The 285,668-nt window shown below is 53.3% G+C and overlaps 1 protein-coding gene, 4 long non-coding RNA genes, 1 other non-coding gene and 1 pseudogene across 7 annotated transcripts; 4 read left to right on the forward strand and 3 right to left on the reverse strand.

The window, feature by feature from the left end:
- Positions 1–22,231: 22,231 nt before the first annotated feature.
- On the reverse strand, positions 22,232–163,030 carry CARD11 (caspase recruitment domain family member 11). The gene is given in 28 exon segments (XM_042923015.1): positions 22,232–22,807; positions 24,844–24,959; positions 26,377–26,501; positions 32,544–32,723; positions 33,789–33,924; positions 35,440–35,535; positions 35,919–36,015; positions 36,598–36,838; positions 40,486–40,612; positions 41,011–41,212; positions 41,794–41,926; positions 43,544–43,596; positions 44,533–44,633; positions 45,679–45,761; positions 47,124–47,175; positions 48,071–48,247; positions 49,932–50,129; positions 50,741–50,866; positions 51,347–51,499; positions 52,382–52,561; positions 55,430–55,755; positions 56,783–56,818; positions 56,821–56,919; positions 58,547–58,759; positions 69,359–69,492; positions 152,877–152,981; positions 155,564–155,741; positions 162,871–163,030. Coding segments are annotated over 25 exon segments (3,462 nt in total). The 5' UTR covers positions 69,366–69,492; positions 152,877–152,981; positions 155,564–155,741; positions 162,871–163,030; the 3' UTR covers positions 22,232–22,602.
- On the forward strand, positions 50,329–50,413 carry TRNAR-CCG. Its single transcript is given in 2 exon segments — positions 50,329–50,365; positions 50,377–50,413. It is a non-coding gene; the product is annotated as a tRNA-Arg (tRNA).
- A 6,578-nt stretch (positions 163,031–169,608) lies between the features above and the next one.
- LOC122210141 lies at positions 169,609–171,812 on the forward strand. The gene is made up of 3 exons (XR_006197937.1): positions 169,609–169,921; positions 171,016–171,131; positions 171,430–171,812. It is a non-coding gene; the product is annotated as an uncharacterized LOC122210141 (long non-coding RNA).
- A 25,438-nt stretch (positions 171,813–197,250) lies between these two features.
- LOC122209724 lies at positions 197,251–203,967 on the forward strand. Of its 2 annotated transcripts, none has more exons than XR_006197723.1 (4): positions 197,251–197,587; positions 198,529–198,785; positions 203,245–203,282; positions 203,505–203,967. It is a non-coding gene; the product is annotated as an uncharacterized LOC122209724 (long non-coding RNA). The 2 variants fall into 2 exon arrangements; XR_006197724.1 differs by having other exon boundaries at positions 197,251–197,526.
- Positions 203,968–255,214: 51,247 nt separating this feature from the next.
- Positions 255,215–257,779, reverse strand: LOC122210311. The gene is made up of 3 exons (XR_006197999.1): positions 257,719–257,779; positions 256,496–256,573; positions 255,215–255,349 (listed from the first exon to the last, which is right to left on the reverse strand). It is a non-coding gene; the product is annotated as an uncharacterized LOC122210311 (long non-coding RNA).
- Positions 257,780–268,601: 10,822 nt separating this feature from the next.
- LOC122209718 lies at positions 268,602–271,955 on the reverse strand. The gene is made up of 4 exons (XR_006197721.1): positions 271,881–271,955; positions 270,303–271,208; positions 270,063–270,188; positions 268,602–269,432 (listed from the first exon to the last, which is right to left on the reverse strand). It is a non-coding gene; the product is annotated as an uncharacterized LOC122209718 (long non-coding RNA).
- Positions 271,956–273,000: 1,045 nt separating this feature from the next.
- On the forward strand, positions 273,001–274,070 carry LOC122209860 (annotated as a pseudogene).
- Positions 274,071–285,668: the final 11,598 nt, after the last annotated feature.

Genomic DNA, 285,668 nt, shown 5'->3' on the forward strand with positions numbered 1-285,668 from the left:
TCAGAGCACAGAGGCATAATGGGAGGGGGGCTCAGAGCCTGCTTCCTGGGTTAGGAGAAGGTCAGGGGAGCTGCCTGGGCTCAGAGACACCTAGAAGGTGTGTATGGGGAGCAGTGGGTTCCATTCGCTAGCTGTGACTTTGGGAAGCCCGGAGCCGTCCTAGGACTGACTACATAATTTGCAGGGCCCGGTACAAAATGAAAACGAGGGGGTCCCTTGTTCAAAATGTGCTAGGAATTTCAAGATCTGCCGCGAGCACGGGCACAGGGGCTGTGGGAGTAGGGATGGGAGCCTAGGAGTGGGGGGCATCCAGGGCCAGGACCCTCACGGGGAGCGCTCTGGAGCAGGAACCCCAGGCGGAGAGGACGCGCCGTCCCCTCGTGGCGCAGGCTTGGGCGCCAGCCTGCTCCGGGCCCTGGGGAGACACGTAGCTGTTTATGGTCGCTCTGGCCCATGTCGGGAATGCACAGGAAATGGCTTGGTTTTCCCCACTAGTGATTCACTCCCTCAGCCCTGCTCTTTCCGTTCTCCGCTTCCTGCCCGTTGCTAGGGCTCGGACAGATTCTGTCCTTTCGCCGGCACTTTGGGGCCATAAAAAGGCCGGTTTCGTTGAATCTAAAGCTTCCACCTCAAGTCCAATTTCACGCCCATCTCGTCCCCTCAGCCCGGCCCTGAGAGCCCCAGGGGGGAGGCGGGGAGGGGGAACCAGCTGCCTCTCCCTCCTTCCTCTTCCTCCCTCTCTGCTTAGCTCAAGCCGTGGAGGGAAAGGCGGGGAGGCAGGAGGAGGGAACCAATCCAGCTGTCTTTCTTAGCTTGACCCTGACCCCCCCTCCCCCCCACCGCCCCAAGTCTTGATTTCTTCCGCCCCCGCCCCCCCCCCCACCTCCTCACTGTCTCCTGCTTATCTGGCTGGCGGTGGAGGGATGGGGAGACGGTGGGGGAGCCTTTGGCTGCTTCTTCTGCCCTGAGAAGACATCTTCCCCTTTTGCTGCTGGCTGGGGGCAGCTGGGACGCCTCTGCTTCTAGCTTGGAGCCCCAGACCACAATTCCGGGGCAGCGGGAAAAGGTTCTCTTCGTAGGACACGACAGAGACACTCAGAGCTTTGCCGGGGAAGCCAGACAACATGCAGCTGGTCTGTGGCCTGGGCACGATAATGTCGCAGCAACTGCGGCTCAGACGAACATACCGCGTTCCCTTTGTGCCGGGAGCTTCGCTGAGCGCTTTACTGCCATTAAAGCATTAAATTGTCACAACTAGGAGGTACATGCTATCTTAAGTCCCATTTTTCACTGACGAGGAAACTGAGGCTAAGAAAGGTGAGGAGCCACGCCCATGGCCACGAAACCCTGCCGTGGCAGAGTCAGGGCTGGAGACAATCTCTTCCCGACTCCGTGTCCGGCGTTCATAGTCTCTCTACTCTCTGACCTTGTGGAAGGGGCCGCACGAGGTGCGTAAATACCGGGGGGGGGGGCTGATCCTCCCGGGTGGAAAGGACACCTGAGCCGGAGGGAACGGCGTGTACAAAGGCTCTGAGGCCTGGAGGTACAGCAGTTAAGGGCTTGCAGGAGCTCCGTGAGGTCGGGGCCCGGGGCCTGTGTCAAGGCGAGTGCTGAGACATGAGGCCGAGGTGAGGTCCGCCGAAGGCCCTGAGAAACATTTTGGGCTCTGTTCCTGAACTCTGAGAATTCTCACAGCGGCAGACTCGTTATGAGATTATCTCATCACTTGCATGCTTGTTCTGTGCCTCCCCGTTAGGGTGTAGGCTCCGTGAAGCCAGGCACGTGACCATTTTGTTCCTCTCTACATCCCTAATAGCTGGCATGCAGTGGGCACTCAATACATGTTTGGGGGACTAAATGCCTGAGCTCCACCTGACCGGGAGCTGCGGCCGCCCCGTTTCCAAGGCCCCTGGAATCCTGGGAACACGACTAGAAACTCCCACCTGCAACCACCAGGTGGCGCTCACGCCACACAAGGAAACCCAGAGAAGGTTCCGCTGAACGGAGGGTGCGGAGGGGTGGGTGAAGGGGAGATCTCATCTGGGAGCCGCAAATGAGTTCTCCAGGCAGCCATTTGTTCTCATTAGCGCCTGGATTCCCTTCTCCAGAACCAGACAGGGGTGACGAGCGTCGCGGGCCCAGGGCTCATGCCCCCCCTCCCCAGCTCTGGGCAGCTGTAGGTGAGAAAGGGGGTCGCTGGGCCCAGGCCTGGGATGCCGGTGACCGCCGCTCCCATCCAGCCAGCAGCCCTACCGCTGCCCACTGCCCCTGCCCGCCGGCCTCGGTTTTGTCGGCTCGGGCCAGCAAGGCCGTTCATCAGCCGCACACCGCGCCCCCTCCCAGGCTGCCAGCTCCTATCTGGGCGCTCGGCTGGCCCAGGGCAGCAAAGCCAGCCTCCTGGCACAGATCCAAGTGTTTCGTCCTGTTCCCTTTGCCAGGGTCTCAATTCAAGGTGGGTGCTTTCAGGCCTCGGGGGCAGTCACGCCTGCCTTCAGCCACACACCTGCGTTCTGGAAACTTCCAGGGCCACCCTGGGAAGGAAGTGGTCACACTACTCGGGTGGTGAGGGGCTTGAGGAGGGGGGCGATGCACTTCTGACTCCACGGACTCAGGTGAAACGAAACCAGAACAGTGTTTTTCTGGAACTCAACCCGATTGCTATTTTGAGCCTGTACTCTGACTCAGGGCAGAAAATGTCATCTTGGCCAATTCCAGATTAACTTGGTTATTTAACCTCAGAGCTCAGAGTGTCCCTTTGCCCCTCTTCTGGCCTAGCGTGGCGGTTATGTTCTAGGGGGTTGTACAGACTTCTGGCATCGGAGGGGGGGTACTGGTCATCGGCTGTGCCTGATGTCACAGTCCCCTGGAGGGACACGGTCAGTCTCATGCCCCTGCCCCAGTTATCCCGAGCTGTCCAGGCCTCAGAGAGTGTCCTCCTTGGTAGCCCGCTCACTGTCCCTCCCAACTTCCAGGAGCTTTGTCCTCCCTGCCCCTCTGTCAGCCGCTCCCCTGTTAGCAGACGTGCCCTCCACTTACCACGTTCCCCTGGATTCTGTGTGTCCCCAGGTGTCCCCTGAGGGGCAGGCTGCGGGGCCGCTCCTGGAGCCCAGGGCCACCCAGCCCCCTTGGTTCTCCTCCGTCTCTCCTCTCTCCTTCCCCAGCTGGAAGGGGCTTCACGGAGTTCGGGAGCGGGGAGAATCCGTTCTCCAGATCTCCCTTCTTCCCAAAGCTTTTGGAACCGCATTGGCCCCTAACATAAGGGTCTAAGGTCAGCCTTCTAAGCTCCACCCCCTGAGGGTGAGGCTGCCCACCCACCGGGGAGGGGCGAGGGGTTGGAAGGGAGCACGTGCGCACGCGTGCTCCTGTTTCGGCCGGGGGTGAGGCCCCCAGGACTCCCACGTGGTCTCTGAAACAAACACTCCCGTTCCACGTGGCAGGGGTGTGGCCTCGCTTCTAAGAGCTGCACGTGGTGGGCGTGGTCCGCCCGGCAGAGGCTGCCGGCCGAACCCCGTGGCGGGCGTGTGCCAGGCAGCGAGCGGATGCTGAGCGTCCTGGGCTTCTGTCCCCGTCGTTAGAGCTGAGCCGCTGACCTTACAAAGAGCACGCAGGCCACGAACACAGGCCACGCGGCTAACCTGAACTGTTCTCGTAACCTCATTAAAAACGGAAAAAAGAGCAGCCAGAATAAATTTTAAGAATGTATTTTATTTAATATGTGCAAAATAACAATGTGTGATCAATATACAAGTTATTGATGACGTAGGGTAAGGCTCCAAAGTCTGGTGTGTGTTTTACGGGCATCACACATCTCAAGCCTGATGCTACATTTTAAGGAGAAATACTTGAGCTGTATTTAGATTTCACAAAACCTACCTAGAGTTGGAAGAGTGGATTCGCATACCCCAGTTGTACCAAACGTACCTAAAAGTTGCCCAGTCGGGGTGCCTGGGTGGCTCAGTCGGTTAAGTGTTGGATTCTTGATTTCAGCTCAGGTCATGATCTCATGGTTCATGAGATCGAGCCCCACACAGGGCTCTGTACTGATGGCATGAAGTCTGCTTGGGATTCTCTGTCTCCCTCTCTCTCTGCCCCTTTCCCACTCGAGCTGTCACTGTCTCTCTCAAGATAAATAAATAAACCAAAGAAAAATAAATAAAAGTTGCCCGATAGTTGAATTCAGTGTCAGTTTTCAAATTAAAATAAAATATAAGGGGCGCCTGGGTGGCTCAGTAGGTTAAGCGTGTGACTTCAGCTCAGGTCATGATCTCACGGTTCATGGGTTTGAGCCCCACGTCGGGCTGTGCTGACCGCTCAGGGCCTGGAGCCCGCTTCGGAGTCTGTGTCTCCTTCTCTCTTTGCCCCTCCCCCACTCACATTCTGTCTTTGTCTCAAAAATAAACATTAAAAAATTAAAAAAATAAATAAAAAAATTAAAATAAAAAATTTAATTCCTTGGTCTCAAGAGCCAGATGTCAAATGCTCAATAGCCACGTGTGGCCAGTGGCTACGCTGTTGGACAGCCCAGGTCTAGAATGTCCTCTACTTTTCCTCTCAACACACTTCTCCTCTGGCTCACCCCTCCTGGCTGGTCAGCTCTCGCTTCTCCCAGCTTCCCAGGATGGCCTGGCCCCTGGCCTCAGACCTCTGACCACAGCACTGAGTGGGTGCTGCTACGGATTTGTTTTACAGATAAATGACTGACTTTGAGGTGCACAGAAACCCACCTTTGGAGTTGGGCCTTGGTGTTAAAAATGAGGCTGCGGTAAAACAAGTATCTGACAAAGGACTTGTATGCAGCATATATAAAGAGCTCTCAAGAGCAAAGAAACAGCAAACAACCGAATAAAAAATGCACAAAAGATTTGAATGGGCACTTTGCCAAAAATAGTATTTGGAGGGCAGACCAGCACATGAGAAGACACTCGGCTTAAGACCATGATGCAGGTCTGACGCCTGGAAAGGAGGAGGGAAAAGAAGGAGCGTGGGTAGAGAGAGCTCCGACTGCATGCAGGGCAGCTCCTGACAATCTCGGCCAGGCCAGTGGGGGATCTCAAAGAGTCCTGGGTAGGGCAGGAAAGGAGGCTTCTCTGGGCGTGACAGAGAGCAGAGATGTTAACCAGGGGAAAGGGGTGTCAGAGGGCAGGGGACCAGAACGTGTCCGAGGGACTGGGCCAAGGGCAACGTCATGGGAGCACATGGAGGGTGGGAACCGTATTTGAGGCAAAGCTGGGACTGTGGCAAGGGCCGGTGTTGCAGGGCCTGAGGGCCACATTTAGGATTTCGACCCTACCGATCCCCTTTGATTCCAGTGGTCAGTCCAGCTCAGACCAAACCTCCCCACTGGCCTGGCCCAGGCCCACCATCCGGTTTGGGAAGGCTGCTGAGCTCCCTCTGGCTTTCCGGCCACTCCTGCCTGATCTAGCCGGCCTGATGCCCCCAGGCGAGGTTTAGGAAGTCTCTCTTCGGCACAGAGTTGGGGATGGGCGGTGGGGCCGGAGTCCAGAACTGCTCTGAGCGGGACCCATGGGACCAGAAGTAGCAGCATCGGCTGAGAGCTCATGAAAATGCTGAATCCCAGGCCCTGCCCAGACCCACAGGACGGGACTCCTGGAGGTGGTGTCCAGGAGTCGGCCTTTTGCAAGCTCTGCAAAGCCACTGGTCTAGCGCCATCTGGTTTGGGAACGCCACTGGTCTAGGGCCATCACTGCATTTTACAGGTGTGTGGACTTGTGCCCAGAGGCTTGCTCTGGGTCCTGCACCGTGACCGTGGCTGGACGGGGCCAGAAAGCACGCCAGCCCTTTAGGCTGTGAAGACCTCAGTCAGCACCATCAGGAAAAACATGCATCGGGGACCCAAGAGATGATTTGTTAAAAAATGCCTGAGTGGTTGGCATAAAATAGAATTCATAGGCTCATTGTTCTGGAAAAGAAATCCATCTGTCCGTTTGCAGCAGAGGAGGGCGTTTGTACAACGACAGGTGCAGCCTGGGGGGCCGTCGTACGGCTCTGGTCCGGACGGTCCCGCCTGCATTCGGTTTCGGGAACAGCCAAACCAACAAGCCGCCGTGGAAGTTGCCCACGCTTCAGGCCGTGGTCCTCGCTCGGCCGACACGGTGCCTCTGTTCCCTCCTCTTCGGCCCGTCGGGCTCCCGCTCCCGCTTCGGCACCGAGCCCCGGCGTCCCCTCCCTCCTGCTTGCGCCGGTGTGGAGCGCGCCTTGGAACCGCCCCCCCTCCCCGAGGGTGAGGGGCTGGCGTGGGAATCCAGTGCCCCCCATCCAGGGTGTACGGGAGCCGGACGGGCCGGTGTGGAAGAACCCCGTGCGCGCGCCTTTCCCTAAGTCTGCATTCGGCAGCCGCACGTTGCCAGCTTGACGTCGGCCACGGAGGAGTATGTACACCCCAGAGCCGGGGAACGTTGCTCGTCAGGGCTTTCTTGCCCTTCTGTTGACCGGTGCCCCACACCGCCCTGCCCCTCCCTGGTTGGGCCTGCTGACTCCCGGCACCTCGGTCTGCCCTGCAGGTGGCCCGAGCATGCTACCTGGTCGAGGAGGCCCAGGGAGGCATGCATGGGGACTGCCCAAAGGTGGCCTCTGGGCTCGGGGGAGCACGGAGAGCACCGCCACGGGGGGCCGGGCCGGGGAACGCCTCGGTCCAAGTACTGGCTCGCCGGGTTTGCCAACGGGAGCGAGCAGCTGACTGCCGCTCGGCAGAGTCCAAGCCACGCTGACGGGTGGGGTCAAAGGGCGGAGGCGCTATTAGAGAAGAGGGACTGTGACTTATAGCTGCAGCGGCCCCGGGACGGCCAGGCTCGCGGACAGCGGGGAGACGGAAGAGAGCTGGCAGGATGCTAACAGGACGAGGGATGTGCATGTCATTGAGACGGTGTGCCGGAGCCCGGGCAGCAGAGATTAACTAGCCCGTCCCCCGCATGCAGAAAGGCGGAAATAAATCAGGCTTTACTGCAAGCAGGGTGGCAGGGAGTTAATTAGGAACAGGAAAAAAATACATTTCGACTCACAGAGAAGCCGAGTGAGCGGCAGAGAACAGCGGGGCCCCACCAGGAGTCGCTGCTCTCGGAGAGAGGCTCCGGTCCACCCGTCCCACAGAAGGACGCGCCGGGCCCTGGGAGTGTCACCTGGGGAGTGGCCAGGGGGGAGAGGGCGGGGCTGCTGGCCGCCCCAGGGGCCGAGCCCGGCCTGCACCTGCTGGCCCTGCCCGTGTGATTCGTGGGGTCTTGAACTCGCAGGCTGAGGACCAGGTCCCGCATTCCTCTGGTGGAGGGGCAGGTGCTGGGGGTCACGCTCCGTGAGAGCTCGGTGATGCTCATGGAGGGCGTTTGCTCTGAACCCCCCATGCTACCCTGTCGCTGCCCCGCCAGCCCGCCCTCTCCACTGTCTTCCAGCACCCCCTCCTTTGGGCTGTTTCTGCTTCTGGGCCACGGTCTGTGCAGCGGCCCCCACCTGAATGTGTGCCGGTTAAAGCCCAGCTCATTTCCCATCAGTCGTTAGCTCCTCGGTCTTGTCCTGAACCCCTGCTCTGTGCTGGGCCCCCTCCAGGAGGATCTAGAATCCGTAGAGCCGTGCAGCTGTGGGGTGCAGACCAGTGCCCCGGCGGTGCGGGCGCGGTGTGCGGAGGGTGTCCTGGGGAGAGCTCGTCCCTCGGTGGTGGGAGGGGACGGATGGGTGATCGGGGAATTCCAGAGGGGAGCCTGGCTTGACGTATGTGATAGTGTGAGCTACAGTAATACTGCAGTAACAAATACCCCCAAGCCTTGGGCGAACAGGCAGAGGGAGGCTGAGCGGATGCGGCGAGACCCTTGCTGTGTCCAGTGGGAGGCGGGGGGTGGCCCGCGCTCGGGGTGGGGGTGACGGTGGAGAGAGGGGCTGGGCATCGCACCGGCCCCACCTCCGCGGACGCCTGGCCTGCAGGCTCTTGGACTGGACCGCTTCCCCTGGCGGACTCTTCGCGCACGACGGTTCTGCTTGTTTTCTGAGCCCGTGAGTCCACGGAGGGCAGGGAGTGTGTCCGGAAACTGTAGCCCCTGGGGATGTAAGAGAAGCTTTAATAAATACCGGTTCTCTAAAGAGAAAAATGTGAAATGGGGACAGGGCCACTCTTCACGGCCCCCACGGTGGGGCAAACGTTGCCCCGTGATCCGGGGAGCTTCCTGACACGGTAGGCGTTACCAGGGCAGAAAGGCCGACTCAGACCCCAGCATCTTTGAAAGAGGTCAGGGGACACCGCCTCAGGGCTGCACTGGGGTAAGTCCCCTGCTTTTCTGGGCCTCACCCTCTCTCCTCCCTGCCTTCCGCGTCCAGCTCTGGGCACTCCTCACGTCCTGTGGGGGTGCCCAGCGTCCCAGCAAGGTGGGCGTGGGGCGCACGACGGCTGAACCCTCCTCCCACGCACTGGTGCGAACATCTGATGTCCAGATGGGGGTGCGTGGAAACTTCTAGGTGCGGCCAGATGCTCTGCGGGGGAGCATACGGGTCTTGGAAAAATCTTTGTGGTTTTTATCATCACAGAAGTAAAACGTGCTCACTGCGACGTTCAGATGTACACGAGGCGGGAAGCGGCCACTCCCCTCCTCCCTCCGGTTGTGCGGCCCAGAGGCGAGCCCTGCTGACTCGTGGGGTCTCTGTCTCCGTTTTCCGTGTGCGCGCGTATACACAGGTACGTGCACGTGGGCTTTATGCACGTCCCACGCGTGTACGTTTTACCCTTCTCGCACGGGCCAGAACCCCTTGGACACCTTTGATGTCGGGACACGCCGAGCGGCCTCGCTCCTTTTCACGAGCCCAGAATTCCACGGGCCCATGATTTGTTTGCTCTGTGGACTACGGAATTTGTTTTTCTCGCGGACTTCGGGCGGTTCCACGCGATGCTGCGGTGGGCGCCCGCGGACTCAACCGGTGTGCGCTTGGGGCAGGATTCCAATGGTGCAGAGGTGAAGCGGAGAGCTCTGCCGTCGGCCGGCCTGGGGCTGAGGCCTGGACCTCCCAAGCGGGGCACTTAACTCTGTGCCTCAGTTTGCTGATCTGTGGAATGGGATTCCAGCCCTCCCGCCTTTACAGGATTAAACGCGTGAGTGTTCCGCCGGGCACTGGCGCCACCCTGGGCCGGGCTCTCTGACCGCGGGTCCCTCTGCCTGGGGCCGGGGCCGGGGCCTGGGATCCCGGGCTCCGGTGGGGCCCGGCTGACGGGAGAACAATGCTCGCTCCGGGAGAGCAGACCCTTCCCTGCCTGTCAGGGCGTGAGGATTAGATGCAGAATGATGCAGTCCCCGATCAAACCCGCAGCTGTAACTCAGGCCCCAGACGCTGCCAGCACCATAAATTCGGGCGGGAAGTGCTGCTCCAGCAGCTGGCGAACAAAAGCGGGGGAGGCCGAGTGAATTACAGCCGCGGAGGAAGCGGAGGCCCCCTGCCCGGCATTGTTAGCCCGAGCCAGGGATTGATTGCTGGCCGGCTTAATGAAATTGAATTTTAATTTATATCCCAGCCCACGATGGGGCACGGGGGGGGGGGGCGGGGGGGCCCGGGCAGAGGTGGGCCCGGCCCCGGGGCGGGGGCTGGCCGCGCCGCGGCCCAATCCCACAGGCACCCCTGTGCGCCCCAAAGTTTCAAGGTTCCGCCGGTCAGGGGGGCTTCGAGGACGTCGCGTCACCTGCGGGAGCCTCATCCCCCATCCGGGCGTACCTGCCTGGCTCAGGTGTAAACCTCGGACAGGCTAAGGGGAGGGAGGGTCCCCATCCCGTCCCTGCGTGGGGGCTGGGGCCCCGGCCAGGTGAGCAGGAGACGTCGGGAGGGAGGTTGGTGATATAGGGGGGCTCTTGGGGAGTCCCCCGCTCGCCCCTCCCCGCTGCCGCTTGGCGCCAACTTAAGGGCGATTCTGCAGGCCTGCCACACCCGGGCTCTCTGCGTGGACCTCTGTCTGGTCCTCACCTCCCGCCAGCGCGCCCGCGTCTCCACGTGCGCTAGAGGGGGGCCGCATCACGGAGGCAACGTTTCGGGGGGACACCGGCCTGGCGCTGAAGCGCAGCCCACGGTTCCTGGCCTCGGAAAGCCGCGGCCCCTCTCTGCGCCGGTCTGCTCCTCCCGAGCGGGGGGCGGAGGGGGCCCCGACCTCCCGGCTGTCGTGGGGCTTGGAGAGGTGGTGTTTCTGTGTCTGGTTCCCCCCCCCCCCCCCCAGGGGTGAGGTGTATGCGGGAGCAGCTGATCCCCCGTGGGTTTCCGCAGACGTGGCTCAGATCTCACGGGTGGCGCGACCCACCCCTACGGCCAGGGGAGAAGGAGGGTCTCCTCTGGGCCCAGGGAGGAGGGGGTTTCACGGAGCGCCTGGGACGTGCAGGTGTCCCAGGAGCAGGGGCTGTACCTGCCCGGGGTTGGGGTGGGGGCCCGAAGGACTGGGTGCAGGGCCAAGCTGAGGGGCCGGAGGGGTGAGCCTGACCTGGGCTGCCTGGGGGGCCGGGAACAACAGCAGATGTTTTCTCTGCCTCTCCCGCTCGGGGGTCCCGTCAGGGCACCTGGATGTTCACGCGGGCGCTGCTAGGGGCTTCCGGTTGGGCTGGACAGGCCTCCTCAGATGCAATCCTGCCGTTAGTAAGGCGGGGGTGTGGCCTGGCTCCTGGGGGTCTGGCCCCTGCCCCTCATGGCCTGCCCGCCACCCACCAGGGCACCTGGAGGACCTCCGGGCCAGTCCTGTGTCCAGCCCGCACACACCAGGGAGCTGGCGAGGGGCCTGGAAGGCCGTGCTGCCTGGGTCTGTAAGCTGGGACCTGCCGATCAGGTGGCGGCCGGTGAGCGAAGTAAACACCCAACAGCTGTGGGTGGAATGTTCCCCCGCTGGCTGAATCTGGCAAGAAAAGCCAGTGGTTTAGGTGCAGGGTGTGTGCATGGCAGACGAGTCAGGGGGAGAGGGGACCCTGGACTGACTGTGCTGGGATCATTAGGAGTCAGCTCCCAGCTTTGATTCTACAAAGGGAGAATCAGGCCCAGAGAGGGACAGGCACATGCCTGAGGTCACACAGCAAGTGAGCAGGAGACTTGGGGCCACAGTGGGTCACCCTGGCAGGGGCCTAGGCGAGGTGGCACGAGGGGATTGAGACATGTGGCTTGTTCCTGTGTGCTCAGACAGAAAGGAGGCCAAGGGTGGTACCGCCCCTTTTTGAGACCACAGCATTCCTCCCTTCAGGGGCGCTTGGGCGCCTCAGTTGGTTAAGCCCTAGTTTTTGGCTCAGGTCACGACCTCACAGTTTGTGAGTTCCAGCCCTGCGTCGGGCTCTGGGCTGACAGCACAGAGCCTGCTGGGGATTGTCTCTTCCTCTTCCTCTGCCCCTCCCCTGATCACATGCGCGCGCTCTCTCTCTCTCTCTCTCTCTCTCTCTCTCGTGTGGGACCTCAGCCCCACTTAGGCCCCCTGCCTGGCACAAAGGGCCTTGATTGGCACGGACGTACCCCCTGACCCCGGCTTCATCTTTCTGTAAGTGAAGTCACTTTTCTTAACATAAACAAACGGATTATAGAAGAAAAGTTTATGGGAAGCCAGCATTGCTCACCCAAACCAGACAACACAAAAGCAAATGTCTCCAACGTACTTTATATCCTCATGTTACAATGTATATTATGTGTGCCTACATGTATTATTTGATATGCTATACATACGTTACTTACGCATATCACATACCTCTTATTATGTATTACAGGGTGTTTTAAAAGTCTGTGTGGTTCTGAATGTCACTCGCGTATTGCATGCTGGGAAAAGCTCCCAGGGCGTGAGCCCGTGACGCTGCTCTTTTGGGTGAAGGTCTGTTGCCAAATCACGCACACGGCAAGCGAAAGCAAACCCACCCCCAAGGATGAGCTGGGAGGGACTCCCAGGGTCAGGGAGGGACAGAGGACAGCTGAGGGGGACAGTGTGGCCCCGGGTCGGGCCTGGTGGCTGCCAGGCCGCGGGTGGGGCGGACGGGGCGGGAGCACCAACTCTGGGCCCGGCGCTTTGCACCCACTCTCCTGCAGTCCTCTTCAGCTTCTCATGAAACAGTTCAAACAGAGCAGACTGGAGAATAGCAGAGTAGAACCGCCCTGTCCCTGTCCTCCGGCTGCCCTGAATTCTATTGCTTCCCATGCGGGTGCTCTTTTGGATTTTATGCAAGAAAGAGACCACGACAGGTGTCGCCGAGGCCCCTCTCTCTCCCCCCGTAGCTGCCCCAATCCTTTTCCTTGTCTCCCACCTGGGAAGGGGCCACACGGGCCACCGACTCTCCCTCTTCCCATGACACGAACTTACGACGTGACTGGGCGCGTGGGTCACCGCCAGCCGTAGCGTGGCCCTGTCTCCCAACGCCACACGGACCCACGCCTGGTCTGCAGCTGGAAACCCTGGGGCGAGTTCATGCGGTCGTGAGCGGCACAGGCAGGGTCACACCCTGTTGCCGGGGCTCCAGTAACCACGGAGGGAAGTTTCTCTGCCCGGGCCGCCCAGGGCCAGCGTGAGGGTGCTGGGTTTATTGATGTGACTCTGGGGGGCCTGGGGGGGCTTCCGGGCAGCGCCAGGCCTCGGGCGGCCCGGGCTCCGTGGGAGAAGGCAGAGGGCAAAAAGAGCCTGCCCTTTCGGCCCCATGTTTTCTACAGAAATCGATAGCTCCTCGCGGGCGGGCCGCTGCAGGCAGAGTCTGCGGCCCTGGAGGTGACGGGGGAGGCCGCGTCTCCACAGAACCCGGGCAGACTCGATCCCGGGAGATTTATGTCACCAACGCTTGCGGAACTCTGGGTCGGGGGTGGGGGACGGGTCTCAGTCACACACCCCCGTCTCTCTGGCTGAGACGTGGGTCAGAGGGCCCGAGGGTGGCGATGTACGGGGAGGGGAGAGGGGGGGTGGGCTGGGTTGGCCGAGCCGGCGGCAGCCTATCCGGGAGACTATGAGGAGGGAGGGTGCCCCGGAGGGCGGAGGGCAGCCGCAGCCTGGAGGGGACAAGGCCACCAACGGGGCTGGCGGTGATGGAGAAAGTCTGCGGGACCTCCACGCATGTGCGTGGGCCCGAGGGCCCCACCACGGACCTGACCGTCCACGCTCCAGTGTGAGTAGACACGTGTGTGCACACTCATCCCCAAGCACACACGCACCCTCCCAAATACACACGCACTCCCCACACACGCACACGGCCTAGCGGGGCTTCTCCCGCCCCTGGAGTGCATGCACACACGCACACACTAAAACATATGTGCCCGCACCTCCCCAAGCACAGACTCAAACACACGCACACACACACATGCTGTGTGTCGAAAAGAAAAAGAAAGGAGGAGAGAAAGAGCGAAGAAAATCCCTTGAAAAAACAGCAGTGATGGTAATTCGAGTGGACGATGGCCGTAAATCTTGGGGGCTGCTAACAATAATGAAGCATGAAGGCAGTGCAGCCAGATTAACAGCGATGTTTAATGCTTTCCCTCCCAGATCAATAGGCTGTGCTGAGATTTTCCCGACACGCACGCCCTGCCCAGCTGGCCAGGTTTTGGGCAGCGGGGACCCCTCCGTCCCTGCAACCCCGTCTCCCTCCTCTCTGCACCGCTAAGAGCTGAATGGGGGCGTGGGGGCGAGAAATCCCATTTCCCACGGCCACATCCCCGAGCCTTGGCTGGCCAGCCGTGACCCGGAACGCAGCAGGAACTTGCTCTTGCCGATGTCGCCGAGTGGCCGGCCACCCCCCCCGCCTGCCGGGCCTGGGGCCCTGTTGGATTTGCAGCTCTTTGCCACGGGCCTGGGGTTCCTATCCAGCCCTGGGAGGGGCCGAGCGGCCCGGGGCCCCTGGCCTTGGGGCGCGGAGAACCAGGCCTTGCCCGAGCTGCCCCCCCTTGCTGCAACGTGACTTTCCTCCCTCTCCCCTGGTGCAGAGGGTGGCTGCGAGTGGCTGGGTAGGTGTTTATTTTAAGGCGTCAGGGCCTCCCGGGTGAGTTCTGGGCCAGGCCTCCCGGGTGGAAGCTCCGGTTGAAGGTCTGCATTCCTGACTGCGTAGGGGTCACTGACAGCAGGCCCCCAGCCACGCTCAAGGTCAGATGCACCCTCAGGGCTACTTGTAAGGAGGCTCTGGGTTGGTGACTTGGGAGCCTCAGCCCTCACCAGCACCCGCCCCCCAAGCCCAGAGCAAGCACTCGGCAGACCCTGGTTCTGTGCTCAGTACTCCCAGCACCAGACCTCCTTGTCTGTCCTTCCTGTACCGCAGGGGCGGGGCCCGGCTCCCTGGCCACCCCCACCCCCGCCACCACCACAGGTGACACTTCGGGCATGCTCCAGGCTGTGCTAGGTTTGGGAACAGAAGGCTGAACAACACGCAGTTTGTGTTCCAGACAGATCCCTGCCTGCCCTGGGCTTCTTGGCTTGGGGCTGCGAACAGAATCAGGGGCGTCTGTGAGTGTTGACGGCCAAAAGCGACAGCCTCATTTTCTCAAACTCCTCATCGGGGTTAGGGTTCCTGCCCATTACCAAGGGGGGCTGTGAGCCCGGGGGTGCGGACTTGTTCACCAACGGGAACACGGCGCTGGGCGTCTCACCGCGGCTGCCGCAGGTGACTGGAGAGACCATTCGGGCTCTTCAGACGACGGCAGTAACGTCCCCAGCTCTAGACCTTGCTGTTGAGTCTTACGTCACCGCATTCATGAAGAAGCACATCAGCGACCAGGTTACGAGTTCGCTCTTACATATTTTGATAACTGGGGGCGCCCGGGGGGCTCAGTCGTCCAGCACCCGTTAAGCATCCGACTCCGGCTCAGGTCATGATCTCACTGCTGGTGGGTTCGAGCCCCAAGTCGGGCTCTGTGCTGACAGCTCGGAGCCTGGAGCCTGCTTCGCGTTCTGTGTCTCGCTGTCTCTCTGTCTGCCCCTCTCCCACTCGCTCTGTCTCTCTCTCAAAAATAAATAAAAACGTTAAAAAGACATTTTGATAACTGTATTTCAACAAAGAAATACAATCCCAGGGGTTTTGTTGTATGTGTTACAAAATGCTCCTTTGAGACGACGGCGTCTCTGGGCTCTCGGATGCTTGAGGCGTTCATGGTGCACAAACCGGTGAAAACGCCTGCTGGCCAGTTGGAGCCGGTGGGATGGGGGCCGGACGACCAGTTGGGGGGTGGTCCGGCCAGTGGGTTCCCCGGGCGGGGGGGGGAGGATTTGAGGGGCACAGCGGGTTAGTGCAGGAACGGAGGCCGTGTTAGGCTTCTATCGTGATGACCGATGGGGGTGCACAGATGGAGGGAGATGAGGAATCCATCTGCGGGGGAAACGGCACCCCTGTTTGGTTTTGAACCTGAGAAGCCAAGGGCCCCTGGCCTCACGAGACCGGCCAATTCGGGGGGTCCCTTTCCCTGGCACAAGCTCGCTCGTCCTCACGGCCACCCCACGCGGCACATGGCTTGGGGTATGTGGCCTCGCTTCACAGAGGATGAGCTTCGGGGAGTTGCGGAAAGTTGCCTTAGAACTCAGATGTCCCCATCCGTCCCTGGGATCCTGCGCCTCCCGGCCCACGGGCGCCCAAGGACCCTTCGCTGTGCGGGGACGCTATCACCAAGCCGCCCGGGTTCCGCCCCGTGCTGGGCCTCGGGCCAGGGACCCGGAGGTCAGGACCAGTCTGTTCTGGAGGAACTAACGGTCTTCCGGCCTCGTGTGTGTCTGTTTCTCCCTGACACGCACGCACAGCCCACGGCCTCATACCCACATTCGAGCCCAGTCAGACCAGCGGGAGGGGGCGGGACTCACGGTATCGGTCAAAACAAGGTCAGAGCCTGACACGACATGTGATGGGAAAAAAGGAAATTCCTGTAGCAGACGTTCGTTTGCAGTCAGCCCAACCGGCTCGGAAACTTTCGATACAATTTTTAGACGAGCACCTGGGGTTTCGAAGCAGCCAGTGCTGAGAGCGTGAGCCGGTGGCCCCGACACTCACGAGCGGCTAATTTTAGCATCCAAACAAACCGGCAAGCCGAACGCTTCTCCTCTGGTCCACACCCCCTCCTCACCCACCCCCTTCCTGCCGCTCACTGGCTGGCGGGAGGGCGGGACTGGGGACCCAGGGACCCAAGGACCCGGGCGGGCGCTCCCGCGGGCAGTGCAGGCAGGGAGGGGTGGAGGGGACAGGGAGAGGCGAGGCCCCCGTGGCCTCTCCCACGGGCCGCCTCTGCAGGCGCTGGGGGGGGGGATCCCTCTTCCTCTGCAGACCCAGGGGCTCCAGGCTGAGCTGGACCCCGGGGACGCCCCAGGGAGCTGTGGGGAGCGCTCCGAGGTCCCCGCTTCAAATCCCAGCTCTGTCCCTTCCCCGCAACTGAACCTCAGTCTCCCCATCTGTTAAGTGGGGGTGGCGTTCGCCCCCGGGACAGATCGGGGGGGGTGGCCAGGCTGGACACGACGGGCCGACCGCCCCGCACACGGCAGCGGCACTCCTCAGCCGGGGTGAGGGTCTCCTCTGGGTCACGGGAGCCTCCGGTCCACGTGAGCACGGGCCGCCCCCCGCCCCACGGGGCCCGGCTGCGCTAGAGGTTCGTGGCCGCGGATATTTTCAGCTCCCCTGGCGATGTGACCCGAGGGCAGCCTCTCAAAAGTGGCCGAGGCCAAGAAACACGGTCCAGCCACCAAAAAAGGGATCCCGAGGCTCGAGTTCCTTAAATGTTCTGAAGCCAACACGTTGTTCGTGCTAACCCCGTAGGACCTGTTCTCTCTTCTCCCGTCGACTTCCCGCGCTGCGGCGGCCTGCTCCCCCCGTGGAGTTTCCCCCGAGCCCCTACCCTAGTTCTTGCCCAGGTGCCTCTCTTGTCCTCCTGCTGACGCCAAAGCTCCAACTGGGAGTGACAGAGCTGTCCTCAGGGGGAGAGGGAGGGAAGGAAGCTGAGTAGGCAGTCAGGACTTCAGCGGCGGAGGGGACAGGGTATCCGGCCACACGACAGCCCCTCCTTCCTTTGCAGTAGAGTTAGCTGGGACAGGCTTCTGTGTCTGCCCCAGGACCTTTGCACCCGCTGTGCTCACTGCTTGAATGCTCTTGCCCCATATTTTTTTCATGGCTTTTTGCCATTCCCTTCAGGCCCCTCCTCAAACGTCACCTTCTCAAAGAAGCCATGCCACCTAAACAAGCTCCCCTGTGACAAGTGCTGTTGTCCCTCTCACGAAGATCGGTCCTGTTTTCTGCGTTTGAGCAACAATGTATGTGGCCCCAGGGTGGGTAGAGGATATCCAGTACTAGGGCAAACGAGGCACCAGGGAATGATTACTGGGGGGTTCTGGGAGAGATGTCCCTCCACAATAAAGGAGAGCTGCTTCCTTCTTGTTCTGGGCACCAGATGTGAGGATGTGATGTCTGGACCTGTGGCAGCCATGTTGCAGTGATGAGGCGACCACCCCCCAGAGAGGAAAGCCAGCTGTTCCCTCGAACAGTGAGAAGGTCTGGTGATTTCTTCCTACAGGGCACTAAGCAGTTGGGGCTGAGTCCCAACCACCTCTTTGAGACGGGCCACATGCCTGCCAGCTCGCCAAGGTCCCTATTGTCCGCCTCACTCGTTTCCATCCTCGCTGGACCCTGGGCAACTCCAGGGGCAGTGTGGTGACTTGTGGTTTAAGTGTGTCCGTTCCAGCCACCGGTGCCCAGTTACTGGGGGGAGGGGTAAGTAAGACAGACGTGTTCTCTACCGTTGCAAATCTCACAGGCAGACGCCAGAGATAATGAAGGGAGTCACTCCAACATGGGCTGGCAAGGGCTGTGACAAAGGTGTGCACCTCAGCCCAGGTCAGGGGAGGCCATCCTCCCCTAGAGCTGGTAGTTCAGCTGCCGCCTGATGCACGAGGAGGACTTAAGCAGAGCGAGGGGAACAGCATATCACAGAAAAGGAACAGCCTGTGTGAAGCCCCAGAAGCCAGAGGAAAGGAAAGAGGGATTGACGTGGTCGGGAGTGATACGGGTGTGGGTGGGGGGAGTCCTGGCCATCGGCGAGAGGCAAGGCGCGGTGGACCGGTGTGGCGGCTGTGGGGTGGGTAGGGGTGAATGGATTCAATAGGGAGTCGAGAATTTAACCAACAGGATGAGTAAGTGGGGCAGCGTGCGTGCATGTGCGTGAGAGAGACAGAGACAGAGAGACGTAGAGATATACAGAGACACAGGTGAGAGGGTGCTGGTGCCGCCCAGCTTTCTGGCTGAGTGACTGAGTCAGGGGTGGGTGGGGAGGGACAGGTCTGGGGGGTGAGGGGGTGAGTTAGGCTTCAGGCCTGTGCGAACTGGTATCCCCTCGAGGTCGGGAGGAGGTGGAGAGGGCCCCCCCCCAACACCTCCCACCTTGTGGCTAGAGCAGCTCTGGGCGTGGGGTCTCAGGACTTCAAGCTGAACCGAGGCCAGAGTGGACAGCCACACGCCAACAGGCCTGTCTGACCCAGACAGGGCCCTGGGAAGGGCCCTGGGTCAGACAGGCCCCCGGGAAGAGTCCCGGCCCAGAGGGCCAGGCCTGCTCGGGTCACCAGCCACGAAAGGCCCGGCCGCGAACGGGTGCCACCCGGGAGGGCCTCTGGGCCGTGCAATGGAGCCGGGCGGGCCCCCGTTAAGGGGAGGGCGTCCTGCAGAGAGGCCGGGTAAATGACGAGGGACCACGGCCTAGATGCTTGTGGAGGACACGATGGGGTGGCCAGACGGGAACGCGGGACAGCTGGGAGAAGCGACAGAGAGAGAGGCCCGGCCATAAAGTGCAGGTGAGGGGGACGGGGATGGGGACAGGGCACAGGTGAGGATTTGCACGGACAGCCTTCTATGACGCACTTCCGAAGGCTGTGAACGTTTCACCTCTCGGACGTGGGTGCAGGATTCCAGATTAAAAACCAAGGAGGACCGTCACATCTCACCGCGGAGCCCGGGTCCTTACAGCCGGCCTCCAGGTGGCGGTGGGGCGGGGCCGGGCGGGTGATTTACACCTGCAGCTTCTTTCAACCGAGTGACGCCCACAAGGTCTCAATTGTTCTTGGGGTCTCTTTTCCCCACGTTCCCAGAGCCCCGCAGCCTGGGGACGGCAGAAGGAACATGTGGCCCGAGGGCAGCAAGCTGGCCTGGGTGGGTGGGGGGTGGGCGCCAGGACAGCAAGCGGGGGTGGGGGGTGTGTGTGTGACACTCCCTGTTGCTTGAGTTTGGTTTCCTGGGGCTTGGAAGCAAAACAGAAAACCAAGGTTCAGCCTCATTTGGAACCCCCCACCCCCAGGCCCCCTGCACCTGCCCCTGGAGACTTCTCTGGCCTCGGTCCTCAGAGACTTTCCGGAGGTTGTTGCAAGCCCTGCAGAGCACTCTGGGTCATACAGGGGCTGGAGCAGGTGCTCGGAGCCACGTTTCCCAACCAAGCAGCCTCAACATCCCGGTTGAGCTTGGCAGGACTGAGCATCCCGCGACCCGGCCCCACAGCAGCCGCTGCCCCCAGTGTCTGGCACGCTGCCAGCCACCAGGGCCCCACCTCCGAATTGGGAGGTCCAGCGGACAGCCCGCAGTTGGCAGATCAGCCGGGCCTGGGTTGGCTTCCAGCGTACCCGCTGTGTGACCCTGGTGAAGCTACTTGGCCTCTCTGAGCCCATTTTCTCCCGTATGAAATGGAGAAAAGTTTTGGGATCGCTAAGTAAGAGAACATTTAGAAAGCGCTTGGACAGAGGGGGAGGAGCTCAGAAAATGGTTGTTAAGAGTTGCCTAACCTGAAAGCATCGGCCGTTCATCTTTTGGGGAATCCGTAGGGTCCCTCGGGAGCCTGAGAAAGCCTGGACTTTCTCCCCAGAAAACCACAGATCTGCACATACGGCACGATTTCCAGGGCTCCAAGCTGTGGGACTGGTGTCCTTGGAGGGATACCAAGCATCCATCACCGGTGTTATCAGCCTGGCACAGGCTCCCTTCTGGAGCCTGGGGCCCCGGGCTCGACAGGCACGCGGCAAAGCCCCGCTGTGCACCTCGGGGGCCTCCCTGAACCCGGGCTGGCTCCAAAGGAAAAACACAGCCTGCGGACCCTGGAGTGATAACTCGGGCTGCAGCCGGGCTTTGCAGACAGCTCTGGCAGTGTCCCCACCTGCCGGCCCCACGCGGGCCCCACTCTCCTTCCCAGGCAGCCTCCGGGCTGCAGATGCGGCGCTGTGGGCAGCTGAAAAATCGGGGCCCGGAGCCAGAGCAGATGATGTCAGGGGTCTCCTTTGACATCCTCGCGTGGAGTGATTCCGCGGGGTGCCAAACCCCAGCCTCCTGCTGACCTCACGGTTTCACGCAGGGACTGACCCAGAACGCACAAACTCATTCCTGACCTTCTCTCCTGTGGCCCCATCTTATTAACACGCACACGGCCCCACAGCCCTGCCTTCTGGAGCCTCCCGAAAACTCCTCGGGGGGCCAAAAGAACCCATCAGCATTTCTTTTTCCAGGTATCTCTCCCCACGTGTGGCCTCTCTTCACCCCTCCTTGTCTCCCCCCACCCCTCAAAATTACACACAAGCCACGGGATGGGTTCTTTCTTCACAAGCCTGAGAATCTGAGGTTAAGTAAATAAATATAAATAAATCAGCAGACCTTTTACTCCGGGTCCCCTTTCCAGTCACGTCTGTCCCCTCGGCTCTAAGTACTTTACGAGGAAGCGCGGTGTCGGGGTGGAAACACGATTGCCTCGGCTTGGGGAAAATTTACTGTTGAGTGTAAAACTCTAACAAGATGAAAGCAGACCTTCTGGCTCCTCGCGAGGCGGGCGGCTTCTCTGGCCCTAAACAACCACAGCCGGGTCTCCGGAAAGCAGGGTTTCTCCGGATCCAGCACATCCAGCTTGATTCTGGGGGCTGTTGCGGAAGGAGCAGCGTCAGTAACTGTTTTCAGAGGCGTCGCTCTGCCTGGCAACGTCCGGTCTCGGTGGCATAGGGCCAAATCATCATCACGGAGGGACGAGGAGACCAGGCTCCCCCCTCCCCCGGGAACCTCCCATCCCCGGGAGCACCTCCCCAGGCTTTGTGGTGCTCATTTGACTTCAAAGAGTCAAAATGCTAAAAACAAAACAAACGAACAAAAAAAACGCAGGACGTACAGCACTGTTTTCCAGGGTGAGGTATTTACCAGAAGCTCTTTTATTCATAATTTGTACCTTGAACATGTGGCAAAAACCTAGCGGATCAACTCACACCCATGGTATCTAAGAGCAAGGGTTGCTCCTGTATGTGTTAGGAATTGTTTCAGGCTGCAAGTAACCAAGGACGGAAATGACCGCCATGTAACATAAATTTATTTCTGTCCCATGTAAACAAAACCCAAGCAGTCGTCCCGGGCTCCAAAGTGCCATCAGCCATGCCGACTCCTTTTCTCTTTTTGTTCCACCATCCTCTGCGTAGGGTTTCCGTTCTCCAGGTCGCCTCAAGGTCCAAGGTGACTGCAGGAGCTCCAGCCATCACAGCTGTATTCCAGGCAGGAAACTAGGGGAAGGGGTGCCGGTCTGTTCTGTCCTTCCCCCAAACCTTGTTGCCTTACATTTTCTTGATTACCCTAGCTGCAAGGGAAGCTGGGGAATATGGTCTTTGAGCTGCACGTAGTTTCCCAGAATAAAAACACGATTCTGTTAGTAAGGGAGGGAATGCGGGTCCTGGTTTGCCAAGCGGCGGTTGCTCCCGGTTCCCACGAACACACAGAGCTGGGAGTGAACCCCAGCCTGCCACCTGCCGAATACTCAGCACGGAGCCGGGCCGGACGAGGCCTGGCTTGGCCGCACCCCGTCGGGTCCACCCTGGGGAAGTGTGCGTTCAGGGGGTCAGGGAGAAGAGTGGCTCTAGAACCCACAGGGCCTTTGCTCTCTGCCGCGGAGGGAGGCACGAGCTTCCGGCAGACGCGCACGCGCGCGCACACCCCAGCGCCTGGGCAGCGGAAACAAACCCAACAGGGAGACTTACTCCACGCGCCGAACCGCAGGGCGACGTGGGGCTGCGCGTATGGACGCCACGTGCAGAGGATCAGCGAGCCGAGCGAGGGGCCCTGGCCTCAGGGCTGGGGTCTGGGGGGGCAGGGTGACCTTCCTAGAGTGACTCTACAACTTATCACCCACATCGGGACGTGTCTTCGTCAAAGGGGTCAGTAGTAACCACGCCCGAGGCCCAGGCCCAGATCAGGTCGGTCCCGGGGGCGCCGCCCCAAGCTCTTCCGGAAGTGGTCTGCGCGCTCAGCGAGGGCTCCGCCCCCCTGCAAATTACTACGTAATAACCGGTCTCGAAAAGGTGGAGGACGAGGAAACGGAGACATTTTAATGCGAGAAGAGAGAAAAGTCGCCGCGCGGCGGGCTTCCCCTTCCGCTGCGGCCGTCCTGCCCGGGAACGTGTACGTGCTGTGTCCCGAGGGCCGGCGGGCGCGCCCCCGCGTTCGGGGTCGCCGCCCCGCGGCTGGCACACCTGCTCGTGCGTTACATTCATCGGCTGTTCGGCTCCCGAGGGGCCGCTGGCCTCCGGCCTGGCGTCGCGACGACCGTGCGGCCGGGGCGGCCCGTTCCCAGTCGACGGGCCCGCGTGACCGGGTGGACGGGGCCCCCTCGCGCCCACGGCACCGCCCGCCGGGGGGCCGCAAGCCCCTCCGAGCCGCCTGGGCCCCGGGCCCCGCCTCACAGCTGGTCCTCGTCCACCCAGACGGTCTTGCGCTGCTCTTCGCTGATCTTGTCCTTGAGGACGCGGAGCAGTTCCTCCACGCTGCCCCACATGTCGGCCTCCACCGTGGCGTACAGGCAGGGCAAGGCCTCCACCTCCTTCTCCTTCAGCCGGCACAGCCGCAGGAACTCGTCCTCCGTCTCGGGCCGGGACAGCATCTTCCTGTGGGCGGGGCGGGGGGGACACGAGGCGCTGTGGGGGCCGCCACCTGCCACGCCGGGTCCCCGCGGCGCGCGGCGCCTTCCAGCACACGGCCCGGCCCGAGAGGCGGGGCCTAAAAAAATAGCTGTAGTTTTTCTTTCCTTTGCGTTTACTTAAAAAAAAACAAACAAACACATTTCTTCCAAAGGCGCCTGGGCGGCTCAGTCGGTCGAGCATCCAACTTTGGCTCAGGGCACGATCTCGTGGTTCGCGGGCGCGAGCCTGCTTGGGATTCTCTCTCTGCCTCTCTCTGCCCCTCCCCGGCTCTCTCTTTCTCTCAAAAAGAAATAAACTTGAAAAAGAAGACCTCCATTTTCAGGGCTGGTTGATGGGCCAAGGGGGTTGGTAAACCCTGTCGTTTTTAAGTGCGCAGTTCACTTAGTGTCATGTTTATTCACGCTGTTGTGCCATCAGCCTCCGGAACTTTTTCATCCCGCAAAACCGAACTCACACCCATTAGCACACTGATTCCCTCTCCCCCCCACCCCTCCCCCAGCCCCGCACCACCGACTACGTTCTGTCTCTGTGAACCAGCCTCCTCCAGGGACCTCACCCTAACCCTTTGTGCGTCTGGCTTCTGGCACCGAGCGTCATGTCTCCAAGGTTCATCCGTGCTGGAGCAGGTGCCAGGATTTTTTTTTTTTTTTTTTTTTTTACTGTTTATTTTTGAGAAAGAGAGAGAGAGAGAGAGAGAGAGAGAGAGAGAGAGAACGAGAACCCGGGTGGGGGAGGGGCAGAGAGGAAGACAGAGCATGAGTGGGGGAGGGGCAGAGAGAGAGAGGGAGACACAGAATGTGAAGCAGGCTCCAGGCTCTGAGCTGTCAGTACAAAACCCAATGCGGGGCTCGAACTCACGAACTGCGAGATCATGACCTGAGCCGAAGTCGGACGCTTAACGACTGGTGCCCCTAGACTGTTCTTCCTTTCTAAGGCTGAATCATGTTCCAGCATGTGGATGAACGACATTGTGTTTATCCATCGTCCACCTGTGGACGTGGGGTTGCTTCTACCTCCTGGCTCTTGTGAACAGCGCTGCCGTGAACACGGGTGAGCGCCTATCTTTTTGAGACTGTTTTCGATCCTTTTGGGCGGGTCATTCGAGGAGGAACCTCCGTACCCCCGTCTTCCTCGGCCGCTGTAGCATTTCATGCTCCCGCCAGCAGTACCCCAGGGCGCCGGCCCTCACCCCCCACCGCCTCCCCCAACACGCGTTCACTTCTGGGCTGTGGACGGCAGCGGTCAGAACGCGTGCGCAGTGGTGAGGTGGGGGCCTCTGTCTCGTTTGCTCGCTCGTGGGATCCCCGGTGCCGGGCCCTCAACAGGTGCTCAGTAAAGATTTGGAGCTACAGGAGAGTGGCCCAACCTCTCTTGGCCTCAGCCGGGGCCTCGTGGGGCAGAGGTCAGGGATAATGCCACGTGACCGCCAGGCCCCAAACCCCACAGCCAACCCTCCAGCAAAACGCACAGGCTTGACCCGGAACGTGGATTCAGAATCGGACCTTTCCGTACCACCCGCGAGACAGGATCCGGGTCCCGGCACTTGCCCCGGCTGTCCTGACCCCTGTGTCCACACAGCAGGCGGAGGGAGCCCTTTACGCCCCGTGTTAGATCGTATCACTCGGCATGGCTGGGGCCCCCGCGGCCGCAAGGTCCCCACCGCCACCTGCCCTGTCCCCGCCTGAGGTCTGGGGGCCTCTCCTCTGCACCTGCCAGGCCCACCCTCACCGCACTGGGGCTGGTCCAACATCAGCTTCGCTTCCCCAGCCACCTGGGTCCTGCGAGGTGGGTCCACCACCCACCTCGGCACTTGTCCCCCCGGACCCCCTGGGACGTGCTGCATGTGTGGTATGGTCTCCGCTGCTGGAGGTAGGGGGCCATGTCTGGCACTCGACGAGGACCCGCTGAAGGGGTGAGCGGGGACGCCAAGCAGCCAGCTGTTCTTGGGGGGGACCCCGGAGGTGTGGCGGTGGGAGCAGGGGGGGGTCTCGGGGCCCTACCTGAACCTCTTGATGTTCTTCTCCGACACCCGGATGAAGAGCACGATGGGGTAGATCCTGGACTTGATCAAGTCTCTGGTGCAGCTGATCCCGGCCTCCAGCAGGCAGTGCTTGTCCTGCAGTACAGGGGCCAGCGGTCAGCAGCTCCCCAGCCCCTCCGGGCAGCCGGGTGGCTGGGGCAGGGGCGGGAGCCCTGAGTGTCCCCACGTCCCCAGCTGCCCCAGGGAGCGACCCGAGGTGAAGCCCGACCTCTGCGGGACAAGCCCCCGCCTGCCTGGACACCGGGCTGCGTGTGCTGTGCGCCAGCAGGGCCCGGGCCCGAGGTGCATCGGGGGTGGGGGTGGGGGGTGAACGACTTTCAGTGCAAAAATCAAAGTCAGCTTCAAGAGCACCTGCTACTCCCCTCGGCTCACGGAGGCATTCTCGGTACGAAGCAAGGGCAGAAAACACCGGAAAGGCGAGCTGGGGCTGGACGACCTTGGGAGTACTGCCGAGGGTTCTCAGGCAGGGTTCCCTAGCACCCATGGGCTCCTCGCTTCTGGAGGACAAATCTCTGTTTTGCTGAGAGTGTCACGTCAGAAGCAAACAAACCCCCTGATGCCCGAGCCCTTTGCGTTGAACTAGAACATGGATCCAGAAAACAGCGCACGTGTCCCTAAGCGTGCCGCTCAGCGCGTCTTCATAACCCGCCCCCGCGCTCCTTCCGGTCACTGCCCTCGCTCCCCACCAGCACGGCCACCATCCACACGGCGCGGCTTCACCTTTCCAGCGGCCACCCTGCCCACTTCTGTCCTCTCTACTCCAACGTGACCATCCCCTAAATGCTGTGGCCCAGACTTAAACACCGAACGAGCGATTCCAGGCTGGCTGAGAGCTCTGCCCGGGCGTTCTTCTGCCTGAGTGGCCACGCGGGGACGTGCTGGGGGGGCAGACGCGGGGCTCCGGTGGGCACCTGCTCCTGGCTCCTCGTCCAGGGTCGCCGCCCACTGCAGAGGTGACCCCCAGATGCTGGGGTGGCACTCAACTGATGGCTTTGCTCTCCAAAGGTCCCAGAATGAGAAAGAAATCGATGCCTGGGGCTGATAAGGATCACATCGCCCGGCTCCAGAAGACTCTAAATCGTGTGCAGACACCTCTCCTGCGTTGCCACCAATGACACTTCTGCTGCTCCATTTTCCCTCCTGAGGTGAACACGACTCCTGTCGCCCGCTCGCTCTCCCTGTCTCTTGCCCTGACACACGCTCCCTCTAGCTCCGGCCCTTGTTGTCACGGCCAGGCGCACGCACAGCCCGAGACAACGCAAACCAGAACACCAGTGCCAGGGAGCCGTCGGAGGCACGGAGTGGTTCTAAAATATAAACGTGCACGTCGGAGCCTGGAGAATGAGGGTGTGTGGCCAGGTAACACCGGGCAGGTGAGAAAAGGAGGAGGAGGGGGCTTGCCCGCAGGGAGGGGAGGGGGACTCTGCACCCCTCCCTTGTGCGTGGCCGAGGCGCCCTCACAAAGATAACCAGTGCCTTCACCCCACCTCACCTTGGCGGCCACAGCTTCTATGTTGGCAGGAACGATGCATTCGAAAGTGTTGGGGTTCTTCTCTCGCGAGTAGATGATGGTCTCCGTCTTCTGCTTCCTGAGGAACTCGTCTCTGGTGACAACATCTGTGGACAGAAGGCCGGTCCTGAGGGCAGCACAAACCTCCCCTTTCTGGACTGGACAGAACTGCATGTTGATCCCCTTCTGGCCACTTAAATCAACTGTGGCTCCTCTACCAGACTGTGAGGCTTCTCAAGGGCAGGGTCAAGGTCATAGTTCCTTACACTTCCCACAGCAGCACCCAGAAGAGCTGCTTCATGAATTCTCAGCATCTTCATTGGACAAAGTAACTCATGCACTGAGGTACGATACTAGTGAACTGCCTATCATGAAGGATTTCCGGCTTTACTCATCCACCCACCCATCCATCCAGTCATCTACCCACCCACCCATCCATTCACCCACGCACCCAACCATCTATCCGTCTAGTCTTATAACCTTCCATCCATCCATTCAGCCACCCACCCATTCATCCATTCACCCACACACCCAACCATCCATCCATCCATCATCCACGTGCCACCCATCCAACCAGCCATCCAACAACTCATCCATCCATCTATCCATCCATCCATCCCCCTCCCATGCATCTACCCATCTATTCATTCACCCATCCATCTACTTATCCATCCATCTACCTATCCACCCACCCACCCATCCAACCAACCATCCACCATCCATCATCCATCCACCCACCCATTCATCCATTCACCCACGCACCCAACCATCTATCCATCCATCCATCCATCCATCCATCCATCTATCCATCATCCATGCACCACCTATCCAACCAGCCATCCAACAACTCACCCATACATCCATCTATCCATCCAACCACTCATCCATCCAGCCATCCATCCCCCCTCCCATCCATCTGCCCATCTACCCATTCACCCATCCATTTACTTATCCATCCATCTACCTATCCACCCACCCATCCATCCAACCAACCATCCATCCATCCACCCACCCACCCATCCATCCACACACCCACCCATTCACCCATGCACCCAACCCTCCATCCATCTAGTCTTATAACCATCCACCATCCATCCATCCACCCACCCATCCATCCAGTCATCTAGCCAGCCAGCCAGCCATCTACCCACCCATCCATCCATCCAGTCATATAAGCAACCATCCATCCATCCATCCATCCATCCACCCATCCATTCACCCACGCATCCATCCATCCATCATCCATGTGCCACCCATCCAACCAGCCATCCAACAACTCATCCATCCATCCATCCATCCATCCCCCCTCCCATTAATCTACCCATCTATCCATTCACCCATCCATCTACTTATCCATCCCTCTACCTATCCACCCACCCACCCATCCAACCAACCATCCATCCATCCACCCATCCATCCATCCATTCACCCACGCACCCAACCATCTATCCATCCAGTCATATATCCAACCATCCATCCGTCCCTCCACCCAACCATCCATCATCCATGTGCCAACCATCCATCTACCCATCCAACCAACCACTCATCCCTCCATCCATCCATCCCCCTCCCATTCATCTACCCGTCTACCCATTCACGCATCCATCTACTTATCCATCCATCTACTTATCCACCCACCCACCCACTCATCCAACCATCCATCCATCCATCCATCCACCCACCCACCCACCCACCCATTCACCCAACCATCCATCCATCTAGTCTTATAACCATCCACCATCCATCCATCCACCCACCCATCCATCCAGTCATCTAGCCAGCCAGCTATCTACCCACCCATCTATCCATCCACCCACCCACCCACCCACCCACCCAACCATCCATCCATCCAGTCATATAACCAACCAAACAACCAACCAACCAACCATCCATCCACCCACCCATCCATCCATCCATCCATCCACCCACCCATCCATCCATTCACCCACACACCCAACCATCCATCTATCCAGTCATATAACCATCCATCCATCCATCCATCCATCCATCCATCCATCCCCCCTCCCATTCATCTACCCATCTATCCATTCACCCATCCATCTACTTATCCATCCATCTACCCATCCACCCACCCACCCATCCAAGCAACCATCCATCCATCCATCCATCCACCCACCCATTCATCCATCCACCCACCCATTCATCCATTCACCCACCCATCCATCCCCCCTCCCATCCATTATCCATCCAGTCATATAACCAACCATCCATCCATCCATCCATCCACCCACCCATTCATCCATCCACCCACCCATTCATCCATTCACCCACCCATCCATCCCCCCTCCCATCCATTATCCATCCAGTCATATAACCAACCATCCATCCATCCATCCATTCACCCACCCAACCATCCATCCATCCATCCATCCATCCATCCATCATCCATGTGCCACCCATCCAACCAGCCATCCATCCATCTACCCATCCAACCAACCACTCATCCATCCATCCATCCATCCATCCATCCATCCTCCCACCCATTCACCCATCCATCTACTTATCCATCCACCTACCTATCCATCCATCCATCCATCCATCCATCCATCCATCCATCCATCCATCATCCATGTGCCACCCATCCAACCAGCCATCCAACAACTCACCCATCCATCTACCCGTCCAACCAACCACTCATCCATCCATCTATCCATCCATCCCTCCATCCATCCATCCATCCCCCCTCCCATTCATCTACCCCTTCACCCATCCATCTACTTATCCATCCATCTACCTATCCACCCACCCACCCACTCATCCAACCAACCATCCATCCATCCACCCACCCACCCACCCATTCACCCATGCACCCAACCATCCATCCATCTAGTCTTATAACCATCCACCATCCATCCATCCATCCATCCATCCAGTCATCTAGCCAGCCAGCCAGCCATCTACCCACCCATCCATCCATCCATCCACCCACCCACCCAACCATCCATTCACCCACGCACCCACCCATCCATCCATCCAGTCATATAACCAACCATCCATCCACCCATCCACCCACCCATTCACCCATGCACCTAACCATCCATCCATCCAGTCATATAACCAACCAACCATCCATCCACCCATCCATCCATCCATCCACCCACCCATCCATTCACCCATGCATCCATCCATGCATCCATCCATCCCCCTCCCATTCATCTACCCATCTATCCATTCACCCATCCATCTACTTATCCATCCATCTACCTATCCACCCAACCATCCATCCACCCATTCAACCAACCATCTACTTATCCATCCATGCACCTATCTATCCACCCAACCATCTATTCATCTACCTGTCCATCCCTCCACCTACCCATCTGTTCATTCATCCATTCCTCCACTCCCATCCCTCCATCCGTCCACCCATCCATTAAGTTAATTTTTATTGAAATCTAGTATTTACTGAACATCTACTAAGGGTCAGGCTTTAGAATAAAAATATGACAAAAACACAGCTGTTGTCGTACTTGAGAATGTGTGACCTATGTAGTAAGAAGAATGTGGGATACAGAAATTATGCAACAATTTAGCGGGTGCAGTGATGGGCTACTTATTGTGGCAGCAGTGAGGAGGAATGGAGGGAAGAGGAGAGCAGGCAGGCTCCCTGGAGGAGGAGGTATGTACTAGAGACCTCATTCACTTGCTGGGTGACCCTGAACATATCTTCAATCTCTTGACCGCAGGTTCTCCATTTATGAAAGGAGAGTGGGGTCAGCCCAGGCCTAGAATTCCCCGTGTAAGCCCAGGCTGGCCGGGGAGCCCACACAAGGCCAGGTTTAGCATGTACACTCCAGGATGTACTGCAAGGGAGTTGGAAGGGATCCGGGGAAGAGCCAGCAGGGGAGGTGCTACAGGTCTGTGGGTGATTTTGGGGGATGGAGGCAGCCTAGGATCCCCGCCCTACAGCATCTGCAGTGCCCTGGCTGTGAAAGCACCAAGGGCAACACGGGGCATGCCTGCCAAGTTCAGAGCGGCTAAGTGGGATTTGCAAACGAGGCTCTGCCTAACCTCAGACCGTTCTGAGAAAGGAGGTAGGTACCGCGGTGGCTGCAGGAGCTGGCGCTCGGAGAGGTGAGGGACCCATGTCTGTGTCCTGCCTGCTCCACATGGGGGGCTGAGAACCCGGCGCCCATGCTGGGCTTGGCCCGTGCCCATCTGCGAGCCCCTTGCTTCCACCACAAGTGGCCGCCATTATGCTGGTTTTGCAGGTGAGGGACAGAGAGGTGGGTGACCTGTCCCAGGTCAGTAGCCGTGGTGGGGGAGTGGGGCACAACCTCAGCTGGAGACCACTCGCCTCCAAGAACACCACCTCTCCCACCAGCCACACTGTGCGTGGAGGCCCTCCTGGCCGGGGGCTGTAGAGGGTCTGCACCATGGGAGGCCAGACACCGGGGGTGCCGTCTCCCACTTCCCACAGGGCCAGGCATCCCGGGAGACCTGGGGGGGGGGGCATCGCTGCCAACATCCAGCGAAAGACTGCGTGCAGAGCTGCCCCCCCAAGGAATGAGGGGCATCCTGCTCCTGCTCAGGTGCGTCCCACCCTGACACTGGTGCTTACAAAGTCCGCACCCCCACCCAGGGCTGTTCTGAGCGCTCGGTACCACATGTTCTCAGCCCTGGGGCCCATGTGAGAACCTCCGGGTGGGGGAGGGGCTCTGCACCACGGACTCCCGATGGGTAAGGCTGCTCTGCCCGCAGGACCGCGGCTCGGCAGTGGGAACAACACCACGATGAGTTCTAGAACACGACGTGGGGTGAAGGGAGCCAGATGCAAATGGTTCCACACGGCATGGTTCCATTTACAGAAAAGTCTAGAAAACGAAAACCAACGTGTGATAGGAAGCAGATGAACAGTGCCTGGGGCAGGGGGTGGAGGGGGGCCCGAGGGAGCCTGTCAAGGGGACGCAACGTTCCGTCTCCTGGCTGTGGCTGGGGCCACGGGGTGCAGGCATTTGAAACACTGCACGCTTAAAACGGGGGCGTGTTGTTATGTGTATACTGATCCTCAGAGGACTGACTTCTGGTCTCGACGCCCCTCCCTCACCTCCCCTAGGCTGACAGTAAAGAAAGCAAGCGTTGGTGAGGTGGGGGAGAAGCTGGGACCCTGGCATGTGCTCGTGGCAATGTGAGGTGACAGCTGCTGGCCACACGAGGGTGGCAGCTTCAAGTTCAAACGGAACGCAACAAAAAACGTGGAATCGCCACGGGAGCCAGCCATCCCGCTTCCGGGTCCAGCCCCCCAAGAGCCGGAGGCAGGGGCCTGAAGAGATGCTCACTCGCCCACGTTCACAAACAGGATTCATAGCAGCTGAGAGGCGGGAGCGACCCACGTGTCCACGGACGGGTGACGGAGAAACACGATGTGGCACATCCACACCGTGGGACAGCGTGGGCCGTAACTGGGCTGGCACCTGCTACCACACGCGTGGACCTCGAGGACGTGATGCTGAGCGACGCGAGCCGGGGGCAAAAGGACAGATACTGTACGACTCCCCGGAGGAGACAGACCCACAGAGAGAGAGAGAGACAGAGAGCAGTGGGCCCCGGGGTGGGGGCGGAGCTTCGGCTCGGGAAGAAGAGAAAGTTCTGGAGATAAACGTACCCACTACCCCTGAACCGGACACTGAACACGGCCCACGTGGCACATTCCTTGTTACGTGTATCTCGGCATAACTAAACCCTGCCGGGCACCTGACGGCTGGCTGGTGCGGGGTGGCCCCGGACGTCCACGGTTTAAACACGGACGGCGCCGGGGACGATTCCAGCTCGCAGCCAGGACTGGGGCTCAGCGCCGTGTGCAGGGCGTCTGACTGTGGTACCCAGCCACACCCAGGACACGGAAGCCCTAGCGATGGGTGGCCTGCCTCTTAACCTCAGGGCTCAGAGCGGGGACCCCAAGTCACGTCTCCTGACACGCTCTGTGACCTCCGCCCTGAACCCTCAGCGTGAACGGGGAAGCAAAGGCCTGCTTCCCCTGCTCCGGGGCCACGGGGCGCTCCGAGAGGGCCGGCGTGGCCCCCGGGCCCGAGACCCACCCTGCCGCGCACAGCAGGTCCGCAGGCTCTCCTGACGCGCCTGGTGGGACGCAGGAGGGGGACACGAGGACGGTCCCGGCCCGCACTCACCCGGCTTGCACATGGTGAGCTCCATGGCGCCTCCGGAGTTGAGCAGCTTCTGGACCAGCGCCTTGGCCAGCACGGTGGGCGTGAAGAGGACGGGCCGGCGGCGCTCGCAGTAGAAGGCACGCACCAGGCTGTAGGGGATCAGGCTGAGGTTCTTGCCGAGCTCGCTCTCGGGGTCCAGCTCTGGGAGGGGACAGGAAAGGGCCGGCTGGGACGCCCTGCCCGCCTGCCGTCCCGGGAGGCTTCCCGGCCCCACGGAGCCCGCTGGCCGGCAGGAAGGTCTACGTGACCCACGGGCCGGGCCCTGTTCCGGGAGCTGAGGCGACGGTCCTGCCGCCCGGTGCTTGCATTGGGGGAGGGGGGATGGCAGGCGGCAGGTAAGCCCGTGACGAGCCACACTGTTCATCACTCCGGGCAGCGGCGGGAGCTCTCCGGGAGGGGGCGGCAGCCAGACGAGCACGGATGGCTTCACTGAGGACAGTCGGGGACTGGGGCCGGCGCTTAGACACGAGGAGGCAGGGGAGGACAGCGGCAGAAGGGCGGTCGGGGCAGGGGTGGGCAGGGCCGGCTGAGAGGGGTTTGGGGCTTATGTCAGGATCTCTGGGACGCCAGCAGCATCGGAGGCAGGGGGAGACACGGCCTCCTTTCCACCTTTTCAAGCCTCTCTGGCTGGTGTGTGGGGAGCAGAGCGGAGCCAGCCCCGGGCAGCTCGAGCAACCGCCGCCCCAGAAACCAGCGTCTTGTGTTTCACTTGGTGCCCTGCCCCGGCCTTCCGAAGGGCCGGTCTGGAGGGGAGCCCAGACCCTCTGATCATCGGCACCCGGGCCAGCCCGGCCCCCGAGGACAGCCGGAGGCCTGGCCGGCCATCGGCACACCCTTCCGCAGGGCGCTGTGCGGCCGGTGACCCCTGGCCGGCTTGATAAATGGCAAGAAACAGGCAGCGGGGAAAGAAATCAATAGGCGAACGCTTCCCAGCAAACAGCTCCAATTAACACGGGCATCTGGGCTCAGACCGACTGCAGCGAGCGTGCATCAGGGGCGAGCCTGGCGGGACGCCGCTCTGGGAGGCCGTGCGCTCCTCCCGCCAAGGCCAGGCAGGTCCCCTGGCGGCTCCCCCCATGGGGGAACCCCCTCTTTGGAGGGAGCAGGTGTCCCAGCCCCCCTTGTGGGGACCCAAGGGCCCTGTTGGGACTCCCGCAGCCGCCAGGCCAGCAGGAGGTGGGAGGGGCGAGGTGGTCAGCGCCATACCTTCCTGCTTCTCGGTCGAGGGCCTGCTGGCGTCCAGCGACGACCGGGCCAGGCTCCCCAGCGGGCTCCCCGAGACGATGCGGACCCGCTCGTTGCTGTTCATCCTTTTGTACTTGTTCTCGGACCTGCTGACGAACTGGAGGACAGAGGGGGGGGCCTTTGCTTCTAACCAGACCAAGCTGTCGCAACCCGGGCACGGGCAGACCTCTGCTTGGACCCCAGCTCTGCTCCTGGGGGCCAGGGTCAGTCACCTCTCCCTGTAAAAACGGGAGATGTCCAGCAGGCCAAGAGGGGACGTCATTGTAGGTGAGCAAACAAACAGACGCCCACTCCCTCCTCCCTAACCAGGCACGAAGCCTGCCGAGCGCTGGGGTGCGAGAGGCCCTCTGGCAATCCCCAGTGCATTTTGGGGAGCCGCGGGGGGGAGGTCCCTGGCAAGGAGCCCCGCCGGCAGGATGGCCCACGGACCGCCCGCCTGGGGGGCCTGTGCAGGATGGCTCCACCTCCCACGACACGGCTCTCTACAACCCCTCCCTTGGTATCCCCCAGTCCGCCCCGTACAGCTCAGAGTTGAGCCCTGGAGGGTGGAAAGGGATGCCCCAGTGGTGGACACAGAATCTGAGTTCCCACCACATTCCCTGGGCTACTCTGAGTCTCTCCACACCCTCCTTCTGTAGGGAGGAAAATCCAGGGAGCCGAGGTCTCGGCCTGGCTCTGTGGTCAACTGGTCCTTGGGTGGGCCACCCAGAGACGCTCAAGGTTTCCAACTCTCGCAAAACACGTAGGCAGTAACGTGTGTTCCCGCGTGGCCCTGCCTTCAGGAGGAACTCAGGTTCGCTAGGGTTCCCCTTCCACCTCCGTATCTTTCTGGCACCTGTCTGCGTCTACCTGGTTTCTGGGTGGCGCCGTTGACCGCTCCTCTGGGTTTCCTATGTCCCAACAGCAGGATGGCTCAGTGGAGTGTGGCACACCAACTCCACGGGGGCCCGATTAGCAAAGTACCAACACAGAAACGTCCTCGAGGGACCGCACCTTAACGCGACTCACTTAGCTCTGCAAAGAAGGCTTACTGCATTTATGTGAGATCGCTTCCGAAGACATCACCTACCATGCTAATCAGTGTTCCTTATATAACGGTTCATGCAAAATAAAAAAAACTCATTATAGAATTAAGTACAAGCGATAAATTTTTTCTGGTCCCAAGGAGCTACGACGTGTCCGTGGTCAGATAAGATCTAAAGAATCTGTACACTTTCTCTTTTTTCCTCGGCTGCCAGGATGCTCAGAGATACATTTAACGCTCAGTCTGAGGGACTACACTGACCTGGGCACTTGCGACGTTTGTTTTCTTCTCCTGATACACTGTTTCTGATTTTTTTCTAACAGCTAACTTGTTTAAATTCTTTTAGCCACAGGTCTTCAAGTCTTTTACGAAAGTGGGACTGCTTCCAACAGGTGTAGAGACTGTCTCCCGACCTGTCACCGTGAGGATCCAACGGGATGGGAGGTGGGAGGTACTGTGAAAAGTTGCAGGTGGTGCACAAACGCCAAGCACTGATATTCTGAAAGAGTCTTCTCTTCCCAGCAGCGGCAGGGGGCAGCCCCGGCAAAACGTGACCGCAAAGTCAGTCGGCGCTCTGGACAACTTTACCTGGAGGAGTTGGCCGAAAAGGAAACTTGCCCGAGAGAGGCGGGGACTGACCCGGGGGTCACTGGTGGAAACCGGCTCTTCAGGCTGCAGCGTGTTCTGAAATCAGGTATCAATCGGTCAGAGGCGCTGGGCTCGGCAGGACGCGTGAGCCCAGGAAGGCTGCCGAGAACCAGAGACATGTCCTCAAGCCCCCTCTGTGCCAGACGTGGCATCGAAGCATTCCAGACGGGGAACGAGCTGGGAAGGTAAGAGGAGCCCCGAGACTCGTTCCGGCAGAGACCAGAGACACAGAGGAAACGCTGTCCTGCCACCCAGCTTGGGGGGGGGGGGGGGGTCCCTGAGGGCGGGGCCCCTTCTGGGGGGACCGTCCCATTCCCGAGGAACCAAGTCCCTGATGACGTCAGTGGCTCCCATTCGTGAGCCGTCCGGAACGAGCCTGGGGGCTGGTGCGAGGCTGGCAGGGCCGTGGGGGGACCTACCCGGAGCGCCCTCAGGGTGTGGTGCGTGGGGTCCGCCTCCTCTCGGCTGCCCCTGTGCATCAGGCGCTGCAGCTTGACCAGGAGGAGCTGCTGGGCTCTGGGGAGACGGGAGGGGAGGGGAGGGCAGGCCCTCAGGGCAGGGCCTGGGGAAGCCGGCGCCAGCCTGCCCCTGTGCCTCCCAGCAGGGTCGGGGGCGGAGGAGGGGGTGCTCCCCCGGGGAGGACACGAAACCCGGCCGCCGGTCTCGAATCCTGCAGCCAGGGCTGGCTGTGGCAAAGTCACTCCCCTGAGCCTCGGCTTCCTCATCTGTAGGCCCGGGCTGCTGATGCTGACCTCACGGGGCCGGCCTGAGGGGAACGCGCTTCCCGGGAGCCTGAGCGCCTAGCCAGAGGAAGGCTGACGCCCCACTGCTACATGATTACGGAAGGACGTCAGGGAGGTGGCCCGCGGACAAGCAGTGAGAAGCAAAGGGGCATAAAACCGAGAGCCCGGTTTTCTACAGGTGACTGGGAGAGGTGCCCCGGGCATCAGGGAAGCAACAGGGTTTAAGGGAGCAACATCCCTGGGGAGGCAGGGGAGGCTTCCAGGAGGAGGAGGAAACAGGCGGGCCTCAGTGGCCACAGGCGGAGTCCCCCTGGGGGCCCCTCTGCTGGGCAGTAGCCCCCCGCCCTGGCCTCACCGGCTGTAGCTGGGTATGGTGCCCACGTCGAGGTCATGGTCCGTGAAAGGGTCGACCCTCGCGCACAGCCACTCGTGCCTGTCCTGGTACATGGTGTCCCGGACGTGCACGATGTCGTCGCACTTGAGCGACATGGTGCAGGCGTCCAGCTGGCTGGAGATGTTCAGGTTCAGCCGGACGTAGAACGAGTCCCCGGACGTGACCAGGCCCTCCTCCATGTCCTTCAGCAGCTTCCGGTACCCTGTGGGGGCACACAAGGCGGAGGGGATGCGGCCGGCGGTCGCGGGGGCCTCCCGCTGCCAAGCGCCGCGGGGCGCAAATCCACCCGTCGCCGCCCACAGAGGACACGCCCCTATGGTGCGCCCCCCTCAGAGCTGCGGGGACTCCCCGCGATGAGCGAGGTGTCCTTCGTGGCTTTCTCTCTTTGTCTTGGCTGTCAGGGAGCTCAGAGCTAGGTTTTGTGCTAGGGTGCAAACAACCCGGGGTCTCCGCTACCGCGAACGGATCCGGGGTCTCTGCTACGTTGAACGAATCCGGGGTCTCCTATAGAGTGAACTCATCGGAGGTTTCTGCTACAACGGACGGATCTGCAATCTCCACTACAGCGAACAGATTTAGAGTCTCCGCTACAACGAAGCAATCGGGTGGGGGAGGGGGGTGTCTACTAGAGCGAACGTATCCGGGGTCTCCGTTACAGCAAATGGATCCGGGATCTCCGCTACCGCGAGCGAATCCGGGTTCTCCGCTAACGCGAATGTATCCGGGGTCTCCGTTATAGCAAATGGATCCCCGATCTCTGCTACCGCGAACGGATCCGGGATCTCTGCTACAGAGAACGCATCCGGGTTCTCCGCTACCGCGCACGGATCCAGGGTCTCCCATAGAGTGAACTCATCGGAGGTTTCTGCTACAACGAACGGATCTGCAATCTCCACTACAGCGAACAGATCTAGAGTCTCCGCTACAACGAAGCAATCGGGTGGTGGTGGTTGGGGGGGGGGGGGGTCTTCTAGAGGGAACGAATCCGGGGTCTCCACCAGCGTGAACGAGTCCGGGGTCTCTGCTACAGCTGCTACACCTGCCCCACCACCGTGGTGGTTTTTTGCTTTGACTCTGGCAGGACCACACACAGCAAACCTCATCCTTCTTAAGCGCTGTGCCTGATGAGCTCTCGCGGCCCCCTGGTCAACACCCGTCTCCGGGGACCGCCATCCCGCCTGCCGTCACCGGGGCCGAGCTGTGCCTGGCTCACGGAAACGGAGGCACAGGCCGTGACTTCCGCGTCTGGCTTCCGCAGCTCGGCCTCGTGTCTGTGACCCTCGTCGCGACGCTGCCACGTGGCGCCTCCGCCCAGTGTCCCTTCTCTGGCGGGCGCATCTGTGCCGTCTGAAGGTTTCGGCTCTGAGGGCTCGCTCCGCCGCGAACGCTCTCCCGCGGACCTCTGGTGGCCCGTGCCCTCATCTCCCCTGGCTCCACTCCCAGAGCTGGGACTACTGGGTCCTTGGTCATCCACACATTTAACTTTCGTGGACACTGCCCAGAGGTGTTGGCACACGGCTGGGCCATGGCACCTGTCGTTTTGCCTTACTCGACGTCATGGTCCTTCAGCGTAAGTTTTTACAAATCCCGTTGGAGGACGCAGGGCATACGCTACAAACACAGTAAGTGCAGCAGACCGAACGCCTGTAACATAAATCCCGAACCTAAACCGCCACTCAGCCCCACACGCACAGAGCCGCACGACACAGTGGAAGCTAAAACCGCCCTAACAGTCAGGCCCGGGACGTCCACGCCACACGCACCAGGGAGGCCTGAACCAAGGGGGCTGTCTGATCAACGTTCAGGGAGAAATGGGGGATCCCTGGTCGGGTCCTTCCCATGCCCCTGGGGGGTTAAGGCCCATCGCTGGCTGAGCTCTCTGCCCCCTCGAAGAAAGGCCCTACAAATGGGACCCTGAGAGGCGGGACCTTCCCTGCACTGAATTTGGACCACAGGACTACACCTCTGGGGGGCACTGCTGGCCAGCGTGCTGCCTGGAGACTTTCTGCCGGGCTAGGAAACCAGGCTGGGAAGAGGGGAGGAGCCTGCTCCTGTGAGGAGGACGAGGAGGAGGAGGATGAGGGGGAGGAGGAAGAGGAGGGAGGAGGGGGAGAAGGAAGGGGAGGCAGAGTAGAAGGGGGAAGAGGAGGGGGGAGGAGGAAGGGGAGGGAGAAGGGAGGGAGGGAGGATGGAGGAGAAGAGGAGGAGAGGGGAGAGAAGAGGGAGGAAGGGAGGGGGAGAAGAGAGAGAGGGGGAAGAGGAGGGAGAAGAGTGAGGGAGGGAGGGGGAAAATGGGATAGGAGAGAAGAGGGGGAGGGGGGAGAAAAGGGGGAAGGAGAAGGAGCGGGGAGGAGGGGGAGAAGGAGGGGGGAGGAGGGGGAGAAGGAGGGGGGAGGAGGGGGAGAAGGAGGGGGGAGGAGGGGGAGAAGGAGGGGGGAGGAGGGGGAGAAGGAGGGGGAGAAGGAGGGGGAAGTAGGGGAGAAGGAGGGGGAGGGGGGAGGAGGAAGGAAAGACGGAGAAGGAAGGGGACGGGGAAGAGGAGGAAAAGGAGGAAGAGGTGGAAGGGGAGGGAGGAGGAGGGGAGGGAGGAGCGAGGAGAAGAGGAGGAGGAGGAGGAAAAAGGGGAGGAGGAGGAAGAAGGGGAGGAGGAGGAGGAGGAAGGAAAGGGGGAGAAGGAAGGGGACGGAGAAAGAGGAGGAAGAGGAGGGAGGAGTGGGGAGAAGAGGAGGAGGAGGAAGGGGAGGAGGGGGAGGAGGAGGGGGGAGGAGGGGGGGGAGGAGGGTCAGGAGAGGGGAGGAGGAAGGGGAGGAGAGGGGAGGAGGAGAGGGGAGGAGGAGAGGGGAGGAGGAGGGGGAGGAGGAGGGGGAGGAGGAGGGGGAGGAGGAGGGGGAGGAGGAGGGGGAGGAGAGTAGGGGAGGAGGAAGGGGAGGAGAGGGGAGGAGGAAGGGGAGGAGAGGGGAGGAGGAAGGGGAGGAGGGGGAGGAGGAAGGGGAGGAAGGAGAGGAGGGGGAGGAAGAAGGGAGGAGGGGGAGGAGGAAAAGGAAGAGGGGGAGGAGGAGGAGGGGAGAAGAGGGAGGGAGGGGGAGGCGGGGGAGGCGGGGGAGGCTGGGCCCCGTGTGCGCGGACAGAGCATCATTACCTTCCGCCGCCCAGCGGACTGGGCATGCCGGGAAGGAGAGCGGGCTAGCAGGCGGCAGCGGGGAGCGGCTAGAAAGTGGCTATTTACGCTCTGTTGAAACATTCATGAGCCCCAGTGCTTGGCAATAAGATCCAGCTGCAGAGATCATCACGCGGGGAGAAAACCGGAGGTGGGGCAGGCGACTCAGACTTTGGGAAACGGAAGAGCCTAGCGCTCACTGCCCAGGAGTCGAGGCCGCGAAAGAGGAGCCTCAAAGAAGGCGCCGCTGGGGCCAGAAGCGGGGGAGGCCTTCTGGAGGCGTCCAGGAGCCACGACCACGGGGCCGAAGGCGTGGCCCAAGCTGTGGCTCCGTGGACCTGCTGGTGCCAGAGCGGCCGGCCCGGAGTCCCTGCCCGCGTCGGGGACCGGGACGTGAGCAGGGAGAGGGGTGAGCCAGGCCGGGCAGGGAGGGCCGCCCCCGCCTCTCCCGCCCAGCCCGGCAGTGTGCGTGCGAGTGGCCCGGCTCGCCACCTGCAGCCAGGTGTGGCGGGACAGGTGTGTGCTCACCGGCGCTCACATGCGTCGCCCTTCCCTGCCTGCTGCCCCTGATGGGGCCGGGACGGCGGGCTCCTCCCCCGAAAAGGTGAGCAAGTGGAGGGCGCCCCTCCGGGACCCACCGCGTCTGGCGTCCCGCCGGCGTGGCCGAGCGTGGGGGAGTCCCGCGGCCTTACCTTCCTGGTTGACTTTGTAGTGCAGTGTGACGGGGCCACTGCACCTCTGGATGGTCCAGTGCACCTCCTCCTTCGTGCACGTTTCCAAGGGGACGCTCTGCCTCTCCCCTTTGATGTAGCCTTCCAGCTAGACGTCAAAGACACGCTGTTCTCCTCGGCTCCGTGGGCGGGCAGAGCTGCAGGGGGGAGGCTGCCCCACGGGGAGGCCGAAGCACCCCTCCCCAAACAGCGACCGGCCCGGCGTCGCTCGGAGCAAAGGCAGCACCCCGCTTAAGCTCGTGTGCCTCCCCGCGTGCGGGCGTGTGTGTGCAAGCGTGTGCGCACGGGCTCCAGAAACACGAGTGAGGGCCTTCCGACGGGAGGGGCCCGGGCCGACACCGGACGAGGGGCCCCGGCCCTGCCGCCCTCCGGATCCCCCCCCGCCCAGCTCGGGCGTGGGGGTGCCCTCGGTCAGCACCCGTGCAGCAGAAGCGGGGAAGGTCACGGGCACCCCGGCTGTGCGGCCGCTGCCCCCTGGTCCCTCACCCCCAGCAGCTGGTGGCCCTCGTGGAGGCCCGCCTTCTCGGCCGGGGAGCCCGGCTTGACCGCGTGGATGAAGCTCCCCCGGGCGTTGCCCCCGAGCAGGGTGAGCTGTGAGGCGAGGCTGTCGCCGTTCAGCATGGCGTGCTGCGTGGAGGGCCCGGAGCCCCGCACGTGCCCCACCGACGTGACCGACGGCCGGAAGGGTCTGCGACGGGGAAAGAAACTGGTGAGAGCGCGGCGGTCGGGACACGTGTACTTGGCCCAGCCGGAGGGCAGGCTCCCGTGGCAGGTGGCAGGGAGCTGAGGTGAGGGAGTGCAGCCAGCTCCTGCTGGGAGGGCACGCGGGGAGCGGAGCTGACCCCCGACCGACTGCTGCAGTGGCCACATAGACCTTACTGAGCCACCTGAGGTCGCACATGCACGGGCCACCTGCAGGGAGGGGCCGGGCTGACGAGGGCAGTGGCCCGCTCTTCTCCTTCTGGAACACCAGCCCAGCGGGCTGCCTGTGTCTCAGGTGGGGCGGGGACCTGGGGGGCTCAGAGTGTTGCTCCCTGGCCTCTCCCACGCCGTGTGGCCCCGGGCAAGCCCCTTCGTCGCTGGCCCTGATGGGGGGGGGGGGCTTGGGGGGAGTGGTTTCTGGCTCTAGGACACTAGGGTTCCTGGACTCTGGTTCTAGAACACAGGGGAAGTGGATGGGCCCTTTCTGGGGACTCTAGCGGGTGAGTGGCCTTTACCCGCCGCCCCTACCGCCAACTCCCGCTCCCCTCCCCCTGACCTTCCCGGTACCTTTCTAGAGAGAACTTCCTAAACATGAGGTTGACTTGCTCGAGGTCGTAGGCGTCCAGGCCCTCGGACTGGTGGGAGGAGGAAGAAGAGTGGACGGACGAGGGGCCGTAGGAGCAGTGCTCGTGACTGTCGTCTGCAAAGGAGCCAGCGCACGTCAGGACGCTCCTCCCGGCCTCCCTCCCAGAAATTCTCCAGCTGGGCCAGGACGCCTGCACAAGGCGCTGCACGGAACGTTCTTCCACAGAGCAATCCCCCTGCCTCCGGCTTGTGAACTGGTCTCCGTATTCTCATGTCGGGGCCACCCCGGGTCTCACCATCCCATCTACCCCTTGGAGGCCTGTGGGCCGGGGGTGGGGCCCGAAAGGCAGAGTCTGGACCCAGTGTGGAAACCCCTCTTCCCAACTCAGCGGGGCTGGGGCTGGAGAACTGGGGGGGGGGGGGGGGGGGGGAGACGCCCAGCCCCACTGGGCCGCGGCACTGGGAGGCGGAGGGGGGAAGGCGCAAAGCCGGCTCCGGGCTGATAACAAAGGCCTCTCTGCAAAGAGAATTTGTCCTGACGCTGCAGAATGCCTTGGACGGCTGCCCAGAATTCCAGCTCCCCCCTTCCCAAACTCCTTCACTTCTTCTCATCACCCAGCCTCCGTTAGGTGCTAACCTCCCTTTAACACTTGATGGCTCCTGATGGTCTCCAGTCAGGGAGAGGGGCTAATCCTTCACCGTATCTGCTGGCAGCCTGAGCTGCTGACGGGTGGAGGCAGGGTGGGGGAAACCGGGGCATGAGAGGGGGCTGGCAGGCCATCCCCGGAGGAGTCTGGGCCAGACTCAGGAGGAGCGGGGGGACTGCCGTCTCCGGGAGGCTCCTCTCCCGCTCCCTGCCCGCACGGTCCACTGGCTTGCAGCTGTTCCACCGGGTGTCGGCCAGGGCAGGGACCCAGGGGCAGGAGTCTCTGCGTCCCGTGCACCAGGCGTGGTGAGGCACAGGGGCTCAGCGTGGGCTCAGCTGAACCAGACGCCCTGGTTGTAAGGGGCCGTGCTCCCGGGGGACCCAACCCTCCTTCCCGGCTCTCTGCGTGGTCTAGGCCGAAGGAACAACCTCTCCACCGCACCGCCTCTGCTGGGGGGCCATTTCAGGGTCGCCACGGACCCTCAGTCTCCCCGCGGCTCAGCTGCCCCCCGCCTCTGGTGTCAGGGGAGGACAAATGACTCCAACCGCTGCCCCACCTCACTTCCCGCCCCCTCCCCACTGCCGCCCCTCGTCTCGTCTCGTTGGGGTGGGTCGACAGCTTCACATGGATTTCTGAGGCCGTCTCCCTGCCTCCCGCCCACCCCCCTTCCGCGTTCCTCGAGCTCTCCACGGCTCCGTTCCTTCATCTGCAAGACGAGGGGGACAGTAGCCTTTCTGCAAATGGGCGTTGCCGGTTCGACTCTCTTGAAGCACCCACAACTGACGGACTCTGGGCTCAGCAGCTGTGTGGCCCCGCTGCCTCCAGAGCAAGTTCAGGCGCGGCAGGCCGCCCCACCCCCCAACCCCGGCCCAGAAGCTCCTCAGGGATGGAGGCCTGGCCCCCTGGGCACGGACAGGACGCACCGCCCTCTTGGAAGCCACGCCACGTGCGTTTCTGAGGACCTATGAGGTGCAGGGCCCCAGCCGGAGCTGGAGGGTCGGGGGCGTGGGCAACGTGGCCCTGCTCCGGCCCGACGGCAGGTGGCCGCCACGCCTCTGTGCCTCTAAGGTCCGCCAGGTACCTACCATCAAAGTCCAAGGCGTCGAACCCGCCACTCTCGTTGTCGTCTTCCACGGTGCTGCAAGACACAAGGGAGAGACAGGGGGGCGCGTGTGTGTGGGAGCTCTCCAGTGGTCGAGGGAGGGGGAAGGTTCTGGAATGTTCTGACTTTCCGAGAGGCCTTGGTTTTGAGAGGGCAGCGTGGGCAGGAGGGGAAGGTCAGCAGGTGCGTGGAGGGCTGGACGCTCTGCTGGAGGCCAGGGTGTCCCAGGCAGCCAGCGGAGGCCACAGCAGGTGAACCCGTGGAGGAGGAGGCCCGTGAAGGGCAGGTGAACAGTCTCCAACAGCCCCACCTGCTGCTTCCCGGTCACGCTCTCGTTCCTCACACGGAAGGCTGAACATCTGCTCGCGCGATAGGCCTCGTGCAATGGGCCTCGAGAGCCGACCGTGCCCTTTGACACAATGGGCTAGGACAGGAGCAAGGGCGCTCCGGGAGGTCTGAGCTCCCGCCGTGTGGTCCCCGCCACAGGGTAACGAGGCCCAGACCAGGCTGCCGGCAGGGCCGCGGATGTGGATCCCAGCCCGCAGGCCGCTCTGTGCTGTCAGCCCTTCTGGAACTGCCCCCCCGCCCCCAACCCCGCCCCGCGATCTCTGACTCAGAGCACACGATGTCAAACATCCACTGCCTGGGAGCATCTGAGTGCCCACGCAGGCCTCCAGGGTGGTCTTCTGAGCTGGGGACAGGAGCGGTGGGGAAAGGGGAGGGGAGGTGGGAAAGGGGAGACTGTTTGTGGGGTCTACCGCTCTTGGGCAGAAAGAGCACCCCCCCAGCCCCCCAGCCGTGGGGCCACGGCACAGGTGACCCTGGGAAAGCCACAGGCCTCCTCGGAGCCTCAGCCTTCTCATCTGTAAAGTGGGTGGCATCCTGTCGGCCTTCCGAGGTCGGGTCAAGGGCCGCTGAGTGAGAGACTGGGGGGGGGGCACGTCTCCTCCCCTCCTCCCTCCCGGCACCCACCTCCGGTGAGGCGCGTCTTCCTTATAGCGCCTGACAATAGAGTCGTTTCCGGGGGGCTCAGCGGTGATCGACATGATGCTGGAGCGGCTCCGATGGGGGTGCTGCAGAACACGCGGGTATGTTCTGGGGAGCCGGGCGCTTACACGCCCCTGCCTCCGCGCGACAGTATCACATGCGTGGGGACTGAACCTAGCGGCTGCGTCCCCGCCCCCGAGGTGGGCAGGCGGGCCGGCGAGGCTGGTTCTCAGCGGTGACCTCGGCCACAGAAGGCTCGTGCCCAGCCCCGGGGTGGCCGCAGCCCAAGCTCGGTGCACAGCTGCTCGCACATCTGCTCGCCTCGGGAGGGGGCAGGGAGGGCGCAGGCGGGAGTCCGCCGTGGCTGGGCGGGGGGAGCAGGCTGAGCTCCACGGCCCCCCAGGCTGCACCGGTCTTGGGCACCGACTCTGGAGAGGCAGACCCTCTGGGGGGGGTCTCGCTGGTGGCAGCAACAGATAGCCGCTGGAGGGTGACCCTTTGAAACAGGCCTGCTGGCTCCTGGCGAGGGGCTGCCTCCGATAAGAGCCTCGGATTTGGCCCCCCCAGAGTTGCAGCGAGACAGGAGCCGTTCGTTATCAAACCCCTGCATCCCCAGGGCCCGATTCTGGAAGCTGAGCTGACGAGCTTCCCGGGGCTTCCCCTCCAGGGCTAGAATTTCTAATCCCACGCCTTCTGCTGCTGCCTGCCTGCGGGGAGTGACACCGGAGGCAGGGCGGGGGACCCTGCCAGGCAGGCGGGGGCGGGGGTGGGGTGAGGGGGAGCCTGCGGTCCCGGCTGCTGGGCTGCCCGAGGTGCCAGGGGCCCAGGACCTGCAGGAGAATTTTCTGCCTCCGCCTGTGCAATCCTAAGGCTCCTCACAGGCCCATCCCCTCCTCCCGCCAAGTGTTAAATTGGGAAAGCAGGCGGCAAGAAGGCGTAAGTACATCCTGAGGCTGTGGAAGCATCCTTAAATAGACAAAAGGAGGGCTGGGGCTGCAGCCCCAGAATGACTCCGCTTGCTGGCTTTAGGAGGGTGCAGAGAGGAAGGGGGCGGGGCCAGGCCTGCTGGGGCAGACGAAGGGGGGGGCCCGGGTTCTGAGCCGAAAGGGGGTTGCTGGGGACCCCGCTTACCATCTTGGAGAACGAGGTGGTGATGGGCAGGGATCTGGAGGAGCTGGGGCTCGCGTCAGTGCCTTCTTCCTCTTGGCCTCGCCCTGTCCTCGCAGAAGCAGGAGGCAAAGGGGCAGGGAAGAGGGGCTGAGATCCCCACGGGCACCGAGCACCCGGGGGCTGTCCTGGCTGGGCGGCCTGTCCTCTGAGGGATGGTGTGTGGCCGCCTCCTCCCTCCTGTGGTCCCCCCAGCTGCAGGCTCCTGGAAGGGAATCTGGTCTTGCCGACGGTGTGTCCAGCCCCAGCCGGGCCCAGGGTGGCCTCGCTCCAGGCTGGACCGTGTCCTCTGTCTCTGAGGACTCGGGCTGGGGCCCCAGCTGGCACTCTGTGGACCAGCGGGCCACGTGTCTCTTGTAGAGTGCGAATGTCCCCGCCCCAGGACCTTGTCCTCGAAGCAGATCCCACCATCCCTCCTAGACAGGCCGACTGGAGACTGGGGCCAATGGGGACTGAGTACGTCCCCTCCCCAGGAAGCCCCTGCCGCCCCTCCTGCGCCTTCGGGGGCTCCCTGGGGCTCTGTGCACACTTGTCTCAGCCCTTGCCTTGCTGCACAGCCTGTCAGTCACCCCACGTGCACGCACAGACACGTGTGCGCGCCTCCGTGTGGGAGCACCTTGGGACGAACCCACACCTCACGCTAAGCAGGGGCAAAGGCTTGGGAAGAGTCCAGAAGCTCTGTCACCCTGCCGCCTCCTTTCCCTTTTCTTGGGGCAAACACTTCTCTGTTCCTCCACAAGCCCCAGGCCCTTTACGCCTCCCTTCTGATAAAGGAGGTTCTAGAGATACTCGGGCTGGAGATGACAGGAGTGGATGGGCCTCCCCTGCCCCCCCGCAGATCCCGGAGGGCTTGTTGCTCCTGCCCTGTCACCTTCTGCAGCCTTGTTCCCGGCACCCCCTGCTCTGAGCTCTAGAAGGGCAGCACGCCGGGCTCAACCCTGCCCCCGCTCCCCACTCTGTCCTGGGCGCCCTTCCAGAGGTTGTCTCTCTTCCTGACGATCTCTCTCCAGCCCTCCTCTGTCCCCCCTTCCTTGAGTGTCCGGAGACCCTCTCCCCCTCCTCACTGGTGGCCCTGCCTCAGAGCCCAGGCTCACAGATGGACCCACAATGCCCGGCAGGGAACCTGAAGCTGTGAGCAGAGCTATGAATTCCAGCTGAGGGATCAGGGGCTCCGGGCCGACCTCACTGCGTGTGCGTGTGTGTGTGTGTGTGACAGACGTGACCTTTCTGTGTTTCAGTGCCCGCCCTCTCCCGTGACGATGGATGTGAGATACTACCGGACCCCCGCTCCCCGGGGTCCCCAGGCCTGTCCAGGCTGACTGCACACGACTGATGGCCACAATGGGGAAGACGGACCGGGAGAGGCAGAGGGACGGACAGACAGGAGAGGGGTCTGGGTGTGCACCAACCTTGGAAATCTGAGGCTCGCTTCAGGCTGATGGGGGATTTAGCTCTCTGCAGCTGCGACAAGGAGGGGACAGAGGAGGACAGAGGGCACAAATCAAACAAGGTCCGGGACACGGGTCAGCGGACGGAGGGGCCAGAACGAATGGAGGAACGCATGGGACGCCTGCCCCCCGGGGACGCGGCTGGTTCCAGGGCTGACGGCGGCGGCGGCGGGGGAGGCCCCGCACAACCGGGTACACGACGCAGGGGAATTTCAGGAAAGGACGAGGCTTCTGCCCCCGCCGGACCCGTGGAGCTGGCGCCTTCCAGGGGGCTTGGCCTGTGCTGCTGGGCCCCTCCCGTGTGACACTATCTGGTCCCCACGCATCCCGCAAGGAGCGCTGAGCGGAGCAGACGGCTTTGCCGCCGTGGCAATCGCCACGTAACGCTTACTTTGTTCCCTCTCCCTCTCTGACTTCTGCTACACTCGTGGGAGACGGGAGGGCTCGTGGGAGACGGGAGGGCTCGTAAAAACAGGATTCCCACCCACAGGGCTAGAACACGTGGAGTCCCATCGGGTCTGGGTCTACCAGACCTGCGTCCCCCCGGCCTGTGGGACCCCCACCCCCCACCACACGGCCCCCACCCCATGGCCCCCAGCCCAAGGCCCCCGCCCCTCAGCCCCCACCCCCATGGCCCCACGGCCCCCACCCCACCAGTCTGTGGGACCCCCACCCCATAGCTCCCACCCCCCAACTCAGGGCCCTCACGCCACAGCCCTCAGCCCCCCACCCCACAGCCCCCAGTCCCCCACCCCTTGGCCCCCAGCATTCAATGTCCAAGCCCCACCCCGTGCTCCCACCCTGTAGCCCCCAACCCGATGTCCCCATCCCGCGGGCCCCACCCCATGCCCCCACCGCTCCATGCCCCCCCCCAGCCTGTGCCCCCGTGCCCTTCCATGTGCCGGTACCTGGATGCCCTTCAGATTCATCCTGCGCTTGGGGGGGTGACAGGGCAGGAAGTATCTGCTGTCTTCTGGTGACTCCTCCGAGGTTGACGAGTCGTCGGCTTCCTGACCGTTGGTCCTGGGGCTGGCGTCCCCGAAGTTCTGAGAGATGATGGCCACTGGCAGGTTCCTGGGCAGACTCTGGGGCCAGGGGAAGCCAGTGAGGCCCCCAGCTTCAAACTCAGGATGGCCCGCTCTTCTCCCTGACCCCCATGACCCCTCGGTGCCCAGGCTCGTGGTTCCAGCCCCACCCGCTCCTCCTCACCAGCCTCCTGTCCCCGTCTCCCCGTGGGGACGTTCCCCTAGCGGGTCTCTGCCCCTGGGGCCTGTCGTGTGGCCTCCATACGTCCAGGTGCAGCCCCGGGCCTGAGCTGCAAACACAGAACCCGCTGCCGACCGATGGAATGAGCCCAGAAGCAGCGCAGGCCCCGTCCTCGTGCCTCGGGCCGAACCGCGGGGGCAGCGACTCTCTCCCAGGTGCCCCCCAGATCCGCACCACCTTTGTGCTGCCGCCTCCAGACCCACAGCTCCTTGCCTTCTTCTCCACATAAAATCCGTCCGGGTCCCCGAATAACTGGGCCTGAGCGCACGACTTGGCTAGCTCCTGCTGCCCGTCCCCGCCTCCCCCTCCCATCACGACCCGCCGCTAGCATGCTGTGTGTGGCACCGCGGGCCTCGCTCAGGCCGTCCGGGGCCTGGAACGAGGCCCCGTCCTTCCTCACCCAGCCAGGCGCCCCCACAGCTTTCACCTGTCCACTGAGCAGACGCTCCCGGGCCCTGCCCGATGTCGGGCGCCGGGTTATGGGCTTCACGGAGAAACAGTACAACTGCCCAGAGGGTCGACAGGGTAACAGACGCTCCTGTCTCCATCACGGGGGCCGGCGGAGGCCCGACGAAAAGAGCCACGCCTCGGCCCAGACCACAAGGGGCAGACCTTGGGCAGGGGGAGCCGGGGCAGCGCTGCGAGCTGGGCGGGGGGGGGGGCTCGAGGCCACCCCCAGCTTGTCCGAAGGGGGTCTTGCCCGAAACCCTGACGGAGCAGAGGCCTCCTCCCCCAGGGACCCCACGGCCCAAACCCAACACGTGATTTACAATTTGTGTTCAAGTGTCATGTTCCCAGATCTGCCTCCGGTGCTAGACTGGAGTCCTCAGAGGGTCTCACCCCTGTTTTCCCGGGGCCACCGACCGGTGGTGCCCTCAGCTGCTGGGGTCTGGGTTCCTTCCTCGGTCAATGAGGACAGTGATCACACCTTCCTGGCAGGACAGGTCTGTGGGCTACGGGGGCCCGCAGGCAGATGGCACTTAGCACAGCACCTGTGTGTGACTGCGTGTGACCCCCGCTGCTACGACAAGGACGAGGTCCTCTGCTCTGATGGCAGCGCTCATTCATTCCCGGGACCCTGCGGGGACTAGTGCTCGGAGCTTTGTGCCACCCGGAAAGGACAGCGTCCTCACAGGCACTAGGGACTTCAGGGGGGGCACAGGGCATCTGAAACCCAGTGACCGTCCACATGTCAGTGGCTCTGCCGGGAGCCTAATGGTCACTGTGGTCAAACGAGGAGGAGCTGAGGCTACTGGGTGAAGTGACTTGTCTAAACTCGGGGAGCAAGTAGCCCGGACGGGGTTTTACCCTGCACTTTCCAAGTTCAAAGTTCGTAATTTGTACTCTGTGGTGTGTACGTGCAGGAGGGTTAAGGCCGTGGGGTATCCTGGGTGCGGCAGGGAAGGGCCGCTGCACGGGGGCGGTGACCCTGCTGGGCCACCGGCGGTGTGGGAGGCCCTGGTGGCAGGTGCGGGGGACACGCCCAGCCCGGTGCAGCCCCACCTGGTCGAGGCTGCCGCTGTCCTTGGACAGGCGCCGAAGCTTGCTCTCCAGGTTGACGATGCAGGCCTCCCGCCGGACCATCTCGATTCTCATCTCGTCATTCCTCTCCTCCAGCTCTCGGATTTGCTTCCTGTACTTGTCCTTCTCGATCAAGCACTGCGAGTACTGGGTCTGCGCTTCGTCCCGGGAATGGAAGGCCTGCGGGGGGCGGGTGGGGAGGGGGCAGGGGGGGTGGGGAGGACAAGGCCGCTGTGGTTCTTTACCCCTCCTGCACCACCCAAATCAGAAGCGGGACACCCATTTCCCGGCCCAGGGGTCGGCCACGTCGGCTCCCGCTCTTTTCTCGACCCCAACTCTTGGGCGTTTAAATCGCTACTTTCCTCAACAGGATGGGGGCGCCTGGGTGGCTCAGTCGGTTGAGCGCCGGACTCCGGCTCAGGGCATGATCTGGCGGTTTGCGGGTTCGAGCCCCGCGTCGGGCTTTCTGCAGTCCGTGCAGAGCCTGCTTTGGATCCTCTGCCCCCCCCCCCCGTCTGCCCCTCCCCTACTTCCCGCTCTCTCTCAAAAATAAATAAACGCTTCTTAAAAAAGAAAAAAAAAAGCCAGCGCAGGTGGTGGCTGCTACGCGTCCCGCGGCTTCCAGGAGCCCGGGGCAGCCCTGAGGGTCGGGGTGGTGGTGCCCTCAGCGCCCCCAGGTGGGGGCACGGAGGGGCGGGGCTTCCCCGGAGCCACACATCCGATGGGCCAGGGCCGAACGCGGCCGTCTGACCCAGACCCCGGCTCTTGCCCGGCTCCGGCCCTGCCCGCACCTGGTCCCGCTCGCGCTCCACCTCCTCCAGCTGCAGCATGACGGTGCTCATGCGGTGCTTGTACATCTCGCAGTCCTTGCTCAGCGTCGAGCACTTCAGCTCCAGGTCCTCCTTTTCCTCCAGGTACTGCACACACCACGGGGAGAGGCCGTGCTCGCACCCAGCGCTCGGCCGCTCCGTGGCAGCCGTCTCCGCTGGCGCCTCCCGGCCGGCCTGGCCCGGCCCGCCCCGCATCGCACGTCCTTCTGACGCCCGTCTGGGTGGCGGGGGCCACGGGAGCCGGCCAAGTGACCGTGCGCCAGGGACTGCCGGGCGGGGGCGGGCGGGACAGGGCAGAGACCGTGCGCCCTCCCCGCCCCGACTGCAGGCCACGGAAGGCAGAGGCCAGGGGGACGCTTGCAACAACTGACAGATAACTGCGAGGTGTCAAGGCCGGCGCGCGTGGGGAATCTGTCCTGGGGTCAGACCTGGTCTCCAGAGGACAGCCGGAGGGCCGGGGAGGTCTCACAAGCACGCAGGAGCGCACAGGGGCTCCCTGGTGAGAAGGCCGGCCAGAGGGCACTGGCTGGGGAGGGGGGGGGGCGCCCTCCACCCTGGGGCTCCCACCTTGTCCCGCAGCTCCTCTGCCTGGCGGACCTCCTCCTGCAGGTTGTAGATCTTGTTGACGAGCTCCTGCCGGTCCTCCAGAGCCTCCTTGCGGTCGTGCTCCAGGATGTCCAGGATGGCCTTGTCCGAGTCGGGCAGGCTGCGCTTCCCGGCCTGGGGGGGTGGTTAACCATGCTGGGTGGGGTGCGGCGGGGGGCCCGGGGGACCGGGAAGGCAGGGCACAGCAGAGCCCGCCACGGGCACCGTGAGGGCAGGAGACTCTGTGCCAGGGAAGCAGGGAAAGAGTCGCTGTCTCTTGGGATCCTTAAGCAGCTTATTATTTAAGAATTTTATCACCTGGAAAGAAGCATAAACCCCACTCCTGCTCAGGAACATCCCGATGCCTATTGTTCTGTCCTTGCTCTTATCAGAGCCGAGAGGAGCAGTGCTGTCTGTCCAGACATTTCACAGGTGAAACGTGAAGCAAAGACAGGGCTGATCCCCCATCCCGATGCTTCCCCCGAAATATCAATTAATCTGCTTCGATTAACCCAGATTCATTCTCTGCTCCAAATCCTCACCTCCAACACCAGGCAGCCGATCCCGGGGGAGTAACTGAGGGGGGAGCGGAGAGAGAGCCTTTCTTCCTCTCCTTGCAGATGTGTGCGGGGCTGCTACCCCTCCCCTACCTCCTCTCTCACCCCTGTAAACCGTTCTGTGGTGGGAAACGCACGGAGACCCCTGATGTTTTAACGAATCCCAGGGAGCTGAGAGTTGAATTTCTCGGGATCTTTAAGGGCAGCTGGGTTTGTCACAGAGCCCGGGCGGCGGCCTCCGTGGGAACGGACACGAATGACGGACACCCTGTCCAAGTATCACCTCACCTAACGTCACGCTCCTGAGAAGCGGGCGGTGTGGCCACCCTGCTGTACGGAGGGGGAAACCGAGGCACCCAGGGATGACGCGAATGGCCGAGGGGCCCTGAGGTCGGCAAGAGGGGCTGACGCCCAGACGGGGCTCGGCCCCTTCCGTACGCAGCCCTGCCCCGGCCCTCACCTGGATGATGGACTGCAGCTCTTGGATTTTGGTCTTCAGCATCTCGTTCTCCCGCTCCAGTTCCAGGACCTGCTCCCTCTTGGGCCGATTCTCAATGTCGTTCTTCAGTTTCAGCGACTGGTTCCTCTCCAGCTTACACTCCTCCTCCATCTTATTCAACCGGTGCTTGAGCTGGTCGATCTGAAACGCCCAAGGTGCCCCGGGGAGAAGGAGGGAGAAGCAGCACTCCCCAGACCCCGGTGGGCTTTCCGCACAAGCTGAGTGATGCCCGCCCCACCCCCCCTCTTCCAGGCAGCAACGGGGAAGGGCTCAAAGAAACCTTTCCGGCAAAACACAGCACCGCTTCCTTGCGGATGAGACCTCCTGACCTGCTAATTTAAGAGAGTTCCAAAAAGCACCGTATGTCCCTTAGCAACTTCCCCGGGGTAACTTTTATGGGGTGGACCAGACTGCAGAATGGGGGAAGGTGTCTCCCCCCCAGGTATGGAATCCACTCCAGTGCCTTTCTTGGTGGCCTGAGTCTGATTCTCAGACTCGGGGTCTCCCCTCAAGAACCCACGTTATCTACAGGGAGCGAGGTGGCCAAGAGCTCAGGGTTCTGGGCTCTGCCGCCCTGACTTGACCCCAGAGCAGCCGGTACAGGTTTGTCCCCGCGGGTTTCCCACAAAATTCTATCCGGACAAGCTTCGCACTGATGCGAAAAGAACAGCGTGAGGCTCTCTGGATTCGCAGCGTCTCTGACCTAAAGGACCGACCCGCAGGGCTGAAAGAGTGGCTTCGTAGACGAGGTCGTGACTACGTCTGGAAATGGGGCAAGTGGCGACGTGCTGAGCTTTACCCCTCGAGAGGGGAGTGTCAGGGAGCGGGACCAGGAGAAGACTTCTCAGACCTTTGTCACTAAGCGTGCCTGCCTCCCTAAACCGATCGACCACATAAAACATCCGAATCAAGACTGTTTTCAAGGGGTGCAGGGAAGTGGGGGACCCAAGGGGTGAGCACCCTTTCTCAATATAGCCTTGGCGATAGGGGAGAAGGATCGCAAGATGCCTCGCAGGCAGGGGGTGGTGGCTTTAGCAAGGAACTACTGTGGCGCCCCCGTGGAAGGGAAGCAAGGAAGAGAGAGGCACGCAAGGAAGCGGTCTGGGGCTCGAGAATGACCTAGGGACTCTGCCGGCCAGATGTTCTTTCACGTTCTAGGCACGTGTCTCACTATTACCACATCTCCAAGGAAATACAACGCAGGACAAAGTCATAGAAGAGAAACTCGTAAGTCGCTGCCATAGGTTCATGTCTCTGAACCCTAGCTACAACAGCACAGACACCTCTCCTCCTGGTCACGCGCAAAAAAAGAAAAAAAAATCCTCCTCGGCATCTTGGAAGGTCAGTCCCAGGGCCCGGTGCTGGGTCCAGATCCCCAGTCCCATCCAAGTGGGCACGGAGGGCTAGCACGACAGGGTGCTTCCTGGGCCAGCCGCTCTGCCAAAGACTTATAGTGCTGGGTTTCAGCAATCCTAGGGCACAGGGGTCGTTTTCATTACTGCCGTTGACAAATGAGGAAACCGAGGCCAAAAGCCAACTCAGGGACAAAGCCAGAGGCCAGGAGTCAGATTCAAACTCAAATGTACAGGATGTCAAGGCTCATGGCTTTTGACAGAAATGGTCTACTGCCTGCTACGTCACTGACTTAATTCACCTGAATCCTAGTGCATTGTTTACTGATCTGTCTGCTTCAACTAAATTGTAAGTGACCCGAGCAGAAGTCGGGTTATTTATCCCCGTGTCCCCCCAGTGCTTAGCACTGTGCCTTACACATGGCAGGTGCTTCATAAATATTCCGAGTCTATTTTCCACCCAGCAGCCAGAGTAATCCTTCTAGATATAAATCAGTTGTCACTCTCCAGCTCTCAATCCCTCAGTGGCTTCCCATCACGAATAGAGTACGTTCCAAAGGTCTTACCATGCCCTTTCGAGCCGGACCTTGGCCATCTCTCTGTGCCCCTTGCTCACGTGGCTCCGGCCCCTATCGGCCCTCTCGCTGGTTCTCCAGCGAGCACGCCCCTACTTGGGGCCTTTTGTTTGTTCTCTGCTCTTCCCCAGGGCCTCACGTGGCCGGCTCCCTCTCTGTCCTCAGACCTCTACTCATGCGTTCCCTTCTCAGAGACCCTTCCTGACCATCCTTGTTAAAAGAGCCAGCCCCACTCCCTATCCTCACTCTTTTCTTCTTTCTTCTTAATAGCACTTATTACTACCAGCTCTTTTTATGTATTTGTTTTCTGATTAGCATGTGAGCTCCGTGACAGCCGGGCCTTGGTCTTGAGTTATGCATCCCTGGAAAAGAGCCTGGTGCAGGGCGGCACTCAGTAAATTAAAGGGATGAATGAGTTAAGCAAATGCTCCTTCCCCTTCTCCATTTTGGAGGTAAACTCGTTAATGACATCAATCATTTGGCTGGTGGATTGTTCACCGATAAGCGTATCGACCGCCCCACGGTGCCATGCTGAGCTCTGCGGATACAGCTGAGCAGAGTCTTGGTCTAAAAGACGAGGGCTCCGTCCGTCTCCTCGCTGGTTTTCCCGGGAGCCACTCACTCGCAGTCTAGGCCCCTGGGTTCTCCACCTCTCCACCTCACCCGGCTTTGCACAGGACTGCGAGCGCAGGTCTGCACATGCGCACGGTGGCTCTGGGCCCCAGCAGGTGGCAGGGAGCCCCAGTGGGTCCGTGTGCGCATGTCTGCACCTTTGTATGGAGGGTTCACTGGGGAGGGGCGAGGCGGAGGCAGCCCGAGCAGGGGCGGGAAGCCCCACTGGGTCCGTGTGCGCATGTCTGCACATGCGCGGGGTGGCTCCGGGCCCCGCACCGGCGCCAAGCCGCGCTGGGTAGGCCCGCGCAGGCGCACGGCGGGTGCAGGCACCCCGCCCGCGGAGAACACCGTGCCCTCCCGTCCCCCTCGCCCAGCGGACCGAGCGGCGCCGGCGGCCCGTGTGCGCCTGCCCGCACCCGCCCGCGTGGCGGCCTGGTGCCCGCGGGCCCCCCGCGCCTGCCGCTCACCTCGAGTTGGAGGTCTCGGCTCCTCATGACCGCCATGTTCTTCTCCTCGCTGAGCTGGGCGTAGCGCATGGCCAGGTTGTAGTTGTCGTCCTTCACCTTGACCAGCTCGTCGTTGTAGCTGTCGCGCTCCTCCTTCATCTTGTAGTACCGCTCCTGGAAGGTCAGCAGCTCCACCCGCGTCAGCGTCAGCTGCTTCTTCTCGTCCTCCAGCTGGCGCGACTTGGCCAGCAGCTCGCACCGCTGCAGGTCCTTGGCCTTCATCTGCTGCTGCAGCTTGATGACCTCGTTCATCAGGAAGTGCGTGAGGCCCTCGTGGCCCTCCTCCACTGCGGAGAGGTGGGCAGAGCGGAGGGGGTCCCGTTGGCTCCCGCACGCACCGACGCGTCAGCGAGCTGCCACTGCCCCCCAGGCCCCGGGCTCTCGGGGCGAGCCAGACGGCCTCGGCCGGGCTTCCGGCAGGAAGCAGACGCGCACCGACCCGGCAGACGATCCCGCACGGACAGAACCCCAGACGGAGAGGCTTTCGCAGAGAAGAGGCGCGGGGGCTAGGAACGCGGGCAGCAGGGGGCCAGATCCAGCCTGGTGGGCAGAGGGCTCGGAAGGCTCCCCGACGGTGGAGCTGAAAGGCCGAGGGAGTTAAACACGTTCTAGAAAGGTGGAAAAACCCTGCCAAAGCCCTACGGGGAGGACGGGCGCACTTGGCACGTTTAGGAAACCGAAGGCAGACCGAAGTGGCTGCAGTCCGGAGAGAGGGAGAGGCAGAGCGAGGTTGGGAGTGTCAGCCGGGGCGGGGAGCGCGTGGGCTTGGTGGGCCCCAACGAAGGCCTGGGCCTTTAGTTGGATGCCGTGGAAACCCGCGGAAGGTTTCCGGAGGGGAGGGCAACACGAGGAGTGGAGAAAGCAGGGAGCAGAGCGGGGATGGGGCTGGAGGAGTGTGGACTGGGGTAGTGGGGGAGATGGGCAGAAGGCTGTTCCGAGAACATTTAGGGAGGGAAGCTAAGGCGATTACCAAGGGCTCTGGCCCAGGGATATTGGCAAGACAGTAGGCAAGGCAAGGACCAGATCCAGGGGGTAGCGCGAACTTCTGTTCCACGCCACCAGCATTCCCTGGGGGATGTTCCGTGAACACCCACTTCTCTTGGCTCCTGCTGTGGTTTCCCTGTGGTCTGTCCTTGATCATCAGGCAGAAATGAGTGGTTGACAGCCCACAAGTGCCACAGGGACACTGTCATAATGTCATAGATTCATAGCTTTAGAAGCGTCCTACCAGTGGACACACACACACACACACACACACGTACGCGTACGCACTTCCGCCAGAGTTCAGATACTCCTGATGGCAAAGCCTCTTACCCACAATGGTAGAGAATCTCCGGGTGGGCTCCTTTCAGTCACCAGTTTGTACAGTTCTGGGTAGTAAAATTCCAGGCTCTCCAAGAAGACCACATAGCCCCTCTGGCCCTTTGTATGTAGAATATCCAACAGTCGGCCTAGGGGGACGGAAGTGGGCCCGGTGAGAAGACAAGTACGGTTCTGACTGGGCGCAGGTCTCCGTAGCCAGTCTTATCCTGGGCTCACATCCCTCGGTAAACTCTAAGAAGACAGCCTCGCCGCATCCTGTCACTCTCGAGCTGTATCTGGGAGTCCAGATACCATCAATCAAAGTGCCAGGCCCTCAACAGGGATTCAGTGGCTGTTAGTTTTCCTTTCTCTAAGAAATTGGTAGAACGAGGATAAATGGAATTGCGGTTACGGGAAACCCACGGTTTCAAAGAGCTTCCCAATTGACCGGGGCTAAAATTAACCATACAGGCCCCAGGTCTTCTGTGATTGAAGGAGGTTGGAAGTACAACAGCAATTACAGAAAATGTGTGGTTTTCTGAGATTCAGAGCAGGAAGACGGATCTGTGGGCGGAGAGCTGGGAAGTCCCAGGAAGCAGGCACAGCTCCACGATTTGGGGGATTATCTCCTGGTCCGGAAACATCTCTAACCTTAATGTAATTTGCTCAGCGTTTCCGTTTCTCTCCTCATTCCACTCGTCACTTAACATTTCTTGGCCCTTCCTCAAACGTTTTATTTTCAGATAGTTCTTCCTGGGAGGTCCCCAAACTCTCTACCTTTCCCCCAGGATAGACGTGATAAATAAGTTTCATCTCGTGTTAACCGATTGTTTGGTGAAGCTGCCTGGAGCATGTGTTGAGAGGGATTCTGAAGTGACACGGGAGCCCAGTAGGAAAGCAAGCTGTGATTAGTGAGGTCTGTCATGTATGCAAAAGAGAGTCACAGCGTTTGAGCTACTTATCGCCAGGCGTACTGTGGGGAAGTGATTTTCAAATCTTTTCAACTGTGAGCCACAGAAAGAAATGTATGTTACATCGTGGCCTTGTGCATACAGGTGTTTATACACACGTGTGTGTGTGTGTGTGTGTGTGTGTGTGTGTGTGTGTGTGTGAGAAACCAAAACAACTTTACAAACCTTACCCATACCTTTGAAGAATGTGATAAAGTGTCACGGACCCCTGGACAGTCTGGAAAAGCCATGGGCCCCTCTCAGGATGGTATTTTTAAACAGATAAAAAGGAATTGGATGATAAAGGGAATCAATTCTAATAAGACGCCGTTATCAAATATTAAATTTGCGATTCAGTAATAAAAGTGCTCCTTTGCCAATGCATTAACACCATCTCTTGGCTGGTGTGAGAACCACTATAACTTTGAGGGCGAGATGAGTGGAAATGGCGTTTTGGAAGAGCTGTAACAGCTGCAGTGAGGTATGAAGATATCTGTAATTCTTATTGTTGCCATACAGCATCACAGGCACTGCTAATCACTACCGTGATTTACTGCCTACCTACATTCATAATTGACGGAGACGCTAAATCTCACTTTAGGCTAGTAATATAAAGATGCAACCCCCCCCCATCCAAGTTCACGGACCCTCTCAATTCTGCGTAGAGGGTTGGGTTGGGGGGACGGGGTGGGCAGAAGTCTGTTAGACGCCTGTTTAAAAATCCCTGACCTGGAGACATTTGGCTTTGGTACAGCCCACTAGAGCGCGTTTCCTGAAGCTGTCACGAGAGGTCGCCCCCCTCTCCCCGGGGGGTTCCTAAGGTCACCTGCCCGGTTGATCTTGGACGGCAGCATGGGCGCACTGAGCACTTCGTCCTCATCCTGCTCATCGATGACCTTGCACTGGCGCAGGTAGGGGGTGAGCTTGGCTGGGTTGATGTAGCGACTCAACATGTGCCGGTTGCACTCCACGTTCTCCCACAAGGCGTCCTCCTCATCCTTCAGTGTCTCCATATAGTCGTCCGTCTCTGGCCCTCCTCCTTTTTTGGACGTAAGCCCGACAAGGTTAATAAAGGAGCCTCCCTGGAATAGCTCCATGAACTCTTTTAGTGTGAGCTCTAGAATATGTTGTTGAGTTAAAAAAAAGTAGACCCAAGTACATATGGCATTTTACCTCTTACTTTGGAATGGAAAGGACACGAACGCAGATATATTTTTCTTATACGCTACACATAAACAATGGACAAATAAGCCATAAAATTTTTTAAAAATTATTTATGGAGAGAGGGTGGAAGTTTTGCAGTTGGAGTATATCCTTTCCATCCAAGTTTTTATATCTTACTAAGAATTTATCTTCCCCCAAACAATATATACTATCGTTTTTTGTTTTACAATTTCACGTAAAAGACATCATATTGTATGCTTCCTTGTTTCCTTCTTGAACTTGCTTTTTTCTCTCTACATCTTTTGAGATTTATCTACCTTGATACATACAGATCTAATTCATTTTTTTTTAAAGAAACAGTTTTATTGAGATACAATTCATGTGCCATACGACTCACCTTTTAAAATCCAATGGGTACAATCCAGTAGTTTTTAGTATATTCAGAGTTGTGCAATCATTACAATTAATTTTAGAACATTTTCATCATCAACCCCAAAAGAAACGCCATCACCCCATTAGCTGTCTCCTCCCCTTCTCCCTCCAGCACCTGTCCCCCAGTGGGAGGCACCCACTAATCTACTTTCTGTCTCTACAGATTTATCTATTCTGGATGTTTCATAGGAGTGGAATCACACGACAGATGGTCTTCTGTGACTGGCTCCTTTCACTGAGCAGAACGTTTTTTTAAAAAATTAAAAAAAAATTTCATGTTTATTTTTGAGAGAGAGAGAGCGAGACAGAGCGAGAGAGAGACGTAGTGTCAGCAGGGGAGGGGCAGAGGGAGAGGGAGACACAGAATCTGAAGCAGCTCCAGGCTCTGAGCTGTCAGCACGGAGCCCCACACGGGACTCGAACCCACGAACCGTGAGACCGTGAGACCACGAACTGAGCTGAAGTCGGACGCTTAACCAACTGACCCACCCAGGCGCCTCGAGTAGAACATTTTGACGGCTCATCCATGCTGTAGCATATTTCAACACTTCATTTCTTCCTACTGATGATTAATTTTTCACTGTATGGCCACATCACATCATTTATCCATCCACTGGTGAACGTTTGGGTGGCTTCTATTTATTGGCTATTATAAATTAGGTTGTTATGAAGAGACATGTATGGGTTTTTGTGTAGACCTATGTTTTTATATGCCGTGGGCAGATACGGAGATGGGGAAAAGCTGAGCCACACAGAAAGCCCACGGTTTACATTCTGAGGAACTGGCAGAGTGCCTGCACCAATTTACATTCCTGCTAGCAACGTCCGAGGGCTGTGTTAACCACATCCTTGCCAACACTTGTGGTTGTCTGTCTTTTCACTCTGGCCATCTGCGTGGGTGGGAAGTAGTAGGTCAGGGTGGTTTTCATTCGCATTTCTTTAATGACTAATGACGTTGAGCATCCTTTCATGTGCATATTGACCATCTGTGTTCAAACCCTTTGTCCATTTTTAAATTGGGTTGTTTGTCCTTATTATTAAGTGGTAGGAATTCTTTATGTGATCTGCCTTAAGTCCCTCCTCAGATATGTGATTTGTAAGCATTTCCTCCCATTCTGTTGGTTATATTTTCCCTTTCTTAAAGGGTTTATTTGCAGCACAAAAGCTTTTAGTTTTTTTTTTTTTAATTTTTAAACGTTTTTATTTATTTTTGAGAGACAGAGGGAGACAAAGTGTGAGCAGGGGAGGGGCAGAGAGAGAGAGAAAGACACAGAATCTGAAGAGGCTCCAGGCTCTGAGCTGTCAGCACAGAGCCCGACACGGGGCTCGAACTCACAAGCCATGAGATCATGACCTGAGCTGAAGTCGGACGCTTAACCAACTGAACCACTCAGGCGCCCCCAAAAGATTTTAGTTTTGATGTAGTCCAGTTTATTTGGTGTATATCTAAAAAACCATTGCCTAACTCAAGGCTATGAAGAATTGCTTCTATTTTTTTCTAAGAGTTTTATCCTTTTAGCCCTTACATTTATGCCCATGATGCATTTTGAATTAATATTTGTCTATGGTGTGAGGTAAAGGTTCAAATGTTTCTTTTTTTTTTTTTTTTTAAGTTTATTAATTTATTTTGAGAGAGAGAGAGAAAGCGTGAGTCAGGGAGAGGCAGAGAGAGAGGGACTCAGAGAATCCCAAACAGGCTCTGAGCTGTCAGCATGGAGCCTGACGCGGGGCTCAAACTCACGAACCGTGAGATCATGACCGGAGCTGAACTTGGGACACTTAACCGACTGAGCTGCCTAGGCACCCCTCAACTGTGTTCTTTTCAGGTGGATACTTAGTTGTCCCAACAAAATTTATTGAAAAGATTATTCTTTCCCCATTGAATGGCCTTGGCACCTTTGTCAAAAATCAACTTGTGTTTATTTCTGGGCTCTCATATCTATTGCGTTGGCCTATATGTCTGTTTATGCTAGCATCACACTGTCTTTGTTACCGTAGATGTGTAGTGAGTTTTGAAAAGTATGAGTCCTCTGACCTCGTTCCTTCTTTTTAACATTGTTTTGGTTAGTCACAGCCCTTGCAATTCCATATGAATTTAAGGATCAATCTGCGAGAAAAAGTACTGGGGTTTTTGTTACTGAACCCACTGAATATGTAGATACACTTGGAGAGTATTATTATCTAACTGTATTGTCTTATGATCTATGAAGACGTGGTGTCTTTTCATTCATTTAGATCTTTCATTTCTTCCAGCAATGTTTTGTAGTTTTCAGGGCACAAGTCTTGAACTTCTTTTGCTAAATGTGTTGCGAAGTATTTTATTCTTTTTGATGACACCGTAGACGTGAACTGTTTTCTTCATTTCATTTGTGGGATGTTCACTGCTAGCGTGTAAACACACAATTGATTTTTCTCTATTGATCTCTTATCCTGCAATGTGACCAAAATGATTTCTTAGTGCTAATAGTTTGCTAGTGGAATCCCTACGATTTTTCTCTATACGAGATAATGTCATCTACAGTTGGAGATAGTTTTACTTCCTTCTTTTCAATCTGGATGCCTTTTAATTCTTTTTCTTGTCTAACTGCCCTGGCTAGCACCTCCAGCACAATGCTAAATAGGAGTGGCAAGAATAGATAAGCTTGTCTTGTTCTTAATCTTAGGGGAAAAGCATCAATTCTTTTGTCATTAAGTATAATGCTGTTTGGTTGGGGGGGTGTAAGTGTGGGGGGAGTTTAGATACCCTTTATCAGGTTGGGAGATATCCCTTACATTCCTGGTTTGTTGAGTGCTTCTGTCATGAAAGGGCATTTGATGTTACTCAGTGCTTTTTCTGCATCCATTAGGATTGCCATGTGGCTTTTGGTTTTGATTCTGTTAATATGGTGTATTACATTAATTGATTTTCAGGCACTAGAAAAACCTTGCATTCTTGATATAAAGCCCACTTAGTCATGGTGTGTAATTATTTTTATATGCTGTTGGATTCAATTTGGTAGCATAGTTTTGAGGATTTTTGCATCTTTGTTCGTAAGAGATATTAATCAGTAATTTTTTTTTTTTACTTGTGATGGTTTTGATATTGGGGTAATACTGGCCTCATAGAATAGTTGGGAAATGTTCCCTGTTTTTCTATTCTTTGGAAGAGTGTGTGTGAAGAGTTTTCTCCTTTGTTTGGTAGAATTCACCAGGGAGGACATCTGGGCCCAGGCTCTTCTTTGCAGGCAGGTTTTCGATTACTAATTCTTTGCTTGTTACAGGTCTGCTCAGATTTCCTGTGTTCCTTGAGTCAGTTTCAGCAGTTCGTGTCTTTGTAGGTATTTGTCCATTTCATCTGTTGTCTAATTTATTGGAAACAGTTGCCCATATTACTCCTTTACAGCGCTTTTATTTATGTAAGGTTGGTAGTAATGTTCTCTCTTTTATCTCTGATTCTGCTAATCAGAATCATGTTCTCCTGGAGCTATGTGCCCGTGAAACTCTAATGAGGGATGTTTTGCCTTCATTAGGGGGAACAAAGTATTTTAACTTCTCACTGTCCCTGCCATCATATTTTGAAACCAGGGCTTCTCTCTTCTCAGTTCCTGGCCTGTCATTCTTATGAGAGAGAGAGAGAGAGAGAGAGAGAGAGAGAGAGAGAGAGAGAGAAGGGGGGAGGGAGTGAGAAGCAGAGGGAGGAGGGAGAGGAAGGATACAAGGGGAGGGGGAGGGGGAGAGAAGGGGGAGACCTCTTTCTTTTTCCCTTGGTCGGTCTAGCTAAAGTTTGTCAATTTTGTTATTTCAAAGGACCATCTTTTTACCTGAAACTAGTGTAACATTGTGTGTCAAATATTCTCAAATAAAAAAATAATAAAAAACAAGAAGAACCAACTTTTGGTTTCACTGCCTTCTCTCTATTGCCCTCCTCTAAGTCATTTATTTCTGTACTAATCTTTATTATTTCCTTCCTCCTGCTTACTTTGGGTTTAGTTTGCTCTTCTTTTTCTAGTTTCAAAAGGTGAAAAGCTAGGTTACTGACATCTTTTTAAATAAAAACACTGGGGCTACGAATTTCCCTTCAAGCACCACTTCAGCTGCATCCCTTACGCTTCGGGATGGTGCGTTTTTATTTTCATTCACCTCAAAGTAAGTTGTCTAATGTCTTTTCTGATTCCATCTTTGACCCACTAGTTATTTAGGAATGTGATGTTTACGTCCCCCCGTGTTTGTGAATTCCCCAAATCTCTTTGTTATTTATTTCCAATTTAATGCTGTTGCGGTTGGAAAACGTACTCTGTATCATTTCAATCCTTTTAAGCTCGTTGACACTCGTTGTGTGGACCAGTGTGTGATCTACCTTGGACCGTGTTCCAGGTGCGTGCTTAAGAAGGTGTCCTGCCGCCATTGGGTGGAGTGCACTATGGATGTCAGTTACGTCTAGTCTGTGCACATGGTTGTTCGAGTCCTCTGTTTCCTTGTTGGTCTTCTAGCCAGTGGTTCCATCCGTTATTAAAAGTAGGGCATGAAAGCCTGCGACCATTCAGTTAAGTGTTCAGTTTGACCGTTTTATGTATTATTCCATTGCAAAAATCTGCTATAATTTATTTACCCATTTCTCTTCTGATAAATGTTTAATTTTCCCCAATGTTTTACGTGGACGCTTGGCACTGTTTGTAGGAGGAAACAATGGAAGCATCTGAGACACTTACCGGTAGGTACTCCACAATCCTTTTGTACTATTAACATCTTTAAAAAAAATTTTTTTTAACTTTTGTTTATTTTTGGGAGAGAGAGAGAGCGAGCGAGCACGAGCAGGGGAGGGGCAGAGAGAGAGAGGGAGACACAGAATCCGAAGCAGGCTCCAGGCTCTGAGCTGTCAGCATGGACCCGACACGGGGCTCGAACCCGCGAACAGACATCATGACCTGAGCCCAAATCGGATGCTTACCCGACTGAGCCACCCAGGCGCCCCCCAATGGAATAACATCTTAAAGGGATGTGGGGACATAAAAACATTCTAAGACATACTGGGTTTTAAAAAGGCAAGTTTCAGGGGCACCTGGGCGGCTCAGTCAGTTAAGCGTCCGACTCTTGGTTTTGGCTCAGGTCATGATCTCGTGGTTCGTGGGTTCGAGCCCCACGTCGGGCTTCTTGCTGATGGTGTGGAGCCTGCCTGGGATTCTCTCCCTCTTCCTCTTTCTGTTCCTCCCCCAACCCCTCTCAAAATAAAGAAATAAAACTTAAAAAAAAAAAAGCAAGGCAGGTTTCAGAATACATACATGTGGTATAATAATAATAATAAAAAAAAATTGGTCTTCGTCCTGGCTCCTGTCGCAGGCTCCCAGGACTTGTGGAACCCTCTGAGTGATGAGTGTCCTCTGATGCTAATGAGGTGACTCCTGGCTAAGGGGCCCCGAGATACCTTCCAGTGGCGGCTGGAGGCCAGGAAAACCATGTGCTTAGAGGGCTGTGACTTTCAGCCCCACATCCCTACCTCCAGGGAGGGGAGAGAGGCTGGAAAATGAGTTCAGTCATCAGGAGTGAATGATTTAATCAATCGTGGCTATGTTAATGAAACCCTGTGAAAAATCCTTCAACGGTGGGGTTCAAGGAGCTTCTGAGTCGGCGAATAAATGTGCCATCTGGGGGCGTGGCACACCTCAACCCCGTGGGGCAGAGGCTCCCACACTCGGGCCCCTTCTGGACTCCACCCTCTCTCGCCTTCTCTTGCTGCTCTTTGCGCCCCTTAAGCTGTAATAGGAAGTATAACGTCCTTCTGGGGTGTGTGAGTCATTTCAGCAAAGTGCTGAAGCTGACAAGGGGCCATGGGAACCCCGGATTTGTGTGGAGCCACGTAGGTAAGGCTCCGCCAAGCAAGACTGTGATCCTACGGGTGTGTGCGCGTGCACGCAGAGAGAGGGAAGGGAGGGAGGAAGGGGGGGAAAAGGTTCCAGAGAACCCGATGATACCGACTGCGTCCCGGAAGAGGGATGCAAGTTCCGAGGTTAGGGCTCACGGAGGGCTCGGACATCATACTGTCTTAGTATTTACAACGGAGCACGTATGAGTGCGTTACTTGTACGGTCTGGGTGAAAAAAAAGCGAACAGAGACGACGGCCACATGAGGCGCGGCAGACACATCAATGTCCTCTGTTTGCCCCCCACTCACGTCTCAGAGGACCACGGCGCTGACCGCTTGTTTGCACCAAGTAAGCCCTCCGGCCCGCGGACTGACCTGCCTCACCGAGGACCGGTCCGCCGGCTGGGGGTGTCATGAGGGGCCAAGGAGACAGTGGGGGGGACCAGGGCAGAAGGCGGCGCGGGCGTGAGCAGAGCTGGCTCGCCGTGAGGCCAAGGCGCGGGCAGCTGGAGGCCGCGGAGGCAGAGAAGGTGAGGCGGGCAGAGGGGGCCGGTCCGCGGAGCGAGGCCTTGGGGAGACGCCCCCCGGGCCCAGGAGACGCGGCAGGAGCGGTCTCTCTCCTTCCGGCCCCATCGGCCTTGGCCGCGTGTGCTGCCCGGTCCCTGCCGTAGGCCCCCGAGAGTCTCCCCGTGGATCAGAGCTGCTGGAAGCGGGGGTTCCGTATACACAACCCGAAGAACGCAAGGGACCGTACCTATCTGACGTCACAAGCAACCGCTTTAAGCTAATTAAAAGCGAGCACCCAGGGGCGCCTGGGGGGCTCAGCCGGTTAAGCGTGCGGCTTCGGCTCAGGTCGTGATCTCATGGTTTATGAGTTCGAGCCCTGCGTCGGGCTCTGTACTGACCGTGTGGAGGCTGCTTGGGATTCTCTCTCTCTCTCTCTCTCTCTCTCTCTCTGTCCCTCCGCCACTTGTGCTCTAAGTAAATAAACAAACTTTATTAAAAAAAGCGAGGACCCAGTCCCCACTCTGTCCAGGGAGCTTTCCACAGACAACAACCCTGGCTTGCAGGCCTAAGTCCCGACCGCTATGAGCCCTCTGGCCGATACGGAGCACGGCCAGCCGGGCCACGTGGTGGCCTTGGGGTTCGGTGCCACGTGACGGGGCCCACCGCTGCTCACCCTGACCCAGAGTCATACGACCATCTCTATTCACAAAGCAGAACGTACTTACCTAGCCTATTTTTAAAGACTCAATATCCTAAGCACGCGATTCGACACATTTAGCGAGCATGTGGGAGCCACTGATGTTGTCCACCCATGTCCCCCCCGCCCCCACCCCTCCTGCTTAGAGAATCCTCTGGTTTTTCAGGAATCAGCTGCCTCGTGCTTCAGGGAGGCCAGGCATCTTCTGAGCTGCAGGGGGCAGACCTCGTTTGGTCTGTACCCGTGGTTTAAGAAGCACGTGAAGGGCCTTCCTTGTGCCACACACAAGCTGGGGCAGGGAGGGGTGGGGAACGTGTGCCAGGGACAGTTGCCGTGCCTTTCCTGGATCTTCGACAGGGATGCAAGGAAGGAACACTGTCATCCAGCTTTTGGATGTTAGCAGGTGAAGGTGTGTGTGATGCTGGGGGTTGTGCAGCCATCCTGTGACCTGAGGACTCAACCTGACAACCAAAGCTAACACCCCCAGCATGGCAGAGGAAAAAGACGCAAAGAACTGGGTCCTTGACATCACCTCCTGGGCACTGAATCCATCCCCAGACCTCTCCCACCACTGGGCTCACACACAATACAATCGAATGCTAAGTCATCGAAAACTGGATTAACTATTAACGCACCCCAAAGCCTCCTGACTAGTGAATGGTATCCACTTAATACAGAGACTAGCTAAGCACAGTGCACTGAGAGGCACTGTGCTTAGCTAGTTAAGAGGCTTACACTTGTTAAGAGAATCAAAGGCATGTGCCTGGAAATTAGTTAAACAGCAGCTCCAGACAGGGAGACAAGCAGGTCTGGCCGAGAAGCATTTCCGGCCTCCCTTCATGGGCACAGGAGGCTGTGCGGGCACTTGTAGAGCTTGTGATCAGCGGGCCCAGCGTGACAGAAACCCCTCCTCCCAGGACGGGGGGGGGGGGGGGCACGCGGCCACACCTCAGCAGGCCTGTCCGTGGGCTCTGCTGGGAAAAAGGAAGATAAAAACGAAACAGGAAATGGCTAGCGCAAAGCTTTCGTCACCCAAACGTACACGAAGGGGCCTCTCCCACCTTCTATGTGCGGAAATGACAGCCTTGACCTAGTGTCAATCCACCCCGTCACCGATACCCTGTGCGCCTCGGCGGCTTCACACACACACTCAAGTAAAACTTGCGAGAGCTGCCCGCTTGCTGAGCGCCCTGAGCCACGGGGCCTGCTCGCCCAACACCACGAACCCCTTTCCCCACCAGCGGAGCGGGGTGAGCACCGGCCACGGTGGAGTGTGAGCCCAGGGGCAGGGGATGAAAAGACGTTTCCCGCACGGTCCCTGCCCATATGAGGCACCGAGTGTGGCCGTGAGAGCCAGCCGCCTGCACGGACAGCTGCAGGGGTGCAAGCAGGACTGCGGAGGAGGCGGGGGGACCCTGCCAGAGGGACCGAAGCGCCCCCCAGGCTGGGCTGCTGCTGTGTGCCAGGCCCCGTACCTGTCCCCTCCTTCTATTGTCCTAGCAACCCAGAGGGGGGTGAGATCATCCCGGGTCTGCAGACAAGTCGTCCGGACTGAATGGTATCCACGGCAATTAGGAATCGTGACTCTGCCCACGCGTTCCCACCCGAGGGCCAAAGACCAAGGTGAGCGGTGACTCCCCTCCCGGCATCTCGTAGTGGCTGAAATACACTTCGGGATTGGAAAACAGGCAGACCTGACCTAGTAGGAGGTTGGATGCACGTGCCACACGACCCAGGCTTCCCTCCTTGGATCGACCCCTAGAGAAACCAGCCGGTACGTCAGCAGGCTTGTGCAGGGCTGGTCTGCATCGTGCATCCAGACCCCAGAAAGCACACCGACGTCCCCATGCAGGAGAGGGGCTGTTGCCACACGTGGCAGTGGTGGGAGCGGAAGGACAAGGCCACGCCCATCAACGTGGACAAACCTCGGGTCGGGACACGGAGCAAAGCGGCAGGTTACAGAGCACGCCCGAAGCAACCCTGTCCACGTACGTCTCTAAACCATACACAACTAGACCACGCGGTCAAGGAGATCCAGCGAAAGCACACCGAGGAGCCAGGAACTGGTCAAAACCAGAGTGGCAGCTCTCCTGGTGAGGGCAGCACAGCGGCTGGGACGCCCAGGGACGCCCAGGGGACGCTGGTGATGCTGGGGACTGGGGTGCAGCTTAGCTGGGGACCTGTGTCCATTTCATCATTGTCTCACACACACACACACACACACACACACACACACACACACACACACACACACAGTACTTCTTGGGCAAAACACATGGATAGTGTCGCTAGCCTCTAAGAAAAAACCATTGTGGACACAATTTCAGATGTATTTCCTTCCCACACATCTCGCTATAACTCAGCCTGACTCAGCCTGGTTTTCTGGAATGAACCCAGCAGCTGGTGTCCAGCCTGGGCAGTTTCCTTGAAAACAGCCTGCCCAGAAACGCACCCTCGGACGCGAGGCCCTGACAGCCCATCGTGCCGGATGGTCCCCTGTCCCCGTCAGTCACGGCCAGCACTGGTGCCAGCCCTGCCCCCACTCCTCAGTCAAACCCTAGATCACATCAGTCTTTTTACAAACAGCGGGAAAAGCAAGGTCAAGGTTTCCGGGCCGGGTGTTACAGGAAGGGCCCCTCCGCTCACTTTTTCACAAGACAGAGGGATGCCCTGCCCGTGGACAAAGTCTGTGGCAGCTGCTGGTCTCGCCTCCCCTCCCCTCATTCACCTGAAACGCTTACCAGGAGGCCCCCTGTTGCTGTTAGAGTGAAGTTCAAAGTCTCGATCTTGGCCCCCAGGCCCTGCACGGTTTGCCTCCCGCTGGCTCCCAGCGTCTTCTCTCAATCGCGTCTCAGGCCGGCCAGTCCTTCCCTGGTTCTTCACCAAACCAGCTCACTGCACCTCCCTCTGCCTGGAACCTCCCCCCACCGCATCCCTGTCAAGTCTCAGCTAAGCCTCGCTTTGTATTTTATACACCGGACGCAACACAAACACAGTACCTGGCATGTGGTCGGTGCTCAGTGGACGGGGGCCGCCGTCCCGTTACGGAGGTCCAACTTCCACTCCTCCGGGCTGGCGCCCGTCCTTCCCCGAGCCAGTCTTCCTCTGGGTCTAGAGCTGTGATGGCCGGAATCTATACAAGGAAAGATAATCTGACTTAGCACAGGGGCGGAGGTTGGACAGAGAGAACCACTCAAGCATCAGAGAGATGCCCCACTTTGGAAGAAAAGGTGAGGAAATCCCCGGTGACGTCTCTGCAGGTGACAGTGACGCAGGGGACCGCGGCCAGGAACTGCTGGGGAGAAGCGTTTCTGTTCTGGGCCACGGCCAGCCTGGAAGGCCAGTGGCCACGCGTCCCGAGACATCTGGGGGTGGGGAGAAGGGTGGGCAGTGGCCTCGGGGTTAGTCCTGGCCAGGGAGGAAGGTCCTCCTTTGATAGGAGTGTTTGCAGAGTGGAGATGCTCTAATCAGCCACTAATTCATTAGGTCAAGAGCAGCAAACCACATTCCGAGCCCACGAGAGCTCCCTTCGCCGTGAGTTATGTCTTCAGCCCCCGCACACCATGGGTCTGGGTGGGAGCACGGCACGCTCTGTGATTTCCCCAAGGTGGTGCTCCTTACAGAGACTGACCAGGCCGTCGTACATGCCTGGCTCAGTCACTCCAGGAGCCCCAGGGAGGAAGGCCGGGCAGGGGGCAAGGGGAGGCACGACCCCTGAGAAGGTGAGGTGGGGGGGTGGGGCTGACGCCCGGCCCCGCCACGGCCGGGATCCCTGTGGTCGGGGCTTCAGGCAGCTGCTCCTTCACTGACCGCTCTTAGTCAGCGGTGACAGGGACCCTGGGACATCACTGTTTAATCAGGAACATGCTTGGTTTCGGCTTTGAGAATTAATCACAGGTGACACCAGATCTCCCGGGGCTGATAGAAGCTGTTCTTGTCGGGTGTCAGCTTGGATCGGAGTGAGCTGTCACGGGCCCCGGGCCCCGGGGAGGTGGCAGTGACTTGCTTCTCCGGAGGACCCCACCCCCTTCGTCTGCTCGTGGCCTCCCTACTCCGCGGCCGGGCCGGGAGACGGACGCGCCACCGGGAGAAGGCTGGGGGCGGCAGGTGACCTTCGGGGCCCAGCGCCCCGGCGGAGGGCAGTAGGCGGCCCGCAGGCCCACGAGCAGAGGCGGACGGAAATTCTACTTCTCCGCATCGGCGTTTAGGAGCCAGAGAACACGCATTTCTTTCACAACCAGAAGAAAAGGCTTTTTACAAAATTAGCTGTAAGAAGGCTTCTAATGGCAAGAAAGGGAGAACAGACTGGCACGGGGTTGTAAAAGCACTCAACATGTCAACACAGGTTGGAAAAAGTGAGACACGAGCCAACCAGCACTGAGGCTGAACTTTCTATTTCTGCTGTTAGAATTCTGATTACACCCCCAAGAACTTGGGTCGTAAGGTCAGGAAAACTGATAGGATACGTCTCTTGAGAGACTACCGTATGGGTGTAACATTTCACTGGCAGAAACATCATCCCTGATGCTTACAGACGACTAACCGTGTGCCAGGCACTTGCTAAACGCAACCGATAAACCTCAAAAACTCTCTGAGATGGGTGGCACTTTATTACTGCTCCTATCCTCACCATTTTATAGCCAAGAAAATCAAACGTGGGAGGGGTCCAGAGTCAGGACTTGGACCCGAGTTTCTCTGACTGACTCTTATTGCCAAACGGCGCCTACACCTGCTTCTTACAAAATAAAACTTTACTTGGAGAAGGACTGTAACTCGAAGTATATGTACACAAGCTCCCTGAAATACCACTTTCACGTGGAAACTTCAGACAGAACGGAAACCGAGTTCTAAGATGGCAGCTATGGGCTCAGGGTGAAGAAGAGCTATACTGCGTCGCAAAAAAGGAATCAACTCATTGGTGCGTTATTAGCGTCTTATTCAAACACAGTCAGAGCCCATTTGCCTACAGCGAAGCTGTTTAATCGACAAGCCACACCACTGTGTCGCCTCCTACGTAAGAATAAACAGAGAGCCAAGCCAAGGGTCGCTTGGTGTTGGAGGTAAGTCTTCATGCGAAAGGAAGAGATCGAGAGACGAGTGGATACAAAGAACCTGCAGGAAGCGGACAACGCGCAGAATAAGAGAAAACTTAAAAAAAAAAAAGCCACCCACATCCTGATAATCAAAATCCGTTCAGATGAAAAAAGATACTGAATCCACAAAACGATAGTAGGATGCTATGAAAAAGGAACAAAGAACAAGGAAGAGTTGTTAGCAGTTAAAGTGCCAGACATTTTACCAATAGAAAGTTTGAAAGATAACGTTGAGGAAATCTTCGAAAAAGTCAATACAGAGAAGAAAGACAAGAAAGGGCAGGGAAAAGGAGGTTAATTTAGGCTTAGCAGCCAGTAAGTAGAAAACCTGCAAAGAGAATGCAGAGGTTATGTTTCCTTTCTTATCTCGTCTGTGGGGATATGATGTAAAGGGGTGAAGTTATCAGAGGAGTAATATTGGGGGATTTTCCAGACGTGAGCGCACGAGTCTTCAGATTTCAATGGCCATTTGGATCCTCAGGACAATCAGAGAAGAAAGAACCTGCTCAGAACACTGTTGTGAAATTTCAGGCTATAAGGAAATAAGACCCTCAAAGTTTTCAGAAACATCAGGTCACGTACAAAGGACTAGAAGTAAGTTTGGCATTTTCGATTGCGATACTGGGAGCTGGGAGTCAATGAGGCAATGGCTTCACATTTGTGATGGAAAATACTCTTTGGCCTAGAATTCTACTACCCCCGTCCCCAGACTATTAGGCGTGAAAACAAAACGATATTATTTTCAGAAAGGCAAAGACTCTGAACATTTATCTCCCATGCACCCTTTCCCAAGAAGCTCCTAGTGGGTATGCTCCGGTAAAATGAGGGAATAAAACAATAAACAGGAATGTATGCAACTCAGGAAACAGAAAATATAATTGGACAAAGCAGCAAGGAAAATTCCAGGATGAGAGAGACGGGGTAAGAGGTAGCCGGCCAAGATTATGGCAGGATCACAGAGAGGCCACTAGAGGGAGGTGACCAGGGCAGAAATGGAATGGTCATGATATATTTCATAATTTAGGAAATGATTTTGGTAGGCAAATGACAGGACTGTGAGATGGAAAAATAATGAAGGCTAGGCACATTAAAAAAAAAAAAAAAAAAAAAAAAACCTCAACAAATGAAAAAAAAAAGGCAATATTAACTCCAGGAGAAAAGCAAAAAGGTAAGAAACACTCACAGCATACAACATGCCTCAACATAAACAGTATTACGAAGTGACAATAATGTAACACATAAAACTGTGATCTAAATGCACTGACAGAATGGAGGAAAGGGACATGCACGGAGTACGGTATTCAGAAAAGAGGGCTAAATGCTCATCTACCTAAGAGTATGTCTCATATAATAAATAATGCCTTCGAATGGCTATGTGGGTAAACAGCAATGCAAACCGATCGCTTAGAAATAGGGAGGCACATAGCGGAAGAAAACACAACAATGGAGAAGACGCAGGAGTAGCTGCTTCTGGGGATTAGGATCTGGAGACGGTGATGACTAGGCTGGGGAGTGATGTTTTTATTACAAGCCTACCTTACATTTCAACTCTGCGTGATGTGTAGGATCTTGGCAAAAAAAAAAAAAAAATAACATATCAATAATTGGAAATATGGGCAATACATTCAAGTATCAAGAATCAAACGGTTACGGGGCACCTGGGTGGCTCAGTCGGTTGGGCATCTGACTTCAGCTCAGGTCATGATCTCACAGTTTGTGGGTTCGAGCCCCCCGTCAGGCTCTGTATTGACAGCTCGGAGCCTGGAGCCTGCTTCGGGTTCTGTGTCTCCCTCTCTCTCTGCCCCTCCCCTGCTCGTGCTGTCTCTGTCTGTCTCAAAATAAACATTAAAAAAAAAAAAAAAAAAAGAATCCAACAGTTACCTCTATTGTCTGGACACTTAAGACACTCGATCTCTTTCCCAGACAGCTCACCTCTTCGTAAACCGGAAGTGCCGACAGTTGCTGGGAGCTTGACAGATGTCATGTCGCTTCCCAGGAGCTCCGTAGGCAGGTTTTCACCTCCCCACTTTACGAGGAGGGGGCAGGATCAGAGCGTTACATAAAGGGGTGAGATTCCCACAGGCACGGAGCGGCAGAGCCGGGTTTCCAACTCAGCCCCCCGGACCCCAAGTCACCCGATCCTAGTTAAACGTGCAGTCATCGCAGCCAACATTCACTAAGCCTCGAAGCTGACCAGTTAGGTTCCTTGCTTCCTGGGCTCCGTATCTTTCTTTACTGCCTTACGCCCTCATTTTGCTGGAGTGTCCCCTATAGCCGGCTACCATCTCGTTTAACATCATGACCACCCTGGAAGGCACATACCACTAGTCTATTTTACAGAAGAGGTTCAGGGAGGTTCTGCTCCCTGCCACGGGTCTGCCTCGTCTCCCACGGGACTCAGCATGGGCTCTCACTCTTAAGAGCAGCTACGGCTGCTCCAGAATGTATCTGTTGGGTGAATGAATACAAATCAGATCCCGAATAAAAATAAGCAACGAGCTTGTTATTATACCAAACCCAGGGAGTGCCCAGCCCTTCGGAAAAGAGCTGTCTTTGTGGCACAGGCTCCTCCTCTCTCTCCGAGAGCTGCCCTGGGGCAAAAGCTCTGGAACCAGAAGGGGGTCAGCAGGCAGGCAGATAAATGCATCTCTGGTTAATGGATTCGCCTGGATGGCCAGAGTGAGAGGCTTGAGACGGAAGGTTTAATTATTCCAAAGAAACCTCCATTTAACCGAAAGGACTTCCGGCCAAAAAAAGGGAAAAATTATTTAAAAGGCTGATCTACGGCCTGTGCGGAAGGACTGAAGAGACCCTGGTCCAGCCACCTATGTGTCTGTGGCCCTGGACACAAGGCTTTATGGAAAGGGACCAGAGCCGTGCCCTCCCGTGGGGCTCATCCGCACCCCCCTCCTCCAAAGTCCCCATTCCTACAAACTGTTTTAAATTTGCAGTGGCGGTCGACCTAACATGCATTCTCTCCTACCTATTGACAGAGCCCCCGTTTTGTGGGGAGCACTCCTGTGCCCGTTGAAAAACGGTGCTTGCAGCCTCTCTGGTAAGTAGAGATGCCTATGTGACACGATTCTGGCCAAGGAGATGTAAGTGGAAGTTTCTGGAGGCATTTAGAAGGGCTCTTTGAGGGGTGAGTGGTGGAATCAGGGGAGAAGAGCCTTTTATTTGTCCCTGTCTTTCTACCTGGGATGTGGATGCAATGCTCTGACTCAGCAGCCATCTTGTGAGCATGAGGACAACAGGCCACACTCTATGTATGGATTCCTAGGACGCCACAAGCATTTTTGGGCCCAAGCTAACCTTTGAGTTCTTGGTTCATGAGAAGAATAAAATCACTAGTATCCCTTTTACACAAAACTCTGATCGTGTTTTAAACAAGTAAGATCCAAGCTTTCTAAGAAAGTCTTATTGATCCCAGCCACAGCCTTCTGAGCCCCACTCTCTGAGCAACTGTCTTTTCTGTCTGCTCTGGTTTCTTTTTTTCTAGATACAAAACCAGAGTAAGCGGGAGGTCAGTAAGGGCTGACACGTAAAGCCTGTGCACAGAGAGCCACGGGGAGGGGGAGCACAAGGCCCTCTGCAGGGTCAGCGGCGCACGAGGAGGTAAGGAGCAGCCCAGGAAGTGCTAACAGATGATGTTCCTGGCTCGCGGCAGACAGGCTGGGCGATTCGTCTCCTCTGCCTGGCGCGGTCCTGCCTCGGATCCTGGGCCGGGCCCCTCACTTTTCGGTCTCCAGTCACATACTCCAGCCTCTGCCACATCCACCAGAATCTCTCTCTTCTCTCATTCAGCCCTCGTTATTCCCCAGGAGCCCGCCCTTGCGACAGCCAAGCTCCTCACTGCCACCCCGGGTGTCACCAGTCTCCCCCGACCACCTCCTCGGGGACCAGGACCCCTGTATTCACACCCAGAGCTCCTCAAGGTGCTGAGCCCATCCATCGAATTTCAGGTGATGCGGGCAAAGGGCCAATGGTTTTTTCTGTGCAATAAAAATGTCTCGACCCGGTATCTTCTAGGAAGGGGGTGTAAACATCAGAAGTCAGGGCTGGGGGGCGGTGGGGAGCACGGCACACTTACTGAAAGCAGAGACCGAAACCGTGGCAAGCATCACCCCCTCCCCCATCCCCCGGCCCGTCTCCCGTCCCAACTTCTACAGCCGGTCCCGACGTGCACGGAGGCCAAGATCTTTGCAAGGATGCCCACCTCCCGCATTACCGAAGGACACTGCTTCCCTCCAGCTCTCATTTCCCTCCCACGACCGCAGAGAAGCATTTGAAAGATGCACAATTAGGAATGACAGATTAAAATTGTTCTGAAACGTGTATCAATTTATCCCATTGGCTCTCTATGAGCTTTTGTTCCATTCGGATTCCAGAGCCGTGCACGCAGCCGACCGTCAGCTGTGATGGTCTCCAGGACCCACGGCGGGACCAAACCTAAGTGTGGCTTTGCTGTGGGGCTGGCCGGGGTGGGGGGCGGGGGGAGACCTTGGTGACAATGAAATACCGTTGTCTCCCGCTCTTGCCTCGGAAGCCTGGTCAGCAAATCGCCTTTGCCACGGGGACCGTTATGTCACCAAACCTCCAGCTGATTCTGGTTCAGCAGTCTTCTGTGCTTTCAAGGACAGACCCTTGGCTTCACCCGGGGGCCCGGTGGACTTCTTTCCATCGGCAGAATCTTCATCGGATCATCTGGGTTGGGGAAGCTTGGAGAGTCCACGGTCCCTCTGAACGCCTCACGTCAAGGCTGGGTTTGCTGTCGTGCCAGCACGTAGCGGCTGTTCAATAAACGATTGCTAAAGCAAACACTCTAATGACCTAAGGTATTATGATAAGAACGTTTCGTTGCCACAGACCTGTACTGAGTAGTCTGCTACCCAAGAAGCACCTGGTGACAGCAGGCGCCACACTCAGCCCAGGCGGCCACCCTGCCAGACCCCTCCCAGCGGGACACAGCTCCCTGTTGCAGAACGGACCAACGTTCCCATACTTTTAACCCGGTTTTGCTGCCACTCCTTTGCACGCCCGCTGTGAGTTCCGGGAGAGGGCTTGCGTTGTGCCCACCCGTGAGTCTCCAGCACACCGCGGCACAGGGTGAGCGCTGCCCAGAGAGCGAACGAACGAAGTGTCCTTCCAGAGTCCGGCCCGGACGCGTGGGGTTTCTACCACGCACGGGTGGCCCAAAGCAGGACGCGGAGCATGCATTTTGGTGCATGCGTCGTGGGGAGATGTAATTCTAGCACAGGAGAGGTGGGAGGAAAGCACGAACTACTCTTTGATCTGGGGAGTTGGGGAGGCGGTCTGGGAGGGAAGAAACTGGACAGAGGACACTGCCCTACACAGAATCCTGCTCCTGGGGCTGGCGTGTGAGTGGGTGGGGCGAGGACCTGCCGAGGGAAAGGGTTGGGCCCTTGCATTTCATAGGAAACGTCACCAGCGTCATGAAGTAAGAGCCCCACCCGGAGAGCAGCCGGGAACGAGACGGGAAGGTTCTGTGGGAGCCACATCCGGACCGTGAATCTTCCCCTTCTCCTCCTCCTCGTCCTGCTGGCTGGCCCCAGAACCCCCAGGAGCACGAGCCCAAGTTAGAATGGAGGGTGTGGGGGGCCCACCGGCCTCTGCACATCTCTCTGGGGGGGAACACCTGTGAGGTTTGGGAACGAGGACACTTCAGGGCGGACTCGAGCAGGACAGAGGGAACCCTACCCACTCGGGTCTCTCGTGTGAGTCAACAGGCATTAGCTGTGAAAGACAGGAGTAGGAAAAAGCAGGAGCTCACAGCAAGGAGGTTCAGCGGGGAGAAGACTGTCCTCGTGAGAAGACACAGGTGACAAATTCAGGGATGTCCAGAGCAAAGTGGGGACGATGGTCCATGGGACGAAGCGGTGGAGGCCGGGCCGGGGAGGAAGAGGGGGAGGAAGGCTGGTCGGCAGCCTCACAAGCTTGCTTTGAGGCCCCAGCAGCCAGGTGCACTGGTCTCTCTCTTCTGCATTTCTAAGGCGCACCGAAAATACACTCAGCATCGATGTGGTAAACAGCTTAAGATGCATTTGTCGCCGTGGGGCCGTCTAGTTTGTGCCATGTCAAGGGAACCGGTAAAGGCAGCGACACCTCTAAACACGTTTCCACGTTTGAAAAGAACTCTGCCGACGATCTCGATCCCCGAGCGGGTTAGTGTCTAGAAGGAGGCAGATTTCAGGGTTCCTCCTACGGGAACGGAGACGGGGTGTCGCGGGCGGCGTGTTTCTGGATCCGGCTTTCCGCTGCTTCCACCCGCGTCCGCGCAAGAGCACCGGCGAGTGAGATCAGGGAGTGAAATCCGCTCGGGAGGGCGGCCACTCGGGGGCCTGAGGCTCTGGCTTTCCCCGGGGGCTGCACGGGGCTTGTGGAGACTTCTTCTCAAAAGGCCTTCAGGTCTGGTCGAGACCCTGGGGCAGGAAGCGGCAGCCTCAGGTGTGATCCGGGCCTCAGACCTTCCTATTTTTACCCTGAGGTATTTGAGGCTTGAGGTCAGAGCAGTACTTTCTCCGACATCGGTTCCCTGGGCAGATTTGCAGGCAGTAGGACAGACAGACAGGCGGTCTCTACTCCTTCGGTGTAGACCAGCAGCGCTGTGTGGCCGGGGTTCCCGCTGGAGGGACCCGCACGCAAGGAAGGTCCTTGCGAGGTTAAAGTACACCGCGCTCCTTGGTGAGAAGTGGCATCCCCACCCAAAGAAGATGGGGGCTGTGGCCACAGGATCACGGAAATTCGACTCTAAAAAGAGAGCCGTGCCAAACAACCTTTGAATAAGGAGATAACAGTGTGCGTCCCAGTGGAAAGCACACGGTGCCGAAGGGAGGGTCCTGGATGTGAGCTCCTGCTCTGCCACTTGCCGCTGTGTGGCTGGAGGCACGTGGCTTAACCTCTCTGAGCCCCATTTCTTGGTCTGCAGAGTGGCACAAGCACCTCTAACACCTTAGGGCTGCGACCGTGCACATAGTAGGCACTTAATCACTCAGTCCAGCCCTTCAGAAGCCAGCAGGAAACTCGAGATGGAAACGAGGGGTCTGCCTGGACGTCCCGTAAAACCACCTGCACGGGCAGAACTTCGAGCAAAACGTCAAAGATCTGCCTTCGAGCCTTGTGTCTGGGCTTCTGGTTTGCAACTCGCCCACCGGGCGTCGTTAGCATCTATCTCGCCGAGCCTGCCGTGCTGCTCACGGCCTCCGGGAGGGGCCCCTCTCTTACTTCCTCGGACGCCCTGCACCCCAGCTAGTCTCTCGCACAAACGGGCATTTAACATTCACGAAGTGACCGATTTCCGGGGCATAAGCGCCGGCTGTCTTTTCCTTGTTTCAGCTTCCTCCCTTCAGCGGGGAAGACCTTTCTGTCCGCCGCGTGCTGAGGGTTTTCGCCACGACAGCCTGCTGACGGGATCGCACGCCCTTCGTTTGCACCCGGCTCGTTCTGCTGCGCCTGCAGTTTGGAACCGAGCGCCCATCTGTCTTGGCCTCTCCATCAGTCACAGATTAGAAGTCTACAGTCTACGTCCCTCCAATCTGTGACCTGCGGGGACAGAGCTATCTGGTCACAAACCACCCCAGCCGGGTGAGCTGCAGAAAAGCCAGCTGGTCCTACACTCTGTCGGGAAGAAGGACTCTTTCATTCGCTGGCGTTCCCGAATGTGGCATCAGTGTGACGGCGGCCATCTCTTCTCGCAATGTGCCCCCCATCCCCCGCCCCCGCTCCAGCCCGAAGGACTTTCTGCATCACCAAGGACAGCCCGTTCTAGCCGGTGGTGCACGGGAATTCGGTTCAGTCTGGAATCCTAATTCTTTGAAAACTGATAACCCACACCAGCCAGCATCTTCCGGACTTACGCGGAGGGCTTCACTCCCTCGTTGTGAAAGGTCACCAGCTGACCTTCAGGGGACGCGCTCCTGGACGAAGCGGGGCACGACGCCTCCGTGCCTCTTGTGCCGTGGGCACTCATTCGACAGCAGAGGAGGGGATGGAGTGACTCAGTAACACAACCCACCACAGACGGCAGGGGCGGAGGCGGGCAGAGTCTGACGCTCGCGGTCGCACAGCAAGGCTGGAAAGAGACCCTCGGCAAACTCGTGTCACGCTGGGGGCTCCAGTCACCTCACCTAGGATTACGCTAGACCGAGCTCACGGTCCCGGGAGAAAAGGGACAGTCGGGACGCTGAGGGGAAGCCGCAGGACGCGTCAGCGGGCGTTAGTTTCAAGCGCGACGGGAGCACAACAGGGGCCGCGTCTGACCACACTTGGCACGCCGCTCGCTCAGGAAGGGCCCCGGGGCAAAGCACCGCGTCCCGATCCTTCTGGGACCGATGACCCAGTTTGTGGGGGTTCCAGATGCCTGAGTTAGTCCATTCCCCTCCTTCTGTGCGTCTCGTAATGTCACCACTTACCGCAGACCTTTGGGGAAGGATAAAGCACGGTGCCCGCATCCGGCACCCCCGACGGCACACTTATTACAACAGCCCGCGGTCCACGCCAGGCTGGGCGGGCACAGGAGTGAAATTCACACGGGTCAGATGTCCTGTCCTGGAGCATTCTGCCAAGAGATGGCCGGCGGGGGCGGGGGCGGGGGTGGGAGGTGGGGGGGGATGGTTAGTTAAAATGCGTTCACTGGGCATCCGCTAGGTCAGGAGCAGAGTAAGTCTGTACGTCCAATTAAACGCCAGGCTTCTGGGAGGGACACAGAAGAGAGGGAGGAAAGGACTCAGGAAGGGTCTCTTTACTCCTAATTAAGTGCAAAATAAACAGCTTCCCCACGGAATGGGGCCCCTCCTCCCCACCGCCCCTGCAGCCCCACATTTCAATGAGCTCTGTGTTACTCGGGTCCCCTATTACTTGAGAGAATCGAGAGCTGGCTGTAATTAATTGTGATAATGTGCTCAGGAGCAGAGCCAGCAGCAGCCTGGGGAGGCTGGCCAGAGATGCTGGCTTCCCCAACATGCCCTCCGCGGGGCTGCACGGACGGCGGGGCGGGCCAGGGCGGTGGGCCGAGACCCCCGTCGCAGGTTGCTTCTGCTGGGTGCTGCATCGAGAAGCCCAGCAAGGTCCCCCCTCCCACCTCCCTGCGCCCCGCTCCCCTTCCCAGTCCCGGCAGCCGTGAGCCCTCGAAGCCAGTGACTCTTAAAATGAAGACATTTGTACGTGCGACGGAATACTATTCAGCCACGAGACGGAACGGGGCGCTGATCCGTGCTACAACATGGACAGACCTTGCAAACGTCACACAGGGTGGAAGAAACCAGACTCGAAAGGCCACGAGCGGCAGGATACCTTCAAATGCCCAGAGGAGGGAAGCCCACAGAGAGACAGCAGGTGGGTGGCGGCCAGGGGCTGGGGGCCGGCAGACACGGAGGGGCGGCCGCTGATGTATACGGGGCTTTATTGTCGGGGCAAGGGACGTGCTTCGGAACTGGGTGGGGGTGGCGGCTGCACAGCCCCGTGAGCATGCTAAACACCAGTGAATTGTTCACTTTAAGGTGGGGGGTGAACATTACGTGAATTTCACTTCCCTCAACCAAATCTGATCAAACAGATAAAAAGCTCCAATTTCTGGAACACGTGAGCTGCTGGTCCCGAACCAACACTAACCCCAGCCCTGACACAGCCTGGCCGGGAAGGTACCATCAACCCAGATGGAGACATGAGAGGGGCCCCACGGGCGAGGCAGGTGCACGCGCCCCTCACCGCTGCCCCAGGGTGGGGGGGGGGGTCAGTCAACCCTGGGCTCGGGGAAGCGCGGAAATCAGGAGTGACGTCTGCGGGCTGCGCGTCCAGGAAAAGGCACAAGGGAGGCGGACGCAGCAAAAGGAGGCGGGGTATGAGGTCTGAAGCGAGGACACGGGCTGAGAAAAAGGCACAGGAACTCAGAGTTTTATTTAGTGCCCGCAGGTGCACGGCGAGGGAAGGGAAGAGAAATGAAGCAAGACACAGCCGAGCAGGGAGGGGGTGGGCGGGGGCGGGAAAGGGAAAGCGGGGTCTGGTCTGGGAGGGCTGCTTCCGTGTTAGTGTCCCTGGGTCAGTCCCCGGGGGGGGGGGGCGCGGGGGCTCCTGAGGCCGTGGCAAGGAGCACGTGAACTTGAGTGATTTCCCGTAGGTCAGCTCACCTGTTTTCAAGCCGCCAGGCAGCTTGAAACGTGGAAACACCGAGACTCACATTTTCCACGTTATCTGAGCACCAGAAGGGGGGCGGGGATGAGACTGTTACCAAACATCTCCGGACACTCCGATTTTGCTGCTGAGGAGAGAGTCCCGTCCTGTGTCTCTCCTTCTTACTGATCTGTTACGTAAGAGTGTCTTTAAATGAGCCTGTTGGGGTTGGGGGCGGGGGTGGGGGTGTGCAGGCCCTGGTGCACACGAGCCCCTGGTCTTCTGATGGCCTGTGCTCCCTACGCGGTGCAATGGAAACGCTTTCCGAGAGCAGCAGGCCCGGGAATGTGGGGATGTCTACGCCCAGAGACCATCTCTCGCCTCTCGCCATGAAAGCAAAAGCTCATAAAATCAGATGCCAGGCAGGAGACTTTTTTTTTTTTTTTTTTTTCCTTTGGCTCGTGTCAAAGGGCTGGAATCACCGATCATTACGTTAGGCGCCCCGTCCTAACTGCACCCAGACACCATAGATCGGTGCGGACTTGAGGCTTGGGAGCAAGTGTCGGCAGCAGTGGGTGGGGGATGGGCTCTGTGCCTGCGGGTGGGGAGGTCTGCAAAGCCAGGCTCGAAGGCCGCCCGCCGGGCGCTACCCAGCCGTGTCGTAGGCCAGGCCGGCCTTCGTGGGACCCGCTCCACCGAGGGATGCTCTCCGCTGTGTGACCGGAGACACCCGCGACCTTACATGGTCTCTCATTTTAAAGGATGCCCCTGAGACCTGGCGGACTTCTTCGAACCCGTGAGGTCAGCGTGACCTCCTGGAAGCAGAGGACAGCTTCTCATAAGCCCAAGCCACCCGAGGCCTGCAGTTTCGACCCTGCAGGGCTTATCGGGTTCCTGAAGTGCTTCAGGAGGAAATGAGGAAGTGTCTGTGAGACCTCCAGGAGATGCGGGGGGGCGGGGGGGGGGGCTTTCCCTCGGGCCCTGTTCCTTCTGCTCCTTGAAAAGCCATTCACAGTGCACTCTGCCTTTTCTCCCTGGGGTTCTGGTCAAAGTCTCCCGCTGGGCTCGGGGCTCCAGGGTCTCCGTCTGTCCACATGCCTGTGGGCAGGGGCCGGGCCTTGGGTCAGCTGTGGGACCGTGAGCACCAGGCTCCTTTCTTTGCACACGGAATCTTAAACCTCGGAAGGACCGTCTGCAGGGTACCCCGGGGAGGGCTGCGGGGCTGTGAGCCTCACATAAAGGCAAGAGCCCGACCTTCCGGGGCAGACGCCGCAGACAATTCCAGCGGGGGGCCTCGGGCACCTCACTGCCCCCAACAAGAGCACGTTCTCTGCTCTCACGCCCGCTCCTCCACGCTGGGCACTGTCCTCCATCAGAAGAAAGTTTGAGCAGCCAGCACATAAAAATGCGAGCGTTCTGGTCCAAGTCAATCACCAGGCACTGACGGAGGGGCCTTCTCTGGGCTCAGTTCCACGCTCTGTGCGATCAAAGTGACAGCATAAACTTGTCGCCCCGGCACCGGCTGTTTGAGAGTCGACCGTGTTGTTTAAGAAATTAAGAAATGAAAGGGAGCATGCGTGGAGCCATTAGACACACGGTGTGGACGAAGCAAGGGGGTAGGGTGGGGGGCGCGGGGCTTACGGCACCCCCCCCCCCCCCCCAGCCGGCCCCACACGGCTCCCGCTGGGGCTTTGCTGGCTCAGCACACACGTGTCTCGGAGCTAAAGGACCTGCCGGTTGGAGAATATACTCACGTGTTTGCAACCAGCTCTGTCCTGGGTCTGCCTGGGGTCCCTCCGTGGTCCCCTCAGACTCCCTCTCCTCCAGCGCGCTGCCTGCCAGGCCCCCAGAACATGCTGATGCTGCACGGAACCGTGGCCTCTCCCGGAAGCCCACACAACACCCCACTGGGAGGCCGCCTCTATTTTTAGGGGCAGAGGTGGGGGGTGGGGGCGCTGCCATACTTCCCTTTTTATTTTTGTTCTGAGCAGAGTCTGTGGGTGAGTTTCTACGGGGGGGGGGGGGGGAGGCTGAGACACTCGCCAAGGGACCGTGCTCTCTCTGGCAGACAGGGTCGTGTCTGCCTCTGGGGCGCAGGGGGGAGGGGGTGCAGGAGGGGAGGGAGGATCGGGCAGGAGCCTGGCGTCAGTCCTGCTCTCTCCTCCTGCTGTGCCCGACCTCGCCCAGGAGACCACGGTCCCCTGACTACGAACTGCACCGAGGGGGAAGGCCGCAGGCGGGAAGCGTGGGGCCTAGAATGTTCCAGGGAAGACGTTCCACAAGCCTCACACCCAGCTGCCCCGAACCTAACACACTGCTACTCTTTTCTGCTCGACACAGGCCAGCATCCACGGTGGGGCACTGACCCAGCTCCTCCCTGAGCACCCGTGTCTCCTCTGCCCTCTCACCCCGCGGTGAGCTCCGATCACCCCATTCCCCTGGGGGAGCAGAGGGCCGTGTCCTCTCGGGAAATAGGGGAACGGAAGCTGTGGGCGGATGGATCCAGGTGATGTATGCACACGCCTGGGAGGTCAGCCCCGCCCCTTCCTAGAAGCTGCAACGTCCCCCACCCCCACCCCGGTCCCTCCACAGCTGGACACCAGTGTCTCCGCCTGGGCGCCACGGTCCGACTCCACTGCGGCCTGATTCCTGTGTCCCCGCCTGTGCCGGTGGCCGGAGAACTTACGGTCCCCTCTCCTTTCCTAAACTACTGCGGTAGCATCAGTGAGCCGCGTGCATCCAAGGACACCGTTCAAGGAGTTGGGGAAAGAAGACACCCTATGACCCACGGAGAAGCGGAGCGTGGCCAGCACCCCAGAGGTTCCTTCACGGCCCTTTCCGTGCCGTGCACCCACGCCAGTGGCCACCAGGACTGTGATTTCTGTGACAGAAAACTGAAGGAGCAGAGCACGCGCTGTTCGGGGCCTGGCTTGCTGCCTCAGTACCTCGGGGCGCTGGCTGTGCATGTCACTGGCTGGTCCCGTGTGGTGCACGCCACTGGCTGGTCCCGGTGACAGAGCGTCGTCGCTGATGCGCGTCCCACAGTTTATCCCTTCACCTGTTGGTGGGCATTGCGGGTGGATTCCCAGGTTCCCCTGTTGGGACATTCTTGGACAAATCTTCGCGTGGACAGGTGCCGTCACCTCTTTGGGAGAAGCGCCAAGGCTCAGGGCTGCTGGGTCACGTGGTCGGTGTTCACCCAGCTCCCTATGCGACCGCTGCCCTGTTTTCCGAGTCCCACTCCTCTGCACCCGCATCGGCCTTCTGCTCATGGAGGGGTGACACGGTCCCTTCGCGGGGCCCCGGCTCCTGCCTCTCCCTCTCTCTGAAGCTGTCATCTGCTGATGCCCCCCACGGTGTGCTGGGCTGGACAGGGCCCCCACTCTTCAGAATGCGACCATATCTGGAAACGGGGGGTCTGCAGACGTACGGAAGCGGAGGTCTCCCTGGATTAGGGCGGGGCTTGAGTCAGTGACACACACAGAGACACAAGGGAAGACGGCCACGTGACTATGGAAGCAGAGGTGGGGGAGGTGGCCACGGGCCGTGGAACTTGGGGGCCACGAGACCTGCAAGAGTCGGGGGGATCCTTTCCTGGAGTCTCTGGAGGAAGGGGGCCCTGCCTTGTTCCCACCGTGATTTCAGACCGCTGGCCCCTAGGACTGTGAGAATATGTCTCTTTTCTTTCGAGCGAACCTGTTCATGGTAGTTTGCGAGGCCTCTGATATTTTGTTACGGCAGCTTACGTGAAGCGAACGGCCCGCAACACGTCTCCTAGCCAAACTCCTATCGGGCCTCCAAGCCCTCCGTCACCAGCGCCTCCTCCCACGGGAAGCTCTCCCTGACTGCCCACCCCTCACGGGCTCTCCTCCTGGGCGCCTCCGGACAGGACCCAGCAGGGCGGTGGGCAGGACTCCGCAGCCAGGCTACCACAGGGCCACGTGGCGACTGGGCGGGACGGGACCCTGATTCGGCGAGAGGCTGGCAGGGAGACGGAGGTCGAAAAGCTGGGTCTGGGGAGAGCTGGATGAGCAGACTTCACGGGAGCAAGAGGGGGCCGCGAAGTCCCTGTGGGCTGCACCCTGGGGACTTCTTGCCCAAACTGAAGGGCTGGAGGGGGAGGGGGAGGGGGAGGGGCAGGGGGCTGCCGGCAGGGCTCAGCCTTCAGGAGCCAGGGGTGACCGCCCCTCAGAACTGACCACCGGCCCCCGTCTTCTCTTTGTGCTCCCATCCTCCACAGCCAAGCAGAAGCCTAAGGTCAGGGGGCCACAGACCGGCTCGGGTCAGCCTCTGGTGCGGCTGGCGGGACTGCAGGGCATCCCCCGAGGCCTCAGTCTCTCCAGTCACATGGGGACGACGGGAGTGCCGCCTCACGGGGTGTGAGGATGAAGTGATGCTTGGAAGACAGGAGCCCAGCGTGTGCACGTGGCCGGCCATCGGGGTTGGCCCCGCCGTGCTCCGCCCGGAGCGACAGCCTCCTTCCTGAGGACATTAAGGGTTCTGGCATCTCGCGGTCACGCTCCTACGTTCCAGGTGCTGACGGCCTAACTGGTGGCTTGAGCTGAAAAGAGGAGGAAGGAGGGGACGCGTGTCTCCTCTCTGGGCGGGGGGCGGTCTGCAGGAGAGCCCCTCAGGGACAGCCAGATCCTTGTCCTCCCTCGTCCTTTGGTTCTGGAAGCGGTGCCCTATGTGAGCACCACGGCAGGGAAGCCTTCCTTGATGGCACACCTTCAACTCCCCAGCGGTCCCGTGTGGGCGCCGCCGTGACCGCCAGGAAGCCGAGGCTCAGAGAAGTCGGGGGACTTGCCTGAGGTCACACCGTGTCTCAGTCCTCAAAACACCTCCGGCCGGACGGCTTAGACAACTGGTGTGCATTTCTTTCTGTCCTGCAGCCTGGGAAGTCCGAGCTCAAGGTGCCAGCAGATCCCGTGTCCGGTGAGAGATCTCCTCCGGGTCCGTGGATGGCTGCCCTTCCGTGGTGTCCTCACGTGGGCTGTCCTTGGTGTGTGCTCACAATGAGAGAGCCCTGCCTCGTCCTCTTCCTACGAGACCCCTAATCCCATCACGAGGCCCTGCCCTCACGACTTCATCCAACCCTAATTTCCTCCCAAAGGCTCTGCCTCCAATACCCGCCCCCCACCCCAGCGGCTTAGGGCTTTCACACCTGAATTGGGGGGGGGGGTCGCAGAGTGCAGCCCACAGCACACGGGCAGTGGCAGGAAGGGTTAATGGCCCAGCTCCGCGTGGGATAGAAGGCGGGCTCGTGTGTGTCCCTCGCAGGGCCAGGCCCGCCCTCCACCTGCCCCGCCACGGGCATCACATCAACTGAGTGATGGCTTCCGACTCCGGAGCAAATCAGTGGAAAGCAAGCCCCCTCGCGGGTGGTCGCAGCACAAGGTAATGGGTTTCCAAGGGGTCTCTGGTGCCGCTTGGGCCACCCACACTGTTGTTTCACAGTCTGTGAATGGACGTGCTGAGGCAGAATGAAGTGCTCATGGGAGGAAAGCTAGTCACGGACGGAAGGCCCAGCGCCTGCCACGTGGGGACTCGGCTGGGCCCTTGGTGTGCACTCTCTCAGGCTGCTCTCAGGCGCCCCGGGGGATAGGTCGCCTTACCCCCCACGCTGCAGAAGAGGGTGTGGACGGCAGGGCCCGGACCCCACGGGGCGGTGGGGGGAGGGAGGCTCGGGGACCCATCCCGGTCTCCTTGACTTCCGCACACTGGACTTTCCAACACTCCACGTGTCCCTTCCTCCCCGGAGAAACGGATCCTTCCGAGCGGAGATAAACCCACCAGAACCGAGCTGAGGGAAACCGCCCCTTTATGAGAAAGGGCGTCCGAGCAGGCTGCAGGGTAGAGCCCGATGCCCCTGACGTCCTTCCACCCCCAGGATGCTCAGAGCCTCCCCGCCGGACACACCAGAACGCAGTGGGCATGAGTTTTTCCCAACCTGGATGAGGACATGCCCACTGGGCTCACTAGGGGCATGGCACAAGGGGTGCGGGCATCACAGGGTGGAAGGAGCTGAGGTCTCACGGCCAGTCGCTAAGTGACACGTGAAAGGAAGTAGGATCCGAGAGCTTCCTGCACACACACCCCGTGAGGCTGGAGTCTGAGCTGCAGACAAAGAGCGATTTTTCTAGTATGGCAAGAACACACACACACACACACACACACACACACACACACACACCCCATCCCGCTCTGCAACAAAAACAGCCTTGCGGGGGCTCGGTGACCCCGGACCCAAAACACACCCACACTGGACGGGGGGCCCGGCATCCCAGCCACACCCAGAGGCCCGGGTCTGCCCCGCCAAGGCCCCGAAACGTGTTCGGGCCCGCCCAAGGACGCAGGATTCAACCTCTTCCCCCGTGTTATTTGTTCTATTTATCTCCGCCTTGAAGCCGTACATCTAAACAGCGCGGGCCCTTGACTGCTGAGTCAGCGCCAGAGCTAAAACTCATAAAATCCTATTTCAAAAAGGTCCAATGATTTTATTTTCCGACCGTAAATATGAAATTTAATTAGCAGCTTGCTGCTAATGAAGTCGCCATGGAAGCCGGCCTGAGGACACAGAGCAGAAGAGAACGCCCACAGTACACAGAGCCTGCGGCCCTGTTAACTCTTGCCTCGCCCCCTGCCCTTGGCCAGGTCCCCTGAGGCCTGGAGAGCCATCGACAGCCTCTGACCTGGAAGGACAGGAGGCCGCTGGCTCAGAGAACGGGAAGTGGGTCAGATGTCCCCTCTGGGCTGGTGGGAAGTCCTGGGCTCTCTGGCCTGGCTCATCTCCACAGCAGGAGGGAGGGCCTGGAAAGAAGCTGGAAACATCAGTGCTTAGAAAGAGCCCCGTTACTCTGCATCACGGGACATCAGCGGCAGAACAGCGTGGGGGTATTTGCACTTGACCGAACACTAGAAGCCCCACTCCTCGCTCCTCCAACCACCCCGGGGCCTCAGTTTATCTTTTGTAAAATGGGAATCTATAAATAATCTGGAAACAGTTTATCTAGGCATAATGCCCACGGCGGGTGGAATTTTAGCGATGATTAAATGTATTTCTAAAGAAAATGCCAGGGATATAGCCGGCGCTTGGGGAATGGGAGCCTGCGTTATCACCATCCTTGTACGAGTTCGTTAGTTAAATCCAAAGTCCAGAACTCACTACGCTCTGAGCTGCTGTTGAGAAGAAATGGAGTATTTCAAGCGCCACCCAAGAAGCTGAAGTTAAAACACAAAAAACTCGGTCCACAGGTCGGTGCTGAAGTCACGTGAACATCAACCAAAATGTGTCGTGCGTCACCTTGTCTAAAATCCAGGTGTGCACGCGCCACGCGAGGATATGTCCTTCCCACGTGCAGAGGTCATGGCCACGCACGTGCCCACGCACGGACTTCCCAAACACGAATACCTGTTAGACGTGAGCCGCGCTCCCTCCGGACGGAATCTACAGCATGCAACTTCAGACTTAGTTTGCAGTCAAGGCACACAATATCATACTCCAGAAAAAAGTTTATGGCAGAAGGTAATAGAGTTTTCAGGGTTGTTTTCTTTCTTGCCTTTTTTTTTTTTTTAAACTGAAGCGTATTGCCATTCTGCTGGCATTTGAGTTCTTGAATAAGTAGGAATAGTGCATGTTTCAGTGCCCTGTGGCTCTGCGGGGAGTTCCCCTAGGGTCACGGCGGAGATTTCTGGGATGCTGGAGCCCGAACCCCCTCAGGCGTAACCGTCAGCCCCAACAGGTGCAGCCAGCTTTAGGGATTAAATGTCGCAGGCGCGCTATGCTGTGTCTACCCAATCCCCTCGTCCCCATTTACCGCGTTTAGCACCGTGGTCTCCTCTCCACCACAAGCATCGGGGGATCTCCCCCGTGAGGAACCGTCCGGGCTCCTGGGCTGAAATCTCTCAGAGATCAATGCCGCCCGGGCGCCCACGGCATCGGCACCACCTGGAGCTGGTCGGACCTGCAGCTCTCCAGACCTCTTCTTCAACGTTCTGACTCAGAGCCTGCGTTTTAATGAGCTCCCTGCGTGACACACAAACACACACCGGCCGGTGCCCTTCTAACCCGGCGCTCACCGTCTGCAGAGATGCCGTGTGCCTATTCACTCCCCTTCGGAGTCTTCTGGAATGTTTGTTTGACACTGTGCTGGTCTCTCCTGGCTCACGCCCTGCCTGGCCTCTGATGGAGCTTCTGACTTTGCATTCTGGCTCAAAGCATTCAAGTTTCTTATGGGCGGCTGGGTGCCAAGGAGGACCACGTCTTCACACTTTATCCCTCCGTAGCCCTCGCTTTGCCGTGGCCTTGCTGTCGACCCTAGACGCTCGTGCATGTGACATGACACGTTGGTGGCACACACTGACTTCATTCCTGACCAACAGCATCACTGGACTCAACGTCTAAAGCTTGGGGATCTGGGCTCGGCTACCCGCTGCCTACCTCTTCTTCCCCCAGCCACCTTCCAATGAGTCTTGCAAGAACGGTGTTTCCTTGTAGCTAGTCCCGCAAAGCCAAGGAAGGATTCTTTTGCAAAGTACGGATTCGGCCCCACAGCTATTGCTTATAAAATTCTAACATTTCATACAACAAGACTTGGGGGGCGTACTTGAAGTCTTATTTGTGGACAGGGTGCCCCATGACTGCTCCTTACAATAAATCCTAAATCGCTGCCCATCTTTCATTAATCCCTTCTCATCTGGCTTCGGCGCATTCGGATCAGTCATCAGGTACGTGGAAAGTGACACGTTACACATGGCAGCGAAAATGTTAAACAGTTACAGGGTGTGAGGAGATGTTTGCAACTGTTTGTAGACATTGGAACAGGTGGCTCAGGATGACCCTAATGGAAGATCAACTCGGGAGCTAAACCTCATGACTGCTCTGGCTTTTTGCCTGGACGCACCTTACGCAGCGTGGACGGCAGGTTGGAGCTCAGAGCACGGCAGCTGCACCAGAGCGGGGGGGAGGCAGACATGAGAGTTCAGGACTGTTGAGGTCTGCAATCTGAGAGGACAGAGGCCGAGGGGAACTACACAGGGCGTGGCTAGATACTAAACTGCGCTCACGCAGGCAGGACCCCGCGAGCTGGGCAGAGAGCAGCTGCCGCGGGACTGTGACCTGAGAAGGTACAGATGGCACACAGGGCTGAGATGCTGGAGTTTAAACTAGCCACACTGGAGAGACTTCACTGAGTTAGGGACCCAGAAAGTGTGTATCTTAGGAACAGGCCTACTCTAACTTCAGAATAAAGGCGACGCCAGAGGCACCTTACCAAACTTAACAATAAATTTCAAAAGGATCAGGCCTATTCATACATAAATTGTTTGCCAGGCCATAGCTTATCACAAATTACAGACAATCAGACCCAGAAACTTGGTATCCACGAGGACCAGAATTCAAGAAAAAATTTTACCAGACATGTGCGTAAGCTGACCGATTTGCCTCATACCCACAAGTGGAAAAAAACCAGTCAATGGAAACAGATCCAGAAATTACGGTCTGCACATCAAGACCTTAAAGCAGGTATTATTCACAGGTCAAAGATTTAAAGAAAACATGGACATAATGATAAAACAGATTATGAAACAAGAAATAAATGAAAATTCTAGATGTTAAAAATTAGAATATAGAAGTTATAAATTCAGATAGGCAGGTTTAACAACCACTTGGACCCTGCAGAATATACAGTAAACTTGAAAACAGGGCAACAGAAACTCTACACCTGAGGCACAGAGGGGAAGAAAAGGCTGAAAATGCTGAAGAGAGAATGAAAAAACTTGCTATGGGATCATAGCAAGTGATCTAACATTATGTAATCGGAATCCCAGAAGGAGAAGAGAAAGAGAAATTGTAGAATAGAAACTATGTTTTTAAATGTTTCCATATTCAGGGCACCTGGGTGGCTCAGCAGACTCAGCGTCTGACTCTTGGTTTCCACCCACGCAGGTCATGATCTCTTAGTTTGTGGGTTCAGGCCCTGCATCAGGCTCCGTGCTGACAGTGCAGGGCCTGTCGGGATTCTGTCTCTCTCCCTTTCTCTCTGCCCCTCCCCTGCTTGCACTGCCTTCTCTCTCTCTGTCTCTCTCTCAAAATAAATAAATAAACTGTAAAAATAAAAGAAAATGTTTCCATATCTGATGAAAAATATCAACCTACGGGTTCAAGAAACCCAGTGAACTCGAAACAAAATGAACACAAAACTGTACATAGTCCTATCTCAAACAAATTGCTAAAAATTGAATATAAAGAGAACAACGTTAAAAAACAAGGAAGATACATTCTACACCATGCAATACTGGTAAGAATTACTGTTCATTCCTCATGGGAAACAATGTGGAGAAGAAACCAGAACCGTATCTTTAAAGACTTAAAACAAAAATAACAATCCATTGTGCCCCTTATAACACATGTAGAAAATACAGACCAATAACATCACAGGGATGAGAGGGGGTTAAATGCAAGCATGTCTTTACACTAGATGCAAAGCGACAGAAATACGAGGCAGGTTGTGGTGAGCTACAGATGCGTTTTATAAACCATAGAGCAACTGCACATTCCCAGGAATAAAACAAAAGAAGTAGGCTAACAAGTCAACAGAGGAGATAAAATAGAATACCAAACAAGACTAACTTGATGAATCTTCTTTGATTAATCCAGTGAAAGGCAGAAAAGGAGGAAAAATGAAACACAGAACGGACGCATCCTAACGACAACACTCAGATGATAAATGTAAATGAACTAAACACTTCAGCTAAAAGGCAGAGATCATCCGGACGAATTAAAAAATAAAAGCCAACTATAAGCTGTGTGTAAGAGACACACGTTAAATATAAAGACACAAATAAGATAAAGGTAAAAACTTGGAAACGTTATTCATAAAAACTGGAATGGCTCTACTGGTATTGCAAAAATAGCCTTCAGGGGAAGGAATATCACCAGAGACAAAGAGGGACGTTTTGTAATGATGATGGAGTCCCTTCATCCAGAAGCTATGACGGTCCTAAACGTGTACGCATCTTACGGCAGAGGTTCAAAACACACGAGGCAAAAAATGGACAGAACTGGAGGGAGGATTAGAGAAATCTGCAACTGTAGTTGGAGATTTCAACACTCCTCTCGGTTATTTTTAGGACAAGCAGACACAAATCAAGGACACAGAAGACTGGAACAACACTATCAACCCACTTGACCTAAAGGACATTTACAAGACATGACAGCTGACAAGTTGTAGGACACCTGCAGAATATATATGCTTTTCAAGCGTGCATAAAACATGCACCGAGACCTTCGGCTGGTCCATAAGACAAGTCTCAATAACTTTAATAGATTTAAAATTATGTAAAATATCTTTTCTGGCAAAAAGGAATTAAATCAGAAGTTCATAACTAAAAATCCCCAGATATCTGGAAATTAAATGACACGGTCCTAAATAACCCACTGCTCAAAGAAGTGAAAGGGGAATTTTGAAAATATTTGAACTAAATAGAAATAAAAACACAGTATCAAAAATTGGTGGCCTATGGCTACAGCAAGGCTTAGAGGAAATTTATAAATTTAAAGGCTTATATTAGAAAAGAAGAATGATTTAAAATTAATGACCTAAATTTCGACATTAAGAAGCCAGAAAAGTCGAAGTAAGTAGAGGGAAGGAGACAATAAAAATGAATAGAAAACAATTAAAAGGGAAAATATAACAGCAATATGGAAAAATCAGTAAAATAAATTCTTTGAAAAGATTAACAAAATTGATAAGACTCTAGCTAGACTGAGTAAGAAAAAAAGAAAACAAAATAATCAGTATCAGGAATCAGAGACGGTATGTAATTAAGAGATCCACCAGGCACTGAGAGGATATTATGGGAATATTATGGAAAACTTTACGCCCACACATTCTACGCATAGATGATAAGGACAAAAATTATGCAAAACACACAAATTCCCAAAAGTGACGTAAGAAGAGACAGTTTGAGTTAGCCTATATATTAAAGATTTTGAAGTCATTATTGGAAAGTCTCCCACAAAGACAGCTCTAGATTCCTATGGCTTCACTGAATTCTACCAAACACTTTAGACAGAAATAACACCAATTTTATATAAACTCTTTCATAAAACAGAGAGAGAAGTAATATTATTCCCCATTTCATTTTATGTGCCCCAAATTATGCTGACCATAATGAAGACAGTGCAAAACCAAATGAACACATTACAGGAAAAGACAATGAAACAAAACAAAACAGTATCCTTCATGAATATAGATGCAAAAATTCTGACTGTAATTTTTGCACAAAATTTCAGAAATATATACAAAGGATAACACATCATGATCAAGTGGGGTTGATGCTGGGAATGTAAGGTCGGTTCAACATTCAAGAAAATCAACCAATGTAATTCATCCTATTAAGAGACTAAAGAGGAGAAAAGCCGTATGATTATCTCAACACATGCAGAAATCATCTGGCAAAATTCAACACTCATTCATATTAAAAACCCTCCACAAACTAGCATAGAAGGAACTGCCCTCAACCTGGTAATAGCTAGCATCATACTTCATGACAAAAGGTGAAATGCTTTCCCTCTAACGTTGGGAACAAAACAAGGATATTCCCATGAACCGCTTCTATTCAGTAGTATACTGGGGGTTTCTAGATGGTGCAATAAGGCAAGAAAAATAAAGGAAATGAAGATTAAAAAGGAAGAGGCAACCTGCCATTATTTGCACACATCATGACTGTGTACAGACAAAATACAAAGGAATCTATAAAAAACCTACTAGAGTCAATATCAATAATAAGTACTTATAATTACAAATTTAGCAAGGACACAGGATGCAAGGTCAGTATACAATAATAAAAAAAAAAAACCCTAATATCACTGCAGATTTAAATATAATAAATGATACAATGTCCGCACTGAAAAACTACAAAGCATTGCTGTAAAATAAAATAAACCCTAAACCAAATGGAGAGGTATGTATCATGGTCACAGATAGGAAGATTCTTCAATGTGGTTGAGATGTTAAGGTGTCTGTTAGGTGGAAATTTACCTATGACTTCAATACATTTCAATCAAATACCAAAAAGCTTTTTGGTATGGCATGAACTAACTAATTCCAATGTTTATATAGGAAGGCCAGGAACAATTTTGGGAAAAAAAAAAAAGAATGAAATTGGAGGAACATGATATAAATTAATATATATTAATTATATATATTTATCTATTATGCATATGTTCTCTATTACATTATTGTATGATATGTAGTCATATTATAACTTATATATTTATATATAGATAAAATTTCAAGACTTACTGTCAAACTATAATCAACAAGACAGTGTGTTTTGTTGTATAAAGACAGGCAAAAAAATCAACGAAAGAGAACAGTGGGTCCAAAAAAGATCTACAGCTACATTGCCAGTTAATTTTTGACAAAGACAGCAAAGTAATTCAAAGGTGGTGGGAAAGTCTTTTCAGCGATTGTTGCTGGGGCAGCTGGATATCCACATGCAAAATGATAATCCTCCTAGCCGGACACTAACGTTAACTCAAGACAGACCACCGATCCAAACCTAAAATCCCAAACTGGGATGTTTGTAGAAGAAAATATAAGAACGCCTTGAAGCGGGCCCAGATTTCCTGGACAAAATCCAGAAAGCACTGACCACAAAACTGAAGAAAGAAAAAAAAAAACAATCAATAACCTTCATCGAAAGAAAAACAAAAACAAAACCTTGAAAACCCGCCCATTAAAAACACTAGTAGGAAAATGAACGGGGAATCCGTGGACTTGGAGGAAATTGTTGCCATATATAGGCCCCCAGATGAAGGACTGGTACCCGGAACATGTGAAGAAAAGAACCCCTCAAACCAAAACTAAACAGTAACGGGTCAAAGAGTAGACGGAAGGCCTGGGCACCCATTTCAAAAAGGAACACATACAGCTAAACACATGAGAAAGGGCTCAAGATGGCTAGTCAGCAGGCGACTGCAAATTCAAAGAGCACGAGGGAACACCGCACGTCCAGTAGAACGGCCAAAATACAGATGCGAGGACGCCGTATGTGGGGAAGGTGCGGGAAACGAGAACTCATACCCAGCTGGCGGGCTGCCAAAGAGCTTCCGCTTTGGAAGGCGGTCTAGCAGCTCTTGCAAAATTAAACATGCCCTCGTCCTCTGACCCAGCACAGACCTAGGGTCCTAGGACTCTCGGTATTTACTCAAGCGGCGGAAAACACGTCTGCACAAAGACGGGCGCGTGAAATGTTTAGTACGCCTTTGCTCGTGACAGCAGAAAACTGGAAGCAGCCCAAATGCCTGTCAACAGGACGATGGATAAACCATCTGCAGTTAAGAAAAAGGAATACAAAGGATCAAACGCACGGCATGGGCAAATCTCAAAAATGTGCGGAGCGAAGGGAGCCAGACGCGAAGAATTACGTGCCGTAGGATTCTCGCGAGGTGAAGTTCTCACGCAGGCAAGGCCATCCGACACAGCAGAAGTGGGAGCAGTGGCTACTTCTGCTGGGAAAGGTAGGCACTGATGGGGAAGCACACGAGGGCACTTGCTGGCTGGGGTTTGGAAAGGGTTTATATTTTGATGGGGTATGGGTTACCTTTTGTTTTCTTTTTTTAGTGTTTATTTATTTTTGAGGGAGAGAGAATGGGCACGAGCGGGGGAGGGGCAGAGACAGAGAGAGAGAGAGAGAGACACAGAGAGAGGGAGAATCCCACGCGGGCTCCACGCTGTCAGCACAGAGCCCGACGCAGGGCTCCAACTCACAAACTGTGAGACCGTGACCTGAGCCGAAGTCGGACGCTCAACCGACTGAGCCACCCGGGCGCCCCTGGAGGACAGTACTGAACCCACTATGGTGTGCCCTCTGGTCCCCAGAATTCATAGCCATCCCGCTTGCAAAACACATTCGCCCACACCAGCACCCCGCTAAGTGTTGAACCGTCTCCAGAAGCCCCCCGTTAACATGCACACGTCACCTGGGACGAGAGGCTGTACCCGGCAATTCTCTTCTGGGTTGGTCCCAGTGGAAAGCTATAACTGACCTTGAAAGGCTCAGGGATCCCGGTCCCGGGCAGAGAAGAGACAAGTGAGGCAAGTTTCATTCAACACAGGTGAGATGGCAGGGAACAGCCCGTATCGGGGTCTGGGATGGGCAGGCCCAGGCCACAGATGTGCAGCAAATGCGTACTTTTCTGCATTAAGATTCAAAAGAGCAACATGGGGGCTCATTCAGGCCACCATCCCATTGGACACAGAGGGCACTTCCTGAGGGTCTTGGGAGGAAGTTTCTGGCAGCCATCCTGGATTGGTATCTGACCCCCTGGGAGGCACGACTAACATCTGTGGGGCCCTGAGAACCTGGGAACACGCCCTGACACTTGCTAACTCCACAGGAAGGTGGGGGGTATGTGCCCGGGGGAAGGTCGCATCCACAGGGAGAGCCAGAGGTCAAGTCAAGGCTATTTGAGCAGGGTAGACAATTGAGCCCGGGCTGGGGCCACTCCCTACAGGTTTAGGAGCTGGCTCTCAGTAAACCCGTCCCTGACACACCCTACCAGCCCCCCTCCCCTTTCTCCAGGCCACAGGAACCCGTCCTACCACCAAATGCTCCCAGGCCTTATGCCTCCTTCATCTTGTACCATCAAAGTCGGCTCTCAGAGCGGAAACAGACTGCCACCTTCTCACAGCGCCCCTGGGATACAGATATTCCTGGTCACGATTGATCATGAATTCCCCACCCACGGTAACCCCGCGGGGCGGCTGAGCCCCATTCACACACGAGCACAGACCCTCCGACACCAAGGTTCCGGCTGCCGGCTCCGTAATGTTTCAGCTCCTTCACGAACACCTGTTTTGGGAGAGCAGACATCGCTATTCCTAACAGGGATTTCAAACATCGGGGATCTGACTGCATGTGTGTGTCGGGGGCGGGGAGAGCTGTTCTGCAAACGGGGGCCTCAAAACCACAGCGCTGTTTATATGTGAGAAAAACACGGTTAGAGGGTTGGGCTGCAGTGGGTTCTACACGTGGTGCCTCTGCCGGACGGAAGCTTGGAGGTCTGCAAGAAGGTCTTTTTTTTTTTTTAATTTTTTAAAATTCTTTTTTATTTATTCTTTGAAGGAGAGATAGAGAGAGAGAGAGAGACAGCATGAGCGGGAGAGGTGCAGAGAGAGAGGGAGACAGAATCTGAAGCAGGCTCCAGGCTCCGAGCTTTTAGCACAGAGCCCGACGTGGGCCTCGAACCCACGGACCGTGAGATCATGACCTGAGCCGAAGTCGGACGCTCAACCGAGGAGCCACCCGGGCGCCCCTGCAGGAACGTCTTAAGGAGCCTCACCAGAAACGCCCATTCTCTTTTGGTAACTGTATGGGCTGCGGCTGGCCAAGGTACCAGCAGGAACGGTTTCCCGTGAGACCCTCCTCCTGGCTTGCAGATGGCCGGCCGCCACCTCAGTGTGTTCGCGCACAGCCTCCCCGCTGTGTGTCCGCATCCCTGGTGTCTCCTCCTCTTATACGAGGAGACTCAGCCCATGGGGTCAGAGTCCCACTTTTGTGATCTCGTGTAACCTTAATTAGCTCCTTACAGGACCGTCGCAAATACAGTCACAAGGGGGCTCGGGCCGTGGACGTGGGCAGAGGGGACACAATTCAGTCCAACACAGTAATTAAGCACGCCACTTTTCTGTCTTCACAGGACGTGTGAACCAAATTTGTTACACAGAGGGGACTTTGCCGGTGACAGGCGCATGAAGAGTCCTAGCAACACCGCCATCGCTCAACATTTCGCGGGACCTTTCCAGCTGCTCCCAGCGACATTTTATAAGCCATGGTCCCGAAGCTTGAACGACACACCCAAAGGGGAAGGATTCCAGTCCTTTTGTGTGTGGTGACACTGTCACTGGAGAAGCTGGGGCCCACACAGCAGCCCTGCCCGAGAACTTGGGTTCCCCATGTCCTTGCATCTGCCCACGCTGGTCCCTGTGCCTACAATGCAGATTCTCAAGGCAGGAGGTCAGAGGCACAGCCTGACAATCTGCATGTTTAATGGGGTGCTGGCCCGCAGGTCGCATCTTGAGTGGTAAGGCCTTTTGTCCCTTTGTCGGTCACCAGCAGCAGCCATCAGCCACAGGAGTAAACCTGTAAAGTCTGCCTCTCACGTAATCCTTGGGACATCCGCGTGAGGAAGATTTTGGGATCACGTGCACTTGACCGAGACCCGGCATCTGGAGACAGCAGGTAACTTGTCCAAGGTCACTGGCAGTGAGCGATATGGCCAGGATTTGAACCCAGGTCAGGTAACATGCTCATTGCCCTGCCACCTCCCTTTAAACACCAGGTGATGTGAGATTAACCTGGTTTTTTTTTTGGTTTAATCTCTCCCCTTCCTGCCTTCAGCAAGCCAGCTGGGATGAAAATCTATCACAGAAGGACAGAAAGGGGGACACGGGAACACATCAAGAATAGCAAAACAGAGTTAACAAAGACAGAGGTGACTTTTTCAGGTCTCCTATCACCGGCCGTGATTAATTTACAGCTTTTTACATGCTAATGTTTTCCTGCCTTCTGCCAGTAATAAATAACCAATATGCTTTAATACCTCGTTATTATTCATCCCTTTCAGATATTTGGATTTTGATTCTTCACTGCCGCTCAATCACATTGAATTTCTTTAACCAGGACAGCTCCATTAAGAGTTCCCTCCAAGGACATCCTGGCGGGGCGGTGACAATAATGGATAATGGGTGACAAGAGAGAGAGTGGGGAGCTGCCACACGAAATATTAGCAGCCGTGGGGAAAGAGGGGGAATCCGTCATGAAAAACACCACCAAACTACATTTACGTAACGCTGGGGTTGTGACCCAGGCCAATAAAACCAGGAGACGAACAGTCACGGCTGATGCGCCATTCGTAACGTGCCTTCCTCTGCTGGTTCCTCCAGCGGGGACGTGGACCCGCTTCACCACCTTCCTGACGCGGAGGGCTCCCCTCGCGCACCGGCCTGGGCCGAGATGGCCCGTCAACCCGACCCGTGTACTGCAGGAAGCTACTTGGAGCTCTCTCCCTCTTCACCCCCTCAACGTGTTTGTCAAGCAACGAAGAAGGCCAAGCCTACGAGCCAAAGCTGGTTAGAAGGGCCATTTCCTTCTGCAACTTGTCCTTTCTCCCAGGACTCCAGAACTCTCTGGCTCGCCCTCCATTCCACACATGACAACTCCCGTTCTCTCGGGCCGGTTGAGGACTGGACAGCACGAACTCCATTCTGCGGCCGCTCCAAGAGCGTGGGCATCACACCCACGGTCTCAGGCACCTTGACCGTGAACGGTCACCCGGGCCTTCAGCGGCCACTGTTCTGCCTTCTCAGGCCTGCCCACGCCCTCCAGGGCAGGATCCCCGGGGATGTTTCCAGCACAAGGAACCCTTCCCCACGGGGCAGCGCTTCTTAACTTTCTCGAATCCATTTGGTGTCTGGGACCACCTCCAGAATGATGTTTTTTTGACACGCACGACATAACATACAGAGGATTACAAAGCGAAACCATTATGTGAAAATATCAAATATTTTAAAGATTATGATCTTCTAATATGTGTGCTTCCTTATTAACGCATCCAGTAAGATCTAGCACTGGGGTATAACACCTCCCTTGATTTTGAAACAGGGACATGCAAATAATACTTCGAGGTACCTATAATACCCGTGACGGGACACGAAAATATTTGCGATTTCTGTTGGTGACAACGTTAAAAATGCCGCCGATACCGCTGTGGCTTGTCTCCTGAACTCAGAATTAAAGGAAATGCTGACCTTTCATTAGAGTTGATGAAAATAAAGATGTAATTTCTTCCAGTTGCATTCATGGGCTCTCGAACTCCATCCACGGATCCCAGGGTGGGGGCCGCGCTGGGCTCCCAGTGAAGCAGGCTGCCCCGGGGGCACGCCCTCCTGTTTCCTTGTGAGCAGGTGCAGGACCCCCAAGGCAAGGGACCCCGTCTGTCTTATTTGCAACAGCAACATGAACACGAGGCCTGGCAAAGCGCCTGGAAGATCTGCGGCTGCAGGAGAGATTCCTGGTGGACGAGCAGCGTGGGGACAACCTTGCTCCGCATCTGTGTGTGGCATTTCTGGATGGCTCCTCGAGAAAAGCGGGGAGCCCGGGGTGTTCACGTGTGCCTCTGTGCGGATTCGCTCAGCCAACAGCGTACATATTTATTTATTCTCGTTGCGCTCTACATATCGTAAAATCTACCACTTCGAGGGTACGATTCAAGGCGTTTTGGTACATGCACAAGGTTGTGTAACCATACCATCCAGTTCCAGAATGCAGTCGTCACCCCTAGGCAGAAGCCCTGTCCCCGTCAGCTGTCCCTCCCCATCCCGCCCCTCCCCCCCGCAGCCCCTGCCAACCACTGCTCTGCTCTGTCCCCATGGAGTCCCACTTTGGACGCGTCAGGTACGTGGAATCCTACGCTCTGTGGCCTTTTGTGTCTGGCTTCCGTCATTCAGCAGAATGTCTTGGAGGTATACCCACGCAGAAGCGTGCCCCAGTACTGGGTTCCTTTCGTGGCTGCGTGTAGTGCACTGTGTGGACAGACCACGTTTTGGGTGTCCATTCATCTGTTGATAGACGTCTGGATTGTTAACAGATGCTTATCTGGCACCAGCATGTGCCAAATCTAACTCAAGGCAAGCAGGGACCCTGCCCCCAACTGGGTCCGAACAGCAGGCCCCGAGGCCAGACCCTAGGGTTGGGATCCCTCAGTTTCCCCACCTGAGGTCATGGGGAGGCTTTAGAAAGTGAATGCACGTGAAAGACTTAGAATGTTGGAGAAGAGAGCCGAGAAATGACATCAACCACACCGTGCGATCAATGCCAGGAAAGGGGCCAGCAGGTGTGGACGCAACAGGGGTGCTCACAGAGTCAGGGCACTTGGACAACGCACTCGGGCAAGGCCTGTGTCAGTCTTCATTCGAGGCCCAGACGATGAGTCGGAACCAACTGAAGGAAGCAGCAGGGGGCAGGGATCCGGGCAGAGAGAACGGCAAACACAGGCAGACAGAGGAAAGAGGCCTGCAGGGGTCAGGACCATGCCGTCCAGGAGGAAGGGCACGTCGGCCAGGGCTGTGGATATCATCTCAAATTTTCTAGCAGCCATGTTAAAGAGAGCCGAAAGAAAGGGGTAAAAATAATTCCAATAACATATTGTATTTCACCTAACGTATCTGAAGTGTGAGCATTTTGGCACGTGATCCATACAAAAATCGTGGATGGGACAGTCCACGTTCTTTGTTTTTTTTCATTCTAAGAACTGGAAACCCGAAGTGTTTTTACACGTATGGCACCCCCAGTGGGACGCTGTGTTCCAGTGCCCGATGGCCGTGCTGGGGAGTGGCCACCGTCCCGGGCACTGCAGAGAGGGCCTGTCGGGATGAACAGGGCACAAGTGTGTTGGGACCACGGGGTCAGGAGCACGACGTGACGTGGTCTGCGTCTTAGGCAGATTTAGGAGGCTGCTCTGTGAGGACAGACTCTGGGGAGACAAGGGGGGGCCGGGGACAACTCAGGGCAGGGGTGATGGTGACCCTGGACACCGGATGCTGAACGCAGATGGAAGGGCCTGCTGCCCATCTCACCTCCTAACTCCTGGAGTGAGTTAAAGACCCCCATTAAGGTACCAGATGGCATGTGCAACGCAAGCCCTGACTGTGGTCGCCGCCCCGAATGCCTCCTGGTCACAGGACCACGTCTGTTTCACTCACCCCGCGGCCCTAGTGCGGGGCCCGGAGCTCAGCAGGCAGGCGGCTGGCAGAGCCCTGGCTGGTCCCGGGCCCCACCGTCACTTGGAGGCCGTGCGCGTTGCAGCGGACTGCACAAGTCCCCCTGGGTGGTCTATTCTCCCGCCCAGTTAGTCATCACAGCCTGGCCTAATATTGACAACGGATCTCCGCCCGGGGGGCCTCTCATAACCTTAGCCTACTGTCGCGTCGGCTCAGTGAGGTGTTTTGGCCAAGAACCCAAAGTCAAAAAGGGCGTGGGAACAGATGCCTCCACCTACAATGGGCCCAGAAAGTGCTGGAAGCATCTCTTCCCCGATCCCCCGACTCGCGTCTTCCCCACCTGTGGTCACTGGGGGAAGGGACCACATCCAAGGACTGCGACGCGTTCCAGGCCAGGGCATCGGAGCCGCCTGCAGGTTACTATGGAGATGAGATGTCGGGTCCCCACGGGAGCTCCCAGGCGAAGGAGCTGAGGGGTCACAGGGCCCAGGGCCAGCTCCAGACGGGCTGCAGGAGACGCGAGAAGAGGAGAAGCACCTGGGTCAATTGCCGGGCGTGCATACGACCGAGGGCGGCATCGTGGGGCGTTCACAGTAACCCACAGCCAAACTCTGGAGAGTTACCTCTGTAGGAGCAGAGGCCCTCACTATATAGCACCAAGCCGGGCTGGCAGAGAGGTCAGCAGCTCCCCGAAGCTCGCAGCCCGCGGGAAGCCCCAGCACGCCTTTCCGGGGAAGCACGCCCTCCCGCGATTCTCAACCCGTCTGCAGCAACGGCACGCCTTAACGTGCCTGGCACTTGCCAGATCTCTCCGGGCAGGGAAGTCTGACCACAGAGAGGCAGGAGAAATCCCTTGAAAGAGACCAAGAACCTGGCCGCACTGAAATAGGGTCACCCTGGTCACCCCCCTCTTGGGATGCGGGGCTCAGTTTGGCAAGTGAGAGGAACCGCGTTCCCCTTCACCCTGGGTCGTCTGGATCCCCGGCCTCTGACTCCTAAGGCAGAACACTCACTTGTCTTTGTTATTATTGTAAGAGCCTGGCTCTGCCGCTCGTTGGTTGAGAGAGCCGGGGAAGTGATGCAAACTCTACAAGCCTCAACTGCTTCGCCTGTAAAATGGGGACGAGGGTGCTGTAGAAACTCTACAGGGTTGCCGCAGGGAGGGAGCAGAAGCTGAGTCCGGGGCCTGACATGCGGAAGCTCAATTAGTATTTCCAATGAACTGCACAGAACTCTGGCCCGGGAGACCAAAGTAACGATGGAGACATGCTGACTCTGTCCGTACACACTTGTGAGTGTGATCCCTGTGTTCACGGAGCTTACAGACGAGTGGGTGACATTGGCATGAAATAAATAAGCATACGGATACACCTATACTAAAACACTGTGATAAGAGATCTGAAGGCAGCGAACTGAGTTAGAGAGAGTAAAGACCGAGGTATCTGCCCAATGAACAAGTTCAGAATGACAGTAAAGAATGATAGGTTTCTAGGGTCAGAATTTCCCTCAAAGTGTGTTTAGCACACACACACACAAAAAGGTGAGGAGTGGGGTGTGTGGTATGGTCGAAATTGGCTGCAAGCCTGGGATACCGCAGGACTTCTCAGAGCCTTAGCTTGCACATCTCCCCAAGGGAAGAGTGCAGGCAGCCTTTCCCAACCTGTTTGACCGTGGAACCCTTGCTTTATAGAGCAACTCCCAGGGCTGGTGTTCTCTGGCGCCCACTTTGAGGAGCACCATGTCAGCTAGACGTTCACCCACACAGAGAAGCATGAGGAACTCACGTCCACTCCAGGGATGGGTCTGTTCTGAACACAGGGAAGGCTATGCCTTCCCCGGGACAGCGCAGGTAGAAGGCACGTGGTCGATTCCTGCTCTCAGATAAGAACTCCCCGCTTCTGTTACGATGGACAAGCCTGGTGGATGGGATCACTTCACATTCCATTACATCTGGCTGGTGGCTACCGATGAGGTGTGGGAAGGGCCCGGGCACTCCGGCAACCCAGTTCAACTCATCCTTTAGCGGGGGTGACCTCCGCTAGGGGTCGCCTCGTTTATTTTACCTCGATTCCCGTCAGGTGGAATTTGAGAAGCTGGCGTCTTCTGAGCCTCCTCCAAACAGCGGAAAGGGTGGTGCCCCCCCTGATGAGGGAGCAGGTGCACCACAGAGGGTCTGGGCTTGGAGTCGGTCGGATAAACTCCACCGTGGCCAGCTGGGTGACGCATACAAGGCGTTTCCTCATCTATAAAGTGAAAATCGCGGGGCGCCTGGGTGGCTCAGTCACTTAAGCGTCTGACTCTTGGTTTTGGCTCCGGGCACGATCTCAGTTTGTGGGTTCGAGCCCCGCATCGGGCTGTGCTCTGATGGTGCGGAGCCTGCTTGGGATTTCCCTCTCCCTCTCTCTCTGCTTTTCCCCCGCTTGTGCTCTCTCTCTCAAAAATAAATAGACATTAAAAAATAAAAGTCAAAATCGCAACATCTCTTCAACATCTGTAGTGAATTAGTATTTGTAGCGTTGAACACGATGCCTTCCACGTCAGAAGGAGCGTGTGCATAACTATACGGCCCCCCAGGAAATGATATGAATGCCCTCCCCCAAGAAGCTCTGACTCCAGCTCAGGAGACAGACCAGTGGATCAGAGCAACCAGGAAACAGTAAGACAATACAGGCTAATCTGCTAGGACTACACCCAGGACATCCCGTTTGTAGCTTCCGACTAATTTCCTACGATAACCTTGCGGATCAAATGATGGAATCGGATTGAGTGTTTTTCCTGACAAGCTGGTGAACAGCCTCACCTAAAGAGCGCCGACAACGGCTCATCTTTACAAACGCTTGCTGAATAAATAAATAAACCTTGGGCAAGGTCTCAAGTGGTACAAAACCAAAGAGCTCGTCTCTGGGTGCTGCTGTGCTCGACGCTTGCTGGCGGTGATGTGAGGGAAGATGCGAAGGAGAACCTTGTCAGGTCTGCGGGTCACATGAAGTTGGGAGACATAGTTAACATGATGAATGCACTCATCAATATTCAGGAAGACTTGACAGACAAGAACATAGGGCCCAAACCGCAAGATGGAATTCAACAGAAATAAACGTAAAGTGCTGACTTTCGCCTTGAAAAAGTGTAGAAGGACAGGACAGGGGAAACTCGGCACAGCAGAGGCCTGTGCAAAAAAACGAAAACCAAAAACGCACCGTCTGTGTGCGCACCGTGGGCTTTCGATTCGCCAAATGCTGACAAGGACCCGATAACGTAACGTAGATACTTAAAATATAATGTAAGATGGTAGGAAGAAGGCAAATTCTAATGTTTGTTTGTTTTTGACAGAGAGAGACAGAGCAGGAGCGGGGGAGGGGCAGAGAGAGAGAGGGAGACACAGAATCCGAAGCAGGCTCCAGGCTCTGAGCTGTCAGCACAGAGCCCGACGCGGGGCTCGAACTCACGAACCGCGAGATCATGACCTGAGCCGAAGTCGGACGCTCAACCGACCGAGCCCCCCAGGCGCCCCGGCAAATTCTGTATGCGATGTGTTTTCTCTCTTCCTTCCTGCCCCCAACCCGTGGATGAGAAACTGCGAGGACTCTCGATAACTAGGAGACAGAGAGAAAACCCAAGTCCAAGTGGCCAATTCCATGCTTGGAAGTACCGGGCACAGGAGTGGCCCTACGGGTGACAGGTTAGAGCTCTGCCAGGACAGCAACAGCTCAGCAAATCCTACCCTGCCACCCATGACCGGGTGGCAAATCCCGGAAGGGTCTTTCTGCACGTGGGAGGCTGGTGGCCAGAGAGGTAGGGCAGCACTGGGGGTGAGGGATGGGGGCGGGGGTGCAGGCAAGATCCAGGACAACAGGAGACCTCCAAGCCAAGAAAAGAATTCCTGAAGCACCTTTCCTCACAACACGCCTGGGATCATTTCTCTCACAGGAAGGCTGCAGATAACGGACAGGTTACAGATAATACCCAATGTAGACACAGTCCCCTCCCTGGAAACACCGGACGTTTGCGGGACACCGACACCACAGAAGAGCAACGACCAAGTGCGACACACAAAACCTCCCCCGGGGAAACTGTTCACGGAGCCACAGAAAGGGTCGCCAGAACATGCATACTTAACGTCCTCGGAAAGATGCGAGGGGATACTGGCTCGACCGGTAGAGAATCGAAACATCACCGAACCCCAAAATCAGCAGGTGGCTCGAAGTTTCAGAATGGTCACAATTTATGACCGAGTCAGCGAGCTGGAAGAAGGGACTGAGGAATTCTCCCAGAATCCAGAAGAAAAGGGCTGCACAGAATGAAAGAAATCAAGAGGAATGGAAGCTACTGCCAGGAGATCCAATATTTCTCTTACAAGTGAAGGAGAAAATGGAAAGAATGGAGACGCAGGGCAAAGTCTAGGACGTTCGAGGGGGAAAACATCTCCAGAATTGAAAAGGGACACAAGTCCCCAGCTAACAGGACACACGGACTACCAGGAAGATGAAGGAAAAGAAAAGACAGCATCTATTTACCTTGTGATCAAGTTCAGAACACCAGGCTCACGCCGAAAAGTCCTAAAAGCTGGCAGACATATGGGGCGATATCTTTAAAGGTCCCAGAAAAAATGACTTTAAAACTAGAATTCTGTGTTCAGCTAATAATGACTCAAGCGTAAAAAAGGGAAAAGAAACACATGTCACACACGCAAGGACTCAAACTGTTTGCCATCCACGGACCTACAATGAAACAATTACCGAGCAATGGTACCTGCCTGCTATGATCTGAATTGTGTCTGCAGAATTCATATGTTAATGTTCCAACCCCCTGTGCCTTAAAATGTATGTGCGTTCGAAGACACAGTCTTTAAAGAGGTGGTTAAGTTAAAATGAGGTCATTAGCATGGGATTCTAATAAGGCTGTAAAAAAGATACTCCGGGCAAAGAGTAACCAGAGAGAGTTGGGGGAGGGGGCTGTCCCACTATCAGACAAAATAAGCTGAGTAAAAACTGTTACAGAGACAAAGAAGGACATTATATATTAATAAAGGGGCCAATCAGTCAATTAGATCTAACAGTTACACACATGTATGCACCTAATAACAGAGCCCCAGATTACGTAAAGCAGAAGTCGATAGAATTAGAGGGAGAAACAGCTCTACAATAATAGCTAGAGACTTCAGTAACCTACTTCCAAAAATGAATAGAATAACGAGAGAGATCAATAGAAACAAGGATGAGCAGACCCTTACAGGAAAATACCAGAACAAAAAATACCGGATCAATTCTACAAAGGCAGGAGGCTAAAAAAAAAAAAAAATCTTGAGAAATGGGAATCATGAGATGAGGTATTGAGAATAATCCGACGTATCATAAATTATAGCAGATATAAAAGGGTTTACAAGAAAATGGAATTCAAGGGGGAAAACATTAAAAGGGACCAAGAAGATTTTTGTGACTAAGAGGAACCATCAACCACCATGAATGTTTACATGCCTCCCAACACGGCTTTGAAGGGCATAAAGCAAACTCAGAGAAATACAAGAAAAAACTAGCAAAGACACTGTCACAGTAAGAGACTTCATAAAGCCCCTAAAAAATGACCAGTACGGATGGTTGCAGAGGATCAAAAATAATTAACATGTTTGCTCTAATGGATCTACAGAACTCTGTACCCAACACAGAGTGAAAACAAATTCTTTTTGAACGCACATGGGAATTCGACAAAAGTTTACCATGTATTAGCCACAAAGGCGATTTCAAACAAACGAAAAGCAAAAATAAACATATGGCCTATTGGCTGATGAAAATATAACAGTAAAAAAAAAATTGCAAAAGAAGACCATTTTCAACCTATACGCCCAAATACAAGACCAACTCGTATCTCTCCAAACATTAAAATATATTATAAAATCTTAGGCCGCAGAGGCACAGATACAGGTAATTAGATCAATGAACAAAAGTCTAACAAACAACTTTGTGCAGAGATTTAGGGCACGATTAGGGCGATTCAGTAAGTGTTGGGGTCATTTGCTAACAATTTGGAGAAAATTCTATTCCTCCCTTACCCTGTTGCAAAATTAATTTGCGGACAGATTAATGACTTAAAAATTAAATAATGAACTCTGAAAGTATCACAAGAAACAAAATATGCTTATGACCTTGGGATCGGGAAGGCCTCCCTACACAAGGCATAATATGCTAATGTCATCTGGGAAAAGATTGATGTGTCTGAGTACATCATAATTTAAAACTTCCGTATGATGGAAAACAGTGCAACGAAGTTAAAAATGTAAGCTATGGTCTAGGAAAACATCCATAATATATGAAATAAAGATTAATGCACAGAGCATCAATAAGCAAAAGGCAAGGAATGAGGTGGAAGGAAAAGGAGCCTGCAAGTCACCAAACTTTATGTGATCAATAAACCCGAAGCAATAATTAGGCTCTGTAATAAACAAGAACACACTTGAAACAAAGAGATTTCGTTCTGCACCTGAGTTTCCTCCGCTATAAAACAAGAACAATAAAGGACCCTACCTCACAAGGTTGCTGTGGGATTCAACGAGCTGACACAAATATGTAAGCTTATGGAGAAGCACCTAGAACACAGTCAACTGTCTGGAAGCATTAGGTACTGTTATTGTCTTCAGCACGTTTCAGCAATCTGAGTGGCAAAAGCTTTCAGTCTCAATAATATAAGGTTTTGGCGACCGTGCAGGGGAAAAAATACTCTCACGATGTCTTGCTGAGAATATACATTGGTCCAGCCAATTCTGGGGTCGCCATTAACACACACGGTGTATGCACCCTACACCCGGCAATTCCACGCGGGCACCTAACCTACAGAGACATTTACCGCTCTGCACACGCAGACGAGAAGAGCAAAGGTTGGAAAGAATCCCAAATGCCCATCAAGCGGGGACCGATGACACGAAACACGGTGCTTTCGTACCGTGGGAGACCTTGCCGGTGTTGGTAAGAACAAAGTGACACTTATACTAACACGGAAAGATCTCCGAGACATATTTTTAAATGAAGAAAAAAGTTGGAGAACTTTCTGTGTAGTACGATGCCACCCAAGTGAAGCTCGTGTTTCCGTAGCTACAGGCACCGGCTCAGGAGGAGGTCTGAAAGGTGACGCACCAAGCTGACAGCTCTGGTTTCATCCGGGAAGCCTGCCAGGGTTGAGGATATGCCCCTACACAGAGACTTGATAGCTTTGTCTACGTTATTTGAAAAACGTCAAAGAACGTTCGCATGAATTTTCAGAAATCCAAATAAATAAAACATAAAACAAACCCAAAGACCAATGCAGTCTTTAGCTACTTCATCGGGGAGCGAGGGGGCGGGTCCAGGCTGTGAGGAGCAACAGTCCCCCTGTGTGGTGGGAGGCCCAGACAGCGGCTGTGGTTCTGTGACCAACCTGAGCACCCTACTCGAAGAGAGACATTCGTGACCAGGGTGCCCTATCCATGGGACGTCTCCCCATTTGCCCGGCACAACTCTGGTTTATGCCTGTTGTCCTGGTGTAATAAACAGTGTCCTTTCCCTTTGTTGACACTTTGTTGGTTTGATGTAAATTAGCTCCCGCCAAGAACAAAAACAAAAACCTCAGGCGTGCTTCTCCCCAAACAGGTGCGGGATCCGTCTACCAAACAAACACGGATAAAGGAATCGAGGAAGACCCACATGAGTGAAGAGGCATCTGGCGTTTGAGGACTAAAAGCCCCAACGTGGCAAAGACACAAATTCTTGCCAAACTGATCTATATATTTAATCCGATTCCGGTAAAAATCACAGCAGGATTTTTTTGTAGATACTGACAAGCTGACTCTAAAACGTACATGGAAAGGCAAAGAAACTAGAATGGTCGAAACCATTTGAAAACCTGAATTTGAAACTACCATAAAGCTAGAGTAGTCAACAGAATATGGCCTGAAGGAACAGACACAGATCAAAGCAACAGCATCCAGAGTCCAGAAACAAACCCACAGAAATATGGCGGCTTGATTTTTGACCAACGTTCAAAGCTACTCAATAAAGGACAGCCTTTTTCTTTTTTTAAAATTTTTATTTGCTTATTTTGAGAGAGAGAGAGAGAAAGAACAAGTGGGGGGAGGGGTAGAGAGAGAGGGAGAGAGAGAGAGAATCCCAAGTAGGCTCCGCACTGTCAGCGTAGAGCCCAACGCAGAGCTCGAACCCACAAACGGTGAGATCGCGACCTGAGTTGATATCAAGAGTCAGATGCTTAAGCAAGCGAGCCACCCCGGTGCCCCAGGACAATGTTTTTCAATAAACAGTAAGGAAATAAGTGGACGTCCCTACGCGCATGCACCTTGCACCTTGGGTAAACATTAAAATTGATCATACATGTAAGTATAAAACGTACAGGTATAAAACTTTTAGGAGGAAAACAGAAAACACCTGTGGCCGTGGGTCAGCGTTCTTAGACAAGGCACCAAAAGCACAGTCCATGAGAGGAACAATGGACAAAACACGTCAGCAGGCACTTTGCCAGAAAGGATACACGGATGCTAAATAAACCCACGGGAAGATGTTCAGCACGGTCCGCCACGAGGGGAACGCAATCTCAGCTGCCACGGCATACCACGACACCGTGGCAATCCGCTGAGGTACACACCCGGAGAAATGACAACTCACGCTCCCACCAAAGCCTGCGTGTGCACGGACGTTCATGACCTCGTCGTGCACAGTCACCCAAACCTGGAAACAACCCAGATGTCCACCGACGGGAACCACCCGCACCACGGAACACTACTCAGCAATAAAAGGAGCCACTTGTTGACAGACACTCACAATAACGTGGATGGATGAATGTCAGAGGCGCTGCTGTGCTCGACGGATGAAGCTAGTCTCCCAAGTTCCACTCGCAGGATACTCGAAAATACTCGAAAAAAAAAGTACGGCGTCAGAACATGTCGGCTGTTGCCAGGACTGGGGTGAGGGGAGGGTGTGCTGATTCGAGGGCGTGGTCTTGGGGTGACAGCTGTTCTGTACCTGGATTCTGGTGGTCGCCACCTGACTCTACGTATGCACCAAAATTCACAGAACTATGCTGTGAGTTCACAGAGTCGCTTTTTTGTACGTTAATTAAAACGAAAAAGTGTCCGATGTGGATCGTGAGTTACGCGGTCACCCTAACCATCCAGGGAGAAGACTGAGTCAGTGACTAATATGGAAATGCAGACAGGGACGGTGAAGAGGGGTGAGTTCCTGAAGACGATGACCAACCTTGCTGAGGGCGCGCTCCGTGCCTGCTGTGGCCCTCGGCACCCAGCTGGTACCTCTCTTAAACATTCCCAGTAGACACCGATGCCATCCCCACCTCACAGAAGAGGCATTGTTGCTCAAGAGGGGTTGGGGCTCGGGGGCCCCTGGGTGGCTCATCTGACTCTTGACTTCGGCTCAGGTCACCATCTCACGGTTTGTGGGATCGAGCCCCACGTTGGGCTCTGTGCTGCATGGGGCCTGCTTGGGGTTCTCTGTCTCTCCTCCCCGCTCCCCCCCACCCCCGCCCCTGCCCCTCTCCCCTGCTGGTATGCACCCTCTCTCTCAAAATAAATAAACATTTCAAAAGAGAGACAGAGAGAGACAGGCTGGGGATTTGACCACCATCACAGAACTGTGGGTGGAGCCACATTCAAACCCAAGTCGACTGGCTCCAAAGCCCAGACCCTAAGCCACCGAGCTGGGCGGTTTCTCTCAACTGCCGGGGCTGGAAAATGAGAAGCTAAACTGAGCTGTGACAATGCTCCACGTGACTAGATCACGAGGCGGGGGAGGGAGGGAGGCCGTCCTCCCGGTACTAACACTGTGTCACCACCTCCTCCTCGGCACGGGCTGCCTCTCACGCACGAGGAGCTGTTCGAGTGTGGGGCACCCTGCACCCCAAACGGGAGCCCTGCCTCACCTACACGTCCGGGCTGGAGTCAAGTTCCCTGTAGCGCTAAGAACCCATGGTTTCCTCCCCTTCATCGAGATGAAGTTCACACAACGTAAACTCAACCATTTTAAGTGCACCGTCTCTCGGCGTTTTATCACGTTCACGACGCCGTGCAAGCATGGCCTTTACTAGTTCCCAACACACTCGGCAGTCGGGTCCCCCCCACCCCCCCCCAGGCAGCCGCTACTCTGCTTTCCATCCCGTGGAATTGCTTTTTCTGCATACGTCACGTCAGGGGAACCGTACGATGTCTTTTGTGTCCGGCTTCTTTCACGCGGCACGGCGGTTTCGAGGTTGTCCGCGTTGCGGCAGGCGTCAGCACGCCCTTCGTTCCTCTTCGTGCCGGAGGGACAGTCTGTCGTACGAGCCTCCTCCTCTGTTAATGGACACACGTGGGCTACTTCCACCAGCTGGACCGTGAGCGTCCGCGTACAAGCATTTGTTGGAACACCTGCTCTCGACTCCTTGGGCTGCACGGCGAGGAGTGGCATTGCTGGGTCATACGGCAACTCTACGTGTCACCTTTTGAGGAACCGCCTAAGTGTTTTCCACGGCAGCTGCCACCGTTTTCACATCCCCACCACGTTTTCGTTTTTAATCACAACACGCCATGGCGATTCAGAGGAGGGAGGCAGTGGCGTGGAGGGAAGCGGGCTCTTCCCGGGGCCTGAGTGAGACTGCGGGGTGGGTGGTCTGCCCGGGCAGGGGGGAGGCCAGGCAGGCAGTGGGGGGGGGGGGGCCCGGGAGGGCAGGCCGGGCCTCTGTCTGCAAAACTAGCTCGGGTCGGGGGAGGTGGAGGTGTGGCCCGGGACGCGGTCCCTGTCACCCGTGCCCCTCGGCCTCCGAGCAGATGATGGGAGTCTGCGGTGAAAGGCGGAGACGGGCCGGAGGGCGGGGGGCCTTGTGATGCGGTCCTTCTCGAGGGGTCAGGACCCCGAGAGCTCTCATTCGTCTGCTTCCGACGACCACAAAAGAGATGTGCCAGGCGGGGAAGGTACGGAGCTAGATTTAGCACCCAATCAACCCGGGAAACGAGCCTCCTCTGACTTTAAAATGAACTCTCAGAAGCACACCCCCCCCCCCCACCCCCCCTCGGGTCAGAAAGGCTGATTCAAGAAAATGAGCTCAGCAGGGGTCCCCCAAGGTGCTCTGCGGTAGCAGGGAATGACCCTGGGGGTGCCTGCTGAGGGCTCAAAGCCAAACCAGTCTGCGGTGCACTCCCCGCTCCGCCCTGGGGCCCCACGGGCTGCACCCGCGTTAGAAACACGTCCTGAGCCCGGCAGCCGCGGTATTCACTGCACCATGGCTTCTGGCGCCCAGAGGGGAGCGTCTGGGTCCCTGCCTGGGGCTCCCGCAGATGTGGGGGCAGGGGGTCACGACAGACAACAGGGACGTCAGCAGGACCCCTGTGTCCGTCCCTTAGGGCGGCGGTGACCAAGTCCCGCAGACCAGGCGGCCTAGGAAGCAGAAGTTTATCTTCTCTCAGTCCTGGGGCTCAAAGTCCAAGATCAAGGGGTCGGTGGGGTCGGCTCCTTGGTGTGCAGACGACTGTCTTCTCCCTGTGTCTTCATGGGATCCTCCCTCTGTGCGTGTCTGTGTCCTGATCTTTTTTTAAATTTTATTAAAAATTGTTTTGGGGCGCCTGGGTGGCTCAGTTGGTTGGGCGTCCGACTTCGGCTCAGGTCACGATCTCACGGTCCGTGAGTTCGAGCCACACATCGGGCTCTGTGCTGACAGCTCAGAGCCTGGAGCCTGCTTCTGATTCTGTGTCTCCCTCTCTCTCTGCCCCTCCCCCGTTCATGCTCTGTCTCTCTCTGTCTCAAAAATAAAGAAACGTTACATTTTTTTTAATATTTATTTTTGAGAGAGAGAGAGCGCATGTGTGTGTGTGCACAAGCGGGGAGTGGGGGGCAGAGAGAGAGGGAGAGAAAGAATCTGTCAGCACAGAGCCTGACGGGGGGGGGGGGGGGGGGGGGGGGCTCAAACTCACAAGCCATTAGATCATGACCTGAGGCGAAGTCAGAAGCTTAGCCGACTGAACCCCCCGGGCGCCCCTGATCTCTTCTTTTAAGGACACCAGTCAGACTGGATTAGGGCCCACCCTACCGACCTCATTTGACTGTAATTACCTCTTTCAAGGCCCGTCTCCAAACGCAGTCCATCCCAAGGTCCCGCCGATGAGGATTTCAACGCACGAGTTTTGGTGGGGGAGCGTAATTCAGCCCGTAACACCCCGGAGGGGCCTTCAGCACGGGAGAGGCTCCGAAGCCGGCCCCGTCCTCGCCTGGCTGGCAGCGCGTCCAGCCTCCGATCCCAGAGCCCGTCCAGGGAGGTCATTAAGTGTGCGAGAATCTGCTACCACAGACAGCGGGATCGGGCAGCGGCTCACCGCGGGGCCCGTGCGGGAACCTCCAACCACCACCCGGCACCGTTAAGTCCAACCCGCGGCAGCTCGGCGCGTGGAGGCGCCTCGTCCAGCTGGCGGACGGGACAGCGGCTCCCGGAGGAACCCACTCTCAGAGGGCCCATCCTCCGCCGACTGACCTGAGGATGCGCTGGGCACGGCTCCGTGAAAAAGCAGAACGAAGGACGCAGAGAGAACGGTGTGCAGCGTCAGGCTGCTGAGGCCTGCGTCACCCGTGTGCGGCCGGGGCCACCCAGCTGCTGCTGTGGCAGCAGTCAGGGGCACGCAATTTACGTTAAATGCCCAGGAATCCACCTCTGCCCCTGGGGCTGTTTCCGATTCTTCAGGATGTTTTCTCCACTCCGGGCTGGGAACTTCCCAGGGCCGTGGCTGTTTCTTACTATCTTTGCGTCTCCCGGATACATATCGCTCACCCTGGGAGCTTCTGGAACACGATGCCCCGGGCCCTGCCCCAAACAAGGATGTAATTAGCTGTGGTGTGGCCCAGGAAGCGTGGCTTTCGGAAGTCGCTTCTAATGTGCAGGTTTGAGGACTGCTATACCAGAGCTCCCGGCTTGAACAGGGACCCCAGTGGAGAAGGAAGAGGGAGCCGGGATGAGAAAGGAACCAGGGCCAGGAGAAGGGGCCCGTGTGGAGCCCCACGATGTACCGAGCGGGTCGTCCCGGTGCCTCGAGGTCTGTAGTGTGTCGCAATCAGCAGGGGCCGGTGTTGCAACAGCCCGGAGGGTCTGGGGTGGGGCCTGGGAGCCTGAATTTCTAACAAGAGCCCAAGGGATGACGGTGCTGCTGGTCTCAGGACCGAACTTAGAGAAGCAAGAGAAAAAGGCACCAGGAGAGAAGCTGTCAGCACAGAGAGAGAGAAAGATTACTTAAAATGCCCCAAGTCGGATTTGCAGTTTAAATGCCTACACATTTCTCTCCGTTCCCTCCTGGAGCGGCACCGATTGGACAGAAAAGGAACGGAACGCACGCACACGCGTGTGTGTGTTTGTGGGGACACAGAGAATGGAAAGGACCAGGGCAGGTGAGACATATCACCAAAATTTTAGAAGGTGGAAAGCAGACAACGCCATTTCTGGGAAGACTACATACACAGTCTAAGATACTTCCCCCATAACAGATCTGAAATGCCAGAAAAAGTCCTTTAAAACATCTATTAAAGGGGCGCCTGGGTGGCTCGGTCGGTTGAGCGCCCGACTTCGGCTCAGGTCATGATCTCGCAGTTCATGGGTTCGAGCCCCACGTCGGGCTCTGTGCTGACAGCTCGGAGCCTGGAGTCTGTTTCGGATTCTGTGTCTCCCCCTCTCTCTCTGCCCCTCCCCTGCTCGCACTCTGTCTGTGGCTCAAAAATAAATAAACATTAATAAGACACTTATTAAAGTCCGTAAGTGACACAGCAGCACACTAAGGCAAGTCCACAGGGGCCGAAAGCAAAACCAGAGTGGGAGCCTAGAGAAGGCAGGGAGCCAACCCGGGGCCTGGTTGCCGTGGAGAGTCAGACCGCAGCCTCTCACCTACAGCCCGGGACCCCTGAAGGGCTGGATTCCCGGAGATGCGATGGATTTAAAAAAAGAAACAAAAAACCCGATGGAGACAGCAAGGCAATTCACCTGTCTTAGCCTCTGTGGAGGAGGGGACCGTCCTTGCTGGGTATCTGTAGCCCCCCATTTCATGCAGCTTGAGGATTTTTTTTTAAAGCTTATTTATTTGTTTGCAGAGAGAGAGAGAGAGAGAGAGAGAGAGGAGAGAATCCCAAAGAAACCAAAACAGAGAACAACAGCTCACAATTTAAAAACATAATAAAACAGGGGTGCCCGGGTGGCTCAGTCGGTTAAGCCTCTGACTCTTGATCCTGGCTCAGGTCAGGATCTCACGGTTTGGGGGTTTGAGCCCCACATCAGACTCTGTGCACTGACCACATGGAACCTGCTTGGGATTCTCTCTCTCTCCCTCTCTCTCTGCCCCTCCCCCGCTTGTTCTCTCTCTCTCTCTCAAATCAATCAACTTAAAAAAATTAAAGAATAACAACAAAGAAACACAACACAGCCCCATCACCAACAGCAGAACAATAACTGTAGAGACAGATCTGCAAGGAATCCAGATGTTAGAATCTGAACAAAGCACAATACAGATGTCTCATCTCCAATATGCTTAAAGAACCACATGTTTAATACGTTTAAGTAACCAAGATATAAAAGGGAAACAACAACTCAACCAGGCAGATGTCTGAAAGAACCGAACGATCATGAATGATGTTAACAACTCCGTGGAACCCCACGGCTCCAGGTGAAATGGTGTGGAGTCTGGGCCGCGCTCGGCCACACGCGGGCGAGGGGAGAGGACGCGCGGCTGTAACAAAGGGGGCCACGCGCAGATACCGATCAACTGGGACGGCGGAAAGCGTTCATGATCTGAATCTCTACTTTTGTCTGTGTTTGAAAGCATCCTTGGGGCGCCTGGGTGGCTCAGCTGGTTAAGCGTCCGACTCTTGATTTCGGCTCAGGTCAGGATCTCATGGTTCATGGGATGGAGCCCCGTGTCGGGCTCTGTGCTGACAGTGCAAAGCCCGCTTGGGATTCTCTCTCTCCCTCTCTCTCTGCTCTTCCCATGCGTGCACGGGCACGTGCACACGCTCTCTCTCTCAATAAATAAAAAAAAAAAAAAAAAAAAAAAAAAAGAAAACATCCTTATACTTTGGTTTTTTAAAGCCCTCAAAGGATGGTGAACAGAACAGATACACCAGAGGTGATGATCAGTCAGCTGAAAAACAGACATGCAGAATTCACCAAGAAGGTGGTATTGCAAGGCAAAAAAGACAGGAACCACTGGGAAGGTTCAGACATGTGGAGGGACATTACAGATCGTGCCACATGTGTTGGGATGTCCAGGCGGGGAGACAGGACTCGGGGCGGGCACCGTCGAGCGTTTTCCACAATTGATGAAAGGTGACTCCCTCAGATGCAGGCTGTACGACGAATCCCAAGACGGAGAACGAAAGCCTCCATCCACACCCGCGTATTTGCAGTGCGGCTGCAGAACGAACATCGTAAATAGAAAGCAAAGAGCCTATGAAAGAAGCAAGGGGGGAAAAGACTACCTTCCAAGGAACAACGGTTACTCAGGGATGAGAAAGATGTGGACAAGAGAAGCTGCAGGCAGGACACGATCCATTCAGTGTGCTGAAAGAACGCATCGGCAGCTCGGAACCATACGCTCTGCGCAATTTTATCTCAGAACAGCAGCAAAATCAAGGCATTTTCAGACAAAAATAGGGAATTCATCGCCAAAAGAACCCAATTACAGGAACTTATAAAGGATATATTTCTGGAAGGAAGAAAAATACTAAGTCTAGATGTAAAGAGGAATAATGACCAAAGAAAACGGCAACAAAACTAATAATGTCTATTTTGTGGGTTTTAAAATAAGAGAATTAAAATACCTGACAGCCGTGCATGAAGCAGTTGGCAAATTCAGTATTTGGAAATGAATGAAAAAGTCCTTGTATTGTGCAGGGGGAGGGAGGCAAAGATATTAATTAACTTATAGTTTATTAAATATGAATGTTAAAATGTCTACAGTATCCATTAAATGAATGAAAAATGGAATATATAACTCGTGAACCAGAAGCCAGTGGGTGAGGAATAGAATTGGGAGGGAAACACAACAAATATCTCAATCCTGAAGGGGGAAAAAAAAAAATATATATATATATATATATACACACACATATATATATATGTGATATATTAAAAGTTGGGGAAGAGAGAAAGCACAAAATGAGTGTTTTAACTCAAAAAGATTCTCCAACTAGGAGGCACCTGGGTGGCTCAGTCAGTTGAGCATCCGACTTCAGCTCAGGTCATGATCTCGCAGTTCGTGGGTTCAAGCCCCGGGTCAGGCTCTGTGCTGATGGCTCGGAGCCTGGAGCCTGCTTTGGATTCTGTGTCTCCCTCTCTCTCTGCCCCTCCCCCGTTCATGCTCTGTCTCTCTCTGTCCCAAAAATAAATAAATGTTAAAAAAAAAAATTAAAAAAAAAAAGAATAAACATTAAAAATAAATAAATAAAAAGATTCTCCAACTAGGAAAAATCTAGCTACAATAAATAAAACCATGACCACGTTGGCTTTATCCTAGAAATACAAAGTTGGTTGAAGTTTAGAAAATAGTACAATGGGATTTGATTAATTGAGAATAAGGCAAAGAGAGGCGCCTGGGTGGCTCAGTGAGTTAAGCGTCTGACTCTTGGTTTCAGTTCAAGTCACGATTCAGTTCAGGTTCATGAGTTCAAGCCCCACACAAGGCTCCACACTGATAGTGTCCAGCCTGCTTTTCTCTCTCTCCGTCTCTCTCTGCCCCTCCCCTGCTCGCTCTCTTTCTCTCAAAATAAATACACTTAAAAAAAAAAAAGAGTAAGGCAGAGAGTTGTATATACTTCAGTGACTGTAGAAACAGCACTTGATAAAATCTGATGCACACTCATGATAAAATATATTTGCAAACTAGGAACCGAAAGGAAATAGATCCTCTTAAACTAATTAAACATATCCACAAAAATCCTCCAGCCAACATAATAATTAAAAGTGAAACTTTGGGGGCACCTGGGTGGCTCAGTCTGTTAAGTGTCCGACTTCGGCTCAGGTCATGATCTCATGGTTCATGAGTTCAAGCCCCATGTCGGGCTCTGTGCTGACAGCTCAAAGCCTTGAGCCTGCTTCGGATTCTGTGTCTCCCCCTCTCTTTCTGCCCTTCCCCTGCTTGTGCGCTCTCTCTCTCAAATAAATTTTCTCTCTGAAAAAAAAAAAAAAGTGAAAATTTGAAAGCTTTTCCTTCAAGATTGAAGCCAAAACATAGATGCTCACTATTACCGCTACTCATCAGTGCTTTGTTAGAGTCTAGCCAGTGTGGGAAAATAAATAAATGAGTGAATGAATGAATGAAAAAAGGAAAAAAAGAAAATATCTAAGCAATGAAAACAGAAGGAAAACAAACACTATCACTCACAAATGGTATTATTATCTACACAGAAAAAACAAAACAAAAAAAACCCAGAGACTAATTACCAGAACTTAAAAAGAGTTCAGTACAGTTATGAATCCAAGGCTGAATACATTAAAAAGCCTGCATTTCTCTACACTAGTAAAAACACAAATGCTGGGTTTTAAAAGACACTGTTTATAATAGCAGCAAAAAGCCAAAGATACTTAAAAACTAAAGCAAGACCTTTGTAGAGAAGATTTTCAAAGTTTATTGAAAGACATTATAGAAGACCTAAAGAAATGGAAAGATAAACCAAATTCATAGACGGAAACACTCAATATCAGAAAGATGCCGGTTCCCCCCAAATTGACCTACAGATTCGCTACAACTGAAATCCCAACAGGGTGTTTTACAGAATATATAGGAGCTGAATCTCAAGTACATAAGGTGAAGCAAAGGGCCGAAAAGAATCAAGACCCACGTGATAAAGAATGAGGTCAAACGGCTTGGTCCTACCAGGCATTAAGATCTAACGTCATGGGAGTGCCGGGCTGGCTCAGTTGGTTGAGCGTCCGACTCTTGATTTCGGCTCGGGTCATGATCCTGGGGTCGTGGGACCGAGCCCCGTGTCTCGCTCTGTGCTGAGTGTGGAGCCTGCTTAAGATTCTGTCTCTCCTCTTTTGTCCCTCTCCCCTGTTCTTGCACTCTCTCTAAAATAGAATAGAATAGAATAGAATAGAATAGAATAAAATAAAATAAAATAAAATAAAATAAAATAAAATAAAATAAATTTATTTTATTATTTAAAATAAAATAATAAAATAAATCAAATAAATCAAATCAAATCAATAAAATAAAATAAAATAAAATAAGGTAAAGCAATAAGCGATAAAGATAGGTAGCTGTTCCTGGAATTTCGTTCTCTTTTTTGGGGGGGAGGAGGGGGTGCATAACTTGAGTACATTTCCTGGCTTCCTTTAAAGTTAGGCGTGGTCATGTGACTGTGTTCTTTTCAATTGTGAACAAAGGCAATGCGCTTGTTTCCAGGGCAGGCACAAAATAAACCTCCGATGCATGCACTTTTCTGCCCCTCTCCTTCTGCTGACTGGGTGAAAAACCACACCGTGGCCCCAGGGTACGGTGCAAAGAGCCTGTGTCCCTGAACGGCATGTAGGGCAGCTGCCCTGCTGACCTGAAAGCCCACCCTGGACTTCACGTGAGAAAAAGTACGCACTTTCTGTCCTCTAGGACACTGGTGTTGAGGGGTCTACTTGTTATGCAGTACGGACTTCCCTGACTAATACGCTACACTACCGAAGGCAGCCGAGTATTGACCTGTGGTTTCAGCTCTAACTCATGGAGAACTAGGGACGTGTCACTCCCGTTCTTGTAAGAGAAAGCTGGACAAATGGAACATCAACAATTTCCTCGAGAACTACGAGACACAAGAACTACGAAACTACTTCTAGAACTGAGGTCCCAGGACAGATGGCCACCTTGAGGATGCGAGACAGAGAGGGACATCCAGCAGGAGACCGCACCTGAGATCTACTTAAGAGGAAAAAGAAACCACCGGAGCCATAACCTGCAATTGTGGCAGACTGCTGGAGGCCGAGTGTGTACCAGTAAGAATAAAAAACCAGGGGGACCACGGTGTTAGGGGGACACCACAGCCCTTTGGCCTTTTCCACCAGGAACCCCACAAAGGGAGGGTTCTCAAAGGGAGGATCCCAGAAACGCAATGGAGATGACAAGAACTGCCTTGAAACAGGCCCAGGGCCTTCTTCGTAACCATCGTCACAGGGTAAGGTGCCAAGGAAACAGACTGAGACACTGCAGCTGGAGGAAGGAGCCGGGGGTAGGGGGGAATCGGTATCGCGGAAGAATCACTTGTGAGTGTCCCAGCACCGAGACGCCTGCCCACTAAAAGACTGACACTTCACCACAGATTCTAGAACACTCCCCTCCACCACACCAGCAGGCCCGAGCACGAGTGTGGATTACAGCTACAAGGGCTGTAAAAACTCTCTCTCTTTAAGAAGGCACACAAAGGTGTGCTCCAAGGCCAGAAGGGAGACAAAACAGGGATACGGTGCTCAAGGCACTGGAAGCTTCTAGTACCTACAGCTGCAACAGACGTCACACAGACACCAGTCCTGGCCATACTAACACACATCCTTGCCCAAAGGCCTCTTTACCTCGGTTCCTATTACCCAACGCCGTACGTATGCCTCCCCACAGGGAAGTACAAGGAACGTCAAAAGGCAAGAAGAAAAGGATTTTGAAGTGGCAAAGCAGAGATCAGAGCCAGACTCAGAGACGACACGGACACTGGACCTGTCAGACGGGGAACGTCAAACAACTATGGCTAATATGTGGATGGTTCCACTGGAGAAGCCTGACAACACTGCTGAAGAAGGATTGCCGAGACACAGAAGGTCTCCGCAAAAATCAAGAGGACAGGGGCGCCTGGGCGGCTCGGTAGGGTAAGCTTTCGACTTCGGCTCAGGTCATGATCTCATGGTTCGTGGGTTCGAGCCTCACGTCAGGCTCTGTGCTGACAGCTCGGAGCCTGGAGCTGCTTCCGATCCCGTGTCTCCCTCTCCCTCTGCCCCTCCCCTGCCCCCCCCCAATATAAACAAACATTAAAAAATTTTTTAAATGCATTTTCAAAACTCTTTCAAAAAGAAGTATAATTTGTAGGCTAAGCCAGGAGATGAAATGGAATCAGGAAATGGCCAATGAGAACCCGAGAAGGCAGAAAACGAAGGGAGAAAGAGGACAGCCTGGTATTTTTGGGCTGAAGCGGATAGATGTAAGGACAGTGAGTGCAGACGCAGAGCCAGGGGAGGAGGCCACTCGATTCCTGAGAAACTCCCGGCAGTGCTGCAGATCCCAGGGGGAAAAGACCCGCCCATGGCAGGAAGTTTAAAGGGATTTCACACCATTCACAAAAATAGCGTCCATACGCTGAAATGTAAAGTATTTTTGTTAATACTCCTTATTATATGATACGTTAGTATTCTTCAGCATATGTGTATGTATACAATTCGCTTGAATTTTTAGAAGAAATTAAATTTATAATTAAAGAATGTTTAGAGACTCGGAGAAAGCTGAAACCCAGTGCCTAATGGTCGAAGAGCCATCAAAAAGAGCCCAGAGAAGGGACGCACCTCATACAGCAGAAGGTGGACAGCAGGGCAGGGCTAAAACCAGGAGGAACCGCTGAACATGTGGAAAGGGCTCCCTTCCCAGCCCAGCAGGAGAGGGAATGGTTACTCGTTGGGAAACAGGGCCCCGGGGAAGACTGAGTGATTAAAATGTCAAAGGAGTGGGGAGGGTGGGGGCTGGGGGCGACGGTTTTTATGACAAGCCACGATGAAATGTTTGACATTGGAACCGATGTATATATTTCTTAGATAAAGATAAAAATTAAAGTAAAAAAGGTGACAGTAACCACCCCAAAATTAAGTCCCTTCTGAGCTTGGTCCTTGGATGGTTTTCTCCACTCGGGTCCAGGGCAGACCAGGAGGCAGGCGCCCCAGGAGCCTCCCCTGTGGCAAATCTCATCCCCCTCGGTGAGCCCTGTCCCGGCATCGGTGGGGCCAGGACCCCAGGAGGATATGTTTTTGGTCCGGGGACCAGAGGGTGCTCCTGTAATGACTTCGACATTTCTTCCCAACTTAGTCCTCACTTTCATTTTCCCCCCCAAACTGGATAATCTATCATATCCTCTGCCTTGCCTCAGGCTATGCTATTTATAACAATAGAAACAGCATTTTTGGCTTGTCACCTTTCTCCAAAGGAACTCAAATTGCCTCTAAACCTTTAATGTGCATATAAAGTACTTTCGAATATTGTTACACTGCAGATTCTAATTCAGCGGGTCTGGGGCAGGGCCTGAGAGTCTGCATTTCTAACCAGCTTCCCGGTGAGGCTGAGGCTACAGGCCCAGGGACCACATCCTGAGTAGCAAGGGGAACGTGGGGCAACTTGAAGGGTCATGGAAACGTTCTCTATCTCCATTAGGGTTGTGATGACACAGGGATCCACCTCTGTGAAAACACAATGGATTGTGCAGTGAAAATGGGTGCATTGCATCGTATCTGGAGTATCCTTCAATACGGTTTATTTTAAAGGAAAAAATTCAGGGGTGCCTGGGTGGCTCAGGCAGTCGAGTGTCCGACTCTTGAGTCCGGCCCAGGGGATAGTCTCACGGTTTCTGAGTTCAAGCCACGTGCTATTAGCGTGGAGCCTGCTTGGGATTCTCTCTCTGCCTCTCTCTGCCCCTCCCCCTCCTCGAAATACGTAAATAAACCTTAACCAAAAAGAAAATAAAGAAACTAAAAAAATTCATTCTAGAGGGCTTTGTAGATCGAAATGTGAAAGATGGAACAATAAAGCTTTTTAGATGAAAACGTAAACCTTGGGGTACACAAATCTTTCTGGAATAGAGTTCAAAAAATGATTCACCCGGGGCGCCTGGGTGGCTCAGTCCGTTGAGCGTCTGACTTCGGCTCGGGTCATGATCTCGCGGTCTGTGAGTTCGAGCCCCGCGTCGGGCTCTGTGCTGACAGCTCAGAGCCTGGAGCCTGCTTTGGATTCTGTCTCCCTCTCTCTCTGCCCCTTCCCCACTTATGCTGTCTCTCTCTCTCTCTCTGTCAATAATAAATAAAACATTTAAAAAAAAATGATTAACCGTAAGAAGTATGGTGACAGACCACATGATTTGACTATGTTAAAATTAAAAACTCCTACTCATCAGCAGACTCTACCAAGAAGGTTTTGAAAAAGCAAGCCATAAACTGAAGAAAGGTATCAGTCATACATATATTTGACAAAGGACTCCTACCTATCATATATAAAGAACAACTACAATTCAATAAGAAACTGACAACCTACTAGAATGACAGGCCAAACACTTGACGAGGCACCAAGGACAATATCCAAAATGGCCAATGAGCACACAAAAAAGGTACTCAACTTAATTAGTCATAAGTGAAATGCAAATTAAAAGCCACACAATTTTTTGTTTTGGCCATGCAGCCACGCGAATGGCTAAAACAAAAAGAAGACAGCACATGTAGGCCAAGATGTGGGGCAGCCGGGGCTCACATCTGTCAATGACGGGGGTGTAGTCTGGAGCAACGGTCTTGGAGAATGATCTCCTAGAGCTGACCGCTGGCAGACTCTGATTCAGCAGATCCACTCTTGAGTGTCTCCAAAGAGAGGCAAGTATCTCCAAAAGAGAGGCGTTAAGGACGGTCCCAGCAGCCTTATTACGATGGCACAAAGCTGGAAACAACCCAAAAGAGCCGTCACTGATAATACAGATAAAACGTGCAATGTTCATAAAACGGACTGCTACGGGCAAACAGGTGTCGCTCCGGGCAAACCGCGGACACAGCTCGGGTGGCCAGACAGGACACACAGCACTCGGATCGACAACCAATATTGTTTCAGTACCTCGACGTTCACGCAAGTATTCGGGACATGCCTATACTAAAACTTGTTATTATACTGAAAGTCATTATCATTATTTGTTTTTTAATTTTTTTTAACGTGTATTTATTATTGAGAGACAAAGAGACACAGAGTGTGGGTAGGGGAGGGGCGGAGACAGAGGGAGACACAGAACCCGAAGCAGGCTCCAGGCTCCGAGCTGCCAGCACAGAGCCCGACGTGGGGCTCAAACTCACGCATCGCGAGATCATGACCTGAGCTGAAGTCGGACGCTTGACCGACTGAGCCACCCAGGTGCCCCTTATTATTATTAATTACGCTATTATTTTTTCACCAGTCCTGTTTTGCTTCCTGATCTGGGTGCTGGTGACGGGGACGTGTGTACTTTGTCTAACCTCCCGGTGCTGTGCATTCGGGGTCTGGACACATCTCCTGTATGACTGTCAGTCAATACCTGAGTGTGACGCTTATTTGAAATCACAAAACCAATCCCGGCCTGTGTCCCATTTGAGGGGGGCCCTGCCTCTTGCCTCGAGTCTCCCATCGGGTCTCCTCGCTGCCACCCGTGACCTTTCAGACCCCACCGGCACCCTAGCTCGCGGCTCCCACTGAGAAGACCCCAGCAGCCGGCCCTCACCCACAGGACGGCCTCCGCCTCCTTGGCACCTTACCCAGGGCTCTTGGCGGCCTCTCCTCCCTGTGCCCTGACGCCCCCCCCCCCCCGTCTTTTTGTGTGACCTGCCACTAACCGCACCTCCGTGGCTTTGTGTAGGCTGGTTCCCTGCTTAGAAGACCCTCCCCACGTCTGTGCCGGCAAAAACTTTGTTATCCTGCCAGAGTCGTTCAGGCGGCTCCGGGAAGCCTTCCCGACTCCCTCAGCCAGACCCGGGGGCTCTGTCTTCACTGTGTGTGCACATGTCCATCTCCTCACCACACTACCTGCTCGCGGGGGCCGGGACTCCGGACGTTTCATCCTTTTGTCCCCAGCACCTAGCAGGGTGCCCGTGGATGGGGCCCACTGGGCACAGGTGAGGAGTGAACAGGTGGGTGATGGGGCTTGACACACGGGCATCGGGCAAAGGCATAAACTGTTGTCGCTAAATTTGAGATCCGGCAAGGATTCCCCTGACCCTGCTCTAGGTCCCCCTGCCAATAAGCAGCGCCCGCCTGCCTCATGAGCGGGACTTGTCCCTTACTGTGCGTCTCCCAGAGCGACCTGCTTGCTGCGGGTGCCGGGTGCTCCCTAGACGGCATCTCATCTGATTTCCTGTCGGAAGGACGCCGTTGTCCCCATTTTACAGATGAGGGGAGGTGCAGACACGTTCAGTGACTCGTCCAAGGTCGCTGTTGGCAGGGTGGGAGGGGGGGTTGTGGAGCTGACACTCACTACCCAGTTTCTTCTGTGAATAACAACCAGGTGTTGAATCACGAAAATGTCCCTTGGAACAGGAAAGGCAAGGGAGGAAGTGTGGGCACCCGCTCTGCCCCGGCAGCGGTCTGACTCAGGCAATCCTTCTGGCCTCTCTCAAATCGGTCTCCGTGGGTAGCCACCCCCCCACCTGCAGACCGGCGCGTCGGGAAGGGGCATCACCCCAAACCCCTAAACGCGGCGCTCGCCTCTGTCCAGAGACTTTCAAGTCCTGCCCGAGATTTTCAGGTTTTCGACAAAACAAAAATCTGATTCACTGTTTCCAAGCCTACACGAAACACAAGTCCTTTATTTTTCTGCCACTAACCAAAAAAAAAAAAAAAAAAAGACCCTTTATGTCTTAGAAAAGTTTTCAATGCTCCTCATTTCACACCACACCAAACATTGTTCATGACAAAGGCCGGAGAATGAAGCCAGAAGGAAATGAATCGCATTACAATAAAACACACCCACTAATAAATAGCAGCCTGGCCAATGAATCTGACTCAGAACATACCACTGGCAAGAAGAAATGCCCCAAAGCTTCACTTAAACCAAATAATATAAGAACAGATGGGTCCCCTGGGTCGGAGGGAGAAGGTAATGCATCCAGGAGGCTGCAAACAGGGACTCTGGGATTTTTGCAGAAAACACAGGGCATTAACAACGTTCAAGGTGAAAGAAGAGAGACATGTAGGTTTGGGGACAAGGGTGTTTTCATCAGGTGACAAAAGAGACAGATCCGGGTCTTTCCACTGGGTCCCCACAACCCGCAGGCCAGTGCCCACTCCAGAAATTCACCACAGCCACACCCGGGAGCGAGCCCAGCCACTCCCAACCCGCCCAACTGGAGAACGAAGCCCAGAGATCTGAGCGATAAACATGAACACCGAAGGGAAACAAAAGTCTGCTCCGGGGAGGTTTCTGTTCCACACCTGTTGTGCCGAGGCATCACCAAGCGGCCGGGGACCAGCGCAAGAGGCGCACGCCCGAGCGCCCGCAAGGCCCCGCAGGAAGCCGCCTGCCCGGGGGTTTGCAGATCGACACAGAAGATCACGCCCCACACCCAACATCTCATGGCCACCCCCTTCTTCATCGTCACGAGGGGAACCCGGCCGGCGCTGTCCTGCCAGAGCGGGGGCGCAACGAGAGCCTGGCCCGATGAGACGGCCGGGAGGAAGGCCCGGTCAACACGGATGCAGGGCGAGAGAGGTCAATTAGCGACAATAAAAGCTCACGTCCATGTAACGTTTTGCTGTTTTCAAAGCGATTTTTCACCCGCTATCCGCTCAGCGCAAGTCCGTGCGGTAGGAAGGAGGGATTATTTATCTCCATCTTGCTCATGAAGAAACAAAACCTTGGGGCCGTGAAGTGGTTTGCTCAAGGTCACCGAGCAATCAGGAGCTTTAAGGCTCCGACGGTTCCTGGTCATGACACACAAGGGCACAGATGACTCACCGGGGGCACCCAGACTTCAATTTCAGTTTTACGCCCGCAGCAGACATGGGCAGTCGATCGCAGAGCTCCGTCCTTCTTATGCAAGCCATGACGAGCGGCCTGGCACCAACCGGCCCTCCAGATGGAACCCACGCGCCGGCCCAAGGCCCGTCTGATTAACTGCTTCACGCAGGAGGACAATGAGCCCACAGGGGAGAAGGCACTTGGCCAAGACTGCCCAGTGGGTTCGTGGCCCAGGCCCCAAGTCGCCTCCTTCTGAGGCCCGCGGTGTCTCCAGCACACCACACGATGCCCCACCCGCCGGGAGAGCAAGTCCCCACCAAAAGACGAACCAACAAGGCACCGGAACGGCGTTCTCCATGACCTCGCTGGCGCAGCTGGGATTTCTGCACTGGGCAGGTGGACACACTCCTATTTCTAAGAGGGGAAGCCAGGCCTCTCAGGGGTGTTGAAGCCTCCGCACCCGGCAGGGTCGGGGAAACCAGAAGTTTGATTCTGGACCTACTCCAGGCCCAGGGAGACAAGTCGAGACTCTTTGGCTGTCAGCGTCTAGAGTCCAGAAGGGGGTGTGAGCGAGTCTCTACTTGGCAGCCGTGAGCCGGGGAGCGCTTCGGAAGGAAGCCATGAGGCTGGATGAGACCCCCCTGGGAAGGAAAGCACCGGAAGAAGAGGCCCCGGGCACCATGGGAGGTTACAGAGGAATCAGAAAAGATATATCAGAAGAAGTGGTCAGTGAGGAAGGACAAAAACCAAGAGAGCAAACCAACCCGTGTTGTGAGGAGGGGTGGACTGTCATGTGCGGCCAGGTCAGATCCTGGAAGGACTAAGAACGGACCCCTGGACTTAGCCGCTTGGGGCCCCAGGTGACCTTGATAAGAGCCATTTATTTAATTAAAAAAATTTTTTTTTAATGTTTATTTATTTTTGAGACAGAGAAAGACAGAGCATGAATGGGGGAGGGGCAGAGAGAGAGGGAGACACAGAATCCGAAGCAGCTCCAGGCTCCGAGCTGTCGGCACAGAGCCCGACGCGGGGCTCGAACTCACGGACTGGGAGATCATGACCTGAGCGGAAGTTGGACACTCAACCAACTGAGCCACCCAGGCGCCCTGATAAGAGCCGTTTAAATAGTGGTGTCTGGGTGGCTCAACCGGTTGGGCGTCTGACTTCAGCTCAGGTCGTGCTCTCACAGGTCATGAGTTTGAGCCCCGTGTCAGGCTCTGTGCCAACAGCCCGGAGCCTGGAGCCTGCTTCCGATTCTGTGTCTCCCTCTCTGCCCCTGCTCCCCACTTGTGTGCTCTCTCTCTAAAATAAAAATAAATTGAAACCAAAACAAAAGTTTTAATTAGTTAAGAAAGACATGGCACTAGGTAAAAACCGTGTACAACGACAACATTAAGGGGACAGGAGACTGGTCCACTCCATGTGAACGGTCCTGTGCTCTGCCCTAGGCGGGCGGTCTCCCGAACTTGGACATTTAGAGAGAAAAGCGCCCTTTCCTTCCTAGGCCACTTTCTTCTGACACCTGAAACGTCCCCGAATGCAACCAGAATCTCCCCTAAGGGCCGGGGGAGACAGGATTTGCAGACAGAGAACGCCCCCCACCCCGGAACGTCCCCAGGAAAGGGGATCTCTGCACACCTCTTTGCGAACAAGGATGACCACAGGCCACGGCACCCCAGGCGCGATGGAGGTTAACAAGTCGGGTTTGGAAAAGCATCTGAGAATTGGAGACCGGAGCCTGGGACAGAAGTGTGAGGTGTCATTACTATTCAACCGAGCGTTTCCTGCTGCGCTAACGACACTCAAATCCCTTTTATTTATTTATTTTAAATAAAGGCCATTTTTCTTAGGAAACTTCAATGAATCACATAATCCTCACTCAGACAAGGAAGGACGCACTAATGTTAGTAAGACACAGTTTCACTTCGTTCCGACATTCATCCCCTGAAATAACGATTTACGAAAGCTCAGCGATGCTGGCACGGGGCTTCTGTTCACCTTTGGATTAAAAAAAATAAAATAAAATGGGTCATCACCACCAAGACTTCCACAAAAGTGTTCACAGCAGCTTTATCATAACAGCCCCGGAGCGCAAATACACAGATGTGTACCAGCGGTGGGACCAGCGGCTCGAGAAATCACGGATGTCCACGCAGGGGCACCCAACTCGGCAGCGAGCGGGAGACGAAGGTCCACGATGCTGACGGTCGGGTCTCAGCTGGGTCACACTTGCCGCGTGATTCCATTACGTGACGTTCAGGGACAGGCAAAGCGGGTGGGGGGGTTGGCGACAGGGAAGGGGCCTGCGTCCCTGCCCCCCTGCCCTGGGGGGCCCTGGACAGGACCCCGTGTCTGTGTGGGTGCTCGGCTACAAGGGCAGATGGAAAAACTCATGAGCTGTGCACTTCGGATTTGGGAAGTGACACCCCGTGATTTCTCTTACTGGGACACAGCTGAAAGCGGAAGGCGGGGTGAAAGGCAGGAGGTTGGGACCAAGAGAAACTAGGATGGGGCCCAAAGCACGGGCTGGGGACGGCCCTGGACACTCTGTGTCACCTTACTCTTCAGTGTTGTTTTCTTGATCGTAAAGATAGCACGTGCTCTTGGTAAAAACAAAACAACTCCACAAAACCAAAAGAGAGGGACGCAAAATACAAAATATGAAATACATACCTCTCCCGCCTAGGTCCCTACCAGAGAGACCTTCTTACGTGTGCTAGGTTTTGTTTTTTGTTTTTTGTTTTTCTAGAAACTTCCCAGATGTCTGCTAGAGATCCCCCTGGTCCAATTAATGGCCTCACAGAATGCCACCGTATGGATGGACCTCACTCTTGGGGCGCATTTGTGAGGCTTCAAACTTTTTCTTGGGTAAGCAATGCTTCGATGAATATTGGTGTGCAGAAAAGGTCTATCTGTGAGATAATTTCTTAGAAGTGGGATTCCTAGACCGGAGGCTTTATTCGCTTCATCTGCTGGTAAATATCGTCAAAGCCACCGTGCATGAGCGTCTGCTGCCCCTCAACCTTTTGATCTTGGCCAGTGCAATCGGTAGAAACTCGCGTGCCCCTGCTGCGTTACTGTGTTATTTTGCACACGTTTCATCAGAGATGAGGCCCGGGGCCGGCTGTGTTCATATTCCGTTTGCTCGTGTCTTCAAGAATTTTCCTCTCGGGTCAAGGTCCCCAATTCCGGGGTTGGCAAATGATGGTCAAGGGCCAAGCCCGCGCTGCCCATTTTGCACCACGGGCCCACTCTGGCCACACTCACCTGTGGGGACACCTGCTTTCACACTGCAAAGAACAGAGCCGAGTGGTCTCCACAGCGACCGTCTGGCTCGAAAAGCCTAAAATATTTACTGTCTGGACCTTTACAGAAAAAGCTTGCCGATTCCTGCCTCTCATTGATTTTTTTGTAAATTAGGAGATAGCTCTGTGCCTATATATTGCTTTGTATTTAACTCCTCACTTCTGTTCTGCCTCCTGCCCCACCCCCCTCACAAATAACCAAGTCAGAAGCAGGGCTTTAAAAGCAGAAGCTGTCAGATTACTTCCTTTGGAAACATTTTGGTCTACGTTAAAGTAGGGGTGGTATTTTTTTTTTAATGTTTATATATTTTTGAGAGAGAGAGACAGCGTGAGCAGGGGAGGAGCGGAGAGAAAGGGAGACACAGAGTCCAAAGTAGGCTCCAGGCTCTGAGCTGTCAGCACAGAGCCCGACGGGAACCATGAGATCGTGACCTGAGCCGAAGTCAGATGCTTAACCGACTGAGTCCCCCAGGCACCCCGGGGGGGGCGGTGTTTATACCCATTTTACACACGTGCAGTTGAAGCTCAGAGAGGTGATGACTTCCATGAGGTCACACAGCCAGCGTGCTGGAGAGCCAGCATGGATGACACCCTGTCTGCCTGGCTCCGAGACCACACATCCTGCCACTAAAGGATGCTGCCTCCTCATGGACGGTGCCAGCCCCAGGGGGTGGCAGTGACTGTAGAAAAGCAGGGTCTACGTGGGACAGAGCGGGGGGCGGGGGGGGTGCCTTGTCATGGCCACATGTGTGTCTGAGGCCTGCCCATTCCTGAGTGGGAGCGGGACAGGCGGGAAGCTTACACCCTAGAAACAGAAACCCCACGGGCAGGAGGGAGCCCTCCTTCGGGGTATGGAGTTTGCACGCCACTCCCTCCAGCTCAGCCACTAGCAAGGAGAGTCACCCACCGAGGAATGATCCCCCCGCCCCGAGCTGCGTGGGGGGCTTTGACGGACGTGCCTGAGCGAGCTTGACCACGGGGCTGGCGCAGGAAGGGAGGGCGCAAGCCCGGGGAGGCGGGAACAGTATGCCCCTCGGCAATCCCGTTACCCATGGGCACTGGACACCCTAACACAAACGTGACAGGGGCCATCATCATCTCAGAGCCCTGAACAGAGCACGACCCAAACAGTCAGCCCATTAGAACCGCTGACCCGCAGCACAGGAGGGGCTCACAGACAGGTCGGGGGACCATACAGGGGCGTGTTTCTCCCGCGCAGCGTGGCCCCGCTTGGGGCTGGCATCTGGGAATCGGCCGCCTTCAACTGTCCTTAGAAGACAAGCGTTTCTAAGCGGCTTCCTCAAAAGTTGTCTTTTCCTTTTCTTTCTGATCCTGTATTTAAATCAATTTGAATATTTTCTCGGCCGATCAGGTAACGCGGCACCATCCACACAACCGCCAGGAAGGTGGGGTTTGCGGGGAAGGAAACCGGGTGACGGGGCCCACGCAGCCGGGCTGTGTGGGAAAGCCGGGGTTCCAGCCCCCAGCCTGGACCTCAACGTGCCACCTCACCTCCCCCGATGCCAGGAATGCCAGCAAAGGTTGTCATCTGTCGCATTTTGTGTTCTCCATTTTACGCCTGGTGTAACCGACAATCCTGAAAATCATCAGCATCGACGTCCGGATCTCACGGAGGAGAAACGGCTCTCACAGAGCTGCCGTGACAGGCTGTCCAAGGTCACAGGCTGAGCACAGAGGAGCAGGCGCGTCTGGGCACACCGCAGGATGCGCCCTCCCACCGGCCCGGTCGGCCTCGGACCCGACAGGTGGAACACAGACCTCCGACTGCCTTCGTGCCTTGATCGGACCTTCTGAAAATTGTCACGGATCAGGTGGTGCCAAAAGGCCAGCAGGCCACGCTCGCGTCACGCTGGGCGTCTGGGGCTCCCGGCCCACGGGGGAGTTGTGACCCCGGTGCCCGTCACCAGGGAGCACTGGCTCTGAGGCTGAGCGCGGAGCCAAGGCAAGACCCAGCGGAAGGCGGCCTTGAGACTGCCTCGCGGAGCTCCGCGGATCCTCCTTCCAGTGTGGCCTTCCTCGCACGACGGGCAGAGAGCGGCTGCCTTCACCGTCCACAGGCCCCCACCCCCCATCTACCCAGACACACAGCCCTTCCGTCCTGGGAAGCCAGCCCGCTCTCGCGAAGGCGTAGAAACACTACGAAGGAAAGTGAGGAAGGGGCCGGGACGGTGCCCTGCCCGCACCGTCTCAGCCCGGAACCTTCCACCGATCCCCACAGCCTCTGAGAGCCACCAGGTCCCAGCCTCGCCTCCCACGGCCACACACACGCAATTCTGTAACATCTCGGAATCTCAGTGTACTCTGGCCACGATGTACCCAGACGGCACAGCACAAACTACTTAGGGCAAGGACATCTGGGTGTCCTGTCCCTTCCGTGGGTCCCCCACAGTGCCCAGGGCAGCGCCACCTAGACAATGCCCACAGGCTGATTCAAGTGGTCCTTTGAAGAACTATAAGGTTCACGAGTCATTTTAGAAGATCACATACACGAGTGGATAAACAAAACCGGGTCCACCCACACAGTGGACTACTACTCAGCCTTAAAAAGGAAGGAAATTCAGACACGCGCTACAACACGGATGAGCCTTGAGGACACGATGCTCGTTGCAAGAAGCCAGTCACGAAAAGACAAACACTGTGACTCCCCTTGTATGACGTCCCTGCAGGAGTCAGACCCACAGACACAGAGAGCGGGGTGGGTGCCAGGAACGGGCGGGGGTGGGGCAGTGGTTCGTGTTTAGTGGGGACAGTCTCAGACTGGGACGATGAAGAAGGTCCGGACGTGGGTGCACGGCAGCGTGAATGTCCTTAATACCAGCGAACTGCGGACCTGACGGGTGGCGAAGGTACATTCTATGCTACGTGTGTTTTACCACGATTAAGAAAAACATCGCATAAAGGATCATTCGTGCACTGACTCCAGACCGCGTGCACTGGTGGGGCTACCCGCCTTCCGTTTTGATACTGGTGCGAATAAAACCACACACGTCCAAACCCTTCAGCTGGAGTGTGGGCCAGGCTGAGGGCCAGGCTCCCTGTGGCCTCAGATCACCTCTGACCCTGGGCAGAAGCATCATGTTTTACAGCTTCCGTGGACATTCAGGGGAAGGACAGAGGCGGAGAATTTTAGCTTCAATTCTAGCCCCCGCATTAATGCACAGCCCCCAGGATCTCCAGGGCACAGGACGCACGGAGTAGGTACTCAATAACTGTCAAGCGACAGACCGACGGGTCTTTCCCTTTCTGGAAGGTTGAGGACCTTATACCTTCAAGAGAAGTTGTAAATGTCAAGAGAAATTTTTTGAACTACAAATCAAGGGCTTTGAGGGCAGTCCGGGCACAGAGGTCAGTTTGGTCCAAGACCAGGATTAAGAAAGGGCCCTGTGCTGACACTCTCCTGAGCTGGGGCCCGGAAGCTCACAAGGTCACAAACCGGAGCTCAGGCAGGGAGTCTGAGGCTCCTACAGCCTTAGGGTCTCCCTGGGGCCCATCCCACTGTGCCCCAGGGCTCAGCAGAGCTTGGGGTGGGGGTGGGGGCTTCCAGCCTAACCCTGTGGGGGTGGTCCGCGCCCCGGGGCAGGGGGACTGCGCCCCGAGGTCACTGGGACCTCCTCCTGGCCGCGCGGGGAGCCGGGGGCCCCTCCTGCCCCCCTCCGTAGACTCCCCGTGGGAGAGGCTGTCCCTCCCCTCCGCCGCCTGGGGCCCCACCCTCTCGGGAGCCTCTGAGTCAGGCTTCGCTGTGGTCTGGAAACTTCCTGTCCTTTCAGGTGTTAGAAAAGGTTCTCTTCCTCTGTGTGGGGCAGGTGCACCCAGGGGCGCCCTGCCAGGCCAGCGCCACAGGGGCATGGGGGCCCTGTCAGGCAGAGACACCGGAGGGAGACAGACTGTCCCAGAGAGGCACGGAGGGGACACAGGGAGGCAGAAAGTGGAAGAAATCAGGCTTGGATGGGAAGGGGGGGGCAGGAAGGGGGGCAGGGAGAGTGAGGTGGAGAAAGAGGGGAGGGGGAGAGAGGGATGCGGGACCAGCTCCCAGGGGCCAGGAGGGTGAGGACGGGTGAGTCCAGACCCCTCAGTCGCTCCCACCCCGCATGTGCTCTCCCCCAGCCGCACCCCCCTCAATGACTGCGCCCCCCCAACTTACCCCCGCGGCCCCTCTGCGTCATCGTCCCCCTACCCCATGCTGTCCCCACCCCCGCATGTGCTCTCCTCCAGACGCACCCCTCCCCCCCCAATGGTGCCCCCCCCCCACGGCGGCATCCCCACACTGCGCCCCCCACCCCCGCGTCCGCCAGTGCCTACCTGGGGGGCTCATGCTCTGCCAGCCGCGCCGGCCGCCTCCTCCGCGCAGGCCGCCGGCTTCCCCCTGGGCCCGGGCCCTGCCCGGCCGTCCTGTCCGAGGGGCACCGCCCGCCCAGGGGTTGCAGGGCCGGGAGGGGGCTGTGCGCCGCCCAGGCCTGAGTCCAGAGGCCAGAGGAGGTGAAAGAAAGAAAAAAGGAGAGAAAGTGTGTCATAGGCTGGCAGGGGGAGGGAAATGCAAAACCCGACAGGAAATGAGACTAAAAAATGCAAAAGGTTAGAAAGAGATAAGGAAGAGGGGGCAGGGCGGGGCTTGGGTCCTCGGGCGGGGAGGGGAGGGGAGGCTGAGGGGCCCCCTCCAGGGTGGGGGAGCCCCGGCGCCGGCTGCACCCCCAGTCCACCGCCCCAGCCCTGGGAGGCTGCGAGGCACGGTTGTCGCCTTGGGCGGGACGCCCCCTCCTCCCGCCCTGGGTGGAGGGCTTAAGCAGCCGCCCCTCAGATGCAACTTGTCACGTTTTTAAGAACTTCCAGACCTCTCCTTGCGGTTTGGCGGGAGGCTTTTCCCACAAAGGAGAGGGAAACAAGGAATCCTGAGTCCTTGGGTCCTTCCAGGCTTCTCCCTACCCTCAGCCTCTGTTCTGGAAACTTCCTTGGGCTTGCCTGGCGGTCATCTCTCCTCCAAGGGCCTCTGGCTCCCCTCCCAGGCACTTTGTGGTGACAGACCCGCCTGTGCCCTCTCCCCAGCCCCAGCTGTCCTGGGCCCGGCACACCCACCCCCACTCGTGCTCTCAAAGTTCTGCTCCACGACCCTCGTAAGAGAAACTGTAATTTCTGGAGGTCGATGTTTCTGTAATTCTAGTAATCTCCCTGCCAAAGGCCCCTGTAGGCCTTGCTCTTTCACAACCAGCACGGAGCACCGAGTGGGCAGGACGGTCCTGAATCACCAGCTAAAAATCTGGGTGCGCTGGAGGCATTCTGAGAATACTGGGGCTTAGTCTCCTTGATTTGCCACTGTTTGCCCTGCCCCCCCCAACACCCCTCCTGTTCTGCCTCAGTTTACCACTCTTCTCTCCCTCTGCCCCTCCTTTGATTCCCCCTGTGATAGCTGAAGAACATGCCCTCCTGTCTCATGTTTTAAGTTCTCGGAGAAGGGTTCCTCGAGCCACCAAAGGGAGAGGCATTTGGTTCGTTAAGCCACTAAGCGAGAGAGAAGTAAATCATGGCAGGAGCACAGGGGGGTCTGAAGTCTCGGCAGTCTTGAGGGGCGTAGTGTTGGTGGTGCACATGTGCCAGGGGCCAAGGAACAGGGTTTCCTTTCTGCAGATCAGGCTCAAGAACGCAATCCACACGCGCACGGAAAGTTCCCCAGAGAAACGGCACCGAGGCCCAGTGCCTCCGAGTCCTTGTTCCCCGAAGACTCGCCTGGGAGCAGCGATCTCCCCGGCACACTCCGGGAAACCTGGAAATCAGGCAGTGTGGCCTTAGAGAAGTCTGGTTTCCCCCGTGCCGTGTGTGAAGGGTACGCACGCCTTGGAACGACAAAACCCATTATACAGTTGTCATCCTTCCAAGCGCAAAGTTCTGCAAGAAGCTGGGGTGAGTTGTCACAAAGCAAACACACACCCGTGTGACCCACACATGTAATCAGAAAGAGAACTCCATCTGTACCCCGGAACTCCCAGTTATGCCCCCTTTGAGGCACCCTCCCCACCACAGATCACCACATTCTGACCTCCAACAGCAGAGGTCAGTTGTGCCTATAACGTCCAAAAACTTTGTGCAAATGGAGCCTTACGTAGATTCTCTTGTGGGGCTGGCTTCTTTCAGTCAACGCTGTGTTTCTGAGATTTAGCAGTGGATTACATGCAGGTATAGGCCGGTGAAGACCTGTCTCTTTTTCTCCCCAACACCTTAATAGAGTTTTTAAGCATTCAGAAAAGTTAGAAAAATTATATGGTGAACACCCATATATCCCACCCACCTGACTCTAAAATGAACATTCTGCTGTATTTGATTTATCATGTACCCGTGTAGAAATCAATCCTTATTTATTTTTTAATGTTTGTTTATTTTTGTGAGAGAGACAGAGTATGAGTGGGGAAGGGGCAGAGAGAGAAACAGACACAGAATCCGAAGCAGGCTCCAGGCTCTGAGCTGTCGGCACAGAGCCCGACACGGGGCTCGAACTCACGAACCGCGAGATCATGACCTGAGCCGAAGTCGGATGCTTAACCGACTGAGCCACCCAGGCGCCCCAATCCTTGTTTCTTATTATGCGTTGCAAAGTAAGTTGAGAACATCAGCATACTTCACCTGTAAATACTTCCTCATGCGTATCATTAACTAGAGGTGTTTTTTGGGTAAAATTTACATACGTGCATATCATCAACAGGAGGCGGTTTCAGGTAAAATTTATGGATTTTAACTGCGTCACGAAATAAGTTTTGAGAAATGCATACACCGTGGAACCCAAACCCCTATGAAGATACAGAACCGTGTGGTCCAAGATGGCAGCCACTAGTCACACTTGGCTACTGAGCGCTTGACGTGTGGCTGGTGTGGATGAGAAGTGGAATTTAAAATTCCACGAGACTTTCGTTAACTTTAATTAAAATCTAAAAACCGATTCTTGAATCTGCTACTGGAAAACTATTAAACTGTGTTACGTTAATATGCAATTTGAGCATATTAATCTCCTTTTCCAACTGTGAACTTTACAAAATCTACATAGAGGTCAAGTATTTTCAAGGAAAATGTAGTGTCTGAATTCAGGCGCTAAAAGTGTAAAAGACACACCAGACTTTGAAGACTTGTAAGGGGCACCTGGGTGACTCAGTCGGTTAGGCATCGGACTCTTGATTTCGGCTCACGTCATGATCTCACAGTTCCTGAGATCGAGCCCTGCGTCAGGCTCCCCGCTGAACGTGTGGAGCCTGCTTGGGATTCTCTCTCTCCCTCTGTCTCTGCCCCTCTCCTGCTCATGTGCACGTGCTCTCTCTCTCAAAAATAAACATTTTTTAGAAAGAATACAAAAATACCTCATTCATAATTTTGATAATGATTGCATGTTGAAATAACAGTATTCTCAATATGTTCAGCTAAATAAAATATATTATTAAAATGAATCTCATCGGTTTTTTGATGTTGCTACTCGAAAATTTAAAATTTTAAGGCCAAAGAAATATTTCTAATATTTCTGCTCTGAGCAAGGGCTCTCAAGTGGGGACCGTGGCAAGGAGACCCCTCTTCATGTGACATACAGCAGTGAGACAGATGTCCCCCAACCTGGCCCCATAAAGCAGTGCTTTATGTAGTATCTATAGTAGAAAACAAAATAAGAACAGATTGCAACAAAACAGGCCGCCTGAACAGAGGGACAGTTTATGGAAATACGAATCACAGTTGCTAAAACACAAGAAGTTAGTATGTACAACACAATAGAGGGACCGGGAGATGTCCATCGGGGAGGTCTCCTAGGCTGACAAATAAACAAAACAAAACCCACACAGAAACGAAAAGTGAGAGCTACAAGTTGAGATGTTACGGGATCGACTCCGAAGAGGCCAACAGCCACTTGAGAAGCACAGAGGCAGGGAGAGAGACTACTGAGGAAGCGAGTCATGAAACGGTGACAGTAATACTTGTCAGAGCTGAGGAGTGACAGCTGTCCCCAGTGAGAGGGCCCGCTGAGAACCCCCACGGAGAATGAATAAAGTTCTGGACCTTGCTACATCCTCGTGAAACAGCAGAGAAGAAAAAAAAGGTGGGTGATGAGAAGCTTCTACAATCTTCCAAAAAGAGAGAAAAAATGCAAGCCAAGGCCAAGGATCAGGTGGCACTCTGGCTTCTCATCAGCAGCACTGGATTATCTTCCAGCAAAGAGATAATGAAGTAATGCTCCAGCGTTCTCTGGGAGATTTACTCTAAACGTGGAGTTCTGTATTCAACCAAATAATCAATCAAGTGTGAGAACAAAATAAACACATTCTTAGACATGCAGGGATTTTGGAAATTTACTTCCCAAGCACTTCTCAGGGAGAGAAAAAAAAAAAAAAATTACCCGAGAATGTACTACAACATGAAAAGGCAATCTAAGAGGAGGACACGGGTTCCGAGAACGAGCGAAAGAAGTCCATGAGAACAGCAAAAAAAAAAAAAAAAAAGAACAGTAAAGGGGCGGCAAGCCTGGGAAGAAAGTCAGCGTGCACCTGACCTCTCAGGAAAGACACGTCGTTACCAAAAAAACTAGCCACCGTGTGATTACAGGAGCGGACTAGGTCTGATGCCAGGTCCACCTGAAAACCTTATTTGTCCCCAGATGTCATTCCCGAGGGGTTGAGCCAGGCAAAAGCAAACGGGGCCAGTGTGGGTGATTTTTGCCCTTCCCTCGGTGTCCTTTTCCACCGGAAAACGTGTTTCCATATACACGTAATTCTTTTATGAGAAAACGTATCATGTCTATGAGAAGCCGGGGAGGGAACCCCTGAATAACAAAACCCCACGAGGGAGCTGCTTGGTTTAGTCCCCGAAGCTCCCTGCATTCAAGCTGTCACCATGTGCACGTGCACTGGGGCCACAGGGTCACTCACGCTACCGGATGTGTGTCTGGGGAAAAACCCGTTTTATTTGGAAGCGATCTTGTCTTCCTTCTGGGCCCCTTCTCCGTGTAAGTAGGACAAGTCAAAGTTTTTGCTCTCCCTGCCTTAAAATGTAGCTGGGGGCACTAATTTCACAGTGCCTTCAGGTAGAACGTTCTGGAATAAAACGTTTCGTCTCTCCTATGGCTGCCCCTCCCTCTGTGCTCCCCTGGATGGCGCTGGACCGTGTGGGAGAAGAGTGGCTTGCTTGTGGGATCTGGAGGGCCACCAGGAAGACTTGGGGTCCCCAGACTCTGCCCTCTGGTTCCCTGGGTCTGCAGGTGTCTTTCTCGCCTGGGCGCCGCTCCCCCTGCTGGAATTCAGGGCCCACGTCTTGCTCCTGCACCTGAACACCCGCGTGTCCGGCCTGGCTGGCTCTCCCTTGGCTTGGGTGGGTATCTGCCACGGTCTTCCCCAGCCCCGAAGGCCACCTGCAGCCCGTGCTGGGGGGTCACCTGGCACGCCTCAGCAGGCTCTTCCTCAGGGCCGGTGTTTCCCCCCGGGCAGGCGAGGCCTGTCTCTGCAGGGTGTGCTGTGGCCTTCGGCGTCTGCGGGGGCAGCCTGAGACCCAGGTCTGGTCCATGTCAGGATCCCCGTCTGTCCCCCTGGCCAGCCATTGAGAGAACTCCGGGAGACCCCGTCTTCCCGGATGTGGGGCAGCTGAGAAAGGAAGGAGGCGCTGGTGGTCACCCGTGTCCAGGCCCAGCTTTCTTCCCATTGGAGCAGAGGCGGGATCCGGGGGTTATTTCAGAAAGGGATGCTTTTAGAGGGAAAGCGAGGAGAGCCCAAGAGCAGAGGGGTGTGTGTGTGTGCGTGCGTGTAAATGCTGAACGGGGAGGGAGGGACCCCGGCTAGAGCCACAGGAGCCCGTAGAGTGAGCTCCCCTGGAGGGGACAGGCTGCCCCGGGAAGGCCATGTTTCCCGCCATGGGGTCACCCCAAACTGACCAGCGGGGAGCCGGGCTGTAGCTGCATGGCGGCTGCTTTTCATTAAATTCATTCCACTGCCCTAATTTACCAGCTTTGCCTGCGACCCCCCCCCCCCCGTTTTCATTATTGTTCCCCAAAAGGTCTCAAAGAGTTCACCAACACTCCGACCTTCAATTCTCCTGCCCCCGGAACGATTCTAGCCATCGACAGAGGTTAAGAGCTGCCAGAGCCCCGACAGGAGGGCAGCAGGAGGAGGAACGAGAGGCTGGCGTTACCTAGAGCCGTAGCACCGAGCCAGTCGCCGCGCCGGGTTCTGAGACACTTCTGTGCTGCACTGAGAGCAAAACAGCACGAGGGCGGGGACCCCGGGGGGACGATGAGGTTCTTGCTCTTTGATGACCGCTCCTCGGCTGCTGCTCCCCCCCGCCTCCCCTCCAGAGAGCAATCCCATCCGGTGGCAGCCAGCTTCGACTCCAGGAAAATCACTCCTTATCACTGAAACGGTCGTACGCTTGGGACAGCAAAAAGGCATTTCACAAACTATTGATCTGAGAATTAATATATTGCTTTTCTCCCAGATGCCACACCTCGCTGCCATTGTATGTATTAGTACCCCCGAAAACAGCATCAGGAGCAAAACAGCCTTCCAGCCTTTAATTACGTTTTACGTACTTCGTGCTTTTATGCTGTTATTGCTGTCTCGGCCCCTTCGCGCTCATTCCTCTCCGTTTCAGAATGTTTCCATCCCATCTCCCTAGGCCGAGATGACTCAGAAGGGTGTCAGTGGATCTGTATTACCGCACGCTGATAAAAAAAACAACAACACAACCACCCGCCGAGAGGTTCCTGTATGCTGAACACCTTAAATGACCCTTGACTTGTGTGTGTGCGTGTGTGTGTGTGTGTGTGTGTGTGTGTGTTTCCCCTTTAATTCCTGCAGAAAGCATGGCTTAAATCCAGGAGGAAAATGTTCCCATCTGTAGGCTAGTAATATACATTCAACAGTTTTCAATTGCTTGAGCTATGAAATATGATGATAGCCGTCTATATATCTCATGGGGGGAAAGATACCTTGAAATTCACTCTGCCACAGTATTGATGGGGAGGCATTTCTGCAGGAAATGTGCAGAATGACGCGCGGCTCATGATTTCAGCCGAAGCCCAGGAGGGCGGCCTCGTGATGGGCCATGGAGGGGCCATCTCGTGCGGCAGGCAGATGTCGGGAAAACGTAGGATCGCCCCACCCGCCACCCACGGCCGTCTGCTGTCCATGTGCCCCCTTTCCAAGGGGATAGATGACGGTCTCGGAAACTTGACCGTTTTCTTTCTCGGTTAATCAACATTAGGGTAATTGGCACATTACATCCATTTTACAGCGTGGCGTGTGCGCTTGTGGCTCCGAATAAATAATGAATAATCGCAGTAATGACCAGAAACGCGCGTGAGCTACTGCGGCGAGCGCATAATGGATGCTTTGTTTGTCTTCGGGGACTGTATTACCAGCGTGTAACTGATGAGGCTCTAAAACGCTCGGGGTTACCTGAGGCTTGAAAGGTGCTTCATCAAGCGGAGTCCGTTGCTCTGCGCACAGACCGTAAGAGTGGCCCGGTATTTGCTTGCGGTCCCCCTGTTTAAAAATGGAAAATATGCCGCCCTGCTCATCCATCACCGTGCCTGCCAAATGCTTTCTCCCCCTCCCTCTGCTTTTAGAAAAAGCGACTGGAAACGCCCAAGCAATGCCAATGGCTGAGTTATGTCTGTTTTTAGCACGCAATGTTTGAGCACCAGAGTCAGGGCTCATTAAAACTACGAATGTGGTGGCTTCTAGAATTGGCCACTTTAAACGTAGTCATCTACACATCAGTGGTTCCCGAACTGTTTTATAGTAGTCTGGGTTTTTATGAGGCATCTCTCAGTATCTGTGTGCATAACACACTTCAGTATATTTCCCCAAGGTCCAGCTGAGCACGGCACTGGCGAGCTCACTCCAGCCAGCGAAAAAGTAACAGCCCTCCGTGAAGGATGCGAAGAGAACCTGTCGCTTTATCCATGTCGACACCAGCGCGTGACCGTTACGGGACGACTAGTTAGAAGAGTTAGATGCCTTTCTGGGCGTGTGTGCTTACTTAATCCTTTTAAGCTTGTGCCTGGGAATATTTTACATTCTATAAAATTAAGCGCACTGCTCTCTACTTTGATCTTAGCCGTGTGGGGGGTGGAACACTGGCATTTCTGACCTTTGATTTTTTTAATCGAAAGGCTGGTGTCCGTTTGAAATGTGCGCACCGAAACGGCTGAGTTCAGGGTGTGGGGACACAGAGAAACTTTGCAAGGGCGGTGGATCGAGGAGCAGTCGGGAGAGCAGATAGGAGGAAGGGAGCTCGGCAAGGAGCGAGGAAGGAAGGAAGGAAGGAAGGAAGGAAGGAAGGAAGGAAGGAAGGAAGGATAGCAGGTGTGAGTTAGAACAAATTATCCTAGGAGGGATCCCACAGAAGCAAACGCTGGGAACGAACAACGAAATGCTCACCCGAGAGATAAACGCACCGAATGAGTACATTAGACGCCGTGGAGGTAGAGGGTTTCCTTCGGCATAGTGTCTGAGACACCCACGTGGGAGCTGCCCGGAGGGATGAAGCCAAACCAAAGAAAAACCGCCAAACAACCAAACACGCACACTCATGCACACGCTACACCAGCTACATATCCCATATACACGCTACTTTTCTTCAGCACTGACTTCAGCGTCAGGGGTTGCGAAGATTAAATTACGATGTGGAAATGGCCCACGCGATGTTAAAAGTACTCGACCGACAAGTGAAATGTATCAATATTCTATTAAGATGCAACTATTAAGTTGCATCAGGCCAGCATATATTCCTGTGGGTATAGCTTGTTTAGCACATGCCGTTCCAACCCTTCCAGACACGTCCCACCTCCAGGATGAGCATTGGCCTGTGTGACGACCAGAGCAGATTAAAAAAAAATTTTTTTTTAACGTTTTATTTTTTTAAGAGGCAGAGCAGGACACAGCATGAGCAGGGGAGGGGTAGAGAGAGAGGGAGACACAGAATCCGAAGCAGGTTCCAGGCTCTGAGCTGTCAGCACAGAGCCCGACGCGGGGCTCGAACTCACAACCCGTGAGATCATGACCTGAGCCGAAGTTGGACCTTCAATCGACCGAACCACGGAGGCACCCCCAGAGCAGATCAGTTTTAACACTACTCTCTGCACTTCAAAATTAGTTTCGGTAACAATTCTGTCATGATCGGCAGCGGTCATTATTTGTTTGGTTTTGGTTTTCAAATAATGACCACTTGTAAAAAAGAAGGAATTTCAATGTTAAAGATAGAGTTCAGGGGCACCTGGGTGGCTCAGTGAGTAAACCATACAACTTTGGCTCAGGTGACCATCTCGTGGTTCGTGGGTTCGAGCCCCACGTGGTGCTCTGTGCTGACAAGCTCAGAGCCTAGAGATGCTTCCGATTCTGTGTCTCCCTCTCTCTCTGCCCCTCCCCCACTCACGCTCTGTCTCTCTCTTTCTCTCCAAAATAAACATTAAAAAACATTTTTTTTAAAGTGTTCAAATTCAAGAAAATATCTCGTATGTGAACTAAAATGCATACTTAATGAAATAAAGACTACAGCTTGTGATTCACCTTGTTTCCCTGTTTTAAATTTTAAACATAAAAACAACTCCTAGTGGCCACAGGAATGGTAGAAATGAAATAACTCAAGTTTTGTTTTGTTCTTTATAATCGCTGTGCTAGTGTTACCCATTAGGAATCGGCTGTTGAAAGACAAATGTGTACAATGCCACGGGAGAACCACGAGAGGAGAACTGGTCTCAACAGAGCTTAAGCAGTTCTGAACCTGTAGGAACTTTTAAATTTTAAAGAGCTTTATTGAGATATAATCTGTGTACCATAAAGCTCACCTATTTAAAGTGTGCAATTCAATCAAAATTGCACTGGCATTCTTCTCAAAGCTAGAAGAAACAATCCTAAAATTTGTATGGAACCACAAAAGACCCCAAATAGCCAAAGTAATGTTGAAAAAGAAAACCAAAGCGGGAGGCATCACAATCCTGGACTTTAGCCTCTACTACAAAGCCGTAAGCATCTACACAGTACGGTATTGGCACAAAACAGACACCTAGACCAATGGAAGAGAATAGAGAACCCAAAATTGGACCCACAAATGTATGGCCAACTAATCTTTGACAAAGCAGGAAAGAATATCCAACGGAAAAAAGACAGTCTCTTTAGCAAATGGTGCTGGGAGAGCTGGACAGCAACATGCAGAAGAATGAAACTAGACCACTTTCTTACACCATACACAAAAATAAACTCTAAATGGATGAAGGACCTGAATGTGAGACAGGAAACCATCAAAACCCTAGAGGAGAACACAGGCAACAACCTCTTTGACCTCAGCCGCAGCAACTTCTTACTCAACCCGTCTCCAAAGGCAAGGGAAATAAAAGCAAAAATGAACTACTGGCACCTCATCAAGATAAAAAGCTCCTGCACAGCGAAGGACACAATCAGCAAAACCGAAAGGCAACCGACGGAATGGGAGAAGATATTTGCAAACGACATATCAGATAAAGAGTTAGTATCCAAAATCTTTATAAAGAACTTACCAAACTCAACACCCGAAAAACAAATAATCCAGTGAAGAAATGGGAAGAAGGCATGAGTAGACACTTCTCCCAAGAAGACATCCAGATGGAACAGACACATGAAACGATGCTCAGCGTCACTCATCATCAGGGAAATACAAATCAAAACCACACTGAGATATGACCTCCCTCCGGTCAGAGTGGCGGAAATAAACAATGCAGGAAACAACAGATGCTGGTGAGGATGTGGAGTGACGGGAACCCTCCTACACTGTTGGTGGGAATGCAAACTGGTGCAGCCACTCTGGAAGACAGTATAGAGGTTCCTCAAAAAATTAAAAATAGATCTACCCTATGACCCAGTAATAGCACTGCTAGGAATCTATCCAAAGGATACAGGAGTGCTGATTCATGGGGGCACATGTACCCCAATGTTTATGGCAGTGCTTTCAACAATAGCCAAAGTATGGAAAGAGCCCCAATTCAACTGATGAATGGATAAAGATGTGGTTTATATATACAACGGAATACTACTTGGCAATGAAAGAGAATGAAATCTTGCCATTTGTAGCAACACAGATGGAACTGGAGGGTATTATGCTAAATGAAATAAGTCAGGCAGAGAAAGACAAATATCACATGTTTTCACGCATCTGTGGATCTTGAGAAACTTAACAGAAGACCATGGGGGAGGGGAAGGGGAAAAATAGTTTCAAATGGAGAGGGTGGGTGGCAAACCATAAGAGACTCTTAAATACAGAGAACAAACTGATGGTGGATGGGGACGGGGAAGAGGGGCAAATGGGTGATGGGCACTGAGGAGGGCACCTGTTGGGATGAGCACTGGGTGTTGTATGTAAGCGATGAATCATAGGAATCTACTCCCAAAGCCAAGAATACACTGTATACACTGTATGTTAGCTAACTTGACAATAAATATTAAAAAAAATAAAAAATAAAAGGCTTCATGGTAAAAGTGACAATTAAAAAAAATAAAGTGTGTAATTCAATGGGTTTTGGTATCTATCTCTACAGAGTTGTGTAATCACACCCTAACCTAATTAGAGAACATTTTAATCACCACCCCCCAAACCAACCCGGTACCCACAGGCAGTCATTCTTGCCCCTCCCTCCAAGCCCCTCCTCCACCACCCCTTCCTACCCTCCCTCCCCCGACCCTGTGGCTGGCCACGAATCTACTCTCTATTTCTATGGATTTGCCTTTCCTGGACATTTCATACAAAAGGAAGCAGGCAGGAGGAGGACCTTTGTATCCGGCTTCTTTCATTTAGCCAAAGGCTTCCAGGGTTCATCTGGGTCATGGCATAAATCAGCATTTTATTCCTTGTGTTGCCAAATAATACTCTTTTCTCTAAATACACATTTGGTCGGTCTTTTTATCAGTTGGTGGACATACAGGTTGTTTCCACTTTGGAGCAACTACAAATAATGCTATGAACATTTACGTACAAGCTTTTGTGTTGACATCTGTTTCCTCTTACTTGAGTAGGTAACTAAGAGTAGCACTGCGGGGCCACATTGAACTCTAACATCTTGGGGACCTGCCAAACTGTTTTCCAAAGCAGCTCCACCATTTACATCCCCACCGACAATGTATGAGCCAATTTTTCCTTTTCTTGCCAACACTCGCTACTGTCGGTGTCTTCTATCATAACCATTCTAATGGGCGTGAAGTGGTATCTCATTGTGGGTTTAATCTGTGTTTCCCTGATGACTAATGACACTGAGCATCTTTCCTTGTGTTTATTCGCTATTTGCATATCTCCTTTATAGAGCTGTCCATTCACATTCTTTGACCATTTAAAAAAACGGGGTTGACTTTTTATTATTGAGTTGTAAGAGTTCTTTATGTATGCTGGATATGAGTCCCTTATCAGATTTGTGGTCTTTAGATATTCTCCCTCATTCTGTGGGTTCTTTTCACTTTCCTGATGGTATCGTTTGTAGGAAAAGTTTTAATTTTGATGTAGTCCACTTGATTTTGTCTTTTGTCACGTTGTGCACTGGTGAAATATCTAAGGAATCAGTGACTAATCCGAGATCACAAATGTATACTCACGTTTTCTTCCAAGAGGGTCATAAGTTTAGTCCTTACATTTAGGTGTGGGATCCACTTTGATGTAATATTTGTGTATAGAGTGAGGTAGGAATCCAAATTCATTCTTTTGTGGGTAGACCTCTCTTTGTCCCAGCACCCTAATTGAAAAGACAGTTCTCTCAATGAATTGTTTTGGCCTCTTTGTTGAAAATCAACTGTCTATAAATAAAGGTTTATTTTCAGAGTCTCAATTTTATTCCATTATGTACATGTCCATCCTTAAGCTAATACTACAACACACTGATTACATTAGCTTGGTAGTGAGCTTTGAAATCAGAAGGTATGAGTTCTTCAACTTTGTTATTCATTTGCAAGATTGTCTTGGCTGTTCTGGGGTCTTTAAATTTCCGCATGACTTTTAGGGCCAGCTCGTCAATTTTTGCTAAACAGGCAGAGAAGGTTTTGCTAGGAATTGTGTTGAATCTGTATATCAATTTGAGGAGGACAAACATGGGATGTCTTCTCATTTATTTACATCTTTAATGTCTTTCAATGATATGTTTATGGTTTTCAGTGTATAAGTCTTCACTTCTGTTAAATTTATTCTTCAGTTATTTTATTGCTTTTGATGCTATTGTAAATAAATAGTTTTAACTTTTCCTTTCCTCTTTTTTTTTAATGTTTACTTATTTTTGAGAGAGAGAGAGAGAGAGAGAGAGAGAGACATAGAATCTGAAACAGGCTCCAGGCTCTGAGCTGTCAGCATAGAGCATGACGTGGGGCTCGAACCCACCAACCGTGGAATCGTGACCTGAGCCAAAGTTGAATGCTTAACCGACTGAGCCACCCAGGCACTCCTTAACTTTTTCTAAATATTGTAAACAGTTTTCTTGGTTTTGTTTTCAGATTGTTTATTGCTAGTGTACAGAAATGCAATTGATTTTTGTATATTTATCTTGTATCTCTCAATCTTCCTGAAACCGTTGATTAGCTTTAATAGTGTTTCAGTGGATTTCTTGGGATCTTCCATATACAGGATCATGTCATCTGTACAGAGAGGTAGTCGTATTTTTTTTTTTTCTAATCCGTATACCTGTTCTTTCTTTTTCTTGCCTAATAGCCTTGGCCAGGCCCTCCAGCAGAAGTGCTTAGACATGCAACCTTGTCTTGTTTCCATGGCAACACCCTTGTGAACGGAACATGCTGTGTAGCTGAGCTGGTGTGTGTTGGGGGTGGACTGTTGAACTGCATGAATTCCTATGTAGAATACAGTATTTATCCAAGTTCAAGTAATAAACATGTGCTAATCTGGGGCTCACATATACGTGATTAAAACCCTATAGTAACCACAGCAATTGTTTAGCACTTAGACAAATCAAAGGTATTTTTTAAGGAGGAATTTATCACTGGCATTATGTAGCGTTGCTGGTGCAATTAGCTGGTCTGATTGTAAAATTCCCCACAATGTGTTTTCTATTGCTCACATCCAAAGCAGATGGTACCCAATGCCCACACCCCTCGGTGCAAGGATGCGTGCCCCGTTTTTCCAGCAGCCTCTGAACCGTCCTTTGGGTGTGAACCAATCCGTCTTGGGTGCACACACCGGGCCACCCACGAGATGGGCCACAGCGCCCACTGCTGCCTCCCGCCCCACCCTGTGCCCAGAAGACCCTTCACACCTGCTACGGAGTTGACTGGGATGGTCTGGGGACCCACTGAGTGGCACCGTCCACTCTGTCTCAACACTGGGGTTGGGGGCCCGTGGTCCGAGGGTGCAGGATGACAGTGCCACGGGGGCTGCAGTGTTCAGTCCGCACACCCCTGGGTGGAGCGGGGCCCGTGACAATGACATGGCTGTACTGTCGCTCATCCTGTGACCCTGGGCTCGCGGCTGCAGCTATGTTTCTCTCCCGTTAAAAGGCGCCCTGGGACAGCCTCGACCCCCTGCACCACCTTGGCGCCTCCTTCTTTCACCACCCGCCCCAGAGTGGAAGGTTTTGTTAACGTGGCATTGGTACTGAGCCTTCGGAAGGAACGAGGTGCTATGAATAAAAGGGGGGAGAAACAACCCGCTGATCTCATCCCTACCGTCTAGGGGCTTGCGTTCTTGGGTTTGTCAAAAATATATATTTAAACTTTCATTTACTAATCCTTTTACATGGAGCGGGGGGAATGGAGAGAGTGGTTTCCTTACGTGAGCTCACTAACTGAGATTAGCTATTTCTAGAAAAAGGAGCGCTGTTTTGAATAAGGAAGTGCGTGCTCCCAAAGAGGCGGTCACGGAAGGAGGGGGCTGCCAGCACCCCACTCGAGTCCCCTGGTATGTGCCACTTCTGGGCCCCAAGGCCCCATCATCACCAGCCATGCTCACCCGGGAGTCTCCATGGCTCGCGCGCAGCCCTCAGCTACCCCAGCGAACGGCTGGTGCGGCTGGAGGGTGATTACCCCAAGTCACTGTCACTCACCTGTGTAGCAGGTAACTCTGCCGTGCACCTGTGTCGGGGTCCCCAGCAGGACCGGCTGCCGCTGCCCACCGCGGTAGCTGGGTCAACAGAACGCTTTTGCTTACTGTGTCCGTTCCCCGTCCTACCCCGTCACTGTCCCACCGGGACGTTCGGGGACCTCCTCCCGTGTAAGTCACTTGCCTTCCAATCTGGTTTCAGGGTCTGCTTCTGGGGTCCCCAACCCAAGATAGAATCAACGGCACGAGGACGAGGGCTGAGAGAGGGTCTCTTGGGAATCTGGGGTGGCCACGGACACCTCCATTTTTTTTTCCCGATAGCACATCATCTACCATGGGAAGGGTCAGCAGGCCACAGCCCACGGCCAAATCCAAAGCACAGTCTTACATTCTGGTAGAGTCTGGAGTGAAGAATTGTTGCTACTTTTTTGTTTCGTTTGGTTAGGATCTCATGATGGGGACGTTTACTGTTCCCCCACCCCCCCCCCCCAGTGTTGTTGAGATATGATTGATATGTAACAGTGTATTCGTTTCAGGTACACAGCACAATGATTTGGGGTCTGGACATATTGTGAAATGCTCACCACAGTAAGTTTGGTTAACTTCCACCACTACACATAGTTAAATTTTTTTTCTCATGATGACAACTTTAACGGTTTACTCTCTTAGCAGCGGCCAAATACATACTACAGTATTTTCAGATCGCCACTTTTAAGGTTCCCACAATTCTTAACATGTGACAACGTGCCAGAAATGGCCACCAAACCGTGCGTTTTGAAACATTTTCCTGAAAGGAACGGACTCTTTTGACACACAGGGCGATACGAGCATGCTTTTCCCACGTCGAGTAGAGGGCTTGCTTTAAAAAGGTGTTGATTCATTACCCAGGAAGGTGGCGTGGGTGGGTTTACAGCCGTAGGAGGAAATCTGTCGTCCTTCTAACGTGTCAGGCGTGTCTCATCTGGGGCTATCGCCGGTGCGCGTGGGAAGCCTTTTGGGAATGTGTGGTCTGGGTCACATGACCTTGAACTGAGAGACCAGCACATTTGTTTCCAGGAAGCTCTCTCCTGTATCTGCGAAATGGGCTAAGAATTCCTGCCCCGCTCGTTTGTCGTGAGAAGCCAGTGGGGATGGTGAGTAAACATGTGATCTGATCTGTGTCCTCTCCTGCCCTCGCCACACACTTGCCTTCAAGTGGAAGCTGGAACCAAGGACAGTTTTGTGTGGCTTCTTTAAAGTTTCCAGCATCTCTGGTAAGCGTCAGACAAGCGTCGCGGTTTATAGATACAAAATGCCGCTCTGATTACAATTAAGCTTTATGCCCAAAGTGATATAAATAAGGGGAGTAACAATAAAGAGGAAAAAAGTATCACAGCCTCGGTGCAGGAATCCACGTGTGCGACTGATCTGTGGGCTCAGGGACCAGGAAAACGGAACTGCACACGGCTGGGGGACCGTGGGCACAGACTCTGAGAAATTAAGCGTCCCCTCCTTAGGAGCGAGGAGGCAATAAGGGTAAGTTCTTGGCTGAGTAACGGGCCGACCCTCCTTCCACCTCTGCGTCCCCTTCCTCTCACCCCCAGGGGGCGCTCTTTCCTCCGCCTTGGTACCAGGCTTCCACCAGCTCCCCTGCGCCTGGACCGTGCCATCCCTCTCCACCGCCAGCCTCCCGTGCAAATCCCACCCATCCGGGGGTCAGGACTGCACCCGATGGTTCGCGCACCTGCCTCTGTGCCCGCACTGCGCTGAGCCCTTTCACAGAGTAGCTCAATCTCACCATGACTGCAGGTCTTGGTTTGGGCTTCCCCGGAAACCAAGGCTGAGACGGGGAACTCTGTGCACATGGTGTACTTGGGAGGGGATCCCAGGAAACAAGGTAGGAGCAGGAGGAAACAAGGCTGGGGAGGCAGAGAACACAGCGCGCTTGGAGAACAGGTGAGCACTGGGGATGGAGGAGCGCTGCCCCCTGGGGGGCTCTGGGGACAGCTCAGAATGGCATGGGGTGACCCCCCCTGGGGAGTGCGAAGCTGTTCTTTACCCACCAGCTCCTGGAGTGTCTAGACAAGGCCCCGGGGGGCACAAAAATGCACATGCAGCTACAGGGAACCAGTGGGTGCTCACTAAAATCGATTCCAAGGGAGGAACCTTGGAGTTCTGCCAACACGCGGAGGAAGCCAGTCCCCATTTTGCAGATGAGGTTACCGGGGCTGGCCGCTGACTCATGGTGGAACCAGGGACTCCTACTCTTCTGTTGATGAGTCTCACCTCCCATTCCTCGCCCCCTGCCCAGCGCCGAGAGGGATCCAGTTGTACGGAAAAGAGCACGGATTACGTTCATGACCAAGCCACCAGCCCTCAGGCCCCAGGGCCCTTGCACATCCACCCTCGGAATCCTGTGAGGCCCAGCACGTGCCTTTGCTGCCTGTCCTTGAGCCTGAAGCGCACACATTTGAACTGGCTCCCGCTTGCAGCGTGAGGTGGGAGTGAGGTGGGGAAAACTCACTCTCAGAAGCAAGATCCAGATATGGACGAAGTCATGAGACCTCCCAGGGGAAGGGGCCTCGAGCTTCGGTCTTTGAGGGAGAAGGTGTTTCAAAGCACAGGTCCTCTGCCAAAAATTAAAATGAATTTCAGCCCTAAGTTGCATCACGTCTCTCCACACATATTACAGGGAGACTAACTTAACGCCCACCCAAGTGGCTTCTCAAGGCCCCCCGCCTCCTGTCCCTAGTGCCCAGCTGCTCCCGAGACCCTAATGGCCAAACTCACCCTCTGCCTCAACTCCTCCCCAAGCCCTGGCTGGCGGGCTCCCTTCCCCCCCTTCCCAGCCCGTCCTGTCAATCAGAGTCCAGCAAGAGTCCCTCGTCTTTAGGAAGTGGAAACCAGACACATTGCCAAAAGAGTCTCTTCAGTGGGAGACGAGAGAGAACACTTTCTGCATCTGGGCCCCTTCGATTGGACAGATATGTGTCGATGTTGATGAGTCTGGCTGACCTGTGTCCCTGGGTCCTGGGAGGGGGCTTCTGAATCCTTGCAATTTCCCAAATGACAGAGGAGCATCTGTCACTCAGGGCTCAGCCCTCACCTGGGTTTATGCTAACAAGACGACGAAGATGGGGGTGGCACACCAGAAGGGACCCACTGTGTGCTTACAGGGTTGGGGCTCCAAGTCGGGTGACGTCAGCCCAATGTCTGGGGAGGGGAAGGGGCTGGAGACAGAGTTCAACCACGTGACCAGGGATTCGATCGATCACGCCCAGGTCATGAAACCCCAATAAAAACTGGACCCCAAGACTCCCCCTGCTTTGGGGTGGTAATCAGACGTGTGCGTGGGGAACGAGAAACATCTTCCCAGTCCTTGCCTATGGGTCTCTTCTTTCGGCTGGTCCTAATTTGCAGCCCTTACCACAAAACAGTAGAAGTCAGCACAGTGTTTTCTTGGTCTAACAGTTGTTCCTGTGAATTATTGAACCTGAGGGAACCGCCGGGGGCTGCAAATCTGTAGCCAGATGGTCAGAAGTGTGGGTGGCCTGGGGACCTCTGGGCTCGCAGCGAGCCTCTGAAGTGAGGACGGTCTTAGCTGCGACACTCGACCGAACTCGTAGTCGGTGTCAGAACTGGACTGTGACGAGCGTCCTCCTTGTAAGATGATAGAACGGAGATGAAAATGTGTCATTCTGTTTGGAGGAAGTCGCTTTTCAGGTTTGACTAATTCATTGCGCTGGGACCTAGATTTTCCCCTCAGAATTCTGTCCTTGTGTTTTGTTTCATTTTTTGACTAAAGATGAGCATAAGAGTGAAAAATTGTCGGCTGGGCCTTGAAAACCGGGCCATGGTGAACTGCGAGCCTTGAAGCCTACAGTCCTGTGTCTCCCTTAAAAAAAAAAATACGTATATATGTGTGTGTATATATACATATATATATACACACACACATACGTACATAATTATGTATAATATTATGTGTATATTATGTGTATATACTATACATACATATATATATATACATATAAATGTCTGCTTACTTATTTTGAAAGAGAGAACACAAGTGGAGGAGGGGCAGAGAGAGGGAGAGAGAGAGAATCCCAAGCAGGCTCTGAGCTGTCAGGGCAGAGCCTGACGTGGGGCTCAAACTCACAAACCGTGAGATCATGACCTGAGTGGAAACCAAGAGTCGGACGCTTAACGGACTGAGCCCCCCAGGCGCCCCCGGGCTTCCCTTTTATGAGGAGATGGTCCAGTCAGGGTCAGAGGCCACATTCACAAAGAATCCCAGCCTCCCTTCTACAGATCGGGTGCATCATGACTCTGCCCAAATTCTTCCGTAAGAGCCAACAAATTAACGACTCCTGAGACCCTTGAAAGCCTCGTAAGTGGCAAAGAACCTCCAAAGGAGACCCGGTTTGCTTGGCGTCTGCAGAGTTACTGGGATCAAGCTGGGGTTCGGTGTCTTTTGTTTACTCATTTGTTTCCAAAAATAAATTTCGGGAGGACAGACCGTTAATAAAAGATGCTCCGGTGTGCTTGAAACGGTTGGAGAACCAGGCAAAAAGGCGATAAAATAGGAAACGATCGTGGCGGAGGTTTTTCGAAAGCCGAGGAGGACAGCACCAGGACCCAAGCACAGACTGTGCACCGCTGATCTTGGCCAGCTTGTGCCCCCCGCCCCGGGTTTCCAGGGCAAAGGTCCCCATCAGGTAGTCACGAAAGAGAAATGCTCTATTTGCATCTGCAGTCTGGAATTCGAGGTCCTCTGGGAATACTCATTTCTGCCATGCAACCCAAATATTTATGGAGCGTGAGGGGAGCGTGGCCCAGAGTGAGCCACTTCTGCTGGGAGCCTTCTCTCAGAGGCTTCAAATCGTTCCAGAGCCTCTGCAGCGGGTCTGGGGACAGGGTGAGCACTTCGATGTCCTATGATCCCACGGTGGGGTCCCCGGTCCTTCACCCACCAACCTCAGCTCCCTCATTCGCGAAAATGCAGATACTAATTACTACTTAGGGCGGGTCAGATAGTCCTTCCCCCACCCCCAAATTCAGGTCCACTGGCACCTGAGAATGTGGTTCTTTGGAAGCAGGGTCTTTGCAGATAGAGTCAGCTAAGGGTCTCGAGAGGAGAGCATCCTGGACTGAGGGTGGACCCTCAATGATGGGTGTCCTTGTAAGAGGAGAGCACACAGACAGACTCACCCAGGGAAAGTCCCGTGAAGACGGAAGCCGAGACCGCAGTGATGTGTCCGCAAGCCAAGGGATGCCAAGAATTCCTGCAACCGTCAGGAGCGAAGGCACGGGGAGGAGGGAGCAGAGAGCGCCTCCAGAAGGGGCAGATCCCCCAGCACCTTGATCGCGGACTCGTGGCCCTCCGGACCTGTGAGAGAACCTGTTCTGTTGTTTTAGCCGCCCGCCCCCGCCCCAGCGTGCGGTGATCAGTTACAGCACTCCCAGGGGACTGTGGCACGGTCAGGGCACAGAGGACTCCAGTGTTTGGTCGGTGTGAACGCTCGGCCAGTGCCGGCTGTTCTTTCCGTTCTCGGCTGTTTGGGTGGATGACCCTGCAGCTGCGGGAGGCGCTTGGCTCCGTCCCTCAGCTTCCGCATTTACCCACTGAAAAACGTCTTCGCGGGGGCTCCGTCTCCGTGCCCGAGCGTGGGCACGTACGCTTCGGCTTCTCCTTTATTTTCGTACGTGCGGCGGACATTGCCGATCCCCTGCTCGCGTGGCGCTCGTTGGCATCCATGTCTGGGCACGCTGGCCCGCCCCTGGCTCACGACTGCAGCAGCCAGAACCCTTCCTGAGAACCCTCTCTGGCTTTTAGCACCGGCTTGGTTTGCAGGTGGGACCGAGAGTGGAGCCCTCCCCCCACCCCCGGATCCCCTTCGACCAATGATCCGCGAGAGTCAGTGAGTAAGTCCCCAGGTCCCCACCCTCCACCTGGGGTGTTTCCGAGGTGTGAGCCACAGCTTCCTATCGTCCTACCGCCCCCAGCAGGGGTGAGCCCTGCCCGGTTGGCCACGTCAGCGAGCTGCTTGGTGACATACACAGTATTGCTTTCTTCCTGGATTGGTCCCCCGTGGCTTCTGGAACAAATGACCACAAGCCACGTGGCTGGACACAGAAGACACTATGCCCTCACAGTTCTGGAGGCCAGAAGTCTGAAATCAGCATCCTGGGCTGCCATCAGGCGTCAGTGGGACCGCGCTCCCTCCGGAGGCTCTAGGGGAGAATCTTTCTTTGCCTTTTCCGGTTTCTGGTGGTTCCCAGTGACCCCTGGCATCCTTGGATTATGGGCACATCACTCCAGTTTCTGTCTGTGTCTCCGCATGGTCTCCTCTTCTGCGGTCAAATCCCTCTCTGCCTCCCTCATATAAGGACACCTGCGAGTGTCTGAAGGCCTCTCCCAGACCGGAACAATCTCCCTGCCTCGAGATCTATAACTTAACCGCATCTGCAAAGACCCTTTTTTGCCACACAAGGTAACAGTCACAGGGATTAGGACTCGGATATCTTTGCGGGGGGGGGGGGGGGTGTTATTCAGCTGACTACACTTCCCTTCCTGGAATCAACTCCCCAATAAACTACTCACACTCCCCTCCTAGTCTCAGGATCCGAGACTATTATGTCATAGGGAATGAGAATCACTCTTTAAGGAATGATTTACACACGTGATGTACTGACATTTCTCTAGCAATCGTACTTACAGGAGTCGGAACAGGGTTGTTAAATTCTTTGAGGGTTATTAACTCAGAACCACAACCCCAAGGTGGAGGGAACAACTGGCTTGAACAGGCTTTTGGATAACAATAATCCAAAAAAAAAAAAAAAAAAAGGAAACCAGGGAGAAGTCTGATGGGGACTCTCACTGCCACTGGAAACACTTCTCAACTTCAGTCTCTGTGGCTTATAATTTGATCTATCTCGTGGGAGAGGAGTTTGGGTGGGAGGGCCCCAGGCCCGACGGAGCCGAACCCTTAGCCGTAATCCGTCACTTGTAGCGGGGTGTGGAAAGTGGGAACGAATGGTGAGCTCGTCCCGCTGGGCCTTCATCAGGGCGGGCGAGGCTGAAAACCCCCCAGTTCCCCATGGCTGCTTCCTCGACACCAACGCTGAGATCATGACTCTGCGGCCGACGCTTCAACTTTCGCTGGCGGGGCTGAAAGCCACCGTACCGTTTCTGGAGATGTTCTTGGAAGTGACGTTTAAGTGGAGACCCCGAGGATGAAAAGGAGTGAGCCGACTTAGAGATGAGGCCGAGACAAGGCCGAGACAACGTCTCCTGGCAGAAGGAGACGTAGCAGGGAAGAAAAGACCCAGGATAGGGGCGTCTCAGGTAGAATGACCACAGATCAGAGGCGGCGAGAGGCAGGGGTCCGTCGTGGCCCCCTGCCGCAGTGTGTGCGTCTCCTCAGAACATACCGGAAGGCCACCCGAAGGCCTGGGGGCAACGTCAGGACCCGAGAGGTGTTTTAAGGACATGGCTCACCCCAGCTACCGTGTGCGGAAAGCACCAGGAAAGGGGGAGGGTGGGAGCAGGAGGCCAGGTTAGGCGGCTTCGGACGCGTGGGTGGGACGAGGTGGACCTTGACTGGGGGGCACCCTGGCTCCACGCTCCTCTCTGGGCTGAACCGTATCCCCGGCAAACTCAAGTGCTGGAGTCCTAGCCCCCGGCACTCCTGCGTGTGGCTGTGTTCGGAGATGGGGTCTGCAGAGAGGTGACTAAGGTAAAGCGAGGTCACAAGGGCGGCTCCCAGTCCGCTCTGACTGGGGTTCTTCTAAGAGGAGGAGGTCAGGACACAGACAGGCACGGGGGACGAGCAGGTGAGGACACAGGACAAGAAGGCCATCCGGGCACCAAGGGGAGAGGCATTAGGAAGACAGCCGCCCCGCCCACACCTGCATCTCAGACTTCAGCGTCTGGGACTGTGAGAAAACAGCTTCCTGTTGTCTAAGCTGCCGGTGTTTGTTACTTTGTCACACACTGTAACAGACTGTTACGTAACACACTGTCACAGACCGCTAGGCTCCAACCCTGCTGTCCCTGTCTGACGGGTCCAGGCTCTTTTCCCCTCCTGCTTTCTCCACGGGCCTTGCCTTCTCTCCGCTCACAGCTCTCTCGCAGGTGTGCGCACGGGCTGGCCCGCCCACGCGCACACAAATGTCACCCTCTGGGGTGGCCTTCTAGGATCATGGCGGGATGGGGCCTAGAGTTCTTACGCACCGTCTGTTTGCAGATAACTCACTCCAAAATTCTGAACTGCCCCTTCGGCTGCCCCAAGTCTCCTACACATTTAGAGCGATTCTCCAACCAAACGAATGTCACTCCTACATTACAGAGGCAGACCAAATTAGCGTTTAGCAGAGAAAGGGGCTTTTTTTTTTTTTTTCCGCAAATCATATAACTCTAAATTACCTTCAATTTCCTAAATGGAATCTGGCTCGTGATTCACTCTAGTATGGAGTAGTCTGTAATGAGATTATATTATGTTTGGGGGAAAACATTCAAATGACCAAGATAATTAATTTTGCATAACAACCAACATATAGCAAGATCCAAAGCCGTAACTCAAAGCCAGCAACCTGCCGGGGCCCCTGGGGGTGATAATGTTTCTTTCAAAACACAGTAACAAAGACAGTTCCAGAGACCCGTGAAATGCAGAGGTTTTAAAGCTGGAAATGTCGGGTTCTTTCCGTTCGAGCCACAATGCTCGTATTTTCTCAGAAGCTGTCATTTACTGTGGATCTCTCCTGGGTTTGGGAAGATAAAAGAAATCCTCCGGCCCCAAAGACTATCTTGGACGCGCTTTGCTGGGAAAAATCTTTAGAGAACCCATTCCAAGTATGCAAAAACGCTTGGTGCTGTTTCAGGGCTCAGCTTATGGCAGGATGGAGAGTGTGTGTATGTGTGTGCGTCACACTCTCATCTTGTAAAAGAATAAGATCAAACCCTCTTTGGTTCTTTGAATCCTCATTGCCAGGTGGCTTGATTTGTGTATCAGACTTGTCTGAACATCTGGGAAGGAACTGACGCGCGGCGTGGCAGCAATTTTCCGGTTCTGATTCATTGTTAAAATCACCTCCGAAAGAGCCAGGACCTGGCAGGCCGCGCCCCCCCATCCTTGTATCCCTTGGCTGCGTGTAATTCTAACACAGTCTAGGAATTATGTGTGAGATTGGGAGCCAGAGAAGCTACATTCTTGCAAAGATCTGCTGCTAACTGCCTGCATGGTCTCGAAAATAAATTCCTGCACTCAAACACTGATGCATGAATCTGTGCACAGTTGCCCCGCCCACAACAGCCAGGAGAGGAGAACGGAGATGTCCATCAGCAGATGAGGGGATAAAACAAACTGTGGTACGTCCACGCGGCAGAACACTACTCAGCCATAAAAAGGAACTAAATCCTGAACACAGATGCTAAGTGACAGAAGCCAGACACAAAAAGGTCACGTGCTGTAGAATTCCTTTTACGTGAAATATTCAGCATAGGTAGATCCCCAGAGTCAGAACGCAGATCGGTGGGTGCCCGGGGCTGTGACAAGGAGGGAGTGGGCAGTGACAGCTTCACGGTACGGGATTCCCTTTTGGGGTGAGAGTGTTTTGGAACCAGGTAGAGGTGGTGATTGCACAACATTGTGAATCGTGCACTTAAAAAACCTTTTTTTAACCTTTATTTATTTTTGAGAGAGAGCATGAGCGGGATAGGAGCAGACAGAGAGGGAGACACAGAATCCGAAATAGGCTCCAGGCTCTGAGCTGTCAGCACAGAGCCCGACGTGGGGCTCGAACCCACGAACCACGAGACCATGACCTGAGCCGAAGTCGGACGCTTAACCAACTGAACCCCCCAGGTGCCCCATGAGAGTTGTGCACTTTAAAATGGTTAACTTTAGCCTGGCTCGGTCAGTACAGCATGTGACTCAGGATCTCAGGGTTGTGAGCTAGAGCCCCAGGTGGGGTGTGGAAATTACTCAAAACTAAAATTTTAAAAATAAAGTAAAATAAAACAGCTAACTTTACATTACACGAATTTTACCTCCATTAAAGAAAGAGACGTTCCTGCTGTCACTGTCCACCCCCTGCACCCCTCCCCCCCCAGATCTTGGGGACTTTCTGGGAAAATCAGGGCGATGGACGCCCAAGAGAGACTATCTGGGCTGGCCCTGTGATCGGCTGGAACAGGTGCATCAGAAGTGACGCTACGTAGCTTTCACCGCTGGGTACGAGGACCCTGCAGTTTCCGTGTAAGGAACGCCCCCTCTCAGAACCCAGCCACGGCCGGTGAGAAAGCGCAGGCCGCCTGAGGGGCCAGGATGGAGCTCAGAGGCACCGGGCGCCAGCTGTGTGACACCAGCCGTGCCAGTGAGCTATCTCGATGTTCCAGCCCGGCTGTGCCCTTGGGCGAGGCGCCGCCGCCAGCCTCACCTGGATGGAGGTTTGCTTTACGCACGGAGACAGCGATCACCACAGAGGCAGGCGCAAAAAGAAACATATCCATCTCTGCGTATCTATCTCTATACCTATCTCTGCATCTCTCTGGAGATAAAATTCCGTCTATTCCTATCCATCCCCAGATTCACAAAGTGGCTGACACAATGATGGAGGCTGGCAAGTCCATCCTCTGTGGGGCAGGCCAGCAGACCTGAGTCCCAGGGAAGATGTTACAGCTCACGTCCTCTGACAGGTGACTGGCACAACTCCCTGTTCCTCTCCTAGTCTCATTTTCTTGCAGGGCCTTCACCTGATTGGGTGAGGCCCACCCACCTCACGGAGGGTCGCCTGATTTACTCAAGGGCCGCTGATTTCACCAGGAGTCTCATCTAAAAAAACACCTTCATGGCAACATCTGGATTGGTGCTTGACCTCATCTCTGGATACTGTGGTCCAGCCAGGTTGACACATAAAGGTAACCCTTGTGGCAGGCAATGAACCTCGCGACGGTGGGCTTTGGGCACTGGGCCTCAAATTTCGCTTCCATGCTCTGCCCACATCCTCTTGGGTCCCCTTCCATTTCCAGAGCTGCCTGCCCGGGGCACAGAGAGCTGGAGCGCCTAGGGGTGCTTGGCCCCCAGAGCGGCTCCCACCCTATGACCGACCAGGCCAGGCACGGGAAGCCCCGCCCCTCTCCTCGGGCCGTGGGCACTCTGACGCCCATCTTAGGTCTGCTTCTGGGAAACCCGGCCTGACACAAGGTTGCCCTGGGAAGAGCGGGGCCAAGGATGATGCGTCCGTGTGCATTTGTGGAAGCAAATGTTTTCTGGGGTGGGGGTCGGGCTGACATCTTCCAGCCGAGGGGAACGAGGAGGCTTTCCAGGCAAGGGACAGAATTTACGTGTCCGCCCCGACTTTGCCAGCATCGGTCCTGCCTTCTCCCCACAAGGCCTTGATAGATGCTGGAGAAGGTGACCCTTCTCCATGAGGGCCTCATCCTTTACGTAGCAGAACCGAGATGCAAACCCCGTGCCCCACAGGGCGGAGTCGTGGCCTCCCTGCGTGCTCACGGCTCTCCTCTCCCCGTCACGCCTTCTCCCTGCGGCCCCCACCCCAGCCACGCCGCAGGAGCAACAAAGCACAGATGAACTCCCGACGTGAGCCACACCGTCCCCCGTACCGCTCGGTGATCGCCAACCCTACACGCTCCCGGAAAGGTGCGCTGATGTTTGGTGACGGATATGGAAATTCAATAAAAGGCAAGTTAATTAAAACAGAACAAGCTGTTGCCTGGGGCAGCAAAATGTAACTGCTTATTATGTGAGTGAATGTTGAGATACGGGGGAGTATAATTTTCTCTCTCTCCCCCTGTGTTTCTGGGAGTCTGCTTGGCAAAGTCAGAGCGGGAGTCTGCCAGACGGGGATGGCTGGTTCTAGCCTGAGATGGGTGTTATGCGCATGCGTGTGGCTGGCCCTGGGTACGGGGTTGCATGTGAAGGAAACCCACAGACTGTGGGCTCCCGGGCGGGCCCGAAGCCTGTCTCCAGCGTGCTTGTAACCCAGTGCCAACGCAGCGCCCTGCACCCGCTAAGGACACCTGTTGCTAATTGCTGCCATAGTTTCTGAAACGGGTGTCCTGCCGTGGCCCGAACTGTCTCCCCGTCCCCAAGCCATGTGCTGAAGTCCTAACTCCCCCCAGGACCTCAGCCTGGGCCTGTATTTGCAGAGCAGGTCTGTAAAGTAACCAAGTGAAAATGAGCCACGCGGGTGGGCCCTAAGGAAAAAGGATTAGGACGCACACAGAGGAAAGACCAAGTAAGGATACGGGGACAAGATGGCCATCTACAATCCAAGGAGAGAGAGCTCAGAAGAAACGACCCCCGCTGACACCTCGATCTCGGACTTCCAGCCTGGAGAACTTTGACAAAAATACAGGTCTGATGTCTAAGCCACCAAGTCTGGGGGGGCGTCTTGCTATGGTCGCTCAGCAAACTCATCTGCACCTGCCCATTTGTTACCGTTCAGGGGTCTTCAGGTGGGTGGGTGGTTCTGCCGGTGGTAGCGGAGCTCACCTGTGGCAGGGACTGGACGTCAGGGGGTCCTCAGCTGGGGACGACAGCAATGTCGCTGTGCTCCACGTGGTTTCTCATGGCTCTCGGGAGCCTGGGCTTGTTGTCAGGGTGACGGAGGGCTGGGGAACGGGGAGAGGAGGGGGGGGGGAGAGAGAAGTGGGGGAGGGAGAAGGATGGGGAGAGAGAGGGGGAGGGGGAGAGGGGGAAAGGAGGGGGGAGAGAGAAGGGGGAGGGGAGAGGGACGGGGGAGGGAGAGAGAGGGGGGAGGGGGGGGAGAGAGAGGGGGGAGGGGGGGAGAGAGAAGGGGGTTGGGAGAATGACGGGGAGAATGATGGGTAGGAGGAGAGGCAGAGGGAGAGGGAGAGAGAACAGGTCTCCCCAGGACCAGGCTCCCTCCCTGCGCACCACCTCTTTTGCTGCATCCTATTGGCCGGAGGCAATCACGTGGGCACTCTCGCTCCGGGGGTTGGGAGACAGACCCAGCCTCTCCATTGGGGACGTTGCAGGGTCAAAGGGCACGCATTTCGGGAAGGGTGGGGAAACGGGGTCTCTTCTGCAACCAACCCAGGGGATTCCTAAATGTTTTATTTTGAGTGTAAAAATCCGAACTTCAAATCTGAGGAATTGGCAGGTGGTCAAGAGGGACAGAGAGGCGCCTGGGTGGCTGAGTCGTGCGAGTATCTGACTCTTCATTTCTGCTCAGGTCACGATCCCGCAGTCGTGGGCTCTCTCTCTCTCTCCCTCTCCCTCTGCCCCTGCCCCCTCAAAAATATGACAAATAAAAAAAATAAAAAGAGGAACAGAAACGTTTACAAATTTGCAGTGACACGGTGTTTAAGGCTTATGCTGCACCTTCTACACGCCGTAAACGACAAAGCTGGTGGCAATCCCTGATCGGAGTCCAACAGAAAAACTCTGATCTCTGCCAGAGTCAGGAGTGCAGGCCGGCTGCTCAGAAAGCCCTTGTCTGGGTCCCCAGCCTAGAGGGGGTGTCCCTGCCACTGTTTCTCAGACTCCTCTGTGTCCCCCCCCCCCCCCCCCCCAGCGCTTCCCACTCAGGTCACCACGTGTGGCTCCGGGGACCTCCTCATTTGCTAGATGGCACATCAGGTGAGGGCAGGGACCTTACCTGGCTGGCTGCAAGCCCAGCCTAGGCTTGTTGACTTCTCAACTCCCCGAGGGCCTCCCCCACCCCCTAGGGGCTTCTCCTGGGAGGAAGCAGAGAATAACTGGGTTGAGAAAGTCCTTCCTTGTCCGCCTCATTCCTTTCCGGCAGCCCCGGAAATAAACGGAGATTTATTTACAAGGGAATAAAAAGGTTTGCATTTCTAATGGGCTGGGAACCATTAAGTTGATGCGATCCTCGGCCTGCCTGCCAGGGATGGGAGAGAGACAGACAGCAAAACTGCCAGCAGGTTTTGCAACTAAAACAAACCCCCCTCCACTCCCAGGCCTGTCGTGGCCCCAAGGGCCGGGCTCTGGGGGAAGGGGGGTCCTAAAGCTAACAACGGTTTGGTTTGTAGCTTTGTTTGAACCCTGCTTTGTCCGGCAAGATGTTTCTCAACAGCCCAGAAATATGTGAGTACATTCCTTGAACACGTATAATTTAGTTCCAATTGCTCCTTGCTGGTGCAAGCCGCAAATGAAAATAAACAAGATTCATACTTATTTTCAAGCACGTAGCGATAGGAGCAAAATTAACGCTGGTAAATAACACCCTTCTGAAAAAGGCTGCAGTTGGTAGAGGCTGCTCCGTACCCTGAAAACTAATTCTGTGGCGGAAAAGACCCAGTAATCAAGACGGGAACGGCAGATTTCAGGGCGGTGATGCGGCGGGACACGGGGGCCGGCCCAGGGGGCGCGACGCAATTTATTTCTCTCGGGCGTCTTCCCAGGCAAGTTTAGCCCTACAGCTAATTACCGACTTTCTATGCAAACACGAACAGAACGTGTGGGGTGCCATTCATCAAGCCGATGGAATCAGAAGACACCGTAGGACAACAGGCCATGGGGAGCTGCACCCGGGCCAAGGAGAGGTTGATGGCAACCGCCGCGAACTAGGGGGTGAAAGGCCCCTAGGCAGGAGGGCCTGGTGGCCGGAGGGGTCTGGGTATTACTGGGAGGCTGGCCACAGGCAGGCCAAGGTGTCCTGGAGGGGACCAGGAATCAGGCCTCTGGTCTGATGGGCGTATCGGACTGATCACAGGAGAGGAAGGGTTGCCAGGCCTGTTTGGGCACATGTGGGGTGCTTGGGTGATTCAGGGGCTGGGGGGGAGGGGTTTCGCTCAAAATTCCGAGGTAGACAAGGAGACGGTCCAGGGGAACTCGCTTGTGTCAAGAGGTCGATGGGTGTGGTGTCTTGCGGTGGGCAGGCCAGCAGTGGGGACCTTCAGGGAACGATGACCACGGCAGGCCCAAGGGATGGAGCAGAGGCCACCTGGAGGTGACAGACAGTCGGGGTTGGGGACGGGCTTCGGGGGAGGGGCCGGAAAGTCAAACCCACAGTCTGTCTCTTCACGCTTCGGAGATCCGAGGAGGAGGAAGGCTGAGATGCTGACTTTCGGCTGACGGTATTGGGAGGACACATCAAGGGGGACATGGGTGGGTTCCTGATGTCACCAAGTGCCAGGTGAGGACAGCAAATGGAGCTTCACTATTCATGAAGGACCTTGCGTCCCCGGGGGGAGGCCGGCAAATGGGGGTCGAGACGGGGAAGTTGGAAAGACCATTACAGACCCACCTGGGGAAGCCAGGTTCCTGCTCCTAAATCCAGGGTTCTCCAGATGAAAGCAGGTTTGAGTATAAGCCTGACACATGCACCCTGAGTGAACTCACTGAAAACAGAAGTAGGAGGTAAGGTGTAAAACCCCAATGTGTCCAGAGCATTCTGGAAATAATAGAGGAAGTTAGTCAGATCAGCTGTTGGCATCTAATCAAAAATTTTTTAAAAAGGAGGGGCATCTGGGTGGCTTAGTCGGTTGACTGTCGGACTTCGGCTCAGGTCACCATCTCACGGTTCGTGAGTTTGAGCCTTGAGTCAGGCTCTGTGCTGACAGCTTGGAGCCTGGAGCCTGCTTAGGATTCTGCGTCTCCCTCTCTCTGCCTCTCCCCACTCTCTCTCTCAAAAATAAATAAACATTAAAAAAAATTAAAAAGAGAAAGAAAACAAAACAGAAACCCAATGAACCCACTGATGTTTTCCTTAAGCACCTTCTGTTTTGTGTTTTGTTTTGTTTTGTTTTGGCTTTGTTTAGACTCTGTGGTCAGGCCCAAGCAGTTCCGACTATGGTAATTGGAGCCAGTTTTCATTCTGGAAAATGTGAAGAGCCTCAGAGATTCACCAACGCAAGCCTAGGGGGCGCCGTTCTCTGACCCGCAGATCGGCAGGGGGACGATGCAGGGTCCCCCCCTGGACACATCGAAGGCTCTCTCTGCTTTGAAATGGCTGAGAGCCCGGCTGAGCCAAAACCACTGGAGAGTCAAGGCCGGACTAAATAATATCCTCGGGGTAATGCTTTTCACCTTCATAAGGAGAAGAATTACGATGCTCCTTCCCTCATGTCCTCAGCTGATGGCCAGAGAAGAGAGATAATATTTACTATTTTGTCCTTACAAAACACAGACAGCGGTGCCGACCGTATATTTGCAGAGGGGAGACTTGATATCTGGAGATGGGGTGTCGTCGGGCCAGGAAGAGCGGGAGATTTCGTTTTATTTATTTATTTAGCTCTGACCCTGGAACCTTTTCCCGAAGAACGCAGGGTCACAGCCGCCAAAGGCCCCGGCAGGAAGCCAGCCGCGGGTCAGTGGGCAGAGTTGCTCTGGATGCGTTAACAAGGCGCCAGTCGGGAGAGCTGGGCCCTGGGGACAACCGTCAGCCTCGGTGGCCTCTCTGCTGAGTTGAGCCCAGAACAACAGCTCTGCCTGGAGGCCTACAAAGCAAGCATCCGGGAAGACTCAGAAGTGGTCTCTCTCTCATATTCTGCTGAGCCCAAGAGTGTCATTTTTTTGTTTGGTGTCTCCAAAGCTCGCATTCCTTCTTCCTCATTAGCCGTGGCTGTCCCCCCGCCCCCCAACTCTCCCCGAGGAGAGGAGGCGTCTGCACGGCAGTGGGGATCTGTCTCCTGGGGGAGGCGGGGGTGGGGGTGACATCTAACCGGGCGGCAGGAGACGCAGGTTCCATCTGGTGGCCCGAGCGCCCGAGCCGGCTGCTTTTCCTTCTCTGGAAACACGACCCGACCCACTTCATGCTGACGCGATGGCCTACAAGTCCTCGAAGGCCCAGAGGACAGGCAGGCCATGTCTGCTCTCCCCACTCCGCATCACCCCCGAGGGAGTAAAGACGCTTCTCTTTTCATCTGGAGGAAGAGCTGCTGGGACCCACGCCTTCCGTCCCCCGAGGAACCGTCCCCGCTGGTGCCGCCGTCCTCCGGCCCTGGCAGAGTCGTGCCGACGCAGGTGTGGCTTCCAACCGTGGAGCTTTGCCAGGAGCTCGGGAAACCCGCATCCCACCTCCTGGCATTGATGGATGATCCTGTCGGTTGGGGGAAAATGCTCTGGTCACGCACTGCTGAGGTGTGGGGAAAGAATTTACTGCATAACATTTACTTTCCACCGCGGGGCTGGGAACAGAAGGCCACGGGGGCGAGGGGCGTTTCTTCCCCTGGTCAGGTGGCTCCTAGCTTCACCTGCCATCTAGGGCCTGGGCGCCAAGAGAACACGCAGGGGGTCCGGAGGCATTTCTCCGTTTCTGCAGCTATGGGCGGGGGCAGGACCAGCTACGACGCAGTCAGTCCGGGGCGGCTTCGGCATCACACGGGCCCTGGAGTGGCACCAACTCCCTCGGAGGCCGAGGTTCCTGTCCCGGTGCGAAGAACGAAACCCGAAGGGGGTGCAGTGGGAGGCGTCAGTGCAATTGCACCGACAGCAGCCTCTGGCAGAGGCAGCGAGCCTCGGGGCCTGATCCTAGGGTCTCGGCATCGTGCCTCCCGGGCCTCTGGCCCTCTGGCTCTGCACAGAGGGGTGCTACTGCGCCCCAGTCCGAGGCCTGGGGAGGTGCCGAGCCAGCTGACGGCAATCGGTAAGCACGAAAGAGCCACCTGTCTCTGCCGCTCTGAGACCCCTCCCCAGCCTTCTGATCTCCACCTGCTCCCGTGGTTTCTGTCCAGGCAGGCCAGTCCCCGGGGGAGACTCGGGAGCCCGCAGGCCGGTGGTGTTCAAGGCTAAGCAGGTCGCTTAGCCTTGGCCTCCACTTCTGTACGACGGGAGGGCCAGGGCCTAGGTGCCGGGTCACGGCAAACACTAGCACAAGGTGAGCCGCTGGGAGCTCAGCGCTGGCACCCGGGAGCCCTCGCAGGGCCAGCAGTGCTGGGGAACGCTTGGGATCCGGAGGAAGCAGGACTGATGTGAGGTGACGAAATGGGAAGAATTCCAAGGTAGGGAGGAGAAACGGAGGCTCAGGGCCAGCTGCCGTGGCCGTCGTGAGAGGGCTCCAGGTGGGTCGCTCAGGCCAATATTCTGGGGCCTGTATGTCACCCCCCAGTGCCAGCCCTCGCCCCTTCTAGCCCCTGATATATGAACCTAGGAACGAGCATGTGCAGGAGGCGTTCCAGGACGCTGGCAGGCACACGGCGGGGGTCTGGCTTCCCTGCCTGTGTCACCACGGCCACCAGAGGAGGCCGGTCAGGTCCAACCCGGGAAAGCCCTTTCCTTTTCAGTCCACCAGGGGGCCATTTACTAAATCCCCATGACCGGTGAATTGTGTCCTCGCTTGGAAAAATGGCTCCCTTGCGTCTTTCGGGGCCCACTACTGTTTATCGACGTGTGGGAGGGCCAACCGTCAGAGCTCTCAGGGACAGGACACGGCCGGTTTTAGATGGCCGGTGGGAAGGCATCATAGTCGCCTGGGAGTTAGTGATTGATGAGTGGGCACATATAGTCATCAATTCATTAATGTTATTATGATACGAACGCTATCACATATCAACAATACGTATTATCGATGTTACAAATAACTTGCTTTATTCTCTCAGTCTGTGTTTATTGAGTACCTACTACGTGCCAGGCCTGTGTGGGGCTCTGGGAAAGCAGTGGCGAAGGACAACCTGGCTTGGCCCCCACGTCATGGCACTTACAGTCCACTGGGAAGCTAGACAACAGTCAAATAGTGATCAGCGATGAAGGTAGAATTCCAAGTTGTGTTCGAGGGAAGTCACAAACCCTCTCACAGCCTGGAGTACAAGGATTTGACTTGGTCAGGGAACGGGGGTGGCTTTTTGAGGAACCGACCCCTGAAAGATGAGATGGGGTCAGTTAGGTGGGTGTAAAGGGGGAAGAGTGATTGGGGCAGAGGGGGACAGCATTTGCAAAGGCCCTGTGGCAGGAGGACATAGAACAAGCACGTGGTCAGAGGACAGAGATGGAGACAGTGCCAGACGAGGCTGCGCAGGTGGGCAGGGCCCAAGCTGGGGATCTGTGTGTACCCAAGAGCACTGGGAACCACAAAAGGATGCGAAGGGATAATGTGGTCAGATTTGCCTTTTAGAACGACCACTCTGGCTATGCGTGATGGGCTGTGCAATGTGCTGTCCAGTTCGTCCTGCAGAAATAAAGGCCTGCTCCCCACAGGCCCGGAGGCTGCTGGCAGAATGCCCTCAGCATGTGCCCCCTTCCTGGATGGGTGTCTGCCCAGAGGGCACCGGCCCCAGTCACACCCCATCCCAGGAGGGCCAGCGGCTGGTGCCTGGTCAACCGCAGGACGGCTCAGAGGGTCATCCCAACTCCGGGGTCCCCGGCGGGGCCATCCGAGGCCTTCCTCGAGGCTGGAGGTGAGCTGGATAACACGCCCTCCCTAACCCGGCCGCCCCTCCCTTGTGCAGGTGACATGTCTAACACCACACCCAGCCCGAGGCCCTGCAGGGCTCATCTCCCTCTCTGAGCCTGCTTCCTGGGATGCCCGGTGACAGCCTGGGTGAGCTGTGTGTACTTCATCACCACTCAGCTCTAATGACGCACTCAGATGCTCAACAAGAAGCCTGAACTTAAAATATTGGTAAGTGTGTATATAAAGTAATACTTTCTTCAAAAAATTCTGTTGCTGTGAAAGGCAAAAGGGCAGGGCTCCCCACCTGCGCCAGGCTGAGAAGTGAGTCCCGACGTGGCCACGAGCCTCACTTCCTGCACTGCTGGTGGGTTTGCACACAGCTTGGGGGTTTGCTCGCCCCGGGGCGTCAGGCCGCCTCCAGGAAGCCACCTGGGGAGTGCTGCCCGCTGCCCGCAGCCCACGCCTAGCTGCTCCCCGACTCCTGTGTCAACCCAGAGCCCAGCGGGAGCCACCCTGCTGCTCAGAATCGGCCAGAAGAGGGCCCGAGGGGGCGGGCGGGACATGCACCTGGTGATCTCCTATTCTGGTGACTTCCACGTGGTATGTAAGAGAGGCACAGTGTTGCAAATGAAAAGTGGCAGAATGGATGCTTTTCCAAGCTGGGTGCCTACGTAGACTTTTCAGTCCCAACAGCCCAGGACAGATCCTTGTGCGTGTGTGACCATTATTTAATAACATTTTTTTTTAATGTTTATTTTTGAGAGAGACACACACACACACACACACACACACAGTGCCAGTGGGGAGGCACAAAGAGAGGGAGGCACAGAATCCGAAGCAGGCTCCAGTGCAGAGCCTGATGCGGGGCTCAAACCCACAAACCGTGAGATCGTGACCTGAGCCGAGGTCGGACGCTTAACCGACTGAGCCACCCAGGCGCCCCATGTGCGTAACTGTTATTAAAGGTACAGTATCTCCCTGTTGGAAGAATTCGGAATGCCACTAGAGCATTCTGAAGATAAAGGCCAAAAACACAAACAGACAAACAAACAAACAAAACCCACAAAGCAAAAGAGAAAAAAAAAACCCACCCCCAAAATAATCCAGTCCACAACCAACTCTTTGGAACAGAATAAGGTTAAAAAAAGATGAAAATAATCACAAAGGTATGATTTAATCTTTACAGTGTTAATAGATATTAATAGGAGGACTTTATATTGGGAAATGTTATTAGACAGCATAATGATCATTTTATGAAAATCAGCTCGTTTAGCACTTAGACATTTTTTCCCTCTCTCCCTGGCTTTTGCGGACGACTGAAGTGTTACCGTCCCGATGAATGTTTCCTGCTTCGACAACGAGCGCCTGCCAGTGGGGCGTAGCGCGGGATTTTGACACCTTAATGATTTCTCCGATGCTGCCCTGTGATTTCCCACAGGTAAGAACTGGCTGTAACTGTTGCTGGGGCCACTCTGGGGGGGGGGGGCACGGGATCTGCTGGTTCTCCTCCCCTCGAATCCCCCCAGCAACCCCGGAAGGGAGGTCTGTGATCATGCCCACGGCACAGAAGGGACACTGAGGCCCTAGCGAGTGGGTAGGGCACCGTGGGCACAGCACGAGGGGGTGGCCGGGGTGCTCTGGAGACCCAGGCGTACTTAGCTCCAGGGCCTGCTCCACATGGACCGAGACATCCCTTACTGCCCGGGACGGCAACTACGAGTCGCCGGTCTTCGCAGATCACGTCAGAACCGCTCCCAGCACCCCCCGCTCAGTAAAGACTCACAAATCCTGCCCCAAATGAATCGTGTACATATGCGTCATTTCGGTGGCCAGAGATGCGCGTCGATGAAGTCTCCAGGATCCCGTTCGGAAAGCCTCATGCACCGTCCGGCTGAACGTCCCGTCCCAATTTCTGCGAGAGGGTAATGGCGGAGCTGGTTGGGGTGCCTGGAGCATGCTGTCTACATGATGCCGAATTGCAGGCCACACCCGAGTCAGCTCTGGGGGCGGGCACGCTGCTGAGGAGGGCACCGGATCCTGGCAACCTCCACGGGCCGCCCCAGAAAGCTATCAGTCCTCCACTCAATCAACAGACGTCTCTGTCTGGTTTTAAAACAGAATCAGGGGGCGCCTGGGTGGCTCAGTCGGTTAAGCATCGACTTTGGCTCAGGTCACGATCTCGAGGTTCGTGGGTTTGAGCCCCACGTCGGGCTCTGTGCTGACAGCTCAGAGCCTGGAGCCTGCTTTGGATTCTGTCTGTCTGTCTCTCTCTTGCTCTCTCTGCCCCTCTCCAACTTGTACTCTGTCTCTCTTTCTCTCTCTCAAAAATAAATAAACAGTAAAAAAAAAAAACCAACAAAAAAACCCCAGAATCAATTCATTGTCCAATCACAAAACTGACAAGTGTACATGGAAAGTCTATGAGAGTAGGGACCGTGCCTGTTGTCAGGCGTCCTCTCCTGAGTTTGACAAGTATTTGTTGAATGAACGAGTGTGTTGTAAATGACACGATCAAGTCCTACCGCAAAGACAGCACATTCCACGATTAAGCCACCTCCGAGAACTCTCTTCTGGGACTATTTAGTGTGCATGAAAATCTCTTGTGGGAACTCGTGAGAAACAAGATCTCGCTTCCGGATTCCCAGCCCTCGCTGGAGAGCTACAGGACCAGAACCTGCCTGGTGACAGCGTCCCAGCTGGTGGTGCCGTAGGAGCCCTCAGTCTCAGAGCCAGAGAGCTCTGGGTTCAAAACCAGGCTCTGACATTTCTCAGGGACTGGGGTTGGGCGGGAAGACATTGCACGGGCTGGTGGCCAGGTGGGCCTCTCGGAAGAGACAGGTAAGCTGAGGCCTGAAGGAGGAGAAGGAGCCACAACCAAGGGAACGGTGGGGCTGTCTGAGTTTGGATCCCCCTAGAAGCAGAGCACGGGACAGAGATTCAAGCACGAGTTAATTTGGGAGGTGGTCCCGGGCAGTGAGACAGGAAAAGCAAGCCAATAAGACGAGGGTTGCATGCGGAGCTTCCCTCCATCCAGAGTCGGGGACTTGGGCAGTTCATCCGCGACCCCCCTCTCATCCTCGTTAAGGGGATGGTGGGGGCTGGTCTTAGCTCCTGGCAGTCAGGCCTTCTGTGCTGGCAATGAACGGCAGCCAGAGCAGATCCTTGGGGTAAATCGATCCTGGCGGTCAGAGTTTGGAAGCCTGTGTACGGATGGGGGGACGCAGGGGGATCTAAGTAGGGAAGTGAGAGCATCAGCCACGATGGGCAAGCTTGCTCCCTGCGAGGGGACCCGGCAAAGCAGAGGCCCCGAAGAAAAGAGCTCCACGTGTTCAAGGTTAGTGCGGCCGGAACCCTGTGAGCTTGGGGAGGCCGGGAGGAGGTAGGGCAGGGATCACAATTTTCAGCTGTCTCTAAAGAAAGCACGACAAAACCCCAAACAAACAAACAAAACAGCCCAAAGCCCCGATCTGTAGTGTTTGCCAACTTGCACCGTGCAAATGTTCGCATCATGGCTGATTTTGCGCGACCAGGGTGAACCCTGACTGCAGAGATGGGAGGACGTGTGTGTGCTTGGCTCTCGCATGCCGGATGAAGCCGGATCGAGAACCCATAGCGGGGAGGAAAGGGATGAGGTTGGAGAGGACGATGGAAAGCCATCAGAAGGGTTTTAGGCAGAGCACAGAAAGGATGATCTAATTTATGTGTATCAATGAGCCGTGAGGCTAGGAAAAATGGCCCGGACTGCAGCGTTACGACCTGGGCACTTAGAACCTTGCCGTGGGCGCCCTCCATACACGCCCCGACTCTGAGAAGTACACCCGCGGAGAGAATTTACAGAAAAATCCATCGTCAGACCCTCTCACGCTGGGCTGAGACCCATGCTTGCATTTAGATGATGTTAAAGGTCTTCCGTAAATTAACAAAACACGAGGGGCCGCAGAAAAGTGGGCGACGTGGCGCCTTTGCCAAAGGGTCCCCCTCGTCCGAGTCGGCGAAAGCCTGAACACGAGTTTTGCTGCCTCTTGTCAGCTTAAGTTAGACCTTTAATACTCCTTAAATATATTTTTCTGTTAGTAATAGAATCATGGCAGAGAAATGAAGCTATCTGTCACGTAAACGCCCGCCTAGAAGGAGCAGGATTGTAATAATGGGGAGCGAGGAGGGTGCCGGGCCACCAGAATACCTGTACAAATGAAAATTGATTTTCTTGAGACTCTTCGCCTGGTGAAATAAATTAAATCTGCATTTACTTCTATTTGTTTAAAAACCTCTTTGCTAAAATAAGCACAACCGTATAGAGACATAATCTAATAAATTAAGAGAGGATAAATTTTACCTAATAACATTCTGCACACAGACTATGCACAGAGGGAGCCCACAGGAGGAAGGCTCACAGAAGCCACTTAAATGTCTGGACTAATTCTATTTGTAACGGTAAACTGACAAACAGATATGCTCAGGCCTTTGCAAGCTTGTTTTATTCTATTTTTTTCCAAATCACGTTTATTATTAGTTTAATTGGGGAAAAATAATCTACCGAGCTTCCACTGAGCCTGAAGAAATACAAGTTTAACTAGGTCTTAAAGTTTAATGCGGCTTGCATGGTGCACCGCAAGGAACACTGTTTAATGAGGGGAAACTGCGTTGCCAGCCTCGCATGAAAACTCAGGAAACGAAGCCCCGTCTTCCGCCCCGAGCACATCATCCTGCCTCTCGGATTTTCTCTGTCCCTCCCAATACAGGGGGAACCAAAATAGTCGTGGGTGTTCACGGAACGTCAGCACGCGCCTAGAAGTTGCTCCTGAGCCCCTCTGCCCCCCACCCCCGACCCGGGGTGGTGCTGGGGTGGGCGGGCAGGGGGTATGGCCCTTGGGCCACATTTATTGACGCACCAGTGTCCCACAGCAGGGGTTTCCACGGAAAAACGAAGTTTTCACTGTAGCCGCCTTAAGCCATTTGGGAACAGAGAACGACACAGGAAGGGCAGCAGACTCTGTTCAAAAAATTATTTTTATGAATGTAGGTGTTTATCACTATGAACTTCCCTCTTAGAACTGCTTTTACTACATCCCATACATTTTTTTTTTTAATGTTCATTTCTTTTTTGAGAGAGAGAGAGACTGAGTGTGAGCGGGGAAGGGGCAGAGAGAGAGGAGACACAGAATCCGAAGCAGGCTCCAGGCTCCGAGCTGTCAGGACAGAGCCCGACACTGGGCCTGAACTCACGAACCCATGAGATCACGATCTGAGCCGAAGTCGGACGCTCAACCGACTGAGCCACCCGGGCGCCCCACAGCCCATCCATTTTGATACGTTGTATTTCCATTTTCACTTGTGGCAAGATGTTTTTAAGTTTCTCTTTCGGCTTCTCTTTGACTCACTGGCTGTTCAGGAGCGTGCCCTTTGATTTCCACATATTGGTGACGTTTCCGGCTTTCTTCTTGTAACTGATTGCTAGTTTCGTACCATGGTGGTTGGAAAAGGTGCTTGATGTGATGTCAGTGGTCTTTTTTGGTGCATTAAGACTTGTTTTATGGCCTGACATGTGATCTCTCCAGGGGGATGTGCCATGTGCCCTGGAGAAGGATGTTTTTCTGCTGGGTGGGATGGAATGTTCTATCCATGTCTGTTAGGTTCATCTGGGCACACGTGTCATTGAAGTCTGATGTTTCCTTATTGATTTTCCTCTGTCTGGATGAGCTATTCATCGTTGAACGTGGAATACTGATGTTCCCTAACTGTATTGTCGACTATGTGTTCCTTCAGGTTCGTTAGTATTTATTTTATATATTTAGGGGCTCCAACATTCGGTGCATATGTGTTCCAAGTTCTAAGTGCACCTAAGAGGGGATGTGACATTTGGGTACCCCTGTAATGCCAGGCACTGGGCATATACTTCATTGAATCCTAAAACAACGCCACTCCCATTTCCAAAGAGGAAATTGAGGCTTAAAACGGAAAATCATGGCTGACCAGCGTGGCTGCGAAGACCAAGTTCCCATATGATGTCTTCATCTTGTTGTTGGAAGAGTCAGCTGCAGAAAGCCATGCCTCTCTTTTTTTTCTCTCTTAGGACTTTGTGCTTGTAGTTTTAAGACGATCAAACAGAGAGGTTCAGTTCTGTTGCCACCAACCATGCGTGCTCACTTCCCAATCCCGATTTTGTACAAATTTTATTTTTTATTTTTTTAAATTTACATCCAAATTAGCATATAGAGCAACAATGATTTCAGGAGTAGATTCCTTAGTGCCCCTTACCCATTTAGTCCATCCCCCCTCCCACACCCCCTCCAGCAACCCTCTGTTTGTTCTCCATATTTATGAGTCTCTTCTGTTTTGTCCCCCCCGTTTTTATATTATTTTTGTTTCCCTTCCCTTATCTGTTTCATCTCTTAAAGTCCGCATATGAGTGAAGTCATAAGATATTTGTCTTTCTCTGACTGATTTCACTTAGCATAATACCCCCTAGTTCCATCCACATAGTTGCAAATGGCAAGATTTCATTCTTTTTGATGGCCGAGTAATATTCCATTGTATATATAGACCACAGCTTCCTTATCCGTTCACCCAACGATGGACATTTGGGGTTTTTCCATACTTTGGCTATTGTTGATAGTGCTGCCGTAAACATCGGGGTGCATGTGCCCCTTCGAAACAGCACACCTGTATCCCGTGGATAAATGCCTAGTAGTGCGATTACTGGCTCGTAGGGTAGTTCTATTTTTAGTTTTTTTGAGGAACCTCCATGCTGTTCTCCAGAGTGGCTGCACCAGCTTGCCTTCCCACCCAATCCCGATTTTTACCTTCCTCCTTTCTGGATGCCTTCTGAGCTGTGACCAGACACGGGAAGTCTATGCGTTCTTGCCGTGACATCAAGCCACGGTCAGAGTTTCGGCCAGAAACCGATCGCTGTCTCGTGGCATCCGAGGGACTGGCTGCTCTGGACTTCTCGGAAGCGAAAGCTGACGAGGAGCCACGTGTGGCTGGTGGCCTCCTGCAGAAGCGGCCGCGTGGCTTAGACGCGTCGGGAGCCTTGCACCCCCTGGCTTCCCCCCTGCATATCTCCTCTGGTCTCCTGTGCCTTCCCGGCTCCCAGGACTGACTGTGCCGATTGGAGTCTCCACCGTCCAGAGCTCAGCCACGCGGCAGTGAGCGAGAGGCCAGAAGCCAGCCACCGAGAGCTCACAGGGCAGAAGGGAGGGACCACAGATCCCAGCGTGTGCGTCACAAGACAAGGCGGGTGCCCCAGGTCTGGGGGAGACGACTTCACGCCTGAGCCCGGAAAACCGGAGAGGAGGCGACCAGGGGGCACACGGGAGGGGAAGGCGAGCAGGTGGGCAGCAGCACAGATTTGAGAGGGTGAGAGGTCTCGTTCTGTTCTGCGCGGAGCTGGGGGCATGGGAGGGAGGGCATGGGGGAACCGCGGCCAGTCTCAGGACTGAGTCCTCTCCAGCCAGAGGGCAACGTTTCAAGCACTGGAGGGCCTTGCTTGAGTTTGTGTTTGAGACACGGTACAAAGTTCCACAACAGGTGTCGTTTATTAAGAAGCAGCCCCGAGCCAGCACCTCGCGGGGCCCAGAGCGCTCAACACGGGGCTCCGAATTCCCTCCTCCCCGTCCCTCACCCCTGCAACCGCCAGTGAATTACGAGTCCTGCCACAGCCCCCTCCTCGTCTACCTGGCCTCGGGTGGCCCCATCCGCTTCCCCCCCTGCAGCCTGTGAACTTCCTAATGTGCCCATGTGTCACTTGGCTTCCTGTGGACAACCTCACGCGACCTCCCGCTGCTCTGAGGACAAAGCCCAAGCCCCTCCCCTGGCCCGCGGGGTGCCGCGTGGTCTGGCTTCTGTCCACCTCGCCACCGGTGCTTTCCTCCTCTGCTGCTGGGCCCTCCCATCCGGCTGTGGACGGCTTCGTTCCTCCTCTGCCCTCCGCTGCCCTGCACACCGCCCCCCTTCACCACCTGACCGCTCTTTCTCCCGCGCTTTTCGGCGGAGACGAAGCTTCCTCCCTCAAGGCTTTCCGGAGCCTCGCGTCCTGGACAGGTGCCTGTGGCCGACACTGCTGTGTTCTATTTTCCACAGCCGACCTCATCAACAGCCCTCCTCCCCCAGTGGCTCTGTGATCTTGCCCCCCGTCTGCCACCCCCATCAAGATCAGGGGGCCTAGCTCCTTCCCTCCCCCCGGATGCGGGCAGGCCTTAGCGACTGGCTCGCGGCCAACAGAACGCGGTGGAAGGGATGCTGTGTGACGCCGGGGCTCTGTCGCCTGGGGCCGTGCAGTGGCCCACTCTTCGGACGCTCATCTCAGATGCTCCTCTGGGAGCCCAGGTGCCATGCTGTCAGGAAGCCCGAGCCGCACGGAGAGCCCGGCCTTCAAGACGTTCTAGTCCAGGAGCCAGACGTGATGACAGAAGCCTCCAGATGATTCAGGCCCTCGGCCATCCGATTCACCCCAGTCACCTTCCCAGTTGAGGGAGCGGAGAGGGGCCATCCCTGCCGTGCCCTGTGCAAAGTTCTGCCCCACCGATCCCCGAGCGCGCAAAATCACGGTCGTGCCGTGTCCTTGGGTTTGTTAACACAGCGATAAACAACTGGACCGAGTGGCTACCAAACACCCGTCCCACATTTACTCTTCCTTGCTGAAAGAATTCTGGTCTTGTTCGGAGTGGCTGTGTGCCCACCTAAGCACTGGCTCTTCTCGCCTGCCTTGCAGCGGGGGTGGCCGTGTGACATAGTCGAAGGTTCTGAGAAAGCATTTCCCTTCCTGTTAAGAGGAAACAGCACGGCTTGTGCTCCCATGCCTTCCCTTTTCTGCCTGGAAGGAGAGCATGATGGCTGGAGCTACAGCAGTCCTCTTGTGATCCTGAGGGAAAGTTCCAAGAGATTTGCCAACATGTGGGTTTGACATCATTGAGTGACTGAACCGACACCAACGGCCACCTCCCTGGACCTTCCTGTTGGGTGGGAGAAAGGACTCCATTTGGGTCTCTGCAGCGGATGTGTTCCTGACTGCTTCCACACTCCTCATCTTTGCTGACACTTCTATCCCTCGAGCTCATCTCCCCACCAGAGGTAAGCTCTGTGTGGGTGGGGGCCACGTCTGTCCCTTCTCCATCACGTCTATCAAGCCCCGAGTGTGGCATATTGGAGGCACTTAAATGTTCGCTGAATGACATCCAGTCAACGAAGGTGTGACGATTTCCAGAGCCTCAGAGATGTTTCCAGCCTGTCAGTGTCATGGGCAAGGTCTCTGATGCCCACTCCGGCACCCCCTGTCCCCAGGGTCGCGGGAAACCTCACTTCTCCTTGTAGTCGGACTTGGGTCAGGCGGAGGAAACGTTTCTCACCACAGAGCTGTGTGGGAAGCTTCCTCCCCTGCATTTCTTCCCTCCGGTATTAACAAATGTTAATTTGCCACAACGATCGTTGGCCTTTCGAGTGCCCTTTACACTGCTATAATTTTGTGACTTCACTGAAAACACCAACCTTGTAATTCTACTTGGCCTTACAGAAAAATCCTTGGAGGATGTGTTCTAAGTCAGGGGGAAGTCCAGGTAATTTTTTTTTCCTTTTCTTTTTTTTTTTTTGCTCGTAGGGTCTATCCCGCTTTGTGCACAGATCACATGTCTTGCACGTGAATGCTCGTACTTGTTCTAAATGGAGATAAATTTAGATTTATCTAGATAGATTTAGATTTTTCTAGATAAATGGCTGCTGGTTGGCGTATCTGTCTCGCCCCACTGCACCCCTCTCTGATGCGCTTTGCTCACAAACGGTCGCCTACACTGTTGGCCACACTTTTAGGCTCAGTGACCTTTAATGTAGCTTTGATTTCAAAACATCCGGTAAAAATCTGCTCTTTAGCTTTCCTTCGAATGTGAGGTCAAGCTGACGGGCACTGTGTGTCCCTCGCTCACGGGCCTTCTCCGCGCCTGGACTCTGATGCATGCTGCGTACCTGTTACCCGTTTCCCAGGTTTCCAGGAGGACAGATCATGACTAGGGACCAACCATTGTGTGGGATGGGACAGACCCCGGCGTGGTCTTTGCTCCTCACTCGCCTGGGTTTGGATTCCAGCTCGGTGCCTCACTCGCTTTGTGACCCTACACAGTTTTCTGAGCCTTTCTGTGCCTCACTTTCCGCACCGGAAGCGCGGGGACATAGACTGTTTGGGGGATTGGCTTTGCTAGGACACGACAGCGGCTGCCAGCAGAGCCCGAACCACACGCCCCCCGAACACAGGCGGCGGAGGCGGGCACACGTGAGCTGCACGGAGGGGTGTGTCTGCAGCGGGCCTGGGAGGTAGTGCGTGTCGGGAAATGTCACAGGCGTCTCCCGGCCTCCGTCGCCCCGCTCGTCAAAGGAAGGAGATGACTCAATAGTTGAGAGCTACGCGACCTGGAAGAGATGGGCAGCTACCTCTGCTTGGTTGTGGGGAGGGATGACCCTGAACTCCACTCCCTGAGCAGAACACGTCCCACCAGCCGTAACCGGAAGCGCACGAAGCCGGTGTTTTTGCAAGGCCTTCGCTTCGCTCCGCGTGGTGGCGCGGCGGCGAGGGGCGGCCGGCGATAGAGGGCCGCCAGGTGGGAGTCACGGCCTCGGTGTCCCACTGCCCTGGGACCCGTTCTCCCTGACAATAACAGGAGCCCTGCCCGTGACCCCTCCCTGGGGGAGGAATGTTGGCCTGGGGGCGGAACCCTGGGCAATTGTGCGTGGAGGTCTGCGATGTTAATATAAAACCCAGACTTGACGGGGTCTGTGTAATCCGGGGAAATCCCCAAGAATCCAAAAACATGCCAGTTCTAAGTCAGCTCCTTCGGCCCAGAGGAGGCCAGGGCGAGACCCTCTCCCCCAGTTCTCAGCCAGATGCACTGTCTCTTTCCAGCGGAGAGGAGGGAGGCTTTCTGCCACAGTCCAGAAACACGGGCAGGGTCCTGTGTCTCCCAGTCGGGCACACAATTCAAATAATCACTTATTTCTTTGTTGATTTATTATTTGAGAGAGAGAACAGGGAAGGGGCAGAGAGACACGGAATCAGAAGCAGGCTCCAGGCTCTGAGCTGTCAGCACAGAGCCCGATGCGGGGCTCGGACCCACAGACCGCAAGATCATGACCTGAGCTGTAGACGGCCGCCCAACCCACTAAGCCACCCAGGCGCTCCTCAAATAATCATTTAAAGAAATCAGTTTGAATGACACTTAGCCTCTACCGCACTCCAAACAGAAAACCCAGAGCTACAGAAGCTTCTAGAACAGAGCCTGGCAAACTTTCTCTGTAAAGAGCCAGATAGTAAATATTTTAGGCGTTGCCAACCATCCAGTCTCTGAAGCAACTTGAGTTGTGATGTGAGAGCAGCCACACACACAAACAGATGTGGCTGTGTTCTAAGAAACCTTTACTCATGGACACTGGAATCTGAATTTCGTATATTTTTCACATGTAACATATTACTCTGCTTCTGATTTCCCCCCCAGCCATTTAAAAATGTAAAAGCATTCTTAGCTCATAAGCCAAACAAACACAGGTGGCTGGCTGGCTCTGTCCTGAGAGCTACAGTACCAGCCTCTGTTCTAATAGTTAACATCGGTGAAAATCTTATCACCTTGACCAAGATTTTCTTGTCAGGACACGAAAAGCACTAACTATGAAATTAAAAATCGGAAAAATTGGATGTCACCAAAATTAAAAGTTTCTGCTTTTCTAAGACAGTGTTAAGAACATTCTCATCAAAAGACATCATTTAAGAAATTTTTTTTAACGTTTATTCATTTTTGAGAGACAGAGACAGAGCACAAGTGGGGGAGGGGCAGAGAGAGGGAGACACAGGATCCAAAGCAGGCTCCAGGCTCCGAGCTGTCAGCACAGAGCCCGACGCGGGGCTCGAACTCACAAACCGTAAGATCATGACCTGAGCTGAAGTTGGGCACTCAACCGACAGAGCCACCCAGGCGCCCCTAAAGACATCATTAAGATAGGGCACAGACTGGAAAAATATTGCCAGTACGTGTATCTGGCAAAAAGATTTGTACCCAGAACATGGAGAGAACTCTTATGAATGAACACTAAGAGACAACAGCTGAATCTTAAAGATGAACAAAAGACTCGATCAGGCCCCTTGCCAAAAAAGACCTAAGAATGGTCCATAAATATATCAGAGGTTCTCAACGCCTCCTGCCATCAAGGAAATGCAGGTCCCAGCCGCAGTACACAGAACGGCTCAAACACAAGAGCCTAACAGCACCGAATGTTGGCAAAGCCGAGGAAATGAGACTCCCCGGTGTGGGCGACGGGAATGCAAAACGGTACGATCCTTTTGCAGAACTGTATATTATAAACTTAATAGCGTACCTACCCTATGACTCGGCACTTTGGCGTTTACCCAAGAGAGATGAAAACACATGTCTGTAAAGCGACTTGCACAAGAAGGGGTCCTGAGCAGAAAACAGCCAAAATGTGCATCAGCAGAATGAAAAGACAAGTGGGGTACTTACGCGACAAGAATGCTACTCAACAACAAAAAAGAACAAACCACTGATACATGCAACATCGTGGATGATTATTTTTATTAAAGAGTTAATGTTTAAAAACATTTTTTTAAATGTTTATTTATGTTTTGAGACAGAGAAGGCGTGCAAGCAGGAGAGGGGCAGAGAGAGAGGGAGACACAGAATCGGAAGCAGGCTCCAGGCTCTGAGCAGTGAGAACAGAGCCTGACACAGGGCTCTAACTCATGACACTGAGATCAAGTATAAAATACCCTAAGGAGTGCCTGGGTGGCTCAGTCGGTTAAGTGTCCGAATTCGGCTCAGGTCGTGATCTCGCAGTTTGTGAGTTCGAGCCCCGCGTCGGGCTCTGTGCTGACAGCTCGGAGCCTGGAGCTTGCTTCCGATTCTGTGTCTCCCTCTCTCTCTGCCCTTCCCTGCTCACGTTCTGTCTCTGTCTCAATAATAAATAAACGTTTAAAAAAATATCCTAAAAATCCTCTGTTCTCCCCCTATTCATTCCTTCCTTCCCCAACCCTCAGCAATCCCTGATCTTTTTACTGTCTTCGTGGCCTTTGTCTTTTCCAGAATGTCGTGGAGGTAGAATCCTACAGCACAGAGCCTTCTCAGATTGGCTTCTTTCACTCCATAATTTGCACTTAAGGTTCCTCTGTGTTTTTTCAGGGCTTGGTAGCTCATTTCTTCATAGCGCTGAATAATATCCCATGGCCTGGAAGGCCCACTGTTTGTTTATCCATTCATCCATTGAAGGGCATCTTGGTTGTTTCCAAGTTTTGACGATGATGAATAAAGCTGCTAGACACATCCGTGCGCAAGTTTTGTAAAGACATACGTTTTCAGCTCCTTTGGGTAAATACCAAGGATTTGTATGTTAAGTGTACGTCTAGTTTTGTAAATAACCGCCAAATTGTCTTTCAACGTGGCTACACACACTATTTCACATTCCCCCCAGCGATGAATGACGGACGGTCCCTGAATAGTTCGAAGCTCCACATCCTTGTCAGCATTTGATGTTGTCAGTGTTCTGGATTTCAGCCATGTGCGGCGCTCCTGGATGATTCTTGAAAACAATTACACTGACCAACATAAGCAGGACACAAAAGAGAATATCCTATATAATCCCATTTGCGGGAACGCAAGGACAAAGGATAATCTATGATGACAGAAGCCAGACAGGGGTTGCCTGGGTGTGGAGGTAGGAAACTGACAGGAAAGGGGGAAGAGGGAACTTTCTGGGCCGACGGAAATATCCTAATCTTCATTGTCAACGCGTTGGCTGCGAGCCACACGATACTGTCTTGAGTTGTGACTAGTGCAACTGAGGGACCGAATTTTTTGTTTTATTTAATTTTAAATTGAGTTTAAAAACAAGGAGCACATGTGGCTGCTAGAAAATTTGGAATTACAGGTGTGGCTCTGATCATGTCGCTACTGGACACAGCCGTCCTATTTCTTTTTTCGGGTGGTGGTTACCCGAGTGTGTGCAACTGTCCAAACTTGTTGAACTAAGCACCCAAGGTCTTTGCATTGAATTCTGTGTGAATCACAGTTCAGTCAAAAAATGACACCACATGACCCCTACTCGACTAATTTATGGCATTAGAAACCAGGCAGGTGGAAAGCCGGTGGCGGGAGGGAAATAAGATTTCTGGGGGGCTGACACGTTCTTTTTCTTGGGGTGGATGCTGATCATACCGTGAGCTCAGTTTGTGACCATTCATTGAACTTCATGTTTGAAGACAGAAAATATATTTCTTTAATACACACTCTTGTTCTTGTTTTTTTAGAGTTCGTTTATTTTGAGAGAGAGAGAGAGAGAGAGAGAGAGAGAGAGCGTGTGCGCAGGGGAGGGGCAGAGAGAGGGAGACACAGAATCCGAAGCAGGCTCCAGGCTCTGAGCTGTCAGCACAGAGCCCGACACGGGGCTCGAACTCACAAACCGTGAGATCCTGACCTGAGCCCAAGTCAGACATTTAACTGACTGAGCCACCCAGGTGCCCCAGATGTTCCGGTTTTAAAAGGCAAACTTATGGAGAACAAGTGGCTAATAGGTTAGGTGCTACCTTGGGAGACATTGTGTTTTACAATCAGGAAGGTGCCATGGTCCCAGGACTGGTGTCCCTAAGCCCTAATCTCTCCCAGCTGGGGGACTCGCCCTGTTTGAAAGAGCTAAGATCTTGGCCCCGCTACTCGCCGAGACGACTTTCCCTGGGATCAGCCCCCTGCGATGAATGCGCCAGCCTCCCGTCATACCTTGTCTTCAAAGAAAATGCCAGCACTGCAGGCATGCCTGGCCCCTGGTGACCCGAGGGACACAGACTCCTCGAAGGTGATGGGGCGGGGGCGGCATGCGGCAGATGGTAGGGGTCAGTCACTCAGAGCTATGCGTCCTCGCCAGGTGACCGCAGCCCTGGGCTGGTTCAGGCAGGAGGGCCAGCCACAGGCTGGGGCTCTCGGCTGCAGGCGTGGGGGTGGGGGGACAGCCGGGGGAGCGGACCCAGACCCCAGGGTGCGGGAGTGGCCGGCAGCACAAGGAGATGTGGCCAACCTCAGCCCCGTCCCCGTCTTTGGGACGGCCAGACCTGCGGACACGGCGGCAACAGGTGGGGGGAATGGCGGAGCGGCCACGTGAGGGAGGAGGATGTGACTTCCGACCCGCGGCCACGCGCACCGACCACTGGCTTGCTCTGTCGCTACCAGCGCAAATTTGTGAAAGTTGCCCAATTTCTTCAAATCCTCACTTTCTCTCCTGATGGAGGAGATAACATTAGCCGCTTACTGGATTCTTCCGGAGTTAAGTTACACAGGTAAGGTACGCCCAGTGCTTGGCGAAGGGTAGAGTTGGTTTCGGCGAGCGGCTCTCTTCAGCAGGACCGGAATCGAGCCTCCTACGAGCTGGTCGAGGCCACGGCCAAGGAGGACACGACCCACAGAGCCCACAGCCAGGCTTCCACGCCGGCAGAAAGCCAGGGGGCTCCTCCGAGAATGGAGCACGGCGGGCTGCGGACGCCGAGTGTCCTGGGCTGGGCTGTCCAGAAGCTGATCCGCGGGGGGGGGGAGTCACGGGAAAGTAAAGACCCTCTGATAGAAAGTATTCCCGGCAGAAACCGCCGGAAAAGTTTCCAAAGGAAGCGGGGGCGGCAAGGCAGGGAGGCCAGATGAGGGCGCAAAGGCCAACACGATCCCGCTGGGAGGCGCTGTGGGGACCGAGAGGGAGCCCAAGGGTCCGCCCCTCCCGGAGCACCTGCCCTTCCGTAATGGCCTAGCACTTGGAATGGGGCTCACCTGTTCAACAACAGGGTCTCGCGGAGGAGACCCAGTACGCTCCTGAGGCTCGGCCACAGGAGACATTGTGTTTCTCCCTCGCACTCTGGCCACGCTGGCTCTGGGGGAGGCCGGCTGCCATGTGTGAGGGCACCCGGGCCGTCCGCGCAGAGGCCCCTGCGGGAGGACCTGAGGCCTTCAGGTGATGGCCATTGCCACCTTGCCAGCCATGCGAGGGCGCCATCTTGGAAGCAGAGTCTTCCTCCCCGGGGGGAGTCTCCCGGGGGAACGTCTCGATTGCAACCTCACGAGAGCACTGAGCTCAGCCACATGCCAGCTACTGACTCACGGAGACTGAGATAATAAATGTTATTATTTTAAATCACAGAACTTAAGGTGAATTTGTTCACATGGCCGTAAAGATCCGATAAAGTCATTCTGCCTCGGTCACGGGGGGAGCTCTGGAGACACCACAAGTCATGTCTTACTTAGAGTGTCCCGACCAGTGGGAGCTGGAGAGCCCAAGTCCCCAGACCCGTCGGTCACTGGTTCAGAGCTGCCGGGGGTGGGTTGGGGACAACCCCCCCCCCCCCCCCGGGCACTGCTGGCCTCCCACGCAGGCAGGGGAGTGGGCTACAGCAGGCAGAAGACAGCCTCCCACAACGACGTCCAGGGGGCAGCTGTGGGGGTTGAAACGCGGCAAGCGGGGCTCGTGTGCGCATCGGGGCAAAGGGATTTGAGGGAACGTGAGCGGAGCCCTGCTGGCATCGGCCACAGGGGCAAATCTAGCAGGTGTGTGGGGGTGGGGGTGGGGGTGGGGGTGGGGAGGGTGTGCGCGGTGCAGCCCCGGATCTCAGACCTGGAGGAGGCGGCACCGAGCCCATGGTTAAGGGCACGGGTGTGGCTCCGGACGGCTGGGTTTGAACCCCGGGCGTGTCGCTCTTTCGGAGCCTCGAACACCTCATCCGTCAAGTGGGGCAACGGTGGTCCGGTTCACGGGGTTGCGTGAAGGTTCAGTGGGATTCCCGCGGGCCTGCTGTTAGCCCACGGTCAGTGGCTATTTGGTATTATTACCAGTACTATGAATGGCAATGGAGGAGCTACCATGAGGCACCAGTCAGCAAGCTGGGGCAGAGCTGGGGACACCTGTTCCCCCGGAAAACAACACCTTAATCCAGTTCTGGGAGGGTTTGCCAAAGAGACGGGCCAAGATGCGGTTTTGTCTGTCCCGTTCATCGGTCACGCTGAAAGACCCCTACCCAGCTCTCACGGGGACAAGGCGGGGCCAGCAAATGAGGAGTGGGGAAATGGGGCAGTGTCCCCCCAGCTAGAATTTCATTACTGCCCAGGGGCCTTGGAAGCCTGCTTCTAAGGCCCTCTGGCCTCAGACCCTCAGACAAGACCACTGAACCAACGGTCACGCTCCAGCTGATTCAGCCGGGGTGTTCAGGACCGCCTGTGACGCAGCGCTAAATACCCCGGAGATGTGATTCTTGCCGACATCTGCCCGACTGGGGAGACTGGAACCAGGGCCGTTCACTTGCTCACCTCTGGGGGGCACCGCCGACACTGGATCTTCCCCGGTTCCCCCACCGGCGGCGCTAAATTTCCAAGTACATGTATAGGTTTCTAGGGCCCAGGGTGTAGCCGCATGGCTTCACAGAACTCTGGTGCTTGGGAGCTGGGACGGACTTGGGAGTCTGGAGGTAACTGGTCCCCTTGTATCACAGACCCGCGGCTTCCTCCATGCAACGTTATCCATTGATCTCTATTTAATAGTGACTGATGCGGCTCTTGGGCCTTTCTCTGATGAATCCAAGTTGTCCGTCAAGGAGGAGAGACAGGGCGGGAGAGAAGCATTATTATTCCAAAGCACAGTCATTAGATTAATAGTAAGCTCAAAGCCACACCATCAGCATGGGGAGGATCAACGCGATAACAGAGGTGAGGCTCTCCAGAGAAGAGAGCTGCTTCTCAGACACGTGTCCTATTTATAGATCACGTGCGTTCATTCCCCCCTCGTACCTTCTTCCCTGAGCTCTCCCAGGCGAGCTGATTATCATCTTTAAGACTACGTGTCGGCAACATAAACCACCATCGCCATCACCCTTTATCTCTGCCCCATCTTTCTTCAAAGGGCCCACCAGGAAAATTAGACAAAACTGTGTAGCTTCGTGTGGGAGCAAAGGCATTTTTCACGACTCTTCTGAAAGGAATTTTTATCTTGCCACGTTTGATCTTTCCCCGTGACTTGAGAGAATAGAAACTGTAAGGCCATAAGTAGCCGGCCAAACTTTAGAAATAATTTCCCCAGATGGATTTCTATCCACAAACATTTAGTTTTCCCAAGTCATAGCTTGTCCGCAGGTGACTTGATTTTGATGGCTTTAATTTTTACGTTCCAGATTTGTTATTCAGAATGGGTGGAGGGGGAGGGGAGGGGAGATTTTTCTCTGGAGGGTATTTCTTTCTAAATGAAAGGAAATGATTCTCTGGTTCTGTGTCAGAGAGAGCTAGGGGTGGTGGTGGTAGGAATGTGGGCAGGGCGGCGGCCGACAGCTGGAGATTCCGACCGTGGTATGAAACGGGGACTGGGCAAGGGAAGGAGGTCGATGGAGGGGAAGTCCAGGGTCTAAGTGCAACGTGACAGGTGGCCAGCCTTGCGAGACCCTTTCAGCCTTCACGTTCACCCCTGCATCCTGCACTCCACCCTCTCCGTTTAGAAGGAACTCCAGAATTCTCTCTCCCTGTTCACGGACCACATGTTCTGAACCACAGACTTCACTCGAATCCTCACCCTGCCTGCCATCTTGTTTTGAATTCTCCCCAGCGCCTGAGCTCATTGATTATGGCTTATTTTTCTGTTTCTGGCCTCACCTTGCCCTTTGGACTTGACACTGTGATAGAACCGCACTTTTCTGTCTCGAGCTATTATTGAGTCAGATCAACCTCCCTCCCTGGTTCAATTGAGCCACAGAACTCCCTCCCTCCGCTCCCGCCGTGGGATTCTCTTCCCTTTCCTAGTACCGTGAATGGGACTTAGATGGAGAAACCCCAGGGTGGGAGAGTCCGAATAAGCTGCCGCCACTGTCTCTTTTTCCAGGACCTCCTCTCTCTACTCTCGGCCCTTGACAACTTCACGTTTGCTAACGTTAGCATTTAGGAAACCATCTCCCCCCCACCCGCTTTGTGTATCGGCAATCGTTCCTGTTCGGATGGTTTGTGACCCGCCCTCCTTCCACATTTTTTACAAAGTTCCAGACCAGAACTATGCGCTTTCCATTAAAAGCCTATTAAAATGTATCTATTGATGAAAACTGTATGGCTCATCACCAAACACGCCGACTCAAGATAATACATGAAACTTAGGCACATAGCTCATCAATTTGGAGCTACTGGGACTCCATTCTTCTTTTCCCCTAAGACGTTAAGATCGAATCCCTTACAAAATTGGATATAATCTAAATGCTCAACAACACGGGATGGGTAAAGATACGCCCAAGTCCTACTAAACAGTCGTGTTTGCGAAGACTATTTAGTGACTCAGAGAGAGGACGTTGAGTGGAAAAGCGGGGTGAAGACTTACCTTCTGTGTAAACCCAACTCCACTGTGCCCCGTGGCAGCCTCGGCTGGGACAGTGGCTTGCAGGGCCGGGGACCGTCTCTATCTTCCTCCTGGGCGGTGTCCCAAGTGTGGCCTCCGGTGGGTGGGCACAGGGGAGGAGGGTGGTCAGCAGGAAGTCAGCTGAGGGGCAGGGAAAAGCTGCTGCTTCAAGCCAGGGGCTTCAGGTGGGAAAAAGGCCGTGTGTGCATGGGCGGGGTGGGGAGGGAGGACGGGGTGGATGGAGGGGGGAGGGAGGCCGGTGGTCTTACAATCACCACGGCGAGATGCAGCCCCGGTAAATCTCTTTAGGTGCTGGTGCTTGAGGCTTATCTTTATTCCTTAATGCCTATCTTGATTTTTTTAGACGTGATTTATACCGAGGGACAGAAGAAATAGAATCATGACATGTGCACAATTTACAAGGCTGGTTTCATGTACTGTTCATTTACACATTCTGTCACGTTCTAAGCGCGCACGAACACACACACGCACACACACACTACCATAGACATTTGGGGAGCTAACCCTGGAATCGGAGGTAGGATCCTGGTATTGCCGTGAGCACGGGGCAGGCCAGAGCGCCCCGAGGGTTGGCAGATTTTGGATAAACAACACATTTTTTGTTGTTGTTAGTATAAATATTCTTACTTGTTCTAGCTGGCAACTGTGCCTGGACCTCTGATTTATGAGAAGAAAAGCTTAGGTTAGGATTTACTATGCCCCCCCTGGGAGAGAGAGAGAGAGACAGAGAGGGAGACAGAGAGAGAGAGAGATGGAGGCAGAGAGGGAGAGATCATCGCTCTCTCTCCCTCCGGAGCACAAAGCCCGGCGGGGACTGCCTCTCTCCGATCATAAAGTTTCTCAGCCAATTTGCTCTCCCATCTCTCCCGAATTTTTTCCCTTTCTGAGAGAATCCCTCTCACCGGCTCCTATTTGCCTGGATTTACATATAATGAACCTCTTCGCTGTCTCCCTAGCAACGGGGCCTCTCACCAAACAGCCTCAGACAGAAACCCGGGCAGAACACCGTTCTAGAAGCAGCTGGCACACTGCCTCCGAACACCTTTTAAACAACATTTAAACAAGGTTTTGGAAGCTCATTTTGTTCCGTTACATATGAACTTCTCCCTTTTCCCTTTTTGGGGGAGGAAAGGCCCACGGACGTTTTTCTTGTACAGAATCAGAGCTGCTCTTCCTTCACCTCGGGGTCTCAGTGACCTGGCATGGAGAGAAGTTTCCAGATTGTGTTGAATAGTCACACAAGCCCGGGGCCAAAAAGGACTGGGGGGGGGGGGGGGGCGGAGGGGTGATGACGTCCACACTTAGGAACAGGAAAGACCAAGGCCCTTTGTTGTGTTCTGCAAACATCGTGCGCTTTCAAAGATTGTTTACGAAGTTGCATTTGTTAAGGAATAACGAATGTGCTAGAGACTAATTATTATTATTAACCAAAGACATACAGCGGGCCGTCAGCACTCCTACCGACCAGCGTTTCCCACTGAGCAGAGAGGATTCCCGGCCAAGGCCAAGGCCAAGGCGCTCTGGTGTCTTCCAGCTGAACGCTGCCGTCACTCCCGTGTGCACGTCCCTTTCACGTGCACGTCACTTCCGCGGAGATACAGCAGCAAAACTGAAGACTCCCTCCCTGCCTGCACGAATGTGGGGGCGGAGCTGAACCTGGGGGGCCCGATGTCAGTGACCCTACAAGAGACACGCTCCGGAAGAAGAACAGGGTGGTTGGGGGGAGGGGGCTCGGAACAATCCCACCAACAAGTCCGCAATTTCGGGACAACGGAGAGATCACGTTCTACAAGGGCTGATGCCTAGACGCTAGGGTGCAGACCTCAGCTCTGCCACGTAATAGTTATGTCGCCCTGACCTCGCTGAGCCTCAGGGATGCCATCTGTAAAATGGGCTGATAAAACCGGGGCCAGTCAGGATGCGTGTGAAGGGAAAATGCAAGGTGCGACCCAAACTGAGGCCGGGTCTCGTTTTGTCTGCAACGCGGTCTGGGCTTCAGGCGGTCCTGGGGCTAGAAACGTCCTCACGAGAGGCCAGCGCCCCTTCCAGATGCCCTCGCAGAAGAGAGAGCAAAGTTCTTTCCTGGAGCCGTCATCGAACCTGCCCCCGGGGTTCAGGGACGGATCTGAATGCCGGGACCACACTCAACCAGTCAGGGTCCAGAAGGCGATTCCAGGGGCCGCCGCCAGGGGGAATCACGCGACACGCGCTGGCCAAGGAGGCGCGAGGGGACCCCCGCGGGACTTCCGCGGGAAGCTGGCTTCTGGGCGCAGGTGCCGCCTGTTCCTCCGGCTGCCTCCTCCTTCCTCCCGCCGCCGCCCGGGTCAGAAACTGCGGGGCGGAAGCCGGTCCCGGCCTTGACGGTGGAAGGCGCCCCCTAAGAATGACGCAGCGGCAGGGAGGCCCCGGCCACCCCCTCCCGCGAGACACGTGGGACCGCGCAGAGGTGCGGGGAAAGGCGCCGTCTCCGCCGGCGTCGGGCTTCCGCTACAAGCGGGCACAGCTGCTCACAGGCGGTCGCTAGGCGTTAGGATGAGCAGACCTGGGGAGGCGAACCCTTAACCTGAGGCCCGGATGCAATTCAGACAGGCTCCAAAGCCGGGGCTCCCACCCTAAAAAGAAGGGAGGTTCTGGCACGTGCGACGACACGGGTGAACCTCGCGCACGCTTTGCTCGGTGGAAGAAGCCCGCCCCCGGAGGACGGAGGCTGCACGATCCCACGTCTGCGGGGTCCCTGGCGTCGTCACGTTCCCAGAGACAGAAAGCGGGTGGCGGGGAGGAGTGGGGAGCGGGTGTTCAGTGGGGACAGAGTCTCAGTTTGGGGACACGAAAAACTCCCGGATGGGGACGGTGGCTGCCCGGCAGTGTGAACGCACCCAGTGCCACTGAACCGCACGCTTAAAAATGGCAAAAAATGGTAGAATTCATGCCGTGTGCATTTTACCCCAGTAGGAAAAAACTCAGTGCGGGGAAAATCTTCATCAGGAAAACAAACCGGGCGCCTGGGTGGCTCAGTCGGTCGAGCATCTGACCCTAGATCTCGGCTCAGGGCCTGATCTCACAGTTTGTGAGTTGGCGCCCGCATCGGGCTCTGTGCTGACAGCATGGAGCCTGCCTGGGATGCTCTCTCTCGGCCCCTCCCCTGCTTGCACACTCTCTGGGAAAATAAGTAAACAGACTTAAAAAAATAAACAATAAAAACGAAGCTCCCTCTCACACCTGCCTTGTACAAACTAGGAGCATTTTGTGCTTTCTCCTTCAAGAGATTCTGAGCTCCCCGTTTCCACGGCCCCCGCCCCCCGCCCCCCAGGTCCTCTGGGTTCTGGTCAGCATCCAGGATGATGGCTGAGTGTCGCTGAAGCGGCTTCTGCTGCTGGGGCCGCCACCGCTCTGCCTACAGCAAGGACTAGAGACAGGCAAGACCCTGTCGCAGCTCTCAAGACAGAGGCTGAATTTCTAGCGTCTCGGGAAGTGGAGCCGGGGGGCCTGAGTCGGACCCTCAGCAACTCCGAACCGAGAGGACCAGGGATAACGTTTCTCCAGGAACGAAACGTTTCCAGAGCGCATACATTAACATTCAAGACTCCCCGAGAATATTCAAAGTGTCACGGAGGTCCCGATTTGGGGAGAGGCTGTCCCTTTCCCTAAGTGAAAATGTCACTGCTCTGCCTCCTGAGCGAGGCTCCCAGCTCCCAGCTGCTCTACCCCAGGATCACTGAGGCATCTTAATTAGGTTAAAGCGTTTATACAGCTTTCCTTCTCCGCGTTCCTCGGCCATCTCTCTGGGTATTTCACTGCGCGAGGGTTCGAGTTACGAGTCACTGCTTCCCTTCCTGAGGGGCCCTCACAGAAGGGCGAAAAGTGTCCATCTTGCCTTCGGATGCTTAAAGCGGATCTCTGGAGCCCGAGGACGTGTGGGGAAAGAGAACCAGGTTCATCTGGGCCAGTGGTTCTCCGTCCCGGCAGCCCCTCCGGGTATCTTGGGGACCTTTGACAAACGCAGATGCTACCCCCCCCAACCAATGAAATGAGAAGCTCTCGGGTGGAGCCCCGGCCTCAGTAGCTTTCCGGGGTGATTCCAGCCCCACTGAAAACCCGTGCTCCGGGAGGCTTGCTCCCGTGTGTGCGGTCCGTGGGCCGGCAGCAGCACCTGGGAGCCAGGCAGGGGGACGACCTCGGGCCCCGCTCCTGGGCCCCCGGGATCACCCGACTCAGAATCGACATGTGAGCAAAGTTCTCACCGGACCCACGTGCACGAGACTTCGGGAAGCCTGAGGAGGACCGCCCGCCGTCAGGAGGGATCTTGACTGTTGCTGGCGATCTCAAGCCTCACCGCCCTCAACTCTAGTTGTTTGCTCCCCAACTTCTCCTACGTCTGGGCGGGACGGGGGCCGGCGATACTGGCCGTCCCAGGGTGGGGTGGGGTGCCCGAGCGTCAAGGGTGACTCCTTCACTGTGCCGTGACACAGAAGGGTTGAACGTATACAGAGCTGGGAGCCATTCCGGTACGTAGCACTGCCTCTCCGGCCGGCTGATGCCAAGATCGTAGTCATTAGTAATAATAGTTACATTTATTGATAACCTACTACATGACGGGCACTTGGCGTGTAGTCCTTCCTTAACAGGGAAGTCGGCATCACTGTCCCTGATTTGTAGATGAGCTAACAGAGGCTCGGAGAAGGAAGGCACTTGCCCAACAAGTTCATGCAGCTGGCATCGCAGGGGCGGCCAGGGGCTGGTTCCCCGTCGCCCCCACTGCGTTTAGAAGCCTACCGGTAGGAGGTAGGGATGAACAGGGGAAGGGAAGCGGCCGAGGAAGTGAGGGAGGCTGGAGGGGGCGGGACTGTGCAGAGCAGGGGGCCTGGATGAAGTAGAAAAAAATGTGGTTGGGGCTCCTGGTTCCGAGGGCTAGAACCCCAACACGCGCAGATAGAATTGCAGAGAGGAATCTGTGAACTCAGCTGAAATGTCTAGGAGCAGCTGGGCCTCAAGACATAACGTCTTTCTCTCTTTCTCGCCACCTCTCAGACCCGCTTTCCTCTGGGACCACGTCGCTCCCAGGCAGGCTCTGCCTCATGGTGGAGAAAGCGTTGTCTGACCGTGTCCGTCCTACATCGTCTGCTTTGCAGTCTGCAGCTGGAACTTCCCAGCAATCACCCAGACCCTTCGGGTTGACAGTGGTTGGCCGGGCCCTGGTCATCTCCTCCCTGCAGGCAGCAGTGGGACACCACGGGGCCCTACAAAGCCGGAGGGTGGTTCTCCCAAGGAGATCAGGGCACTGTTACAGGAGGTGGAGAGAGAGAGGCAGGCACAGGGAATGACTGGCTCCACCGGATATCCCATTCTGCCCCCCAGACCGACCTTCCGCCCTCCTCTCTGCTGGGAGACTGATTTCTATGGACTGTATCACCAGATCTCCCTTCTCTGCTTTTTTTTTTTTTTTTTTTACAGCTTTATTAAGGTATAATTTGCATGCCCTAAGCGTGTACAACTCAGTGATTCTTAGTAATTTTATAGCATCATGAATCCATCACAATCCTGTTTCCAAACATTTCCACTATCCCTCCTTCCCCCGCGCTCCCAAATTTACTCCCGCCTGTTTGCTGTAGCTCCAGACAAAATCCAGAATTTGCCTCTTCTGGACACGTCCTGTAATGGAATCATACAACATACAGTCTTCCAGGTCTGGCTTCTTTGGCTTCATGTGATGTTTCTGAGGTTCAGCCCTATTGCAGCCAGTGTCCGTATTTTGTTTTTTATTCTGCAGGGTAGTCTGTTGGGTAGACAGGCCACATTTGGTTTATCTCTGCACCGGTTGACGGACATCTGGGCCGCGTGCAATTTGGGGCTGTTTATGAATAAAGCTGTAACGCACATTCGTGTCTAAGTCTCCATGTAATTCTCTTGAGTGGGTTCTGAGGACTGGAATTGCTATATCTCATGCTAAATTTATGTTCAACTTTTAAGGAAACTGTCAAACTATTTTCCAAAGCTTCTGTGTCATTTCACAGTCTCGCGAATGAGAGTTCCAATTTTTGTACATCCTCGTCTATACTTGGGATTGTCTGCTTCAAAAAAAAAAAAATTATAGCCATTTATTAGGTGTAGGGTAGTGGTATCTCATTATGGTTTCAATTTGGGTTTCCCTGGTGACTAAAAATGTTGAGTGCCTTCTCATAGGCTGATTAGTATGTCGTCTTTAGTGAAATGTCATTCAAGTCTTGGCTCATTTTTAATTTGGCTAAATTCTCTCTTTCTTATTGAGTTGCAAGAGTTCTTTGTATTTTTTTGGATACAGTTCTTCATCAAATATGTGATTGGCAAATATTTTCTCCCAGACAGAGGCGTGTCTTTCATTTTCCCACTGGTGTCCTTTGAAATGCACAAGTTTTTAATTTTAATGATGTCCCGTTTATCAGTTGGCTCATGCTTTTGGTGTCAGGTCTAAGAACTCTTTGAAACGAAGTCTTGAAGATTTTCTCCTATGAGCTCTAGAAGTTTTATCATTGTAATTCCTACATTTAGGTCTATGATCCATTTTGAATTCATATTCCATTTTGAATCCATATTTATTTATTTTTATTATTATTTTTAACATTTTTGAGAGAGAGACAGAGGTGAGTAGGGGAGGGGCAGAGAGAGGGAGACACAGAATCGGAAGCAGGCTCCAGGCTCCGAGCTGTCAGCACAGAGCTCAACGCAGGGCTTGAACCCATGAACCGCGAGATCATGACCTGAGCTGAAGTTGGACGCTTACCTGACTGAACCATGTAGGCACCCCCCATTTTGAGTTCATTTTTAGATACGATGTAAGGGCCTAGGCTCTTTTATTTTTATTTTATTTATTTATTTTGGATACGAATATCTAATTGCTACAACACCATTTTTGAAGAGACTGTCCTTTTCCCTATTGAATTGTCTTGGCATCTTTGTCGAAAATCAATTGACCGTAGTTGTAAGGGTTTATTTCTGGAGTCTCACTTCTGTTCCATTGGTCAATAAGCCAATCCTTCTTCCAATACCACACTCTCTCCATGACTGTAGCTTTATAGTAAGTTTTGAAATTGGGCCATATAAGTGCCCAATACATTTTAGGACCAGCTTGTCAGTTCTGCTGGGGTTTTAACTGGTATTGTGTTGAATCTACAGATCAATTTGAGGAGACTGACATGTTACATCTATGGTAAATCTTCTATTCCATGATTTAGGGAGCAAGTCTCCACTTTTTTACATTTTTGTTCATTTTTCTCAGTAATGTTTTACAGTTTTAAGTGTATAAACGTCACACATTTTTTTGTTAGATTTGTTCAAAATATTGTATTCTTTTTGATGCTATTGCAAATGAGCCTTAAAAAATTTCATTACCAAATTGTTCATTACTGACTTAGAAAAATACAATTTATTTTCGTACATTGATCTTTTATCCTGTACCCTTGCTAAATTTACTTGCTCTTAGAAGGATGTGTGTGTGTGTGTGTGTGTGTGTGTGTGTGTATGTGTTGATTCTCTAGGATTTTCTACATACAGAATGATGCCATCTGTGAATGAAAAGTTTTACTTCTTTCTTTCGAGTCTGAGTGCTTTTAATGGTTTTTTTTCTTTCGCCTTATTTCACCAGCTAGACTCTTCAGTGCAGTGCCGAACAGAAAGGGTGACAATGGACATCCCTACCTCATCTCCGATCTTGGCAGAAAGCATTCTGATCTTTTCCCATGAAGTGTGACGTTAATGGTGATTTCTTGTGCTTCAACAGGTTGAGAGAATTCCCTTACATTCCTATTTTGTTGATGTTTTTTTCTTCACGAATAGGTGTTGGGTTTGTCAATTGCTTTCTCTGTGTCTACTGAGACGATTCACCATCTGGGGGTGCCATCTGTTTCCTGCTAGGACCCTGACTGATGGCAAATGCTCACTGCACGATGAAACGTAAATCATGGGGTTCCCTCTTCCTGCATCGATGGATCAGTGCACCGACTCGGTGCCTCTTATCCCAGCTTTTTGGCTTCAACAGATTTGGTTTTAAAATATATCCAAAAACTGTGGGATGCTCCCAGTGTCAAAGGGGAGGCCTGATTTCCCTCCCTGGGTGTGGACTGGACTTAGTGACTCACTTCAGATGAATCGAGTACGGCAGAAGGGCTGGTGGGTGGTTTCCGAGACTAGGTCATAAAAGGCATTGTGACTTCTCTCTCCTGGATCACTCCCTCCGCAGGATGCCAAATGCTGTGTTATGCCATCACCGGGGCAGCCCTACAGAGTGAGCCTTGGGTGGGCTGTTTGGGAAGGGGAGCCCCAAGCTTTTGGATGACCGCAACCCCAACCAACATCTGACCGCAAACTCATGAGACACCTGGAGCCAGAACCCCCTAGCTGAGTTGCTCCCAAATTCCTGAACCCCAAAGCTGAAGAGTAATAAGTGATTATTCTTTTAAGCCACGGTGTGTTGGATTTGCTCTGTAGCAAATGAAAATACAAGATACATTGCCACTTTCTCTCGGGGTATGTTAAACCCTACAATGATGGAGGTGGGGCTGAAGAAACAGATTTCTGGACCAGGAGCAGGTGTAGAGGTTAGGTCCCATAAGGACGCATTATTCTCGGAGTATCTCTGGTTTCCGAATTTCCACTCAATGTCATCTAGCATCCTGTCCATCCCAACATGTCAGGTCTTTGATAAAGTGTGTTCTTCTAAGAAAGGAACCCAGGGTCATGGCCTCCCAAGACTGACGTGCTGAGCAGGTAACCTGACGCTGACACGTGAGGCTGCCCACATTTGGCCCCCACCCGGTGTTCTTTCTAGAACACCAGACAGCAGGGACACGCACACTCTGAATTTTGATCACCTGTGGGTGGATGGGCTGTTTTTTAATGAGATTCTCTGCCCAGCCCCTTCTGCTGGAAGTTTCACCCAGGAGGAAAGATCTGAAGCACTGTGTCAAAGGTTATAAAAGCATTTACGCAGCAAGTGAAGTCTTGCTTAACAATTGGCACTAAAAACAAAAAAAAAAAAAAAAAAAAAAAAGAGGAAGAAGAAGGAGACGAAGGAGAAGGAACTATCTGCCTCAGGCTGGGGCCCTGCACCTTAGCATTTGTGTAAAGTGAAAATAAATCCCTCTTTTCTGAGAAGCAGAAGGTTCCTATTCACCTCTGTTCATGTACAATTAGATACTTTCTCATCTTCCTTGCAAGTAGAAGCTGGTTTATCGTCCTAAGAGATAGGAAACTCTTAAGTAGCCTTGTGTATGTGTCAGAACATTCCAGACACAAAGGACAAAACCCCAATCCAACCTTAAGTAGCCTGAGCAAAACAGGTAACTTTCTTGTCTAACCGAACCAGAAAAGCAGGCAAGAATTTAGCCAAACAAAGGGGATTCGAACGACATCTTTTATCTTGTTTCCTCTTCTCTCAAATTAATTGCCTGCATTCTCTCCCGACACAGCTGGACCCACGGCCAGACGGATGTCCCCCAAACATGACCTCCTGTCGCATACATCCAGCTCTCTGCCTGATGTCGCCATTGGCATACCTGGCAGGGCTCGAACACTAAGTAGCCTCAAACTCGGCTCCTGATTTGCTCCTGCGGCTTGTGCTTCGTCCTCCAGTGTTTCCCTGTCAGAGTAGATGGCACCAGCCACCAGCCACACACGCCGGAAACCTCTCTGACCTCTGCCTCCCTCATCCCCTCAAGGTCAATCAGTAAGTACTCTAGCCTCCCCCCCACCTCCCCGTCCAACTTCTTAGTCAGAGCCACCCTCCCTCCAGTGGGGTTACAGTAACTGCCTTCTAATGGATTCATCCCCAACGGTTCTTACTCCCTGTGATTCATTCTGCATTATGGTCACCCTAGAGATCCTTAAAAAACACAGATTGGACTGTCAGTCCCCCGCTCTGTACCCTTCAAGCACTACTGGGATAACACCCCAAATCTTTACAAGAGCGTGATCCTACCCCACGTGTCTCCCCTCCCTCACCTGGAGCCACTTTCCTCTTTCCTCCAGCCCACGGTCCTTCCCACCCCATGGCCTTGGCACACACTGTGTCCTCTACCCAGACGTTCCGTTCTGTTTCATTCCCGACTTAGCTCCCACACACACCTCAGAGGTGGTGTGTGGGTTTTAAATTACGATCACGAATTCTTTGACGTTCCTCCTTCCCAAATGGAGCGCAATTGTCCCCTGTTTTAATGAACGTGGCAGAAGAGACCAGGGTGTAAAAGGCATTGGGGCTTCCTCCTCTTCTCTCCTGGATTGCCTGCTCTGGGAGAAGCAGGCTGCCATGTTGTGAGGGCACCCTCAGGAAGCCGCTGCTTGAGTCTACAGAGGCCTCCGGCCAACAGCCAGTGAGTGAGTTTGGAAGTGGACCCCGCCGCCCCACTCGGGCCCTCAGATGAGCCCCCAGCCAGCTGCTTGTCTGCAAGCTCGTGACTCAGCCAGGGACACCCCGCCATGCCATGCGTGAGCCTCTGACCCACAGAAAGGGAGATAATTAAAGGCTTATTGTTTTGAGGCACACAGCTCTGTGGTAATCTGTTACACAGCAACAGACGATTGATATGGTCATTTCCTACCTTATTCCCTTTCTTTTTTAAAAACATTTTTTTTAACGTTTATTTATTTTTGAGACAGAGAGAGACAGAGCATGAACGGGGGACGGTCAGAGAGAGAGGGAGACACAGAATGTGAAACAGGCTCCAGTGTCTGAGCACTCAGCACAGAGCCCGACGCGGGGCTTGAACTCACGGACCGCGAGATCGTGACCTGAGCCGAAGTCGGACACTTAACCGACTGCGCCACCCAGGCGCCCCATCCTACCTTATTCCCTTTCATAGCTCCTCTGACATTTACAGTTAAGTAAGTAGCTGGGGAACTCACTGTGGAGAAATGTCCACTGTGGTCCCCACGATGGCCTTGGGGATCTGACCCGGGTAAGTGCTTGCGGGGGTCACCGCACGCACCCAGCTGGTGGTAGTCTAAGTCTTCTGGGAGGCAGGATCAGGCCAAACAAAACAGACACCAGAAGCCCATCATTTTCAATGCCCTTTCCTTGACAAAACAAAATTATTTCCTGTGATAATCACACAATAATTAATACTTTCTTGCATCATTCTTTAGTTTTAAGGCGAACAGCAACAACTAAAGACAAACTTTTAGGGGCGCCCGGGTGGTTCAGTCGGCTGAGCGTCCCACTCTTGATTTTGGCTCAGGTCATGATCTGGGGGTCCTGGGATCGGGTCCTGAGTCAGGCTCCACACGAAGATACAGCCTGCTTGGTGGTCTCTCTCCCCCTCTCCCTCCGCCCCTCTCCCGTGCTCCTGCTCTCTAAGATAAAGTAAAAAATAAAATAAATTTTAAAAAAGCATAAACTTTTATTTTAAAGATATTATTTGAACTCCGTGAAATGAATGCGTTATTGAAACACAGGAACGTGCAGGGCCACGGGGGTGGGAGATCTGAATCGTTCCTGGAGCCAGCAAAACCTGGCTAACTTCCTCTTTAAATGAACGCACACGGGGGTGCCCGGGGGAGCTCAGTCGTCTAAGTGTCCCTTGATTTCGGCTCAGATCATCATCTCAGGGTTTCTGGGTTCGAGCCCCACATCAGGCTCTGCGCTGACAGTGCAGAGCCTGCTTGAGATTCTCTGTCTCTCTGCCCCCTTCCTGTTCTCTCAAAATAACATTAAAATAAAATAAAATAAAATAAAATAAAATAAAATAAAATAAAATAAAATAAAATAAAATAAAAATAAAATAAAATACAAATAAACGAGCGCCTGGTGCTGTGTTCCTGGGTGTCGGGGCCAACCATGGACCTGGGACTTCTCCGCAACACTCTCCACGTACGATATGAGGTCTACTCCAGGACGAGTCACAGACATGCCGACCTGAAGCCAGGCCACTCAGCCATCACCGCAGGAAATGTCTACAACTTAGGCCGATGAAAGATTTGGGGAGGGCGTGTGTGTTACCGCCAGCACAGTGCAGAACTACCACAGGGCGATAATGAAAAGTAGACAGACTTGAAAACATTTGTTTTTTTTGATGTTTATTATTTTTGAGAGAGCACGGGTGTGTACGGCGGGGGAGGGGCAGAGAGAGAGGAGAGAGAGAAAATCCCAAGCAGGCTCCGTGCTGTCAGCGTGGGGCTCGAACTCACGAACCACGAGATCACGAGCTGAGCCGAGATCGAGAGTCAGACCCTTCACCCACTGAGCCACTCGGGCGCCCCAAAAAGCAGATAGACTTTTAGGTGGTTTTATAGCTGTTTGAAAATCCTCTATAGACAGTGCACTCTCGCTGCATGCAGGCTCCTGGGATGGACAGCTCCCACCCTAGGCTGACCTTCTGGAAGGACCGAGGAAGGAGGCATCCAGTTACGAGCTATGAGCACGACACCATGCTGGGAATGTTTTTTTTTCACACATATGGGGGTGGCGTTAGCGGTCTAGGGATCTGGGGACATTCGTACACACCCTTTGAGGATCTTTGCTCTGCCAAGGACAGTGCTCTGGGTGGTGACAGCCAGGTCGTGGGTGTGGGCCACCCCTGTCTCGCTGCCCGGCACGCGCCCCACTGCCCCCCACCCCCCAGAGCAGAGTGCAGGCTTGCGGAAGACGCTTTGGTCGTCGTCAGGTTACAGCTCCATTTCCTACGCGGAGTCCTTAAAACACATTTAAATATTTTAAATTGTCTCCAAATTTTTTTAGAATTCATAAATTTGTAACAGTAACAAGATCATAAAAGAAAAAGCTTGCCCCCGACCAATAGGAGAGAGAACTGACTTATTTATATGTTTATCATTTATTTTCATTTCCCACCTGGATAGTCCCCGGAGATTTGATTTCTCGTTTCCTACAGAATCCAAAGACACAAAGCAGCAGTCGGTGTTAAATAATCTTTACTCTACACCTGTTCAAACTACCTGCAAGAGACACTAGTCATTTGTCCTTATGCACAAACATCAATCCGGAGAACATGAAATTTTAACTATCCATAAATATTCCAACATCCGTACACACGGAGCATCTAATTCCAGCATCAAAATGCAGATAGGCATGAATAGATATTTGGATTTATGACAAAGGGAATCTCATCTGGAAGCCCCTCCCAGGTAGGTCTGGGGCTGGGTGTGACATATTTGGGATGATGTCTGTTTCCCTCTATTTCTATCAGGGTGATCCTGTAATCCTGTTTAATTAATAATACACGTTGCACGTTTCTCCCCCCCCCTTCCCATTTAAATTATGTTTGAAATGAGACGGCTGGATGCTTCTTACAAAAATGCCTTGAAAAATAAGCCGTGTCAGACATGAGTGATTTATTATCACTCAGAATGCTGGCTGGGGAAGTCTCAGAATTGATGTCGCTTCCTGCTGGCATTTCTGCGACGAGGACAGTCCAGGGTGCTCTCCTCCTGGGCCCTTGCACGCATGGGGAGGCAGCTCTCACATGCTGTCTCCCCTCCACTGTCTCCCGCTTCCTCACTCCCCTTTGCATGAAACTTGCCCCAGCTTTTGGAGGGCATGTGGAGCCTGACATGAGGCTCGAACTCATGAACCATGAGATCATGAACTGAGCCGAGATCAAGAGTCAGACCCTTCACCGATTGAGCCACTCAGGCGCCCCAAAAAGCAGACAGACTTTTAGTCGTTTTTATAGTTGTTTGAAACTAGAGACCAGCCACTATGCCATAAAGTCAACGACCAGGAGAACAGAGATCCCATGGTCTGGAAGACCTCAAATGAGTTGCATCACACTGACGAGTTCACAGGTTAGCGACCTTCCAAGCCAAGGTTCTTGGACACACTCTGCCCAAATCACAGGGTCGCTGTGCTGTCGATAGTTTGCTCTGTCGGGAATACGAGTGATTATTTATTGAGCACGTACTATGTGCCATGCACTAAGCCCATTACAGGAGCAATCTCACTCCTCACTCTTCACAATTGGTATTAAGGGCATCCCTATATCACAGGTGAGAAAACTGAGGAACCCAGCAAGCACGCAGCCCATCCAGGAGAGAGACCCAGATGGCCAGAGTCCAGACTCAACCCTTTCAATGGACTATTGATTACTAATAACCATAGCTAGCCTTTTCCGAACATTGCATGCCAAGAGATGTGCTAAGCCTTCCATAACTACTGCTTCCTTTTGTCTTGGCAGGACGTACAGGGACAAAGATTCTTGTCCACGTTTGACAGGTGAGGAAACAACGGAGGCTCAGAGAGTGAAGTCAGTTGTCTAAGGGAAGCCCTACGGCCAATGGGAGGGGTGCCATCTCCCCAACTCCTTAGCCCCTTGTGTTACTCTGCTTTATTGACATGGCGAATGGCATGGTGGGGGGTCGGTCCCAGGGGTGCGATCCCCCTAGAGCTCTATTTTCAGTTTTCTTCAATCTGGTTCCTGTTCCCTTTTCTGCACAGTAATCCCCCCAACCGAGAGAGCCAAAGAATAATGAAGAGAAAACGTTCATGAGCTACCGTTCTCCTCCCCCACCCATCCGACTGAGTGGATCCAGCCTTTCTGGAAGCACCTTGGGAGTCCCCAGTAAAGTGGACGGTGCACGGAATCACGGGCCAGGAGTTCCAGCGTGAAAGGGCGTACTGAATTCCTAGGACCCCTTTTCTTCCCCCAACAGGGCAACGTTTCGTGGCAGGTCTGGTTTAAGAGACTGACGTACTCTCCCCAAAACAGGTAAATTTCCTACTGAAATGCTCTCTCCTGGAACCGCGAGCACAGAAAGCAGCGAGCTGGCTGTCTCTACAGTTGCATCCAAGAGACGTTAAAAAAAAAAAAAATCTGGACGTCATAGGCGATATTGATTCATACATACGCAGAGACCCAAATCGGAACGGGAGGGTAAAAAGCAAATCAATGAATAAATGCATTTCTTCTGCTCCTGACCTTAGATAATGTGTGCTGATTGAGGGCCTTGTCACTTATTCATAAAACCAGTGTTAAATATTAATTATTCGGCAGATGGCTCAGTCCCAGGAGGGGCCGCCACCGCCTCCCCCAAGGTGCTCTGGGGGCTCCCACAGCTTCCCCACCCCCACTCTGTCACCCAAGCCCTCGGACAGATTTAGATTAGAAGTCACCAGGACTCTGTCTCTACCGGCATGATCGTGGACAGGACAATTACGGAAACAGAATTCATTGTTCGAACAGGCTGAGCTCATAATATCAGTGTGGATTTAGAAAAATCACTTCTTGGCCAGGAATTAAAAATAGCTCTCTCCCCCACCCCCGTCCCCACCCCCCTCTTTCTCTCTCTTGCCAGATTTAGAATCGGAGAAACCTTGATAGGTCACCTCCTAGTTAGTATTCCTGTGGTACCTCCGATTTGCAACATGCTTGAGAATCATTTTCTTTTAAAATACCAGTTCTTTACAACATTCCTGGGACGGAGTTCCAAGTTATTAGCTTAGTTTTAGATGCACGGGGGTGGAGACACAGAAGCGGGAGACCTACCTACCCAAGGAGCCTAAGGGACAGGTTTGGAGACTTCATGTTAGGACCTCACCCCCAAATGTGAGCACTCAGTGAGAGGGGAGCCCCAGCGGCTTCTCCTCAGCACCCCCCCCTTTGTCTATCTTCAATGGGTTCTCTGCCACCTTGGAATTGAAGAAGAAAAATTCAACAAGGGCCCGTATGGTGCTGTTTGGTAACAGCCGCGGGAACTGCAGCCCAGGGACGGGGCCGAGCCCGGAGCAGGACTTGGGGGACCCGGCACTCCACTCCGTCACCTGCGCCCCACCCTCCGGCCGAGCATGTTGACGAGTGCCCCCCAAATTCATGTCCACTTGGGGCCCCAGGAGGTGACCTTATTTGGAAATAGGGTGCTGGCGGATGTATTTATTTAAGATGAGGTCACAGTGGATTAGGGTGGGCCCTAAACCCAACCACGGGTGTCCTTATAAAAAGGCCACGTGAACAGAGGAGGCAGGTCACGTGCCAGGGGTGGGGAGACAGAGATGGGAATCGTGTGTCCACAAGCCAGGCAGCGCCCGCCAGAGCCGCCAGGAGCTGGGAGAGGCAGCAAGGACCCTCCCCTGGAGGCCGCAGAGGAAGGGGGGCCCTGCCGACTCCCCGGGTTCAGCCATCTGGCCTCCAGAGAGATGAGGGAATAAATTCCTGTTGTGGTTGTGGTCCTCTGTTCTGGTCCAGGTTGTGGTCCTCTGTTCTGGTGGCCGCAGGACCCCGACCCGTTTGGATGTGACCCCGCTCCTTACGGACCTTTGTCTCCCACAGGGGCTTCCTGTCCTGGGCTGTGGTGTGGGCACAGGCGAGCGGTCACCCGCGGAGCAAGCCAACATTGTTCTTCTCGCTCGGGAAAGCGTATTTACACAGTCCAGAACTGCCACCCGTTCGCTAAGTTAAGGAAAATAAGAATTCCTGGGGCGCCTGGGTGGCTCCGTCAGTTAAGGACCTGAGTCCTGGTTTCAGCTCAGGTCATGATCTCACGGTTCATGGGATTGAGCCCCGCATCAGGCTCTGTGCTGACAGTGCTGAGCAACTTAAAAAAATTAAAAATGTAAAATAATAGAAATAAACAAACAGTTCTTTCTGACCAGGGCCTGGGGTTGGAATGGGTCTCCAAACTAAAAAGTTGTTTTCACTTGGTCTTTTTTCTTTCCGCCTGCCTACCTGACGCCCTTCTCTCCCCCCACCTTCCTTCCTCTCCTCTGCCTCCTCTATTCCCTCCTTGAACACCAACTCCAACTTGTCTGAGTAGGAGCTACGTGATTCTGGAATCTAAGCAACAAGGTTTGAGAAAGCCACCTCAGGCCTCCTTCCGAGTCCACACATATCCCCTGACAAAACAAGTCCTGAAACCCCACCGGTTCAAAATCACGGAGCGACAAAACCATACTTGATGGAAGCTTCCGGAATGTTAAGGACCAGACTCCGAGAGGCCAGGGTTTCCGCCATCATCTGTTGTCTCTGTCCCCGGAGAGACTCCCCGGCTCCCCGCCCACCTCTGTGAGGCAGACAGGTGACTAACACCACCTTATGGCCTCAGAGCAAAGTACATATCGATGGCTCGTGAGGAAGACAATGACAGTTTGGGCACAGGGAGGTCAAGCTCTGTTCTTGTCACGTCTTTTTATTTCCCTCCGCGCTTGGGAGCTTTGGAGACGCGTTGGTGGGGCGGAGGGAAGTGCGTGCCAAAAGAATTCTCTGGTGCCCCCTCAGACCTTCTGAGAAACAACCATTTGGAATGTAATAATAATGTCACCACCATAAAGAACTATGTTATAACCAAGCTGGTATGAGCTGCCCCAAACCTTCATGACCACACGGCCTCTGTTTGGAACCGTCGCTACGCGAACACACGGGTGTTTCTCTTACAAAGCACCGCTCGTTCCGCTCAGCTAATCGGCCCTATCTGCCTCCTTCCTCTAAGATGGTTCTACAAGTCTGTGGATTTCACCCACGTCACTCTTGGCACAGGAAGCATTTCTATCGGGTGCGGTGGAAGTCCTTACGTCCATTAGGAGCAACGCGCGAGGCCATCCTACCACTCGGAAATCATACGAGGAAATTATACTTACAACAGGGAATTATTATAATTATATATAATATACATATAATAATATACATATTATAATAATTATAATTACAATAGGGAAAATTACACCGGCTCATACTCACGCACTGAACCGTCACACTGAGATCTTTAAGATGACGAGCCACGCACCCGCGGGAGAAAAATGAGGAGCGAAAACGCCAGGACAATTTATTCCGAGGATTATCTCTCAGGGAAGGGGTCGCATTGTGCTTGGTAATCATCTCCTAAGAAAGTCGTGGCTAACGGAGGAGGAAGGATCCGGGCTAACTCAGTGTGAGGTCAGGGGGTTCTGGCACCGGGGTTCGGGCTCCCAGACGGGAGTCCCAGTTCACACCTGCTGCGGAGCAGAGTCAGGGAACAGGGACGGAGGGTGAAAGGAGACCCCCCCCCCCCACGCACACCCTACAAGCGCTGAACTTCTCATACCGCTAAGGGTAGAAGAGCTGGTTCGAGCCAGTAGACGAAACGGACCCAGAGGGTCCTCCCCAGCTCATGCAGCTCCCACGGGCAGCCCTCTCCTGGATTTGCCATCTCGTCCCGGCGGGGATTATTCTGAACAATTAAGGCAAAACCAGATATTTTCTCGAACGAGTTTTAGGTCACATAGAATGATTGCCAGGTTTTCCTCAATGCCGTGTGTGGGCTGCCCAATAACCATGATGCTAAAAGTGTATTTTAGGGAGGAGGGAGGGGAGAAAAGAAAGAAGGCAGAGGGAGAGCGCCGGAGGGGGAGCGGGGTGGGTTGGCCTACATCGTGAGCACCCAGGACGGCACCTGCAAGCGAAGTTCTCCTTGACCCCGTTCACGATGCCTTTTTCTTACAGGAAAGCATTTACTTCCCAAGCCCGAACCTGGAGTTTCCATTCCACTTAAATACCCCGACACCCGCCTCCCCCAGCCGGGGCGCGTCCTTGCTGGCTTCCCCTCTGCCCACCGTCCACACGCACGCGTCTCAGCGACCACGTCCTCGTGGGGCGCCCCAGCCACCTCCAGGCCGCCCGCCTCGCTTTACCCCCGCCGCAGCGGCTTCCAGCTACACCTGTGCATCGATTCGGTTTACAAACACTGAGCCAAGCATCGATTCTCCCGCAGCCCGCCCTCGGCCACAAAGCAGATTCATCTGAAAACAGCCCCCGCCCTGCTTCCCTCTCCCTGGCGGCCCCCTTGGCTTTCCTAGGAGGCTGCATTAGCAGGTCTGCGGCCAAGGCTCCGCTTGTCCTCTAACTTCCAGACCCGACCATGCCTGGTCCCACAGCCTCGGTGCCTCCCTAAGTCGTGTTCTCCCCGTGCATCTGTCAGACGTCTGTCCACCCCTCGAGACACCCCCAGCAACCCCCCCTGCAAGGCCCCCCGCGTCTCCGGCACCTGCAGCGAGGAGCTGGGCCGCGAGGCTCCCAGGCCCGGCTCCTCTGAGGGGCCGTGCTAGCTGCAGGGTTCCCTACCGGGCGGCCTGGGTGATGCTCATCCCGGCTCGGTGTCTCCCTCTGCTCGCTCCTGCTTCCTCTGCCTCGCCTCCACGGTGTTAGGCCCACGGCACTCCTCCGTGGACGTCCTGCAGCTGAAGCCGAGCCCGCCTGTCTCGGAAACCTGGCCTGGGCAACACCTGAGGCCACCTTGGCATTTGGGAGGGGGGGAGGGCAGCAGGTGTGAGCTGGTGAAGGCTGATGGGAGGAGGAACGGAGCGCAGGGTCCACATCCGACCCGAGGCCCCACGCTCGGTCTTCTCCGCAGCCGGGAGAGGGGGAGCCACCCTCTGGGGCTGCGGGTGGAGGGGCAGGATGGGGAAACGAGAGCGCTCGCTCTTGTCCCCCCCGTGCCGGCAATTACGCAGCTCCTGTGACCTCGGTTCTCTGTCCCGTCCCCTTACTCATGTGCCTCCCGGCTGCATTGACCGTGCCCTTTATTGTCTGTGTCCTTGCTGACCCGAGGGCCTGCCCCTCCCAGGGCTCGCTGATTCCATTCACCACGTGTGAGCCATTCGGAGGCACACCAAGCAGCCCAGAGCCCCTGCTCCAACTCCCTTCTCTACGGGGCTCTCACGCTCTGGGCCGCCGTCCCCCTGCCCTCAAAACCAGAGCTGGGTACCAGCCCGCCGGGGGGCGGCCCCTTGAATGATTCAAACTCGCCAGGCCTGAGCCGACTCGTGCTGTTCATCCTTGGGGGGTGAGCAGACTGGCTGGCTGTGCCCATTAGACCAGGAAAACGATGACTCACATGGATCAGCTGGCCCAGGAAGGGCCGTGGCCTGGGGCACATGTGTCTACAGAAGGAGCAGGTCCCAGAGGGCTCGCAGCTGAAAGCTGTCTGGCCTCAGCATTGCCAGCAGCTGGAGTGATGGGTTCCCCACTGAACTTGGTGGGGCTCACAGTGGGGGCACTGCGGTGGCGGGGCGGGGGGGGGGAGGGCGGTGTGGGGAGCACAGGGCGGGGCACAGGGCTGGGCACACGGCAGGGCTCGTGGCGGGGCATCGCAGCCCCCCACCCTCTTCTCATTGAGACCACCCTTCAATCAGTAAATCGCCGTTATTAAAACGTTCCCTTGTTTATTTCGTTTTGCTAAGTCTTATCTGAGTTCATGTTATTTCCCCATTTGCTGATATCTCCGGCTGCATTAATTGCCGTAGAGAAGGAAAACGTAACTGTCGAGCGCGTCAGTGTGCTGTGTCAAGCGATCAGGTTATCGGCGTTTCGAATGCCCGATGTGATGCAAAGATACTTGGCAGATTGTTATGTGGGTGTTGGCGAGAGTTTTAGTAATCTTCAGGAGTTTCTTGGGGTTTTTGAACGGCCTCGAATGCGTTGTGATATTTTCCCGCTTAAAATAATGGAACACAGTCTCCCGTGATCCCAAATGCTGCTCCGGGACACATTTGAGGGGGCGGCTTGGGTTGGTGTTTCACTCAGCAATGAGGCAGGGGAGGTTCATTTCCTCCTTTTACAGTCCTGCCGAGCTGTGAGCACAGAGCCGGACGTGGGGATGGAACCCATGAGCCGAGAGATCGTGACCTGCGCCGGAGTCGGATGCTCATCTGACTGAGCCCCCCAGGCGCCCCAAAGGGCATGCATTTTGAACTTTAACGGAGAGCGTAGGGCTAATTCCCGTAAAGCTTGCAGCGATGAACACTCTTTTATAAGGTCTGGGAGCACTGGTTCCCAACATACTTGCACGCACTGGAAGCCGGCACCCCTGAATCGTTGGTTAATCCATGACAAATGTGTTCTCATGATCCGTTCAACTTGCTTTTCCTCAATGGGTTGTAAGTTCGAGCAATTTTCCTCAAGCGCAACAGGCAATTTTGACTTCCTCTTCCATGCACCGTCTGTTTGTAGGTTTCTGGACTACTTTTCTCTCAAGTCTTGGTTCCCTGACCCATAAGCTGGGGAAACACTGGCATCTGTCTCTCGGGCGTTGTGAAGGCTTCCTGAGTTTACAAGGCACGCGAAGGGCTCGGCAAGGCGCCTCGCAACAGGGAGGGCACCACCGTCACCGGGGCACAGAGGGTGCAAGACCCCAGGGGCTCTTCGGTCTCCACACGGCGGGTCGGGCCTGGGAAGGGAAGAGGCCCGGTGAAGACGAGAGCACAGCCACGTCGTGGGCTGGTTGAAGGCAGAAGGCTGCAGCAGTGAGGCCTGGAACGGGCAGTGGAAATTTCAGGAGCTAAGCATGGAGAACGGAAATGGGGAGCAGCGTCGGTGGGGGACTTGGGGGATGTCAAGAAAAACGGGGCTGATCCTGAGCAGTAGCCATGGGAATAATGTACATGATGCAGCTGCCGTGTTCCAAGTACTTTGCCTCCACAACATCCGAGTGAGATGGGGCCACCTGATTATCCCCATCCTGAGACTCAGAGGGGTTAAGAGATTTGCCCAAGGTCACACAGCATGTGGGTGGCAGGGCAGAAACACGAGCCCAAGATCATCTGACCTCTAGCCCCTGAAGTCTCCTCTGTCCCATCTTAAGAGACGGAACTCACTGGTTTCCAAGTGACGCCCCCCCCGCCCCCCGCCTTAGGCAGAGGGACCCCTGATGACCTGGGTCACACCAAGAAGCCCAAACTGTTGCCTTCTCTTGGTTTCTTTGCTCGAATTTTAGGAAGAAAGCCAGAAGCTCCCCAAGTCACTGTGCAGCTTCTGGATTTCTAGATCAAGCGGGAGATGCGTTTGTTACCACACTAACGAGAGAAGAAATGAACCGAAATGCTGGGTTTTGTAGGGGGTGATTGGCTGCAGGTGTCAGTAGTTAGCAAAGAATGAGCCATTTGATGTTTGTAGACACAGGCTTCCCAACTTTCTACTCAAAAATAAACTTTGTGGGCATATTGTTTTGAACAGCTTCCGCTAATGCATATGTCTATCTTGATGTCGTAATTCAGCATAAATATTTTAAATAAGTCAATAACGTTGTCCTCCAGTGGCAGCACACAAATGAAATTTTCAAAAATGAAGGAAGAGTAAAATATTTTTTAGTGAGCAAGGCAGAAACGTGCAAGCCAGCCACATGGAAATTACGGCTTTCTTGCTCTTTCTTTTTTCCTCCCTCTTTCGTTTGGTTTCTTGGGGTATAAATAATTCACCTTCAATATCCCGTCCAAAGCAGGTATGGAGCCAATGAAATAAACAGAATGCCAGTGGATATCTGCAGGCTTTGGAAATGGCATTAGAGATCCCACTTAAAGTGGATATTCACTAGTTAGTCCGGAATTTTACTGCCCAGCAACTACCTGAGTTCAGAGCGGGGAGGGGTCGAAGACGGAACGTCCGTATAGACCGAGGTATCTGTGACTTAAAAAGTGGAATCTATTCCTTTATCAAAGCAGACTAGTCAGCCAGCTAGCACATCTGAGGCTCTCTGTGTTTTCAGCAGGTGGGAATGGGAGCCTGGAAAGCCTTTCCCTCGTGAACAGTGCTCGCATGCATGTCTGGGTGTGATGTGTGTGTGTGTGTGTGTGTGTGTGTGTGTGTGTGTGTGTGTGTGTATTTTGAGGCTTTGAATCAGTGTCTGCATCAACCATAGCCCAACATGGCACAGCCCTTATCATGGGAAATTGGGTCCAGGTTTCTCACTTTTTTTTTTTTTTTTTTTAGGGAGAGAGATTGAGAGAGAAAGAGAGAGAGAGAACGAGCAGTAGAGGGGAGAGAGAGAGAGAGAGAGGGAATCTTAAGCCCTGAGATCCAGAGATCATGACCTGAGCAGAAATCAAGAGTCAGACACTTCGGCTGAGCCCCCCAAGCACCCTTAGGTTTCTCACTCTTGACCAGGAATGGTGCCTTGCTTCTCCCAACACCTGGCTGGGTTCTAGAACATTCTCTGCTTGTGGCTGCTCTGTCTGTGAATCGGGCATCTGCACACGGGCAGATCTTGAATTGTCCAGGTGGGAGACTGCAGTCTGTGACAAGATGAGGCGACCCTGTCTTTCCCCAGCCAGCCTGATAGGCCTTGTGCCAGAAGCTGCCTGTTGAAGGGTATAGGGGAAGCTGGGCAGATCCCCTCTGACAATTCAGCATCCTTGAGGATAATAGCACAGCGGGGCAAAGCACATCAAATATGTTTAAATCCACAAATTCAAAGTACTTAAAAAAAAGGAAACATCCCTCGTTGACCACCTTTAGGGGATGCTATAGTGTGAAATCATTCTTTTGAAAACTGATCAATAAAGGGAGGAAAAGAAATCAAACATTTATCCTGCCTTTCCTCTGGCAACTATACCTCGGGCCACTTGACCAAATGGTGGATGAAGGGAGGGTCTGAATAGCAAAGTATTCAAGCTAATTAACGAAGAAGAAGGCAGACTTCACCTAGAGCCCATCTTGCAGCCTATAATGAATTACTGGGTCTAAGCAATGGCCATAAACATCCATCCCCACGCGACACGAACCAAGCGTTCTGTGCCCCCAGGGGAAGGACACAGCACTTCGTAATGAGACGTTCTCGCCAAACACCAAAACCTGAATCTCATCGAGACTCTAGACCCAAACAGCAATTCACAGAAAATACAGAGGACAAAGGAACGTGTTAAATGACACCATGGAAATGCAGCCATCAAAATGTGAACAGAGGCAAACTCCATAGTGCAGATGACCCACTTTCTTCATCAATGAGATGAAGTAATTATTCAACCAGATAATAGCAAGGGAAAGGAGGAGTGTAGATTACAGGATACGTAAGAGAGGTCTACCAAACACATCACAGACCTTAGACTCACATTTAAACACGTTAAAAGAAAAATATCCACGACACAGAACTTTGATCCTTGGCTGGGTAGTTGATGATATTAAGGAATTACTGGGTGCCTGGGTGGCTCAGTCAATTAAGTGTCTGACTTCAGCTCAGGTCACCATCTCATGGTTTGTGGTCCAAGCTTCGGATTCTGTGTCTCCCTATTTCTCTGCTCCTCCCCTGCTCTCTCTCTCTCTCTCTCTCTCAAAAATAAACATTAAAAAGAAAAAAAGAATTACTGTAACTTTTAGCTGTAATAATGCTTATGTGTTTTTTTTTTAATGTTTAGTTATTTTTGAGAGAGACAGAATGCGAGTGGGTTAGGGGCAGAGAGAGAGGGAGACACAGAATCCAAAGCAGGCTCCAGGCTCGGAGCCATCAGCACAGAGCCCGACAGGGAGCTCGAACTCACGAGCCATGAGATCACGACCTGAGCCGAAGTCGGACACTCAACCGACTGAGCCACCCGGGCACCCCAATGCTTATGTTTTTAAAGATGCATACTGAAATATTTACAGGTTAAATGGTAGAATGCCTGGCATTTGTCTCAAAAGAATCCAGGGCCTATAGGGAATGGGGAGAAGAGGGCATGAAATAGAACTGGCCTCGAGTTGGAACCCACTCAACTTCTTGGGATGGTGGGAGTGTTTTTTCTGTGTGGCCCAATATGGCCACCACTAGCCACCAGTGGTTACTGAGCAATATGGCGGCCGCTAACCACCAGCCCTTACTAGATGGGCCTGTCACTGACTCAGTTTAGATTTTAAAAATCCATGCCTTTCTCAACCCGGTGGCGTTAAGCAGGCTGAATCCAAGGACCACCTATAATGAGGTGAGAGACCCAGGCTCTGGGCCCAGCCACATCTCCCAGGCTGCAGGACTTTGGGAAAGTCGCTGGACCTTATTTGTCTCCTGTTTCTCTGCTGATACACGGGGGCCCTCACCCCAAATCTCCTGCCACTACGCCTCACCCATTCGCCCTGGGGTTGCCCGCAAGATCGCAGGAGACACGGTCAGAGGCCCTGTGAAAACGGCAAAGCCCCCACGAGTCTAAGGATGTTGCGCATTCATTTATCCAAGCCACGGTAGGAGACTGACATGTCAGGTGTGAAAGCCCAGTGGGGGCCGGGGAGAGCTGGGAGATTCATGGCTTCATTGAAACCCTCCCAGGTTAAATCTCCTTCTCAGTGAATTTCCTGGGGAGAGTTCAGGGCTGCGGTCCAGCTAACAAATACATTCCTTTGCTTCGACTCTGAACTAATTTCTGGGTCGGCCTCAAAGCCAGTCTCCCAGGAGCCCTGCCTGGGAGCTGTCTGAGCCCCTCGCCCTCTAGCCCTCCCCCACCTCAGCCCTGCAGATGGTGCTGCTCCTTGCCCCTCCCCTGCTCACCCCCATCCGCTGCACTACCTGCAGCTGAGCCCTGAAGGGTGGGACTCGTGCTCATTGGGGGGGGGGGTGCCCACTCAGTTCTCCAAGGGGAAGCCAGCCCCCCCACCCCTGCCTCATTCTTTGTCCAGAGAAGGGGGTGGGGCAATGGGGGTTGAAGCAGAGAGGCCGTGCCTCCTGTTCTAAACTGACTCCCCTTTGGAAAGAAGGGAGCAGACAGAGGAGATAAACAGGTGAACAGCAGAAACATCCCTGCACGGTTAAACAGGACAAAGGCTCAGCCAGGCCCTGAGAGTCAGCCATCAGGCTTGAGGAGTATTCTTAAGACTGATTCCGGCGGGGGAAGGGGACGTGTTAAATGGAAATGCGACAAACCTGTGCCATTGATACTCAGTCAAGTTCCATGCTGGAAATCTTCCGTGTTTTGAAAGGAAGGGTGTTCTGCGTCTCACCGTTCTGCGGTGTCCCACTCGATGCCATTAACGGGGAAAGAATAGAAGGGGCGCCCCGGTGGCTCAGTGGGTTGGGCGTCCGACTTCGGCTCAGGTCATGATCTCATGGTTCGTGAGTTCGAGCCCCGCATCAGGCTCTGTGCTGACAGCTCGGAGCCTGGAGCTGCTTTGGATTCTGTGCCTCCCTCTCTCTCTGTTCCTCCTCCTTTCTCTCTTTCTCAAAAATAATTAAACGTTAAGGGGAAAAAGGTGCCAACCGAGAGACGTGGTCTGGAGATGTTCTGGCCGGATCCTGAGAACCCAGTTCAGGTCTACACTGGCTCCTGGAGATGATTTGATGTCTAACTGGTCGAGGAGAGGTGATTACACTCACCCTGGGGAAGTCTGTCAGATTCCCGGTTGAAAAAGCTGGGAAATAATGTTGGAAGGTTGGGGGGCCTCCTCCAGGAGAGGGCCTTTCTGGATTCTTCCTTCCCTTGCCAACAGGAAGCTGGGATCACCCAGGGGATGGGGACGGGGATGGGTCCAGCCTGACTGTGTCTTGGGAACTGCCAGATCCAGGGCTCTGGTGGGCGTCCCCATGGACGAGCCTGGTGTCCTGCCTGGGAAGTTGAGTCCCTGCCTTTGGCTTGCGGACCCGGCTGTGCCTAGTGGGCTGTGCCAACACCTCACAGCAGACAGGAGAGCAGGTTGGCTTAGACAGACACTGTGAACAGGCCACACACCCAGGGAAACAGTGGACGGACACGGGGCTCCCAGGTCAGGCGCCAGAGGGAGTGACTTCTAGAACTTTCCTGAAGCAGCTGGGGGCTGCTGCTATTGCCATCCTCACCGCCCCCCCCCAACTTTTTTTAATTTTTAATTTGTTTGAGGTCCATTTCCAGAAATGCAAGATTGTTTGTGGGACACATTTCTCATTACACACCTTGATTTTACGAAATTATTATTAAAGATTGCAATACCTGTGTTTGTTACGACTTCGCCGGCCTCGTCCCTTGCAGTAGCTAATAAACCAACACAGCCCTTCACCCCCTGCACGAAGCTCCTAGAGGAGTCAAATCCCTAGAGACCCAAAGTAGTAAAGGGACTGGGGGAGGCAGGTGGGGAGTCAGTGCTCAATGGATGCAGAGTTTTGGTTTGGGAGGATGACAATGTCCTGAGGATCGATGGTGTGACGGTGGCACAGCCATGCGGATGGACATAATGCCACAAAACTGTGCACTTACAGACGACTAAGGTGGTGAAGCCACGCCACACGGGCTGCGTTTTACCGCAAGGGAGCAGGGCGAAGTCACACACGTAGATACTATAGCGGTAAGAGTAACAGAAGTGTCCGGGGCGCTGTGAGAGTGAAGCAGGCTAGTATATAAAGACCCCAGAATGTGCCCAGGACAGAGCGATGCTGGGCAATCGCGGGCCGTTACAACCGAAGGCGACGCTATTGAAATCACCCCGGGCCTGACGGACTCCAGGCACCTGGACGCCGTGCCCCCGGCTGCACTCCTCGTGGAGTCCAGCAGAGGGCGACAGCTGAAGCCCATCCCAGACTGGGGAGAGGGCTCCAGGGAGCCCTTCTTTCCTCCGTGTTCTCAGCGCTCTGGTTGCTCCTCGGTGGGGGGGGGGGGGGGGGGTCAGCGTCTCCTCCCACAGCCGTGGGCCGCACCGTTGGCGTTATCCTGGCAGAAGCCCAGCCCAGGAAGCACCTCTTTCTGCGGGCGGGGCGGGCCAGGCCGCCGAAATAAGACACCCTGTGAACAGAGGCATTTAGTTGTCGCGATTCTGGCGGCTGGAGGTCCAGGATCAAGGCGCCGGCAGATCTGGGGGCCAGGGAGGCCTGCGGCCCGGTTCCCAGCTGGCACTTCGGGCCGTGCCCCGCCTCGCATGGTGGAGGGGACGAGGGAGGGTATGGGGTCTCATCTTCATAAGGGCACTAACCCCACTCCGGAGGGCTCCACCCCACACATAACCACCTCCGGGCCCCGTCACCTTGGGCCTCAGGGTCGCAGCGTGTGAGTTTGGGGACGACACAGACATTCACGAGGAGCGTTGGCCGGCACGATGGGGTCTTCCCTCCCCGGGCTGTTCTTCAGACGAGGCAGATCTGGAGACTTCCTCCCTCCCTCCGTCCCCTCCTTCAGGGCTGCTCACTAGCGGAGTCCCGACGGGAGCCCCTCAGGGAAGGGGTGCTCCAGCCGTGATGTGCGCCCAGAGCGCCTGAAGATCTGGAGACAGTGACTGACTCAGCAGGTGTGGGTTTCTAGCAAGTTCCGGCTGATGCCGGTGCTTGGACCACACCTCAAGCAGCAAGTCCGAGACTCAGAATGCCGCGTGTGATGGCCGGGGGGAGTCCCAGGCGGGGGGGGGGGGGGGGGGGGGAAGAGACGCAGTGGGCATCTCGCCCCACAGGGCCTGGGATGGACCTCTCCAGCCCTGTCACGGCTACTGGTCAGCGGAGAAACCTCGCTGGCTCCACCCATGGCACATGCTGAGGTCGAGCTCGGGAAGAGGCAGGACCAATTAGGAGCTCTCCTCAGATCCCACTCAACCTGAACTGCCTAGGGCATCAATAAAGCCCCAGGGAGTGCCCGGAGCGATAGAAAGTTCCAGACGCACCTCACAAAGACCTGTTTACTCATCTGTGGAATGTTCCCTCCTAACAAGGTAAAAAGTGACTTGCCCTCCCTCCACCCGGCCTAAGCCTCTAACTAGAACTTTCCTGGGTGCCCGAACCGCTCTCTCTTGCCCACATTGGCGCGTGCATGCACACACACAGACACACACACACACACACACACACCTTGCTCCCAGGAGATTGGGGTGAGTTATTTGCTGTGGGTTAAGGGGGGAGGCATGGGAGCCTGAAGCCGGAGAGATGGCTGTTCCCCTACACTGTCCTGCTGGCTGACATTTCCCGCCCCTCCCTGCACACTCACAGCCGGGCTTTCTGAAGAATTCTCTGGAATTCTCCTGAGCATCGGGCCACGGCTCCATCTGTCCCCAGAGCAGACACCCTCCTTCTCTAACGTGCAGGGAGCTTCCCAGGAAAGTGACCGTGGAGCAGTCACACACACCCCTGCAGCCCAGAGCCTGCTGCAGAACCAAGGGTTAACTTGCAAGGCAGTTAGCGGAAATCAAAGAGTTGTACCCTCTCGTGATTCATCACAGACAGGGGCAGGATCAGGGCTGTCGCTGACACTTTGTATGCAGTCATGTGTCATTACGTCTCGTGAATGCTGACATCGGTGCATTTTCTCTTCCACGGAATCTGTAACTTGTCGGTACAATGGAGGTTTGGTACCAGAACTTTCCCTAAATGTTTTCCAGAGTCTTTCCTGTGTGTTGCCTCAGAGGAGTTTAACAACTACCGTGTTTGTGGGAAATCCCTCCCTGTTCGAATCGCCTCCCGCAGGACAAGGCTGATGCTCCAGCTTGCCTGGGGGTCGTGCACACCCCAGCTAGGCCGGGTTATCCATGACTGGAATGCACGCGGAATCGTCCGAAGACAGTGTCTGCTTGACCCGAGTGGGCAGGACACAAGGGCGGTGCCTGGCTCTCAGAGGCCCCCTCCTCTCTCTGACTTCCTCCAGCCTCTTCTCTCTGGCTGGCATCTAGAGCTCCAGCCCAAGCAGGACAGAGGTCGGGGTGACAGAGAAAGCCCTGGGAGGTGGGGACTGACCATAGGGGCACCAAGAAGGCGTGTCAGGCCCCACCCTTCTGGACAAAACCTCAGTAAAGCAGGGCACCTGCCTGGTGCTCCCCAGCTCAGGACGCAAAGGAAGGTCTGAGGCCCCTCTGATCCCAACGTCCCCAGGCCATAGTCATGGGACCGTCACCTGGCCCCACACTTTGTCCCTGTCAGGATTCTACTATCCACGGGGCCGGGGATGAGCCAGGCAGCCGGGGGACGTGGAGGGAGTGGGGGCCCTGCTAGAAAGAACTCCCCCAGCAAGCTTGCACAAAGAGACTTATTCACACATCAGTGAGCCCTGAAATCCCACAAAAACAACAGTGACAGATGAGGCAGCAGCCTGTGAGAGAGAAGGGCCTGAGGCTGGCCCCAGGCTCCTGCCTGGGTGGCTCGGGCCACCTGACGTCCTGCCTGCCCGCCCCTGCCGGTGGGGGACTCTCCGAGGGGGACGGGGGCAGAAGCCCCTGAATGTGAGTCCCAGAAACCCCCTTGGGCAGCTCAGCACTAGGAGCCTGGTGCTGAGGTCAGATCCGGATTGTAAATTCAGCTCCCACGCTTGGCAGCTGTGATGTGTTGAAGTCCTACCCCCAGTACCTGTGACTGTCACTTCATTTGGACCTAGGGTGTTTGCAGAGGGGACCAGGCAAAGATGAGGTCATTAGCTGCGCCCTAATCCAGCATGACCTGGAAGGGCAATCTGGACTCACACAGCGAGGAGGCGATGTGAACAGGCAGGGGGGTCGCTGTGTGAAGGTCGGATCGATGTGGCCACAAACCAAAGAGCATCAGGGGCTGCCAGAGACTGGAAGAGGCCAGGAAGGCCTCCCGTAAAGGTTTCGGAGGCAGGGCCCCCACCCGGGTTTCTGGCTTTTGATCTCCAGTCTGGGAGGCCGTACATGCTGTCCTAAGTCACTGAGTCTGTGGTGCTCGGTTAGGGTGACCTCAGGAACCGAGGACAGTCGTAGAGTCATGATGACTGAGGAGAGGATAATACCAACCCCTAAGTTGTCCTGGGATCTTTTCGGATCGTTAAAAATGCTTAGTAGCCTGCTGGGCACGGGGGACAGGCCTGGAGCTGGCACTTTCTGTCCCCTGGGGCTGGGGGGGCCCTTTTCCTAAACCAGATGAATATTAGCTTGACCTTAGAGTGGCACCTCTCCAATTTTATTTCATGATATTTTATTTTGCTGTCTGGGAGTAGAAGGGCAGGGAACTCAGAAACCCTAAATGGAAATGTATGTAAAATTTGAAATGCAATTTAGACTGTGGAGCCAAGAGCCCTGGAATGTTCCAGCTCGTCCTCTCTCTCTCTCTCTCTCTCTCTTGCACACACACACCACACACACACACACACACACACACACACAGGGATTGCACCGCTGGGTAAGAAGCTGGCTGTGGCTGCGGCCCAAGCTCCTGAGGAAGGCAGAGAGGCAGGACCCGGCAGGTGGCTGTGACTGCCCTCCTGGTTCTTATCAGAGGCAGGAGAGGGTTGCCCATTCCTTCCTCAGTAAACCATCCCCTCTCTGTTTCTCTTTTCCTGCGTCTGTCTTCCCTCCCCCCCTTCCCAAGAGCCCCCACCTTGCAGAGATCCCTGGTTCCTGTATACCTCTAGCAGCAGAGTAATTAAATGTTTCAAATGGTTCTTATCCATGGTTAAGTGAAGATAAAATTTTAATGATTTAATTAGCAAGCTCAAGGAAAAAACATCGTAATGAAGAAAGGTGTTTGCAACTGTCCGGGGCTTTGAGCGTTTCTTGTGATGCTGTTGGAAGGGCAGGACGGGACTGAGATGTTCATTGTCTTAACTGCCCTCGAGCGGGGGCCCCGCATGGCCCCCAGGGTGGCCGGGAGCAGGGGGGCTCTCATCTGCGTGAAGGGGCTGCCCCCAGGTGCAGTGGGGAGGGGGCTCCCCAGAAAGGATTGCCGATAGGCCTCAGCGGGCCCATGAACTTGAAACCAAGTGCAAGCACCTGATTGTGCTCCAAAGCCCACTCTAGAACACGGCCCACTTTTCACACGCTTTCGTGACATTTTTCCACTCTCCTTTTGGGGTACAGCTCTCTGATTTCCAGCGCGGGGAACCGATTTACTTCCAGCCACGTTCATGCGCGGAGTTTGCCAAAGGAAACCCTCGTTGCGTTGAGGGGGGCCACGGGGTTTGAGCGGGAAGATTAATCACCTCGTTTGAAGATTTTTGGTGTTTCCTCTCCGGAGGCTCCCCTCTTTGAAAGTGGAATGTTTTTCTTCGCGCCAAGAAGCCGGCGGTGAGGGCTCCCATCTCGGGAGGACCTTTCTCCGGGAGGCGCTGCCCTGCCCACGCGGCCCCCACAGCGACAGGCTTCACGCTCCCTGCCCCACCTCCCGTGGCCGCTCCACGGGGTCCCTGAATGGCCTGGTCGTGTTCACTGAGCGCGAAGCATCGTGTCCTGAAAAGCCAGCAGACGGCGGCTCCCTGGCCGGCTCTGGCAGATGAAACGGCGACGGGCGTTCCCAGCTGCTTCCAGAACTGTCTCTGGAAACGGAGGGGCCTGTGCCCACTGCCGGCACCGACTAGAGATGGAACCACAGGGGTGTCCTGTCCTCCCTTGAGTGGACGATGCCTGCATGCACAGGGCTCCTGTCCGCCTGCCCCGAGCCCAGGACCCTGTGTTTGTATCACACGTGTGCCGAGTGCAGGGGACCGACCAGCATGGTTTGGCAAGCGTCTTCATACACAGGAGGGTCACCTGCCGAGTGCCACGGCTGTGCACGGCCACCCCTTTCTAACTGCTCTTTTCCCTCCCTGACCTCACCATTGGTATTAATCGTGTTTTTTATTTTCTGTGTTCTGATGCTTCGAGATCTTGGGGTTTTGCCCACCCTTACAGGGACTGTCCCTCCAGGGCTCGCTAATTCCTAGAGATGACCAAAACTGGCCTGTGAACATGTCCTTCAAATGCAGACCAACCCACCTGGAGCCCGCATGGCACTCCCCCCCACAACCTCCATGGGGCTCTCACGCTCCAGGCCACTGTCCCCCTGCCCTAAGCTGCTGGGGCCAGAGACTAGACAGCCAGGGATAGCCCCTATGTCTGAACTTCACTGAAGTTATTCCAGGTAGCCTGTCCTAAGCCTGCCCACCCCACCTTGTCCGTTCCTCCCACAGAAGCACAATAAAGGCTCTGGCCCATGTTTCTCTCCCCCCACCCCCTCCCTGCTCCCTCTCTCTGCCTCTTGACTGACCCTGGTTCTCTCTGGCGTGGCTCTGAGTGACACACAGCCTCCTGTGCACGCGGGTATAAAAACTTCATTCATGCGGGCCCTTTTCATGTCTGTGTTTCCACCCACACCTGATCAAAACAACTCCAGGCTACCCTTGAATCCAGATCCCTTCTTAGCATCAGACTTTGTAAGCTCAGCCCTGAATGGCTGTCTTGGGGTTGCCTCAGAGCCACAAATATCCAGACCCACGTTCCACTCTTCTTCCCACGAGGCTGGTCTGTACGGGCCACATCATTGAACCAACCTGTCTTTGGCTTCAGAATTGGGCTCAACCAGTGGGGAGCCCCAGAAGGAGTTCAGAGAGACAGAAGGAAGGGGTCAGGGCCTGGTCTGTTGTTGATTTCCCTGGCTCTCTCCTCTCGTGGTGGCCTGGGGCACTCGTGTCCCTCGACTGAAGTCATAGGTCACCTCAAAATGGCGCTCTCCATGGGCCTCTCTCCCCCCTGGTTCTTGTCTTCCTTCCTGCCCCTTTGGGCCTGGATGTGGGGGCAGCTGCACTGTCACTGGCCCTGAGACACTTCCTGCTCCTGTGGCCCCCCCAGCAGACTCCTCATCACTTTGTAGACAGCCTTTCTTAAGCCCTTCTTGAGCAGTCTTAAGTTGAGTGCACCATGTTTGCTGGGAAGGTCCTGACAGAGATGTCGGTGTCTCCCTGTTCCTTGCAACCCACTGTGTGATTTGGGGGTTCGACAGACAGACAAGGAGGGCGTCTGCCTCAGCCCACACTCTGAAAGAACGTTGGTGACATTGGGGGTCCTCTCCAGCAGGGATTGGTTCTTTTGTGTCTGCTTTTTACCCCCCCCCCCACACACACACAGCCCCATCCCTTCCTTTCAGAGAGGAGGCCCAGGGATGCAATATTTCTGCCAAAAAGTCTTTTCCTGTCGTTAATATGTTAACAAATGCTGTCAAATAACAGTCGCCGTCGACGGAATTTGCTGTTGGCAGGGCCTGCACGCTGCCAGACAAGGTTGTGTCTGTTCCACAAAAGCCCGGCTTCCTCTGCCAGGAGATCTTGGCATGGGAGGTCACCGAGGCCCGCTGCGGGCCCTACCCGCCCCGTCAACAGCGACAACGCCTCATGCATGACTAATGCCTTCGCAAGACTGTTTCTGAATTCCTGCTTGCAAAGAAGGCAGCAGAGATTCCAAGGGGGAAGGTGAGCATCTGCTCCGTGGCAAGGAGAGGTGGGGAGTGGAGGGAGAGGGGGAGAGGGGGAGAAGGCAGGACAAGCCACACGCATGTGCGAGAAGTATTGTGGACCCGAGAAAGATTCGGGGGAAGTGGAGCTGTCAACACAAAGCAGATAGGTGGGCTCAAAACCAGCAGTGCTGCGAAAGGGTCTCAGGGGCTCAGTGCTGGAGCACCACCGGCAGAGAAGAGGCTGGTGTGGCCGTTGTGCACGGTGTAGATGAGCCAAAACGTGTGCAGTGTGGAGGACTGAGCAAGTCACGGGAAGGGAGTGTATCAGTCAGCTATCAGCCTAAAGTTGCTGTATAACAAACCTCCCCAAAACTCAGAGGCTTAAAACAGCAATTATTTTTTTAATGATTAAAAAAAATTTTTTTTTAATGTTTATTTATTATTGAGAGAGAGAGGGAGACACAGAATTGGAAGCAGGCTCCAGGCTCCGAGCTGTCAGCACAGAGCCCGACGTGGGGCTCGAGCTCACGAGCCATGAGATCATCAGCCGAGCTGAGGTTGGACGCTCAACCCATTAAGCCCCCTGGGCGCCCTGAAAACAGCAATTATGTATGCTCACAGGCCTCGGGGTCAGCTGAGGGTTGGATGACCTAGTCTAGACTTGGCCAGAGGGGCTCGATCCACACATCTCTCTTCTTCTCCCTGAGACCGTGGGCGAGCCAGGCATGTTCTGTTTATGACCGTGGCTGGAGGTCACAAATGCAGACACGCAGGCACGCTCGAAGCCCAGGCTGAGAACTGGCACGCCTCACGCCTTCCTTCTTCTGTTGCGCAAAGCAAGTCCCACGGGTGACCCCACAGCCAGGATGTGGGAAATACTCTCCTCCTCTTTAACGGGAACAGCTGCCAGGTCACGAGGCAAAAGGACTGGATATGCGGGGAGGGGAGGGCCTGGGCCGGTGGTGGCCGAACGGGAGAGAGGCGGGGACAAAGCGGGAGGCTTGATGTCTGTGGAAATTAGGAGGCGGGGCAATTGAATCTGACTTCACATCTGAACCTTCAGACTTTTCCAGAAGACGTTTGCAAAGCTTCCTCGGGGTTAGTGAACTCACATAGCACTCAGAGTTTCCACCTCAAGCAGCCTCCCCCCATTGGGCATCTTCCCGGAAAGCATGGTCTCTTTCTCTGTGTTCTTTCTGCGTCGTCCCTCTGACCCTCAGGTGTTTTGCCAACACCAGAACGACTCGGGTCATCCACGAGTCCGGAAGCTGCCCAGGCCCTCGCTGGGTAGGACACAATCTTACCTAAATCCCGGTGTGTCCCCCCAAATGCAACCCAGATAGGTCCCCACACCCTATATGGCCGTGTCCAGTGGTGTTGTGTTGATGGAAAGAAGCCATCAGATAACACTAATTAAAAATGATTCCAATATGGAAGGGGGCGTGTGCCCGGGAGGCTCAGTCGGTCGAGCGTCTGACTCTTGATTTCAGCTCAGATCATGATCCCAGGGTCGTGGGAGCGAGCCCCACATCAGGTTCTGCCCCCAGTGCGGAACCCGCTTAAGATTCTCTCTCTCCCCCAGCCCCTCTCCCCTGCTCTCGCTCCCTCTCTCTAAAATAATAAAAAATAATTCCAATATCGGATCTTTTTTCCTCTTAGAACATTAAAGGAGATAACATTGTCACCAGTAACATCCTTGTCTTTTTTTTTTAAAAAAAAGCAACTTAAAAAATCAAAACACAAGTATCCTAATGGGAAACTTGTAGCAAATCCAATTCCTCACCTTGGTGCAATTATCAGGCACGGACTGTGAGCCCTGAGTGTGTCTGGTGCTGGGGATTAGCCGTGAACACCCAGCAGTAAATTCTGCTGAGGGATTTTTCTCCGACCGCCTCAGGAAGTAGGCAATGTATTCAGGGGATGACCCCCTGTTTCCTGAGAAACATCTGAAAGACTTTCACGTGGCTTCCAGCCCTACAGTGGGAAACAGACTGGGAGAAGTAAGTCAACAAGTCAGGAATGGTGCACGACATTTCGGTCCGCGCCACTTAAACCAGAGTGTGCCCGCCCCCTCTGCTCATACAAAGGCAGGCCTTTTATTAAAAATTTTTTAATGTGTATTTATTTTTGACAGAGAGGGACAGAGCATGAGCGGGGGAGGAACAGAGAGAGAGGGAGACACAGAATCCAAAACAGGCTCTAGGCTATCAGCACAGAGCCCAACGTGGGGCTCGAACTCACAAACCGCAAGATCATGCCCCGAGCCGAAGTCGGATGCTTAACTGGCTGAGCCACCCGGGGGGTCCCTACAAAAGCAGGTGTTTAAATTTCACTTACATGGGGCAGGACACTGAGGACCCCTGTTGGTCGGCTGGAGGTTGGGGGGTGGGGGGAAGGGGGGAAGGGATGAGGCGGAGAGGGCAGATGGGAAGTGTCCCAAAGCAAACTTCCTGGAAGAAGGAGCCTCTTCTTTGGGGTTCTCCGGAGCTGCGTGGGGACCCCGCGGGGGCTGTCATTTGCCCCATGTTTCTGCTTTCCACGTCAGAGCCATCATCGTCCTGGATGGGCAGACAGGAGGAGCCACTGGGGGTTCCCAGCTGCCCTGTGAAGGGGACGCACCTAAGTGACACAGCCTCGTCACCAGAGACGCTCTCTGGGCCACTGACACAAAATGAAGCATCCGCTGCGTCCCGGGGGAGGGGAGGGTCATAGGTGTGCCTCCGGATGGTTCCTCTTGCTGGCAGACCACGGCTAGGGTTGCCCATCCGCGTGGGCTGAGATGTGCCCCAGGCCTGGAACGACACGTTTGCTGAGCGGAACAGGCGAGCGGAATTCTGCACTCCCTCCTGTGACGCTGTCCCGGAGCGCAGTGGAAATATGTCCCCGGGCCCCATCACACACACGGGGGTGATGCCAAGAGAGCCCATGCCAGACGTGGCCTCTGTGGACACCGTGACCAAAACACTAGGATGAACACGAGAAGGGCCCTTCTGAGCCTCACTTTGGCTGGACGTGATCTTTAGCTCGTGGGACCATGGATCTCGCATCCCTGGCGAATGTGACGCCATCGGACCAGGCCGACGAGGCAGCTGGGGGCGTTTGGTGGGATTTCCACCATTGGCCGGGCTCGACTCTCCTGGAAGAGGTACCCGGGGTCCCTCAGAAAGGCAAAGACCAAAGCGTTTGGGGACACCTCTGCTGTGGGTTGAATCGCACTCCCCCAAAAGGAAAGTCGAAGTCTTAACTCGCGGTACCTGCGAATGTGACCTTCCTTAGAAATAGGGTCTTTGCAAACGTAATCAGGCGATGAGGAGGTCATGTTGGGTTAGCATGGTCCCCCATCCAGTGGCTGGTGTCTTCAAAAGACACGGCAAGAGGGGACACGCGACAGTGGACAATGGGAGATGAGGCCGTCTGCAGACACAGCCAGAGATTGGAGTGATGTGTCTGCAAGCCAGGGGCCCAGGAACGGCAGATACTGGGAGAGAGACACTGGACAGCTTGTCCCCTGCAGCCTCCGGAAGGAGCCCATCCTGCTAACGCCTTGACCCTGGCCTCTGTCCTCCAGAGCTGGAAGAGGTTACATCTCTGTTATTTTAAGCCCCAGCTTCTGGTCGTTGGCTAGGGCGGCCCTGTGACACGATACACACGCACCGGGGTCGGGGCGTGCACGGACACAGGCTCTTGGGAAGGTCATTTGCTGACACTTATCCAAATGCCGAACGCCCCTACCTCCTAACCCAGCTTTTCCTCTGCCAGAAACCTGTGCTACAGATGTGTTCCCACGGGCCCCCAGAAGCAGGTGAATGGTGCGTGTTTTGCAACATGGCAGGAATCAGCCTCAGGTGGAGAACAGCCCACATCAGCAGGAGTCTCCGTGACTAAGTCGGGGTCCTTTTCCTCTATGGAGAAGAGTAAGGAATTCTTCACGTGCCCGTACAGAGCAGTACCCAACGCATACTGCTGAAAAGAAAAAGTCAGTGCACCAAAGCAAGCATGATTCACTAACCATTTTGAAGTTGAAGGTATTATGTGTGTGTGTGTGTGTGTGCGTGTGTGTGTGCGCGTGTGTGAAAAGCACGTAACAGCGGAGATACAGGTACGGCCGTGTCTTCCGGAAGGAGGCACAGGCATTGGCAACATCCACCTCCGGGCAGGGGTGGGGGAAACCGGCGTCAGGACCAGGAGTGAGCCCTCCCCTCCCTACACCCCTCTGTGTGCCCGTGAAATCCTTACTTCCGACACGTAGTACCTGATGTTTGAAAAAACTTTTTCTAAAGTTCTCGTGCTCTGTAGCTGGCAATGTTATTCTTGGTTCACGAGCCGATTTTTAGTTTCCGCCATTTGAAGGTGACTTTGGTGACTGTTGAAGGAAAACGAAGCAACAGTTTCAAGCTGCTGGCTGCAGGGAGTGGGCAGTTTGGGGTGCTGCGGGGGACAGTGCATGGTGAGGACACCACACGACCCATCCACCTCGTGCGACTGTTCCCTGCTGAGTTTGACAACTGCCCTGTAGCTCAGCCTGCACTTGACCTGCGACCTTGCAGCTGTTACTTTAGAGGCTGTGACGCTACGCCCGCCCAGATGGCAGGACAGTCAGGGGGCTTGTCCGCAGTCCCAGAGCTGGGGCGGGGAGGGGCTTCTGGCCAGGTCCCCTGACTATGACTTCGTGCTTTGTCTACGGGGTCCACAGTGGAACTGAAAATCAGACACTAAAGCAAGAACTCATCGAGTTCAAAATTTTTAAAAATATTCATTTTAACCTTGACCCTGATCCAGAATGTTCTCCCCCCAGCAGCAGAGTGGGGGTGAAGGTGCATTGCCGGTCTGCTCTGAGCACCCCCAGCTTTCCTCGTCACCAAAACGCAAAGCCAAACTTTGCCGTCCCCTGTAGGGCTCATCTACCCCCGTCCCCCCACGGCTGGTCCGAGCTCATCTGCCCCCTGGGAGCCCGGCTCACCCTCCACACCCTCCCCTCCAGCCAGCTGGCCTCTCCTCCCCGCTCCTCTACCTGTGCACCTGCGTCCCCCACCCCGGAGCGCCCTCGCGCTCCTCCGTCTCCGCAAGGCTGAGCGGCTTGTTCCTTTTAAGGGTCCCCTCTTAGCGGGGCTCTCCCAAGCACCTTCATGAAATCGACAAGCCCCCTCACCCCCCTGTACTCCCCATTCTGAGCCCTGCTTTGTTTTTCCACACAGCGCTTTCCTTCTAATATTTTACGTAATGGACTTAATTAACATTTTGTGTGTCTATCTTCCTGTTATGGACTAAACTGTGACGCACACCCCATTCATGTGTTAAATGGGGCCTTTGAGGAGGCAGTTGGGTTCCATGAGACCATGAGAGTGGGGCTCCAGTCCGACAGGACAGCTGGCCTTCCAAGAAGAGGAAGAGACACCAGGGAGCCCTCTTTCTCTCTCTGTGGGTGCACAGAGGGAAGGCAGACGTCCACAAGCCAGGAAGAGTTCTCACCAGAAGCCAACAAGGTGATGGCTCCTCGATCTTGGACTTCCAGCCTCTGGGACCGTGACAGATCGACGTCTGTCATGGACGCGCCGGGCCGTGGTCTCTTGTGGCGGCCACAGCAGACGGACAGGTCCCCCCTCACCCCGACTGGAATGCCAGCTCCGTGAAGCAGGTGTTTGGTGCTCCTGTTCTCTTCTGCACGACTCACTGCTACAGGGATGCCCCGTAAGTATTTGCCGAGAGAATTTGGATGTGGCCCCCGCAGGGAATGTAGAGAAGGGTCGTGGGGCTTCTCGGGATGCCATGGGGACAGTGAGTCCATACTTGGTTGGCGAGAACTGCCACTTTCCCCAGTTCCTTCCAGAACAGTGTGTGAGGGCCTGGCCCGTGCTCCTGAACCTGCTGTGATGATTCTCTCTTTCCGCTCCGACCCTGCTCTGAGATGTGCTGCCAGATGCACCACTCTTTGGCGCCTCAGAGGTTGAAACTGGCGAGGACTGCCAGATATGGAACAGGTGTGTCCCCATCCCCGCTTCCCCGTGTCTGCTTCCAGCGGCCCCTCTGCAGGCTGCGGTATGTTCGGATCAGGCCCGGGAGACGTCCACCTGTCCCCTCTGAGCTGGGAATCGCCACGTCGTGCGAAGTCGAGGCAGCAAAGACGGGGTGGCTCACGTTCCGCCTGACTCCGGGTTGCACACACCGCTTATTTTCCGTGCCCGGTGCCAAAATGCGAGACTCGTGCCGCATGCCCGCTTATTTCCAAAGGCTCTGGGGTTCTAGACGCATCGGCGGCATTCACGCGCTTGGGGAGGTGTGATCGTCGCCGACACGCGGGGCGCGCTGGTGTCTATGAGCCAGGAGGCTCCAAGCTCCTTCCCGGACACATCAAACACGCACATATGGTGTTGGAGGGTGTCGTCATTCCAGACACATAGCATATGTCCTTGGAGCAGACAAGGCACTAAATTAATTCTAAACACCGGTTGTAAGTTTCTCACCGAAATGCTCCCTTCACTGTATAAATAGCTTTTGTGTTCCACATTTCCTACAGCGGGCTCTGTGGAAGCCCAGACGGGCAAAGAAGGCTTTATTTTTATAGCGCTGAGCAGTCTTCAAAATTGCCCCATCTCCATAAAGGGAAATTGGGAGAAAATGATTAAATGCTAAGCACAGGGACGCGAACTTCTCTCCTCTTGTTTCAGAAGGAGGCACTGAGGGCCTCTGAAGGACGCTGGTCCCAACCGGCCCTTTCCTTCTCTTGTCCAGGATAGCTGTGTCCCCACTGAAACCTGGAGCTTGGACTTCTTGGCCCCAGTCCTACCTGTGCTTCTCTGCTGAGCTGGGCGTTTGCTCCGTGTTTATACTGACCCCGAGGCAACATCGGGAGCATCAGATATGAGACCAGAACAAGCTAGAATCCTGGCCAGAGGAGGCGGAAATGAGATGGAAATGAACTTTCTGGGTGAGTATGTTTGGGGCGGTGGAGACAACAGAGGGGCAGGGCCCCTGGGGCTCAGCCTGAGTCTCCAGCCTTGGGCCTCCTCTGCCCTCCGCCCCCCTTGCCCTGCTCTGCCCTGCCCTCTCCTCCCCACCTTCTCCCTTTCCCTCCCTCCCATCCGGTCCTCTCTCCTCTTCTCCCCTTGCCCCACCTCCTGTTCCAGCCTCTAGTTCTGCTCACCATCCCCGTGACCAGATCAATCAGGACCACAGCCGGTCCATGTGGTTATTGTATGGATATTGGGAAAGTGAGCTCTTCTGAGTGTGCACAGCTCTGTGGGCACTCCCCTTGGTAAGTGGACAATGATCAGTGCAAAGGAAAAGTCTCCCCTTCCTCTGAGCAGATGTAGATTTGTGATGAGCGTTAGAGCTCAGTGAATGGAGGGCAGGATGGATTTCAACTCCCACTTACGCTCTTGGCTGGGTACCTTTGTACAGTGCACGACCTGCACCACAGTCCCAGGCGGCCGAGGGAACATGGCCCCAGCCGTTTTGTCCGGAATAGATACTTCCAACCCGCTACTGGCCCTTGTGGCAGATTATATTCTCAAAAAACCGAAAACCGAAACCAAAACGAAACCAAAAGGCAGTAAGACTATCTCTCATTTCACATGATCTTCTTACAGTGTCGGTTTTTTCATCTACAGTGGGGGGGGGGGGTCCATCCCCTTGAATCTGGGCGGCTATGACTATGGCAGAAGTGATGCTATGTGACTGTCAAGGCTAGGCTCTAAAAGGTGATAAAGTTTCCACTTGGTCGTCTTGGGATGTTCACTCTTGGAACTGAGCCACCAGGCCGCGAGGAAGCCCTCCTGCCCAGGCGGAGGGACCAGAGGGAGAGGCCGCGGGCCTGCGTTCCAGCTCACAGCCCAGCTGAGGTCCCGGCCACCAGCCAGCACGAACCGCCAGACACGTGAGCGAGAGTGCCTCCAGAAGATCCCAACCCCAGCCGTGCCCAGGCTTCGAGTCTCCCAAGGGGCCAGGCCCGGCGAAGCAGACGTGAGCCAGTCCTGTCGCGCTTTGTCCAAATTCCTGGCTCAGAGTCTAGGAACATGAGCTGCTTCTTTCCCTCCACGAAGCTGGGGTGTTTTTCTCACACAGCAGGAATAGCCAGAGCGGCCTTCAAACCTCCCTCAAGAAGCTCTCCTGGAAGCCCGGGCCGGGCCGAACCATCCGTCTTCTGTGCCCCCATCCCTCGCCCCAGGCTGCTTGACCTCAGCCCTCGTGTTGTGCATTAGCTCTCTGAATCCCCACCTCAACCCTGAGCCAAGTATTCTCATCCCCGTTTTACACGCAAGGACGTCGAAGCTGATACGATTAGTGGATCTTGCGCAGGCCCACGGCGGAAGGGGCTGTGATGGGAAAAATGCAGACATGCATAAAATAAAATGCGTGAGTATTTCTCCTGGGGCCAGCTTCCTGGACCTCCCGACTTGCACAGGGGGAGCTCCTCGCTAGGGACCCCTGGCGGGTGAATGAAGCCCACCGTGAGTCCTGAGCTCAGCGCCCCTCCCCGCCCCCAGGGTGTCAGGGACCACCAGGCACAAACAGAACAGTAAGAAGACAGGTTTCCAGCCGAGGAGCAGGAGATCGGACACGTGGCTCGGACACGTGGCTCGCTGGGGACAGCTGGCTCCAAGTGGAGCCCTGTGGGTGGCCCGGGTAGGAAGCAAGCGGGAGGCGGGGAGGTGTGTGTGACTGACGTTTGCGCCGGTGGAGGCCCGAGGGGCGGCCGGCTGCGGGGTCCTGCGAGCCAGGTCTCCGTGCGCAGGCTCCGCTGGGTTCCGGGCTGAGAAATTGGGGGCACTGACCTCGCCTGGCGGCCTGGGAGCTGGTTCAGTTTCCTCACTGGCTGGAACAGCACGCGGCTGTGGAGCGGGACCGGCCTGGAGGAGCCAGAACTACCCCTCGTACAATGAGCCCTTTTTCCCATAAAACATCCCTTTTATATATTGACTTTGAACGTCACCAGTGGCTTGCATGTTTAACAAATCCCACAATACAGTAATACACTGTAACAATTTTCTTTCAAACAGAACATGGAATAAAAAGTTCAAGCTCCCTCTTTATTCCCAGCTCCCTACTTTCTCTCGACAGAGGAAGCACTGTTGATACTTTATAACCTGTCCCTGTATAGTCTCTTGTCTATGGATTTGCCTATGTCTCCACGCACGAGGGCGTGTGCATTCAGACACAGGGTTTTACGTAAGTGCGATTGTGCTGTTTGCATCATTCTGGGGCTTGTTATTCACTGAACTTTTACTCGTTGTCCTGTGTTTTGTTTTGTTTTTTCCATGTCTGCACACTTAGCTATGACACTCTTTCTTCTTGCAGCCACGTGGCTTTCTGTAGCGTCACTGTGTCACAGTTTATTCACGCAAGTCCTTCTTGGAAGCAATCGAGACTATTTCCCGTTTGGGCTATGACCGTTGCTGCAAACCCACATCTTTCCAGTGACTTCTTCCTCGCTGTATTTGTGCGAGCGTTTCTACAAAACAGGTGGAATCGGCATTGTTACGTTACAAGGTGCACCTACCTTGTTAGAGACACCATCAACCTGCCCTCCCCAAAGGCTGTACGAACGCTTCCTCCCGTGGTGTGCCAGAGTCCGTACGTCACAGCCTCGCCAGGACTAACCCGTTATCAATCTTTCTACTCCTCGCCAATCTAATACGCACAAATTATATCACTGCTGCTGCAACTTGCATTTTCCTATTTAACTACTTGGGCGGAACATACTCTCATATGTTTATTGGCCGATCATATCTCATCTATAAAACTGCCTATTCGTATCTGTGTTTCTTAGGGTGTGTAGGGGAGCAAAGAACGGAAAAATGTGACTCAACTGGTTTCAACAATAAGGAATTTATCTTCTTTTCTTTTTAACCTAAAAACATTTTTTTTTAACGTTTACTTATTTTTGAGACAGAGAGACAGAGCACGAGCAGGAAAGGGGCAGAGAGAGAGGGAGACACAGAATCCGAAAAGCAGGCTCCAGCCTCTGAGCTGTCGGCACAGAGCCTGATGCGGGGCTCGAACTCACAAACGGTAAGATCATGATCTGATCTGAAGTCGGACGCTTAACCGACTGAGTCACCCAGGCGCCCCTTTATCTTTTTATTATTATTATTATTGTTATTATTATTATTATTTCTTTTGAGAGAGGGAGAGAGAGCACACGAGTGCCTGAACAGGGGAGGGGCAGAGAGTGGGAGAGAGAGAGAATCCCAAGCAGGCTCTGCCCTATCAGCACGAAGCCCAAACGTGGGACTCGAACCCACAGATCTTGAGATCATGACCTGAGCCAAAACCAAGAGGCGGATGCTTAACCGACTGAGCCACCCAGGTGCCCCTCAGTGTCTGTTTCTAAGGCTGAGAAACCCCTTTCCCGGAAGCCCCCCCCCAACCCCTCCCAGCAGATGGGACCCACAGCACCACCTGCCACCACCTATCCTATCTGTGGAACCCAGGCAAGGAGAATGACCCACTGTGATGGGCCTCAAGGAATCCAGATTCTAGGGCACTGGGCACAGGGAGGTGGCTCTGAGCAACCCCGGATCCCCCAGGAAGGGGGAGGGAGGAACGGCCCCCACAGCAATCAACATGCCTCGAGACGATGTGTGCTGCCCATTTTTCCAATGGGTTATTTGTCTTTTCTTTTTGATTTGTGGGAGCTCTTTATATATTATGGAAAGTCATCTCTTTTCTCTGAGAGCTGTTAACCTGTCTCCTGGTCTGTTGCTTTTCTGTGAGTGGATTATATTTATGTAAGGCTAGAATTCAGCTGGAAGTATGCTTCTTCTCCCTCTCTTTTCTTGACTTCATTAATAATACAGATGCTTTTGTCTTGCTGGAAAACAAAACTGGAGGCAGCTAAAGGTGACTGAAGTCATCCTACTGGTTTGCGGGCTGTGAAGGCACAGGATGTATCCAACTAGAGGCACAGCTGTTGAGTTGTCGTCTGGGAGGCTGCAGATAGTGTGGTGCTCCCTGTCACCTGCTGACAGAAGAGAGTAGCGGAGGCATGAGGCCATCGCAGCCCCACGAGGAGGGGCTGCCCAGGAAAGAAACTGGCCCGTCTGACGCCCACGTGCATCTGAGATTGTTTCCACAGAGGATCCACCTGGCAGGTGCTGCCGATGGGGTTCACCCGAGGACAAAGCTGACTCCCAGAGTGACAGTCACTAATGGGCAGAAACATCTCAGACCACAGGTGTTTCCAGGAGTCATGCAGGCCCGGGCTGGCGTGATGGGCACCGAAAATGCCTTTACAGTGACCTCAAGCGTGAGCATCCCCCCCAATCCTGGGGCTCCCAGCCTCCCTCCACACACCCCTGGGAGGTGGAGAAGCATCCCTGACAGGTGCATGAGGAATGAATCTTTGATCTCTCATTGGTCTCACCCAATTTGTTTAGAACTCGGGGGAACAAGGGGGGGGGGTGTTATTTAGCGGAAATTCCCTCTGCGACCCCAGAGCCTTCTCTGTGGACTCGGAGGCTGGAATGAATACCGGGAGCTCACGTGTGTGTTGTGGGTCCCACACTCCAGGTGCCGTTCTCCAGGCTTTGCGGGCGTGATGGCCCTATGAGGTTAGAAGAACCATTGTTCCCACTTTACAGGTGGGAAGACTGAGGCAGGGGAGGCTAAGTAGCCACCAGGCAATGCTGCTGCTTTCTCCCCAAGCCCCAGCCCCCTCCCCCCGCCCGTCTATGGAAAGCAGAGCCCTTTTGCCAAAACCTGAGTCGGGTCTTTGGTGTCCCGGCCCCGCCTGGCTGGAGCTCGTCTTCTTCGAGTCAGGCCAGAGCACCGGTTTCTTGGTGTGAGGACAGCGTTGACCAAGCCTTCAGACGGGAAGTCCCAAGGGACGGTCTGTGGAAGGAGGAAACAAGGGGTGGTGCTATATAGGAGGACAGGTCCGCTCCGAGGCTGGGGTGACACTCGGGACCACCCCCCACAGATAGCCATAGGGGCTGAGGAGGCGGCCAGCCAGGAGGTGGGGACAGCTGTCACATCACAGAGGTGTCACTCTGATTCCTTGCCGGGGGTCACCTGTCCTGCTGTCACACTCCGACCTCTCATATGTGTCTGTCAGCTCTCGGACCACAGATGTGTCAATGTCCTGAAATCTGGTGCCACATGCCAGGCTGGGGAGAAAGCCCCACCCGCGCCCCACCAGCTGCACCCACACGTGCCCCGAAGCTGCAGGTGGGACCGCGGTGCGTGCGTGTGCACGTCGGCACGTGCATTGCTCTGCAGAGAGAGTGTGCAGGGTCCCCCAGCCTCGCAAAGAGGGGCATCCTGAGGGGTTGGGAGCGTCGTCGGGTGATGACCATCGCCGAGGTGGGCCTGGCGGGCAGTGAGCGGCCCTCGTGTTGACCTCACAGAGCTGCAGGTGAATGCCTCGTTAATATCACAACCTTTGAGCAGCCGTAGGCGACATCTGGGGAGAAAGAGCTGGAATTACCAGCTCCCTCAGGTCTGTGCTTCCAAATGCTCCTGCTGCTTCTCTCTTCCACTGACCCCTCCCTGACCGGGAATAGTCGGGAGCTGATCACGGTCAAATTGCCTCCTGCAGTCACTAAACACAAATGCGAGGCCCCATGAAACGCAAAAGCGGGTCCCTTGAGGCACCACGGCCAAGGAGGGTATTTACCAGAGTGGGTGGTTACAGACCAGATTTCCTCTGCAGCCGCATCCCATGGCAGCTGAAACCTGTTGTCCCCAAATGGCCCAGGAGGTGAGAGCTGGGGAGCTTCTGGGGCCTCAGGCCATTAATCTCACTCATGGCCCTAATGCCGGAGCACATTTATGGCCCAATCAGTCCTTGTGCCTTGTCTCCTTGGCGTGTCTGCTTTGTTAACATTCAGCGTCCATATTTTCTGGTGACAAACTAGGTCATATCTATGGCAAAGGGTACTCTGAAATCATACTGTGTCATTGTTATGAAATGAAACATATTGACCCTAGACTGGTGATTCTTTCTTAATTCAGATGGAAGGGTCAAAACCAGAGAAGGAGGCAGTGAACCCCCGCCCCCAGATTTCCCAGACACACCCCCCCATGCCTAAGTGGTGCCTTGCGACCAGCTCTGGCCAATGGTCAGAGCTTAGGTGACAAGTGCCATTCCGGGCAGGAGCACTGACGAGCTGGTGCAGGATGCCTTCACTCTCCCTTCCCTGCCACGGAACTGTGGGGGCCGCGTGTCGGGTGGTAAAGCCACACAGGAAAGCAGCCTGGGTGACCGAGGCACTGAGTAGAAGACTGTTTTCAAATACAGTATTTTAATAGAAAATGTGAGGCACAGCAGGGCCAGAACACCAGGAGACGACCGCCGTTGGAAAGATAGTCTTTGCTGGCAGTTCCCAGAGGAGGGGGCACGGGATGCCATGCAGGCCACCCGGGGACGCCCCGGGGCCAGTCAGGGGACAGAAGGAGGCGGTGCTTGGGCGAGAGCCTTACTGTGGTTTCCGTGGGAAGGAGCGGGCAAGGCAGGGCAAGTAGGCTGACGACCCACCAGTCTGGGTAATTCCAGTGGGCTCCAGGGCATGGGGACTGTCCCAGCTGTCTGGTTCCTGGGGATTAGGACTGGAGAACAGTGGCCAAGAGTGTGAGGGCCCCATGGAGGAGGGGGTCGGGGTGTGGGCTCTGGGTTGGCTGGTCTGCATCTGAGAAGTGTGCTCTTGGGTGAGTGGTTTAGGATCCTCAGGGACTGGCTAACCGTGGGAGGGGCAGTCCCTCCAGGGAAAAGCAACAGGACACAGAAAATAAAAGACATGGTTGATACAAAGACAACCACTCAGGAGCGGGGTGGAACTCACTGTGGGCTTTGTGGAAGGGAAATTAACCTTTGTTATATGAAGCCATAGAGATTGGGTTGATTCACTAAGGCAGTACAAGGAAAAGCACAGGCACATGGATGTTGAGCTGACTCTCAGCACCAATATGGCATCCACCCATACACCCATCCACTCATACACCCATCCACTCATCTATACACCCATCCATTCATCCTTCCATCCATCCACCCACCCACCCTTCCATCCACCCATCTGTCCATCCTTCCTTGCATCTATCCACTCACCCACCCACACTTCGACCCTTCCATCCATCCATGCATCCCTCCATCCATCCATCTGTCCTTCCTTCCTTGCATCCATCCACCCATCCACCACCCATCCTTCCATCCTTCCTTCCTTCCTTCCTTCCTTCCTTCCTTCTATCCATCCATCCTTCCATCCATCCATCCCTCCATCCTTCCATCCATCCATCCATCCTTCCATCCATCCACCCACCCACCCACCCACCCTTCCATCCACCCATCTGTCCATCCTTCCTTGCATCCATCCACCCACCCACCCACACTTTCACCCTTCCATCCATCCATGCATCCCTCCATCCATCCATCTGTCCTTCATTCCTTGCATCTATCCACCCATCCTTCCATCCATCCTTCCATCCTTCCTTCCTTCCTTCCATCCATCCATCCTTCCATCCATCCTTCCTTCCGTCCATCCATCCATATATCCACCAATGATCTATGCACACCAACTGTGAGTTGGGCCCAGAGCACTCATGAAACTCTGTCTTATGAGCAAGTGAGCCACATCAAAGGGCAAGGGTGACATGTGAGAGAGTTGAGACTGCCATGCACAGGCTGCATCTGCAGTGGGTAAAAGGAGGAGGGAGTGACAACTCTAGCAGAGGAATCAGGGAGGGCTCCTCAGAGGAAGTGACATTTGAGTCAGGTGTTGATGGAGTTAATGTAAGAGTTTCCCTGTAGAGACGATGGTCATAGATATTCTAGGTGGTCTAGGAAGAGCACAGATATCCAGGCTTTGCAAAGAGTTCAGTGGCGCAGAAAAAAAAAGACAAAAAAACTAATAGCCAATTTTTTTAAATGGCCAAAGTACCTGAGTAGATATTTTTCCAAAGACATCCAAATGGCCAACAGGTGTATGAAATGGTGCTCGATATCACTAATCATCAGGCAAATGCAAATCAAAACCACAATGAGATACCACCTCACACCTGTTAGGTTGGCTCTTATAAAAGAGGCAAGAGATAACAAGTATGGGGAGGATGTGGAGAAAAGGGAGCCTTGTCCTCTGCTCATGCAAATGTAAATTGGGATAGTCATTAGGAAAAATGGTATAGAGCTTCTGCAAAAAATTAAAAATAGAACTATCGCGTGATCCAGCCATCCCACTTCTGGGTATGTATCCAAAGGAAATGAAGTCAGTATCTGGAAGAGATCTCTGCTCTCCCTTCTTCACGGCAGCATTATTCACAACAGCCAAGATATGGAGAGAACCTAAGGGTCCATCGACATAAATGGGTGAAAAAAATACAGCACACACACACACACACATGCACACATGCATAGCGGATTATTATTCAGCCTTAAAAAGAAGGAAATCCTGGGGCACCCGAGTGGCTCAGTCGGTTAAGCATCAGACTCTTGATTTCGTCTCGGGTCATGATCTCATGGTTCATGGGATTGAGCCCCATGTCAGCCTCTGCACTGACAGTGCGGAGCCTGCTTGGGGTTCTCTCTCTCTCTCTCTCTCTCTCAAAATAAATAAATAAACTTAAAAAAAAGAAGAAGGAATGCCTGCCACTTCTAACACCGGGGGTGAATCTGGAAGGCAGCATGCTGAGCAAAACAAGCCACAGAAAGACAAATACCGTGTGCTATCACAGCTATGTGGCATCTGCAAAAGCCGGACCCATGAACCTGGAGAAGATCGGTGGTTACCACGGGCTGGGGGGTGGGAGGAACGGACAGAATTGATCAAAGGGGACGGATGTTCAGCTATAAGATGAAGAAATTCTGGAACCTAACGTGGAGCATGGCGACCGTAGCTAATAGCGCTGTGTTGCGCATTTGAGCTCTGCTAAGAGAGTGGATCTTATGTGTTCTCAGCACACACAAAAAATGGAAACCGTGTGGGCTGACAGCTGTGTTCAGCTGATTGTGCAACCCTTTCACAATGTGTACGTTAAGTCAACGCATTGCACGGCTTACGAAAATCAGATCAGACAACCTAACGTATACAGACGGCTGGAAAAGAACAGTTCAGGGGGGCTGGAACAGAAACGCTCTGGGAGAGGGTCAGAGACAGGGCGGGAAGGCCCCGCAAGGCGTCATCCGAGCCGCATGTTTCCTGCTGCCGGCTGCTCAGTGCACGGACCGGGGCAGACCAGGAGCCCCCACGGTGAGGTGAGACAGCCCCGGCTTCATACGTCCCTCCTTCAGTGGCCCCTCCACGAGATCTGAAATGTTGGCCCAGCCCCTCTTGTTACAGCAGGGGAAAAGCTCTCTTAAGCTCCTCTGCTCTAAGGCAGGGATAGTAAATACTCTCTTTCCCTCCAGCAGCCATGACAGACATCATTAAGTAAGCGACAGGCTTTGCATCGGAGGCCAGATTGAACCTCAGAGGCCTTCTCAACACAGAGCCTCAGGCAGCTGCTGTCCATGAGTCCAGACTGGCATGCATGTCCAATTATGTGTCGTTTCTTTTTTTTTTTTTTAAGTTCATTTATTTTGAAAGAGGGAGAGAGCATGTGGGCATATACGAGCGGAGGAAGGGCAGAGAGCGAGGGAGAGAGAGAATCTCAAGCAGGCTCTGCACCGTCAGCACAGAGCCCGACATGGGGCTCGAACCCAGAGACTGTGAGATCGCGACTGGAGCTGAAATCAAGAGTCGGATGCTTAACTGACTGAGCCACCCAGGTGCCACGTGTCATTTCTATTTTAAGGGGTTAAGGATGTTCTCTTTCTGGAAATATTTTCATCTAAAGAAGGAGAAGGAGGAGGGAGAGGACCAGGAGGGGAGGGTACTGTCCTGTGTGGGAAACTGAGGATACTTTATTTTCTCACTTTCCTGTCTCTGTTGTCACCAAAATTGGTTCACCTGCAGCCCAAGGTGAACACCACAGAGCAGACCGGAGGCCTTTCCATGGAAAGTTCTTCCCACGTGATCTCCCTTTGTGTCCGTCACATGCCCACCACCGTGTGGGCAGAATAGATGCTCAGGAAATGTGTATTGATCACATCTAAGTTGCAACATTATCTACCACCCTCAAAGGAGCCAAGTGGCAACGAAATTCACCCTGAAATGCATTACCGAGAAAGCGATGTCAAAGGCTGGCCCAGACCAGCCAGACGCATGCTTGTCGAGGGGGCACGTAGATCCCAATTCGCACGGCCCCTTGGTCCCATGGGGACTCACTCTCGGTCACAGGCTCTCCCACATTAGCTCCTAGGGGACAGTCACGGTCGTTTTCATTGCTCTGCCTTCTGATACCGGGCCGAACGCAGGGAAAGCTCTCCATCAACACAGGCGTGTGAGCACAGGCAACACGGCCAGCACAGCAAGGTGCGCGCCCCCACCGGCAGGTGAGGCACAGGCAGTGCCGGGTGGGGTCTCATTCCCCTGCTGCCAGGTGCCCAGGGTCTGGGCTGCGGGGCTCGGGCGGGGGCCAGAGGGCACGTCGGACGAGCAGTGGGAGGCCTGGCCGTGGGGCAGGAGGTCACTTCCCAGAGACGCCTTTGCAGAGCTGTGTTTTGCACAGTCCCATCTCTAACTGTGCCCAGACAGCCAACGCCCAGAGAACTTGACTTTCTCAGTTGACGACCTCTTTCTTGGGCTGTGAGGACCAGCTCCCAGTGCCCGGGCCAAACCCTCATGGTCTCATTTGATGAGAAGCTTCTGGCACCGTTGCTGGCCTACGCCAGCTTGGGTGATCTCTGCTCCCCTCTCTGTCTTGAGCCTGCAGAGACGAAGTCAGAGGCTCCAAATGTTTTCACTGGCCCAGGGCGGGAAGGTGGATCATGGAAACTCTAGGTCCCGGACACCAGCCCTGCTGCAGCCGATCTGACAGCAGAATGGAGGCTCTTCCTGGGGGTGCAGAGAGTGAGTCTGGGGGTCCTCAACTAGGAGACAGACAGCAGAGCCGAGGGTGCGGGGAGCCTCGACACTCTGTACCTGGGCTCAACAGTCACTGAAGGCCTCCATCATGGGTGCCGAGAACAGGCGAGCGAGCGGCCTTCTGCGGGGAGCCTGCTCTCGTTGTAACAACCTGGACGGGGAACCTGCTCACGGAGCCCTTCTGCCTCGGTTGCAAGGCTTTACCTGACTGCCCGAGGAGCAGTGGGGGCTGGAAACGTCACCTGCTCTTGTTTCTTTTCTCTTTTTTTCTTGTTTATTTTTTCTGAGAGAGAGAGAGAGAGAGAGAGAGAGAGATTGAGTGGGGGAGGGCAGAGGGAGAGAGAGACACAGAATCTGAAGCAGGCTCCAGGCTCTGAGCCGTCAGCCCAGAGCCTGACGCAGGACTTAAACTTGTGAGCTGTGAGATCATGACCCGAGCCAAGGTCAGACGCCCAACTGGCTGAGCCACCCAGGCGCCCCCAAAGCTCTCATTTCTGACCACAGTGCAGAGAAGGGACTGGAGGGGGGGGGGTTGTGGTCACGGTTGTGGGGAGACTTTGTTGCCAGTTCTCACCACCCCACCTGCTGGGCTCTAAGTCTCCTGTTCTGAGCCTGGCGTGACCTCTGACCTTTCCCCTTGTGTGTCTTACAGCACCTCTGACCTCCACCTCTGACCCTAGGGGCCGGCCAAGCAAGACACTTCTGGAAGCAGAACCCTGGTTGATCGTTGGCAAAATCGTACCCATGCTTATTTGCAATGTGCCTTCGTGACTTTGAGGGCCTTCCCGTCCACAGGTGGGATCCATTTCCCAGCCCCCGATCCCCAGACTTGCGACGGTCAATACGACTCAGCGGCAGCGACACCACGCAGACTCTGAGCTGAGGCCCCACGAGGTTCTGCGAGCCTCCGCTCTCTCTTTGGAATCCTGCGGCCACCACGTGAACGAGCCTGTACTGACCTGGTGGATACTGGGAGACTTCGCCTCCTGTATCAGTTATCGCTCGCTGCCTAACAAATTCCTCCAAAACAAATTCCTCCCTTTGTCTGACCCCGTTGTGTTTGGTGCACCTTATCGTGTGCTTGGCACGGCCCGGCATCGACTCCGGTCTTGGTGGCTCCCTCGGTTCCCTGAGAGGCCTTCCTTACCAACCAATCCACCTCCCCCTGCCCCGTGCCAGACACGAGTTCTGTGCATTGTTTCCAGGGCCACATCCCCTGGCCCGCCCAGAATCATGCCTTCCATTCAGCAAGATCTTCGGGAATGACGGCTTTGAGGCTGCTCTCCATATCACGCAGGCGTGACCTTATAAAACCTTTGAGATCTTAGGAAATAACGCAGATGATAGGAAACCCTGCAGAGGGATCCTATACACCATTCACTTACGTCCCCCCCGCTCCGACGGTACAAACTTGTAAACTGTATGACGATATCACAGCAGGAACTTCACATTGATGTGATCCATCCACGTTCTTCAGATTTCACTGGTTTCACACACATCCATTCGCACGATGGATGGTTCTATACGATGGTGTGATGGGCGGATTCTGTGACCACTGCCAACCCCAGGCAACACGCAACGGTTCCATCAAAACCTGTGCTGCCTCTTTATATCCGGAACCACCTCTCCTTCCCCCCCTCCCATCCCCCGGGGAACCTCTGGCAACAACCGACCTGTTCCCCATCTCTAATTTTATCATTTCGAGACGGTTACATAAATGGAATCATGTGCTATGTAATCTCTTGAGGTTTGGCTCTTATCGCTCAGCATAATTCCCTTGAGATCCATCCAAGCGATCGTATGTATTGATAACCTGGTCTTTTTTATTGCTGCATACTATTCCATGGTGTGAACATACTACCATTTGCTTAAAGAGTCATCCTTTGAAGGACATTTGGGTTGTTTCCAACTTGGAGCTGCCATGAACACTCCTGTGTAGACTGCAGTGTAAACATAAGCTTTAATTTCTCCGGGATAAATTCCCCGGGAGTACAACTGCTGGGTCAAATGGTAAGCTTGTGTGCAGTTTTATAAGAAACCGCCACGCTCTTTTCCAGGATGGTTGTGCTATTTTAGTGTGTGAGCACTGTGTGAGTGCTTTGGTTTTCCACATCCTCCCCAGCATTGGGTGCTATCCCCGGGTTTTGTTTGAGCCATCTGACAGGTGTGTGGTGATAGGTCGCTGTGGCTTGAATTTGGGTTTCCCTACTGGCCAGGGATGTTAAATATCTTTTCATGTTCTTGTTTGCCTCGTGTGTGTCCTCTTTGGTGAAATGTTTGTTCATGCCTTTTGCCAGTTTTCTAGCTGGATGGGTTGTTTGTTTTTTTTTTTAACTGTTGAGTTTTGAGTGCCCTTTATTTTTCCAGATACGAGTCCTTTGTCAGATGTGTGGTTTGCAAATATTTTCTCCCAGTCCATATCTTGTTGTTTTATCCTAACAGGATCTTTCACAGAGTAAAGTTTTGAATTTTGACGAGGTCTGATAACCAAATTTTCCTTCTATGAAGCGCTTTTCCTTCTGTTTAAATGTGCTTGCCATAAACTCGTTGTCTAGCCCTATATCCCAAAGATGTTCTTTTTTTCCTAAAAATTGTATCTTTTTATATTGGAGTGCATGATTCATTTTGAGTTACTTTTTAAATAAAATGTGACATTTAATAAGTAGAGACTCATTTGTCGTTGGTGCTGTCACTTACACACGTGCATTTGTCCCAACACGCCTCCTCCTCCGGCAAATCGCTTTCCTTCTTTTTCTAAAATCAATCAGGCAATTGTGTGAGTCTTTCTCTGGGTTCTCTATTCTGTTTTAATGATCTGTGGGCTTAGTGCCTCTTCCCAAACTACACCTTTGTGATTACTGTAACTATATAGTAAGCATCAATATTGAATAGAGAAATTTCTCCCAACTTAGTATTTTTCAAGAACATTTTAAGCTATTCTAGATCCTATGCTTTTCCGGAAAAACGTTAGAATAAGCTTGTTTAGGAAAAATCTTGCTGGGATTTTGAAAGTAATTGCATTGAACGTATAGATCAATTCTGGGAGAACTGACATCTTTTACTGTGTCGAATCTTCCAGTCGGCGGGCTTGATATGTTTTTGCATTTATTTGGGACTTTTTCCATTTATTTTGTTAGTTTTTTAATAACATGCAAGATACAGATCCCATATGTGTTTTGTTAGAATTGTACCAAAGTGGCTCATTTGCCTTAGAACCACTGTGTTTTACATTTCACTTTTCACACATTCCTTGTAAGTACATTGAAATGTGATTGCTTTGGTGGGAGTTGCTGGTTTTTGTTTTGTTTTGTTTTTAATTTTTTTTACGTTTACGAAGCAGGCTCCAGGCTCTGAGCTGTCAGCACAGAGCCCGACGTGGGGCTCGAACCCATGAACCGTGAGATCATGACCTGAGCCGAAGTCGGTTGCTCAACCGACTGAGCCACCCAGGCGCTCCATGGGAGTTGCTGTTTTATCATGTGACATTACTGGCCTCCCTTATTTGTTCTGGAAGTTTTGGGGAGACTTCTTAGAATTTTCTACACAGACAATCATGTCATCTGTAAGGAGTTTTATGTCTTCTTTTCCAAGCTGTATGTCTTTTATTTCCTATTTTTGCCTTATTGTACTGGCTAAAACCCCCAGGCACAAAAGACATTCTTCTTTTTTCTCCAGTCCTATGGAGAGAGCATTTAGTAGTGTTTCACCATCAAGTACAAGGTTAGCTGAAGGTTTTTGGTAGATGCTCTTTGTCAAATGGAGGAAGTGTCCCTCTAGCCCGAATTTTCTGAGAGTTTTTATAACGAATGGGTGTTGGATTTTGCCCGAAGTGCTGTGGTGGGGTTATTTTGCATAAACGGATAAGCTCATATGATTTTTCTTCCTTAGCCTGTTACCTTAGTTTTTGAATATTGACCCAGTCTTGTAAATCCCATTTGGTCATGGTGTATAATTTGTTAAAATACATTATTGGATCCAATTTGCCAAAATTTTTGTTGAGGAATTTGGCATCTAAATTCATGAGAGATATTGGCTTATATACTTTTTTCTTTCTTTTCATTATCTTTTTCTGGTTTGGGCATCAAGGTAAAGTTAGCCTCCTAAAATGAGCTGGAAGTATTACTTTCTTTTTTAAACAATTTCCATTAACATTTTTTTTAATGTTTATGTATTTTTGAGAGAGACAGAGACAGAGCATGAGCAAGGGAGGGGCAGAGAGAGAGGGAGACACAGAATCCAAAGCAGGCTCCAGGCTCCGAGGTGTCAGCACAGAGCCCGATGCGGGGCCTGAACTCAAAGACCGCGAGATCATGACCTGAGCCAAAGTCGGACGCTTAACCGACTGAGCCACCCAGGCGCCCCATACGATGGCTGCTTTTAAATTCGTGATAATTCCAACCTCTGATTATCTGTATTGGCGACTGCTGCTTCTCTTTTTTCAACCATGTTGTGCTTTTCTTGGTTCTTGACAGAGGAGTGATCTTCTATTCTATCCTGGATATTTGGGGTATTATATTGTGGGACTCTGGATCCTATTCCGTTTTTCTTCTTGGGCAGGACATCTCTCTGCTGAGCTGGAGCGTGAGGGCTGCACGGGTTGTGTGTCCAGCTTCCCTCTGAACCCCACTGACACCATCCTGGCAAAAGTGAGGGGGGTGCTGACTCCACCTCCCTGCTGTTGGGTGGGGGCCAGTTAGCTTTCTCCCTGGCTCCGCGGACACCTTCCCAGCGAAACGGGAGAAACACCTTGCACCGTGCCGTCGTCTCCGAGCTCCCTCGCCAGGCTTCACAGACACGGGGATGGGCACGTGGGGAGTTGATTCCCGCTGCTCTCGCATCGCTGGGCGGGGAGCAGAAGCCCCACCGACGCCAGGGCTGGGGAGAGGGGGGGCCCTTCCTGTGCTTCTTTGTGGCGTCACATCCAGGGATTTTTTAGTTGCAAGAGGAAGACCTGGGAGGAATGGGGAGACCCTATCTTGTCCTGAGCCAGAAGTTCAGGTATGGCACGAGCGTTCTATTTTCCCCCTCTGTTTCTTTATCTGTAAAGTGGGCGTGACAATACCTACACCACCTGCACTACAGGATGGCTTTAAGAATTGACTAAGGGGGCGCCTGGGTGGCTCAGTCGGTTGAGCGTCCGACTTCGGCTCAGGTCATGATCTCGCGGTTCGTGAGTTCGAGCCCCGCGTCGGGCTCTGTGCTGACAGCTCAGGGCCTGGAGCCTGCTTCACATTCTGTGTCTCCCTCTCTCTCTGCCCCTCCCCTGCTCATGCTGTGTCTCTCTCTGTCTCAAAAGTAAATAAACATTAAAAAAAAAAAAAAAGAATTGACTAAGATGTTTATGCCTAGGAAAATAACAGCGCTGCTAGGAAAACCCTGTGCTAATGGAGACTTGGGTTGTAATGATGGTTGCTTCTGAAAGCAGGGTCTGGCAAGATGTAGCTTGAGAAGAGACAGGGTAAGTGGTCATCTCCTCCCTCTTCACCTATCAGTTTCATGTTGGTGGAAACAAACCGGCAGCCAGAAGCCCGCCTTCTATTGCCTATTCCCTGTTTCTTTTGAGTCCGCGGTGACCTTTCTCCTGACGAGCAATAACCCTGGAGAAAGCTGGAGGAGAAACGAAGATTAAGGTCATGGCAAGGAGAGAGCAGTAAAGTAGCTTTAAAGAGCCAAGAGCCTAATAAACCAGGATAATTGAATGTAGTGAGGATCGTGGCTGGGACAAAGAGGGGTGTCTGTAGCACCATTTCCAGGAAAACAATCATAAAAGGGAAATAATGCTGAACCCTGGAGGGGAGGAACAGGTCATAAAGGGGTCCCGGAGCAGACATCGATGGCCGTTCAGAATGGTTAGTAACAGCCCGGCCTTAGTTGGGGGCACGGGACGGACTCCGGTTGCAATGTTACACTATCATCAGGATGGCCGGGGTCTCGTGTATCACCGGCCCCCATTCCGGGCAGGCAGCGTCTGACCTTCCTGCGTCTCAGTCTCGGTTCTGCCACCTTGTGTCTGTGTGATCTTGGGTAAGCTTTTTCCGCTTTCTGTAAAATGAAGTTGGTAAAGGTGCCAACCCCACCAGGTTGTTTGAGGATCAAAGGTGAAACATCTGAGCCGCCCAAAGTAGGCGATCGATGTATAAGGTAGTTCCCTTCCCGACTCCAAGCCCAGCAGCTTGACCGACGCGGCTCCAGCCATCGGGCACCTCGTCCAGACCGCCATGCTGTGCCATCATTTCCTCCGTGTAGTGGCTCAGCGTCGGGAAGGGCAAGTCACGGTGACCTTGCCCTAATCTCCTCTCCAACATACCGCCCATTCCAGTCTCCTGGTTCCTCTTCCTCTCCTGTCCCAGTGGGTCTCCACTGAGCTTCCCGTGCGGGAGGCTGTGGGGGTCCAGCCCTCGGGGCTACCCCTGGGGAAGGGGTATTCCTAGACCAGAGTGGGGGCTGGGGCAAACCTAGACCCAGCTTCATCTCCCACCCCCCAGCCTATGTCTAGCAGAAGCTGGGTTTAACGGAGACCATGATGCATCACTAAACTGTAACTCCCTACGCTCAGAAGACTATGCTATGTCTGTCCCGTGCACGTTTGAGGCCCCCACCCACTGCTGCATTAGACCTGGCTCCTTCCAGCTCAGGAGAGCCAACTGTTAGATTTCAGGAGTTTTGTAAGCTGGTGGTTCAACACAGACATTATTAAAAATTAGAGGGGCGCCTGGATGGCTCAGTCGGTTAAGCATCTAACTTTGGCTCAGGTCATGATCTTGCAGTCGGTGAGTTAGAGCCCCGCGTTGGGCTCTGTGCTGACAGCTCAGAGCCTGGAGCCTGTTTCGGATTCTGTGTCTCCCTCTCTCTGACCCTCCCCTGTTCATGCTCTGTCTCCCCCTGTCTCAAAAATAAATAAAACGTTAAAAAAATTTTTTTAAATTAGATTATAGGGGCACGTGGATGGCTCAGTCCGTTGAGCATCCAACTCTTGATTTCAGCTCAGGTCATGACCTCGTGGTTCGTGGGATTGAGCCCCACACTGGGCTCCATGCCGACAGTGCGGATCCTGCTTGGGATTCTCTCTCTCTCTCTCTCTCCCTCTCTCTCTGCCCCTTTCCTGGTCGTGTGCTCTGTCTCTCAAGATAAAAACTTTAAGAAAAAGAAAAAAATTAAATTGTAAAAACTTTAAATTATATTGCAAACAAAGATAATGAATGAATGATGGAAAGCTATTCCTTCCTAATTATTGTACCATGATCTCTGCTCTGGGGGGTACTTACGTACATGATACATGTAGGACATTCTGTAGAGCAATATGGTAGCCTGATGTTGGCCACTGGCCACAGTGGGAGGGTCCACACCAGAGGGATCAGCCAACAGAGCTGATTTACCATTTGGCTGATTGTTTAGATTTAAGACAGTGATGGAGAAAAGGTCACTGATGTAGGATGAAGTTAAAAGTGTGTTGTGTTACATTATAAATCGCACAAAGAATTAAAGAAATGTTCTTCCGGGATTAGCCAGCCATTCTCATACACAGCAAAGTGGTCACTCAAGGCTTTGGCGGAGGCAAAGTTCCGGCAAACACCGCTGTTGGTTTACTTTTGTCTTAACGTACATGAAAATATCCACCACAACTCGTGATGCAACTCCTCTCCCAGAGCCAGCGGTTAATTGAGCAGCCCGTCCTGTGTCTAGAATAGCACCTCATGAAAAGGCATGCCCGCTAACTTCTTTCTGGGAACCAAAATCAGAGCAAACGAGCCACGACGGCGGTGTGGGGCCATCTCACCCTTTTTGCATTGGGTGGCGGTCCTGCAAATCTTGGGTGCTGTCTCCGTTCCCGTTCTCGCTCTGGGCCCCTTTGAACCTTGTTCCACTGCGCTCTGTCCCAGGGCTCCTTAAGCTGTGACATGCCCGTGAACCACCTGCGGGTCTCGTGCAGGTTCTGAGGGCATCCCAGCAAGCCCCCGAGTGAGGACGGTGCGGGTCATAGACCCCGCTTTCAGCAGCGAGGTTCTAGCCAAACAGGCTGCTTCTAACATGTGAGGGGCGGGCCATCAGGCCGTCTTTGAACTTGTCATGTCCTTTCCCTGCAGTGCCGGTCCCCCCACCACCCCCCTGCCTCCGATCCTCACATGACCGGCTTCTGTGCATTTTCAGGTCTCTGCTCAATGCCCCTCTGCCCAAAGAAAGCCCTTCCCTGGGTGCTCTACCAAAGCACCCCACCTTGGTTCTCTGCCCAACGACAGCTGATATTTTCTAGTTAGTGATTATCAGCGCTCCTCCCCCCCACACCTGCCGCCCCCATACGAGAACGGAAGCCCCACAGGAGCTCTCCTGTCCACCCTGGTGACTTCGTGACAGCAGGTGCTCAACCAGTACTTGTGGGGCGACAGTAGTGACGTTGCTGATACTGAGGCGGTATGAGCGAGGTGGCGGGTGGGGATCTTTATCCCTCACCTGCATTTGAGGGAGGAGTAGTAGTCGCTTTGCATCCTCCACCATCACGACCCCCTGCCCAGACTGCAAGCCCCCACGCCCAGCCGTTGCCCCATTTGTGGGACTGGAAGTGTCCCGGGCCCCCGCTGAGGCTCTGAGTAAGGGCTGGCTGTCAGTCTCCTGACAGTTCCTCCAGAGCTTTGCAAAAACATGGCTCATGGGGCGCCACCCACGTAGCACATCGAGGCACGTTCTGGTCAGCCTGGTGGCCCTGGCACGGTTCTCAATCCTCTCTGGAGGTTAAGTTGGGCTGTGGGTTGCGTCTCTCTCCCTGCTGGCTCAGCCGAGAGATGCCTGGAGCCCTTCAGTTTTGGTGGGGGGAGACGAAGCGTCTGGAGTGCCCAGAAAACCCCTTGTGACTACTCTTAACGTGAAATCCGCACAAGGACTGCCTTTTGCTATTTTTGCCGGTATACACCCAGAGTTTTATAATGTCAGCACACACCCCACGCGGAGTAGAGCACCCCCATGGTGCCCCAGGCATACGTTTCAGGTCATTTGATTCCCCCAACAATCTCACGGGACAGAATCTCACCCTGTCCCATCCTAGAGACGAGGCACTTGGAGCTCAGAGAATGTAAGCCGGCCGCCCGAGGTTAAGCAGCAAATGGGGAGAGTCGTAATCCAAAGGGTCACAGGCTCAGCTGCGCAGGGCAGAGGTGAGCTCACATTGTCCTTTAGGGACCACACCACACGTATTTTAGGCTTCGTGCGCCAGACGGGCTCCGTGCAACCGCTCGCCTCGGGCACTCAAGTGTGAGAGCCACGCTGTGGACGCTCTGTAAACACTGAGCACAAGGTGTTCTAATAAAACTTTATCTAGGAAAACAGGTGTCGGGCCAGATGGGGGCCGTGGGTGTAATTTGCCGACCCCGCACCTGAAGAGGCCGTTAGCTAAAGTCAATGAGAAAAACACCAGCACTGCGGCCGCATCCGGAAGTTGGGAGGGGGTGGTGGCCACGGATCCCATCCGTGCACAGCAGCCGGTACTCAGGTCCCTCTCACCCAAGACACGCAGCCAGTGTGGCCAGTGTTCAAGAGAAGCCACAAGTCTGGATGTGAAGTGTGTGTGTGTGTGTGTGTGTGTGTGTGTGTGTGTGTGTGTTGTGTGATCTCCTCTTTTAAATGTTGGATCAAATCAGTAAAATAAAATCAAAACTCCTGTGCACACCAAGTAGGTGTTCAAGGCTAGGCTGTGGCCCGCAGGCTGCCAGCCTACAACCTCTCTGCTCTGAAAACCTACCAAACAACCCTGCGTTTATTAAGTAATAATTCATCTGTTTTCCCATATTTTATTTATCAAAGACCTCAGTAACTGTCAAGCAGAACTTCTTATCAGCAGGAACTGACCAGCGGACAAGTGTTACCTCCCAGGGGTTGACTATAAATCCTGGCGAACCAGGAAACCCTGACATTTTAATTAGCTGGAACATTCTTATCAGCAGTCAATCCCGACGGTGCCATTTCACATTGTTTGTGAGCCCCTAATTGGGAATCTCTGATTTGGTCCCTCCAGGGCCACACCTCATGCGCGTGGGCTCGTCCTCATTATTTTACCGTGGCAGCCGCCTTTATATTATTCAACATACCACCAACACCGCGAGCTGCTCTCGCACAGCTGTGCACAGCAGAACATCCTGAAACCAAAAGAAAAAAGGGGGTTCCATTTGCCACAGCACCAGCAAAAGAATACGGAAAAAAAAGTTTTTTTAACACAGAACAAATAATTACTCCGGATGAAACAAGGCAGCAGACAGATTTCCTCCTCTCCGGGCTCCTGGAGAAACCACAGAATTCTGCAGCAGGGACGGGCCCAGGCAGAATCTTTGTTACTCTCAAGGCACCGTGGAACCACCCGAAAGGCACATGCTTACCTGGCCCCTCCGTGGAGATCTGGGGGTCGGGGACCCCGTTTCTTATGGATCTAGAAAAGCCAAGCCTTGCAGGGAACCATAGCTTTGGGGAAATCCCACGCAAGGATCTCCCCCGTCAAATACAAGCAAATCCGGATTCAGTAAGGAGAGACTTCATTCAGAAGGGTCATTAGGGGAGTGAAGGTGGCAGGACACAGTGTTGATGCAGGGAGAGCTCAGGTCTGGGGTCTGCAATGTGGCAGGGGTACGCAAGGTTAGGCAAAAGGCCTTTCTTTCACGGGGAGGAGGGAGCCAGGCTGGGAAGAAGGGGTGTGGGCAGTAGTCTGTACGGGCATGGGCTGGAGACGACAGGGGTGCGGATGGGAGCACATCGCTCCTATAGACGGACCTGTCTTGGGAGGGGCTGGCTGCCGGCTCTCTCTTAGGGTGGGCCAAAGGTCAGGCACGTGCGGAGGCAGAGAAGCTTAACCCGAGTTTGGCTGACCAGTGTCTGTTACGGTTGACTGTTTCGTGCAGCCATTGGCAAAGTGAAGGATGGGAATGTGGGGTTCTGTGTCCGGCCTTGATGGAGAGAAAGGGGGCAGCAGCATCCTCAAGTCCTATCGGAGTCTCGTGGGAAAGGGCGTTTTTCTCTACAAGCTGTATCCGGAACGCAAAAGGGTGGGGGACTTCTTAACCAGGCTGTTTTCCAGGACATGGGGCTCAGGTGAACCTTAACACTGTCACCACCACCCCCCCCTCCCCGAGGTCACCTACAATAGTCCATGGCTTATGGATAAGTTGAGAATTCTCCCACCTTTGCCTGGAGCCATCTAATGAATTTTCTGGGCCTATGCTTTCTGGAAACTTCCCTTCTATTCCCCCCTGAACGAGCTGCTCCCTCAAATTCTGGAAGGCTCTGCAGTAGGAAGCAAGGCTGGGGCTGAGCCGAGAGGCTCGTCTCAGGCTCCCCTGGAATTTGATGGAGGCCCCTCCCATCTCTGACCCCACGTCGGGCCCCGCCATAACGGGCTTCCAGGGATACCCCAGACCCGTGGCCTCTAGCCTTCCCTCACCTCTCTCACCCCTAACCCCCAGCCAGCTCTTTCCCTAGCTGTAGACTCTGACATGACCTAGCTGGTTCTGTTGCAGAACCCAAAAGCTTTTTGATGATCCTAATCTGCCTGTAAAAGTACTGACAAGGGCTGCATTGCCACAGATATGGTAAGTTCAAACCTATTTCCCTACGACAGTAAAAATAACACTGATGGGTGTCATTGTTACTATAAGTGATATGACTACTAAACGGCGCCTGCGCACGGCTGCGTGCCAAACCCTGCTGGGAGCGCTTCGCACGCGTGAACTGATTCATCGGATCCAGGCAACAATTCTGCGGAGCTAGTCTTCTTATTCCCGTTGTACAGATGAGGAAACCGAGGCACAGAGGGGCTTCTCCTAGTTTCAGAGCTGGGATTTCAAGCCAGGCAGCCTGAGCCCGAAGCAGGACTTTCGCCGCCACCTTCCACCGCTCTCAGGGCGACGAGGCAGTGCCAGTTGGGTTCCCAGAAATGATGATTTTCTGCTCCGTGGCGGCTGGAGCGGACACAGGACACCTGCTGGGAAGTCGGCGACCGTTTCTGCTGCAGAGGCAAGTGTGTATGTCTGTTTCCTAAAATTGGCTGCTGACACAGGTGTCTGCTTACTCCAGGGCACCGTTTCTGGACCCGTATTGGGAACACAGGCGCTTTTCATTTTAAGAGGCTCTCAGAGCAAATGAACTTGAGATTTCATTAAGATAGCTATTGTGTAAGAAAACCGGGCAATCTGGCTGAACAGGTTTTGTTTTTGTTTTGTGTTTTAAAGGAAGTACCTATTTTAAAGCAAGATTAGTATTGGTTATCCCAAGTCTCTGCAGCCAATTTACTTCTCTCCTAAACCTGTCCGGTGGGGGGGTGGAGTGGGGGTGGAAGGGGTCGAGAGAGGAGGGAGGAGGCTGGGAAGAGGAGCGATGGACGTGGGGGTTCACAGTGCCCGCGATCTGGAAGTTCACCCTGGCCATGGCAGGGCCAGCGTGGGAACGCGATCGTAACAGCAGGGCTCACCCAGTGGCGACTGAGTCCTGCTGTGCCCGGGTCACACACATCATCTCTCATTCTTAGGACAACCCTGGAGGCAAAGCTGGGGCATTGGAGTCTCCCCGAAATTGGTTGAAATCTCCTTTCCACTCCTTAATGAGCTGCGTGGCCTTCAGCGGGCTGCCGTCCCCTGTGTCAGTGTGGGTGTCCTCAGATAAAGGGAGGCCTCCTGGTAGTGTCTGTGAGCGTTAATGAAATCATGCGCGTTACGTAAATGCATCCTGCATATGAAGTCAGGACTAAGTAGATATAATTTTAAAAATGGGCATAATTATCCTCACCATACACAGAGGAAACAAGTCGAAATGACCAGACACAAATCATGAGGCTAAGCAAGCAGTGGACGGGAGTCAGCTGATCTGGGTCCAAATTCCAGACTCAATGAGCAGCTAATAAGTGGGAGGTCGTGTTACTGGTAATGGTGACTATCATTATCATCACAGGCTGGTGGCTTGGGGTCCGGGACCTGGGCTGATACCCCGTTGTGACCGGCACCCTGTGGGGACTCTGTCCTGCCAGCAATAACAGCTGCTAATGAGGTTGGGGCTCACAAGATGATTATCGGGAACAGTTTCCTCTCACACTTTGGCCTCGCTTGCTTTCTATGCCAGTGAAGCAGAGGGGAGGCTAACCGCTCATGGGAGCCCTCAGAATTCCTCTTCAGAGGTGACACTGCCACCCCAGCCTGAAATTTAAAAACCCTCGCACACGTACTCATAGATACACATCAGGAATTTAAAAGATCTTCCAGGGATGCTGCAAGACCACGTTTCTGGGTAACACTAACAATGATCACAGACAGGCGATGCGGGGCATAACTGAAGAGTCAGCCCCAGTCATTGTCTGGCTGTGCAACTGTGAGCCTGTTCCTTAACCTCTCTGAGCATCAGTTTGCCCTTTTATTAAGTGGAGGCAACAACAACCTGCTACACAGAGTTGGGGTGGGGGTGGACGGAGATAACGCTTGGAAGGTGCCTGGCACCTAACAGAAGCCATGCTAAAGTTTACCCGTTATTTGGGAAGGAAGATGAGTCCCCCTTTGGCTTCCAGGGAGGCAGTGGTCACACTTGCTGGGGGCAGGTGGGCCAATTCTGAGGCACGACATTCATGCTGTCTCCTCTTCAAACACAGCACGGCGGCCACCGCGACCCCACTCCCGACCTCTCGGAAGGAAGGAAGTGAATAAAGACCTAGCAGGTCCCACGGAAAATCCGCCAGTCCCACCACCCTGCCCTGGCCCTCCGCTCTTTACCTTAACCCCAGGACACGCTTGACCCTTCCCTTCAGTGTGTCTGAGCTCTACTATATCCTGGGGAGAAAGCCAAGTTCTTAGCCACGACATTGGCCTTTTTTCCCTTTTTTGTTAAAAACAAAACAAAACAAAAACAAAGCGGTGAGAAATGTTCCCTCCTTGCCTTCCTGCACCGTCTCCTCTTTCAACCCCTCAATTTCTTAGGAATGAAATCATCCAAGATATAAATAAAATGTTCTAAATAAAGCTCTATTCGACTGCAGCCGAAGACATATCTGCGTATGTATGGGACTGTCAGCCAAAATAAATTAACCTCCAGTGGAAGTCATTTTCATGTAATTAATTATTCTTGTATCAGCTGAAAGAGACAGGTGCACCACTGGATTGCCTTGCTCGAACTTCTCAATGAACATCTTAAGGAGGCTACACTTAAAACACGCCAAGTGACTAGTGCACAGCTATCACTTTTGTTCTGATACTGTTTCTTGACTTAGACCCTTGATTTCTCCATCACTGCAAAGGGAAAACAAAACAACGGACACCAAACGCATTTTCAAGTACGGGAAGTGCGTGATGTGCTAATTAAGCAGCAGGAATGCAGCCTCCTGTTTCAGCTGATGTCTTCCTTCTCCAGCTCAAGGAAGGGGTTTAGGCTGCTTGGGGCTTTACGGCAAAACAAGTTGGGATGCGGTAAGTCCGTTACTAGCCAGAGTTCTTACCGTGTCCCGGAGGTCAGAGCCCCGGCGTGTTCAAGTACTCGTACGAGATGAGAAAATAGGCCGAATGAGAAGATGGCCAGGTGAATTTGCAACTTGTTGAATGAAATTATCCCAAGAAGGACATTAGGGAGTTGGAGCCTCTGGTGGAGTGCCTTAGGTCTCTTTCTTTTGTCTTCTTTTGAAGCCATCACTTTGGGACATGACAGAAACCTGGGGGAAGAGTGGTTAGACTTGGTGGCTGAGTGAGACCAACCAGCCCGGACAGACTGGAAGTGATGGGCTGATTGAACAAGCTGTTTTCCAAAATAAATGTAAATCCTTGCACCAGGGGTAAGAAAAACCAACCAACCAACCAACCAACCAACCAACCAACACCACAGGGTACAAAGAATTTACTTAAAAGCAACCTTATAATCCTAACCCTTCCTGACTCATCTTGTTTTAAATTTGCCTCTTATTTATTAGCAGCATATGACTGTATTTTAAATCCAATCTGATATTTAATAGGTGAGATTAACCCAATCACATTTATTGTGATGACTGATATACTGGGGCTTAATTCTATCATCTTGTTTTGTATTTTTCTATTTACTATGTTTCTCCGCCCCCCCCCTTACTTTCCTTTATGAATTGATAAAGTTTCTTTCTTTCCTTTTCTTCCTTCTACTGTGTTGGAAATGATAGCCTATGCTTCTGTGTTTTTCTTTGCTACCCATACATTTTTAAACAAATACACTTTATCTTTTTCTCAGAACCTAAAATTATGTAGTGTCTCTGTTCTTCCCTTAAGCAAAAAAAAAAGGGCCTGAGAAAATTCAACCTCTTCCCTCCCATTTTCCATGTTACTGCCCTAGAGAAGTTGGCATCTCTCTTTTGTAAACACAAAAATAGTTTTGCTAGATTCAGTAGTTCATAAGATTTATGAAATTATTTCATGATGTATTTATTTACTCTTGCCTCTTATGTCCCACTCCCTCACCAGAGTGAACTTTTCTCTTTGCTGAAGTGCATGCTTTAGAAGCTTTACTGCGGAGGGGTGGTTCTCACTCTTGAGCGATAACTCGTAGCTTCTCTGGGTATATAATTCGAGATTGACAATTATTCTTCCTCAGCTATGTCATGTGTGCTGGCAGTTCATGCTGCTGAGGAGATGTCTGGATTGTCTAGCTTTACGGGGAAATCAACGTCTGCTTTCTAGTACCTGGGAATCTTTTCTGTTTATCTTTAAAACTCTGCAGTCAATAACATTGTCTGTGTGTCAGTTTATTTGTATATATCCTACATAGCGCAGGATGAGAAATTCCTAATGAAGGATCCAATATCTTCCCACAAAAACGAACTTGAGCAAGTGGGTACCTCTTGTTCCTGAACAAGGTGGCTCAGCGTCATAAAGATGTCAACATCTCCATAAAAATGCCAAGTAGGTTTTTTTTCCTGGAGCCAGACAAGATGATTTGAATGTTCAAATGGAAAGATAAACATGCGAAAATATGGAAACCACACAAAAGAGAAATAAAGGTGAGTTCCTGTAAACATACAACCTCCATGACTAAGAATGTGGTACTATTGCATAAATAGACAGAAAGGTCAATACAAAAGCCAGAAACAGACCTAACAACAAAAGAAAATTTAGTGCATGTCATATGTGACATCTCAAATCATTGGGAGAAAAGAGAAAGCTTTTAATAAATGGTTTTGTAATATAACATTTAGACTTGGACCAAATTGAATTAGTTCTTCACACCATAAACCAGAAAAAAATCAAAATGGATTGGAGAACTCATGTAAAGTCTTCTTTCAAAATTGTGGATGAATTCCTTTACAACCTGGATGTGGAGAAATCCTTTCGAAATATGATGAAAAATCCAGATGCCATCAATAAAGACTGATTAATTTGATTGCATAAAAGTATACCTTTTTATGATTTAAAAAATCAGCGTAAGCAAAGTAAAAAACACACAACAAATGTGAAACCAGGGATCATAAATATAGCTCCTATTATAGACAAGTATGTATGTATGTATCTATCTATATATCTATATATCTATATATCTATCTATATCTATATCTATATCTATATCTATATCTATATCTATATATATATATTCTAGTATATATCCTAGTAACATCCCTAATATATAAAGAGCCTTTTAAAAGGGAGGGTTTAAAGACCACAAACTTGACTGAAAAATGAGCAAAAGACATAACCACATAGCTCATAAAAGTCAATGTACACATAGCCCTTTTAGACCTATGAAAAGATATTCAACTTAATAAGAGAAATAGAAATTAAAACTACACCAAGGTACCATCTCTTACCTTCCATTCTGGCAGAAATTCTAGACCTGAACAACACTACTCTTTTGGGGAAAATGCAGTAGGATACAACATGGCTAGCGCCTCCCGAAGGGAATGTGGTGATATCCAACCAACCACAAAGCACTTAGCCTTGGCCGCTCCAATCCCACCCCTAGGGATTTACCCTGAAAACACACCTCCACAAATATGAAACAACGTATGAACAGGCTGGTATTGCAGCCTTGTTTCTAAAAGCAAAATATTGGAAAGAACCCAAATACCATTCATGGGAGACTCATTGAACAAATTGTGGTATGTCCATGCAGTTGATGGCTGTGCACCTGGGAAAACAATGAGGAAGATCCTTAGAATAGATTGGTCTCCAGGATATGTTGCTAAGTGAAAAAAGCAAATTGCAAAAGAGTATTGGAATATACTGTGTGTGTGTGTGTGTGTGTGTGTGTGTGTGTGTGTGTTTAATTTTTTTTCTGGAAAGGAACACAGGAAAGATAAACAAGCTAATGAAAGGAATTATCTATGCGGTTTAGGAGACCAGAAAGGAAGTGAGAGGAAATGAGGCATCTCTGAGTATGGGTTTTTGTTGTCGGGTTAATATCTACCATATTTACAATTATTTTCTATTTGTAGCCCTTTGTCTTTGTTTTTTTTGTTTGTTTTGTTTTTGTTTTTGTGTTGTTTTTGTTTTTGTTTTGGTCTTCCTGTCTTTTTCTATCTTCTCTGGTCTGAATCTTATATGATTCAATTTTCTCTCCTCTGTTAGTATGTCAATTATACTTCTTTTAAGAATTGTTTTAGTGTTTCCAATGTACATGCACAACCAATCCAAGTTCACTTTCAAACAACTACTTCACGGTCAGCATGTACAGGTACATATAGTAGAGTATTCTAATTTCTGCTATAATGTTGCTGCCGGGCACCAGACCTATCCATTGGCTGTGATCACCCATTACCTTGTTGTTGTTATCATTTGGAACAGTTACTTATCAGATCAATTAAGAATAAGAAAAAGAAGACATTTTATTTTAGCTTCATTTATTCCTTCTCCAATGCTCTTCCTTTCTTTATGTAGATCTGAGTTTCTTTTTTTTTTTATTTTTAAAAATGTTTTTATTTATTTTTGAGACAGAGAGAGAGAAACAGAATCTGAAGCAGGCTCCAGGCTCTGAGCTGTCAGCACAGAGTCCGACATGGGACTTGAACTCATGAACCACAAGATCATGACCTGCGCCAAAGTTGGATGCTTAACTGACTGAACCACCCAGGCACTCCTCTGTAGATCTAAGCTTCTGACCTAACATTATCTAAGAGCTCCTAACATTACTTACAAGGTAGGTCTACTGGAGACAAATCCTCACTTTTTGTTTGAGAACGTATTTCTTCCTACCTTCGAGGGATGGCTTTGCTGGATCGGATTTCTAGGTTGGAGGTCTTTTTCTTTTTATGACCCAGTAAAGATTCCACTCCACTCTCCTTTTGCTTACGTGGTTTGTGAAGCGATCTCTGATGTAATTCTAATCCTCATTCTCTGTACATAAGGTGTTTTCTTCCATTGGCTTCATTCAAGATTTTCTCTTTGTCTTTGATTTTCTGCAGTTTGAATATGATGTGCCCAGGTGTAGACTTTTTGGTGTTTATTCTCCTTGATGTTCCCCGAGCTTGCTATAACTATAGTTTGGTGTCTGTCATTAATTGTTTAAAACTCTCAGTCATTATTATTTGAAATATTCCTTCTGTTCCTTTCTCTGTTTCTCCTCCTTCTGGTATCCCAATTACACACATGTTGGACATTTTGTAATTGTCCTACCCTTCTGGCTATTGTGTCCCACTGCCCCCCCCCCCCCTTTCCCTCATTATTCTTTCTATGTGCATTTCAGTTTGGGAAGTTTCTTGACATTTTTCAAGCTCACTGGCTCTTTCCTCGACCATCCCCTATCTACTGATCTGCCCACCCAAAACGTTGTTCATTTCTGTGACAGAGTTTTTGATTTCTAGCATTTCCTTCTGATTCTTCACAAGCATTTCCATCTCTCTGCTTACACTGCCCATCTGTTCTTGCGTGGTGTCCACTTTTTCCGTCAGATCCCTTAGCAGATGAATCATAGTCGTTTTAAGCTCCCAGCCTGATCATTTCAACATCTGTGTCATATCTAAGTCTGATTCTGGGGCTTGCTTTGTCTCTTCAGACTCTGTTTCTTCTTGCTTTCCAGCATGCCTGTAATATTTGTTGAAAGTCAGCCATGATGTGTCGGGTGATAGGAACTGAAGTAAGCCAGCCCCAATGTGAGCTCTCTGGTGGCTTGGTCCTTGTCCCACAGGGATGTGGACAGGATGCAGTTTGACACCAGGTCAGTTTTGTGGGTGTGTCTGCTCATTCCTGCCACCTCAGGCAACCACCTTGGGCCACTGTTGCAATGTTTCATCCCCCATCTGTGGGTAGCAAAGTCCTCCCCAGATGACCCAGTCCTCGGCTACATGGAGTCAATTCTGTTCTCTTTACCTGGCAGGATTTAATTTCCAAAGAACCTAGGTGTTTTTCAAGGACAGTTAAGTCTCAAAACATATTTTTATACTTTTTCCATTATTTCTATGATTTGGGAGATGGAAGGAGGGAAGCATTGTGTGAACTCACATTGCCATTTTTATGGCAAGTAACCTCCTCTTCCCGCCTATGGCTTTGAAAAAGACACTCGGTTTCATAGAGCGCGGATTGCCTTCGCGTGTCGATTGCTATCTTAATTAGCTTGTAGACAGGCATTTACTTGACTTGCTTGGATAATGATAACAATCCTTTTGGAAGATTATTGACTGATACTTTAGATTTTTCAATCAAAAACCTTAAATTGCAAAATTACATATTTCAGACATGTATTAACTTCGGTAACAGAAGTAAAGAGGCCACATAGAATCTTTGAACATCGCTGAACTTCCTGCTCTGACGCACAATTATAGTATTTTTGTGAAATGACAAAGAAAGTAAGAGGACGTGATCTTTCCTCTCTTAAAGGCGATTTCTTCTGTTTTTTTTTTTTCAGCACAAACTCCGGCCTATAATCCGGGAGGCCAAGTAGGGTTCCTACTACCTTCTCTTCTCAATTGTTGTTCGCATTCAGCACAGGTGATCAGCCAAAATGCATTTGGGCGAAAATAGCGATTTTGCCCACCCCCAATCCTCTTTCTTTTCTGTCCCCCATCACAACTCCAATCTGGCCATAATTGTACCGTTCCCATAACAACAGCCAAATAGCTGGATCTTTGTGGAGGGCTTATAACACAGTTGTCCACAAAGCCGCTGGCAATGCTGTGCAGACCCTGCACGTCAGCATCTCATGAAAGAGACGGCGTTCGGGGTGAACATTCTTGGCAGTTCCAGACCTAACTTGCTAGCTTGCTGATTACCACCGCTGCATTCCCGAACCGAGGCCCGGCGCCCCGTGTCTCTCCTACAATCTTCACGTGCACCTTACTCCTCCGATCGTCATTCCCTCGTGGCCTGCCTGGGACATTCAGAACGGCCCATACGGAGAGAAAAACACAACAAAAACTCCTTCTCGGAGTGTATTCCACCACATTGCGGCAAAAATCAAAGAATGACATTCTTGAGATCTCAGGGCTGTACTTGAGATTACATAGTATATATTTATATATAAATATTTTATTTATATACATAAAAGGAAATATATTTCCTTTTTGCCTAGCCACTGTGTGATTTCAGGGAGCAAATTTGTTGAGCAGGACCCAAGAGCTGGCTGGATGGGGAGCTTCCTTTGTTATGGACTGCAGGCATGTCGAGTTAAGTTAGATGAGTTCCTACCTACAGCTATTTTGATCTCTCCGTAATGAATGAGACAGCCGCCGTGGGTAAACCTGGAGCTGAATCCCATTTTCTGTCTGAACTCAGGTCTGGGATTTGCAGAATGACAGCTCCTGTCCCCTTGTGAATGCGCTGCTCACGTGCAAACTGACTTCGGTGAAAATCAGGGGTGGGGTGGGGGGCAGGGTGGCAAGAGAAAAGGAGCGTGGGGATAAGAAGTTGTGAATCGTGTTCGTGTGTGAACCCAGACTCAGGGTTTCTTACAGCCGCAATGCCTCGCTGGCAGCGGCCGGTGTGAACGCCGTTGACGTGGACTGTGGACAGAGCCCGGGGGCTCCCTCCTACGGAATGAGATCGTGGGTAAGCATCTCTGGTGTCCCTGAGAGCTGGGGTGGGCTAGGCTGTGGGACACCTTGATATCTTGCAACAAAGAGAGACCTACAGGCTTCGGGCTGGACCCCGCAGAAAGGGTGGCGACCACATCACTTGGGAAAATGATTTCATTTTTACCCTGTCCAGAGACAATGCCAATATTTTGCATTTGCAGGAATTATTGTCTAACTGTCTAAGCAATTTCTTGTGTTTTGCTAATGATTTGATTGATCCCACGTGCATGGAAATGTGCTCTGATGTTTGACTTTGTAAAGTTCGGGTCACAGAGAAGCAGCCTTGCCATCCCCCGGAGCTCGTGAGAAAGGTGGACCCTCTCCCCCTCCAGATGTCCTCAACCTGAATCTGTCTTTTAGCAAGACAGTCAGGTGGTTCAGTGCACGTTAGGGGTTGGGAACCTCTGTTCTGGGTTCATCCTTGGCAAGTCCGTTCAGATTGCTCTTGCGTTTGTATTTCCTTGGGAGGATGAATTTGTTATTCTTTACAAGATGTACTTTGGAGTTTTAGTTTGAAAGCTCATCTTGAATAAATGTGTGTACAGGGGTGTGTGTGTGTGTGTGTGTGTGTGTGTGTGTTTCTTTTTCCCTTGAGGTCTTGGTGACTTCAGCTGAGAAGAACAAAAGATTCACAGTCGAATCTGCCTGAATGTGGCTCGAGACTCCGGAACTGACCAACCATGTGACTCTGGACAAACTACCTCATGTCTTTGAACCTCAATTTGTTCAACTGTCCAGGGGGGATGTTATCAACCTCACCCAGTTCGTATGAGGATAAAAATAATATACATAAAGCCCATAAGCCCAGTGCCTGGCACCTAGTGGGTGTTTAATAAATCATCAGATCATTACTGCCGTCTTCAGCTTTACTGAGGTGTGGTGAAACAGTGCAGTACCGTATGGGGCTCGGGGCACATGTACACACCTATGTAACCCCGACCGCGACCAAGGTTCAGAATATTTCCAGCCCACCAGAAAGCTCTTATGTCCATGTTATTTCAGAGAAGGAAAAGATCCAGCCTTTGCCCTTAGGAAGCTTTAACATCTCTCTGGGATAAGAAGTCTAAAGTATGTGAAATTGTTAGTGAGCAGTCATTAGCGAATGTACTTTTAACATCACGTTGTGGGCTGGGGTCTCAGTCCAGTTATATTTTTGCTATAACAAAAATATCACATACTACAGGGGCGTCTGGGTGGCTCAGTTCGTTAAGCATTTGACTCTTGATTTCAGCTCAGGTCATTATCTCACGGTTTGTGAGTTCAAGCCCCACACTGGGCTCCGTGCCAACTGTGCATAGCCTGCTTGGGATCCTCTCTCTCTCTCTCTCTCTCTCTCTCTCTCTCTCTCCCCCTCTCTCTCTGCCCTTCCACTGCTTGTGCACTCTCTCTTTCTCTCAAAATAAATAATAAACATTTTAAAAATATTTAAAAGTATCACGGACTTGGGGGCTTAACAGCAAATATTTCTCTCGGTTGCCAGGTTGGGAAGTCCAAGATCAGGGTGCTGGCAGATTCTGTGTGTGGTGAGTACCTGCTTCCTGGCTCACAGACACGTGCTTCCTGGGGTCCTCACATGGTGGCAGAGGAAAGGGAGCATATTGGGGCCTCTTTTATATAAAGGCACGAATCCCACGTCATCTCACAAGTGTGTTCCCTCTTGGTACCATAACAGTGGGAGCTAGGATTTCAACATAGGAATCTGGGGGATGGGGATACCAACATTCAGTTTGTTGCATGTAGGGACTCACAATAAAGGAATTGGGATTATGGTGGTGGTGGTGACGATGGTGATAATGATCATGGTGGTGGTGGCAGTGAAGAGGGTGATGGTGGTGATGGTGGTGGGGTCGGAGAGAGGTGGAAATCTGCACAATATTTGGAAAGTGAAATGGACCAGCTTTAGTGATTCTTGGCAATCGCTTGGAAATGGAGGATGAGGAACAAGGACAAATCAAATTTATCTCGTGGAGTGTCTAGAAATTACTTTAAGCTGCTCTTCTTGGCTTGGTTGAACCTGCAAATATGCATGTGTGGTGTAACAAAGGGCTTCAAATGGTAACAGTCTCCATGTTTGGGATTGCTGTGGTGGATTCGAGGCGGCTGCACGTTTCGACGGTCCTCTTATCAGGAGATGGGGCTTGTTTCCCTTTCCCTGGGATCTGGGCTGGCCTAGGACTGTTTGGACAAACTCATGGGAGAAGTGATGTGCACACCTTCTCCCACAGCATCTTGTCTCTGAACGCAAGGTGTCAAGACCCTGGTAACGGATGCTCCATCCGCCTGCCTCGTCCCTGAGGGGTACCGTGAGGCATTGTCTATTTAAATTAGAGGGGATAGAAATTACTCAATTTGAGCAGTCCTCCCCCTGGAAGAGATTAAATCCCAGCTAACAGGGAGATGCATGAGAAGCGGGGGGCAAGAATCTGTCAAGTGCTATTCCTCATCCAACCTCAGCTCATTGGAACGATGGCTCCTCAGTGACTGTTCGGACTGTGAAAGCGTATGCAATTTTAGGAATGTGCGAAATGAGGAAAATAAATCCATGAGTTCACGTGGCAACTCTTAAAAAGTCTGTGTGGTCCAGTTAGGTTATTTCTGTTACCATTTTCGTTGTACAATGGCATTTCTTCCCGGGATAAAAGCTCATCGAAATGATGTCTTCCTAGGAGCATATAGACAAACTTTACACCCGGCTAATCGTACACCTGATTAAGACTTAAATGCATCAGAACATCCTTCGGAATAATTAAAGACACTTCACCAACGGGGGCACGATGCTAAATGTGTCCAAACACATCTGAAATCAGCAGAGATAGAGCTACGGGGAGGGAGCTAATATGGCATTATGTCATTTTGCAGTAATTTTAAAGAATGCAGAATTTGGCTTTCAAAGGATATGCCTTTTCATTTGGGGTAAAATAAGGTGCACTCTCCAGTCAAAATAAGTGGCCCATTCGTGTGAAGTTAATGTATGAAGCACAATTTATCTCCAGGTTGTTGAAGGGAAAGCAATCATTTAAGGGCCACTGCTGTTCCCTGGGAAGGGAGCATCCAAGACAGTTTTGATCCATTGATGAGCGCTGTCTAATACGCTCCCCGAGGTACAGTTACCCTAAATCTATTAGACTTTTACAGTCTTCCAGGATGTGCAGTCTGGAGACGCTCCATCACACTGTATTAACTTGACAACGTAATGTACTGCCATCTTTTATTTTCATAGGAAGTACTAGGTTTGACCTTGAAACTCTTAACCACACTTTATAATCTTCAGCCCATCCTGGCAAAGAGGGCCCCCTAAGAAAAATGCCCTGGCAAGAGTTGAGTCCATAAAACCTTGGATTGGAATGACTGAAATGGGGGAGGTTTGGAGAGGTGGGGTACCGGCAGATCTGTCTAGACCCACAGGGGCAAGTGAAGCGAGGACGTGAAGAGTCACGAGAATTGTTAACGGCTGCGGTTTGCTGTGCTCTCGCCCTGTGGCAGGCACCGCGCTTCACGGGCTTTCCTACCTCCTCCTCGTGAGGTTGGACAGAGGCTCAGAGAGGTTATGTTACTTACCCAAGATCACCCAGCTATTAAGTGGCAGAGGCGGGAATCAGACTCAGGTCTTTTTGACTCAAAAACCAGAGCTCTTAAGCACGTGCAGTGATGGCTCACTCTGAAACAAAGTCTCCGCTTTTGAGAAGTTAAGTCATCTTGGGCCATACTTGTCCATTTGGTGCCTTTGTATACCATTGTCTAGCCCTTCCCTTCCCTTGTCATAAGCTGATAGCTGGGCATTTTCTTCCTGGGTCTTTTCCTAGGAGGACAGAGTCCTTCCCTAGGGGCCCAGGATGCTGAGCCCGTTCGGGGACCACACTTCGATTCCCCTGGACCAATTAGTCCGCGGGCAAATGCCAGGGGACACGTGAAAGTGCCTGATCTCTGCAGAGAGTACTGCCTTCGGACGGCTGAACTGAGGTTCCAGAGACCAAGTCAAAGGTGAACAGTTCACCCGCTAGCAGCGGACGCAGACATCGATCGGCAGGGAGGAGCATTGTACAGATCCATGGTGGATACTCACAAATTTGCTTCTTCCTGCAAGCCATAAAGGCTTTTAATTATTGAAGAATGATCCTTGCGTCTGGCCAATTTATCAGCCTCTGGCAAGAGTAAAAGTCAACCGGCTATGAATCCTATGTGATTACTAATAAGAACGACATAAAATGACACCGGTGCTGAGGAATGTTCTTGGTTGGGCTCCAGCCAAGGCAGTCCTGGATTGGATGACCCCAGGTTAAGATAGTACTGCTTCCTTGGTGGTTCTAAGTGCACGCAGAAGGCAAATGCTCCCAGAAGGCAGGTAATCACAGGGCCGCCGAAGCGTTGGGAAGTAGATGAAGATGCTTTCCAGTAGGCCCCCAAGTGGCTCCCCGTCCCAGGATCATCCTTGCTCCCTCAGGCAACTGGGGCATGCCTGGAGCCTCCTTTTTTCATTTAAAAAAATTTTAATGTTTATTTACTTATTAAATATAATTTATTGTCAAATTGGTTTCCATACAACACCCAGTGCTCATCCCAACAGGTGCCCTCCTCAGTGCCCATCACCCACTTTCCCCTCTCCCCCACCCCCCATCCACCCTCAGTTTGTTCTCTGTATTTAAGAGTCTCTTACGGTTTGCCTCCCTCCCTCTCTGTAACATTTTCCCCCCTTCCCCTCCCCCATGGTCTTCTGTTCTCAGGACCCACATATGAGTGAAAACATATGGTATCTGTCTTTCTCTGCCTGACTTACTTCACTTAGCATAATACCCTCCAGTTCCATCCACGTTGCTGCAAATGGCCAGATTTGGTTCTTTCTCATTGCCAAGTAGTATTCCATTGTACATATAGACCACATTTTCTTTATCCATTCATCAGTTGATGGACATTTATGGAGGCTTCTTTTAAAAAGAAATGTTTCATTTATTTTTGAGAGAGAGCAGAAGTGGGGAAGGTACGGGGGGTGCAGAGGATCCAAAGCAGGGAGCCAGCAGCGAGCCCATGACAGCATGGGAGCCCATGACAGCAGCGAGCCCATGTGTGGCTCAAACTCACGAACCGTGAGATCATGACCTGAGCCGAGGTCGGCCACTTGACTGACGGAGTCACCCAGGCTCAGTCCCCCCACCCTCCTTCTGGAGCCTCCTCCATGCACCTCTTTACTCTGGGGCCCAGGCCACTCTGCAGAGGTCCACAGCTGGGAGCCAGCATGCCTAGGCTCGAGAGACATGATAACAGCCCAGACGTCCACCAACAGATGGATGGGCAAACGAATTATGGTATATCCATACAATACAAAAATCATTTATCCATAAAAAAAAACAGAATGCTGGGGCGCCTGGATGGCTCAGTTGATTGAGCAGCAACCAACTTTGGCTCAGGTCATGATCTCACGGTCTGTGAGTCCATGAGTTCGAGACTTGCGTCAGGCTCTGTGCTGACAGCTCAGAGCCTGGAGCCTGCTTTGAGTTCTGTGTCTCCCTCTCTCTCTACACCTCTCCCGCTCACATTCTGTCTCTCTCTCTTTCCAAAAATAAACATGAAATATTTTTTTAACAAAATTAAAAAAAAAGAACGAAGTTCTGATAGACGATACTGTGTGGATGAACCTCAAAAACGTGATGCCGAGTAAAAGATGTCAATGCAAAAGGTCACATGTTGTAGAATTCCATCTTATAAGAAATGTGCAGTTTAGGTAAATCCCTGGAACCAGAAAGCAGAGGGCGGGGACAGTGAGGAGTAACTGCTCAGGGTCTCCTTCCCGGGGGGTGAAAATGCCTCGGAATTAGGTAGAGGTGGAAGCTGCATGCCTAGTAAATGCCACTGAATTATTCCCTTTACAATGGTTACTGTATGTCATGTGAATTTCACTGTGATAGAAAAATAAATAAAATAAATGCAAAACCAAATCAGATCACAAGACCCCGTTAAACAAGCTGGGGAAGGCCTCGCAACCCAGTGACGGCCGATGAGACACCTTGGTTCACATCCAAGACAAGGCCAAGTTCTAGGAATGCCGTTGCATTCCTGGCTAAAGTTCAGAGAGCCGCTTGCCTCGGCTCCCTATTTCCCCCTTCCTTGAACACAGATGCTCCATCTAGAACCCCAGGGCCATCTTGCCGTGACGGGGCTCCCAGGGCAAGGGAAAGGCTGCGGGACCATGGAGAGGCCGGCCCTGACTCCCAGTGGCTGCTGAGTCAACACCAGTAACAGCCCATCTCTTGTCTTTTTGTCGTTGAGAAGAATCAATTCTCATTTGCTTAAGGCACTCCTAAAGAACAGCAGAAGCCATCTTCTGCGGAGAGTTGGCTGTGGGTCCCTCAAGAAACTCGAGGGGAGCCTGGGTGGTGCAGTCGGTTAAGCTTCCGACTTTTGATCTTTGCTCAGGTCATGATCTTGTGGTTCATGGGATCAAGTCCTGCCTTGGGCTCTGTGCTGATGGTGCAGAACCTGCTTGGGATTCTGCCTCTCCTTCTCTCTGCCCCTCCTCCACTTGTGCGCGCACACTCTCTCTCTCTCTCCCTCTCTCAAAATAAAATAAACATAAAATAATTTTTAAAAAGTTAAAAAAAAAAAAGAGGAAACTCAAAATAAGGCGGGAGTTCGATATAATCCAACATCACGTGGTGACCACCAGGCAGAGGAATGATAAAGAAGCTGCCTGGGCAGAGTGAGTCTCAGAGAAAAGACCCCTCGAGGCCCACGCAAGAAACCGAGCCCCCATCACAGTGTTGCTAGAATGCAAGGCAAATCAGATAAAGGACAAAAAAGTTAGTATACATATTTGCAATCTTTCAAACACCTTCCTGCTGGCCTTGCCCTGCTGAGCTGTGTCGGGAGGGGACAGGCCCCGGGGTCAAAGGTCAGAGGTGATCACTTTCCTCTATTAGAGGAAGGATGGGGCGGGGGTGGGGGTGGGGTTGCAGGAAGGAGGGAACAAAGGACTGGCATTAAAGAATTAATGAAGGAGAGAAGAGGATGGGGGGGAACAGCTCCCGGAAGAACCAGGGCTTTGAGGTGAGAAGCATGGAAAGTGGGTTTTTAGGACATCCCTCTGTGTGTGAAGGCCCTTCCGTGGGAAATTGTCAGTAAAGACTATCATTACAGTTCAGTCCTTCGGGGGGGTTGGGTTTTCTGCTGGTTGTATTGCTGGCTGTGGGAGTCTCAGTCTCCTTTAAGGTAGAGGGAAAAAAAGCCGGTTTCCTTTGGGTGACAGCGAGGGATAAGGCAGGGGGATGGAGTAATGGGGGTGGATAGATGGAGGGCCAGGCTGCAGAGCATCCCTGGGGTCTGGGACTTCATCCCGCAGGCAGAGGGCAACTTTTGGATGGCGGACAAATTGTTTAGCTTCCCTAAAGCTCAGTTACGTCTATAGATCGGAAATCATAATGGTACCTGTGCTATAGATTTGTCACGGGTGTTACACAAAACCACACGTGAAAATAGACCTAACAAATTCCTGAGCACAGAGTAGGCTCTTAATTAACCATCCCTGAATCTGGATCTTCCCTTTGCACGTCCAAACTGATCTGCCCCGTGTCCGATTCATCGAGGACCGACCCTCTCTCTACAGCTAATCCACAATTTGCACCCCAGCCCCCCAGCGACATGCGCTTTGTGATAATTCTGTGGTTCACAGCGGACTTCACTCCTTGATCCAAAGGAGGGACAAGGTGGGCATTTCTGTGCACACAGTCTGCTTCATTACAAGGCTCTGAGCCTCGAGCCGGCTCTTGCTGCTGATCAAGATCAAGGCCTGAAATGAGGTACACAGACAAAAAGAATTACAAACATGTATTACACGTTTACTCCATGTGCCTCTGGGAAGTATCCCCCTTAATCTTCACAACGGCCCTAGCTCCTCTTTACCGATGAAGAAACAGCCCAGAGGGGTAAGGTGCTTTGCCTCAGGCCACACAGCTAGGGAGCAGCAGGTCCGGGTCTTGAACCCAGACTGTTCGCCATTAGTCTGAGCTCTTGACTCTGAAGACATGCCATGTCTCTGGGGAAAGCCAAGAAATCCTGGTGGAGGAGTGAAAATCCAAAAGTACAGGAAACAGAGCCATAAACTGGGGCACCTGGGTGGCCTAGTTGGCTAAGCATCTGGCTTTTGATTTTGGCTCAGGTCATGATCTCACGGTTCAAGAGTTCAAGCCCCTCACCAGGCTCTGTGTGGATGATGTGGAGCCTGCTGGGGGTTCTTTATCCCTCTTTCTCTCTGCCCTTCACTCTCCCTCTCTCTCAAAATAAATAAACGTTAACACACACACACACACACACACACACACACACACGTAATCATAAACTTACCTTGTAGGTCCAGATGATTAGATTCTATATAGTTTGCCTTAAAAAAAAAAAAAGGTATTTATATGATCATCCTCACCCTTATAACCCATTCTGTTCCAATAAATTAACTGTGCTCAGCTTTGCACAGAAGCGGGCAACTGCCCCAAATCAGATGGCTCCATGCACAGGCTGTTTCTTGCAGGATCATTCCTAGAGGGGATTCCTGCAGCCAAATGACACCAAGTGTGACCATCGCAGAGCACAAACAGGATTAAAAGGAGAACATCTGTGTTTTGCAAGGCTGCACTAACACAAGACAAACAAGCTATGTTTATACCCAAATGCTCAGTGGCTTTTGCTGCAGAGAGGGCTGGTGACCGTCTGGACAGGACGTTGATTAGAAGAGAGGCAGAGAATGTACTGATGGCCGCACCTGAGTTCTTTGGGTGGCCTGGGGCCCGAAGACACGTGTGATTCCATCGTGTCAGGGTGACTGGTAGACCATCCTCTGTGGCGGTGTTGTTGTTAAAGTCAGTGAGTCGTTGTTACGCTTCCCTCCTGGGATGAAGTCTTGGGAATTTTAGAGTAACTTCACACATGCACTCCTGTTTTATTAACACTTCTCAGATGCCATGCAGGGCTCTGAACTTCAAACAAAGCTGGCTGGGATTTGATCCTCCAAAGAGAAGAAGAGACTCCATCAAGATGCCCACATGCCTGAAGCTATTTGTTGGATCCCAAAAAAAGGTCTCATTTTGTGTGTTGGGGGGGAGGGGAAGGAAACTTAATTAGCAGTGAATGAAGCAACTCTCAGAACATATGGTTTCAGGTTGTGCCAAGATTCGTGGCCAATTTATTACTTTATTATTATTGTTGTTGTTAATCTTTACTTGAAAGATGTGTAAAGCCACTCAGTAAATCCCTTTCTGGAGGACACCGAAGTTGGAGAATGGCAAGAAAGACAGATCGCAGATCAGAGCGAAAGCGTTTTTGTCATACATCGACATTAAAGGGTAAACTTTGTTCCATAATGGCTTTTTTTTTTTCTTCCTTAACAAAGAAATAGCACTCTCCTTTGTTTGGGAAACCTACTTTGATGCCTTCAAGAATAATTTCCTTTTTTCTGATTCCTAGTTTGTTCATCTCCTTTGGCAACTGTGTACTTCCTGCATCTGAACCAATATTTGGAAGGGACGTTTTTTTCTGTTTATATAACTTCCATGTTTCAGAGAAGACGTCACGGCTGAAAGAGAGGCAGTTTGAGAAAAGGTCTGTTCTCTGTTCTCCACAAGCCAAGGGAAACATGTTTTAAAATCTTGCTAACACGTTAGCTTTGGCATCTTTAAAACTCGTTTTTCTCCACTCTTTTTGTGTCTTTCGAACTTGGCTGTCAGTGAGCGTTGAGGTCTTGCGAGTGTCCAGAGACAGAGATATGCACCGTAGCCCCATCACCAACTGGCAGAGGGCGTCGGTTACAAGATTATTGGCCTCGTTCAATTAAGGGGGCGGATTGAGCAGGACTGGGAGCCATCTGTGCCTATGGAAACTGTCTGGAGTTGGGACCACACATCCATGAGAGCAACATTCAATTGCAAACTGTTAGAATTGACCAGAAAGTAGAGAAACGCAATAGCGCGTCTCTTGCCACACTGCCTCCCACGTGGTGAGCTCGGCTGTAGGGCTGACAAATAGATGTAGGGCTTTATGAATGACCCTTTTACTCTGTTGACACACAGGTGACCCCTGTGTCCTCTAAATGGTGCAGGCCAGACATCTTTTCTGAGTCCTAATAGTCCCTTCCCTTTCATAAATGGCCAAATCGAAGCACATTAGTGCTCTCAGGGGGCCAACTTTTTAAGTGCCTCCTGTACAATGGGCCTCAGAGGCCCCCAACTCCTTCCTAAATGGGCCTTACCACGAATCCCGGTGCACTTCCTCACACTCAGGCATCAGCTGGCTCTGCTGCACGTCCTTGCTGAGGCCACAGCAGCAACTGCTGAATGTTTTATTAGTCACTGTGACCATCCATGCAGTCTGCACCTGGATGTCATCTTTCCTATTGTGACACCCTTTTCCCTTAAAGGAGCCACTGGTGATGATGCAGTACAGTCTGTTTAGAAACAAGGTTTCAACCAGGCTCCATGTTAAGCTGGGCAACATTATCCTTTCTGGGAAGAGGTCTTTGAAGGTTTGTGCAGATTTGGTAAAAGGGAACACTCCAGGGAGGGCCTTGGTTTCATGAAAGTCCCCTCTCTGTCCCCAACTCCCTTGCAGCTAACCCCAGGGGAGAAACTTTAAAAAAGAAAATGAAGACCTAGAAGACTCCAAAGGTTGCTTTTTCAAAAGGCTCTAGTTTCCAAGAGTACTATTTTTATTCTTTGGTTTTAGAACTTGGGTGAGTTCATTTATTCATCAACAAATGTTTATTTAATTCTTACTATGTCAGGCACTAGACAAGTCATTGGAACTCAACCCTGGACAGTAAGACACCCACCTTGCCCTCAGAGAACAGAAAGTCCAGTGAGGGATTCATTCATTCATACATTCATTCATTCAGTACTATTTATTGAGTGCTTACTATGTGCCTGGCATTGTTCTACAGACCAGGACACACAGTAGTGGACAAAACAAACAAAAGTCATTCTGGTGGGAGATGGGAATTTTTCAAATAATTACATAATGTATATAATTATAAAATGTAATAAGTACAGCAAAGAAAACCTTCTTAAAAACACCTTCCCTGGATTCTATACCCAGCTAAACTATCATTCAGTAGTCAAGGCAAAGCAGAGATATTTTCAGATATACAACAAATAAGAGACTATATTACCGCCAGATACTCAATGTCAGAGGGAAGTGGACAAGGAAGAAAGGCACGAAAAACAAGAAACAACACAAAAATTCATGAAATATACTGGCAAATGCAATGAACTATTGCTTATGTTAAAATGCTACTTTTTTTGTCTTAACAGAGAAAAAAATTACAATTCATGAAAATGAGTGAAATAGAAAAGCAGGATAAAGGAGAAATAATATTACAAAATAACAAAAACTGGCTTTTAAATCAAACAAATAAAATAGACAAGCTTTAGCAAGATTTAAAAATGGATGGAACATTTCAGTCTGCCCACAGAGGTGTCCATACGGTATTGTTCTGCATTCCTGTCATAACTTAAAGGGAAACCGTCACAAGATCAGAGCCCTTGATGTCCTGCAAATGAAGGAGGAGGATGTCCTCAAATTCTTTGCAGCAGGAACCCACTTAGGTGGCATCAACCTTGACTTCCAAATGGAACAGTACATCTACAAAGGAAAAGTGATGGTGTCTACAACATAAATCTGAAGAGAACCTGAGAGAATTTTCTGCTGGCAGCTGGTGCCATTGTTGCCATTGAAAACCCGGTTGATGTCAGTGTCATATCATCCAGGGGTACTGGCCAGTGAGCTGGGCTGCAGTGTCCCCTGCTACTGGAGCCACTCCTATTGCTCCTGGAACCTTTGCTAATTGCATCCAGGCAGCCTTCTGGGAGCCAAGATCCTCTGGTGGTTACTGATCCCAGTGCTGACCACCAACCTCTCACGGAAGCATCTTATATTAACCTGTCTACCATCGCTCTGTGTAACAAAGACTCTGCTCTGCACTGTGCGGAGATCGCCACCCCTTGCAACAACAAGGGAGCATGCTCAGTAGGTCTGATGTGGTGGATGCTGGCCCCAGGAAGTTCTGCGCATGCATGGCACCATTTCCAGTGAACACCCATGGGAGGTCATATTTGATCTCTACTTCTGCAGAGATCCTGAAGACATTGAAAAGGAAGAGCAGGCTGCTACTGAAAAAAGCTGTGACCAAAGAGGAGTATCAGGGTGAATGGGCTTCACCAGCTCCTGAGTTCACTGCTCCTCAACCTGAAGTCATAGACTCATCAGAAGGTGGGCAGGTGCCCTATGGCAGCTCCCTACTGAAGGCTGGAGTGCTCGGGTCTGCAGCTCCCACCGCTCAGGCCACTGAATGGGTAGGAACAACTGGTGAGTGGTTTTAAGCTGTTCTTCCAGAAAGGCAAACAAAATGGAAATAAGGTTGGCAGAAATGAAACAGTTTCTAAAAGAAAAAAAAATGAGGGAAAAAAGGTAAATAATGATAGAAATAGATACAAACAGACATACAGTTGAAATTTTTTTTAAATTGGAATAAAAGAAAAGAAAAGAAGGCAGGTATAATGAACAACTTTATGTCAACAAACTTGAAAACTTAGATAAAGTGAATGATTTTCTAGAAAAATATAGACTTCCAACAATGACTCAAGAAGGTTTTAAAACTCCTAAATACACCAACAACCATTAAAGAAATTGAGCCAGCAATGGAAAATACCCTCGACATCAATCCCACACTCCCACCCCAAACACACAGACAAAAGGTGCTGATTCTGTTTTACAGATGAGTTCTTACAAAACTTCATTGAATAGAGAGAGCCCCATCTTATAAAAGCTATTATAGAGACTAGAAAAAGAGGGAAAACTATAAATTTAACATAATTACGATGGCGAAACCAAATTCTCACGATGCCACAAAGAGGGTTCAAGCCGGTGCCCTGCTTGCTGGCCTGTAAAGGGAGGTGTCGGTTACCTTGCACGTAGAAAGAGTCAGGAAAAGAAAACGAGGTTATCACTGGTCATTCTTCACATTAAGCCATGTGTTCAATTGAGAACTTTGTTTACTGCACAAAGACCAAGATGTCTCACATGAGACTTGGGTGACACCATTTCAGAAGCTGGAGTTACAAAGCTGAGGTTTGCCAATCCACTGTGATCCATTTAAATGCAATTGCTAGAAATATCATTTCATCAGAAATGAGGAACTTGGATGATTGCCAGACCAAGTGGGATGCCAGATCAACAGGTTGAAAACCATGATTGTCCTGAGCAAATCAGGAAATTTGGATCCTATGCTGATAAGAGATAAGCAATATTCTGGATGTAAAATCAAAATGCAAAACCAGTAGCATTCCTCTAGAATGATAGAAACCAGGTAGAAAACGTAATATAAGGAAAAGACACACAAGCATGATAGAAGAAAGCTACAACAACAACCAAAAGTATTTAGACCAATTGTGAACATACCAAATTTTTAAAAACTTTGTGAAGAAAAGTATGAAACAAGACCAGAGGTGTTTTGTTTTATTTTGTTTTAATGCATGGATCAATCACATACAAGCTTTAGGAATTTTCAGTTTAATAAAGATACTTATTCTCGTCCAATTAATTTACAAACTGAATTCAATCCCAAAAGGATTTCTCAACGAATTTCCCAAGCCAAGGTTTAAGATGGTTCCTGGAGCCCCAGCTATAAAATCCACATTCCAAGGAACAAGAAGAGGGAAAGAGAAGAGGAAGAAAAGGGCATGTCACAATCCGACCCTCTTTGGTCCCACCCAGGAACCCCTGCTTATTTTATTGCGGCCAGAATATAGATGTAGCCACATCTGGGAACAAGAAAGGTGAGGAAAGCTGTCTTTTCAACTGGCCATGTTGCTACTCTGAATAACGTGAGGTCTGTTGCTGAGGAAGGGGGAGGGGGTTTGGGAAGCAACCAGCAGTCTTTGCCATCAACTTAAATGTCTATCTTTAGCAGAAGGGAGAAATAATTTGCAATTACATTCACAGCGGAGTACTACATAGTGGTTAAAATGAGGACAACAGAGGCACGTGGATCCATATAGCTAAGCTTCAAAACAAAAATCTCTTGCTTGAAAAAGAAACTTGCAAAATGACTCAAACTGTATGATACCATTTATATAAAGTTTAAAAGCCTACAAAACAACACCGTGTATCTTTTATGGCTACACAAAATACTTATGTTGGGAGGATGTAAAAACATGAATGGATATGAAAAACATTGAATGCAGGATGGTGATTATCCCCTGGAGAGGAAAGGCGGGCAATGGGATCAGAAACAGATACATCAAGGATTTCAGTTGTCCCGATGATGCCTTATTTCTCCAAAAATAAAAAATAAAAAAGATTTGAAGGAAAATATTTTTAAAGTTAAATCATGAGTACTCAGAGTTTAAGCTATCGTTCCCTATACATTTCTATATGTTTGACATTTTTCATAGTTTATGGGAGAGAGAAGCCTTGAAAAGACATAACTAACGAGGTGTAACTTACATATAGTGAATTCACACATCTCAAGTGTACAACTTGATAAATCTTTACAAAGCACATAAATCCAGAGCATGATATAGAAGCCAGCACTGCAGAAGCTTCTCTTAAGTCACCTCTCGATGATAGCGTTCACAAAGAATAACCACCATTGCGACTTCCATCACCATAAATGAATTGTGTTTGTTTTTGACTATTGTACGAAGGAGCCATGCAGCCTCCTACAGCATATTCTCTTTAATGACTGGTTTCATTGTCCCCGTAGTATGTCACTGTGGTTCATCCTGAGGGGCTGTCTTCTCCACCACTGTGGTGCTGACCCAGTTGGAAGGCAGGGGCTCCACATTCAATGTTGAGAAGAGTGTCTTTTGTTTCCTGAGCCCTGCAAAGCAGTGGGGAGGGAGATCTGAATTTTGGATGGTTTTCAGAATCCTCTACCCGAGGCTGTTGAGGGAGCTGGTGTCCCGCCCACAGTGTAGGTGGCTTTGACAATGCTCCCCAACTCCCTCCTGACCCTCAGTCTCCCCTTTCCCTCGCCTGATGTCTGCTTTAAATAAAGTAACAACCAAGTGTCAGGGACTGCGGAGAGGCTTGGGACAGCCTTCCCGCCTCAGCCCTCAGACAGCTCACCAGGGGTGTAAAAATAATTAAAGTTGCAAAGGGAGATGTAGGTATTATTTTTAGACATGTGTCCCAGGTTTGTCTCTCTTCGGTGCCCTGTTCCAGTCCCTCGCTCGGTGCCGGTGCTTTTAAAAGTTAACTCCTTCACGTTGGGTTTGCCAAAAAATGTTAACTTATGGAGCAAAATGCCGAGATGTGATATGCTCCCGACGCAGGCTGGTGGGTCCTGCAGCTGGACGAGGAGGAGGCGGGCACTCTGGAGTCTCCTAACGTGGGCTTTGATCCCCGGGTGTTGAGTGAGGGTGAGCTGTGCTCCCTCCACCCGCTCCCTGATGTGTGGAGGCTGCAAGGCGGACCCTTGTTCCAGGGCAGCCGAATGCTCCCACTGACTGTTCCCTGGAATCCATCATTGAAAGTAATGGACTGATGGAAGTCTGTGGCCCAAACTACAAGAATAAGAGAGAGTGGCGTGAAACACACGCCCGTTATGCAGAGCACAGTGCAATTCGACATCTGTTTTAAATGAGTCATTTCCGCTTCCATGTTATCACTTTGTTATGTCCGCAGTGGTGAGGCTCATCAGAGTTACGTGTATTTCCATTGGTTTCCCTGGAAAGATGGATCGCCAAAGATGATGGTCTGAATTTGACCGCATTGTCCACACGTCTGGGCCCCATTCCCAACCTACTTAGAGAACCTATGTCACAATGGCTTTGTTTTTGCATAAACAAGAGGATGACACTAATTATCCAGGTCAAATAGGACACGCAAAGCTCAGAAAAGGCATCTGGTGAGGTCGCCATTCATAGTCACGCTGCGAGTGGGAAATGAGGAACCGTGATGGGCAGTTTTGTTGCCTTAGCGAAGCTGATTCACTATCCATTGCAAAGGAGATATTTTGCTTATTTCAACAAGGAAGTGAAAATGTGGTAGAGTGCAATCCCACTTCGGTGGAATCCCAAGTGGACGGTGTCCATGTGCTTGTGATTCCCCTTCGATCCGAGAAGGAAGAAAGAATCACGACTCTGGAGAAAGGAATAATGGAAGATCAGCAAGGTGCTGATGAGATGCCAGCTGAATTATAGACAGTCTGTCCAGGGAGGGGGGAGGCGGTGTACTTGAGAATTCAGCCAAGGAGAACAGTGGAAACCAATAAATTATTTTGGCTGCCAAGAATAAAAACGTGTTGGTGGAAGAGGCACAGAACAAGTCACTGGGAAGGAAGGGAAGGAGTGTTGAGCGAGATTTCGATGTGGCGCCAGAGCCTCTCAAGTTGTGGGAAGACAGGTGGTGCAGTGGCTGCTGCCCTAGTCCTCTGTCTGCAGCTCCCTGGGGCCACACAGTGTGGCTTAGCTTTCCCCTTTGCTACCTGCAGTGAGAGGAGAAATGTTCCTTGTTAAAATCTGAGCCGCTCGTACGTTTATCAAATCCTGGATCTTCCAGGGTGCCCACACTGGGGATTAGCAAACAACTAAATGCCGTTAATCCCTAAAAAAAAAAACCCAAAAAACAAAGAACAATCAAAAAACAAAAACAAAAAAAAAGCCTCTGAAGGATGCAGGAGCACCTTTGCACAGTTCTCTTGGAGCCAAAGTCCATGGACTTTCAATCTTGTCGAAATCACGACTAATTAATACCTTCTCCCTTCCCACTGAAAGAAAAACAATTTACAATTAAGTCAGGCAGCCTACGCAAAATCACTCTAACACCTTCTATGTATGTTTTGAAACGTGCTCTCACATTTCATGATCCGTTTATTTTACAAGATGAGTAAACAGCACACAATTATGGTGATAATATGGCTGAGGTGTGCGCTTTTTATCTCTTTGCAGTAAATTGTGGTTGTTCAAGCCTTCACAGTAACATTTGTATCCCTTTTTCAATTTCTTCCTATCGCTTGACAATAAATATGAGTTTTTTGTTTTAAAAAAATGTTGGCTTACTGTAATCGTAACACCTATTCAGATAGCACTGTAATTTAAAAAAAATTCTTGGTAGGCACAACTCAACGAAATTAATTACACTAACCAAGATATTCTAGGGTATGTGCCTCTGAAAATATAATATTAAATATATTAGCTTTGTTGTGTGTCATTTTTCTCTGCCTAGGCAAAAAGTACTGTCTGGATAATTGAGCAGGCAATTTTGCTTTTTGAACGATACTATCAAAGGACACAAGGATTTAATTTCAGATTTTTTTTTTTATTAGAAGACTACATTCCACATATAATTCTCAGCGCTGGATCAGGGCTGACACGCTTCAGAGATTCATGAGCAGCTGGAATGAACATCAAAAATCAAAGCCAGGACTGTGGGGAGAGCTGGACCACGGAGGGTTTCTTGGCATCTTAGGCCTGGTCTCTTTATTGCTCATTCCCTCTGAAATGTCCTCAGTCTACCTTTGCCAGAGGCGTTCTCAGATGTGAGTAAAGGAAGCCTGGTAGGCTGTTTGTAGGGTCCAAAAGGATTAAGATTTGAAGGTGACAGCCCCTGTTAGGATAATCTCTCTCAAAACTCTCTAAACAGTTGAGGGTAATATCCTTATACCTTTTGCCTGTTGGCTCTCTCCTGGGGGAAGTCTCAAATGTTCTTGAAAAAAGAGTCTCAAGAAAATAGGCAATCTTACCTTTGTGGAGTACAGCAGGAAACCATGGTAATGTCACAGCGAGCCTTCCACCATAGTGACATGGGTGGCCTCCCATTGATTAGGTTAGGGAAATGCAGAACTAAATTGCCATTTGGGGAGAGTAAAATGAAATCCTCTTTTTTTTTCATGCCTCCTGAATTTTGAACGCACCCAATACGGCCACAGCCAAAGGCACCCTTAAAGACCCTCCGACATTTTAAGAAATCTAGGGGTTGACTTTACCCTAAAGCCCTCTTCCTCTGTCCCCACACTATCACACCAACTCTACGGAGAGAGATACAAACCTAAATGGTCATTTATATGACAGTAATGACGAGTAAGCTCTGCCAATAGCACTCTGCCTTTTGCAAAGTGGCTTTGCAGGTAGCAGCCCATTTGTGAACTCAAGATCCCTTGGACTTGACGGTGGTGGGGCAGATGGGTGGAAGGCATGTGGGCTTTGATTTATTTTTCCAAATCATAATAGGAATCAGAGCAAAGAGAGATGCGATCATTATGCTTTGTAGAACTCCCTCTGCCCCTCTCTCTTCTTGTCCATGAACTCCAAATCTGTATTGAGCTCCATGGACCCTCATCACATTTTATTTGGGTGCTATTCTTCATATGCTTTCTATAGCAGTTCATAAGGCGTCCTTAGAATGGCAGGAGGTGACCACTCCCTGCTTCTCCGGGGATCACTCGTTCTGAAATGTGATTCTTTCATTCTTCTCCAATCATCAGGACTGATGGGGGAGTAGGTTGAGGCTGCAAAGCCAGCACAGCTGTTTTGTGACTCATGGGAATATCATATTTAGCATGTTTTCCCCAGTGAAATGTATTTATTTAGATGACACATAATACTGTTTAAAAGCCAACCCTCCTTCGCTCTCACACTCAGCCTTATGGAAGAAAACAGAGGAGTGAAAAAGGCAGAATGAGCTCATTTGGGAGAGCCAGCTGGTCGGAGAGTTCTCTCGGGCCATTCATGCAATGAGCTCACACTGGAAATCTAAACAACAGGGAAATTGACACTGGGTACTGAACTACAGGGCACAAGAAATAGGAAGTAGCTTGTAGACAGCTCTTCCTTAAGGATTTGTGGCTCACAAATCTTTCCACTGGGGCCGGGAGATCACTGATTACACACGAGCATTCTGGAGAGAATAACACGGCCATCTACCACTTGAGTTGATAGGGCATCTCGGGAAGTGATAGCAACATTATGGCTTTTATCCTCTCTGTAGGTCAGCCTCTGGAAGGTAACAAGACCATTAGCACTTGAACAAGCCAGATGGCCCACTCAGCAGATAGCAGGCTCCCTCCTTGACCCAGTCCCCCAGTTCAGCTGTTCCCAGACTTGGCATCACTGTGCCTTGCCGAGCTAGAGCTCAGAACATCTCCCAAACACAGGGAGTTAGGAGGGGAAGTGTGTAAATGAAGACAATGTGTCAGTGATGGACAGCCTTCCCTCCCCCCCTTTCTCGTTGTTCTCAGTGATGTCTGGAGCACGGTGACTTTGCTGAAGCAGCATTCTGGGGGCAATCTCCAAGAGCTCCCATTTTATGAAGTTTATCACCTTGAACTTGCTCACATTTGATCTCATTTCCTTCCTTCGTGCCCACCTGCATGGAGTCTTAAGATCTTCCTGTCTCCCTGTCATCAATTTCCCATCCCTGTCCTTTTATCTGCTAACCCTGAGCTTTCTGTGTACCTGCCCCCCACTTCCTTCAGCTCTTATGAAAGAATATTAAATAAAACTGGGGCTGGCACTGATCTTTCGGGAGTCTTGCTCTTTGCACCTCCCTTTGGAGAACTGCCTCTGTCCCCTTATCATTAATGTTTGTTCCTTGCTCCCTATCATTCCCCAACTGTGTCAAACAACCCTCATCTCCGTTGGTCAGTGGCTCAATTATTTCAAAAGGCCTTTAGTGAGTAAAACTCCTTGAAATCTTGTGAGTAGGTGTTTTTCAAACCTTCTGTGGCTGTGAACCTCTTAGTTACTCCACTCTTGTGCCATTGCCAGATACCTAGAAGGGTGTGAATGGGTAGATCAAGACTAGAGAAGGTACCCAATCAGTGAATATCTGGTTATCAATAACAACAAGGAGCCCAGGGAACAGTGCAACACAGAAAACAGCCCTTGCCTGCCTGGATTGCTTTCAGTCCTTATAGAATCAGCCTCAGATATAGGCTAAAGGGGAGCCCACTTTTCACAGGCCACCCTCCAGCCTCCCCTTTCAACTCAGTCTCCACTGCAGGGTCCTGTATCCAGCCTCTGGCTCCCTGCACAGTCAAATCCAGGGAAACTGCTGCTCTTTGTTCTATCTTGGAGGGCAGAGGAGAGCATGACAATTTTCTGTGGGTAGAGTGATAAAGATGATGATGTTGGGGGCACTTGGTGGCTCTGTTGTTAGGCATCCAACTTCAGCTCGGGTCATGATTTCACGGCTCTTGGGTTTGAGCCCTGCATTGGGCTCTGCTGACAGCTCAGAGCCTGGAGCCTGCTTCAGATTCTGTGTCTCCCTTTCTCTCTGCCCCTCCCCTGCTCATGCTCTCTCTCTCCTCTCTCTCTCTCTCTCTCAAAAATAAATAAACATTAAAAATAAATAAATAAACTACATTAAAAAAGATGATGATGATGGTGGTGAAGATGATGGTGATATGGATGACACTGGTGATGGTGATGAAGATGATGGTGGTGATGATGAAGATAACGTTGATGGTGGTGATGGTGGCGGCCGTGGTGACGAGGATGGTGGTTCTGATGGTGATGATGGTGATGATAGTGATGATGATGTTGGTGATGATGATGAAGATAACGTTGATGGTGGTGATGGTGGCAGCCATGGTGACGAGGATGGTGGTTCTGATGGTGATGATGGTGGTGATGATGATGAAGATATTGGTGATGATGGTGATGGTGACGATGAAGGTGATGGTGATGATGGTGATAATGAAGATGATGGTGGGGGTGATGGTAATGAAGGTGACGGTGGTGATGGTGGTGATGATGATGATGAAGATAGTGGTGATGGTGGCAGTGGTGGTGATGATGACAGCAGCAGTTTGTACTATCAAGGCAACATCATAGCAGTTTGCATGTATTAACTCATTCAATTCTTAGGACACCCTTATGAGCCAAGTATCATTATCATAATCAGTCTCGCATTTGACACGTGAGGAAACTGAGGCCCAGAGCCATTAAATAACTTGCTTAAGTGACACAGCCAGTAAAGGCAGAGCTAGGATTTAGACCCAGACAGTCTGCCTCCAAAGCTTATTCTCAGCCACTGCGCTGAAGGTGCAGATGATTCAGAGTTTTTGACACAGTACATTTGCAGAAGTGACTGAATTTGCATTAATATTATGTAGAACTATCATCGGTTGTGTTCAGCAACCCCGTAAGCAATGAGGATGGGATGGGAGGCAAGGGGACAGAGAACTGCACCATGACACACGTTTTCTCAAAGGGAATCTTCTGTAGAAAATAAATATAATCAGAGCTGTTTGGGAAGAACAGGGAAGGGAGCCTGGAGTCTTACTCCCGACCTCCTCAAAGACCCTGCAAAGTGGCTGTAGGGTGCTGTAGAACTCAGCTGGGGAGACCTCCGGTCCAGCTGTGGTGCGTAATACAAGCTACCATTTATTACTGCCTGCCAGGTGCTTTCCTTATCATTTTTAATCTTCAACGCTGCCTTTCAGGTGAGGTGTGATTGTTCTCATTTTACAGGCTCAGGCAAGTTGTGCAACCAGTCCGAGCTTTCCCAGTCTGAGCTGGCGGAGCTGGGGTTAGAGCCAGGACAGCATGGCTAGGAAAACCTACTCTCTCCCGGACGTATGGGCCGCTTGCCGTGCATTACCCGTGGGAATGGGAACCATCGGTCTCCCTTTGTACACATGCTGACTCACCCTCTCAGGCCTCAGAGGACTCCAGGACGGCTGTCAGGTGTGACTGCTCTGGGCAGCACCTGGGTGGCTGCTCTTACTCCCACACCCCACTCGTTCCTTGCCCCATGGGTTATTTTTAAGTCCACGGCCTTCTCTTCTTTATTCCAGTTGCCACCAGCTTGGTCCAGATGGAGGCTGAGAGCTGGATCATCTGTGCTGTAATTCCCCAGGCCCTGCCGGGGCGCTCTTCCGGCCGGGGTCCCATCTGTGAGCCGACATCCTCTCCAGCACAGCAGCCATTTGCACTGACAGGTCCCACACTCCTGCCAGCCAACCATCCCAATTTCATCCTTGAGTTCCCGCTGTGCTCTCAGGTGGATGCCATCTCCTTGCAGTGATTTATCTGCACTTACTTCTTTCCAATCTGGCTTAGAACATCCTCGTATTGACCATGGTTTGATCTAGTACCTGTCTGCTGTAGAAGCCGTTCTAACAGCCTCTGTAGACTGAGGCTAGAAGTCCATTCAATCCGTTAACTGTTTTCTTTTCATCCTTTCCCCTGTAGAGAACATCTATTAGTCATACTATCCTTTTCAAAAGTGGAGTGAGGAACTGGGTTGGTGGTGTGTGCTCTCCTGGCAGGACGCTGACCTCGTCTGTGATCAGGGAGTTGTGTTGCTTAGTGACTGAAGTATTAGCTTCAGAGTCAGACTGACCTGTGCTGATGCCCTGGTCCCACCACTGCCCATCTGGGGAGCTTGTTGGGTCAGCACTGCTTTCTCTCCCTTTAGGGAACTGCTCCCCTCATGCTCCATCATGGTGGTTGTGCTGGGGTCACCAATCACAATACACAATCCCCTTGGACCCACTGATGGGTCCACCAATGGGTCAACCAGAATCCTTTCCTGAAATTTTTCGACGAGAGCCTGTGGAGGAGACATTTCTACTCATACAGACAATCCAGAGCAACTAAGCGTCTTCCCGACTTCTCCAATGGAAAAGATCTGTTTGAAGCAGGTGAGAGTGATGGCAATAAACACAGAGAACGAGAGTCGGGAAACAGGGAGGAATCGGGAAGCAGTGCATGAGCAGGAGGTTGCCACCCCTAGCGCTCAGTTTCTGTGGTCTCCGGAGCCAGCGGCATCACCTGCCTTTCCAGTTACAAGTCAATGAGTCCTTCTTTTTCCCTTGAGCTAATGTGTGTTGGGGTCCTGTTAATTGCAACCCATGTGTCCAGATTAATTTAGCTCCCCAAATGAGTTTCCTACTGAGCCTCTAGATGTCTTTCCTCATTAATACCATTAAAAGGTCTACTCTCATGGGATTGGTTTGAGAGTTTCTTGTAAACTACACAACAAAATCTGGGGGACCACATTGTGTCTGGCTGTATTCAGGGAATTCTCTACTGCTGTTTGAACAAGCTCCTCTCCTTCTTTTTTTTTTTTTTTTTTTGGTCTCTCAATGATCCAAACTACTTTCGGAGCACTTTTGTATCTTGGGTCTTCTGAAGTGCTGTCAGCCATGTTTTGAGACAGGGAGTCAACAGACCTCCTATGTGCCTGTCGCTGTTCTTGGCACTGGGGATACACTGGTGAATAAGACAAAGCTCCCACCCTCATGACTTACTTTCCAGTGTGAGAAATGAACAAACCGTGAGTATATATTGTGTGTTTATAGAGGTGGTGGTAAATCCTATGAAGACCAAGCAGATCAAGTCAAAGAGTGGCTGTGCGGTTGGGTGCCATTTCAGACAAGGTGTTCCTAGGTGATCATGGAAGGCCCTTCTGCAGAGCTGACATTAAACCAGTGACCTTAATTCACTCAGGGAGTATCCCAAAGGGAAGAGCTTTCCAGGACAAGTCCAAAGACCCCGAAGCAGGAATAAGATTGGCACAATCTGAGAAAGCAAGGCCATGCGAATGGCATGAAAGTGACGGGCAACCTTTGTGTTAATTAGAAGAAGGTATGTCTTCCAGGTAGACTAATCACCACCAGCCATCATTGCACAGGAAATAACCTGGACAGCTGTACCTGGGAGTCATGAATAAAGTCTTAGGACATAAGGTCAGAGAGAGACTGGAACCAGGTCATGGAGGAAGGACATTGATGGGAGTTTACTCTAAGTCATCACTGTCCAGGGGAAATATTGCATGGGCCAAATATGTAATTTAAACTTTTCCAATGGTCACATTTTAAAAAGTAAAAAAGAAACAGGTGGAATTATTTTAATAATATACATTACTTAACCAATAGATACAGAATATTAACATGTTAACATGCAATCAATGTGAAAATTAATGAGATGTTTGTCGTTTTTTTCATACAATTTTTTTTTTCAAAAATCTGGTATATATTTTGTACTTACAGCACAAGTAACTCAGGTGCTGAATTTTTTGTTGCTGTTACAGA

The sequence above is a fragment of the Panthera leo genome, chromosome E3, assembly GCF_018350215.1.
Source record: "Panthera leo isolate Ple1 chromosome E3, P.leo_Ple1_pat1.1, whole genome shotgun sequence".
Classification (NCBI taxonomy): Eukaryota; Metazoa; Chordata; class Mammalia; order Carnivora; family Felidae; genus Panthera; species Panthera leo.